Source organism: Megalops cyprinoides, chromosome 1, assembly GCF_013368585.1.
Source record: "Megalops cyprinoides isolate fMegCyp1 chromosome 1, fMegCyp1.pri, whole genome shotgun sequence".
Lineage (NCBI taxonomy): Eukaryota > Metazoa > Chordata > Actinopteri > Elopiformes > Megalopidae > Megalops > Megalops cyprinoides.
In genome coordinates, this window is record NC_050583.1 from 18,005,314 (window position 1) to 18,286,009 (window position 280,696).

At 42.7% G+C, this 280,696-nt stretch overlaps 4 protein-coding genes across 7 annotated transcripts; 3 read left to right on the forward strand and 1 right to left on the reverse strand.

Annotated features, from left to right (window-relative positions):
• Positions 1–22,258: 22,258 nt before the first annotated feature.
• Positions 22,259–27,631, reverse strand: LOC118791474 (beta-2-glycoprotein 1-like). Its single transcript, XM_036549210.1, has 8 exons — positions 27,481–27,631; positions 26,921–27,097; positions 26,666–26,762; positions 26,304–26,380; positions 25,315–25,503; positions 24,558–24,737; positions 24,048–24,245; positions 22,259–23,835 (listed from the first exon to the last, which is right to left on the reverse strand). Exons 1-8 carry the CDS (start codon positions 27,548–27,550, stop codon positions 23,771–23,773), a joined length of 1,053 nt encoding a protein of 350 aa, XP_036405103.1. The 5' UTR covers positions 27,551–27,631; the 3' UTR covers positions 22,259–23,770.
• Positions 27,632–29,594: 1,963 nt separating this feature from the next.
• LOC118785273 (protein kinase C alpha type-like) lies at positions 29,595–204,789 on the forward strand. 3 transcript variants are annotated; one of them, XM_036539905.1, is made up of 18 exons: positions 29,595–29,924; positions 33,582–33,613; positions 87,712–87,794; positions 132,210–132,321; positions 136,750–136,878; positions 152,146–152,302; positions 152,915–153,049; positions 154,508–154,601; positions 158,275–158,304; positions 166,860–167,009; positions 167,393–167,566; positions 170,715–170,806; positions 172,490–172,552; positions 173,604–173,742; positions 184,826–184,906; positions 187,441–187,548; positions 194,140–194,280; positions 203,184–204,789. In XM_036539905.1, exons 1-18 carry the CDS (start codon positions 29,755–29,757, stop codon positions 203,346–203,348), a joined length of 2,055 nt encoding a protein of 684 aa, XP_036395798.1. In that variant the 5' UTR covers positions 29,595–29,754; the 3' UTR covers positions 203,349–204,789. The 3 variants fall into 3 exon arrangements, with proteins under 3 accessions (XP_036395798.1, XP_036395784.1, XP_036395792.1); XM_036539891.1 differs by lacking the exon at positions 158,275–158,304 and adding an exon at positions 162,599–162,625; XM_036539899.1 differs by lacking the exon at positions 158,275–158,304.
• A 10,187-nt stretch (positions 204,790–214,976) lies between these two features.
• On the forward strand, positions 214,977–236,417 carry LOC118785357 (voltage-dependent calcium channel gamma-5 subunit). Of its 2 annotated transcripts, XM_036539980.1 has the most exons (7): positions 214,977–215,320; positions 228,755–228,994; positions 230,332–230,373; positions 232,499–232,585; positions 234,909–235,049; positions 235,339–235,484; positions 235,817–236,417. In XM_036539980.1, the coding sequence occupies exons 2-7, from the start codon at positions 228,799–228,801 to the stop codon at positions 236,072–236,074; spliced, it is 870 nt and encodes a 289-aa protein (XP_036395873.1). In that variant the 5' UTR covers positions 214,977–215,320; positions 228,755–228,798; the 3' UTR covers positions 236,075–236,417. The 2 variants fall into 2 exon arrangements, with proteins under 2 accessions (XP_036395873.1, XP_036395865.1); XM_036539972.1 differs by lacking the exon at positions 230,332–230,373.
• A 20,270-nt stretch (positions 236,418–256,687) lies between these two features.
• On the forward strand, positions 256,688–268,240 carry LOC118785349 (voltage-dependent calcium channel gamma-4 subunit-like). Its single transcript, XM_036539963.1, has 4 exons — positions 256,688–257,215; positions 265,921–266,004; positions 266,675–266,815; positions 267,720–268,240. Exons 1-4 carry the CDS (start codon positions 256,993–256,995, stop codon positions 268,238–268,240), a joined length of 969 nt encoding a protein of 322 aa, XP_036395856.1. The 5' UTR covers positions 256,688–256,992.
• Positions 268,241–280,696: the final 12,456 nt, after the last annotated feature.

Consider the following 280,696-nt stretch of genomic DNA (forward strand, 5'->3'; position numbering starts at 1 on the left):
GATGTACATTTAGCTTTTTTGATCTGAAAAGTTATGTCACCCAAAAAGAGATCGAAGTTCCCCAAAAGGATCATCTGATTTTTTTTTTTGAGCTGTCTTTTAAGACAGTTGTTCTGTCCATATTGATAAAGCCAGACATACGGATATGTAACAGAGATGCACACATATATTGAGGCTCCTATGTACAAAAAAAATCCTATGGCAGTCTGACAAATGTTTTGCAGTGTGCTGTCTTCTGAGTGCTGATAGGAGATAAGCTATGTCCTCCAGGGAGCAGGCAACAGTTGTCATTTCTATCTCACCAGAGAAAGGAGGCCAGCCCTGACCTTCCCAACATCAAACAAGAAAGGCCCCCAGTGAGCCTTGCCCCACAGTTATTCCAACCCAACTGCCAAAAAGAAAAAAAAAATCAGCGAAACAAACCTCTTCATTTTCCATGGGAAAAGAAACCTAAAACCACCCTATCGGCAGTTCCTCCTTTTAACACACAAAACTAAGCCACAATAATGAGGTGACACAATCAAGTACAAACAGCAACACAGGGCAGCCCCCATGCAAAGTGACACCCGTTGTGGAGTGGCGTCTGGAGCACCTGCTTGTCCCAAAGGCTTGGGGGGGGGGGGGGGGCTCATATTCTGGGAAAAGGGAGCAGCTTTTTTCTGTCTGGATCAAACCGAAAATAAACAGTCCCACGAGAATATTCCCTGGCCATGTGTTACACGGCTCCCAAAGTTTGCCTGCAGCAGTCTGTTCATTAAAGCCATGTGTCATATGTGTGTCCACACTAGAATCACACACACTGAGCACCAACGGATTTATACTGTAGCACTGAGGAAATGCCTTGTTAGAAATGGCCAAGGAATATGACGGAGATCAAATCAAGCTAGGCCAATCAAGGGGTGGCAAGACGGTTTGGAGGAGACTGTTGAATATCATTGATTACATTTTGTTAGTCTTGAGAGTGTTTAATTTAACAACAAAAATAATACACTACCACAATGCCCTGTTTAGATTGTGAAGGACATTTTTTTAATTGTGAATTTTATTATCTCTGCTGGTGACTGAAGCAGTAAATGATACATGTTGAGTGAACTTGGTGAGTTTTTATGTTTTCTGCAATATACGGTTACTGGTAACACGCAACGCTTTAAAAGATTATAACCAGAATACCATCAATGCTTATGAACTCACTGTTTTTGACAAAACACCAAATATGACAGGGAGAAACATGACAAAGCATTGAAATGTCTCCAATGGAAAACATTTAATTTCCCATTCTCTCAGCCTGCAGGTGGTAGTCCACGTTGATAAGGTGATTAGATGCACTTTACTACAACTGTGTCTATGAGCTACTCTGAGCTGACGGTACTGTGGAGGCAGCTTCAGTACAATGCAACGACAGATCTAAGTTGTCACACCATGTGACCAATCCACCAATTCACCAGCTCCACCAACTGACATTTAAATGGAGCATCTCCACAAAGACTGGCTGCTTCTACTGTAGATCGATGTCTTCCTGAAAGTAACCTCTGAGAATCAACCACTTGAAAAGATTAAAAGCCCTGAACATTAAAGTGACCACCTGTCTCGGTTCCCCGTTGGTTTTCTTTCTGCCCCGAAACAGACCACAGGAATCTGACTTCCTGTCAGACTGCCACCTGCTTCCTTTACAACTCTTTTCAAACCATCACGGCGCTATGACTGTTCCCAGTTTTGGATCGGAGAAAATTCAGACAAATACGTGCTGCATTACAACTCTGCCATAACTATGGAGCCAAGGCCTATTTTCCACCATGAAAGTAGATCGCTTCAGAGAAGTTTTTTCATCTAATCCCATAAACATGAATAGGATGAGTTAGTTTGACTTTTTTTTTCTTTCTCCCAGATGAAACTGAAAGGATTTATATGTTTCCTCTGCTGTTTTTTTCAGTGCATATTGAGGGATACAACAAAGCTGCAAGCCTCCTTTTCCAGTGAGACAGAAAAAAAAGGAGACTGGCTTTGTGGTATTACAATGGTGAGTAGTATGTCGCTCCACACTCTGGGCCTTCAAATCAAAGCGTTTCCGACTGTTTTTCTGTGCGGCAATGCGGTTTCTCTCAAGTTTCGCCTTAGAATCAGAAGGCATTCTGACTGTCAGAAACACCCATTCCAACCACACTGAAACGCAATGCAAAGAGCGCAAGAGCTTAATTAGAACACATTCCTGCTTCAAATAAACCCATTGTTGACTTGTTTTCAATTAACAAATATAATTCCAGTTTTCAATTATCATAAATAATTATTCAGAATTGTAAAGGTGGGCAGCAATGGGAGGAGTTGTTTCTATACAATGTCTTAACAGATGTATCCTATCGGGGGGGGACTTTGCCTTAAAATGAGGGCTTTAAGATACTCCATTAGGAAAAAATAAAAATGAAAGGAGGAATTTAATTTTCCGTGAACAGATGATCATAACTGATTTCAAGAGACAACATGCCCATACTGAGTGACAGGTAGACAATCATTATGGCATAGCACAGCTTTTCTAGGAGCTGCTTTTCTACCATGGAATACAATGATGTGTAACTGCATCCCTTGTGGACGGTTTGACGTTTAGGCCATATTTGTGTGACACTGGCACTGTGATTGTGCATTTTGCAGGGTAGTTTGCAGAGAGTGTAATTAGCTCATGATAAACAAACAAATAATTTGATTCCATTTGACAAAAATTGCACCCATGACAAATCCGCACATGTTTAAAACCTCTATGTGATGTTCACATTATAAAATATGCCACTGAAATTTTTGTCATTAAAATGTTTATATTACCAGGAAAGAAAGCAAGAGAGATTTTGTACTTTAAGCAAAGTTGCTGCACTGACCACGCCCTACTGTTGGTGAACACTCTGTCACACATTAAAGTCATGCATTGGAGGGCCTTCAAAAATGTTTACATTTTTTGAAAGTAATTAGGTCAGAGTAGCAGCTTTAAAACTACAGTATCAGACTTGAAATTAAAAAGACTTCTGATTTTATGGCCTGGGTGGAGTTAAACACACACTGGCCCTTTAACATTGCTTTCTGACCTCTTTTTTAACCACCGGAATTAAAGTCAGAAAGGGCAATATTCATATTAAAGCATCTTTTTTGCTTAAGGCTAGTGCTTTCATCTCTTGTTCTCACCAAACACTCATCCGTGACACTTAAGGTCTATTTAACTTGAATCAAATAATAAAAACCATGTGCCTGACTTTTCTGTTTGGTATAACTATATTACGGTAATGATGAGCAACACTGATTATTCAAAAGCTCCAACGGGTCAACGCTGCCCTTTGATTGAAGTTTATCAAATTGAGTACAGCACATCGCCAGCAGGAAATAAAGGGAGCTGCTATTAAGCCAAGTCATGCTCAGTGTTATATTTAACTGTATGTGTCAAGAGGGAAAATGACATCAAAGGGTACTTTTTGCTGTGGGATTTTCAACTGAAATAAAAGCAAAACTGTCATCACATTTACACATGGCAGGGAATTTTTTTAAGGTTTATTTTCCCCCATGTTAGATCTCAACTGGGTCAGTATCAATAAATTAAACATAACATACATTAGAAATTTAGCTTAAATATAGGGCAATACCAATTTATTTCCAGGCAGATTTTCTCCTGAACTGTTGTTACAAATGCAATTGTAAATGCTTTTTTTTTTTTTTCAAGAAATAGCCTTGACTCTATGTGTTTTCACAGAGACAAACATTACTTGGGGGTGACATCTTCATTGCTGTTTTTAAACACGAATATGGCTTGATGTAATGTAGGGTGAATTTTCATTCTAATGCCTCCTTCTTCCTCATGTACAGGCTGTGTGCTGAGGGCAACTCACCAGAATGGGCCTCGCTTTTTCTCCCATACTTGCGGTGTGGTAAATTTCTTACAAAGAGAGAGATCAGGTGAAGCGATCAAAGGCTGAGCCTAAAGAAGAATTGCTTACAAGTGGGAAAGCTTTTCTGTATGTTATCAAAGGCAAGCAGAGGTCTTTCGACCCAGCGCCTTAAGGGAACTTAACACTTACTGTACTTGTGACAGGAGGATAGAGATCTTGTGAAAATACCTCAGGGTTTTGATCTGAAAAAAAAACATAGGGAAAAAAAAAACAATGCAACTGTTTTTACTCAGCCTCTTTCCTGGCATGAACTTGCCACCAACACCTCCCCACCTCCGACACCTCGCTTTTATCTCTTATTAACAATACTGAATAACTTCAAAGGGTGTCTGTTAAACACACTTTCTTCCGTTTACTCAAACTGTTTACTGTACCTAAAAGAATACCTCAGACCACTTCAAGGCTTTGTGCACTGCTAACCAATTTCTGTGTGTGCGTGTGCATGCGTGTGTGCGCGCGCGTGTGTGTGTGTATGTATGTATGTGTGTGCAAGATTTGCTTTTTCTGTTTGGTTTTGTTGTATTTTTTATAGTTTTGAGCTGGCCTTTTCTCAAGAAAATCCATGATCTGTAAGCAATCTGCATGCATTTCTCAGAGCAATAACATGTACAATGCACCTGCCTCATTAACTCAGTACAATCACTGCTTATCTCAAGGCATAATAGTTGGTAAACACAGGCGAAGAGGAAGGTTCGTTCTCTTTATTATTTTTACTGTGAGTTGTTATACGTATACACTGCAAGCTGAAGACCTTGTTAGTCTTTGGTTTAAATATACACACAGAATTAGAGAATTTGATGCAATAAATCTCCCAACTCAAGAGGAATAAAAACACACAGAAAAGAAAAAAATATTTAATTGTGGTAGTAATCTAATCCCTTTCAAAGAGTCCAGATGTACTCTCAAACAGAATCCATATGATGTGAAAATGGATTGAGCTCTTTTATGCATCCTTTCTTTTGGTTTGTAGTCCTATCTTTGTGCCAGTTAGATGTGGACCAGATGGAACTTCAATGTGCCAGGAAAGTGCATAGAAATAATAACTAATAATTTGCGTATGTGTGTATGTGGCTGTGTCTGCGTGTGTGTCTGTTTGTGAAAGAGTATGTGAATGTCATTGTTTAATTGTATTTTAATCAAATAAAAATGAATTAAATTCATACACTTGAATGGTTTTAATTTTGCTCTTGCCTTTTGAGATAATACCATTTGCCCTTTGGCCACCAAAACAGACTGTTTACCTCACCTTGCTCACCAAAGTAATGCTAATTCCTTTTTTGTTTGCTCTGGAAAATACACTACAAATACAAGAACACCAACAAAAACATAACACAAGCCCTGGTCTGATAAAGATCTGTTAAAAGTCTCCAAACTATATCCCTAGAGTTATAAAAAGAATATAAACAATTTATACACCATCTACCTTCAAAAGTTATTTGATATAACAAAAAATGGCTTTGATTACAAATAAACTCACAATCAACTCTCTTTGGTACAAAGCAAATTTCTGGACCTTCTTCCCAAAGATATGGTATCACTGATGAATGCTCCTAACTCCAAATATTCCTTAGATTGCTTTTAAAACCATCTACATTCTGTTTACACTTGAGTATGATTCTGTAAATATTTTACAGAATTTTGGCAACATTATCCATGTATCTTGTGACTGCATAACAGCAACCAGATGTCCTTTGAAGTCCAGTGATCCCACTTTGTAGCTGACAACAAATAACATGCACTTTTATTACACGGTAAACATTTGATGCTTTTACATTTTTTTCCTAATCCTTTCAAGTTTTTCTTCTGCAAAACTTTGTGCTCCCTCTCTCTCTCTCTCTCTCTAATCCCAGACGAAAGGGACTTGGTTACCGCTTGAAAGCTGGCTTCCGAAATAGCCATAACCACATCTGAGAGACATACAGAGAATTAACAAGACACCGACTTGGGGCAAAAAAAAAACCCTTATTGTTCAATGCTGAGACACAGAAGTATAATCCTGTAACATTAGTCATCCGGAGGCAATGACGATATCTACAAAGCAACTTTCGAAGGGTGGAAAAAACATTACATTGCCCAAATGTAGCTGTCGTCACAACATCTTACGCTTCCCTCCACAGGGCCTTGTTTAGTATTTTGCTGCTTTGGGTAGCAGAGTCTTATTTGTGTACTGCTTTTTAATCTGCAAAGATTGAGACAGCAGTGGGAAGTGTGTGATGTGTGACAACAAGCACTGAATTTCAAATGGGACCATGCTGGACTGAACCCCTTTTCCATGTTTGTAGCAAAGCCATCTGACTGGGGACAGTGAGGAACACCGCACCATCCGGGAACTCCGAACAATGCCACCACTAAGCGCCATCCACAGCTGCATCCTCTCAGCAGAGAGAGCATAGAAAGCTTATTTATGTATTCGTTTCAGGCAGGGTGACATAAATGATGTCAGCTGGCTTCCAAAAATCATCTCTAATTTGATCTGACTTCTTATTACTCTGAATATCAAAGGAGGCATCCAGAGCTGTTGTGAAGATTCAGGAGTTTGCACTTCAGTGAACATGCCCTCTGGCCAAGGACAGGGGAAAGGTCACTTTACAGTAGGACCTCTACAAAAAGGCACAACAACAATATAGCAATAGCATAGCTCATTGTTCTAGGTCACTAACCTGGGCATGAGAGTGCCAGCTCTGACCTTAGCAGGCTGGAGATTCAGTTCCTAGTCGAGTCATACCAAGGACTTCTGACAGTCTGAAGTCTATTCCCTCTCCGCCTGGCACTCATTAAAGGAGCATTAGAGGATATGGCATAGGAAATGGCCATGTGATAGACTGGCATCTCGCCCTGGGCTGACATCACCTTTGTGCCACAGAAACCAGGATAAGCTCCGACGCTCTGAGCCACCTGGCTTCCTGGACTCCTTGCTTCCTGTTACGGCTTATGAGCACGTATCTCTCTCAGCAACCTGGAAGCCTCTAAGCTCAGATGCTGTTTAAGGGCACATGCACACCAAAGACACCGCGCCTGAATTACACCTACACAAATATTCAGAAATTAGGTCCTTAAGAGGATGAACAAACAGCCTCAAAAGGCCCAGCATTTGACCGCAGTGAAGAATCAAAAGAAAATGCAAAAAAAAAAAAAAAAAACACCATAAAAAACTCGAGAGATAAGCAGCGATGGAACAAAAGGTATCCAGCATGGTCTGGAGATGTTTATCCCCATCAAAGACATTAACCTGTCACTTTTATCTGCACAGATGCACTACAAGATTTGCAAGCATACATTTCATGGCAATACGTAACACCTTTTTTTTCCTCCAAGCATGGCGTTTCAAAACCACTCCGCTGCAGAAACCGCAACAAAAATGAGTGCATGCAGTCACTGTGAAGCATCTGAACATGCTCCATGAGGTTCTAAAAAACTGAACTATATCTTTGCAGGAAATCAATTCCGAGGCAGGAGGCCTGAACCTTTTCAACTCCTTTTTATCTTCAGCAGATCTCTGCATTACTGTAACCATTTAAACCTCATGCACTGTAGACACTGACTCCAGCCACATATTTGAAATTTTATATGTCGGTCTAAACTACAAATATGAACTTCTTTCAGAGCTTTTCATATGACAAAATGTCATTTGTGGTCAATATAATGTAGACTAAACTTTGAAAAAAGGGTATTCTTAATATTATTGGCTCCAACAACACTAATAAGTCCTGATACATATTATGCCATCATGATAAAAATGATCAAAATATCATGTACCTCACACTAATATATAGTGCAGTTGTGCAACGAAGAAAGATGCTAAGAAAGATCATAAGATGAGTTACTGTGAGGGTCAAGAAATGTAGAATGTGTGTGAGAACGCTTTTGTCTGAACAGGTTTTGGAAGGTTATTAAGACAAATCCATATTTAGATTCTTTCTGTCTATTTGTCTATTGTCTACCATTTCTGTCTATTTAAGGTTTATATGTTCTGTGAAATCATTTTCTACATTTAATCTGGTGACATCATGGCATTCCCAAAAGTGGAGGGCCACCACAGGAAATAGCCTCACATGTCTATTGCAAGTGCCTGGCCCTCCATATTAGACACCAGTGACATCTGACTAAAAATGATTTTTAGTGAGTATTAGTTATATATTGCATTACATTCATTTACCTGATGTTCTTATCCAGACATCCTAGAAAACTAAGGGATGTCAAGAACATACACATAACATATCATACTGTCATCAGATCAAAATATCCATAATACATCATGATACTACAAGTAAATAAGCAACAAGTATACAAGTAGCAAGTGCTAGGGCCTTGGGACTGAGGTGGACCCAAGATGCAGTCTGCAGAGGTGGGTCTTCAGTCTGTGTCAGAAGATGGCCAGTGATTCTGCTGTCCTGACCCTCGTGGGAAGTTCATTCTAGCACTGGGGGACCAGATGGGCATTGTGGCTGAGAGGAGCAGAGAACAGTGATCTGGCCAGTACACATGGATTGGATGGTTTTGTGGTGCACTGCAGGAAACAGTGACAGCACGCGAAGAGGTCAGTGTGCACACATTATATTTACAGAGACATGTGACAGACAGATGCCAGGGATGAGGTGCAAAAAGCGAGAGCAAACCCATCACAAAAGACTGTGACAGGCAATGCTGACTGCCCAGTATATCTCCCAGCTTATTTTACACGCAGCCAACAGCAGGCTTCGTAAAGGAGCTTCATTTCCTGTATAATAACTAAACCCTTCCCCACTTTGGCAAATGAGCTGAATCAGTTTTTCCTGAAGTGTGACTGCAGGGGGCGCTCATGAGAGGCATGAGTGATGGGGGGGCAATGTGGGAAAAGTTCCCATGACATTTTAGACTTCATGTTTTCAACCCTCCCAGTCTTCTTTCCTGCAATATATGTCATTCACACATAAGACCTGCAACACACATAGGTGCAACAGCTTTGTCGAATGGGAGATTGTGACTAGCCGCATGTTAAAATGTAACAGCAATAAACTTTAAAATCAGTCAGCACCATCAAATTAATGCAAAAAAAACCAGCAAAATACTGCCAGATGTTCACACAGCTGCAGCACTTTTTGAAACCCTCCCCTCCAAAATGCTGCTTTCATTTCAAGGGTTGAACGGGTCCGATAAAGTGTATTTATGTCATTTCTAAAGTAGCAGCGGAGTGAGGGGAGTGGCTGCCAAGCACAGGAGAGGCTTATCTGCAAGCCCACAGAGAGAGGAGCAAGTGCAGAGCTTCACGTCCATGGCGATTGACCAGCAGATAAGTCCAGTATGGAGTGACTGGAGGACTGAGGTGGGTAGGGGAATGGAAAGAAAAAAGAGGTTAAAGAAATCGTGGTAGGGCTTATCAGAATGGAACCAAAGACACTCCAGACAGAGATAAGAGATGGGGAACCACATGCAGAAAATGCTGAAACATTAAGTTTACATAAATATCTCCCAGCCAACTGCCCAGATGTTATCAGAATCAAACACTCTCTTCCATCAGAATTTGTCTTTGACTCACAAATCATGCAGGTGTCTGTTTGGTTTTGTGCACAGAGGGTAAAATCTGATCCCCAGCAGAGTTTCACAACCAGCTAACAACCAATCACAATGAAGCATTGAAAGCCCTTGAACTGGTGAGCGTCATTCATGCGTCACAGCGTGAAAGGAGACAACCTACTTTCTCATATACAGACCTTAGTCTGTGCTTCTTAAGAAGTAGGTTTCTTTCTGACTCTTCACAAGGTTTGCTTTGGGAATCCTTCTGATATTAAAACCAGTGCTATACAAAAAACTACAGTTGAGTAAGTAAAACAATATTGTAATGTGACTTTAAAAATAGACAATTATATCATCACATCTGATGTGCCACTATTGGGAACATGAAGGACATCTCTTTGCATTTAATTCGGAGAAATGATATAGTACAATGAATATACTGATATACAGTAATTGTCAACAACCTTAATAGGTGTAATATAATTTTAGGTTTCAGTAAGAGGGATAATTGGGAACATATTACATTTAAGACTAAAAAAAATTACAATAAAAAGGTCTGCACTTATAATCTGCAAAAAATCTAAGCGTATACCTTGAGATTTCAGCTGCTGAGGCTCACCTCATGGTAGCAGTCATCAGATGATGTTTCTGGCCTCCCGCGTCTGTCCCCATGAATAAACACAAGACAAAAGGAACAGCTTTAATTACTGTCTGGGGCTTGTGACTGCTCGCTCCGGCAATTAGGAGTGTTTAGGCTGGTGAGCTCTGATGTGCCGTGCCCTGGATTGCACTGCCAGGCTGAATGGCGCTGCCTGGGCGAGAGATGATTGGACGTGACAGAGGACTGGCAGAGCCTCTGAGCGCGGCAGCCACCAGGGGTTTGTCACGGGGAGCCCCCGGTCCTAACAGTGCGTTGCATCTGCACTCTGTGATGTATTGGGATTCGAACCCGTCCGCTAAAACAGGAAGTGACTTTTTAACGTCCATTCTGGCCAACCTCTTTGAATGGAAACAATGAGATCCCCTGAGAAAGTATGCTACCTCTGTAAATGGAATAACCGACGGGTCTTTCACTAATACGCTAATAAATACATTCTCAGACTTCTAAGAGAGGTCATAATCTTTATGGAAATTCACATTAGTACTAAGCATATCACAAGCAGTGACACTTAGCCACAGATATACACCATTTACAAGGAGTACCAGTTAAACTTGACCCCATCATACAGTGCCAGCATGCAGTTCACATATACAGAGGAAGGGACAGAAAAGCTTCTCAGCAGGCAAAGATGTGTCCCGCTGTGTTGTCTTTTGTAAAGAGTTCCACAGTATGATTTTACCTTCTCAGGGTTGAACTCAGGTACAGGCAAGTTGAGACTTCTTCTTTCACAGCGGCGAGCAACAACATATTTTCAGACACAAGAGTTATTTCATTGGCCTGAAATCCCAGCCCTTTGCCCCTCTTCCTCTTCCAGCAGACCAGATCTCCTGTAATTCCAGCTCTGCCCTGTCTGTCACATTTCAAGCAGTGCATTCCAGTCAAGGGGGCATATTTTCTGTTGTCTTTTGTTTTATTTGAGTAGCTGCTCGGAGGTTCTACTCAGTGTCAAAGGCTATTAAATGCAATGTACGATTTCAACATTTCCAGGCCCTTGTTGATCCAAGATTATTTTCCCTGTATTCAGTTTCACGTAATAAAATGATAGTGAAAAACGGAAAGATTTAATAAAGGACACTTGAAAATCCACCCAAAGTCCTCAACGTTATTGCATTTTCTCATGCTAGCACCTCTGCTGCAATATTTTTTTATTTCCCAAAGTGACCCATGCGATTGTAAATGACACCTTCTATAGTATCTTGGTCACATTCATCACATTACGCTTACTATCGATTGTAATTAATGAATGACGTTTCCAGTAAAGTGTACTCGGACCTGCAGAGGTCAAGTAAGTTTACACAGCATTTGAACTCACTGTGACCTTTCCATAAACTATGTATTTACACAAATGTATAAAAAAAACCTACAAAATCCAACAAACCAGCATTTGTCTAGCATTCCAATTAAGTACACAAGCGAGCGTCTGATTAATAAAACAAGAGATGGCACATCACATGCCATGATTAGCCCTGATCTGGGGCCCAAATGACACATCTAATAAACCACCTTACTCAGGCCCAGCAGGGTCTTTGAACTATTCCCCAAAAAGGTGCAGAGACAAATATTTTTAAAGATAGGATCAATGCTAACAGTTTTGTTGTACTCTTTGTGATGGCACGTAGGGGCCGCCAAGCGGGCCGCAGACGATAACTTGTGTCTGTACGTGTCTCTTCTCCTGCAGTCAGCGCAGAGCAGACGAGCACCCTGAATCTCAGGAATTTTATTTCACCTGACCACAACATAGGGGCGCTGATTTAAATCTTTTTTTTTTTTTTTTGAGACAGTAGCATTCCCACACATTACAAGAGGAGATAGGTAGGTACAACAGCGACAAATGCAGTATGATTTTGGAATGGATGAGAAGTTGTGATATACAGTGTTTTCCCAGAAATGGGTGGGAAGGACCACTTTAAGGTCACTTTGGGCTTCCCGTTCATGGATTCTGCCCGAGGTTTCGTAAAGAAGTGTTGCAGAGCAGATATAAGGTCTTTGTGTTAATAGTTACACATTTGCTTTTTCATGTGCCTGAATCTAGCGGTTTGCTGGACAGATATATGTCATAATTTGTACATGTGATCAAGTTGTGGTATAGAGATTAAAAATACTGTACTGTATTGTATATTGCATCTTTAGTTAAGTTTTAAGTTAAGTTAAGTTTTAAACTTAATAAACAGGATATTCACTTGACTTAATTTGATGTCCCCACATAACAAAATCAAATCTACACACACTATACTTATGAATATGGTATTATAAACATAACTTGCTAATATTTGCAGACTTGCAAAATATTCCAAGTATTGTGTCAAAAAAGAATACAAATTACAAGAAACAATGCAAGTATCTATGGTCCATTCAAACCGAATGGGAAATATTCCAAAATGATAAAACTCCATGTAGCTCAAAATGTTTCTTGTAACTTGTAATTTATTTATTTTTACATCTGGATGTGCTCTTTCAACCAACACACACCACCTCAAACTTAAGTGTCAGTTGCCAACCAATGACAGCAAAATATGTCTGTAGTTCAAACCGCTACACATCTGTATGGGCTCAAAGTGCATTTTAACTAAAAAACAATGCAAGTTTCAATAAATCACATTACATCACATTTCTCCCATTCTGATGCACTGGCTATTTGTAGAGAGATGTGACAATTCTGTTATTCTTCACTTACATTGCAAGCTTGTAGTTATGGCAAGTATGTGGTATGTTTGATGACTGGCCAACACATTAGCAAGAATGATTGTTGTAATTTAGTCTTCCCCGCTTGATGCAGTAAGCTATTACCTATCACTGAGGCAAGCCAGTAGTGACCTGAACAGACAACAAACAAGATAGCTAGCTGAATATTGACCTGTTTAGTCTATCAAGATATTTTTGCACTTTTATGAAAAGCTGACTGCAGTAATAACAATCCAGCATAATATGTCAATTGCCGGCTAGCTGGCATTGCAATCTAGCTGGCTGGTAACATTATTAGCTAGACACCTTCCATTACCTACAGTAGCTGCACTAGCTAACTAGGAAGCATCTAGCTCTATTTGTGGGAAAGTCGACAGTAGTATGAAGCAAGAAGAAAGTATTATCATTAGTTGAGGACATCTGGTGAAGACAGCAGTATTGTCCATGACATGAGAACTGATTGATTGGTATAACATTTGAACTGTTACAAGCTGGTAATACTAACAATGGCTGGGAAGCTATGCCTTAAACCATGTTAAAATTTTTCTCAGACAGGCTGATAAACATGCCCAAGGTAAATGCTCTATACCACTCGTCAAAAGGCTGTCTCTGTAGACTGGAAATGATCATTATTTGGAAGCTGACAGGATCATTCAACAGTAAGAGGTAATGGTAAGAACACTGGAGGAATTAATATGATGCAATTTTCAGATTTTAGATGATGTAATCAGCAGATCAATATAAAACTGAGATATATTGAAGTTAGAACAACAGCAACAGATGAAGAACATGAAATAGACATCTTATGGTCATGGTAAAAATATGGTTTTACATCTGTTAATTTACACAGTAAATGATCTACTTATTTACATAGTAAATAATATGGGAATTGTCTGACCTTAATGAGATATGATTAAGGTCAAACATGCTGATACAAAACAGCATGTTTGTCAGTATTTTCACATTGGGGTCATTTTAATTTGCTGGTGGGAAACCCTGAGCAAACTAAGGGTTTGCTCTAACACAGAAAAGACGTGTATAGTCAGTATGGTGTAGGCCTGCCATCCCAATAGGTTCCTCAAGGTTGGTAAATAGAAACATATTGCTTCATAGGTGGAGTATACACATCGTACAGTAACCCTTTGTAACTGTTCCAATTCACCTCATATTATTTACATGTATTTACATACCTACCCAACAGCCCTGAGCAACGCTATGAAAATGATGTACAGCTATCTCTGTTCTGATAAGTGAACCGCACATACAGTACATTATGCTATGGCCCTTGGTCTCCCAACCAGCACAGTCCAGGAGAGAGAGTGCCTGAATTCCTTTGCTCTCTTTGTTTAAATGAGTTCATTCTGTATATGACAGCCTGACAGTGGCTGCAAAGGACCCCAGAGGGTCAAATCCAGAAGCATCCAGCCACAGACTTCAGACATTAAAACTGCCTGCTGCTCCTTTTTCGACAGGCACGGCTAATTTGTTTCACTACCTAATTACCAACATTCAATTGAGCTAATTACATGCACTCAGCGCTAGCTTTAACTGATTTAAATAATCTCCTGTTAAACGACTGTCACCAAATCGGGGGAGGAAGTGAGGAAGAGATTTGATGAAACTTCTGGCTTTCTGTGGGATGAGAAAACATTTATCTCACTCTGGAGGGCATGATTCTCTTTGCCTCTGTTCTGCTGAAATTATCTGAGCTCCTCACTGACAGCTCCCACAAAAACTAAAGAGCACCAGGCTGCTTTATCTAATGACAACACTACTATGGTATATGACTGCATGCACCCAGACTTCACGTTAACTACTCCTGTGTTGATATTGTTTAGTCTCTGTGTGATTTTCAGTGGAAGATAAGTTTATATTGAATTACTGCATTATCTGTTTGCTGTGCAGATGCCTTCTTCTCCAAGGCAGCTAAACATTGTACATTCTGTACCGTTACAATATATTATAATACCTTGCGCACTGTACATTGAGCGCATTCCCTTTTGAAATTTTGTATGACTAGTTTTATTCACTGAAATTTCACTGAACTTTAACACTTGCCCAAGAGAGGGCCTCTCACAAACCTCTCAGACCAATATCTACATCAAAAAAGGAAGCATTATTTCTTCAAAGTGGATCAGAAAAAGATGCGGCACTGAAAAGCATATGATGAACTTTCAGTTTCATGACAAAACACAGTGAGAACATGCCACAAATAATGTATAAAATCATGCGAATCAGCTGAAGCATCTGGACTGACATCCAATCTACACCCTAGCTGCACTATACATTAACCTATAGATGAACAGCACGCCTGCAGCACAGCAAAAATCACAGCAGGACTCTAAACAGGTAACTAAACATGGGATGAGGTGACTTTGAGCTCAGAGATCACACTCTTATGACTACGCTTCCCAAAGAGCAATAAAGCCTCCATGCCCTGATTAAAGGAGCCAGACAAGAACGTGAGGTGTGAGGACTACACCTCCCGGTGGAGTGATACGGAGCCGTTACAGTCGTGCTGAGGAATTCAGCTCAACAGGGCATGTGCTACTTCCATTTTAACCCACAACCACTAGGGAGACAGCTTAGACCACAGGGCTTTCACTTGCAAGGACAATGCTGCAACTGAACAGGAAACAGTAGCATACTGTATGCGGGACTTTCTTGTGCTTGTGCTCTCAAGAGTACACACAGATGGCAGACTGTAAAGTTAGTGTTAAAAGGGGAAAAAGGGGGGAGGGCGGGTTGCAGAAATTCACATGAGAAACTTGGAATTAAAACACTTAACCAAACCACACATTTATCCACCCACCTCCTGTTATTTTACAATGAGCACAGCTCCATAGGTGCTGAGTCAACTCTGAGGCAAGTGTGTGCCTCATGTCAAGTTTGTGATTTTTTTTCCCCTTCTTTGTTCCAACTGTGGGAATGCCAAGCACAATAAACGATATGTCAGGACAGACTGATACACATTCATCTCCAGGCCACACATTAATCCTTAAAGTGAGCATGCTGGCCGCAATAGAGTTGACAACTAAAATGAGAACTCCCGTCAAAATCTGTCATTGCAAATGTTTTGTTTTATATCCAGACATTGAAGATAGTCCCTGGAGGTGAATCTGATGGATGACAAACTCTAGAACTGACCTCACCTCCAATTCAGATGACTAAATGAAGACACTGAATGCTTAAAAATACTCACTATTGCTGGGGAAAAAAAGCTCTTCCTTACTTATGGTTTCAGCTGAATAAACAATAAATGCAGATATTTATGCATTTATTGTTGTTAAGCATTAATTCATTCAAGATGGGCAATTTCTTAAGTAACTTTAGGTTAATCAGCTTGTTCAAGGTTACAAACAGTAGTGCTACAAATAAGAATGCAACCTGTAACCTTTGGGTTACAAGCTCAGATCCTTATACACTGCTGCCAACACCAAACTGTTGTGGTAATGCAGTAGAGTCATGAAATCATTCATGGTCAGAATTTCAGGTGTGATTTGACCCTGGAGCCTTGGCGTTTACTGTGCTTTGCAACAAGCTCTTAGTTGCACTTTATTGTCCCAGTGACTGTATTTGATATATGTAACCTTAGATCAGATTAGTTCTGTCTCGCTACACTGACCTTGTGCTCAGCTTCAGCACTATCTGCATTTTATGACCTGTACACATCTTGCTCTTGTGCCTGTTGTTTGCCCACTATATGCACTTTTGTACGTCACTTTGGATAAAAGCGCCTGCTAAATGAATAAATGTAAATGTAGTTGCAGATTGTAATTTTATGAAATTACATATTTGACTGGAATTATTTAACCTTGCTAGCACAGTTTCTATGCCTTTTTCACCTTTCCTGTCACATTATCTCATGAAAGCCTATGAAGAAGAAGCTGCTTTAGCCAGGTAAAGGCCACCATCTGGTGGCCACACCAGGAACATTAGGTCTTCACCTTTATGGAGCTCTCAGCTGGGAACTGCCTGTGCTGTTATGGTTTGACTTGGATACACCATTGAAATTTCACTGTGGCACTGATCTGAAAGACTTTATTTGCCTTTATCAAAATTTGTTCATAAAGATTAACTTTTATGGATAATTCTAATTGCAGCATGGTTTTAGAACACTAGCAAAAAGAAACAGTAAGCAAAAATATCACCAAGCTATTTCATTCATGTGCCCCATCAAAATAAAAGTTAGACCCATCCCCATCCACTGTTGGAGACTGTAGAGACACAAACTTACAGTAACTTTCTCATAATGCACTCAAAAAAGGACCAGAATTTTTATCCCAGCCATTGTTTGACAGCTCCTGCTGTCTTTCGGACGAAGCATTAACTTGGCAGCGGATTTCTCACCAGAGAGAAGTGCCTTTTGAAAGTCAAGATTTCCAATGATGAGAGAGAAGGCTACTGCAAGAGGGAGAGAAGAATCATTTTTGAGTTTCAAAGAGACTTGAAACATCCATAAAAAATCGAGGAGAGGCTAATAAACTACGCTTCCACACAATAATAAATAATGCAACAGAGGAAATGACACATGAAAAATAACATTATTTTCATCCTTAGAAGTGGGAGCAAAATGATTTAAAGGATCTCTGTGAACATGAGAACAGAGTTCTCTTGGTCTCCCTTTAAAGTCCAATGTAATCAGATCTAAGAAACATCTTCAGTACTTTTGAGACACTCTGTCATGATCAAGATGAAAATTCTGTTTCAAAGATTTTCAGGCAGTAAGTGTGTGAAGCATATACAGACTGGTCGAATTGTGGCCACATTGTACAAATCCAACCACTGAAATGTGCTTCTCTTCAAGTCTAGGTTTACATGCTGCTTTGGATTAAATTTGAAAGCATGGATTTTGAAAGCTGTTCAAAGTGGAGTAATCTCACCAGTGATGAACCCTCTGTAAATATTCAGACCCAAGGGGATTGTGTTGTCTGAAGTAGACTCCTAAATACTGAAATATTGTAGAAAGCTAGTAACACTATCCATTAGCCAGACTCTGTTGTGCAATTAAATATTTTATCAAAATGTACACTTGGGCATTCATTAGTAGAGGGGAGAGACTTCAAAATCCACATTTAAACATGCCAACATGGAAATGAAGAGTACAGTGTACAAATCATATGCAATATTATTTTATGTGCTAAACGATGAGATACTTATGTGCTAAACGATGGGCTAATGTTGTAAGATTGATTCCATTTAGGGTTAGGTGCCTTGGTTAAAAGCTTCACCATTAATGGTTTTCATAAAAAGGACTTACATGTGATGTATAAAACATACTATATGGACACAAGAGACCTTTTATTTTTCACAGACTGAAAAATATCGTCCGTGTCAGAAATCTCAGGGGCCGAGTGACGAGGAGAACAAAGCCGGTTTGGTTTGAGCCAATTGCTCTGCCCGTTATTACAGGGGGGCCACATCGGGCTGTAATGCGAGCGTCCGCAGAGGCATGATGGGAGACTTCGCTGTGAGCATTCGCGGCGCACACCGGGTTTCGGCGATTCCCGAGCAACAGGGCTTCCTCTGGCTTTGACCTGTTCAATTCAATAACGATCCTACGCTTGAGCCTCCCCCCGGAGCCGGCTTCTTTCATGTGCCTCCTTTGCAGCGGGAATGAAAGCCGGTTCTCATGACTCAGTAGAATCAAGGCTGCGAACGTGAAAGGGAAAAAGTCCTTGCCACCACCTGACAGACAGCAAAGGACAAAGATCAAACCCACAGCAGCTTGCGGAGGGGAAAAACAACCAAAGGAGCTTCTTCTTTTAATCTTATCTGAAATGCAGTGATGCACAAAAAGGTCTTAAGTTTCTGCATCCTGATTGCAACTCATATTCCTTGTGGATGCTTTTAATGGACTAATCCAAACCACATATGCTACTAACTTGACCCATAGAACAGACATTCCTATTAGGTGTGTTAGGAATGATGCTTCGCCATGACGATTTTGGCTTTCAACAGAATGAAAGACGAGGTGATATTCAGTCAAACATGCAATTGCCTGGAAAGCGGTGCTGCAATATAAATCTCATGAGTCGGCAGTGTGGAATGGTGGTAAGGTGCAGGGTTTTTGGCAACCCAAAAGCATTGCCAGTTCAAGTCACAGGTAGGTCATTAGTGTTATATCCATAGGCAAGGTACTTCACCCAAATTGCCTCAGTAAATATACAGCAGAATAAAAGAATGCATGTAAAAATGGTAAGATATGTAATTCGCTCAATTCACTGATTGAGCTCCAGCATGGAGGTGCACCAAAGGCCGGGGCCAGCTCTGAGCCCTTGAGTTACCACAGAGGACAGATTTTTAAGACTTAAAGCTGGAACAGACCTGCGCAGCTCACCCCAGAGCCTAGATTTGCAGCTGGGGTTCTGGCCCTGGGCCATTATTTTTTGAAAAGGATCAATCTGATCATCTAGAGCCTTTAGTAACTTATAGCTTAAGCACTGTATATAATACCACCTCTGTCGCCAGTCTGTGTGTTCTGTTTGTGTAAGTGTGAATATTAATCTTATCCTATTCAGTTGCCTTGTTGTTCACATACTTTTCTTAATTGGTGGAAAACGGCTCAGAATCTAATGAGGTTCTTACATTTATACATGTATGTGCCCTTGATAATAAATATTTGTAATATATGCATTATGTAGGTCATGCTAGTTATACTACCATTACCCTTACAATGAGGGTATAACTCACGTCATCCATTTGGATGATTCATGATTGCCCTTTTGTATAAGAAACCTTTTCATAAATTGGTTTCAACCAAGAGACAAGCATTCATTTAACCAGCTGTTTTGGAGTGGCAGTATAGCATAGTAGTAAGGAGTAGGACTTATAACTAAAAGGTTGCCAGTTTGATTCCGTGCTGGGAAACTGCTGTTGTACCCTTAGGCAAGGTACTTAACCCAGAAATATCTTGCTGTATAAATGGGCAACATATAAAAAATTGTAATCTAGTTAAGTCCCTCTTTATAAGGGTCTCTGCTAAATGCCAACAATGCAATATTTATCATTTATCCAATCAAAGTCATAACCAATCATCAATCATTTAATAGGTGAATGATGTGGAAGTGCCCCATTCTAGTTTTGATCAGGCCTAGTTCTATTTAGCTTTTGCTATTTATTGCATCCGCCGTTGCTATTGCTGCAGTTGTTCCAACATGGCATCGGCATCCTGACACAACTAGAATAATGTATAATACATACACCAAATCCTGTTATACTGAGCCCCTTTTTTACCCAGAATATGAATGACAAAAATCAGTTGTCATAATTTACCACATCCACACAGCAGAGGTGCAACAACCTCCTTTCCGCCACTGGAACTGAAGCCAGGTAGAACTAGAACCACGAACGAAAAATCTGTCAGGGTTGGCACTAATGTTTCCTCTGCATCTCTTTGACAGAGGCTGTCACTACAGCTCCAACCCACTGCCAAGTCTATCCAATCAGGGGAGACTCCACCCAGCACAAACTCCACCCAAGGCTCTGGTTCCAGTTAGCCGTGCAGACTCCTTGAAGGGGTGGAAAAAACACAGTTCCACATCATGTGGTTCTCATTGGGCCTGACAGAAAATACTCAGGACTAGAACCTCACGGTTACACCTTGTTCCAGTTCTGCTGTACAGCCCCCACTGATAGAAATATGCAAAACCAGAAAATAAGAATGTTGTCTTTGTTATCTGTGTTTTCTGCAGGGACAGACTTGATGCTTGATGTAAGAAAATCTGAAGATGAACGCCTTCAACCAGGAAAATAACATGAAAGGCATTGTTCTTGGCTATAAAATAAAAGTATTACACTTTTCATCCATTCATAATTTTGTATCACCATGTAGAATATTTTCAATTCCTTTTTCAAAGGTTTTGGTAAAATAAAAAATGCCATTTTATCAAGCAGCTTTGAGTGCTTGGGGAGTAGTGCATGACACTATACATAGATAAAAATGGAACTGAAATAATGGAATCTAGCATACAGTTTTCATTTAATATCAATGTATTTAAATAACACATCGTTTCTGTTGTCAGAACCCTGCCTCCCCCAGTTTAAATTATGTACTGTAAGAGTAACCCCCACATAATCTCCACAGCAAATATCCATAGCTCTGAAGTTGAACAGCAGCCAGATATATCGGCAGTGCACTGTAGAGCTACACTGGAGTGTCTTTCTCTGCTCTGGAGCCAGCCTGAAGCTGAAGCAGAGTCCTTCCAGAACCGGAGTCAGACCACCTGGAGCACTGCCATGCTCACTAAAGATGCCTCTTTTAAGTATACTGTTCATCACGTACGCTACAAAATACTTTTTAAATGGAATGAAAGTTGAAATTGTGCACTAGGCATGCACACCCACATCAGGGAGGAAGCGGGGAGATTAATTTCCCAACAATTTGTTACACAAATTTTAATCTCTCAAGAGTTCCGCTGAGCACCATCAATGTGCCAAAGAAAAAAATCTGTGTACTTGTTGCAGTTTAGTAACACCCATCACAGACAGCTTAACAGGATTTGCCATGACTTCAGAGAATGTTTCTGTAAGCCTCCCTCTGAAGAATGCAATCCAGTAAAAAAAAAAAAAAAAAAATGCTCCAATTACGTAGGGGTTCCCAAGTCTTGTCTCATTCCTTATCGCTGAACCATTAAACATGCAGGACGGAGGCTGCTGCCGTTGTAATGTTGTTTTAACATCAAAGGCACTGTTGAAATTATGCCTTTTTAGAGTATGGAACTAATTTTTCTCATAATGTAATTTCCGATTTTTAATCAAAAGGACAAAACACATATTTCAAGTGCAGAAGTCCCTCTATGGTCCTATCTAAACTTGAGTACCTCTGTTTTGTCTTCATCTGTGTGATGGTTTTTCTTTACTTTATATGAAATTTATAAGAATTGTTATGGATTAATGGGCACAATATATTGATGACAATAAAAAGAACATGGAATATCTGAAATTACATATTACAAATTACATATTCCATATTTGAATACAATCAATAAGATTTGGGTGTGATCAGCAAGGATGTAACAATTCCCTGACAAACAACCTCAAAGATCAAGGTTAATTTTTCAGGGTACGGCCTCAGATGACTTGTACACATCTAACATTATTACTGTATTGTGAAATCCTATCAGTATATATATCCTATTAGCAGCAGATTATTGTTATGAAGTTTCTCTGCCCTTTTAGCCTCTTTTAAAGCATATATCTGCTTGCATTACTTTCTCCATATTGCTTCAATGTCAGATTTACAGGCATGCACATCTCACATAATTAAAATAGCAATTTTCATTGGGATTGCACTATTTACTTAAGAACAGATCATTCAAAAACATTCTATTTCCTATCCCCCATATATGAAACTTGAGAAATGAACATATAAATTAGGATTTGGGGCCAAATTCCAAATGTGGTAGGCACTGTGACGGAGTGCCGTCACTACGGTTGAGTATGCGCTCTGACTGCCATACTAAAGAGCCTGGCTCTTTGGCATCGCGGTCAAAGTTTCATGTTTGGTACCCCGTAGACCCGGGTTCAAGGCCGGGCGGGGTGACTGCTCTCGCCCTTCGCTACAGGCACCAAAATTATTTTGCTCTGCTCTCGGTTACTGAGAGTACAGAATGCATGGATACAGACAACATAGTATTGTGCAACACTGACACCTTGTGATTTCTTGGGGAAATGGCAGGAGGGATGGAATGCTTGACTTAAAACAACATTGATGGATTGCATATGACCAACAACAAACAATGACTAAACTAATCAAAGATGTAATTCTTACAAATGATTGAAACCAGTGTGTGAAAGGCATGGAAAGGCACTGAACTGGAGACCACAGAGTTGTGAGTTATTGTTGATGGGCTGTAATTTTTCAAGACAACAATGTTAGCACACAAGGGTTTTCACAGCACAATATCCAGCACTGTGGCTTACATGAGAAAAGTAGACATATTTTTACCTAAGAATACTTTTATATAGAATCCTTGCCCTCCATCTCACCAGTCAACAGGGAGGGTGATGTAAATCAGATGAGTTTAGACATTGCCAGACCATGGTTTGTGGGCAAAGGGATCCTCCAGAATTGCTTATCTGGGCATGTTCAGCAGAGGCAATCAATATATATTCTACCTCACTTGTAAGTTGCTTTGGATAAATGTAAATGTGAATGTACCTCATATCTTCTTCCTTCTTTCCATCAAGAACATATCTGAGATTAAGTGACCAAACTCACCAAATGAGTCTTGCTAGCTATATTTTGCATTTCAGACAGCTGCCCCAGTTCTTATTACAGTAACTGTCAACATTATTACAGTTGGCTACCTGGTTAGGTAGCTACCTAATGAGAATTAATGAGCATCAATACAATTATTTTACCAAAATGAAATACTGGGTGCAATAGAAAGCTGAACTACTAAGAGTAAGCAGCGACATTGTTCTTTTGCCAATAGAAATTATTACACTATGACATACACTATATAGAAAATTAAAAAACTAATTTGCAGAACCACTCCAATATGCCTTTAAAACCTGGTGCTAGATGCAAACTCAGCAATAGACAAATTCAATAATTTGCATTTCTAACTGAATATCACATCGTTGCAATGTTAATTAAGCTAATAAATTCAACACAAAAAGTTCTGAAACTTTCTGAAATGACATCTAAGGCAAACAGAACAAACAAAAAACTTCCTCTAATATTGTCTTTGAAAATCTTTTGCAACATGCTGGAAATATGCAATTGTATTTCATGTTGCATTACAATAATGTTCACGCTGAAGCAAACATTTCTAATACAACGACATATGTAATAAACACAAATTAGAAGAAGTGTACCAATTGCATTAAGTATCCTGAATTCAATTTAACATTATCTGCTCTAGCTCTTGCTATGTAGATGATTGCATGTGCTTCCATGAATAGAAGAATCTGGAAACAGCAGGAAAGTGGAATGCTTCAAATGAAAACATGTTTTACTTGAAGCTACTGCTTTACTCATCGCCTTCATTTCGTACGATGAAATATTTCAGCACATCTTTATCTCTGATGGAAGTGAGTTCGCTTGCATATGATATTTAAATGCATTTGGTTCTGGAAGAAAAACAGAATGAAAAATTTGCATGTAATTTGTATGTAAAATGATATAATTAAGGAAAAAATATGCTTTGCATTATGTCATATAAAAGAAATATACTACATGCAGATATAGCAAACAGAGTAGTGGAATCAGTACTAAGGATCTAGAAAATACTTTTAATAAACACACATAAAACATGTTTCAATATAGTCTGAAAGAATCAAACCTCGATAGCATTCAGGAATCTTCAGTGTACCATCAATACACTGGGTTACAACTGGGTACCCACAATTCTTCTCTTCATTTTTACAGTACAGTGCCACCAACTCTGAATGTAGGACTCTATTTGGCTTTAGATCCCCAATCCATATTTTTTTGCCATTATAAAAGATTCGACCTCTTTCAATGCCAATAGTGCACGGTGCTAGAATGAGATTGGGCAGAAAATGTTCACTTTTACATACACACATTTAGACAGCTCTGTTTTATAGATTAGAATATATTTAATGTAAGTTGTTCTCTCATGGTGAGTTTCATTGGTATCCAGACAGTAGAATTTTCTGCTTTCATTTTTGAGGAAATTGCAACATAACAACCAACATTTTAACATGCTGCTACTGAAGCATTAACATCTGTGGTTTGAAATTTTCATGAGCAACATTACAACAGCATCATTATCACAGGCACATCACAAAACATGATTCAACCCTCTGATTTAGACAGAATCCAGACTCACCTTTACAACTGGGCTTGGTAGACCACTGTCCTGTTTTCTCACATTCTGTCTCCATGGGTCCTTCCAGAACATAATTCACATCACACCCATATTTGACTTTCTCCTTGTAGCCATGCTCCCTGATTACAGCAAATGACATGAACCCATTGGCTATTCCGGTTGGGGGTGGGCATGTCACAACTTTATGTTAAAGAGAGGTACAGAGAAATCATTAGAGTGTACAGAAAATGCACCATCAGTCTTTTCTATAGCTTTTATATGTATAGCTTTTTGGAGTGTGCTACATTTTACTAACAAACTTTAAATACTGCATGGTTCAGTGCACTGCTGTGATGGCTTATAGAGTGAGCTATATAACACACTATGTTGAGCTATGTCACACACTGAAGCAGAGTGCTAATGCTATTCCCTGGCTCCCAGCCTTTCTGGGTTTAAAACTCACTCGTGATTCCAGGTGGCAGCTGAAAATGCAACTTTATCTCCCCACTCTATGAGGTCAAATAAAACATAATAATCTGCTCTACTTTAGCAGACATTTCCTGGCAAAATGCTGATGACAATAGCATTTATAAAGTCTTAAATGTTACCATTAATGTCCAAAGTACCTGTTTAGTTGTTCTTGTTGGAGAATGTTGTTGATGACTCACTTATGATAGGAAATAACATTGCAGTTCATGATGTAATGCGACAGGCACAGTTAGAAAAGGCTTACTTCATCGGCTGAAAATACCCAGAATGCCCTAGCCAGCCTACTTACGGCGACACTCAGGGGGCTTTGTCCAGGTCCCGTCGGCTGTACAATACCCTCTCTCATCACCAAAAAGGACAAGGGGTGGTGAGCATTCATACATCACACTGTCTCCGAATAACGTTGTGTTGCCTTTAAACTTTCTGTTGTAAGTCATCGTAGCATATTTAGGTATTTCAGGAAGGCCACAAGTTACCGCTGCAAGAAGGAGGAAGTACATGATAATCACCTTGTTACCTGTTACCTGGAACTTCATGTGATATCCCACCTAACCCTGTTGTATTAATGTGTAATACCTTGATTATTATCTAGATAATCCTTGGGTATTTTCTATCATGAAAGTTTTCTTGGAGCAACCATTGTAGGAGGGTCACCCAGAAGGTAATGGCCCACAGCTAAAAAACTGTGGAAGGGGATTATGTGGACATGCAATCCATATGCAAACAATAGATCTTATATTATCTCATATTAACCCTATGGATGTATTCTGTGTTTCTCCAAAACATTTTGGCAGGCAAAAATCAGTGGGGCATTACCGTGTGAATGAACCTCATAATCCTGGTCTAAGGAAGGCTGGCTCCTGGCATTTGCAAAGTAAGTGGCTACGTAGGCCCCTGCAGCCCCTAGGCGGTCCCCTATGGTTATTTTTACATCAATTGCAAAACCTTTTTTTTCTATTTGCTTTTCTTATCACTACAATCCTACAACAGAGGATCCTACAGACAAGAGGAGCCCTCATAAGATACTGATGGGGCTGAGGTGGCTGGTGAGAGCACACAAGAGCTCACACAGGGCCTCAAAAAGCTGGAGCTGACAATGGGTCTGTGCTCCAATCACAACAAATCACTGTTTAAAAGAAACCTCAGCTTCACTCGTGACTACTGCAATACTTTTCCCATTTTCCTGGTTACTCCTAAAACACACTTCTCCTTTTCTTCTTTTAAGCCAAACTGTAGATGTCATGTATTTGGCCCATCCACAAAAGCAGAGGGACTTACGTTCACAAAATGGCAGTGGCTCACTCCAGGTGCCATTAGCTGTGCATTCACTGGTGTTAGCTCCACGCAGGATGTACCTAAAAACATATAATAATCATTTCCTCAACAAATCTCTCTTCCGTATGTGTGAGCATAAATGGATGAGAGTAGACTGAATTAAAAAGGTACATCAAACAGATAATTCCAGAGCAAAAGCATGCAGCAGCTGTTTCACCTGAGAAGCTTTTTTACTGATTACGCAACTGATGAAGGAGATTTTAACTGTGCAAATGGCCTGCCTCATTTTGAAGTCCACATGGACTTTCCACGTGGACTGTCCAATTACAAAATGTTTTATAGGTTTCCATTAACATTTCACTTACCCTTCATTGCAGGTGTAGTTGATTTTACTCTCGAATATGATGTCAGCAATGTGAATCGCGCCATTTGCCAAAGGATCAGGGAAGGAACAGCTTTTTGCTGTGTAAAGTGCGAGTTTGAATGGGTCTGCATTATTTCACAATTTGTCACTATCATTCAATTCAATTACATTCCGTCTAGTTCGCAAACATATCAGTTATCACATAAGCATAAACACAGCCATACCAGTTTCCTATTTTAAATGCATAAGCACTCACGTGAACACTTGAGTTTGGCTTGACTCCATTGTCCGCTGCTAGTACAGATAATTTTGCGGGACCCTGATGTTGGAATATACCCGCGTTTGCAGGAGAGGAATACCTCAGACCCAACTTCATAAACACGTTGGAAGCCGTGCTCCTCAACGTCGGCCATTACAGGAGGGCGGCCGCACACTAAAAGCACACACACACACACACACACACACACACACACACACACACACGACAGATTTGCATTTAAACATGTTCAATCTTAACAAATATGAGTAAACGCGTTTCAACAGCTGCATGTCAAAGTGTATACTATCTTACAAGCAAGTTGCACATTCATCTGAACACAAAGTAATTAAACCCCATAATCTAACACATCGCTATAATTGTCCGACCACACACATGAATTCGTCTCACAGGTAGGGAACAGACAACTGGCATAGAGTCAAAGACATAACTGATAGACGTCAACGCGGGATGTCAAAACGCGAATTCGGGTCGCTTAATTTCTAAATCAAAGCACTGAAGTGTTGTCTTTCCTAATGAATTTGCGAGCGGAACGGTACCTTTTGCCGGTGTCACCAAATTGTACAAGGACAGCTGACAAAGCAGCAAAAGCAGAAGGCTTTGAAGCATCTTCGCGTCGTGGACAGCGCGGACTCCGTCACGGTGCAGCGCACAGCAGATACTGAAGCTCAAACTGACTGACTGTTATTTGTGGTTCGCAGAGTAAACACACCGATATCCAAACAGCTGCTGCCGGGAACTCAGTTGCGAAAACTTACACTTTTAGGGCGTACCGTAAGTCTTTGAAAATGAGCGAGATGTGTAACTATCCGAATGCTCGTGCAGACCTGTCCCGAAATATTTACATTGTTTTACATGTCGGAATGAATTATTCAAATTTACCGTCACACTACTACAAACATAATAATAAAACTTTGCAAGGAAACTACGAACACTTTCTGGATTTGGTGACAGAAATTCTAGTTCCATCAGTTACTGGTAAATGTAGTTCCTGCTGTTTTATAAGATTATATGTTTCCTTTAAATAGGTGTAACGAAGTTTGTCAAATAAAGGGCATACAGTTCCCATAAAATTACAAAATGGAAAATATGTGAAAAAGAAAAGAAAAAAACAACGCAATATCCACCAACTGATTGGGTCAAATATTGTGTTATTTTCATTTGTTTCATTTGTTTTGAGGCCCAAAGTCCACAATACAAGGTATATTTACTCAGCGTTGAAAAGTAACTTTCATCATATCAGTTGTGAACACACACACACACACACACACACAGAGAGAGAGAGAAGGCCTACTGCATACAAAGATATACATCCAAAAATGACTAATTAAGCAACACTTAAAAGTTAAGCTGTTATTCCTCTTATAAAAATGCAGAGTTCATTCTAGAATGTCGGGAGTGGAAGTTTCCCTAGTACCCCCGGGGAAAAGTACCAATCCGTCATAATAATGCTACGAGCCAAAGAGAAACATCGTACATTTTCATTTTCTGTGAGGTATGATTCAGCAGTTCAACTCATAATAGTGCTGCTAACACAAGACCATTATATTACATTACATTACTTTTATTAAACAGACTACTGAAATAAAGTTAGGGTTGTGCCTTAAATAAGATCTGTGTTTAGCATGTATCTTAGCTAAACTTCATGTCACCAGTTGTGTTTCTTCCAAATCATAGAACCCCTTCATTATGTGTAATTACTTTGCCAGCACACGTTACAAAGCCATTTAGTGGCGCTTTTGTTGATGCACCTGGAATTATTAAGCTTACACAGTGCGATCTGCCAGAATTTAACGCGAAGAAAGGTTGAATTTATAGAAGTAAACTAATATAAATAGCCTCTGATAATGACATAGATAAAAGCTGAAGAACGACTTCAGAGCCAGTTGTATTTTATAAAATCTTATTTGTGCGTGTTACGTCCCAGAGTGCGTTACAGTAACTGTTTTCTTGTAGCTACATAAAGGAATCTATTGTTTAAACACCGTGGCACACAGGCAGTGGCTGAAATTTACATTTGCCTCATTACGTTTTTTGTGATTTTAGACAAACATTCATTTTCTTTGCTTATATAACATTTAGGTAAAACCGAAAACTTTGAAAATGATTTCAAAATACCAGGACCATGGACTCGGTAATCCAAACAAGACGCCATTCCTATTTTTAACCGCCAGATGTCGTTATTAAGTTTAGCTGTTAATTCTCAAGATTTTGTCATGAATGGAAATATAGCGCGTAGCTCATGTAAAGTAACAACAACAACAACAACAACAATAATAATAATAATAATAATAATAATAATAATAATAATAAAAATAATGGCTCTGTTCCTGTGCATATCATTTCGTTGGAAACACCTGTACATTTACACCTCGTTCACGCACTTCACGCATGAAATGCTCCCAAAAAAACCCCGAATTATTCACAGACTTCATTTTAAACTGGATTACATAATTGCAAGTTCCCCCTTTTGCAAAATACCAAAAAATGCAGTTCATGTACTTTTCCACGGGATGGCGTAACTCACTTCCAATTTCCAGCAAGGACTGGCCGTATCCCTCCCACGAGGGAATAAATTGCATTGACGTCACTACAAGTGAAAGAAGGAAGCAAAGCGCTCTGTATGAGCTGTCATTAAGTAGTTGTAGCGACGGTAAAGGGAAGCCGAAGCCTGAAAGGACGGTAGAGTGTCTTCAGTTACACACCGACAGCAGTGACCACCCCTTTGCCTAAAAGTGATAGAGTAGTGCAGAAGATCCTTTGGAAAGAATTCACCCAAAGCAGAACAGAGGGAAATAACACTGTCTTCTGCTATGGCTGATGTTATACAAACCAACGAGTCGTCTTCAGCGGACGTTGCGAACCGATTCGCCCGCAAAGGTGCTCTGAGGCAGAAAAATGTCCACGAAGTTAAGAATCACAAATTTATTGCCAGGTTCTTCAAGCAGCCCACCTTCTGTAGTCACTGCACGGACTTCATCTGGTAAGCATTTGTGTGGGGTCTGTCTGAGCGAGACTGGAGGAGTTAAGTTCTGTACGATATAAACGCCTGCAACAACTTTTATTTTGGCTTGTTGCGCGCTTTTCCATTTTTAGCTTAAGTAGCGTGGTAACTAATACCACTTGTCTGTGTAATTTGCAATGTATAATATTCGTATACTAATAAGTGTTTTGTTGTTAACGATGTGCTACAAAGTTTTTTGCAGAAGAAGGATGCACGAGTTTAATGCTACATGCTTACTCTTGTACACAGCTAGCTAGTATGTGTTAGAAGAAAACATTGCATTGTATGAACGAGACAGCCGAGAAGTGGGCTGTGTGCAAAAGGTATCTTTTCTGTAACGGGCTACAACTTTTCTTTTTTTTCGTTTCACTCTTTTTTCCGAGAGAGTTCACGCAACTAAGCGAACATACCCCACAAAAACTCTTAGCTGTATCAGTGGGTGAAAGTGTCTGAGCGTACGAGTAACTCGAGACGCGCCCACACTGCTATGTTGAGGCTGTTCTTCTCAGCAGGTGTGCGCACTGGTTTCTATCTCATTGGTGTCTACGGAATACGGTCAAAATGTAACTTTCCATGCTGTTACTCCGTACACAGCGTGATACACCGACTAAGGCATGCGCTTACATTAGTAGCAAATCACAGCTATTAAATGTGATTCCTTCAAATATGATGTGGAACGGAGGTCCACTGTGCAAGGTGTCAACTTTAAGAGTCTGATTAGTAAAACGGTCAGTTTTTGCTCCCTATGAACACAGGGTTGGGATCGGGATTAATAATGTGGTAACAGATCAATGCACATATGAATAATTGTTGATGACTCGATGACTGTACTGTATAAAAGTTAGCAACTTGACAGAATGAGAATGATTGTCAGCTATTCAAGATAGCAATACATTATATCACCTCACTTTCCAAGATGCACGCAGTGATTGTGATGAAACACCTCTAAGCAGGTAATACTCATTGATCTCTATCTCAGATTCGCTTCCTCCAGGATGTTGTCTGTCAAGCCTGTGATGGATGCTGTTTTTCACACAGGTGGAAATGGTGTGAGAGAAGAGAGGCAGCCGCAGGTTGGAGTACGGAACAGCTCAGGCAAACACGAGCACAGCAAAGATGCGCCAAGATTCATAGTCTGTAGCCTTTGCAGCAGGGGTGCCGGTGTCAAGCTTGTGTTTGTTATTCACAACAGACTTCCGCTGTCAGTTCTCCCAGTTAACATGGAGCTGTAGTAGGAACTGCGGCGCTGTCCCCAAACTCACTGTGTTGACGGGGAGCAAGAGCTGAACGATGCATGTTTTGTTCCTCGGACTCTTCTGCAAGTTGACACCTTGCAAGGAGGAGAGACTTTTGACAGGGCACGTGCTCCTTTCAAAAACGTGTGGCGCTGTCTTGGATTACTGTAGATGTCAGCGTGTTTGTCTTCCGCTTGCTGCAGAGAAAGCACCTTCCAGTATAAGCTTGCGTATGATTTTCTTCCTGATAATAGTAAAGGGAAATAAGTCCAGTAAAAATGATCTCTGATGTGAAGGAATGACTGATAGCTTGTTTCGTGGGTATGTCTCAAGCAAGGAGGTATGTTTTGTTCATGAAACTCTCCTCTTCTCCGACCACAAAGTCCTGTTGAACGTCTTCTCTTTTTGAACTAAGGAAATAACAACACTGTGTGATCCTGCAGGGCATTTTCAGAGGTGAAAGCTCTTTTTCAAGATCCACAGCAACACTTTAAAAACCGTGCACATGATAAAACAGCGCAAAGCGTAACGGACAATACAAAGCATAGGCCTGCTTAGTTAAGTAGAGTGATCAAGTCATGTGAGCATTGGTCTGGTACCAGATTATGAATCCTGATCCTTTTGATCTTCAGTGTCTCTGTTAGCTACATGTCGTAGCCCATCAGTTGAACACGCCTGCACGCCTGGGTCTCTCCCAGTACGGTTGAAAAATACCACCACCTTGAATGCATAGTCACCTGTGTCTGTTTAACCCACTAATTGTTCCAGTTACTGAAATTAGGCATAGATTAAATAAAATTCCAGAAACATCTCCTGCGCTCTTTGATTGCCAACCACTGTTGCAGGGCAGCTACGGTTGTGGTCTGAAATGAACGTCTTTCATTTTTTCCACAGTCTTTTAGGTTCACATCTGCCTGTCACCTGTCATACTTTGTAATGCAGATATACTATATAGCCAAAAGTATGTTGACACCTGACCATCACACCTATATGACATTATTGGACATCCCATTCCAAAGCCATGAGCATTAATATGGAGTTGCCCCCCCCCCCCCCCCCCCCCCCTTTGCTGCTATAACCGCCTCTGGGAAGGCTTTCCACAAGATTTTGGAGTGTGTCTGTGGGAATTTGTGCCCATTCAGCCAAAAGAGCATTTGTGAGGTCAGGCACTGCTGTTGGGCAAGAAGGCCTGGCTCACAATCGGTGTCCTAATTCATCCCAAAGGTGTTCAGTGGGGTTGAGGTCAGTGCTCTGTGCAGGCTACTGGAGTTCCTCCACACCAAACTTGTCAAACCATGTATTTATGGACGTTGCTTTGTGCAACAGGGGCACAGTCATGCTGGAACAGTAAAGGGCCTGTTCCATCAGACTGCCAGATAGTGAAGCGTGATTCATCACTCCAGAGAACACGTTTCCACTGCTCCAGAGTCCAGCGGCGGCGTGCTTTGCGCCACTCCAGCCATTGCTTGGCATTGCGCATAGTGATGTTGGTCTTGTGTGCAGCTGCTTGGCCATGGAAACCCATTTCATGAAGCTCCCAACAAACAGTTCTTGTGCTGATGTTGCAACCAGAGACAGTTTGGAACTCTGATGTGAGTGATTCAACAGAGGATAGATGGTTTTTACGTGCTACACGCTTCAGCACTTGGCGGCCCTGGGTGGTCTACCACTTCGTGGCTGAGCTGTTGTTGCTCCTAGACGCTTCCACTTGACAATAATAGCACTTACAGTTGACCGGGGCAGATCTAGCAGGGCAGAAATTTCATGAACTGACTTGTGGCAAAGATGGCATCCTATGACAGTGCCACGTTTAAAGTGACTGAGCTCTCCAGTACGATCCATTCTACTTCCAAGGTTTGTCTATGGAGATTGCATGGCTATGTGCTTGATTTTATGCACCTTTTAACAATCGGTGTGGCTGAAACACCTGAACTCAATAATTAGGAGAGGTGTCCACATACTTTTGGCTGTATAGTGTACATCTGTGTTAACAAGGCCTCAAGGCAAACAAGGAAAATATGATTGCCTTTTACAATAAAAATGAAACAATTTTGTTTGTTTTCCATTACATTTAAAGCCAGTCAGTGCACATTTTTGCGAATTTTCCCCTTTAAATGGCCCCTGTCTCAGTCTTCCATTTATCATTTTTCACAAATGACAGTGATTAAATAACTAAGGAATCCAAAGAGCTATACAGTGTGACTGTGAGTAACCTTCCTGGATAAGATGAAAACCATTTGCGACCATAATGCTCGCGTCTCTAAAAGTGCTTAACAGTCTCTAAAAGTGTACCATCCCTCTGGCTGTCCATGAATATCGGGACAGTGAGACTACAACAACAATGGCTGACCATCACATCTGTGCATCCTTATTTGACTGTCTTCTGTGTCTGTTTTCACAGGGGATTTGGAAAGCAAGGATTCCAGTGCCAAGGTAAAGTTATCCTGCAATGATCATGATGCCATGCATGCCTTGGTATTGCAGCTGTCATTACCATGTCCTTGATTAGTGACATATTTACTATTATGGCATGGAATGTGGCTGTATTTTAAAGTTAGAGAGGGGAGCATAAAATGCTGAGGGAATTAACTTGGTATTATATTTTAAATGTAATCGAAGAATGCTGTAACTTAGTTTGACATTGCTCTGTTTTCTTTTGAATTCCAAGGTTTGTTGCCAAAATCATTTGATCTGACCTTTCAGCATGAGTCTGTGTGAACAAGTTTCTGGAATCTCACAGTTTATGTGAGGGGAACTTTTTAATGGCTTTGCCATATCTTATGATCAAGATGCTTTGTGGCTCATTTTACAGACTAATGCAGAAAGACAGGGTAAATTATTTATTTAAATTATTTGATCCTTTATTTATCCTTTATTCTTTATTATTTATATGTCCTCATCAGCTTTATTCACAAATAATATACCTTTCCACAAATCCAGGAAAGTTCACGTGCATTCACAAGGAATTTATGCCATAATATGAACCCTTAATCATTTTACGTTTCAGACAATGTTAGTGTCCACCATCTTCAAATGATATGTTGTGTGTACAAAGCATGTTTGTTTTGTGTTTTCTGTCTTTGTGTTTGTGTGCATATGTGTGTTGGTGTATCAGAGTTTCTTGTTGCAAGCAGTTGAATTTCAGCAAGTGTATGTAAACTGTTGCAGTCATGGATGTATAATTGAGAGTATCTGTGCATTGTCTCAAATGTATGTAGACGTATCTATGCAGGTCTGTCTGTCTGACTATGGAGTTATGAAGGATGTGGTCAGGTTTGAAACTGGAGTAAGATACAGTTCAGCAAGGTTTGGTGCATCTCAATTTGCTGCTGTGGTTGATTTTGCATTTTTCTGAGAATATGTTCAACATGTTTTTTGTCAGTATATGCAAAACCAATTATCAACAACACAAAGGGCAACACATTCTGGATGTAGAGATAAACAGTTAAGAAATGAAACCAAGTTGTACAGTGTAACATAATGCCAGGAAGATAACAACGTGGTATTTTATCTTGAAGCTATGGCCATGGACTTGGGGAATTTAGCAACTTAACTGAAGTTGATATTCAGCAGGGGTATAACATAAGCAGGCATCTGTTAATTCATTGCCAGTGCTGCTGCCTCTGTGGCAACAAGTCCTTATGAACTCCAGCTCTTTGTCTCTGGTACTCAGCTGTTGGCCCCTGTTAATATTCTGTGGTTCATATTTCAAGATTTTGAGTAGGCAAGTGCACTTCAACTGTAGCCATGCTGGAACCTCTTGAATTCTGAACCATTTCTGGATTTACATTTTTGACGTTGCTGTCTGTTGCTGAGTTATGCTGGGATGGGATGTTTCTCCCATACTTGCTCACAGAAAGACACGCACCCGCACACGCACACACAGACACATTATTACCCCAAAGAGCAGGAGGTTAGAAATAACCAGCCTTGTGAGAGCACTGCAAACACAGGAAGAGGACCTGTCGTGCTGTGACAATGGTTTTACGGTTGCGGTGGTTCTCTAGCACACGTGGTGGGATCGGTTTCAGAACAATTTCGGTGGATGTTGCAGGCCCATGGGGGTGACCTGAATAGCAGTTCGTATGATTCCTCCCCATCTGGTGATGGTTGGCTCAGGACACTGGTTTCAGACCTCGTGTTTACTGAGCCATGTCTCTGGACCAGTAATCTGAAGCGTACTGCACGCCACACAGTGAACTAGCCAGGGACGGCTCCAGTCTTGTCGTGTTACCCTTACTCATGGAGAGATTCTGGGCTATATTCACAAGACATTGCAATTACCTTACCTTTACATATTTGTTTAAGGTTCAGCCACAGGCCAGATTAAACATTAACATCCACTGATGTCTCATTAACTTTACATTACAGTCCCAAAGAGGTAGGGTAATGTTATTTCCTTGAGTTTCTGTATTTGTTCAAAAGCAGGTGGTACATTTTTGACATGCAGAATGTTGTATGATGCAGCTATTATTAATTCTGTCCAATAGCGAGTCCACACTGGCTTTCTGAGAGTATTCGGGCTCTGTCAGAAGGAGGCCACACTCCATTGGCAGTTGTCTAGAGTGGACGCAAGATTGCTCCAATATGGATTAGTGGCCTCACACACAACTGGAGACGAGCGGAAAATGGGGAAAAATGGGGAAAAAAATCATGCTGATTATGGACAAGAGACACAACCTTACAGAGACTGGCTGGTCAGGGTCTCAGAGCTTGTGTAGTTGCTGTGGTTGCATTCTCTCAGCATTGTTAGAATATGGGTGTTATTCTGGCTCAACTGAACACCAGAAAACCTGCCGTTATGCACTGTAGGGTTTTATTAAGATGCGGGCAGGACTGACCAGGGGATTCTTGTTGCCAGAAATCACCAGGGAGTAACCTTGTTGCTCGTGCAGGAATTCAGTAGAGCATGGCTGCACTTGGTTTGTTGATGTGAAGAAACCAAGCAACCGCAGTCATAAAGGAGTTGTTTACAGCTTTGTGCTGTGCATGAAGATGAACTTGTGTTTGACTTTTGATTCGTTGTTCACTGTCTCATAACCTCAGTTATTTAATGGCACAGCGGTGTGGTCATAAAAGATGTACTGTAAGGATATATGCACTATATACAGTATACTATACGAATATCACAATGCAGGATACAATTTAGGGACAGCTAACTGAGAGAACTTCCATTTGTATTTGCTCACAAATTGTCTTCTGAGTTGGTCAGGTCCATAATTAGTCATTAAGCATAATTAGGTCAGGTTTGGACAAGCTTTTGAAGCAGACAGAGCTCTAATTATTCATCCAGTGCACTAGACTAAAATCATAACCAGGAGCCCAGATTTATAAAAATATATCTCCATTAAAGAGAATTGTCTTTGGCAATGGGAACACGTCCAAATTAGAATTGGTTTCCATTGTTCCTGGGATAATAGTTGTCCTTGTTTGTTTGAAGTGAAAGCTTTTGTGTTAATACCGCATTAGTTTTTCCACAGTACGACTTACTTGTTTGGTTCTGCTTGTTGAAATGGAGAATGGCGTCTGCAAAACTCAGTTGCTACCTGCTGTGCGGAGGCCACTTTCTGAAATTTCACTCCTGTACCGCTGGAGTTGAAATTGTTCACTGAATGTTGTGAGTCTAAAACTCTAACAAGTCTGAAAAATAAGGGTGTTCCGTTGTTTGAGAAGTTTCTTTGCTGTCATCGTATTTACTGCAAGAGTGTAATTGGTGCATTTATTACCGCACTGCTGTAATGTCAGCCCTGTGAAGTGTTCCTGTGTTGTTATTTAATAAAGACGAGAGCTTTATTAGTGTGTTGTTCTTGTGTGTTATCTATAGAAGGAAAGGAATATTCCTTAGTTTTAGTGGTGAGAGAATGTGGATTAGCGTGCTAAGGCCTTGGACCCATTCATAAATACGGGGGGGGGGGGGGGGGGGGTTATACTATCCTAGCGCTAAAAAGGTATTCATTTACAATATATTGCTGTGCAATCCTGGCAGAGAGACAGTCGTTTTGTGTGTTGTATAATCTGGGCTGAGCACAATTGCGAAAAGCAGCCATTAATTCAAGCGTAAGGATAAACACTCACGGCAGACTTGTTTGATCTGTCTGGTAGAGAAGTGCTGCCTAGAATTAGTGTAGAGATCTTGAGGTTTTTATGGAAGTGCCACAAGTGTATGAGTATGTGTATTCAGAGCCATTTTCGTCCTCCTGTTTGAAGCCAATAAAAAAGTGTCTGTCCTGCCTGTTTGACCACTGGCGACTGCAAGATGAGATACATGTTCCAAGTTATTTTTGACCTCTCTTGAATATTAAGTTGGGAAACCTGTTCTTGTTGTGACTGGGACTAAGAGTTATAACATCCTGTTATACAGTTACTTATACTAATAGCTTCTTTGTGGCGTGGCATTCCAAGGGCAGTCCAGTCCTATTCAGCCCTGCCTTCTGTACACGAAACTTGGCAGATGCTGGTTGCAGCATGGGTCATGCTGTATCTTAATTGAATGGGCTTTTGCACACTGTGGGGTGCTTTGTACAAAGCTAGAAGAAAGACTGCAAAAAAAGTGAAGTGCATGTGATTTATGTGTTTCTCCAGTGTGGATTTGTTCTGAAACGTTACATTGCATTTGCTTAGCAGATCACCTAGTGTGATGTTTTTCAGACATGTTATGAGTTATGAGTCCTGTTCCTTGCCTCTATGCCTCACCGCTGTCACTAATTTACTGAGACTCTGCCACTGAACTAAGGCTATTCTATAAACTGACTGGTTATTAATTTTGTATTAGAGGTAATAGTTATGTAATTGACCTACAATACTTTTTTTTAGCTCCAAGTTTACAATCAGTACTTTGTACTTTTATTCAAATTTTTATTTTATACTTTGCACTTGTCTGTACTAATGCTCTGTAAATTGCCCCATATAAGTGCTTCTGTCAGATAAAATAGATGTTAACAGCAGTATATAATATGAGCATAATGGCATAAAAGAACAACCTGTTTTGTATAAAAATAAAAATATTATTTTAAAATGATAATTCAATAATTCACTCTGCCCATTTGTGTACCACTCAGCACAAATAGCACCGTGGCCACAGAAAAATGATGGGTTTGGGTCAAACTTGACTGTTCACGGTTTCAAAAGAAAAATGAGTCAGCCAGTTCTTTCGTATAGCAGATTACACTGGAGGACAGGAGGGGGAAAGTGGCAGTGTGCAAAACAAACCAAACTTTTGTAATATCCTCTCCGCTGCTGGTGAATGAAATACGGCGATGCCAATTCCTCAGTAAGGCACCAGAGCAGCAGGAAGTGATGTGGACTGGGACCGGGAGGCGGCCGCTGCTGCCCCAGATGCCCTTGTTTCCTGAAAACAGCGGGGCGCAGCGTGTTGCTGGGGTCGACAGCTGTTGCACCGCTGGAGACGCAAGGCTTCTATTGGTTACTTTCGTAAAGTGGTTGATTGCAGCACACTGAGGCCTGCTTTTCTAAATTTAAAATTACAGCATTTGGCACATCGTTAATGACAGCTACACGTCTGAGTTACGTATACTGGTAATTTACTGCGCTAGAAATGCATCAGAAGTTAATGTGCACTGAGAGGTTATATCCACAGAGCGAAACGCGCTGGCCTGTGTACAGACTTTTTCCAAGTTTTTAGAACTGACAGAATGTTTTAATAGTATAAATAATGTGAGGTCTAGGTATAAATATAGGCCTTACTGCTAAATAAATAATGGACCTCAGATTCTTCCTTGCCATTATGTGTATACTGAAGTAGGGATCAGTGATGCTATTCGAAACTGAAGGTCTCACTTAAAAATACCTGTCATCTCATCAATAATTAAAAATGCACCTTGAAAAAGTGGCAGAAGTCAACAAAACATAGCAGAACTTCGAATTGCTTTAAATTAGGAAACTAGCGTTACTCAGCTTTCCTCCTTTTCCCTCCTGAAACTGGTGCAACTTAGAAAGGGTAGTAGTGCCCTCATAAAGCAGTGATGTCAATTAACAAACAAAAGCAATATGTTTTTACATTTAAAAAATTCTATGTGTTACCCAATACATATCTATGAATTACTTCCCACCCTAATACATTACATGATGGGTGTTACAAAGCATATATTGTAAAATGCCAGTAGGTTGTGTGCAACGTGCATAAAAAAGCACAAGTGCTACTCCCGACGGCTACCTTTACACTCTGTCAGTGGGTTTTATTTGGACTGATCTGTAGCTATTTATGTGTTTTTTACTTATTTCTCAAATAAGCTGATAAGCAGTTTATTTGCAGCTCAGCTCCTCTCTGAGTTGACATAAACATGGGTCTGTGCTCAGTCAACATGCTGTGCAGTGTGCCGTGCTGGACAGCGCTTTGCTCTGCCTCTATTGCCAGTTGCTGCAGATGTGGCAGACGTGCTGGGCATGGCCGATTCAGCGGCAAGCCCTTGTGAGCGAAGCCTGCGTGTGTAGCCGCCGGTCCAAGGAATGAGGCTGAAAACCACGCCGCCGCCACCCCCCCCCCCCCCCCACCCCCTGTCGCTATCGGCGACAGCGTCCCGATTCCTTAGAGAAACCTGATCCGGGGGGAGGAGCGAGGTGGGTAAATGCCAAGGTAAAGGTTAGTAAGGAAACACCGCAGTTGTTCCTAGGTAGTTACCCTGTGAGATGGTATCAGCATGCGGGGCTGCCGGGCGTCTGGTTCTGCTCCCCACGCCAACAACGTTAGCGCGGCGTCTCGTTTCAAAGTCCGCCCCGGGGAGCGGCTTTTCAAATCTCCATTAGCTGACAGCGCAAATCATTTGCACTGCAGACTCATATCCAGTCAAAATATGCAATTAAAGCCTTATTTCCTCCCTCTGCTCAGTATTAGGAAAGCAGTCGTTTAAAGTTGACATTGGGCCCACGTAATGAGCACAGCAGAACTTAACAAATTTAATGAGCCAGAGTTGTCACGGCTTTATCAATCAAAGCGACGTTTCTGTGGTGGGAGCGCAGCTCATCATGTTGTGATATATTAATAGAGACAGAACTGGACAGAAGAAGTGAAGCTAGGCTGTCCTGGCTTTCTCCTGGGGGTGTGTGTGCTACGTGAACAAGGCTGCTGTAACTTACGGTAATTGCTGGGTCGCTGGGAGGGTTGGAGGGAGAGGGCACAGAGTCCATAAAAGTGCGTTTTCTCAGAGAGACCTGGGAGGAAGGGAGTGAGGAGGGCTCCATCGACAGCAGTAATGGATTTCCGGGAGAGACCAATAATGGCTTTTCCTTGTCTGCGTGTGGCAAGTGTTCAGCAGTGTTCACAACCCCAGGAGAAGGTCGGGGGTAACCTTCTTCCAATCTGCTCATCGCAGGACTAGAATGTAGTACCTACCATACGTAGAATCTGTTTAAGAGGGTGATCGTGAATAAGGCACGTGTATTTGGAGAGGGTTTCGGATGGATTGTCCCACTCCACCACCACCAATGCAGCTACAGCTGCTGACTAGTACTGCTTTGTGGTTCACCGTTTTAAAACAGTCCACATAACCCTGGAGATAAAGCCTCCCCTGCCTGTGCTCAGTGGACATACGCACAGGTCCGTCTGTGTAAATAAAGCCATGAGGGTCCATAATATCTTCCTATTGACAGGTTGTGAGAGGTGTGTGAAAGGTCATTTCTGCGCGTCCCTGGCTGGTACATCGGGTGTGTGTGGTCTGTATTTTGGAGTGGTGACAATGGCTTATGCGGTTTGTGGTCTTTTCAGATGTTGTTTGTTGAGTACATGACAGCAGTGGGCTCACCTCCATCTCACTGCACTGGTAGCACCTTGTGAATGTTTAGATTTGTTTGTGCTCTGGCGCTGTCCTCCCCTCTACTCAAGTCCCTTTCCTCAGCTTAAAAGGCCTCTAAACCAGAGAGAGAAATTTTGCACGTTGTGTTGTGTTCTCACTTTCTTAAAATTTATTTTCTAAGCATGTTTACATCTCATGTGGTGAATTGATCCCAGGTATCACTGAGCTGATCGATCAGTGTCGTGAATGTGTAGACATGGATCGAAGTAAGTCGATACAAGGTTCGAATTTCCCCCGTAGTAATATCTCTTAAATTATGCTAGGCGGTGGTCCGATCCTAAAACGACTGCTTCATCGGTAGAAAATCTATTGTCCAGAAAGCAGAAAGCTGATAAATATTGGTGCTTTATTCATGAGAGGCTTTTCTGTTCAGCTCAAAGGTTAACTGTATGCAGAATTATTAGTACCTTTTTGAGGTACTGTGTGGCTCGTCAGGGAATGTCTCAAATGCTCAGTGTACATATGAAAATGTTGTTAGTGTTATAAATGGCTCACTGTCTTTGACTTCACATTGGCAGCACGACATGCTGATGAAAATGCCAAGATCTTACGGTGTGTGTGTGTGTGTGTGTGTGTGTGTGTGTGTGTGAGAGAGAGAGAGAGAGAGAGAGAGAGAGAGGGAGGGAGGGAGGGAGACAACGAAAGTGAAGAGTAGGATTCTCTGAGATGAATAAAACATGCTGCTTCCGTCCAGACCCAGTAGGCCGGAACAGGCCAGGGGAGGGGGCCATGCTGCTGTCACTTTGGCGGGGAGAGTCTCACACCTTAACTGTAACGTGAGACCCAAGACACTTTCTTTGCCACTCAGCCGTGAAGAGGCTGCTCCATCACCTTGGCTGCAGATCCGGCTTCCTCAGACCGAAGCCAGGCCCTGATTACTGACTCCTGCACTTCAGCTGAGCTCGCTGCCAGGCAGGGGTCAAAGGTCAGAGCCCAGTGTTCTGCCTTCTCTTCATTTCATTGAGTGCCAGGTGAAGCCCTCAGCAAAAGCCTTTGTAAGGCTGTACAGTGTGTGTCCTAATACTCATCACCACCAAGGCTGCATTAGATGTGCCACTCTGAAAAGAAAGAAAAAATACAGCTTGGAGCCAGAGATGAAGTGGACACTCTGTAAAGATATAGTGTTTTTTTTTTTGCAGACGAATCCTGTCTAATCAAATTGTCATTGAGAATTAATCTGAAACAACAGCGATGAGAAGGCTTGGACAGTTCGCCTCAGGGGTCAACCTTAAATATACCGGGGGTGGAACAGAGACAACATATTAAAGCCAAAGGAACAGAGGTGGAGCAGAAGTTGATCCCAGCACTCCCAGGATTATCCATCCCCCGGGGTCAGCCCTGCTCTCACACAGGCACCCCCGGGGGATTAGGCTGCAGCCTGGTTTGGACTGACGCACCCGTCTGAACAGAGGCCGGCAGATTAGAGGTATGATTCGTATATATGCCGGTCAGGACAGCCTTTAATAACTGTGCTGCACCAGCAAATCCCCACGTAGAAGCGCTTACTCCTAAAACCCCAGGCTGCTGTCGCTGGATCCTCGGCCCGCCTGCTGTCTGGCCCTCCCCGCTCCTCCCTCAGTGCAAACAGATGTAGCACCCCTGCCTGCTCTCTTCGTGGCCCGGAACTGAGCATACCGCTGAGTTAATGACCATTACTGAGATTACACAGGGCCGAGTGTGGGATTAAGAGGCCCTGGAGAGAGTGGAGGGATGGGGTTGGCTGGGGGGGGCGGAGATTGAGATTGAGGTTAAAAGATTCCACAAAGAGTGGAGTGGGGCCACCCTTTTTTCCCATTAATGTGGTCCACTGTAGGCAAAGTATGTTAAATCATTGCCAATTTTAGACTCTTTTTAGGGGTGCTCAAGCATACCTAAATTTCATCTCAGCACCCCTAAATGATATTATTATTATCATTCTTATTATTATTATTAATTAATTAATTATAATTATTATTATTATTTTCTGAAATAATTTCAGAATCAGCCCTCTAACATTAGATTTTTCAAACTTCTCTGTTAGAGATGGGACGAATACTTACAGGTTCAAATGGCTTTATTTAAACAGATTTAATGTCCAGTATTCTTTATAAAGCCATGATGTTACGCACTCTGGTATAGTAGGTGGTGGCATGCACCTTTAATGGTGGCATGCACCACGCCAGTGAAAGGAGGAGAAGAAGTCTCAAAAACACAAGTAAGTTGAAATGTTAGCAAATAAAATTACTGAATGTTCTGAGAACGTTGGGTCAAATTGGTCCTTAGCTTCGCTGCGGGGCCGCATCACACCACCCTGTCGTGGTTTATTTCCATAGAACTGCACCACAAGTTGTGGTTTATTCCTTACTTAGAAAGTGTCTGGTTATAGTTCCATGGTGTGAATAGTGTCAAAGAACGTTAGCTGACGTAGTTTGCTAGAGATTATCAGATAATGTTAGCTTCCTGAGCTAGTCTGTTTTTCCATAGATGGATATACGATTTTTTTTTTAAAGAAAACAGCCAGGCTCAGGTGAGAGAGTAAGGTCAAAATGAAGTTACCTCACTGTATTGCCCACAGCAACTCAATATTCAATTAGAGTAATGTTATAAATTGATATGGATGAGTTTATACCTTTTATTAGATTATAAATTCTCTGTGTGGTTGTTATATTTGCCTTTTGGTTGACAGCACAAAGAGGGAGAGAGGAGGATAGAGAGGGAGAGAAGGAGAGAGAGCAGGATGGAGTCAGCAGAAAGAGAGAGAGAGAGCAAGAAAAATATTTTGTGGTGTAAAACTCATGTTACTTACTAGTAATTTTTTAAAAGTGTTATTGTTGTAAATTAAAATATCATGTATAGAAAAATATTAATGTATTAATTGTTATCCAGTGAAATGAGTGATTTAGCAGATGAGTTGAACACTTTTGCAAGGCACTGCATGCATGTCACATTCTCATTAGGGGCTGAGCCCCCCTAAAGGTCTGATCCTAGAATCGCCCCTGTGTTAAATACCACTTTTAGGTGAATAGGTACATCACGTACCCTCTTAAGAGCCGAAGAAAGGCCTGCCAGACGTTTTGACCTGTGCATCAATGAAGTGCAGTGCTAGGAATTCCCCTCTCCTTCAGTGACCGGCCATCGTTCTGCATAATCCTGGCCGTCTTCATCCACGGTGGTCAGTTGCTGCGTGGGCGGAATCTGGCCCTGCTGCCCTCAGCTGTGTGTGTTCTTGCTTTATTTACAGAAATTACACAGGAGGGTTGGGGATATGATCCACCAAGCGGCCAGAGCCCAGCGATGTTAGTCATGTTTGCCAGCTGCCTGAAGCCTAGAAGAGAGGGCCGATGAGGCTCTTCTCTGTAGCCTCGGAAATGAGACGGGGCAGAGTGTGGGTGGTGCAGTCGTTGTGCACTGTGCGATGGCCGTCCTGCACATGACATGAAAACACATTACAAGGAAGTGCCAGTCTTGCACCCAGAAAATTTGTAAAGGATGAAAATGTGTGTGTGTGTGTGTGTGTGTGTGTGTGTGTGTGTGTGTGTGTGTGTGTGTGCGTGCGCGCGCCTGCATGCATGCGTTAGTGCTAGGCCGAGTTACTGATTGCCAAATGTCACGCCATGCACAACATGTGTAAACACCCTCAGTACAAGCTATGGTGCCGTTTTTGCAGGGTTCAGAATTGCAATGACTTTAAATGGCAAGTAAAACAGTGGTGACATTAATATAAACCCCATTGTAACTGCAGCAGGCTACGGTCCGCTGTGCAGAGCCTGGGGAATGGGGTTGTTGGATGTGTCCCATGGCTGGGAACGGTGCAGCGCTGGGCTCCAAACACTCGCTGTCCCTGAGCCTGTAAACCTCCCTGCTGGCTTCTCTGGAACCAAGATGCATCAATGCAAATCTGCTGGGCTGGTTGCACAAGGGTATTTCTGCATGGCTTATCATATGTAAACTGACACCTTGCAAACCTTATTTAGATAGAGGTTATAATTTTCGTTTTGTTTTCGTGCTGTTGAACACTTACTCAGTTTTCCCTCCACACTGTTCAAGCTGAAGGATCCTGTCTCGCAAGTTTTTTTGCTGTTGACTTGGATTGCTGTTTTAGATGTCATACTGCTATCAATGAATTTGTCTTTGTTTTTCCATGTTTCAGAGCCATTTTTTTCTTTTACAGAGCTATAGCAATTTAAAGTCTCTTTTCAAAGGGCAGAATGATCAATCTTTAAAGGCAAAGTAGTAAGTCGTGAGTGTCGCCTCTGGGGCAGTTTAAAAATACCGCTGGCTGTGGTGCCAACCTGAAACCAAATCTGTTTGGTGTCCTTGCCAACAGAGATCGCTTGGTGAGAGAAGGATCGCGGGGGAGAGAGAGAGAGAGAGAGAGAAAGAGAGGGAGGGAGAGAGGGAGAGGGCGCAACAGATCATAAGAAAAGAAGCGCTGCTGGCGTTAACGCCTGCATCAGGCCATACTCATGGCCTAAGTGCTGCAGTGTTAGCCTGCACTCTTGCTCTGCTGCCGCACTCTCTTGATGTCATTGACTTCACCGCTGGAGTTATCCGTCAAATAAAGAGAGCTTGCGCTGGACAGTGTCACGGGAGATGCGCTGCTCTCCCCCGTCCCGTACTGTTTGTACCGTCAGAGTGTCGGAAATGTTCCTCTCCTCTAATCCTCTTCCCTCTGGCCTTTGAAGTGGTGCCCCTGTGCATTCTGGGGGTCCATCTGGACAGTGTAGCCAAATCCAAAAAGGAAGAGGGGTGACTGCGCCTGGTCAGCGTTCCCTGCGCGAGAGACGGGACGCTTGAAGTTTCCTCTCGAATGGAGGCTGAGTTAGTGGAGTGCTGGCGGTAATAAAATAAACCGTTTGACGGGCAGAGCAGCACTAGAAAGTATGAGGACTTGAGTGAAAGTGGTATGGCCGAAGTGGGGGGGGGGGGGGGGGGGGTGTCATGTGACCATGTTTTCACTCTACATTCCTGTGTATTTTGCTTTCGGTTGCAGTCATATGGGGGGTACGGTGCACACGCCATGCCTCGTGCACATCACTGTAAAATGAAACTGGCTTTTCCTGTACATCCGCATCTAACCCAAATACAAGTGGGTCAGTCATTGGTGAGCAACAGGTTTGTTGGATCGATATATCATTGCTGATCCTCCTTTTGATTGCGGATCCTCTGATTGTTGGTTCTGCTCGTCATGTTTTTTTTTATTATTATTATTATTTGTTAAAAGTTGTTCAAAAGGGGATTTTGTTTTTTTTGTTCCGGTAATCTGTAGCCTACTGAACTGAGTGAAACTTGCACATGCCTGAATTCCCCTGGTGTTTGTCTTTCTTTGTGAAATATGAACATCACTGTCATTTCCAGTTGTGGAGAAAAGCAGCAAAAGATTCACTGCCTCAGGTTTTGGCCCATGTGCTGCAGTTGTGTGTCTGTTTTTCCTGTTTTAGCAGAGGACGGATACACATACTCCAGACATGGTCTCTGTGCGTCTGCCATTTATTTGTTAGAGTGGGGGAAGAGGGCCATTTCCTTGTGCTGCAATGGTAGCAGCCCTGGTGAACCAATCAGAAGCCAGGGGTGCGGGGGTGGTGGAATTTGAAACAAAACCAGATGATGAAAGAAGACATTATGCCTTTTTCCCTGTTAATTATCAAGTGACAGGCCATTTAGACTCCCTCTAAAACATAGATCTAAGACACAGGGCTCTTAACAGTTTTGTGAGAACTAACATGAATTGCAATGTCATTTACTTGTGAGGAGAGAATGAGGAGTAGAGTGGGTCTGTGTGTGTGTGTGTGTGTGTGTGTGTGTGTGTGTGTGTGTGTGTGTTCCTGCTTCCTTCTTTTTAAAGTTCCAGGAAGCAGTGGGAAGGTTTTAGATAGCGTGAAGGCCACAAGCTGGCTCTCATCTGCCTTTAGTAAACTTAATAATGGGAGCTTTAGAAACACTGATTTGATTTTTTTTTTCCTTTATGCTTTCTCTTGGTTCAGCAGCAGGTCTGTGGTACCCCCCAAAGGCCTCACTGTGTTGAGAGGAGCTCTTCCAATCCCTCACCCTGCCTAAACCTGATACCCCAGCCTGCTTGTTCAGCACACCCTCTGCACTGCCACACCCTCCCTGACATTTCCATAAGGCCCCTCTCAGTCAACATTGGTATAATTTTGTGGTGCGTTTGAAGTGTATTGTGATTTCATGTCATTCTTTTGAATAGTTGTAAAACAGTTGTAATATACCTGACATGTGAAGTCTCAGATTTAATAGTTAGTGTAAAATAGGTAGTGTAAAAGGTAAGGCATGGTAGATGTGAAAGAATTCAGTGAACAAGTTCTCTTCCATGTGTATTGTCAGTCTCTCTCTCATCACCGCCTGACTATAGTGATTATACTTATACAATATGTTAAATACAAATTATATACCCTAAAAAAATGATGAAGCAAGCACGGAGACGGCGAGTTTGAATCCGATATTCCTTAAAGCTCTGTTCCACTGCTGACTGTTGACCATGTCAGAAGACTGCTTAAGCGTTTAACAGTTACAAAGAGCCCCAGAAAGGGCTGTTGCTAGTGCATTGTACCGTTCCTTGAACAAGGTACTCACGGGAATAGCGAGGGCAGATGACGTAGTTTCAGTCATACAGATGAGGGCGGAAGCGCAGAAGTGGATTATACATCTGTGAATTGGATTTTCAAAGAGGTATTCTGCTTTTAGATTGGGCCGGGGGTTTGCACTGAAACTCAATGTATTTGTTGCTGAAGCAGCTAGCCCTGTCTTCCTTCTGTTTTATGCTGGAAGTTCAACGTGTTTTTTTTTTAAGTGGTTGGTACACTTTGGATTGTACGTTTTTGGCCATCTGTGATGAGCCGTAAGAACACTTTAATTTTTTTAATGCTTTATCAAGTCTTTTAATTGGAATGAAAAAATGGGATTTGACATTTGTTGCTGTATTTGTACTTTTAAGCCAACACATAGCCTTCCTGTCATTGCATTTCACAGATTACTCTTTAGCAGTTGCTAATGGCACATTTTGTTTGCTTTTAAGAGCTTGCATCTGGCTCTTGAATTTCCAAAGGATTTCTGTTTGGGAACAAGCTCTGGCTAAGCTTATCGTACCTTTTTAAAAGCCTGAGAATTGCCATTACAAGCTAAAGAGGGATACTGACCACATCTGGGCTTGACTGATGTTCCTCTGAGTTGCATGTTCACTTTTACAGTAATGTATTATAATTTAGGAGTCAGAAGAGCTCTGTGCATTTTGAAAACGAGAAAAGAGCAACATTGCTTTTAAAGCTCATTGCATTATGTTGATTGAACAGCAACTGTCCTGGTCGATTTGAGCAAAGTTAGTCTATAATGGCTGTTACTCAGTTCCGAAGACAGCTTGCTGAATAGACTTGTAATGTTTAGAAGAATGTGGTTTAATATTTTATGTGGGAAATGTGCTACATCAATTGAAATATACTGATTTTATTTCAGTGTTTAACTGTATTTCAGAGGTTAACAAGAATGCTGCTTTCATAATAAGAAAGCTTCAGCAGTTGGGGAAAAAACTGGAGAACCTACTAACCCAACAGGCTGCCCCAGATGCTGTGTGCTTTGGTGGAGTGACATCAGCACACTGCCCCCCGTAGCTGGTCTCCCTGGGCCGGTTCCTACGAAAGCTTTGCATCAGTGCTGCCAAAAAGCAGGCGCTAATCCGAGCAGCTTCCCCGAGCTCCATTAATTACCCTCACCCTGCTCTCCGTGCCCTGTGACTCGGTGCCCTCCCGACTTTGAAGAGATTTGCGGTACTAAGAACGGCATTGTTTCTCTTACAGTTCAGCAATCTGCTTTGCCGTAATCTCTTCATTTACACTCATGAGCCCAGTCCCGAAAAGTGCGTTTAGGGCAGCTGCTCCTGTTCTGCGCAGAGGGGACGTTCGAGCAGAGCCTCTTCCTTCATCCCAAAACAGAGGGAGGAGGGACTACACAGAGTAGCGCCCCAGACAGGTGTGGGAAATTTAGGAGTGCCTGTTGCATTGCGTTTGTGCTTTTAAGCCCCTGTGGAAGAGAAAAAAAACTGATGCTCTGTTTCCTTATACGGTATCTGCTGTGTCTTGGGTCAGGAGAATCAGAGAGGATCACAGCCACGGCAGTGAAATTACCCAGCCCAAAACCTTTAACCCTGAATTGCATTAGCCTGAGCTATGGTTATTCTGGTCGGTACATTTGTCCTACACTTCCTAATAGTTTGGTGTGCTGGTGCTAGGGTTGCCAGTTTTAACTCACACTGTAACCTGACTAGCTCCCTACGATATCTCCAAACACAAAAGGGGAGTCAGATTGACATTTAGGCAACAGGACAATTATGTGTGGGCTTGCAATTATGCATATTGTAAAAATATAACTCTTTGGTCAAATATAGTTATTTATGATGATAGTGGCGTTATCTGAATTGCATTGCGAGTCCATATTGCTTTCTCCTGTGAGAATAATGTCAAGTGAACAATGGTGGGTAGAATTCTGCAGCTCGTTGACATTTGTTTATTTTTTTGTAGCTGGTCTACAGTGGAAACTTCATTTTTTTGGTGTGCTGACTGTTTTAGCATCAATCTCCCACTGAGCCATGTTTAGCTATAAACATCAAAACATGATTTTATACATGATTTTATATTAGTGTAAGCTGGATCAGGCCATCCACTGAGCAAATACATGGCAACAGTAATCACAGGGCAGTAGCCAAGGCCAGCTCTCATCACTATTCTAGGTCTTACACCCTGCCTCCTCTCACCAAGCATTTGACTGATACAGCTGCCAGAAAGGCAGGAAATCACCACAATACAAGACTACTGTCTTAGACAGTTGTGCACACATAGACTGATAGTTTTCATGCTCGAACTGGATGGATGTGTCCCACTGACAGCATTAAAAGGATGACTGCTCTAAGTCTAAATGGCATGTGTTTTTATAAGTAGCTGTAGCTGTACACCATATTTGACATAGTGCCGCATACAGCAGACAGGCTAAGGAATAAAATTGCCTGCAGCTGCAACTGAAACTAGACTGGTTTTCTCAACAACCCTTTTATTGTACAGGCTTCCTCAGGGTTGGAGTAAGAATTGAAAGGCTTGTTCCTGGAAGCTTTTGCCATTGGAGATGTGTATGAGGTTTCTGAGTGAGAATGGTTGATTTCCTAGGGCTGTTTTAGAAGATTTAAGATACAAAAAACAAATGATTTGCCTACGTGCTTTAGTTCGTACAGTATCTGCTTGTATCACATAGAGTATGTTTTTGTATCACTGACCAGCTATTTGCTTAATCTTTCTTGGTAACTTCTATCCATTGAAGTGCTAGTCCAAAGCTAGGACCCATATTTGCAATTCTGTATTTACCACACAGTGAAATTCCAGCTATTCTCAGAACTCATTCACAATACTTTTTTGTAAAAATAATGTGGAAAAGGTTTTAGTAACCACTCTTGCTCTTCTTGATTAGAGCTGACATTTAGAGTTATGTGGTTACATAACTTATAGTTACCCAGTGTCTCTCTATTCACTGAACTTTATGGGTTCTGTTGTAGGTTGCATTACGGGTATGTTCAGTGTCATCAGGATCGGTCTGTATCGATGCTGATGGATAGCATGTATAATTCCACGGCATAATTTCTCTGCTCAGCAAATAATCCCAGTGTCTGAAGATGTTCCTCATATCCATGTAACACGGTTAGCAATACTGACTGTGTCTTTCCTCCTAAACATAAAGGTGTCCAGTAATTCACTGGCCTAGATCAGGGTGCTTTTAACTGGGGATTGCGTTATGTAATCTGCAGCAACAGGAGTCCATACATTAGCAGGGATTACTGTGGTATTTCCCTGTTTGAGTGCATTAGCAGTGTATTAGATGATGGAGGGCAGACTAATGCACTGGGCACCAAATTACTCTGAAATTTGTGCTTAATTGCCTGTAGTTTAGTTTTGATAATGTTATTATCTAATGGAAGAACCTGCATCATAAAAAAGTGTTTTGTAATGAAGAGGCAAATAATGAAAATTGGAAAAAAAACTTGCTAAATGGGAGCAGAGCCATTTTCAGAATGGATGGTAAAAAAATTAAATGAGTGATGGTGGAAAAAAAATTCCCAGGTAACAAAGAAGCTTTTAAATCAAACTAGATTAATGTAACCCCACCATGATCCCAAATCAGTGGCCTGGTACGTGAGCCCTTGCCATGGACTTGCATGACAGTGACAAAAATATGTAAATATGTACACACTTCTGACCATCTGGATTGTTATTCAGATCAAACATGACTAATGTAGATAGTTGTTTGTCTTTTTCTGCAAGGTTGCCTTTTTGGGTCACTGTGTGAAAAAATCAGGCTTTTTGAAATATTTTTCAGATAGGGAAACATGTCTGGTTCATTTAAGCTTTGAATTACATTGACAGGATCTGGCTGGCAATAATATCCATCTCAGGAATCTATGAAGGTAATGCATCACATTTATTTTCCCCTCTTTAAAGGCTTCAGTGCCAGAGCAGTCATCAGTCCAGTGAAGGAGCATTGCTCACCTCCACAGGATACTGCGATTTCAAGAACTTTAGAAGAAATGTGTTTGCTCACATTCAGGAACCAAGGCCCACATCATTTACTGAGGTAGCAGGATTGACCCTGTAACTTTGAATGAATCTGTCACCTCCTGAGAGCCACTCTAAGAATCCAAGGTATATGGCCTGGAGCCACTTTTAAAAAATAATAAGGACAACGATAAGTCAACTGAAAATGTAATTTTACTCAGCTTTTATACACATTTGTATTTGCTTTATACACATTTGTACACATTTGTCTTTATCAGTATCAATATGAAAGCCAGCAGATACAGAGAGCTGAGTTATAATGATGGGCTACTTACCAGTAGGCAACCTGTTGAATGGCCAATTTCTGGCTTGTCATCTTTGGAGGAATTAGAACGGGGGGGCTATAGTTGCTGCCTAATGTCTGGTGCAGGAATAAGGAGAAGGTGCTTAGATCTGACCAATACAGAGTGCAGAAAGAGGGTGGGAAGGGTAGGGTCTGACCATCATCTGTTACAGGAAAGAGGGGAGGAGGATTGGTTCTCAGCAACAGCTGTTGTAGGAAGGAGGCGGTGATTGTTGAAATGGCCCTCAAGACAAACCACTGCCACAGACACTTTTGCCTGCAAGAACAACCCTGGCTGCTCTTAATATTTTGTATGCTATGTCATCTCATCCAGTGTGAAGTATGAACAGGCTACAGTTACTCAGTGCTGCTGCTAGTTGATATTCAATTAAAAACCTTCTCAGAGCAAATGTTGCAGAATGAGGATTGATTTTTTTTCCTTACCCAAATAAACCCTCCCATTTCATTCCTCAGCCAGTGTTTATGCCAAGGTTGATGTCATTGAAAAGAAGTGCCCTGTAACTTAAATTAAATTCCACCGAATAACTCAAAGGAGTGAAAAAAGAAAGAGGGGTGTATGAAAAATCATTCACGTAACTGGAAACTGGAGTACTTCTTGTAAGTTCTTGGAAAGGGGTTTGTGGCATTGTATCGAAGCTCCTGGGAGGGTGACAGCGCTGACGTGGTTCTCTTGGAACAGATCTGTGACAACTCTCGCCAGAGCCAGACGCTGCGCTCTACTGCTGTCAGTCAGGGCTTCCATACCAACAGCCGATTCTTCTGGGGTTTAAGGCAATTACTGTAGCTTTCCGTTGTAGGCAGCAGTGTCCTCTGCACCACCCCTGATGTCACCACATGGTTTTTCCCCTGACTTGGTGCAATGTTTGGACTGGTGCAATTTTTATCCTGCTGCCCGGTGCCACGCCAGGAATTCACAAAGTAGCCCCAGACGGTCGAACTGCAACTGTAGATGCGCTCATGAATGAACAGGTTTGAAAGACACTGAATTGTTTTTACTCTTACCATTGTAGTATTATTGCTGGTAGATGTGGACCACATTCTGTTATGTGAGAAATAAATTTGAAAAGATGTGGGAAGTTTGTGGGAGTTGTTGACACTGACAGGTGCACAATGAAATACAAATCTCAGCAGGGGTTTTTTGTGACATGTCATGTGGTTGTCCTCTTAAGGACATCATCAGAAAAAGGAAATACAAGCTAAAGGGATGGGGTGCAGTGTGGACTGACAGGACACCACAGGGTCCCCTATAAAAGGGGCATACTGGTGACAGAGTGACTCATTGTGGTCATTTTCCTGAGATTGGCTTGAAATCCCCACTCCCGCTGCAGAGCGTCATGGAGGACTGGTTAAATTCTGGCCACTCTTTTAAACAGGATTGTTTGTGTGTTGTGCGTCTTGACATGGATATGGATGCTACAGACTGTAGCAGCCATGGCATTTGAAGTGAAATGGAAACAGTTGAAAGTTATCTCTGCTGGAGGCATCACTTTCGTGAAACGCGGAGGGTGACAAAAACAACAACAAACCACGCGTTTCCCGAGCCGACATCGGGTGAGAGAACCAGAAATGTAACGGGAAAGGAAGGGGAGGCTGACTGACAGAAAGGCTGCGTGTTCACATCTTATCCAAGCTTAGCCTCTGTGGGGCAGTGGGGGATGGAGATGAACCGAGGCATTGTTTGAATAGAAGCCCAGTAAGGTGTTTTTGCGTGATCAGGTCTCAGTGCTGAATGGGTTGACCCCTGCTGAGGATCAGCTTTGGAGGACACGCCGGAAATCTAGCCGTCTGTAGTTCTGTTTCACCTGGAATGCACTGGCATTTGATGTCCCCAGTAAAAAAACGTGCTCATTACGCCTAATACAGCAAAAGCTTAGGGTTTTGTACTAGCAATATCTCAGAATGCTCCAAATCCAAAATAGAAAAGAATGGTGCATTAGATAAACTAATACCCTTTACTGATACGCAGTTGTCCATTATAGTTGATCACATAGCATTACAGTCTCAACCCTTTTAAGCTTGTTTCCAGCTCCGAGTCGTGCACAGGAAGTGTTTTGTTTTAAACTTGCACAGTGCACATGTGTTCAAACCACAACAATATCACCACCTGTAGATCCGTTTGCAAACCCGATTCTCTTGCAGGAAGGAAAAAAAAAAAAAGCACAAAAGCACGAGAAGAGCAGAAACGGTGAGTCAGAAGCGACGTGTGCCGGGAAACGCAGGAAGAGCGCCGTGCCTCTCTCTTCCCTGCAGCCTCTGCGGTTTGCGCGGAGCTCGGCGAGTGCAGCGGGGCGGCTCCCTGGCTGCTCTCGCTAACAGGTGAAGTGCACATCTGTGGCTGTCAGCAGAGGTAACCGTTTCCTGCCCCTCAGAGCTGTTTATCCTCTGGGTTACTAATCCCACGTAATCCATTCACCAACAGCTTAGTCTGGAGTGTACTGTGCTTCTCGAACACCATTTAGTCAGTACTTAAGGGATCATTTTTCATATCTGGCCCTCCCGTAATTATAATTCTCTGAGCTTTCATTTATTTCAATGGGGTCTTTTTTTTATTTTATTTTCGCTGATGTGCAGGTGCAGCATCAGGAGGGATCTCAGGTATCAGTCTGTCTGAAAGCATCTGGATCCTGCTGTACCCGCCACTGTTCTGGAACCCTGTCTGAACCCAGCCTCCGCTGTCCTGAAAGAGGGCCATGCGGGCCAGAGGCTCTGGCAGCGGTGGCTCTGGTGCAACTGAATTTAGCCGTGGTGCTTAAATGGTGACGCTGCCGTGGCTCGGTGTGTCTGATTGCTCATTTGGGACCCCAGACTGTGCAGAGAGGTGTTGGAGTCAGGTGTTTGAAATGTACTCTACACCTCCCAGAGCTGCAGAGATGATCCAGCAGCGCACTCAGGAAGGATAGGCGCTCGACCTGATCTCCTACACAGCGTTGACCCTCTGCTCACTTCTGCAGGGAAGATAGCACCCTTTGCATTCAACTACAGCATTAGAGCCATCTTAAGAGCACTACAGACAAATGAGACTCCATTAATTCTGGCGCTGTACTCTCATTCCACTTAAGTCTAATTTGTTGTATGTGGCTTCCCCATAAAACCAGCGGTTTCTTGGAGTTGTTCCTTATTGCTCCTATCATTACATCTATTGATTAAGAATTAATGCATTTTTCTGCTGTCCACCTTAAGCATTTCAAATGATGTGCATTGTTTTAAAGAATTGCAATGTTCGATCCCAAGACGGATAGGTCACACTTCAGGTCTGGGCAAGCATTTTAAACAGACCAGAGGGGAATAGGTTATAGGTTGTCTGGGATAGTTTGGGCCAGGTGACCATTGTGCTGGTCCAAGCCTCGGCTGTGCATAACGGCTCACAGGACTCACTGCAAGGCTGTATGAAGTTAGTTGGCAGGGAAATCACAATGTGTGTTCGTTGGACAAGGACCATCTCCCCCTGGCCACACTCCAAGCCCGGCATTGACCTCGTGCATCAACTTGATATTACGGACATAAAAATAATATCATTTTGATGTCGCCGTTTTCCTGAAATGTGCTCACTCCTGTGCGGTTCCCAGTAGTAGCTAAATCCCTCTGTGACCTAAACCAGTGAATTCCCATGCACTGACAGAATCTTTCCACGGAGGCAGTTTGCTGTGAAGACTCCCCTTTTAATGGCCATGGATCCAGTGGGTAATGCGTATCACATTTCTATTTTTTTTTTCTTTTTTAGTGTGGAAACTCTTATGCTGCCGCGCATCTGTGCTTTCTTGAGCCTCTCGGTTCCTCAGTGCACCAGGTTAAAAGCAGAGATAGAAGGAGGGGGCGCGGGAGCAGTGCGACTCACGCTGTCTGCCCGCCGTGCCCGAGTGCCGTCAGCGCCCAGAGAGTCACGCGGGTGGCGGGCGTCGCTGTCCCCGCAGTGAGTTCAGCTGGTGCTCTGCTACAGAAGGTGCATCCCCCTCATTCAGTGCACCACGCAGTAATTCGCCCAGGGTTTCTTACCTTCAGTCCAAATACTGAACAACCAGACAGAATTAGATACCCAATCTGAACTCCAGCCCAACACATTTTGGGACTGCGCCGAATTTCGATTCAAGCCCCCTTTTTAATGGAGACGTTGCAATCAGTCTGTGGTTACTTTTGTTGTAATTAAAATAGCCAGAAGCTGAGGGAAGTGGCTTTAACCAACAAAGCCTACTTCTTAATTAATTAGTGGAAACATCCATTACAGCAAGGTCTGTTTTTTTTTGAGTTGACATAATTTGTTTTGTCTGGTGACAAATTTGCATTTATTAAGAATGCACTGAGCGGCAGAATGCTTTGTTCTAACAGATGGATGGGGGGAAGAGGTAACACAATGACGTAATGAAGAAACACTGGTTATTAGCTATCAGAATTAACGTCTCCAGCCTTGATCACCATGCCACATTTCCAGTGGAGGCGTAATCGTCCCTTGCTGCTTTATCATCTGGAGATCTAACCCAGAACAGCTGGATTCCTCACGTTAGACATGGAATCCATTTTATGATGAACATAGCACTTTTTCTTCTGATTGTTTGTCATTATAAACAGACTCTTAATAAAAATATGTAGCTCAATAATAGCTCACAAATAGCTCACAGCTAACTGCTGTGACAATACAAACCCTGTCCTAAATGCAAATGTAAAATAAAAATACATTTAGCTCAGAAAGGAGAATTTCTGCATGCTTAGTTAGGTTGCATATATTCAACTGCATTTCAATTCAGAATTGCATTTGCATGACAAGTCTTATCTGGCAAACAGCACACACATTACTTCTTTCGCTTACTTTTTCTTTTGCTTGTCTGGTGTACAAGTAAAAAAGACTCCTTCAGTCCTGGAGTCTAGTATTTCCCTATTGTCTAGGCCTTCCTGGCATTGCCACTTGTATAGAGATTCTCTCTCTGCTTGATTGGCAGCCAGAGAGATGTGGTTTTTGGCAGGTTTTAGCTACATTGATTCACTGGGAGAGCAGACGTCTTTCTGATTAATGTCCATTTGAATTTCTCAGTTCTGAGTATCAACATCATCTCCTCCTGTTATACTGTATAGATGCAGTTGGCTGTTAGTCAGCTACAGAGAATTTGGCTGTGTGTATAGTTAGATTTATAGGTTAATATTGTTTTAACTGCCCTCTGTGCTGCTATACACCTGTATTCATTTTTAGTGTAGGAAAAGAAAGCTAAAGGTGCTGCATCAGTTTTTAAGTTTGTACCAGTTTAATCTGGCTTGCATTGCATCCCATTCTTAGATTGTGTGCTTCAGCTTCCTTTTTCAATATTGCAGAAGCTATCCCTAAGGTAGCACCCAGGGTTCAACTGTTCAGACTGATCTATGTCCGGGGTGTTCGGTGCTTCTTCAGAGCAGGAATAATTTGACTCACCTCTGATTTTTCACCTCTGAAGCTGTAAGTGAACTGCAATCATCTTAATAGCCACAATGGAATCTCCTCTCTGTACTTCCATTAGCAGCCACAATATTATGGCTATTTAATGTTAAGGTCTTACAGGGTTTATCATTACGCTACTGTCCATTTGCTGTTTGCGTTTGCTGTCTTGGTGCGAGTTCAGACTGAGTTGGCTTCATTTAGTTGATGCATTTTCTGGAGATTGTGTGTGTACGAGGTGTCACTTGCCATGATTAGCACTTTGAAGACAAGTTGAATGCATGTTGATTAAATACATTTGCGTATTCATGAGTTTTTAGTCCAAGATTACATTGGCAAAGAACGATTAAGGCCTTCATGTTCAAAATAGGTGTTTAACGAAAACGGAGACTGTTATGACGATAAGTGCTCTTGTCTTGCACATCCAAATTTTTATGGAGTGCGCTGTGGAGCGTGCTTCTCACCAGTGTCTTCGTCTGCCAGACACCTGTTGAAGACTCATCAGAATCCTGGTACAAGTGCTCCTCTCTCCTTTGTGCCTTTGAGTGTCTGCTGAGAGCAGGTGCTGCTATTGCGCCGCTAAAGCAAATGGGCTTTGATGCTTCCATGCGAAGCCCGGTGTGATATCCAGCCCGGGAAGAGAAGGTGGTGTATCACCAAGAGAAGCAGTCCCACACAGGTGCGCTTCTAAAAAAATGGCAGACGAAGCGGGGTGGTGCGCCGCACTGGTGCATGGACCCATCTCTTCCTCTGCTCCCTCCAGCCCAGTGCCCCTGACCTCTGCAGGCTGTGAATGTATTCACCAGCTCCTGATCCCTGACAGGTCCAGCCTCTGTCCATAATGAGCGTTTCTCTCCCTGAACTCCACACCGCTGTGTTCGGGCCTGGCTATTGATTTCAAGTGAAACCAGACTGTGAGTGTGGTGAACCTGACAACCTGTGGTCTAGGTCGGGTCTCTTGAGGTTTACGGTTGGTGCTGTAGTAGACACTGAGGTTTTAAAGGGTCATTTCTGCTTGTTTTTTTTGCGCTTTATTTTGTCTGCTCTGATTTAGAAGGAAAGGGAATTAACGGAAAAATAAAAAAAATAAATCAAGGAATTGCACACATTGCTGAGCCCCAGCTCACACTTCCAAAACCCGTACAGATTGTAAAATGTGGGATGTATTGTATTTCACTGCTTGACTGTCCATCCCCTGCCTTTGACTTCAGCAATGAAAAAAGAAGGGTAGGTGCTACTCTACTGATATCATCTTAGCAACTCACAGGAGCCCGACGAATTGCAGGGTGCCTTAGAGCAGTGAGATGAGGAAGCCCTGGCCGACGACGGCTGGTTTTGAACCCAGGCCGTAGGGCTCTTTCCGTAAAAGTTATTTGCTAGACAACAGTCTTCAGATATAAAGAGAAGTACCCACACAATGGTTTTCAAGCATCTTCAACCATACAGCTTCGAAAAATGAATTGCATTCTGTAAGCTTGCCTTGCATGAACGTATCCACCGCACAGATACGAAGAAGTTGGTTTTCATGGTCAGCCTGGATGAGGGAGCTTGAATAAGTATTCATGCACACGTGTGATCATGTGGGCCTGCTGGGCCGATTCTGGACTGGGTCTGCGCCACTTGTTCCCCCCCATCCACTCTTCATTTGAACGTTATCCAGAATTGGCAACGAGGTGTATACGTACTTTTGTACGTCGCTTTGGATAAAAGCGTCTGCTAAATGAATAAATGTAAATGTAAAGTGGTGAATACTCCCCCCTACTGTTGTGACACATACTTGCCCTACCATTTTCTCAGGGTAAAAATTTTGGTCTCTCACATTGGAAGGGTTAGATGCTTTACCTCTCAGTAGTCACAGGAGAGCAAGACACCAGGAATCCTAAAATGAGTGGCGCTTAGTGCTAAGGATAGCGCAGCCCTTTGCTTCATATCAATCTCTGATTGCCAGTGCATTTTCGCTCCACCCATTATTGGGTTCGTGAAGGCTTGCTGTCCCTTTCGCTGTTTTTTTTGTCGCCTTTATCCATACTACTTTGCAAACGGCAGATTCTGTCTGTATAGGACCTTGTTTACCGGCCCCTGGCAGCATCTTATTCACTGTTAACCGTGTCTGTGGAAACTGCTGTTTAAAAATGGCCCATTTTCACAAACCCCTGTAAAGCTCCATCCATCATGCTGTCTCTTGCAGCTGGGGGGGTGTAAAGGCTGTACACACTGCGCACTGTTGGGTCCCTGTGCTGCTGTGCTGCTGTAGATTGTCTTCTGCACATCACCGCATTGGCTATTCCTGCGTGAACGGCTTTGCTGTGGCTCGGTGTTTGCTCTGTGATCATTCTGGATGTGCTGCAGGGTGGAGTTCCTTCACTTGGGTGAATAGCTGGCACACTGTAGGTCATTCATTTCACGCAACACACACACACACCACACACTATGTTACCACTGCACTGCACACTGTACTTGAAAGAAATCATTTTCGCTCGATAAATAACTTGAGTTGAGTTCAGCATTGCAAAGCATGTTTTGCAAATGCACGCACATAACTAATGCATTCCTACTTCATTAGTTTGCCCTTGGATATTACATGCATGGTATGTTGCCATAAACTGTATGAGCACACAGCAATCCAAATAAATCCCTGTCTGACTGCAAGGGGATTTTGCGTTGACTTTGCTAGTGTTTTACATACAAAGTTGTGACTTACATAAATAAGCTCTAGTACCCTTTTTGAGAGGACTAAGTATCATTAGTTTAGAACCCTGCTATGCCACAGTATAGTATACAGTGTATTAATATACTGTTCTTTTGTCCTGAATATCTGGCACAGAGTCTTTAACTTTTTTCTCTTATAGCGTTCTTCATTCTGTCTGCTGTGGCTGCCCATGTGGTTCTGAGCCACACACTGAATCAGGCCAATAATTTCATTTTCTGCTGGGTCTGATCCACAGAGAATTTAGGCCTCGGGCCTGTTCTCTCCCCTAATTCGCTTCCTCGCAAAGTAAATGAGAATAGGATTGTACCTCCATCCTGATGTAATCACAGGAGAAGCCGAGGCCATTAAACCTAAACACACACACACACACACACACACACACACACACACACGCACACACGCACGCATACAGCCTGCAGCCTTGTATATTAGTACGTACTTAAAGCCACGGTGACAGTGAGCGCAGATACAGTTGTAAAGGTGAAACATGCTGAATCACGATCTCGTGCTGTAATAAGGCTTCATGAGTTCAGCCAGGTGAACATGGCATGACATTATGTGACTGATAACCTCACAGTCGTTGAAGTTTGTGTCCTCACGTGTTGCTACCTCTGCAGCCTTCAGGCTATGCAGAAGCAACACTCTGAATGCTATTGTCATTTCTAGTCTGGCGTCAGTTTTGGTTTGTCCATCCTTCTCAACCTCTGTGAGAGGGATTATTTGTGTCACAGTATTGCACTTTCCTCTTTTTTAGATTGTCCCTTTATACTGTGGTTGCTGATGCTTAAACAAGCTTCCAAATGGGTCTCTGATCTAGCTGGTAGGCTAGTGCCCTCTCGAGTAAAAAGGTGATTTTACTTTGTGGGTAATACAAATTTTTACCACTGATGACTGTGTCATACATGATCCTTTGGCAGCTTCACTGAAGCAGTATTAATACTTAATCTTGGTATTATTATCTCTAATTGGAGCTTTATTTTGTGCAGATACTGAACAATGTGTCCTGTGATTTTAGATGTTCACTTTGGGAATATCTAAATCCTAAAGATAAAGAACTGAAAAAATATTTTACTATTCTTATAACCAGCCAGCTTTGGTTAGACATGCAAAGCTCACAAGTAAATTTTACCATTGTGTTTCATAAACACTTGAAGAGGCTTACCGTATACTTTACCTGTTTATTATTTTTCTCATAACAGCAGATACACTAGCTAGGGACACTTTCTCTTTGGTTACCCATTTTAAGTAACAGTGCACTGAGGCTTCTTGTTTTACATGGGTGTCAATCCAAAGGGTGCACAGGGGCAGAGCTCTTTTTGTGTAGTGTTACACCAGACACAATGCAGAGACATGGAACCAGTGGTGTCATGGGTATCGCATATGCATGCAGCCTGCAGTGAACGTTCATTTGCATGTAGAGGATAACGTGATAATCTCAGTGGTGGATCTGGGCTTTGCATGGTGCACTCGCTGGTTCTGTTTTTTCATCCCTGCAAATTTCTGAAGAGCTTGATCGTGCAGAACAAGCAGTGGCAATAGGAAGGGCTTAACAGCAGTGCTTTATGAGGACTCTTGGTATTTCACTTCATACTTGAGAGCTCACCTGCATATTAGAGTTCAATTAGATCAATTAACAGCACTGAACAGGAAAATGAGATAGGTGGGGGGGGTTCATGTGTCCTCGCATAGAGGAGTCTGAGTAGTGTGGAAGCAATAAAATCACTGTGTTAACCTGCATATTCCCACCCAGCGGTGAAATCAATCAGCCAGTTCATTCACTGCTGCTCTGAATATTGACAGATCGGAAATTGCACCACGTTACATGCTTTTGCTGCCTCTGTCTTTGTTTGTTTGCTCTCATATCAGCTGTTGTGTTGATCATGGCTGAGAGTCTCTCCATTTGGGTGAAGTGTTTTGTGGCAGCACCCTGCAGCGGAAAGCCAGGTTGCTGTGGCGTAGTTTTTGAATGCTTTGGTGGATGTTAAGACGAGGCTTTCATCAGCCAGGTGAGAATGACCTGGCGGATTCACGTAGTCCAACACCCTCCCGCTTGTTCTTCTATCCCCTTCCCGTAAAGACACCCTTTCAGCTCCTCCCTCCTTAGCCATTTGTAACTTTAGTGCACGTTTGCTGACACAACATGTAGGCCACAGCCTTGCTGGCGGTTGTAACAAAGCAGCTATCTAATCTGTTGTTTACGAGTTGCTCCGTTGTATTTCACCCTGTTCTATTTTGGGGCCGCCCTGCCAAAGCAGTAACCCGTCGGCAGCTCCTTCCTCAAGGTGTACTATTTGTCATGGTTTTATTGCTCTGTGGACTTTGTTCCGGGCAGAGCCGGGTAATAACGATCCACTGATAGTGCACTCCGGTGGGTCGGGGGAGAGATGGGCCGACCTGGTACGCTGTATTTGTCTAACGCTTGCCTATACTAGTGATTATTTACAGCATTCTTCAGTGCATTGTCTTGGAGGTGTGCCTCCTCCAAATATGACATGCAATGATTCTGTGGAGTGATGTCATTTACAAGGTGAAAGACATACACAGTGTGTGCGTAGAATATGTTATGTTATTATTTAAGTAATTTTTTTTTAAAATAATTACTATATAATAATCCTAATTCTAGGGCTCAGGCTCTTGACTTTTTGTGGCCAAATTTTGGTTAAAAATGTCGCATGAGAAAACATGCTGCGAGTGCAGTCTATGCCTCCGCTGTTGTTTGTTTTCAGATAAAAGTATTTCTCAGAAACAAGGCAGAAGATCTGCATAACAGACAGGCCACCCCTGTCTGTGGAGGATTGAGATGACAGCCAGCATGAAGTCATCTGTCACTTTCTCAGGGAGCTCTAATTTTAGCTCCTCGCCCGCTCCGCCGTGTTAGCCGTGACACGTCTTGTTGATTGTGACGTGGCGTGGAGAGCGAGGCAGGGCAATTCGCTCTTTACACGCTCCAGGGCCTTCTCCTCCTCCTGGGATCAGGAACTTCGCGGGACTGTGTGAGAGACGGACACATCTTAGCGACCTGCACGCAGACAGACTTACTGGGTCTGATCGCTTCAAGTGCCTAAGTCCCTTAAGAAGGCCGGTTTAATGCCATTAAACATGGACTGGTAGCTGGCTTGATGTGGCCTGTCTGGTTGTGACAGGATCCATTCGCCAAGCCAGATCACACAAAGGAAACTATTAAAACAATCTCCCATCAGAGCTGCCATGCTGAACATTTTTCCTCTTGTCTCGATTATCTTGTCACCTGACAGGACCACTCTGTCTTTCTTTATGGGGAATGGCTTGTTGTGGTAAGAGGTGACCTGACTGTATAAAGCCAGTTCTGTCATGGGACTGTAGTCAGTTGGTGGTGAGTAATCATTGGGTAAACTATTCGTTATATTGTCTTGTAGCCTATATAAAAAAATTCAACTTTTGAACTCAATAAAAATCTTAAGTTCACCTGAGTTTAATACAGTATTATGCTACTCCTTGTTGCACTTTTTTCTTGAGTGAAATCTCCTCACTCAAGCTAAGGATACATACAGCAGAAATGCAGATGTGTTTATCCTGTTATTTTGTAACAGGAAAATCGAGTTTGTTACTTCAAAAATAACTGAGGTTGATTCGCATCATCTTGTCTTTGAAAATGTAGCTGTGGCATACTTTATATACAGCATAACATATTAGGAAAATATTGTGGCATGTAGGCTCACCAGAAGAATGAAAACAAAGTCAATCAGAGAAACAGCTTTATCACTGGAAGTATTTTTTTTTTCATTTCCCTGTCTCTTTATTTTATAAGGTCCCACTGGCTGGAACAGAGACATTATTTGACTCTGTGCTGCACTTGGAACATTGCATTCTTGTTAGTTGTTAGTGTTCTGTTGTGACAGTTCCAAGCAAGATCATGTAAAAACCAATTACCTTAGTCTGTGTCCTGTCCATTTTGGGTATATAACTCTGACCTCTATTGGGAATATACAGCTCTTATGTTTAATTCTTATTCTTGTTCTCATTTTGTGAACCCTAGATTGAAAGAATAAATTTCATCTTAAAATGTTGTGTTATTCTTTAAAGTATAAAGTGTGACTGTTACTCAGATGTTGCTGAACATCCTTACATCCCTATGTTTTTTTTGATTGGCTGTCTGTTTGTTTAGTTGTGGATGGCCCGGTGCCCTGATGAATGTGTGTATCTGTGCATCCCAGCTGCCCAGGGGGCACAGAGCGGGTTGCTGTTGCAAATAAAATGAGAATCGATGGGATGGGGGTGACTGAAACGACTCATCCATCACCTGACCTGGCACAACACCTCCAAAGTGGCCCAATTAGCCTGCCCTGATTGTGTTTGCTTTCAAGGACCATTTGTTAACATATGAAGCTAAATAACATCAGGAATTAAGTGAAAAACCTCAGGCTAACACATGATGAAAATTAGAAACAACGAAAGCAAGAACTTATTTGTCAACAGGAACACCTTTAGTAAATGTTTGTTTTGGCCTCAAGGTTTTCAACACAGACATTTGTCAATGGTAGTGACAAGAGGTACATTCATATTTTATACTCTTTCACTTTTCAATATTCTCTGACTATGTTTATAGCACTTTGTAAAAGTGTTTCTCAGTTTCAAAGCCACACTTCACAGTTCAAGTGCTGGCTCACAAGTTTAGACACACAAAAGTTTATCTGTTGCACCTCAGAATAAGGCCCCAAATATACTTAGTGAAAGGAAAATGTCACATTTGTTTCGTAAATGAATGTTTACATTCTCTGTACCATGGGGATTTTACAGACTCCAGCTGACCCAAATTGCAAGGTTACATTTTTATCTCTGATACAGAGTCAGAGTGTCACCCCGCTTTTATTTTTTAAGAGCCAAAGGAGGCAGAATCTCTGTCATGTATAATTACAACAGCTCCCTGCCAGGCTGAATCTAGGCCAGATTCTAAGACGACCCTGGGCTGGTGACAGTAACGCAGTGTCTGTGAGCGTGGGGTTCAGAGAAGCTCCAGGAAGCTGTTTTATCTTGCCTGTCGTTGCCTGGGCGGTTCTGATGTGAAGTACCAGAGGAGGGGGCCGCTGAATACACTGCAGCCTTTGTGTGCACGGCCGGGCCAAAACAAGTTGTTTGACAATGGTTTTCACATAGCTGAATTCCTCCTTGTTAGAGAGGAGTCACTCTCCCCGCCCCCTTCCTCCTCTGACCTCTCCCGAGCAGCCGGGCCTGCTGTCAGGAGAGCCCCGCGATGGCTCAAGAGCTCAGCGCACTGGCCTGGCTGTGGAAGCATACGGCACTGATAATCGCTGGATATAAATAGCATCACGAAGTCACACATGCACCGTCACACCGATATCCCTCCAAGACCCCTGTCGTCTTCATTGTCCTGCAGGCGGCTAAAAACCCTGCTGCAGACACAGCAGAAGCGGCACTTAGCCTTGGAGCTGACATGGAAATTAGTGGCTTGCAGAATTCAGTAAATTCTGGAAAAAAGTCTACTAATGTCACAGTTATTTTAATTTTGTTCAAATTAGCATTGAAGCTTTGTATTCTGAGTCTGTAGGGGTGTCTGAATTTTATTATTTTTTCTTTTTTTATCATGAGAAAGCATGGTCTTCTGACAAATAGAAAATGTTGGGCTCCCTGTTGTCACCGTATAATATGTCAATCAATCACAGTGTGCTGTAGCTCTCAACTGCAAAGGCATCCTCCTGCGAGAGATGAAAGTATATTTTTGGCTGATTCTTCCTGCATAAACTGTTACTTATTCCATTCTTTAGTTATCAGGAAGCAAAACAATAGTAAGGGACCGTGGCCAAGTTATATTTTAAAGCAGTCGTGGTGTTGAACTGCTCCCAACTGGCAGCTGCAGGAAGCTAAAAGTAAAATGACATAGTTCAAGGTCGTGGTGTTTGGAATTAAAAGTTGAATTGACATCTGGGCAGGTGGAGTGTAAGCAACTTTAAATCCGTCGAGATACAGCTCTGACTCTAATACCCCATGTGCCAGACTGTTCTGCCAGAACTTAGGCCTGCTTGCAGGATGCCAGCAGTGAAGGGATTCACGCTGCAGTCTTTCAAGAGAAAATGCAGCATGTGATTTTTGGCAGAATGTCCTGTAATTACATCAAGAGACGTGTATATGTGAGGAACATGAGCATGAGGCGGTCGCGTCATAATCAGATCCTGTTTTTCACACTTAGGAACAGCTGAAACCAGGGACGCAGGTCTGTGCACGCTTCTGTGTGCGTATGTGTGTGTGTGTAGTGTGAGTTTGAGCCGGTAAAGTGAGTGGGAGGATGGATTCTGGTATGTGGGTTGGTGTGTGTTTGTGAGAGCGGGTGGGGATGTTTGCATTTTCCAAATGAGGCTTCTCTATTTAGGCTTAGAGGGAAAAGGCTCCCAGCCTGTGCCTGGCCACTGTGTGGAAATGGTTGATGTAATCATGTCAAATGGGATTCTGAGAATTAAGATAAATGCATCTCATTATGTTAACCCTAATGACCCCGATCGCTCCAGCCGCTCTCCTCCAGTTGGTTTGAGGAATGTGTGTGTGTGAGTGTGCGCGCACGTGTGTGTGTGTGTGTGTGTGTGTGCCTCCTTGCACACTCTCTCCGAGGCTCACACACTGACTCACCTGAGATTTCATTAGCTGCGGGAGGAACATGATAATGCCCCTTCTATTTAATCAAGCTGTCTCCACAGCACCGTACCAGCCCCGCGCTCACTGGGCCTTCCTTCTGGGGTTATTATTGCAGTGAGGGAGGTTCCTCTGGATTTTTGCCTTTTGTTCTGGGAAGCAGGCACTCGCACCACATTTATGTCGATGTTTATTTTTTATCCTGCGTGCCAGCGGGCACAGCGGCCACCCTCTGCAGGCCATACACTGAGATTCCCAAAACCCTCCAGACTGTTTAATTTTTGTTTCCTCTGGCAAATGCTGGCAAATCAGATCATTAATCCTCCAAGTCTATTTTTTTTCACCCCAACTGGGAGTCCCCTGGGAAACAATGACAGCGCAAACGATGAAACTGATTATTCAAGACAGAGTTTAAATGTGTTCTCTCTATCTGAGAAGTCAGGGTGTTTTGTAAACGTTTAAAATGGTTGAAAAGTAAAGAGGGGAGGGGTGTTGTTGTCTGTGTGTTTCGGTACCCCCTCCCAGGCGCGCACGGCTCTTGCGGGATTTCGCCCGGGAGAGAGGGAGGCTGCTGGGGAGACGGAGAGCGAGGTGCTTCTTTCTCTCTCCTCCTCTCTCTTTCTCTGGCATTTACTGCTGCGGCCTCCCGTGAGGTGAGAGCATGGGTTCTTTTCCAGCTGTCCCTGCTCCTCTGTGGCACAGCCTGAGGAGTGCTGTGTTGGGGTTGGGTGGAGGAGGGTGCAGGGGATAGGATGAGGTGGTCCGGGGGGGGGGGTCCGTGGAGTGCCTGACATCTGAAAAGGAGCCTCCAAGGGACTGTCTGAATATGTGTCAGGCTTTTTAGTTATGATAAAGGTGATGTTAATGTCTTGTTTTTCAGACGTCATAGATATGATGTTGTTTATTGACCAGAATTCATATTTGGGCTGCTTAACATATTGAACTTGAGCTACACATTATGTGTAAAAGACATGAGATTTAAAGCAGAGCAAAACCTATTTTACACCAGGTTTGACGTGATAGAGTTGGATATTAAAACACCATTGATACTGATTCTGATACTGTCAAATAAAGGCTCCTACCTTTAAGGGCAGAATAGGCTGGATTATAAGGAGTGGCCCAGATGAATGGGTGCTGTCTCGTTCATCCAATCAAAATTTCTGTGTAGGTGGCCTCTATGCCACATTACATTTTCATTTATATCAGATGCTCATATTCAGAGTGACTTAAAATGAAAGGGATATTAGTGAGTCTAAAAAGGCCACACGAACAACAACACAGATTGAGAACATTTCATTAAGACATTATGCGAGACATAACAGGATATAACATAGTGACCACAGTGCCGGATGCAAGAGACCACTAAAGTGCTGCATCATCAAGAAAACCTTTTTGGTAAGAGCAGAAGTCACAAGTTGTAAAGCAGTGCTGTGCTGTACCACAGCACAGAAAAGCCATAAGCAAAGTGCAAAACTCATCAACATGACTAGTGCTAGGGAAGGAGTCAGTCAGGGTTCAGCAAGGTGTGGTCTGAAAGGGATGGACATGTTTGCTCTGCTGTCCGGCCTGTTCAGTAACAGGAAGGCTTATTCTCTCTGCCAGATTACTTGTTCTAGCCGATCTGTACTACTGCTTTTTTCCTACAGACATCCAGCAAAACGCTGCTGCATGAAAGCAAGCAGAGATTCAGGCCAGCCACGGAAAAGTCCATGAACTACTCTCTTCAAGCCATACTCAAGTCAGCAGAGACACTTAAGATCAATCACAACCTGAATGAGAAGCTGAGGCGAAGTGGAGGGGGGTGGAAGGTTCCGGGGGCTGTGGAGGGGGGTGGGGCGGTCGTCGTATTAGGTGCAGATGAAGTAATGAAAAGGCCGGATACGGTCAATGAAATATTATTATCCACAGAAATTGCAGCGCTCATTTATTTGACCGCTCTGTCAGCCTGAACCTCTCTGCGCTGGGGAGTAAGTAGACCTCAGATTGATGTGTGGATTTCTGGCTAGATCTGCAATGCAGTCTGACCAGATGAATCGAAGCTTGACAAAGTACCTGCCGTTCATAGGCGGCCTGGATGGAAATAACTTTGAACCAATGGAGGCGCAAGTCTTGCTCTGCTCCCCTCTCCACTCCCTCCAACTCCAGCTCGAATGCTGTACTCCTACAACAGAGGAGGACTGTTTTTGGATTTTTTTTCTTGTGAAATAAAGGCTTGGTTGTTGTGAATAGCACCTTACTACAGCCAAAACTCTATGCATGACGTAAAGCCGCGTCAGGCAGTTATTTTTACACCCATGAAATACTGCCGGTCTCTTTACTGTTGGTGGTGTGGGTGGTTCTGACTGAATGAGGTGTTAATTAAAAGAAGCCCCCAGATTCCTGCTGCTCTCTGAGAATCCAGGAAGCTGTCCTCTGCTGCACCTACAGAATGGGCCCGGCACTGCCATTGCTTAGGATGGTATGTGATGGGGGGCATAGTGGAAGGAGCTCCTCTTTCTGTCAACAGCAATTGAGATCAAAGGCTTAAAAAATGGAGTCAGCGGGGAGTAGTGATTACTCAACCTGAAGAAGACAATGTTCAGATCACAGCTTTCTATGCTTGTCTAATTCTATATTTAGGATAGACTGCTTCATCTTTCTGTTGAACAGTGGAAATATACATGTTTATTTATTTATTGCCTATTACATGCCACTGTGTTGTTGTTATTTAAGTCACCTTTTATAGCAGATGTGCATTTCCAGCATTTGTCACAGAGCTCATACCTGCATGTATATTTTTGCATCACATCTTGTCCAACCCTTTACGAAAAAAGGATAGTACTGTGTATGTCAAATACTATCAGCATCCTATTTAATAAGCTGGGATCACCCAAGGTCGCTCTTTGTTCTGTACCTCCATTGAAACTGTATATTTTCACCTTAACTTTCAGTACTTTGACTCAGCCATACAATTATATGCATGGTGCCCCGCTGGTGATGGTAAGGAGCTTGTTGCATGTTTTGTGTTACTTGATATGGCTAGCTCTAGCTACTCACAGCCAAGGCCTGGATAAGGTACTAGGCTGGATCTCCTCTGGACTGACATGACACAGGTGGTTGTTGTGCAGAATGCATAGGGCAGCGGGCCAGTGGGCCGGCCTAACAGGAAGAAATTTATTAGTTGAAGGCGCACAGAAGCTTGTTCTTTCTGGAGCAGAAGGTACAAATGAACAAATTCACTTCAAACTCAAAATGACTGAAACTCGGTTTTGAAGCAGGAATGGTCAGTGCTCTCATTTTGAAGTGAGCAGTTCCTCCCAGCAAACCTGCAGTGCAGGTAAAATCGATATTACTTCACACTTTTTTCCAATCACTAACACCACCATGAATTGGTGCCTTTAATTCCTTCCTCCCACCCAATATCTTCCTTCCTTGTCCTCTTCCTATTGCTAAATTTCCTTCAGCCTTGTCTTAATGAAAATGCACTTTGATTTGAACTCCTACGCGCTTTTGATATCTCCGAGGCACAGAGGTCTGATTTCTTTAATGGCTAACAATTTCCCCAAAAGAAATGGTGTACTCAGCAGCCCTCTGATAAGGAAAAATAATTGTCACTGACCACTTCCTTTAGCATTGTGAAAAAAATAGTTTTAAAGGTTCTGGTAACTGACTCATTATTTATATGCACAGCGCACAGCTGGCTATTGTGGGAAACCTGTGTTAGCTTTACTGACAGCTTTATTCGGCGCTCTCTGAAGGAAAAGCATGTGAGAAGAGTTTTGGATGCTTGTATGCTTATAGTACTGTAGCAGACATCCTGATGTAGGTCTGCATTGCTTACATTTTTACATACCTCTGTATACAGAAGCAGTCCCAGGCAAAGCACCTTGATCAGGGGTCCGGCACCACCCAAGATTTGAACCTGCGACATTATGATCCCAGTTGCCTCTGTATCACACTACACTTGGGTGTGCCCACTGTCGAAGGAGACCATTGAGTTGAAGTACCAGCTATGCATGGCATTTTGAGGGTATTATAACTGCAGCTGGCATGCAGTTGCAAAGTGTAATAGCATATTTCATATCCAAGGCCCTGGAGATCACCGTGTGATTGGTGGTGTAGATTTTACAGGGAAAACAATACTGTGTGCTATAATTCAGTAGGCTTATTGCTGTATTGTAGGAATGTTGCTTGTCACATAGCAGCAATAGGGGGGGGTGTCTGAAGAATGTCTGTGGGTGCAGTAGTTGGTTTTCAGGGAGCATAATGGAGAAATCCATAGTCTGAAACTTTTTTTATTCAAACAATTAAGTTAGTCACCAGCTGGTTGGTTGTGTTTTTCGGAGGTAACTGTCTAGCTCGAGGCGTACATTGATTTGTATCATACGCTATATATTTTTCTGTGTAAAAGTGAAAATGACTCCCTTTTTTCCACAAAGTAATTGATTACTGGCTGCATTGTACCATAGACTCTGACACATATGAACACACTCTGCACCAAATTGCCACAGTTTCCCTCAGGCTTAGGAAAAGCAGTGTACCTGCATGTGAGGTGATTGGAGCCTAGTGGGGCAATCGCCCGTGACAGCAGCTGTCGGTCAGCGGGATCAAATTAGAACAGAACGACATTTCTGCATTTAGGATGCATATAAATGATGGCTCGGTCCAGATCAGCCATCTGGACAGCTCTTTTCCTTGCACTGACACCATGGCTTCTGCCTCCAGTAAGGGGCAGGGAGGATGTAACGATGCTTGTGTTGGAGGCCGGGTAATTCTTTCTCCCTCCACTTCCCTAATGGCCCCAGTGGTCAGTCAGCCTGGGCTTCTGTCCCTCACGCTGACCTTGCCTTGGGGGATGAAAGGCGCCTGGTGATGAGCTCAGCCCCTGAGAGGTACACGCAGCTGTTGCAGACGGCACTCTAATTGAAGGAGCCAAAGGGGCCGGGGTGCAAATTGGACAGCCCGTTCTCGCACAGTTGACAACAGCTTCCCTGAGTCCGTGGCGAGCAAAGCTGTCCCTATTTCTTAAGGCATTAACAGCAAATTAAATGTCATTTAAAACAGCAACAACAACAACAACAAGTGAAGAGCCGCAAGATTCAGTCAGCTGAATGATACGTGTTTCCGGGCAGTTGTTTGTCTGTTCCCTGCCTGAGGTGAGGTCCTCTGTTACTCTGTATTGGAGGGGTGGAGCAGCAATGGCAAGAATGTCCCCTGAATTGTGCAGCTGAATTGGCATACTTAAGATTGTCGCTCACAGGGTAGATCGGTGGTTGTGGGGAGCTTCCTCTGTAGTCTGTCACTCATGTTAGAGATACAGAAATCCCACTGGGGTATGAACACAAAAAGGAGGGCTCAGTTATTAATCATATTTAATCTTGGGAGCTATAGCTTAAGTAGATATTTGAGATGCACACACAAAATTACTTGTATGAGGTGTTAAAGTTTACAGAATGGAAGAGAGTGATTTACCCTTTTAGTGTGCTGATGAAAGGGAAACATTTACTTGCAGCATGCTGTCTCTGCAGACAACACCTTCGTACTTAAATCCATTATTTTAACTGCAAATGAAAATGTCTGGACCCTTGCTGCCTGTGGTATATGTTCACAGGAATTGGAGAAGTTTACAGTTGTTTATGGATTAGGGCCATTTTAAAGTAATCCCATTAAGTCAACACAGTGTATCAACTCTCCCAGGGCCTGACGATCCAGGCCAGCGCTGCAGCTGCAGGAAGTTCGTCTCTGAGAGCTAGAATCCGTAACTGTGTTTCTAAACCCCTGCTTCAGTGTTACACAACAAAATTCTTCCTTTTGGGCCCAGAGGTGAGAATGCAGTTCAAGTTGAAAACATTTGGTTGTGAATGCCATCGCTAAGGGCTCCCAGCAGAGACCCTCTCATAGCGAAGTCTGCAGTTCTCATTCCCCTTGCCGAGAGTGACGCAACTATCAAAATAAGTACCAGCTGTTCCAGCAATGCTAGACGGAAACTAACTAAGCAGGAAGACTTTTTTTCTCCTCCATTTCTGAACTGGCTGTAGTACATTCAGTGACCAGCAGACAAAAGAATGTGGAGTTTTTTTGTCACTCGGAAGAAATTGATTTTTTAAGTGCAGGATTGTTTTGTAATTAATCAAGATCAGTGTTGCTAGCGTGTCTTCTCGGAAGTGTTAGTGTGTGTGCATATGGTTACAGTGGCAGGGCAGTCAGTCACCCCCCCCCCCCCCCCCCCCCATGAGAAAAAGAGGTCACAGCGGCTCGGCTCTGTGGTTGAGGGTGTTCCCTGGTCAAAACCGTGCTCACCACATGAAGCCACTTGAACCGCTGCAGCTCCGTCTCACATCAGATATACAGCATTTCCTCCGTCCCCCTTTGAAGGCTACAGTGCAGCCACCCAGAGCAAGGCGTTTCCTTTAACCTTATAGCAGTTTGACCCAGAACACAGCATAACACTGACAGATTTTGAGGCCACAATCCCTGGTCTGATTGCAGAAGGAACATCTGAATTCTGTTAGGACAATCCATTAAAAAATACAAATGATTTTACTGCTTATGTTGATGTCTTGAAATGTACTGTACACACTGTAAGTAAACATTAGCCCTCACAATGTTTGAAGCTTTGTCATGTACACTGGCAATTACCTTAGTATTTGGTTCAGTCTACTCAGAGCTGACATCCAGAATTTTCCAGTTTGTAGCTACAACATGAGATTAGCTGTCCCAGTCCACCTCTTCTATTTAAATGACATACTTCTCTGGTATAGGATAAAAGTCCTAATAGATCAGACTGTCAATATCGGTTGCTACGTGAGGGGCACTTGCAGTCTTACTCATGATACCCATTCCTGTTCCAGTCTATCATTCTGGACTAAAATTTATAAAAATCCACTACTGTGAGTAAAAATAAGTGTTGCAAAAACGGGCCAATGTAAGTGTTTTTAAAATACAGTAGACATAGGCCTAGATGGTGAATATACCTGCCTATATTTCATGAGATAGACAGACCACTGCCACACGGTAGATGATGTTGCTGTAGAAAGAAAGCAGTGCAGTCTCTCCCTCCCCATCAACACGGATGTGTCACCTGTAACTGGGTGCATATCTAATTCCATCCTGTCATCACCTCTTCCTTGTGTGGAGAACAGCAAACCAACCGAAAAATTATGCAAATTCTCTTCTGCTTATCTCTGTTTTTAGGGGAGAATAATGGCTCAAATGAGTGTCATTATCTTAATCCTTGTTTCTAATTGTTCTGTTCTGTAAAAAAAGTAAAAAAAAAAAAAAAAAAAAACATGACTGTTTTAACACTGTAAGATTTTCTACAGACCAGATCCAGGATCAGCTTGAGGTGTGGTTATCTCATTGTATGGCAGCCTCTTGGCCTAAAAGTCTGACGGCTGATGGACCAGGTCACGTTCAGAGAGTGAACTGTGAGGGTGAAGGCTCTAAACAATGACCTGATTCATTGTCTCAGCCAGTCCCTAGGGCAACAATGGAGGACATGCAGCTGCCAGTCTGAGGCTCATATGGCACAGAAACATGTCAAATATTTGTCATCTGGGGGAATCCTGGTCCTCAAAGGGAAGGAATGCATTCAGTGAATGTTTGTGAGAGTGAATGTGTGTTGCGGTACATGAGTATGCATTGCACAATCGTGTCTGTGAGCAAGTTTGAGAGGGTGTCCCTTTGGCTTCCCTTCGGCATTGATGGCTTCCTGTGGCGGATCAGCGGTGGTGTCAGAGCCAACCCAAACAGTAACCCAAGCCTCCCTCTGTGCGCTCACTGACCTTAGCACACTGTGGTTCTATCGCAAGCCAGTTCAGTCCTACACACAGTGAGTAGGGCAGAGAGTTTTTCCCCGCTGTCTGTTTTCAACCTGCATTTTAAACTGTTATCCTCCAGGCGTCCCTGTGGGCACTCCCATCTCAGCAATCTTGGAGCAATCAACACAGGAACATTGCTAATTGTACAATACAGGCACATCACTAATTATGCAAGCATCAGTATACAAATATCAATGATTATAACAATTAGGAGTTCATGTGTATAAAAGAAGCACTTGTCACATTTGGTAGGGTACATGGGTGAGGAAGAAGAAAACGAGACATGGACAGGCAATAATGCTAAAAAGAATTTCTTTGAGCGAAAAAGCGCAATACTGTGTATGCCGGTACACTGCATGTGAATGGATATAATTTATTATGCTTAACTTGCAATGTATCAGTAAACCCCACACAGGAGATAACAATAGACTGGCATTTAAAATCATAAAAAAAAGTCTGAGACCGGAGCAAGGGAATCCTCTTGTTAAGAAATACAGGGGAAAAGCCTAGAAAGGCTGCAGGATGTCATTCATCATTTGACAGAAGCAGTTGTTTGTGCAAACATACTCCTTAAAAGTGGATCAGCCAAAACTATGTGCATTTTTAGACATGCATGTAATAAATGGCAATGATTAAGGAAATCGTCAGTTGGAAATCTGCTTAGCAGGTACCCTGAAAATTAAGCCTTTTCTACCTCTTGGTGCTGGAGGATTGAAATACATTCAGTAAAACAAATAAAATTCTGGGTCCTAAATATGAGGCATAAACACACATCATAAAAGTTGCAAATTTTATGACATCACTTTTACAACTTTTTATCGCTCACGAAGTTCCAGATCAAATCACAATGCAACCACATATGTACTAGTATGCATGCATAGGTATATCACTAAATATATTCTGAAATAATAATAACAGGAATGAAAATCCATGTCCATAAGAGGAACATAATGTAACTGTGTAATGTAATGTAACATAAAGTAACTACCCTGGGCTTGGTCACTTTTCATTTTTTGACCAATTTACATTATCTCCAGCATTTACATATGTAGACATATCAGGAGGCACATATCTTCATTGAGTTGATCAACCTCCTTCACAGTTAGGAAGTTTGTTTTCACTCATGCAACACATTTGTGACTTTTCATGACTCCCATGTCAAGACAAGATTCAGCCCTGTAACTGTGCCGTTTGCTTGGAATTAAAGCCCAGCTGATGCACAGCGTCGATTCTGCCCTAGATTACTTTCCCATTGATCCTGAAATCAATTTTTTTTTTCCTAGTCCACTTTGGGACTGATACAAAAAAGGTCACGTGATTAAAACTGAAGTGATAAAACCCACATCTTTCTGATATTAAGTTACTATACAGTGTGCTTCTTCACTGTGATGTGATATGTGCAGCAGGTATTATTAAAGTGTGTATTTATAGACAATTTGTTTGAGAAACAAATCAGTTTTTTTTAGTTTTTTTGTTTCTGCCAAAGAAGGAGCCACAGACTGCAGACAGAAGAAAGGCATGGTAAGATGGTGCATATCTGTATCTATGTCTGTTTTTGTGTAGCCTCTGAATAGGTGTGTTGGCTAAGGTTATTCAAAGGTTTGGGACTGCAACATTAAATGCTTTTATGAAAATCCTGATTTCACTGGAGGGTTATGAAACAGTTACTCTGAGATCTATTTTTCTCTGCTTGTTCATCTGTTTCAGGAGCAATTGAAGAAATCACATATGTAAGACTCTTAATTTCTGCTCTTAATTTCCACTTGTCATCCTTGTTCGAATCCTCTGAAATTACTGAGTGAGCATTAAAATGTTGTCAACGGCAACATAATTGAGAGGAAGTATTCTGAACCTCATAGTTTAAATTATAAGGTGGAAAGAAAGATCACACGATTCTGCCCGAGGAAACGGAAGAGTTTTTCAATCAAATAAAGCATTATAGAAAAAAACGTGGAGGGTCTAACATTTCTGAGAAGGCACACACACATGTGAAATGAAAAATGGCCTTAATGCACTTATAAGCATGCGCATGATTCAGTGAATTAGCTTAATTTGAGAGTATGTGGACTGTAACTCAGCCCGCAGTCTGGCTGGGGGGGGGTCAGTGCTGGGATCAGCGCGGATGGGTCCTGTTCTGTCTGAGAGGGTAATCCTTCATTTGTGCTGGAGCTGTTGAGTCATAACAGCAGAGCTCTGCCCTCCTCAGCGCGGTCTGTATTTAGATCTGCTCCGGGGGAACCGTCTGCACCGGCCTGCCTCTTCAGCGGAACAAATGTTCGCACCTCCCTGTCTGAGTGCTTCTGCGTCCCTTTGTCCTGGATTAGCTCCACTGTATGCTCTTGGTAGACCAGCTCAGCCCAACGCGCCCTAAGCGACAGTTCAACATGCAGGTCCTCTGAAAACTGAACTCGCACATGGCTCTTGCAGCCGCGTCTGGAAGGTGTGAAGGAGTTCTGGGTGAAATTGGCGTTGCCCGAGGTGTGAACTGAGGATGTTTGATGACTGTACTTCCATCTCCCCTCTTCCTGTGGTCACATGAGCTGCGTCCCTCTGTGGGTAAACCTCAGGCTTACTTGGGTGGCTGCTGGGTAGGGCAGAATGAACCTGGCAGCAGGTGAAAGGCCCCTTTTCCAGACAGTCTTTTTGACCTTCCGGAGAACAGTCCTCGTGACCCTGCATCGAATGAGGCTGTGTCGATGGATTAGCTTCAGGTCCTATGATTGAACGACGAGTGAAATCCAAAAAGCCTTTTGTGTGTATAACGGTGGGTAGCAATAAAAAGCTGTGTGTTCTGTTAAGCCCCTGTCAGTGTCTGAATGGCAATTACTTGCTGTTATTTTGCCGTCCCACTGTGTGTAAATGGATGTGCTGACCTCACAATACACAAGCTGCAGGGGTGACGCCTATAGGGAGTTGCCACCTAGCCAATCAGATCTGCACTGCGAGAGGCTGAGAGGTGGACAGCGCAGGAGATGAGAAATAAGGTGGACACTGTTGAGTTCAATGTTTGTCTCCTGCAGTGTATTCAGGCAAAGGCGGTATTAGACAGAAGGACAAAAGAAAGATTTTTGTAAAGTTTGTGCCCACCCTCTGCATGTATGGGTTTTCATGTTGAAATTTGGATTCTGGACTTTGTAATATGGTGAGAGTATGACATCTGTTGAAACACCAGGCAGCGGTTTCAGATGAGTGCAGTTCTTAGTAAAACACACAAAATAAAAGGAGTTTTTCATTATGGAATCCTAGCATGGTAAAGGTAAGGAGCAAGGACAAAGAAAAACTTGATGCAGGGAGTTAGTGTTCAAGTGCACACATCCACTTGGCAGAGGGTATCACAAGACTGTCATTCTTTTTTTACATGACATCAAAACATGATTTTTCCCCTCTGAACCCAGTTCCTTGGTCAGCAATATGCAACCTAATCCCAAACCCTTTAGTTGTGCACCTGATTTCTTTTTGGAGACCCTGTGGCTGCTACCAGATGTCATGCATGCTGTTCAGGATGTTAATGTGGTTTGGTGTCCTTAGTCGCTACAGTATGGCCTTGTGGCTAAAATATAATGACATTGTTATGGGAGCTTGATACAGTGAATTGTGAATTTACATATTTATATATACATATATTCTTTATTGTTACTATTTTCCACATTTTAGAATAGTAGTAAAGACATCAAAACTATGAAATAACACAAATGGAATTTGAATGCAGTGACCAAAAAAGTGTTAAACAAATCAAAACTATCTTATATGTTAGGTTCTTAAAAGTATCCAAAAAATATTTTTAAAATGATTTTTTTTTTAAAGAAATGTATACATAGCCATCAACTTCACTATTTATATTTGTGTAAGAAGCAAATTTTAAGCATTTAAGCATAAGTCTTTAGATGAATGTATGTGTACCAGTATTTTAATCAAACTTTTGCTATATATAGGAAGGGAGAGAGAGATCATGTAATATAGTAATAAATAATATTAATAAAGGTAGACCAAGCACACAGCATGTCACCTCAGAGTAGTGGCCAGGCTCTTGCTCCTCTGCTCTTCCGCAGGCAAGCGCGATGTCTGTGCAGGTTCAGAGAGTTCAGCCCCTGACAGGAGGCATGAACCATGATTTATAGGCGCTGATCTGAAGGCGGCTCATCTAATTTGTGCCCTTTGTCTTCCTCCCTCACGTTTGTGGAGTAGGGAAAAGGCGGAACCGCATGTAATCCCATTAATTTGATACAGTGGTGGTGGAGATTTCGGAATGGATCAAATGAGGCAAGTAATCCCCTATTCATGGCGTGCATTCCGGGTCTGATAAGGCGAGCGGACAGTGGCGGTGATGTAAATGCGCTCACGCCCGACACCTCTGTGCACCCCGCGCGTGCTAATCTGTCGAGATGCAAAAACAATTCTGCGGGGGTCTGTAAGCGGCTTTATTCATTTCAGCAAATTTATCAGCTCGCAAGTGCCGTTCGGTTGAATCAACAGAGGATAATTGATGGAAACACTGAATAATAGCTTGTGAAAATTGGATCTTCTTATTGTGTCGTTACACTAGCCATACAAGTGAAGAATGCATTGAAACTTGACAGGTTAAAAAGCTTTCTAACCAAATAGTGAATTTGGTTAGAAACAGGGGATGACTATAGTGCAGTCATAATCTAGATAAGAAGAACTGTATGAACCTGAGTTTCTGAAAGTCTTACATATATTTAGAAACGTTAGAAAATTGTATTCTAATTGTTTATCTCTAAACATGCTGTTGGAAGGATTGGAGTAATTGAGAGATAACAACAATAATAACTTGCGATTCACTCAACACATTATGAATTTGTGTTGTCCCACTGTGGTCTTAAATGTGATACTGTATTTGTCAAAGTCAAAATGTTTTATTGCCACTGTTGTCAAATTGCTTCTGTTTGCATCCAGTCAGCAACAGCACAGGCTGGTACTTAGTACCTTCCTCATCAATCAGAGAGTGCTAATGAGCTCTAAGAGGTTTTCAGGTCTGGGTTCCTCACCATGACAGCGTCCTGTATTTCCAACTTTCCTGGTAGAACTGGTGGAGGTCACCATTGAGATTGTGTCTGCCTGTGGCAGAAGCCAGGGCTGGACATGTGACCTAAATGAAACTAGTAACACACCATACTTTCAGATACTCCCTTGTGCCCCAGTGCTGCGATCATGGCTAATTTCTGAAAATCACCAGTACTGAAAACAGACTAGGCCTATGCTGAATGACACTGTTTAGAGTCTTTGAAATATGGTGTGTGCATCTTTGATCCAGTCCCTCTCCCAACGGGTCTGCTTTGTCTTGTATCTCTATGTGGCACCAGCTTATTGAAGGAGATTATTGTTTCTTTGCCCTTTTACACCATTGATTTCTGCCGGAATACAGACACTGATGTGAAAGATTGATAGAGCTAGCCTCCGCCTCCTCCCTGCCCCCTTCTTGGCTGAGTTCAATAGCCCTGTGATTGTCCCGCTCAAACGCTCGTCACTGAACATGTGTTGGCAGCGTGGGGGAAAAACCTCTGATGTCTTCCATGTGCCAGCATTGTGAAAAATTCTAATTATCCACACCCCCCAGGGCCTCAGGTAATAGGCAGCAAATGATAACTGGCACTCTAAATGCAGAACCTGCACCCTAACAGTTACTTGCATCAAGGGAACAACGTTGTTAAAAGCGGATGTGATGCGCTCAATTACCTTCACGCACGTCTCCTGCAAACAAAATGCATACAGCTAGCGGCTTCAGCCGTGAGGTCAGTGAAATTATTGGCGCCCCGGGCTGCAAAGCTGCCCTCTGACAAAAGTAAGCAATCCGTTGAGGAAAGAAAAAGGCGTGTTCCGGATTGTCAGTGATTCATCGTGTTTTGGTTTGCTCGTAATGACTCCCATGGATTTTCTGATGTAGCAGGCAGCCCCGAGCTGTGACCGGCATTAAACAGGCGGAGCAGTTCGCTACGCCACCCCTCCCGGCCTAAGATCACACGGGCACTGCTCTTTGACTGGATTCAGGGGTGTGTCCGCTGTGGGAGAACATAGGCACGCTTTTAACAGGCACAAACAGACTGACTGTGTGACCTCCCTGAAAACACTGTATGTATTGTGTGTGTGGAAGCAAGTTTGGTAGGGGTGGAGCTACTCAAAATCATGCTTCAAAATTACAATTTTATATTGAGTATCATGCCGTACAAATATTTCTATAGGTTTTCTGCTCTGGTGTCTCTTCAGATGTGCACTCTGGCATTGATCATAAACAGGTTTATCTCCAAATGTAGTGCACTGTAGCAGTCTTGACAGACTCATAAGCGACTTGATGTACATGTGGTGCAGCGGGCTCTTAATCACTTCAATGTGTTGAAATACTGCAGATGGAGGCAGCAGCCAATCTTACCTACTCTGATCCGGTGATATGGTGTTTAATTTATGATGATTGTATCATTACAGCCCCTCTGCTTGTTCCCTAGGAAACGGTTTGCTATGCTAGAAGTGCGTGCATGTACAGTACAGTATATATCTGTATTCTTCACTCGGTGTGTGGAAGAAGCAGATGTGTGCTTTGGGGGGCTGCCACCACTGTGGTCGTGTGTCTGTGTGGGTGGCTGTGCAAGAGAGGTGACGTTCACAGCTCTAGTTTACCCAAGTGTGACTAACCCTCTGCAAGCCTCTCAAAGCCTTGGAATCGGATTAGACCCGACAGACACTTTTCTGAACCATTCACCGCTCTGTGCGTAAGAATTCCCAGGGGAACTGGATTTACAAGTGGTTATAAGGTAATTACATTTTTGGAAAAAGAGTATGTTATGATTCTACCACCACCAAACCTTCCCCACCCCCTCCGTATTTCTTAAAGCCAATTTCATCCTGTTCGTTATGGATGTCATAAATGGAGCATAGGGAGATGGTCTGTGAGTTACTCATCAGAACCAAGCTTTCATAATGACTGTGCTTTTAAGTGCAGTTTTAAATCCTGGATAGAGAGAAGACTGAGTTGTCAAGATATAGGGAAGCCTTGCACTTGATCTTTCATGGGTTTAGAGAGTAACCTGGGTATAGGCAAAAGTACATGTGGGATCAATTGCTGAATCAGAACAGCAGTCTGCCACACCACAGTTTTGTCTGTTTCAATTTCCTTCCTCACACCTACACACAGGATTCAGCTCTCATATCCATTTTCAAACTTTTCAAACCTGCATTTCCAGTCGATTTGTAATTTACACAAACTGTAGTCCAGGGGCCTTGAGATTTGGCCGATCAGCTTTGCTCGAGGGAATGTCAGTTCTTCTTAATGCAATTGTATCTTTGTGAAACCTGATTACTGTGCCATGCAATCCTGATTGTTTAGAGAAAGCTGAGACTGAATGCTGGTAAGGCATCAATCACAGACACACACTGTGATACTGAGCCAGAGTGGTGTCCCTGGTTCTTTCTGACATGATGGAGCACTAAAGGAAAATACGCAGTTTACTTGTTCAGAAAACCAGAAATAAAAAAACTGAGTATATAAAGGAATCATACAGCACATTATTTCTTGTGTAGAGCATTTTACTTCATTTTTTGGCTCTAATTTAAGCTTCCTTCCCTGCTGTAGCTACACTAACCTACATCTGCAGGAGCCTGTCTCAGTTCCTTAAGCCTCACCATTTACATCATCATCATCATCAGCTTGATCTGAGTTGTTAGGCATCACTGCAGCTCTCAGAGGCTAACAAGAGATGCTCAGAGCTGAAAGGCACGTGTTTTGGTAAGGACCCTGTGGCAGACTGGCACCCAGTCAAAGAGCTGCATTGGCGCATCAGGCTGTTTCACACCTCAGAAATCGAGATGAACTTTGACCCTATGAGCCATTTGGGCTGGCACACAGCTTCCATTATAAGTCTGTAGCAAACACTCTGCTCTTTTGTTTTGGCTGATGGAGGGCATTGGAGACGTGTGGTGTGAACCCAGTTCCACAGGAGAGAGTGGAAGAGACTAGGATAGTGCTTACTGAAGGAGGAGCCCCACGCATGTGGCATCCCTGTGTGTGCTGCTGCTCCTCCTTACTTCAAAGACAGTAGGTGCTGGTATAAAAGGCGCAGACTGTCAGCTGGAATGCTGTCTCACCTGTAGAGCTGACTAGACTTCACCCCTGCTTGGACAACAGAGTGTTGCAGTTTTTAAGTAGAACTCAGGGTTTGCCCCCTTTTTTGAATCCAAAGTCCTGCAATCTGTCTGTACAAGCAGAACTGTCATGGCGTGTTCAGATGTATTTGCTGAATCCGCTTCTGCTGTAAAACAAGCTCAGTAATAATCCATCATTCCACAGTGTAGGAGGTGACCTTCTCTGTGTTGCGCCATACTTGCAGTGATGGTGGTCTCAGTGCGTGGGTGGCTGCAGTGCCCCCTCCCACTCCATTCCCTACCCCTCCGCTCCGCTCCCCTGCCCTGAGTCACTGGGTTAGAGTGACTGTGAAAGCCACTGCGTGGTTACAGAAACACCTCTCAGATCGTCGCAGAGCTGAGCTGGCACATGCAATGGCTCCTCCCCCTCGCGCCCTTCCCGATCACGCCTGCGCTCTGTGCGACGCGAGTCCTGCTGGAGCCACTTGTCACGCAGCTGGGTCGAGACCAGGGCAGTTTGCACCTTAACACGTCCCAACTGTTACCAGCGGGAGTGTCGGCTCACTCTGCGCTGGAGTGGCCAAAGGCAGTCACCAAGGAGCCACCAGGCCTGCAGGGTTCAGACAGCCCCAGTAAATCACTGACCACCAAATTGATCAAATTGATCATTGTCAGTGATCAAATAGGATCACTGACACTGGAATAGTGGCTGAAACTTTCCCGTACTGCATTTTTACGTCTGCATATTTGCTGAGCAGACACCTTTATCCATGGGCATATGGATAGCTAACATTAACATACAACAGCACTGCCCCCTAACCTTCAGGTTACATCTCTTTACCCACCATGCTACACTGCTGTATAAGATGCACTTCTGCTAATAGAGGGATAGTCAGCATTAGTAGTGCTGTGGGATGGCAGGGGCTGGCGAGAGTGTGGGGGCTGGAAAGCGGAGGAGTGAGGCCTGTGGCATGATGCTGGCTCCACACAGCTGAATGCCGGGTGGAGACGATGATGGGTTGCAGTGGAGACGCATTAGTGAGCGCGCATTAAAGGCTCCGATTGCATCTCCGAAGCACTCAGTAACCAGCTCCCACAATGTCATGGGCGGACAGTTTGGACACAACACACTTCCACAGTCAGAGCTTTTTCTTGGGGAAAAAATCTGCCTGCTGCTGAGGGAGGTTAGAACGCGCTCTCACTTGTTACACAGCTGAACTCCAAAGCGCACCGAAGCATTGAGCTGTGAGAGGGTTTTTCTGCTCTGAAGAGCTCCTTGGAGAAATGACAAGTGACTCGACTCAATGACTGTACTGCCATTAAGTCCTTCTCCAGTTCTGCAAAAACAACTGTAGTCCCGTGCTGACAAACTGCATGCTGGGGAGTTTGTTGAGCTGAATAGCTAACCAACCATTTAGGAGAGGTTTCGCTGAGAATACACAAATGATGTCAAATGTGTATGTGAAAATGTGAAAGCTGAGACTGTTTATTTCATTTTTAGCTATGATTTAAGAGAACAGTTCCTCCTCCTGCTGTAGCTACAGTATGCTATGTCTACAGGAGCCTGTCTCGGTTCCTTAAGCCTCACCATAGAGCTTTTACAATTAACAATCCAATTAGGAGGGGTTTCACTGAGAATACATGAATTATGCCAAGTGTGTGCAGATTCCCATGACATAGAAATGTAAATGTAAATTATAGTTAGTTCTAATTTAAGGGAAATAGGGAATTTAAAGAGAGAAATGTTTGTTTGTTTGTGCTTATACTGCATGAAACTACTGCAAAATATTTTTCATTAGGAGAAATCTTTAGAAGACTCAAGTGTAACTGCTAATCTAAATATATTTTTAAAAAGAGGCAAAATGAAATCACATTAACCATGCGAGGTGAATGGCTTTTCATTTTTTTTGTTTTGTTAATGAATGGAATCTTTAGACGGTCTCCCAACAGCGTCATCCACTGTGCTGGTTGCCAAGGTGGCTGATGATGTCCCAGCGTTAAGTCAATGTTTCATGGTCATATCGACATTGTTTTGTAACATGTGTCATGCAGTGCTGAAGCAGCCGCTGTCAAAGAAGTCATAACAACCAATAGATTTTGAACATTCAAGGAGGATGCTCTTTGTCAGTGTTGGCAATTGGATACGTGTTGGCAGAAAGGTCATCATTAAAAGCGGAGAGGCGCCTCCGCAGACATATTGTTTGCATACAACTTTTATTAGGAAGAAATCCTTGTACACGGCCAACAATTCATTTTGAAAGTCCATCTAGCTGGAGTCTCATTTTCATTTTTCAGTTCCGCGGTGTATTGAAGTGGAGAAGGATTCTGTCTGAATTGCATCTATTGTGCTGTCTTCTCGGGACATTGTTGGAGAGAGGGGGGATTGAGAAATGTATTATTGCCCAGATAAAGGGCCTAGCAGAAAATCCCTGTTCCATGCTAGAGGGATCTCGGGATTTAATAGCTATTGATTGGAAAATCCACATTACATTTTCGCCTCTACATAATTTATTCTGCCCTGAAAGTGAAATAATGATAAGGTCACAGCAAGACGTCCCACTCATCTTAGCCCATTAAAAGTCACCATGACATTTCTATTCCTCTTTTATAATGCAGCTAATGCTGTAGGCATAGTCACATTTGCATAAAGCAGGGAAGTCCTGGGTGTCTTCCTCCGTGTACCTTCTTACAGTTATTCGGTGTTCAGAGTGCCCGCCCCTGGTCTTTGGCTAATAATATCACTAGAAAGTGTGTTAGCATATGGATCCCAAGAAAAAAAGACTGAAGGCCACACTCCCGAATCAGTATGCAGCCAGCTGTGTATGGCTGAATGTGCACGAGCTTTGGCGCTCAGTGCCTGATCCTTGCGGGGCGGGAACGAGGCAATCTGGAGGTGAGCAGCAGCCGCCCGTGTCGCCCGGCGGGTTTGCGGGTAGGGAGCTCAGCCTGATGGGAGATGACCTCGGCAAGGCCTGCGAGGCTGGGTATCTCTAACGAAGACGCCGGGCCCCGTCTGCACGGGAGCACTGCGGGGCTCTCATCCATTTCCTGCCCCGCGCTCTGGCCCTCTCGCTCTTCCCGCTCATGTAAACAAAGGCGGGGAGCGCTGGGCTTATGAATCAAAGACGGGGCTGTCGATGTCGGGTCCCTTTGAAGCGTACACCCAGAAGGATCCCAAACACACAGGTCACATACCATAGGACCGGGGGTTATGGACAGAATGTGGTTCGCTCGGTTATGGTGTGCGTCTCATGGGGATTCCAGAGAAGTCCTTTGTATTTGTCGGGATTGCTGCGTTTTGATTTACAGTACAGTAAGTACATCAGTACATATCAGTGATGGTGTACAGAGCAGCAAGTTTAATTGTTCCCTGTGGTCCAATTACAGAGCAGCTACCCGCTAAGGGGCGAGCGATCAGGTAAAGAGGGATTCTGTTTTCTACACTGCCTCTTAACAAGTGCAAAAGATCCATGGGATTAGAATGGACTGCAGCATAACATTAGACCTTGAGGCATTTGACTCTTCGAAGCCTCCTTTCAAACAGGGACCTTGAACAGACTCCACAGAGACCGCTGATCCTGGCCACTCAGTTCAACCACTCTGCGAACACAGCATTTCCAGTTTAAGGCTCCCCCTGCCTCACACTTCCTGTCTGGGAATAACTGAGCAATGTTTTGTGGAGCGGCAGTGTTCTCACAGTCCAGCTGTGAATGTGTTCATTGGTACCCCACTGCAGTCATGGGGAATTAGACTGAGCCAACCGGTGACAGGTCTCATGCATAGCACCTATAGTTATGTTAGTCAAACATTGCATCCATCTCCCTACACTATTCCGTTTCTGCTATAATTGGCTTTTTCATTTTTCTAATGGAACTATTTATTCATCAGCCAAGCAGTGTAGGGCCTTTGCTTTAATCTTGCATGGGAATGAATTTTATATATTTTATTTGACGTCTTCTGGCAAGATTGAGCATTAGGATAAAATGAGACCAATCACTGCAGTTACAGTGAAGCATAAATTTCTCTGTTTTGACTGCGCGTTTCTTTATAGGTGCAATCTGATGGAGTCTGTGTCTTCTGGCGGGAGTTGGGAGACATTTATCAGGGAGGAAATGAAAGCCAGGCTCTGGAGTCCTGATGCAGCTTGCCTCTGTGTTATTTATGAATCATTATTATTTACAGCTCGGATTTTTCCGGTGTGGGCGGCGCTGTGAGTTACAGGCCCTGGTCACGGCGCGGTCTTGATGGGGCCGGGCTGGTGGAAACGGGGGTGATTTGTGGTGATTTACTGCCTGTTGCTGCCCGTGTGCACGCAGAATGTTTGCCTCTCTAACCCCCCGCGCAAGACAGTGAGATTTCTGCACAAATCAATTTAAAACAGCGTGGCTCCGGGAGGGCTTCCATCACCGCTCACGGGGCCCTCAATCGCGTAAATGCCCTTATTTGGGGAGGAGGAAGAGGAGCGGTCACTGCGGCTTTTGCTAATATTGAGTTTATGGTAGATTCATGAACAGAGTAAAGAGTTATTGATCTATTGGTCGGTCTCCCCCCCCCCTTTCTTTTTGACAGCATTAGTCCTGGCATCCTGCTGCTGCTGCCATCCCGTTCATTTCATTTTCAGCTGGATGAGGCACGGAGCCTGGCAGCGTATGATCTCAGTGCTTCAGCTGCTTAGGGAGCCGCGGAGCAGGCAGCTGTCAGCTGCAGCGCACGCATATTGCCGAAGCGATACCCTCAGTGTATCTATTATTAAAGCAGTGATGTAGCCCCCTCTGCATCGAGAGCGTCTGAGCTCTCCGTGAGTCAGTCTGTTGTGTTTTTTTTTTTTTTTTTTGCAGACTGTAGAGTACAGTACATGACACGGCAATTACAGTGAGGCTGTGGAGCCAGTCTGTTAGTGAATGAGAGAGAAGGTTATCGTATGTATGTGTGTGCGTGCGTGCGTGCGTGCGTGCGTGCGTGCGTGCGTGTGTGTGTGTGGTTGGAAGCTGATGGGAGCTGGTGTGGAGAAAAGCCTGCAGGCTGCACTGGCCATCTGGATACACGGTGTTGGAATGAGACAGACAGACATGCTCTGGGTGCCTCAGTCTGTGGTGAAGTACTTTGTTTCAGGGTTGCAGTGAGTGAGCACTTGCCTGATTTCCTCTGTCTTTCTTTTCAAAGACGACCGCTGTATTTGTGTTTGACTGAACTCTCTCTGTCTTCCTCCTCTGCAGTTTGCTGTTTCGTGGTCCACAAGAGATGCCATGAGTTTGTCACGTTCACCTGTCCTGGAGCAGATAAGGGGCCTGACACAGATGTGAGTAACCCTCTCCCTTCCTCATAAATCTTGTATTTGCACATTATTTAAGTACAAATTTTACACAAAAATGACAGCATCACAAGTATGTCATATGTTCTTTTCAAGGGAAGTGGAAGTTTAAATAGGATGGAAGGATGGCCCTGCTCTACTTGTGGATTGTCTGGGTGAGGTTGGCACAGGGGGGATCAGCCAGCAGACATTGTGTATTGAGAGGCCCAGTGTCAGACCTGTAGCTGCAGAATCAGTCTGTTCTTCTCATGGTGGGATTTCATTTGGAGATTAAATATTTATCATAGTGCTTATCCGCTGAGTCTTCCTCAAACATGGAGCTCACGGCTTCCCGTGTCTGGATCTTTGAAGAGGAGTGCAACCTTGAACAAATAGCTGGAAATGCAAGTGATGTGTTTTCTTGCCAGTGGTTGAATTGCAGAACGGTTTTTAAGTGGGAGAACAGGAATGATTTTGTATCGACAGGTATCTGCACAGTGTGGACCAGCCTTGCCCCCTGGGAGCTCAGGCTGGCATGGGCAGATTCAGAACAAATGAGTAGCATCTTGCCTGCTGGGCAGAAGACCACCCCTCAGTTTCTGGTTAGGGTCAAGGTGGGGTGGGATGTGGGAGGCAGGCAGTAGGCAGACCCCATTTCTGATGAAGTACAGTGCTGATCAAGAAAGCTTTATTGACCCAGTGGCCACTGTTTTGAGGACATGTGACACAAAATTATTCTCTGCCTCATCCTGTGTTTATGGTGTAATTTTGGATCTGTTTATTTAGCCGGGTAAGTGAGTGCCGCCTTGGGCGTGCTGTCTTCCCTCTCCCCCGGTCTCTGCCCTCTGATGTGAGAACACAAGGATCAAACAGCCATAGCAGTGTGGAGGGGAGAGAGTGAAAGCTCTCATTGGTGTCATTTGACATAAATGTGCCACTAACGAGAAGCTCCTTGGGTTTGGGTAAACAAGCCTCTGACGCTGAGTCTTCGCTCGTTTGGTTGCAATTTCTCCTGCTTCTGAGGAAAAGGGAAGAGTCACGATTCCAGCAGGGCTTGGTCTGGATGAGTCATAGGAGCAGGTGGCCAGGTGACTGAGTGTTCCTGTCCCAAGGCCACCGTTTCCCAGACATGCCACTGCTGGGCTCTGGTGCTGCATTACCGAGGTGCTGAATTAGCCCCGGGGCAACTGTGGGATCAGCCGGACCGGAATCGAATTGGTCTGCTTTGCCTACCAGCTGTTTGTCCACAGATTATTTAAACAACGCATAATCACCGAGGGCAGTTTTTCACAGCAAAAATCAGATCAAAGTTGCAAAACATCTGTTACGGATTGATGGAGTTATCCAGCAGCTGCTGTATTCACTGGAGAGACCTGTTGTGGTTAGCGCTCCCCCACACCTGGGTTGGGCTCCGAGTTCAGAGAGATCTTCCACCCTAATGAGGGGGTGCAGTAGGTCTTTCTCTCTCCCCCCTCTCCCTCTCTTGAACTGTTTCTCTCCCCTTCTCTCCCTCTGTCTCTCTCTGTCTCTCTCTCTCTATCCCTTGCTTTCTGTCAGCAGTCTGAAAGAGCCCTACTCTTTGTAGGACGGACCAAGCCCATCCTGTTGCCAGTGATGACTCGAATCAGCAGCAGCACCCCTTGTACTGCAGTTTCACCGTTCCATCATTGCACATAGAATTCTTTCCTCCCTCCCGCGAGAGCACACAGGCAGGAAGCTGCAGATGGCAGAAGACTTGGTGTAGGGAGCTGTGACTCACCAGCTGTGACTACCGCAGCCTGACTCAGTGGATATTTACGGTCGTCGTTTTCACAGGTGGAGTAGCTTGGTTGGTCCGGCGTTGGGTCGTGGCACTAGGACGGACTCGCCGAGGTTCTCCCGCTGTCTCGTTTGCATGCCGTCCCAGGACCGGCCCAGCTCTTTGATCATCACAGATACACATCAAAACCATCAGCTGCGTGTTTTCGGAAGCGGGGTTCCAAATGCAAGCTTTCATCCACCACTCCCATTGTCTGGTACTCCTAAAGGGTTCATCGTCTGACTGTAGTACAGCTGCTTTATCTGTGTTGTGATACTTTAAAGGGAGCCCCGTTGATCAAATAATAACTTAATTGAGGGGAATGACAGCACTTGGTGGAGTGTGAACGTGACGGTGGCATATGTGTAAGTCTTGCTTCTTGAAAGAGGTCTTTACATGCTCTTCATGAAATAGCAGCCACTGTTCCACAGTGAGACCGCTGATCAAAACCACCTCTTTCTTTTTGAGGATGTTCCACCGCTTCAGATCAGACAGATTGGCAGGAGAAAAGGGTCGTAACGTAAACACCTTACGCATTTTTCTGCTGCTTCGTCTTCCTATCTCTTTCCCATATCCTCTTAAAATGTATATATGTAAAATGTGTATATATATATATATATATATATATATATATATATATATATATATATATATATATATATATATACGTATTTATATGTATATATGTGTGTAAGTATAGTATGTAGTTGATTTTTATATTCCTTTCATTTGGCACGTGATGGTTTGCAGTTATGCACTGTCAGTGAAGATAATGAAGACAAATGCATTTCCACCATAGCTGTAATTTCATAATGAATTTATTTCTCTAACTTATTCCCTCAATTCGCCATTTCAATACAGTATGTTGTGCCTTGTTTCCTGAGAAAGATAGGAAGCGTGCCAGCATTAAGTGTTTGCATGAGTTTCAACCGCTTCTCGTGTTATTGAATGGTGCTTTCAGTGGAGACACATGACATTGAACTATTACATGCTTTAGTTCCAGCTTGTCGTTATGAAGTGAACTTGACATTCTTTACAGGCTTTGCATGATGCATATAGATAAACCATGATATTCTGACTTTTGAGATTGCATGCTGGAAAAGGTTTTCTTATAAGCAGTACCCATGTTGTTGTGTGCTACAGTACATTTTCATTTGGCAGAGCTGCTGGCCATTTCCAGCCCTGTTGCTATAATGAAAGTGCACCTTTAATGGCTTCTGTTTGGCTGTGCTGATTAGTATTATTATTATTATTATTTAAACTTCAAAAAAAAGCATTTACAATGCATTAATGCACGCTCATGCAAGATGGAAATTAAAATAGCTGACCTTATTAGAGATGCCCCACGGGTCAGTACAAACAAGCTCCTGAAGATATCCGCTGTGCGTGTCATTTTCTCTTTTTTGGTTTTCCACCCAAGGATTTTCACAAGTTGTTGTGTGACTCTTATTTGAATTCCTCCCCACCTTCTGTTGAAACTAGAGCTGTTTGAAATATTCTGTAAATATTGTGAATCTATGATGAACAAAATGTTTTCAATACATGACACACGTTTCCATTGGCCTTATGAATAAAAGTTATGTTTTGGATGTCAACGATTTGCTGTGTGTGAGGTTTTCCCTCTCATGGTAAGACGTGTGTCCCTGTAACTGGAGATATGTCAGTGTGTCATTTAATCTCTTCAGCTAGCGGGCTTTTAATAGAACCCCCTGTAGATGACATACAAGTCCTGGCCAATTCACGCAGACGCACAGTGAGTTTTCTAGCAGGCTTCAGGAGATATGTTGACTTCAAAAGGCTTTACTCCACTGCATGGATCTGAAACAGAATTTAGTTCCTGTTACCTCTGCTAATGTAGGCATTCGTGTAACCAGGCCTGCTAGATAAAGTGTTGTTGTCAGTAGAAACTTTTAAAGCATCCACACTAACTCTGCTTAGTGTCCTTTTGGATCTTTTTACATGTCTAAATGTATCTCACAATGCCACCAAGAAATTAAAACAAGTGTACATGTTTTAGGGCACATACTTAAAACTGATCAGGTCGCTGATAGCAGCGACATATGCAACTGCTGCATCAGATCTATGTTCTTCCGGGTGCTGTTGTACATTTGTTCTGTGCGAAGCGATCGGCATTAGAGAACTGCAGCTGGGCCCATTTTCACAATTAATTTAGATTTCTGAATCCCCTGGTGGCGTCACTGACACTGCGAATGAGAGGGTTGGGGAAAAAAAAGGAAGGCCCCGATAAAAGGAGGTCTTGACAACTGATCACCGCAGCAAGTGAGAAGAGAGCATTCTGGGTGCAGACAAACAAAATATTCAGTCCTCAACTGATGTATCTCTGGAATGGGCAGCCTTGATTACAGCTGTCTGCTTCACAGCTCTATGAGGCATCCCCGAGCTCTTTACGTAATTCCCCGCCTGTATGTTCTGACAATAATTAGCTTGATTAATGTGATAAAAGGAATGCACATTTCCATTTGTTTGTTTGACTCTTCCCTGTAAACAGAAACAGAAGAATGGAGCTTTACAGAGCAAGTGATGTAAATAATTCAGATGATCCCATCCCCTATGGAGGGGCTTTTGGAGAGACTGATAGTTTGCACTGTTTGGGCATGTGTGAATGAATCATTAATGCCCACTTACAGCTCATCAGGAGAATCCCTCTTGGATAAAGAGGAATTTCTCCCTGACAAAGATGGTTCTTTCAGTATAAATACACCTCAATGCCCGTCAGTCAACAGGCTTGTGCTGCTGTAAGATGATCGCTCTCAGATACCTCTCTGCACCACTGTTTACTCTTTGAGATAAAGATGCCAAGAGAATGAGATAGCTGCTTTGCTTGAAGAGAGGAAGGAGCTCTTTATGTAGGATTGTGCTTTGTCTGTTTCAGCTCATCACAGCTGCCTCCCCTTCCTGTCCTTCCCCTCCTCTTCAGCAGCTTGTGCTGTCTCTGTTGCATACGGGCGACTCCCTCCTCTGCTGTGATGTAATCCTGTTTTTTTTGTTTTTTTTGCACATTGACTCCACCCACCTTTTCCTGCACATGCTTTGAAACTCTCCTGCCAGCATTCCAAAGTAACATCAATTACAGGAAATGTGACACTTAAACATTTTCGCTGACCACACTGTTTATATTTTGGTGTTAGTGTTGGCATGCTGCACAGACATGACTGCTGCTTTTGCTAAGAGCCAGTCATTCATTGTACTGTACGTTCATTGTAATTTTTCTTCCAAGTCATTAATTACATATAGTGACAGTTTAAAAGAAAAATTGCATGCACTTGCAGCTAATGGAATTGACTTTTTTTACTTTTTTAGGATTTTCTCTGTGTTGTTACATTTTGTTGTATTGGTTTGTTTACAGTTTGTTTACTTTTATTGCATTTTATTATTGTTGGTATTATTATTTTTTGTTATTTTAATCAAGATTTGAAGGGCAGTGCAGTAGTCCATTAAACAGCTTAAATACCCTGTGGTAGGCTATACATACAGACTATTGTTTCTTAAGTGCTTGAACTGAAAAGCTGCAGAGCTCATAAATGCTCAAAATGGAACATAGAAATTGCATGAATTAATCATTTGACAGCTTAAATTAATACAGACACCTACATCATATAGGGAAGTTGTTAGTTTTCAAATAAATCTGCCATTAATGGGGATTTTAAGACCAGTATTAATGGGTTCATGTGCACATTTATAAACATTTGCTGTCACTTCACCTAGTTTTAAAGCATCAAGTGAGAACATAATGCTTAGACAAAGCTCTGCAATCAAGTGGATTTTATGATTACTGTAATGTGTAGTGGTGGTAATTTCGACACGGCTGGGGAGGCTTCTGTAATGAAGACCCAGAGCTCACAAGCTCGTGGGTGGAAGGCGATAATCAATACTGGGTTCAGCCTCCACTAGACACTGCTGATGTCACGATGCACTGATATGCTCAGCAGTCCGAATGTGCCTGATTCTCCTTGTGTTTCGCCTCTGTTTATCATCCATCCAGGTTTCTTGCACCATAAAGTTCTGGTCTCCAGGGCATCCGGTTATGACTCCGGTACATCTCTTTTCACTGCCTGTTAGCAAAGACTTCTTCATAACCAGGCTCACCATTCATGATCCCCAGTGCTGAGAGCCCATATTTTATTACTGCTTATATATCTGCTCCATAGACCATGTGTATTGAAATGTTTGCCGCAGCTTGAAAATGAACCCATCTCTCCTCAGCAGTGAATACAGTCATATAACCTGCAGTAATATCTATCTCGTATCATTCCACTTCATACTCTTTACAGTTTTTCAGTTAGTCACAGCCTCCACATGCACAGTAAATATTGCACATAAATATTGCATATAAAAATAGAGCAGCTTTACTGGTCTTGCCTTTTAACTGAACACATTTAACATGAGCTAGGTGAGAACAAAATGTTGAGCCAAAGGCATTACTGGCCAGATGTTCTTGGTTAAAGAAGCCTCTAAAACCTTTTTCTCAGCAATGCATTCTTTTGAATTTTCTTCATTTGAGCATATTCTTACAGTACTGCACTGCAATCCCAAGAAACCCCCTTTTCTGTTGGTTGCAATTGAACCAATTGACCTTGTGGTTAATCAGAAGGAGGAAGAATATGAAAGAACAGTTTCTTAAAAATATCTCAAACGTACCATCTCTCAATTTTTTTAAGTATGGCCTATTGCCATATGATATTATTTGCATTTCCTTTTCCTCTCATTTCAAGAAATATGTTGGTCAACTAATAGCTGTTCAAAATGAAATCTGACATTTCTGATTGTTTCCTCTCCTGCTAACTTCTTCTTCCACAGTTTAACCTAATCTTAGTGGAATATCACTTTGTAAAATTGTTATTATCTAACAGCCAGTGGCTCCAGCTGTTTCAGAACCAGCGATCTACTTAGCCCACTGTATGTATGCCATTTAGATTATCCCATCTGTAATCTCCCTTACCCATATGACCCATGTTGCAGTTGAAATCAGGTCTAGCATATGAAGATTTGTTAAAACAAGAAGTCATCTCCCAGTTTTCCCATGGAATCCTGTAAATGGAAGGCTGGAGATGAGAGCACGTTTATTTTTTCAGTTTCAGGTGTCATGTGAAACATTCCCATGGACATTGTAAGAAAGGAATACAAGCTATTATTGAAAGGAGAGGAATGCCTAGATTTAACATGACAGAGGAGTTTGTGTGTATCATTTCGCTGATTTAATATTTTCAAACCTCAGAAAGTTATTGGTAAGATGAGCTGCTTCATCTGAACATAATTGTGACCTGAAACCTTGTTATGCAATAAGCCGCTAACTGCATTATGCCTTTTACAAGTGTTGGAAACCTATAGACTGTTCATGGTTACTCTAAAATGCCAAGCGTGCTTCCAATGTTTTTTTCCCAATTTTGAGTCACGGTGCAGTGTTGCCTTGTGAGAACACAAATTGATCACAACATGTCGCAATTAGAAATTAATGTTTTCAGCCAAGCTTTAAGATTTCCTCGCTTCAGTTTGGATTTATTGACGAAAGCTGTACTAAGTAGTAAACATTCCCTTTTTTCCCAGAGTAGATGAAACACTTCCTTGATGTCCATGTCTGTGTAGAGATGAATCATGCTTACATTTGAGTACAAAAGAAAAGCAAAGACGCTTCTGTGAAATAACAACAGGATATGAAAGATTGACAGATGTAGCCTAGCGGAGCCAGGCAAAGTACGTTTTCCCCCGGGATATGACACCTATGTCCTCATAGCTCATTTCTAAGTAACACCCTCAAAAAACTACATATTTGTGAAAAGAGAGTTAAATGAGGTTTGAGAGTTGAACCAAAGATGGGGTCTGGTTCAGTACAATGCAAGGTAAAAAAATGATTGCAGTGCAGTAAATGCCAGGATTAAGGGGATAATTCAGTTATCTGTCACATATGAGCCCTAGGATCAATTGACTTTTGCTCAAAATGGTAAAGCAAGATCTATTAGTTCTTGTATTTCATGTCAACATACCCTTTATTGCTTTACATTGCATTACATTTTTTAAGTTAGCAGACACTCTTATCCACAGCAACCTACATAGTTTACACAGGTGTAGATGTTATCCATTTATACAGGTGGATATTTACTTAGGCAGTAACTTCCTGAAGGTTACAACAACAGCGCCCCTGCAGGGAATTGAACCAGCAACGTTTCGGTTATGAGCCCTGCTCCTTACCAGTATGCCAGACTTCCGCCCTTTTTATTTCAAACATGGTGAGAACAGAAAAGAATATGGATTTTCCCATGTAACCTATCTTTCTGTGAAGATCAGCCCCCCGCACCCCCCATCAGGACTCTGACACTGTGCTCTGCTATTCTTAGGCCAGGCATCCATCCAAGCTGGATGGCTGGATCCCTCTCACCTGCATTGGGATGTGTTTAATCATCTTTCCGTAATTGTATTTCCTGATAGCTCCTGTACTCAAATTCAACATTAAACCACACACCATTGTAAAACTACAAAGCCAGCGCATGAAGTAGGATATGTTTAATGTTTATCCTGCCACCCTTTGTGACACAAAACAACCATTAAAGCTAACTTTGTCGATTTTTTTTCTATGACGGGCAGTTCAAAGGAGGACGAAGAAGAGAACCATCTCATAGTGTCAGCACTTCATCTTTTTGATATATTATAAGCAGCTGACCATGCAGAGACCCATGATGCTTAACTCCTCGTCTGGTCCTTTCTGCTTCTGTTGCCGTCCCCTGCATGTGTGATGAATGAGGCCTCCCTCCCAGCTGAGGCCTAGCTCTGCTCCTCCTAATCACGTACTTCTGTAGCTCATTGATTTTATTAAAGCTCCATTATCTCATCAGTGCGGCCTTGCCGGATCTTGAAGATGCTGCTAATGTTGGCTGTGACCTGCCCCAGTCCCTGTGCATCACTGCAGCAGAGGCTCCTGTTGGTAATGCATCAGATTAAAGCCTCTTGGCACATCATAAAAGGCACATCCTTGCAATGCATGGGGGCTGCATCACAAATCCTGCTTTATAGCCCCATATCTCTCCTGAACTCTGGGGGACTCTGGCGCAGAGCAGCCGAGGGAGTGGAGCATTACAGCAGCGGAGGGTGGGGCTCTGTTGTTGAAGGTACACGTCTGAGGCCTTTAATGGCGCCATTAAACGCGGAGTCAACGCGTTGGTCATCTGCAGGCTCACCCCTACCCATCTACCCCCGGAGCAACAGCTGCAGAGGGAACTTAATCCCGTGTGTGTGATGTGCAAACGTAAGCTCTCTCTCTCTCCAGGTTCACCCCCCTCGGTCTGCACTGGATGTTCCATCGCTGACACCGCAGGTTGACCTCAGTGAAACTCTTCATGGAGAGCATGGAGTGCTGCGGGCCCTCATAGGCCAAGATTAGACCTGCTTTAATCGTAAAGTAGCCGCAATGTAGCTCGTTCTCTGTAGCCACAAGTATCTCTGCACATCAGGGACCCTGGTGTAGTCAGTGCCTTTCCAACAGATTTCTGTAGGTACTGATTGTGTGGACAGACTGCTGGGAGAGGGGAATGGGCATAAAACAAGGATGACGGGACAAGGAAGGTGAAATACAGGCAACTACTGCCACTCAGGCAGGGGAATTAGCCCAAGATGTGTTTGAGGAGCTCTGTCATTCTGCTGACTAATATCCCTTCATAATCAGGGATCATTGAGATACTTAATGCAGCTTTGTTGCAGCATGGTGTCCTGTTTCATAAAGGCTGCACATTGTTTGCCTTGTGTTTGGAAGCGGAGAAAAAAAGGTTGAGCAGCAAACCGTGGGTCTCTCATGAACTGACCTTGAAAGCCATCTCAACCTCTAAGAAGTACATTACAGTGCATACCAGGGACTTTACTAAGACTCCAGAAAGGGTTGTCTCATATATAGTGGTCCTTACTATTAGGATGCAAAAGGGCAGAGCTGTTACAGTTCCCGGAGGGTGTTTGAGCCTGTGAAATGGCGTAGTGGTAAGGAGCTTGTAACCAGAAGAATGCTGGGTCAGTTCCCCACTGGGGCACTGCTGTTTTAGCCTTGGGCAAGGTACTTAACCCAGAATTTCCTCAGTGAGTATTCAGCTGTATAAATGGATAACACGTTAAACTGTAACCCATGTAAATCACTGTGTATGAGAGTGTCTTATGTTCAGTCTTAGGAAGCACTCTGGACAGAACCCCCGATCGCCTGCTCCTGAGAGTTTGTGCATCTCAGCTGGCCCCGTTACCCATGCACTTCAGAGAGAGATTCTGTAATTTGCGAGCGGGAAGCAGAAGGGAGAAGAGAGGCGACTTGACTGTTGTCTGCGAGTACCTGATCCTGCATGCTGCCGTAATTGATTGTGACAGCGGGGCCGTAAATTAGCGTCTGTTGTTGACTTCCCTCTCTGCACGCCAAGTGTTGAGAAGTGCGCTCCGCAGGGGTGCCAGTGCGAGCAGTGATTCACTCCCTGCTGGAGGCTGTCCTCCGGCCTCCGAGTGGCGCAGGGGCACTGAAGGTGTTCTGGCGTGAAGTGTGCCATCCCTCCTTTCTTGTCACCTCCTGGAGGTGTCCTTTCTTCTTCTTCAGCTGACCTTTTATAGGATGCGCGGTGTGAGGCTGCCATGGCTCGACACTTATCCCCACAGCTTGATGGCACTGCTCGAACAGTGTTTCACACAGTCTCACACAAACTCAATCACTCATGTGCTCACACACACACACACACACACACGTATATGCATGTGTGACAACACATCAGAGAAGTCAAAAAGTCAGAGATTCACACCCTCTCCCCCTGAAGAGCTCTGTTCTGGAAAAACAAATCCATACATAAAATTTGTGATTTCAGAAAACATTTTTAACAAGAGACAGTTTTTAAGAAGAGACTTAACACTTTCATAAAGACTATTTCTTTTTCTAAGTGTGAGTGTGGAGCGAGGCCTCTTGGTGAAGTAGCCCAAAGCTTTTTTTGTCTCTTATCACTGCTTGCTGTAAACATTCTAAGCAGAGTGAATTCATTCACGATATACAGGCAGCCGTTGGTATACTACCTTGTATGCTGCAGGTCACAGTTGACTCACCTGCAAATAGAAAACACATCATTTTCAAACAGCCAGCAGAACTGTCTCAGCAGAAACTGTCCATGATGTGTTGTCAGTATATATTCTGCACAAATGTGCAACCATAATGTGTGTGTGTGTAGATGTACATACATGCATGTAATTTCACATGTAGCTTAACATTTATCAGCATTCAAATAAAGCTGATTAGTGATGTTAAACTGTAGATGTGTGGGTTCGCTATGCCGAAAACAGAGTGCAGAAATTGGAGTGAAATGTGGTGCTGATTTTGCCTTCAGGATTCTTTTTTCCCTCCAATGGGGAGCTCACCAGAGAAATAACCTCCTTGGAATGCGGGACGTGGGCGGAGGAGATTTGTAGCGCGACGGGGATGCTTAAGAGGCGATGTCAGCTGCATTCTGGCGCGGCCTTGTCAGCGGCCCAAGTGCGACGCCTTGACAAGAACAGCACGTGCCGTGCCCGCATGGCAGCGAGGTACCCGGCAGCACCCCTGCCAGCCCGTGCCAGCGTTACATCACCACAGACGTCTGTGCCAGTCCTGCGGTCTGTGGGGCAGCTCTCATTGATATCGTGTCTGAGAAATTCTTTTTAAAGACACACTGTCACCCGTCAGGCCTTGAATACGGTCTGTTTACAAACCCGTGTGTTTTATTGCTGACTACATGTCGAGGTCATGAAGGCAGCTTTATATGAGGCAGTTGCTATGACTGTTTTCTTGGCAAAAACGCACTCACAGGAATGCAAGGGAAGTTCTTTCATTTCTGCATGCAGCGTATCTGTCAAACGGGGCACACTGCCAGTGCTTGCCCTATTGCCATCCCAGCTCTTCAGACTTCAGTTTGATTGCAGGAGGCTGAAGAAGTGGAACAGGTCTGAACGCTGCACCTTTGGGAGGCAGCGGGCGCTGAGTGATATGCACAGGTCCTCTCATCACCCTGGCGTACATGCATTTCTTTCTTGTGTAGCGCGGGTTAGTCCCCTGCTGCTCCTGCCGCCTCATGTCGAGGTAGCCTAATTGCGTGTGTCTGTGCGAGAAACACGTTCTGCAGGAGCAAACAGCGGGGCCTGTGACTTCTCCTGCTGGAGACAAATCTGCACCTAACCTTTTCACTGGCGCTGAGGGATCATGGCAGAATTCGTCACGGATGGTAGGCGGTGCTCTTCAGAGGCTTAACCAAACAAATTTAGTAGACCGAGATGTACTGTACTTGTATCATCCCCAAGGCTACAGGTTCCATCTGACTTGACCTTTCTGGAGGACCTGTGCATTCTCTTTCTCACTTTCTCTCTTTCTTTCACTATCTCAGTCTTTCTCTTGCCAGTGCCAGCCCGATGTGGTACAACAACATCGAGCTATCTTCAGACACTGAATAACCACTAAATAAAAGAACAGTATTCATTTCAAACACAAAAACTGACCAAAAGTCTTTGTTTGATGAAACACAAAAGAAATGCATCCTTTCTGGAGCAATTCCAAGGATAGGACTGCTTTTGTTTTGTAGCTGTCATTCATCATCACAATGTGGCTTTATTCTGTAAGCACCCCAGCATACAAAAGAGAGAATGAGTGTGTGAGTGTGTGAATACGTGAATGTGTGAGTGCGTAAGTACGTGTGTGCATTCATGCCTGTGTGCATGTGTGGATGTGTTTGTGTGTTTGGTATCACTACTTTGTATCATTTGATAAATTGATACTTGTTGGCCAGCTGTGAGCTTTGTCATGTGTCTCAGTATCCCAAGGCTTTTGTGAGGGCTTTAGAGGTGAGGTACAGGAAATGTTTCTTGGTCGTTGGCAGCATAGGTAGATGTGTGATCTCCGAAGGAGAATCGTTATCCTATCTTCCACAGCATCCCAATCACAGATTAGGATGCTGTGGAAGTATAGAGCTGTTCTCTTTCTTCCAAAACAGTGATGAAATGACCTTCTCATCATATTCACATTTAAAAATGTACATGGTTATGAAAATATTGTGTGCAAAATTAACTGTTGTCTACAGTCCCAATGTTGGCTGTATTTTTTTTTCTCAGAACAGTTCATTTCACGTAGGAATTTTTTCATCATTTAGACAACAACATTGGTATTGAGTATCTAAGAAAAGTGAATTGTCTCGCTAAGAAAAGGGAATTGTCATGTTATGTTGTGCTGGACAGTTTGGGAGTTGTTTTTATGTCAGCTCTTTGGCAGGCATACAGCACTGGAGCTGTTTAACCCGAGGTCGGGTCATGGTACTCTTCAACGGGGGAGTCGGCGCTGTCCAGATATTTTTCCCCATCAAGCAGAAATTCCACAGTCCTCTCCAGGAGTTTGTTTATGCGTGTCTGTCAGGATTTTGGCAGCGCTTTCACGGATTATCAGAAACACCACTAAATACTTACCGAGGGACTTTCAACGGGCTCTTGACACGGGTCACGTCCGCAAATAAACACGGAGAACGGGGTCTACCCAAGAGATGCCCTCCGGTCAGATCGGTTCACGTGAGGGGGACTGGAAGAAAAGGAGAGAACACCATCAGCCCGCAGACACAGCGTAAAGACTGTAACGCCACATCTTGCAGGCTGATAGCCGAGTTCAGCCCGACGGACAGGAGATCGTGCTGCGTCCCGCTGCATGTGATACAGTGGCGTCTGTATCATTTGCGCCGTATGGCTGTGCAGATGCGCCTTTCTGATGGGCCACGCTGTGGAGGGAGACGGGCAGGGAGACGGGGATGGCCCCGGGCGCTTTCCCTTCCTGGGCTGACCCCGGTCGGTGCAGGGTGCTGTCTGTGCTCTCAGTGAGCGTGGGAGGCGGCACAAAGCAGCACGCTCACACCGAGGCGCCCAGGCCCTCCTGTCCTTCCCCATTACTTCTCCTCCCCACGGATGTCCCAGCGCATCCAGCTCCTCATTACCAGGGAGCCGAACCCCGTGTGGCGGGAGGGGGACTCCAGAGGGTTTCTCATTCGATTGGGAGAGAGCAGGCAGAACCTCTCCCATTTTTTACTTCTACATTTACAGTATGTTGCTCTCAATTCGTGGCCCAAGTTTCATTTTGGATTTTTGAAAACTAAACTGTGAGTTTACTTTGAGTAAGAAGAAGTCGGCAGGAGAGTCTGACCTGACTCCTCTGTGACTGGTGAGGAACCTTGGGGGAGGGGGCTTGGAATTTATGGTTATGCAACGCAGCTCCACAGAGGGTGCAGGGGTGCTGTTCAGCAGAGCGGCTCTTCTCAGCACGTCTCAGTGGCTGGCTGCTCACCCCCCCCACCCCCCCTTCTGTCCCACAGCACGGGTCATGTAATGCTGTAATGCACGAACGCCCATGGCCTAAAGCAATTTCCCATCCAAATCATTGTGGCAAATCATTTCTTCATGGCTCGTACCTTTTTGTTAGGCCAAAACTGTGAATGAAAATAAGACGCCTGTGTGCAGAAGACACATTACTGTTTCCACTCTGAATACGTCTTACTCCGGAATACTGACAGAATCAAAGAAATTTATCTCACTGTTCCTTTTTAAATAATTGCTAACAGCCAGAGTGTGGTGATGACACAGCCGGTGCCTTAGGACAGTTTGTGTATTTGAGATGTAAGCCCACTGAATTTCTGTGGAGAAGGTGGGGTAAGAGGGGAAACTGCTGTGGGACTTGATTTTGTGCCAGTAATGTTTTAAATAAAAAGTTAATTTAGTGAGCATTCAGTTAAGTCCATGCGTAAGCATTTGAAAGTAGAGCCCTGTTGGGCCCTCTCTCAAAATAAGTGACCTCCTGTTTGTTTTTGAATTGGCTACAGGTTGAATGAAAATTAGAAGCTTTTCAGGGATTGATCTGAAGAATCTGCCTTTTTGAAATCAATCTGTTTGTAATTACTACAATAAGCCAAACATTGTTTGGCTGCTGGCAATAAATTGAAATTATGGTGAAAAGCAATACTTGCATTTGTTGCGATGATAGAGTGAATGGCTTCCTTTTGGGCTGGGAATAACAGATACAATGATACAAACAGCCTAGAAGTTGGGTTGGCTTGTTATGGCTCCTTTATGTTGCCATTTTGGTGCTGTCATGTCTTCTGTTAAATGTTCTTAGTGCCTGTGCTAGTAGGCAGCCTGTGCAGATCATCAATACTGCATTGGCTCCCCCAGCTTCATATTCAAGCATTTTGTTACATCGGTCAATCAGCAAATACATTTTTATTTGTTATAGTGAATTTTTACAATGTTCATTGTCGCAAAACAGTGAACATAGATCATAGTGCATTTTACAGAGGGAATTGAAACAGCAGAAAACCTGCAGGCAGTTGTGGGGGAAATCGAAAATTTTTCCCTGACCCTGGGAAAAAGTGGTCAAGAGACTGCTGATAGAGACTGGAAATGCTAGCAGTGGGATAACATGAAAAATGCATCACTTCAAGTCTAGGGACCGTGTGGTGGACAGGGTAAATAAAAAGACAGACAAGGCTCTTGTTGTACATAAGAACTTAATTAGGCCCCTTTTAAACCAGACTCTGGTGTTTGGACATAAATGGAATGTTTATTTGGACACTTAATGTTTTATTGATTGTTTCACCAATACAAAAATAGGCTGTAATATTTCAGGCATCCACCACTTCTGTAAAGTCACTGAGTGCGAGTGGGCTGTTAATCAGCTGTAATGTATGCAGGTGTTTTGGAAGGCTTCCTGATTGCAAGTGAGTTCTTGACCCAGTACACATTTTCACATTACCTTGGCACCAGAGCAAATGGTTTAGAAAGGCACCTTAAATGGGGCTCTTACCATGAGACATGGAGACAGACGCTGACCCCTTCGTAACCACAGAAGCATCAGTCCAGGGTCTGTTTTTACCATTCCAGTACAACCATTCCTAACATTCCCCACATTTTTACATCCTGCTATTGCTAGACATTAAGCATCAGAGGAAGTGTCCAAATTGTTGAGCCATGGCCGGCGTTGTTGAATTACTGAGGATTTCTAAAGAGATGAAAACACTTTTCCTGAGGCTATGCTCACCACTGTCTTCAAAACACCTTTCGTTTAGGACGTATTGTTTACTGATTATAGATTGGTACCTCTTATATCTGATCTCCCCCTCTGAATACTGAGAACAGTTCTCTTTGCTTAAGTGCCTTATTCTGTCTTCAGTTATTTGTAATTTTCGGTATTGTTTTTTTTTTTTTTTGTTCCTCTGGGAGATTTTGCCATGCGTGACGGTGTCAGTCTGGAGGTATGCGCTGTCCGCCATATGAAGGGAAAGCATGCGTATGGGGGCTGGACCCGCGCACGATGATGGCAGCGTAAATGGTAAACACTCGCTGCATGCCTTCTGTGTGTGAACAGGGGAGGAGCGGGAGGGGTGCAAGCGGCGCTGGAGGAACTGGGTCAGTGAAACGGCAGGGGCTCAGGGGCACAGAGATTTCTCTAGCGGCGCGTCATTAGGGAGTTGTATTTAGACACCGCTGTGTGCGACTGGGTGCTGCCACTGCAGTTACAAACGGAACACCATTGCACCCTTCCTATTGATTATTACTATACGTTATACATATATGTTATGTTAGTCACATATTATATATTATGTGCCGTATTACATACATGTGTATGTATAAAATCAGGAGGAGGAGTGCAATTGTGTGTTAGATGTTTATGTATGTTTTTGTTGCTGTTGTTTCTCAGCCCATGCAGCCTTCACATACTCAGCAGTGGGTCACTGCATGCACTGTGCATGACTCTCACGTCTGAGCGCTGACCGACTGATTCCTGACTTTCCCAGTCTGTGCTGGCGAAGGGCTCCACCCTGTGTGACACACCCATTCTTCCAGCAGCCACGCTTCTGCTCCAGGGTCTGTGAGTCTCCAGCAGTGGCAGCTCAGGAGAGGATCCTGGAGGAGACATGGAGGCTCTGATCAGAAGGACAGGCGCACAGAGAGGCGGAGCCCGTTCATACTGCCCAGGGCTGCATGTCCACCGCATGGGACGTGCCTCTCTCAAAGGGAGGCCAGGGAAGACATTATCAGTCTTCCGGTCAGAGAGTGCCCTGTCCATCTTTAACTGGATTTCCTGGCATTGCCCTGCCATCAGAGCGAGTACTTACAGAGGGAGGGTACACTCCCTTCTTCATTTGGAGAGATTCCAAACAGCTCTGTTTGATATAGCTACAGCACACAAGGTCCTGCTTATTGATGCAATTATTTGCTCATTTAGTTCGAGTGAGCTGATGGTTCTGGTCCTCTTTAGGGATCGCAATAGATCTCAGAGACCTATAAGTAGTGTGGTCTCTATTAATCATGTAGTTAGTACAGCTAAGGAACTGTGAGCAGGGCAAGGCAAGAGGAAGCCAGGAGAGAGTACACCTCAATCAATTGAGTTTGACATGATTTAAAGGCTTGTACTTACTCAGAGTTCTCTAGCTGTTCTGGGGCTACTTAATACTGACTCTGTATTAACTTGTACTAACTCTATACAGTTTGACACCTCTGGGGATGTTGTCCTGGCACAAAAGTTGGACTTATACCAGTGTAATTACAGTGTAACAAATTTGCTAACAAGAGTGCAACTGTGTGTCGTTACACAACTATACTGTAAATTCTGTTTATAAGGTTCACTAAGTTCGTTGCATACTGTAATTATGGAACCAGAGTGTAACTACATGCCATTACATAGTAACAACATTGTAATTGTCAATTAGACAGTAACTACTCTGGTATAGTGCAATTTAATGTAAAGTGTAACTGCCACATATTACTTCTTATGTGAATATTTGGTGACATCTTTGTAATGTCTTTTATAATAGTTGCCTGTGTTTTCTCTCAGTTCACCTGAATTTATCTGGCCCAAATGCAGTACAAGTGATGTACCGCTTGATTTCACCAACAGCTTGACATTGCTTTACTTTGACTCGCAGCTAAATGCATGTGTTATTTTGTCTCTTCACAGTTTCGCAAGTTCAGGGTTAATGCAATTGATAAAATTAATTGTGTCTATTGAAAAAAACAAGGAAGCCTTTCATTTATACGTAAGTCAAAGTTAAAGACATGTCAAATCCAATGGCAAGTCTGACATCACCTTGATGTCATATACGTTCCTCACATGTGGTTGTGCCTTTTGGGTTCAGTAGTCGGTCCTGATGAAAAGGCAAAGTGAAAGGAATGCTGTGATTCGGTCTAAAAATAGGAGTATGTGCTTCGGGGTCAGCAACAGTGCACCACCACGTGCGCGGACTGGATCAGGACCTCAGTGGTTCGGCCGGTACCCCACCTCCAAAACCTATGCACCCATGACTCTGAAAAGGTCAGGCTGGCAGCCCACAATTCAACACTGTTATGTAAATGTCATGCAAAAAGTTCTATAGTAGCTGTTATGTGATTGGGGATTGGGGATTGGATGTATGGGATGTGAGATGGTGGCTTCACTGCACATTTATTGAGCAGAATGGAGACAGGGTTTCAGTATGCTCATGACTCATGCACAGCATGCATTCTCCAGTTGCCAGGAAAAAAAAAAACAAAGTAGCAGTCAAAGACACTCCATGAGCTACACCCTCAGATTGTGTATAAATGACCCTGGTTAAACTTGTATAAGGACATCACAAGCACAAAAACAACATCAAAATAATTGGAATGTCCTTGAAACCTGGTTTTAGAATGTGATTAGAATGTGCTTAGAGTGGTCATGTAATAAAGTTAGAATTTTATTAGATTGTGGGTAGGATGGAGATTTGATTATGATAGGAATACAGTTAGAATATACTTAGAGTGTGGTTACAGTGCTAACTGGAGTGAAAATAAACTGATGATTATAATGTGGTCGGAATGCAAGTTGAATGATGGTAACATGACATAAAAACAGTGACAAACACAGGCAGAAAATGATGGATGTGAAATATAGAAGCAGATTATCTTATGAATAAATAAATAGTATGCATATTTTCATACAAATATTTAGATACATGTGTATTCTATAGGAACACCAGAGTACCAGGACATACTCGGTAACATTCCTAATTCTTGTTGTATCTAACGTGGGATTGGAGTCCAGATGTGGCTCTGGAACCATCTCTTCTCTGTGGATTATAACTAGAAAACTGTCATATGGAAGAGAGGTCTGTCCACACTTTGCATCCATCTGAACACCAGAAAGCTGGATTAGTCCTTCATATGTCGCATATCTCGGAGCAGATACACATGTTTGTTGTAAGTGATTGAGGCACATGTTTTCAGGAGCTTTAATGTTGCAAACATTTAATCAGTTTTTTTTTTCCTTTCTGCAGTGTTTTTTTTTTTTTTTTTGCATGTATCAGAATTGATGTTGTCTGGATTGTGTATACTGTCTGAATGCGCTTACATTTCGTCATCCTGCCCTCGGCCCCTCCCACAAAGTACGGGTCATCATGCTTGCATCTGGCTGGAAATACTGTATCATTGGTTACTTCACTGTGCAAGAAGATTGATTGTTTCTTTTCCTCTCAGTGGGACTTTCCAGGCAGATCTGCATAGGTGGAGCATAATTACCCCCATCAGGAAGTGGCATTATTTGGTTTTCATTTGACTCAGTTATGCTACAGGAGCGGGGAGCTAGTTGCCCTCGGCAGTCTTGCAGAAAGAAGTAACTTATTCATCAGGCTTGGAGTGCACATCCTGGCTTGCGAAATGTCACCTCCCAGTGAGGGTTGATGGGGAATTTGGTGTCGATGTCGTGATTGATACTCCTGGGCTCCAAGCTGGCGAGGTTTCTCGTCAAGGTGGGGGTGGAGGCTGCTCCCATAGGAGCCCGCTGCTGTCACATACGCATTTTTGGGTACCCCTCTAGGGCAGAAGGGCTGATTGCTTTTTTTGCCATCCACTGTCATGTCACAGAGACATTAGCCACTGCTATGAAGCGTTGGTGTTGTCATGCCTTGATGGCATATGGCCATTTTCTAAAGTTGAGGATGCAGATCAGTTTACTGTTGTATTTACTGGAATTCATGTTCACTGGAATTACTGAATTCACTGGAATTCTTTTTAGGAATACTGGACAGGCTGGAGTCATTTTCTTGACATAAGACTAGTAGAAATAAACAGCACATACTTGCTTCATATAGTTCCCTTGTGAATTCCGTGAGAGTCAACTCTGTGTGAGATAGCATTAATGAATTTAGCGTGAGTAGCTTCAGATGCCACTGCTGCTAGCATGCAATTAAAGTCTTGGGTTAAAATTCCCCAGAAACAATCCAGCCATTTGAGTAGCACTTCAGTTTTGAAAAATTGGTTTGAGAATAGACTGGTTCTCTGTCATAAACAAATAGTGAAATAGTTTGCAGAGTGTAGTAGCAACATGTAAACAAATCAGAATTGGTAGCATAAACAGAGCACAGAGGTTTCTGTGTTCCTCTCTTTAAAAAAAAGGTCATTCTTGATTGCAGTGCATACAGTACACAACGTGAATTTTTTATTTGTCTCTCGTCCGCCTTTGGTGGAGCACAGAACGATATGTTCTGACGGTGGACTGCATTGCATTAGAGATGTGAATGTTGTGGGCACAGATGCGACCCATTTTCTCAGCTCCTCCACCAGACTTGTCTGCTTTTACCCTAGTGGTGCGGGAGAGTTTTGGTCCCATTGTTCTCATGTATCCAGCAGGTATGGGGAGGACCCGTGTCTCCTTGAGAGAGCAGATAAGGATGGAAAAAAATAGTCGTTTTCTAAGTATATGAAAAAGACTAGCCATGTCACCTCACCTCGCCTGGGACATCGGGGCTTTGAAAGTCACCTCTTAGTCTTCCTTCACCCTGTGCTTCGGAGATAAATCGCATGACGGTGCTGTAATGTGATTATATTTTTAGTAGTGGAGAGAGGGGCCCCAGAGCCTGTCTGGTTCTGGTATGCCTGCCTGACTATCCTATCTCCCTACCTGTTCCCCCCAAACAAAGTGCAGACACCTTAATTGGAGAGATACGTGTAACATCACATCAACAAATTCAGTATTAGAGTAGACACTCATTAGAAATGCCCCCTACAGTCTTCTACAAATAAGTTCACATTTGCTTCAGTAAGCATCCCTGATAGCACAGATGAAGCTGAAATGCATTCTGGGAGTTTCCCCCAGGGCCTGCAGTAGAAGATGCCTCCTCTGCACATCTTGTTATGTGTCATGAGTGGCAAAGCTCAGTGCTGGAGATTGGTGAGAGGCTCTAGTTGTCATCTGACCTTAATGGTTTTAAAGACTTAGTCGGCGTTATTGGTCTCAGAGGAAGTGGAATCACTGGCAATGCCAGGTGTTGAATGGCTGCTGATGGAAAAGCATCTAAAAATTGCTCCCGGGGCCTGAAAGTGGCTTCTCTGGGTATGTGTTGTTGAGCTGCTGTGATTTTTTGAGGTGAGCTGCAGGAGCGTGCCTGGAGCTGCTCTAGGATCCTGAGCAGCTTGTGTGGTGTCTGAGGAAAATAAAGAAATGGGTTCCACTCCATCATCATTTGCTGCATTCTGCATTGGACTTTATTTTTTTGGCAGATACACTTTTCAGTGGCTTACACAATGGTTTTAAACCAGTGTGTATATTTTGACATAATTAACTTGACATAATTAAGTATTGACATAATTCACCAGTTAAATCACTGAGCAAGCAAGCCACCTACTAACCATATCAGTTTTACTAGGTAGCCAAAAATATAGCAAGCAATACAATAACATCGTTGCAGTGCAACACTTTACCTCAAACTGTTTAAGTTCACTAGCTACATAAAATGCTGTGAGTAGTGCTCTGTGCACTGATTGGTTATTGAAAGCTAGCATTTAAAATTGAAATAAATAATGATGGGGGAACACTGTTTTCGAGGGGAACTGATTTTTTCATATCTGTGGAGTGAAGAGGAGGAAGATCACCCACAAAAATGAAGTTTGATACATTTATCATATCTCTGTGAGTGTCCTTTACCATCAGGCGTGGCTTGTTTATTCCTAAAAGCATTACATTTGTACTGTAGCTGATCTAGCCTGTGGAGAGTGGGAGGAGCAGACATGCCTGGTCCCTCTCCCTCTGCTACATCATCCACTCTTATTAAGCCATCATGGAAATCCTGCTGTAATGAACAGTGTGCTTAGCGATATTTCCAATGCTAATGTTAAATCCCTTAATAAGGCAGGGCTTGAATAATATTCCCTTTTTATGAGTATTGCTGTATCCAAGCCTTCTTTGTGCTGGCATGTTAATTCCATGAAGTAAATCCATATATTGTATTTCTGCTTCCTCTTGTATTATTCTTCTTTATATTTTTCTTCCGCTTTTTTTTTTCTTGTTATAATGCACTTGACGGTCCTTTCATGCAAAATTTATGTTAACAACATTGATACAAAGACAATAATACCACGAGAGCCACAACTGCAGCTCTTATTCTTATTTTGCTAGTGCCAGCACCTATTGTATTATGACCATAATGTCCATTGCTGCCTGTTGTCTTTCTGTTGCTCTGAGATTTAGCTTCTGTACAAATTGCTGACACAGTCGAATTCTAGTTCCTGGATCTCACTGTCAGCTGTGAACTCAAACACAGGCAGTTTAGTGTTTGTGACTTGGAAGACTATCATTTCTACGCTGTGAGTCTGCTCGGCGCTTGTTTGGAGAGAAAGCAGCTGTGTGGTTTACATAACTGGGAGGGTCGTGTACAGCCCACTACTTCAGTATCAGGCTACAGGGAGCCTGACATAATCAATACATTATTGGAGATATCGCAAACGTATCACAATGCTACTTTTACCATATCGGCTTCATGGCAGCATATCACCTCCCTTTGTGATTTTTTTTTTACACCAGGGAAATAGGAAGTAGACATAACAAATCCAGGACAGATGGAAGGAAAAAAACTGATAGACACATTATCTGATGTCATGGGCAAATAAGGCCATCAACGATATCCCGTGTGATTAATTGAGACTGTGAGATCAGAGGGAAAATGCTGTGAACTGCAGGCCATAGTCTTAAATGTCACTGCTCCCCAGTTTGCAGAATGAATATTCCAGCCTCATAGTGCTGGTAGTGCACATGTATTTGTATTGGTGCAGCAGTCCTAGTTATCTTTGAACATTGAGTGTAATTTCAATAGCATATAACGCTTAGATGCTCTATGTGTGTTTAAAAGCACTGAATAACTTTAAAGTTACATTGTATCGAAATGTATCGAATGGAATCAAATTGTTAGATATTTTCAAAGCCAAAGGATTACACCCCTAATGATGATAGGGGTTTCTTTTCCACTTTAAAGAAGCATGCTTATAGCTGGCATCCTAGTGCTAAATGCTAAATAGAGTGTGTGTTTTATACTGAGAACAAACAGATGTTCTCAGACAACTGGCTGTCAGGTTAGTAAGTCAGGGAACCGTTATTCAGGGAGACATATATACATATTTACCATACAGACCAGTGAGAGGAAGACAGACCAGCCACACAGTTATCTGTCACTGTAAGGAAGGCTTTGATCAATATTACAGCGCATCAGAACAAATAAACAAACATCTCTGGCACACTGCCTCTGGAATAATCACTGTGATTTTATTACTATAGATGAGCTAATGTTTGGAATGCTCTGACCTTTATCAGATGCACAGATGAAGGTCTCCTCAACAGCAATATGAGGTAGTGTATGTCAATAAAACCGGCGTCTTTTCAAGATGTAGTGTTTGAAAGTCATTCTTTATTCTAAGGATGTTTCTTCTGACGCAACTTTGAGAAATATTTCTCAAGTGTGCAAATGCTGTCATCGCAAGAGAGAAGTACAAACTGTTGACGTGTTGCTGGTCGTTCTTTTTTTCCCCCGCTATGGGGTTGTTCTTAGCAGTCTTTGGTTTCACGGGACCCTCCATTATTACTCCAGTGTAGATTCCTCAGTGCAAAGAAAAACAAAGGCAATGGAGAAAGCAAATAGCAGGGTACAGCAGCGTTACCAAAAGCCAGCTCACTGTGCTTGATTTTGTTAAATCATTATTATTATTCTATTTCTTTTTCTTTTCACTTGGGCAATGGTTATGAGAAGAAGAAACAGAGTGGGTATGAGGCTGGGTGAGAGAATTTAATTTTGCTGGCACACCATTGAGCCAGTGTGATGAGCCAGCCCACTCAACCAACCCCCACTTATTTTATTCCACTCTGTCAATTGATTTGCTGTCCCCTGAAAAATCTGAGTAGATGCCAAGGGAGGTCTGGTTCTTTTACCTATGGATGTGAGGAATGCAGTGACCAGCCTGATCTGCAAACATATATATACACTCAGTAACTGCATGGAGGAGAATCATTAAGGAATGTTTCCAGCACCTTGTTGAATCCATGCCATGAAGAATTCAGGCCATACTGGGGGCAAAGTGGGGTCCTACCCAGTATTCGAGAGGTGTACCTAATAACGTGGTCACTGAGTGTACGTTCCCACATATAATAAAGGGCTTATGTCCTACACTGTGACTGAGTCTAAGCATTGTTAATGGATTACCCACCAGCATGTAAGAGCCACTATTGCAACCTTATCAGAAATGCCCAAAAATGAGCACTTTCGTGCATCCAGGAGTTTGAACTCATGGCCAGGGAGCCGCCTGAAGCCTGTCGGCATAGAAATCGGTCACATCTCAAGACTCATTCCTCTTTCATCTTGGAGGAGAGAGAGATTCTTTTTGTTTTAAAACTGAAGGTTGCTCAGCGTAGCTTGAGGAATCATGAACCTGCATTCAAACAGGTCTGTGTAGTTTGAGAACTGAGTGATGTGTATTGGTTGGAAAGCTTGTTTTGTTTTGAATAATTAATGTTCTTGTAGTATGAATCAAGGCTGAAACACTCATACCCTCATAAATAAAGAAACTCGAATTTAAGGTCAAGACAGCAAAGTAAAGGAAAGTTAGAGAGGGGAGTTTGGTGGATTTGTCTGTTGGTCATCTCTGAGCTCTGCGTCTGAGATGAGTGTGCGCTGATTAACACCAATTCCCCTGGTGTAAGATGGATTTCAGCATCTCGTAGGAGTGGATCTCTGTTTTCAGCACTTGGTCTCATTACCATTACCAGCCTGCCTGCATGTGAATAGTAACTGTATCAGTATCTGTATCCCTGTTTGGAACTTCAGTATTCTGACCACACCAGCACAGGGGATTCTCACCCAAATAAATTTTACACTTTGTGAGGAGAATCACTATTCCCATTGCTTTAGTTACACCAGACCACACCTTCATTAGAACTTCACTACAAACATGCTGACCTACTCAAATGAGTCATAAGCACCAACCTCTTATGTTTACTGGATATACAAGAACTACTCTCTGCTGTATGTATAGGCTAGTACATTGGAGGAAGAGGTCCCTTGGATGTGGTCTTTCCCTGGCAGAGAGTTTAGGCGATGTACCTAACCAGATTAGGCAGGAAATAGCTTTAAGCAAATATAAACTTTTTGAACATGAGCTGAGGTAAATTTACCACCTCTTAATTTCACAGTTAATTTTGAAATTGAGAGATTTCTGTGTGAAAGTTGAATCAATATTGCATTATGACAGCAATTACAGTTCAGTTTAAAACACAGTATCAAGTAGGTAGTGTATTTCATGTATTTCATGTTTTTATTTCATCATTTTAATCCCTGACTTTATTTTGGATCCAATGAGAAAAGAACAACAGTGGAATGATCCGTTTTTACCCAAGTGTTTTCCTTTGGAGTGGCGAGGCTTTGCTGAAGTGTGCATTGCTCCAAAGTACATGATCTATGACTGAGGTGTCAGAGGGGTTTAGACTTATCTATTCTTGTTCTGTTCGGCTCAGTGATTCTGAACTTTAAAGAGGGGAGTGCCCCCTTTTGGAAGCTTTGGAAACTGCTTGTTTAAATTTGAGTGTCTGACACCTGAAAGGAACCGTTTGAGCCCTAGTTCTGTATCTCTGTGCTTTATTTTCATACACAATGTAGATGACTTAACTTACAACAACTGGAGGCTGGTGCAGTGAAGAAAAAAGCTCATTTTGGGATGTGCAGCCATGGGGAGGAGGACCTGCCAGATGACTGGCGGTTTCCATGCAGAATTTGTGCAGGGGTGTATGGTCTGATAATGGATTAAGTGTGGGATGATTATCCGGTAGGCCGGAATCTTGAATTTGATGTGAGCTTTGTCTGGAGGCCATTGAAGAAAGACAGGGAGGAGTGAGACATAGGCTTTCTTCAGAAGACTGGAGACCAGCTAAGCAGCGTCACTGAAGCTGAAGCGGTCTGATGGCACAGGCAGGGTGGCTGGCCTGCAGAGGACTGCACTAGTCCAAAGGGAACAGTACATAGCGCCGAGAGCTGGCAAGAGTATGTGGTGAAGAAGGGATGAATTCCCCTGAGGTAGCTGAGGAAGAGCCTGCAGGATCACATTGCCTAAGACAATTACACTGTGAAGCAGAGCTTGTCAACTAAAGTAAAACCACATTTCCTTGCAGTCTGGGAGGAGAAGAGTGTCAAACCATCCAGTGATATTCAGAGGTCTTGGAGTGTGTCTCGATGCTACACAGAGAGGGTGTTCATTGGAAATAATGAGTTTAAGATGATGGTTCATATAGTCCATATAGAGGTGTATGCTAGGCTCATGGAAGGGCATGCAGGTGCTTGTGAGCCAGAGGGGTGGAAAATGACAGAAAGTGGCAGTGGGATGTCATCCGCAACAATTGTGACTAAATGGAGGTTTCGTGATAGAATTTTGTCTCTGTGACACACCTCAAACCTGCTGCTGATTTCTCTGAAAAAGGTGGCCAGCTTTGCCGCGCCGGAGCAGGCCTCGATCCTACCGCAGCGGTTGGAGTGGGTAGCTGTGACTGTGCATCCCTCTGTCGAGCCTGCTCCCATTGTTCAGCGTGGCTTTGGCGCTTTTTTTTCCACATGGCACCGCGCCCCTGCGCATGTCGCCAGGGCCTGCAGCTGAAGCCGCAGCTATCTTTAGCCCCAGCTCCCGCTCTCCCCTGCGCTGTGTCTGACAGCACAGGCCACCTGCAGTGTGACAAGCCCGTCTATCACTGACACATTCAGATGGCACAATTTAGGGAGCGGGAGCCAGGGTACTCTTGGGGTTGTTAGGGGAGGTTTTTTTTTTTTTTTGTACCTGCATACGTACAAAATGTTCCAGGGTAATGCCTTCGACAAGGTGGTGCGTGTTGTCATCTTGCAGCCAACCTTTATTTACCTTACTCTAAAAAAACCCTGTTCTTCTCAATGTACCTCTGGTGCAGTTGTCCTTCCCTCAGTTTGACTTGTTGAAGGGAACAGTGACGCCACCTCTCTTGAAATCACTTGAAAGGAGGCCTAGACAGCAGACCTCTGTTGATTGACGTCTTGATAATGTTTCCAGTGAATGGCGTTGCAGAGCAGAAACCCCTGTCCACAGGTGGTGAATGAATCATTTCTGTCAATGGAGTTGTCCACAGACATTGTCACTCATATATCTTTTGTATCTTTTCTTCTTTAGTGAAAAACACCTATCCTTTGAAAGGCACTGTTTTCTTTTAGATTATTGGTTGACTCTTTAATATTCCAGACCAAATTGTGCTGAATGTCAGTTATGTCTTATTCATGAACATCAGATGTTTTATATAATATTATTATATGTGTGTTGTTGATTTATAATTGAATGGGCTTGTACAGGGCAGGTATTTGAGTTGCTGAGATATAAGGTAAGAAATTGTGAAGCGGTGATAATTGGACTCTAACGGCACTCCTGGAAGTACTGTGGCTGTTAGTTCTGTAACCCTGGAGTGTGGGGATCACCCTGCTCTCATAGTTACGAAGCATGGGATTGGCTGCCCTGGCCACCCCACTTGAAGTGAGTTTTTCCTATTACCTGCCTGGAGCGGCACTCACACTGCCACTTGATTACAGAGGGAGTACTCACGGGAAAGACAGTGATCACTCTCTGCGTTTCAGAGCTATGGTCAGGTCTGTGCGTGTGTGTGGTGCACGTAGTCTAACTGGGATTTTCCATCTAAGCTTTCAGCCAAGGGCAAAGGACAACAGATCTAGGGTCAGTCATCATCGAAATTACTATCATAGCAATGGGGCTGGAGTGCCTGGCTCACTACAGTGTCATTATTTTCAATTACATGCAGTGGAAATTCACAATGAAACCACAGCCACAACACAAGTGAATGTGTGTTTTGTAATTGACTTCACTACTTAGCATGGTGACCGTAAAGCTGTAAGGGATCATACCCTCTGCAGCTGATGGACCACTAAGCAGTTCTGCATTGTAGTCCAGCAGTCAGATCTCTGAAGGTGTTGTTACCTCCTCTATGTAAAGATATTTTATTGTCCTAGATCATAGATAATGGATCTGGATCTGGATCTGCTTGTAGTTTTGCTCTTCTTGTATTGAAATCTGAGTAAAGGATCATTTATGACTGTAGAAGGGCTAAAGCACTAATAAGTGTTTAGAACAGTGTTTCTCTTTTTTCTTAAAGCACACAACTTTAGGTACCAGTCAAAGGTTTGGACACACCTGATTAAGATAATGGAAAACATGCATTCAAAGACATTTTGATCTAAAGACTTATGCCTAAATGCCTGAAATTTGTTTCTTAGACAAATATAAATAGTTCATGCCTGTATATGATTTTTTTCCCCAAAAAATTCATTTAAAAAAATATTTTGACTACTTTGAAGAACCTAAAATAAAAAATAATTGTAATTTTTTTAACAGTTTTAGTCACTACATAATTTCATTTGTGTTATTTCATAGTTTTGATCTTTACTACTTACTATTTGTTAATGAAGAAAAACCCATCTATGAGTGGGTGTGTCCAAACATTTGACTGGTAATGCAGCTTTTCTTTGACTTTCAAAAATCATGACCCTTTTTAACTTAGTGAAAATGATCCTTCCTGTAAGTTTATGTACACATTTACCATCACACACATTTAGCCTGCACAGCCGTTAGCTAACTGGACTAAAAAGCAAGCAGCACCAGCAACAGATTAATGACAACCTTTGGAAATGACACAACCACTGATGCCCCCAGTTCATATCAGCTTCCTTTTACAAAGACACAGCCTGGCCAGTGCCTTGGCTGACTGCTTCTGTTCCAGGTTTACACAGCTGTTTCCAGCGATTTACCCACAATGCCAGGGGTCTCCATCAGCGCATATTCATCTCACGGATGTGGCACTATTTCAGTTCTTTTATTTGACGACAGTGGAGATGAAAGAGTTGTCCTGATGACAGATCTGCTCTGTTAAGAGAGGAGTAACTGAATGAGTCAGAGCATTTATTCCTGGCCAGGGTGGCAGTGGAAGGGATTGTCGAGGTTTACCTGACTATCAATCACGAGGCCTACGAGGGGGGCACTGAGGTCACAGCAGGGACATGTATGTTTACAGGAAAACACCGTGCACGGGCCAGAATACTTAGGAGTGCGCTCTTCCAGGGATGGGCTGTGGGAGGTTTTATATGATACCTGAGGTCACCCTCTCTGACCCTGGTGCTAACCTGTTTATGTCTAGCCATCAGGCTGTTGTTTATCAACAGGCGGAGGGGGAGGAAAGCACGCCCCGCCCCAACGTCTTTTGCAGGGATCCCCCCCATTCCTGATAATGGCCTCTCCTTGTTCACAGTGCATTAATTATGGAGCACTGACGGAAACGCACAAGTCTGCTAATTAGAGTTCCCCTGTTGGGCTCGGGTGAGCGTCCATTTGCATCCCAGCTCAGCCTGTGAGGTGTTTGATTTGCTAATACCTCTTCTTTTTGATGTTTAATTCACACTCCGACACAAACGGGGCGACCGGGGCGAAAGAACCGTAAACAGAAACGAATGCTCAACATACGTGGCAAAGACCGGAGTTGTTGTCATAGATACAGACACTAGAAGCGCCTGCCCTGTGCCTTCATGACCGGGAGGGCACAGATAAGCATCGGTACCTGTCTGCTTCTCTATCTTGGCTCTCTGAAGTGTTTTTCTTGCGGATATGCCTTATCTGCACTGTGAGAATGCATCCTGGTTCAGTCATTTGTGAGAGGCATGAATGCAACTAGCCTGTATTGACTGCATGGGAGTGGAGTGCATCATCATTTAAGTCAAGAAACTGCGCAATATTTCAAAGGGACATTTTAAATGCGTATTGATCCACGTAATTATAGTGTTCCCTCTCTCCAGCAGTTAAGGCTTATTTGATCTCTGCCTCCAACACTGAAAACTGGCATGCAGAGCAACCGTGCATTTTCTGTCAATTAGCGCTAGCGCATTCTGTGTTTAAAGCAAGCAGAAACAATTTATTTAATTCTGCATATCTTTACAGCATGTTATATACAAATCAGGATCTGGTTATGAAAAAAAAAAAGTTAAAATTTAAATACTTGAGGCTGCACAATATTTTGTTATCTAGCTGAGGTCATTGTTAATTTGTTTTTAAAATAGAGTAATTTTCAATTTACTGAAACGAGACAACAGTGGAGAGTAGGTGGAATTAAAGTTTATATCCTCTGAAAACCCTTGAGAGAAGAGAAAAAAAAGGCCAATGAATCCATAGTTGATTTCCTGCTATCTGAAGTGATTTGCCTCGTGGCGACAGGCTAATTAAGAGCCATCAGAAGGAAACTGTTGTGTGGAGGCCTCATTAATCTCTCTGTGAGTAACACCGTATCCCCACGTTGTTCATATGTGCACGTCAGGAGTCTTTGGTTAGACACACCAGTCTGTGTCGTTCAACGTGGTGAGTTTGAGCTCCCGGGTGAACGCTGATCTGCCTGGGAGCCTGGAGGTGTTTGTGTCGAGCATACAAAGCCGACTAGGTTGAATTTCAAGGGGTTGTGAACCACTTTCAGCTGCGATGACGGCGTCCTTTGCCGCGGTCATCCACACCGGCTGAGACGTTAATGTTAGGTCAGCAATCTCGATGGAAGAGCTTGCTGTGGGCCCCATGCCCCCTATGAGGCCGAGAAGGTCCTAGCGGGCCTGTTATTCACCAGGGATGTTATTCAACCAATCACGTCCCCTCTTCGCTCTTGACACTGCACTCATTTGTGGGGGGCAGGCTACGTGGCCCTGGTCACATGTGACTGCCGTCATCAGTGATTGGATGAATTGAGCCAGCTGGAATGTGAAATGGAAGCACTGCCCCATTCAAAACAAATAAACTGACGCCTGAAGAGGTAGGATCTTAGTGTACTTGACTTCTGTCAGATTGCACAAGTTAATTTGTGGTAGGGCTTGAATAGTATTATGCTCACACTCCCTGGTCTGGGAGTGTTGTTAGCCTAGTCTGACATTGTTGCTCGTTAAATTGAATGGATGCACTTATGTTCTATTGTGCTGAAAGTCACTTTCGATAAGAGCTCCTGCTAAATGCATGTAATGTAATGTAATGTAATGTACTTAATGGCCAAGAAAATATAAGCCAGTAAATAACACTGCTATTATTTTCTTATTTGTTTCTTCATTTATCACTCTCTGCATCATTGATTGGGGTTTTGTAGTTATAAATCTTGCAGGCATTGATAGAGTTCATTCATTTGGAAACATTTTTTTTTTAAATGCAAGTATATATGAATCCATGCAGCTCATAACCAAGTTACTCATGTGGATTTCATTAACGTAGTGCTTAAACCAAACTCAAGGACAAGTGCAGAACACACATCTGACAGGACAATCATGCCAAGGAATGTGGATGATATTGTAACTTTCTGTAATGGAACATATTCATATTTATTGGGCAATCAGTGTATGCCACATAAGAATCCTATAAGAATAATAATTGCATTGCTCTGTAATAATGCTGCTCTGAAATACTTTCTTTGTTATTGAAAGAGGAGCAGTTAATTGGTAGTTTAATCAACCAATGACAAATAGTAACATCAATGAGTTAGATAAACACAGAACAGAAATTGAAATGGCTGACAGACAGCTGAAGTTGTATTGTAGAAATTCGATATGCGAGAAAGACAGCTCCCTGGTGATACTTGCAGGCCTCTTTGTTTCTGTGAACAAAGCTGAGGACAATGAAGGTGATGAGGCCCCATTTGTTAAAACCCAATTTTGTGAATAATCTTGCCCATAATTGCACATTTAGCAATTTGTGACAAAACCCCAAATCAATATTTTGTTTTATGTGGTGAACAGCAGGCTAATTTCTTCCTCTGTTCTTATTACTGAGTGCTTACAGGGAAGCGCTCCTGTTGCTCTGTATAACAGGTTATGCTCTAATGATGTAATTTCACCAAGGGTCCTGGTAGTGTGTTCTTACGCTGACAAATAAATCAGCGATCATTGCCTAATGTCTAATGTCTTCTCCTTTTATGACCTGTAATGTGAGCATTACGGCGGCTCCAAACTCCTGGTCATGTCAGCGTTCCGCCCTAATGAGCAGTGGGCCACGGCGAAGCACAGCTTTGAGGAGCAGAGGAGTTTAATCAATAATTCACAATGCACTGCCACTGCGTCCAGTGAACTCATTTAGAGTTAATGTGGTCAATGTCCAGCGCGGTGTGTTTCCCCTAAACAGGGATAAAATGCTTATCGCAGTTTAAGCTGTTGTACAAACAGCTTAAAAGAAATAGACCCCACATGTCAAGTCAAGTTCACCTTTATTGTCAGTGTATTAACAATACAATGAAATACTTGTGCTCCGACTCTCTCTGCCTTAACATGAAGGGCACACCATCACAAAACCGACAAAGAAGGATACTACAGACCTACACAGACTATGTACACCTTGCACACGTAGATATACATAATATATACAGAATACAGTACACAATAGCATTACATTATAAACACAGAATCCAGTATACATTATTTACACGGAATACAATACACAATAGCATAACGTTATATACACATAATACAGTACACAATAACATTACATATTATACAACGACAATGTGCAGTGCTCATGGTTGCGTCAGCTGTTCAGCAACCTGATTGCCTGTGGGAAGAAACTGTTACGGAGATGGGTAGTTCGTGATTTGATGCTCCGGTAGCGTTTTTTGGGTGGAAGGAGCGAGAACAGAACATGAACGGGGTGGTTGGTGTCCTTAATGATGTTTTGGGCTTTCCTTTTGCATCGAGCAGTGTAGATATTGTGGAGTTGTGGTAGTTCTGTACCAATGATTTTTGCTGTGTCAAATTCAGCCCTGAGTTGGTTTTACCATTTACAGGTAGTAGTATCTCTCTGAACCTATGTGGCAGTTAACGAGCCTTATTGGCTAATTGACATATTTTAAGGGCATCTACTGAATATCGACTTCTGGCACAATTCTATGTGTGTTACAGGTGTGACGTAAATGCACCATTCTAGTTAATTCTCCATGTTTCTCTGTCATAGTGTCTATGCTAGAATACAGCGTGAGCCAATAAAGAAGCTTTCATTAGCGTGTTTCTGTGAACTCCTAAAATCCCACCACCTTTTGTAACTGTTTTGTTCAAAAGGAGCCAGGAATCTTATACTTCCCTTATACTTAAGTTACAGAGCACCCCCCATTTTTGTCACAAATTTCTTTTATGCAAAATACCAAACAAAATCAGATTTTATATAAGATGACATTTTTATCCTTTTAGTAAAACTCATGTGCTTTGGAGAAGAAAAGCAGTATAAGAAAACAATGGGTGAATCCTTGAGGATCAGCTGTGTGTGGGTGGAAGCGGCTAACAGCAGCTGGCTCTCTCTCCCTCTTCCTCCATCTCTCTCTCCCCCCCCCCTCCCCCCCAGCTAGGGTAGTCTGAGGTACATAAAGAGCGTCTGGCTAATTAGGGGGGTCTTCAGTGAGAGGTTCAGGAGATGACACAATTAAGACACCAACACACAAGCTCTTTCATTTGGGGTTTCTTTTGCCGCCAAACAGCAGGCCCCCAGAGGGCAGAGAGGAGGTGAAGTGACAGGGCAAACTGACTGGTCTAGACTGAGGTGTAAAGTGAGGCAGCCGTCGTCTGAGGGACTCTCACCTGCACTGCACTAACTTTCAGAATCTCACGTGGCCACAGTCACATAAATTCCCATGACCCTCGGCAGAACCGGCATACTGCAAGTAATCCCTCTCCTGTTCGTGTGGCGCATGATTCGGTGTGATTTTTTTTTTTTTTTTTCAGTGAGCATTTTCATATGCTACATGCATTCCCTTGCCGTGCTTTAGGATCTGTTCCCTCCTACTGCGTGTGATGTGTGGTATTTCCTTTTGTCATGGTAATTGTGCGCACAACGGCAAGGCTGAGACAAGCTAGCGTAAGACAATGGGACAGATTGTAGCGGCTGGCTCACACCCAGCCTCATCCAGCTCCTGTGCCAGGGTAGAGCGGCGAGGGTGGGTGTGCCTATGAATATCCCCTGAAAGAGGAACCCTGCAACAGGCTGAGAAAGTTTGAAGCCTGACAGGGTATGCAAGGATAATATCCTTTCAAACGCACCAGGTGTAAAGCGCAGCGCTAAAGCATTTGTCAGGCAGCCTTCATTCTACAGAGGATTTTGTTCTCTGTGCTAATACACTCCTGGCTACTCAGACTCGCTCAATTTCACAGTTCACAGAGCAAACCAGAGCAAACAGAATGTTAGACTCACCATCATGTTTCCAATTCTCTCTATGATGAGCATATCATAGCATCAAGCTGGGCCCTGAGCAGAAAGGAGGCATGAAACATGAGACATAAATATTTCCAGGACGTGATCCACGCAGTGCCAGCACTGAGGTGGTGCTATGACACAGCAGTGGTGTGTGTCAGTCACTTTAACTGTCAGTAGATTTGCATGCAATACACAGTGCTCCTTTTTATCAGCTCATCTGTTCCTATGGCCCATGTCATTTATCACTCATGTAAACTTTTTTTTTCTTTTTTTTTTTTTTTGAACAAACATGGTCAGCCTCTTTTCTGCATCGCTGTATTTTTCCCTTATATCTTATATTCCCTTATGTCTTATATTGCATCTTTCCCTTATCTGCAGCTCTCCACCAGTGTAAACAAGAGCGGCGTTGTATTGGAATCCATTTACTCTAATCAATTTTGATTAGGCTCTGATTTGTTAAACTAATGAGATGAAACGTGTGACACGGTCCTCGGAATATAAATAGCCGGGATCACAAAGGCCACAGGAAGCCTCTGAGTAATGTGGTACGTTGCTGTCATCAGTTCTAAAGGACCACATGTGCCCATCGCCCCCTGTCTCCCAAAGGGGGGAACAGAAGTAAAGGGTCCCTGCTCTCATTCAGATGTAGTATTTGCACGGAGTGCAAAGGTTGGTGATTTTGCCTTTTTTTCTGAGATGATAATCAGGGTTATTGACACAATTGCTGTTGTAAAACTGATTATTAAAAACAAATCTGTTAATTCATTTTTGATGTCAGTTATCTCAAAACATTAACCTTATTCTCAGTCTGCGTCAATGTAAATTAAGTGTGTTAGAACATTCCTGCCAGTGTCACAGTTGTTTTCTATGGAGCTTATAAAGTTGAAAAATGTCACAATCCCAAGGGCTGTATCTAAAGAAAAATGTAAGCAAAACAAGTATCAAAAGAACTATTCCTTTCTCTTGGTAGGGGCCATAAATCAAAGGATGGTGCTGTTTTTAATTTCTGAGTGATGTTGAAGAGTTTGTTTTTCTGCAAGCCAGAAAGCTTGTAAGTTGAGTTTTGCAAAAAAGGAGTATCACTAGACCACGCACAGTAAGTTCTTCCCTTGCGAAGCTCTTCTTACTTTACACTCAACAGACGTATCATCCAAACGTTGTACACAACAGTAGTCATAGCAATTACAGAGTGATTTAACAGCTCAGTGTCTTTAATTCTACAGTGACAGGTTTTTTGACATATTTTATTCCAACCATGATTGATATGAAACTTTTAAGGTGAAGTGGTGAGGTAGTGTCTCAAAGGACTCAGGAAGTTATGTCTCCTGAGTGGGTCCAGACCTCTGTATTTCACATGACGTGGTCTGACCACAGATCACTTAAAAAAGAGTTACAGTCCCATCTCCCTTATTCAATAGTTAATTTTCAAAAAGGATGTAAATAAATAAAGGAAATTTGATTTCAGCTTTATTCAACAGTCTAATGCTGTATTACTTTATTTTTTAATATAATTTTGTCATTCTTAGAGATTAAATGTGCCCTCTGGGTATTTTGTTTCATTAACTAGTCCATTTCAGCAATTTCCTTACCACAACATTGGATCAATGCTACCAGTGTTACCAAATAAACCCCTCAAAATGATTATGGTTGTCTTTTTTTCAACATCCATGCCTTTTCTGCTCTAGAAACCACTTCCACTGTATGTTTGGGATAAAAAATTATCCTTTATTTATTTATACATTTTATACATGTAAACTATATATTTTACAACATTATGTCAACTTCACTGAATTGAAACATTTATTACCTGTTGTGACAGAGGAATTGACAGTTTGGGGTGTGACTTCGTTCTGTTTGAGAAACTCTCCACACTGTTTGCGTTCTCTGTTTACTATTGGCCTTCCCTGGATCAAGATGGAAGTCATAGATGAGTTACTCGAAACCAATGTATTTGACATGACGACACAGATAAATAAGGGTGCAAATGGTATGCCTTTTCTGATCTAAAAGAAAAACCAAATGAGGTGATTGTCTTGTGATATATGAATATTTTCAAGTGAGCCATAAAAACATGAATGGAGGATTGATGCTCATGCATTATTTACCTTTTGCTGCTAGAGCTAGCAGCCTTTCAACAGTGGCTTTTCAGTTCTTCTTTATTTCTTTTTTCCCCTTATTTTTTGGACAGAGCTTAAAGATAACTGTGGTCAAATACAACTGTGTTCGGGGGCATTTTGATTTAATGTTCCAAGGGAAAAACAGCACTTATGTTATTCTCTTAGGAGGATTGAAAGTGGAGAAAATTTCCAATAACAAGACCATGTGTGATGACTGCTAATTTCCTTCACTGGTGGATATCTAGAGCTCTTTGCTCATTCAACACATAGTGTCCATAGAGATTGCTGCAGTAGTTTTGCCACATTTGGTAAAGAAATCACTTTAAAAGTGAACCATGATTGACAGCCTAGAGAATTCTAAGTTTATCTCATCATAATGCTTAACTCATGTTTATGGTTTCCCATAACTAGCCCATTGCAATGGTTTTGACTATTTAGGTGGTCTTGCCCCAGTCTGAGGTTATAGCATTTATACTATACAACAGAATGTATTTATAAAGTTATAGCATACAATAATGCACCTTTGGCATCTGGGCGCTTGTTTTGTGCCCAGCTTATGCTATTAAACCTTGCCTAAAAAGCTTTGGAGGAAGGGTATATAACTGACCTCCAGCTATTAAGGCTTGTAAAAGTAATGTTTAGGATTGTCTGATTTGACCATCCTGACTCAAGTGGGGACATCCTGGTGACATGGTGACATAACTGCCCATAAAGTTTTAGAGCCTTTTAAAAATGCAAATACAACTTACAGTGTAAACATAGGGTGATGGTTATAGCTTGTAAAACCTTTTAAGACTGAGTTGCCTTCCTGAAAATTGCAGTGCAACAGGTAAGCATAGATTAGCTCATACAAAGGAAGCACTATGAATCATAAAACAGTCAGTTCAAGGCAATGACAACTGTTTCTTCTTTGTAAGTGCAGGGCAATCAGTGGATGTAACAGTTTATTTATTTATTTTATTTTTTTTACTGAACAAAGTGCTTCCAGGGAAAGCCATAATAGCCAGCAGGTTTCTGACCTTAAAGAATGGGACATGCATCAACAGCCTCTCCCACTGATGCAGGATGTCTCCGCTTGTTAGGACTGCCCTCCAAGTTGCATGGCATGCACAAGAACTAAGAACAGTTTTTAACTCGCTATCTAGGAACCCATGGCACTTGCATCCCCTCTCCATCTGTAATGCACCACTCTGTGCTAAAGAACAAAAGGATGTTCCCGCGTGCGGTGAAAACCACACCTCTTCGATGTGATGGTCTGAGTACCAGCACGGAAAGACAGTAATCATAGCCACATGTCAGAAGGATGGAGAGGGGAGAGAGGGGGAGAGAGAGTGGGGGAGGTGGAACGGGGATGGGACGGTAGGAGCTGAATGAGGCTCTGTGTTTTGAGTGGGTGCACTGTGCATTGTGTCAGGCCAGAGGAGAAAGTGAGCTGGTCGCTGACACAGTCACGCATGCTCACACACACACACACACACACACACACACACACACACACACACACACACACACACACACACAGAGCTTCACCACCAGGCTGGGGCAAAGGGGTGGCTCCCAGCTGATTACAAACCCAAAACCTTCTTCATAGGGCTGGCGCAAAACCATGCCTGCTTTTGCTATGAGAACATCCATGCCCCCCTACTGCCAGCTTGCACCTTAACAGAGCCTGCAAGCCTGCTCCCCTCCTTTTTTGCTCTCTGATGGAATCACATGTTTGTACAATCAGGGCTGGAGGAGAGCCCCAGGCAAGAAGGTTGTGGTGCACGATGTAGATATGATATACTCTGCATGTGCTCTTCAGTCCGAAACGATCGAAACCTCCAATCGATATATGTGCTGTAGAATCTAAAAAGTAACATTCTACAGCAGAATTTATAGCCTTGCTTTGCCTTTTTACAGGCTTCCATACCTGTACAGAACAAGAACATTTTAGAGAACAAAAGGTGCCGAAGATCTTATTTTTAAAGACCTTTTTTCTCCAATGTTTATTCTAACCAAAACACTGACACCCAAGTAGTGGGGGATATTTCTCTTTATGCTCATTCTGTTTCAGATATTGAGACAGATTCTGGTTCGCTTGTACTGCAAGCTGAAATCCTCAGTGCTAATCTCAGTGATCCATTGTTTTAATCTGTTTCCATTGTAATACCAGGACAAGAGAATCTCTCTCAAGTCAATGCTCTTAAGGCCTCCTCACACCAACCCAATTGCCTTCCTCTGACAGGTGATTCCTTGGAAAAAAGTATCATTCTGTCGCAGTACGAGATATGTCACAGTAAACAGGACCGACGTGTCCTCTCGTGAATCCACTTTGAGTCTGCAGCAGTAGAACAGAGTCAACATGCTGGAGGGCAGGGAACCAGTTTTTTTTGTCAGACCTCATGCTCTGCAAAGAGCAGATGCACTTGACATATTTTCAAATTTACTGTAGCTCAAACAGAGGTCCACTTAACCACATGATTTCGAACATGAGCCTAAGCATGTGCTCCTGTTTGTATTTGAGTATCTGTATACCTAAGATATGCAAATGTATGGCTGCTTTGATTGATTTCCTGTCATTTTTGAGCTGTGAAGTATGCTGCCTGTGCACTTGTGCCTGTGTGCTGCACACGCTAGGCCACATGGTTCTCAGGCTGCACTCTCCTGATTTCTGATTGGCTCAACAGAGAAAGGCTGCTTGTCAGAGGCAGACCAAGATTCCATATGAACAATCTGGGCTGACGACAGTCTGTTCCAGACCAGCTCTCGTGGCAGACCGTACAGATATTCTAAGATGACCGTCTGGTCACATGGCATCTTATCTGTCTGCACTGGCCGAGTAGAGTACCTGGGAATGCCAGTAGCTTATCCTCCTATTGCTGGCCAGTAATGAGCCCAGAGGAGGCAGGTGTCTATGGAGGGAGTCCTAGCAGGACTGTCATTCAGGACGCTTTTGATCAGACAGATGACTGGCAGAGACCCAGGCCCCAGTAGAGGACCATGCCAATGAAAAGAGACAGACGGAGAGCAGAGCCCCCAAGATGCTCAGCTCTGATAGATCAGTGAAAAAAGAAGAACCTTGTCTGCATCTCTTTGTGTCAGTGCAGCAAAGGCTTGTGGGAAAGCAGGGACCGGAATCTCAAAGGCCTTTTAAAATGGCACCATGCTAATTAGATCTTTTCATATTTCTCCAGCGATGACTCATGCTGTGTCAGTCACTGAAAAAGGAACACAGGGTCTGTTTTTTTCCTCCTCTATTCAAAGCGGGTAATTTCACTAATAAAGCCGTTTTTATTTACGCAGCCGTCTTTGCAGTTGCAGTTTGAACTGTACATTACCTTGAACGGTACATTGTTTGAGACCACCCCCGTTTTTTCTAGTTTTTGATGATTCTGTGCTGTGACATAACTGGCAATTTAAGACTGAAGCTGTTTCAGAAGATATCAGTGTTGGTGTTGGTATGTCATTCGCTTTTGCCTCAGAATGTTTTTCTTTACATTGCTTTCTCGCATTTCTTGCCATTGTGTAAAAGGGACTCATACCAAAACACGCCAGCATTTCACTGAGGAGGAGGGAGCTCGATATGGGCAATGATACAAGGCTGAATGAAGGCCAAGATGTATCTGTTTTATTGTCTCCTGCCTTTTTTTCCAATCATGCTGAGCCACTGTGGCATACCTAGACTACTGTGTGTGAAAGTTACTGTAGGATCCATTACTGGAATTATTTAAAGGTAATGCTTGCTATGAATAATTCACTATGTTCATTAAATATGTACAATGCCAAAGCCTAAAGGAGGGAGGAGAACTTTCTCAGGGTAATGACACATGAAGGCTTTGTCATGGTACATGTTTAGTCACTGTACACACATGGAAATATGGTACGTCATATTTCCATGGAGCCATGGATCCACCCCTATACAGCACTGCTACTCTGGGATGCCCTTCTTGTTCTCAAACTCTTACAAGTTTAGTGTTTCCTGAGTGAGTTGGTGAAAAACAAATATAAAAATCATCTGAGGAAGCTCCTTAGTGAGGTGGTATTGTTGCTTGCTGTAAATCCACCAATGAGTTGTTCAGTGATTTTTTTTTTTTTTTGCTTGATGACCAGATTTTCTGAGTCTGACAGAGAACAGACTTGAAACTGTAGATTTGTTTTTTGATTGGAACTGCATGAATAGATTGGAGAGCTCTGAAGTTACTCGCAGTTGGTCCTACAGCTTAGACTGGCAGTGAAGACCAGGGAGGTGTCAAAGGCAGTTGGATGCAGAGGCTGGCCATTTGCAATGCCTCTGAGAATGAAACTTCATCATAACAAAGTTAAAGAAGTCTACAGAAGTCTATAGAAGTCTATAGACAAAGTCTAAAGAAGTCTATGAAAATATATATAAATTACACAGTCAGAATTGTGTTTCTTAAAAGTACACAAATGTTTTTACATTATTAAAAGCCAACCAAGTAAAGAGGTTTTCTATGTGTCCATTTCAAGTACGTTTCTTGAACATCTCCCTTTGCTATCTCTTGTGAATGGCAATAATTAAACAGCTATGAATCAGTGTCACTAAAACAGACATTAAGTGGCCTCCCTTGAAAAAAATTTGAACTTAAATCAGTTGCACTAGACTCTAAAATACATAAGGAAGGTGGATTCAAGAAAAGAGAAAAGTAGACATTGAAAACCAGTCTAAATCAAACCAAAAAGGTGCAGACAGACAGTTGGAGCCAAGGCAGTGACGATTATAGCACTTTATCCGAGACAAAAGCAAATCTTAATATAAATCTTAATTCATTTGTGTTCAGTATGCATCCGTTAATTAAGTGTTCATTTTGTGTTTAAGGCACATTTGATGTTATATCTGTAATAAATGCCAATATTTTGCTAGCTAATTACAGAGATAATTTTCGGAGGCCTGGGTGGATTCTTGTGTTTGGCATATTAAAATTACAATTAAAATTACACCTCTTGTATGGAAATTTCCAATATGGAAGTGGCCATATGGAAACCCCTGAATTTCTTCTGATGTAAACCTGCATTTTAAACAAAATGGAATTATTTCTCAACAAAAGGCATGATGAAAAAACCATGTAGGCCATTTAGTGTTAGGCAGGGAAAACTCTGTAGTATTGTTATAGTAATCATTACTATCAAGCTGTAAATGCCATGTATTTCACTGGAAGCACTTGTTCAGAGCATGTATACATGTGTAATGTAAAATGGCATGTGCATTTAGGCTGACACGTGTTGGAACAAAGCCCTTACAAATCATTATTAATGCACTAGGTTTCAATTTGCATAAATGGTGAATAGCCTTTTATGCCTTTCTTTCAGTGCCAGTTTTGGAGTTTTAAACATCTAGCAAATGTGTGTTAAATAATCCCCCGAGGTGGAGGGAAGGCTTTGTGATCCAGAAGCGAACTCCTCTGAGGGTAAAAGAGATTGGTGATCATCCACTTGGTTTCCTTCTGTCGGGATCACTGATACGGATTGGAGCCGGGCTCTATTCTGACACTTGACATTAATTGGAAATGAAGCCCCTGCCTCTGCAGCTACAACCCACTGCCCCATGTTGGATTTTTTTTTTCTTCCTTGTTTTTCTTGTTTGTAAAAACCCCACCATCTCACCCCAGGCTGGACGTGACCTTGGTGCTGTTGCCTCTGCTGGCCTGTCCTCTGCTGTACAGTATGGTTGATTACCGCTTTCTGTTCTGCCGTACTCTGGTTGGTCAAGGTTGCTGTGGGGAACATTCTGTCTTCATGAGTATAAGAATCTTCCGTTGTGTTCTCTCTGGATTTGAGTGTAAGCAGCTGGGGTATCTGTGCAGAGAAAGTGCGTATCGTATCTCTGCGCTGTACAGTGTCAGTATACCCTGGGGATGGAAAGCGAACCCAGCCATAGTCAATGAAAAGCACATTACATCCAATGTTTTTTTTTTATCATCATTAATAACATCATATCAGTGGCTTAGATTATAGCAAACACAGTGGTATCTTAATCCTTCCCTGTATTATCATGAAAAGAGATGCCCCAAAAGCATAAAAAAAATGGTGAGACCTATCCTGCTATGTCTCCTCTTCCTATTGCCAATTGTGTGGCATCACATTGGATGGTGACAATGCGAACGGGGGTCACCAGAGTATGCACTATGTCAAACACTATGTCAGGGTACGGAGAAGAAAAGAAATCCATTGAATTCATGGGCTGTTTACAGAACGTTTGCGTATCACCTGTCACCCACTGACCTCTGTACAAGGCATTTGGTTTGTGGGATCTGTACTCACTCTGCCATACCGTAATAACACCTTGCAAAGTCTGCTGTCTATTTCTCACATACCTTCGCTACAGAGATAGTACCAATGAGTTGCTAAACCACTGTTTTTCTTTTCCCGTTGCCAACAGGTGACTAATATAATGCACTCCTAGCGTTCATTTTTGAGTTTTGTCCACTTATTTAAACTTTACGAAAAACTGAATTAAGATTTTTTTTCTTTCGAAAAACTTCGGAATTGCAGTCAGCGTGGTGTCAGTGTCAGAGCTGCCAGCCATCCGCTGTAAGAGGGACACAGCACAGGCTACATCAGGCTTAGTAAGAATGAGTGCTTGTGTTAGCACAACCTTCGAGGCTGAGCAGCAGCAGTTGCTGTGAGAGTGGCTTAGGCTGAAGGCACAGGGGAGCTCCGGATGGAGCAGGGAAGGGAGCACAGACCCCCCCTCCAGACCCTGGGTGGGGTGCCGCGGAAAGTCTGAACTTTGTGTGCTGCATTCCACGCGAGAGATCCGGATTTCAGACAGAGCTGTTTTCCAGCAAGCACATCCGGCTTCTGTGCCTGCTCCAGCACCTCACGGAGGCTTTTAATGTACTTCACAGAGAGTAAATCTTCGCGTTGCAGTATCAAAGTAATCTAATATAAATATACAGCGCAGAGATCACAGCCAGCTGAAGCAGTAAATATGGAGCACAGCCAATGAGAGCAGCGTTGGTTACAGTAGCCATGGGAGAGTTGATTTCCCATAAATCCCCTGTAAGAATGCCCTGTCAGCCAAAACAGCAGGCAATAAAACAGCCAGAAGCCCATCTGCCCCATCCTTAAACTCCCATCTTAGAATCGTTTAGAGGAAGGTGTAGAGTTTTATGGGCTTTGTGGAAAACTGTGGGAGCCCTCGAGGCAGTGCCGGCCCATCGCTGCACTGTACACTGTGACCTCCTACACTGCTATGTCACTCTTCTCAAAATATCCAGTGCCAGGCGGTGCCAGGGCTCCACCTGCTCTGGCTCTTTAAGTGGATGTGTGTTTCGCTAATTACTCTAAACCTTCACAGATTGAGTATGAGCTTAACACACATTGTATGAGTGTCTGTGAAGGATTCCTGAACCCGTACAGTATTTAGACATTTAATCCAGACTGATCTCACAGATATGGCATGATGTTTAAACAGAGAATGTGCTGACTCTTCCCTCTTCAGTAAGCTCTGGACAAAGCTGCATTCTTGAAATATCCTATACCTCTTAGGCTTATTCTGCTGCAGCCTGTTCATCCAGAATTTATCCACATCCAGGCAAAAGCCTTCCATAACAGACTAATGCCTCTCCAGCACAATTCTCACTGCCTGAATCTTGTTTCAGATTTATGAGCATGCAGAGTAAATTAGAAGATAAGCAATAGCAATTAGGTAATGGGTATATTGGCAGGCACCTGTTGGTGAAAAGCAAAGCACTAATGTTATAGCAAAGTAGCTAACTGGAATTTCCCTTGTGCACAATATATCTAAATGTTCTGTTGAAATGGGTGAAGTGTTACTGTATGCTGCCAGACAAAAGCTGCCCTGGAAAAGGCCTCTGCTAAGCAAATATATATGGTGTGATGTAACATGACAAACCCACAAAGACATCTGACTGCCAGGAAAATCAGTCTTTCTCATATCATATCTCATATCATGTTGTTTTGGGGGAAAAGTTTCAGTCGTCTGTTCTCTTGTCTCCGCAGGACCCCAGAAGCAAGCACAAGTTCAAGATCCACACCTATGGCAGCCCCACGTTCTGTGACCACTGCGGGTCCCTGCTTTACGGACTCATCCACCAGGGGATGAAATGTGACAGTAAGTCACAGAGGCCAGACGGGACACAGTGTACACTGTCCACACACATTAAAGCAGGACTCTACTCTGCTGCTCGAGGCCACACACACACACACACACACACACACACACACATCTTGCAGTATCAGTGCTTTTTTGAATTATAGTAAGTAATTAACACATACATTTTAGAATTATACTGGAGCAGAGATGTGTATACGTGTTTGTCAGGTATACGTTATCTTATACATGGATTCTGTGCCTCTAGAGAAAGGGAAATGGTAGAAACAAATGTAAGATTCAGTGAGTATGGAGACTTTTTGCCTCATCATAAATAGGGAGAATAAATGACGTCAATTAACTGAAAACAGCTTAGACTCTATACCAATGCAATCATTTAAACTTAATTATGGCTGTAGGGCCCAAATAAAATTATATTATGTATGTCAAATTGTACTGGCAAAAGCTACTGTAGTTCAAACTTACTGGAAATGGGCAATGTCAGTTTGAAAGGCTTATTATGTATTTATTTATTTGCGTATGTGTTTTTATCCTGATAGCCATTAAAACACAACAAATGGCTGTGGCTTAATTTTTTTCTGAACACAAAAATACAGAGTGGTTTATTTCTTAGCAGAAAAAAATAGACTACGGGTAATGCTTGTGCACTTATGACACATTAATTTTCAAACCTGTTATCAAATCAGTAGTAAAATACCATGGGAGTCCGTTTTTTTGAACGGCAGAGTTCAATTTCTCATGTCCTCCGTTTACAGTTCTCACACCTGACGTGGCTCTGCCATTCCAAAAGCGTTACTCTTCCTCTCTGGGAGATGATGCTCTGTGTGTGTGGTAATGGATTCCAGCAAAGGGCACACTAGTAAAGGTGCTCTGCTGGATTCATGCCGGGTGGCCAGTCCACGACACACATCTTGTTCTGGGCCAGGAAAGTCTGATATATCTGTTGGACGTGTGTTGTTATGATGTTATGTGTAAATGACAATAATGTAATGTTGTCAATACGAGGGAATTATTTTGCACAAATGGTGCAGTTTATGAGGGGAGACCATTTTCTCGATAACAGTGTGCAGTGAAGGAGTTGTCAATGAGTGGTAATGACCTCTCTTCCATCCTATATTGAGTCCATACATCACATGTCGACCAGCAAACTAGTCCACTTGTACAATGCAAAGTGGATAGCATATTGCCTATTCACTGCTGTACAGTCTCTGCCCACCATTGTGTTGGAACAGACTGAGCCATGCATGACTTGTCACTAAGTATGCCATTGCACCAATTTGTGTTTGGCTTGCATCTCTTGGAATGTCTGTGCACACAGGAATGATGCCAGTTCTTCCCTGTGGCAGTTATTCAGCAGCAAGCCAACAAGCACAGAGTGGACTCTGGTGCCCTCCTAGTGGAGCCACCAGCTGATTGTGTTTTTCTGTTCCCCCTTTATTCATTGAATTTTTTAGGAACTGAATTGAATGAGGAGTGACATTATGCTTATTGATAACCTGTGTACATATTCTCAGTGACCACTTTATTAGGTACACTTGTAAACCTGCCTGTTGATGCAAATATCTAATCAGCCAGTCATCTGGCAGAAACCCAATGCATAAAATCACAAACACATAGTCAAGAGGTTCAGTTGCTGTTCAGACCAAACATCAGAATGGGTAGGAAATCTGATTTAAGTGACTCTGACCGTGAGAAGATTGTTGGTGCCAGACGGGGTGGTTTGAGTATTGCTGATCTCCTGGGATTTTCACACACAATAGTCTCTAGAGCAGGGGTGTCAAACTCAATCACTGAAGGGGCCATATTAAAAAATCACCACGTATTCACAGGCCAGACATGGCCTATAGTTTTTTTCTTTAAATATCATTCTATGACCCAAACTGGTCATTGTTTGATCAAAATATGCCATTATATCAAAATATAATAAGTATTTCAGAACTCCAACAACAACAAAATATAGGCAGGCTGTGCATGTAATATTAAAAAAAAAACAATTATCACAATACATATAAATAATTGTCCAACCTCTTTAAATGTCCCTCAGGAGGTTTGTAGGTCTATGAAATCTACCTATTTGCTTGAACTAGACACCTGGCATATTTTCTTTGTTACAAGTTCATTAATCTCTGGGGTTAAGTAATGTCTGAGCTGCCAAAACTCTTGATATATATATATAACCATATCGTTGTAAGTAGGGTTGGGCGATGACTACCGAATTGGCATATGACAATGTCTACAGTGAAACATCGCGATGGACGATGACATTATTTGTTTTTCAGTTAAATTATATTTAGAGTTCTAGAAAATCCACTGTTAAAAAGACAAGTTTATTTTTACCCTTTTGCGCGTATGGTCACACCGGTGTGATTTGCCGTTTAGCACGGTGCAATTAGAACACTAGATTGGAAAAATTCTAGCTAATTTTAGCTTTGAGGAAACTGCGATTTAATGTTAAAAAATATAGCAAATGGTAACTGAAAACTATTAGAAGCTTAATAATGCTAATGAAAACATAAATTAGCAAGAGTTTCCTCTAGTAATTGCAATATTGATCATTCATTGATTATATTTTTCCTAAACATGACAGACAGGTTTGTCCCTATTGTAAGTAAATAGGTACTCGATCTCCCACCTGTCTTGAAAACCCCTGCCTTCACTGTGCACTTTTCTTTTTGCCATTTTTGGCTGGCTGGCTGACTAGTTAGCTAGCCTGTTATTTTTGATGCAAGATACAACAGTCGTACGGGGCTGCTGCTGAAACCGTTCGTGTCTGGTGTGGGATTGTGATATGCAGCGACTGTCTCGTGAGTGTGTTTGGTTGTGGGTAGGAGGAGGGGTGGAGGGGTGGCACGCAAGTGTTTAAAGGGCAGCACGTTGCCGTGCATGTTGGGGATTTTAGTGCAGCATGTTGTGGACGATATGGAAGCGGGCCAGAGTTAGTAGAAAATCCAAATCATTGTGCGGGCCAGATACAATGGTGCGGCAGGCCTGATTTGGCCCACGGGCCTTGTCTTTGACATATGTGCTCTAGAGTGTATAGAGAATGGTGTGAAAAACAAAAAACATCCAGCAAGCAGCAGTTCTGTGGGCGAAAACGCCTTGTTAATGACAGAGGTCAGAGGAGAATGCCAGACAGGAAGTCAGCTTGGACCAGTCTGGCATTCTAGAGAGGTGTACCTAATAAAGTGGCTGCTGAGTGTATACTTAAAAATAGGTGAGGTGAAAATCACTTGTTGCATTTTTAATGCCTCTAAGTACAATAATGCATACATGAAGAGTGTAGTGTGAAACAAATTAAAGAGACCTTTTTTAAGAAAAAAGGTCTTGTATCCATTCCTCTATCAAGTTGTTTTCTGGCAAAATCCTTCTGTAGTCCATCTACAGAATTCTGTAGATAATCATCAAGCTTGATACACGTCATGCATATGTTCCCCACAGTCAGCAAATTTGGAATGGAATTGTATTGTCTGAGGTTTCCCATTATTAAAGTCAATAAAAGCAGATCTGTACATTGTGTATTTCTCTTTTCTCCTTGCCTTTCCTGGTTTCTACATATCTCATTTGTGCCTTAGAATATTACATTTACTCCTGGCTGAATAGGAGTTGTGATGGTATTCGGTTTGCATTGCAGTAGTCCTTGTAGTGATAGCCGAGGGGCGATAAATGATGTAGATAAATGAATATATGTATAGTTTTATTTTAATCAAGTAAATGTGCATGTACAAATTTATGACTTACGAGCAGACAAATGGATGTTCCCAGTGGTAATTAGAATGAGTTGGCAGATCTGTGTCTCTGTGCATTAACCCATGATAGCATAAATGAAGCTTGTCAGAAAATAGCTAAAAAGCGTGATAAAGTGAAGTTTTCTGTGTCTGGGTGTGGGTGTGCACATGTGTGTGGAAATGAGGCCTAATGATTATAACTGCAGGCATAATCACTTCGGCATCAGATGGGATATGAACCAGGGTTCAGGTCACCTTGGGACAGCACATTTTATCCTCAGACTTTCTCCTCTCTTTTTCATCCCCCATCCATCTCTACCACTAGCCCTCCTCTCTTGTCTCCTCGGCGCAAATGTTAATTCATCTTGTTACAGGGGAGGATTTTTTTTTTTTCTTTTTTTACTAATTGCCTGTCTATTTGTGGTTGGGGTGGCGGTGGGAGCAGGAAGTCCACTAACAACACCCTTCTTAGTAGAATAAAAGCATGTAAGTGCACATTGTATTCCTCCACACTGTAGTACAGGAATAAGAGGTGGCGGTAGTCACTCGTAAAGACTTTACTAACACACGCAGAGCGCCAAGGCAAACTCAGGAGTGGCTTAATCATCCGTTATACGTATTTCAGTGTGGTTGCCTGACTTTTGCCTCACTGTCTGTCTGTCTGTTTGTCTGTCTGTCTCTCTCTCTCTCTCTCTCTCCGTAGCGTGTGACATGAACGTGCACAAGCAGTGTGTGATGAATGTGCCCAGCCTGTGCGGGACTGACCACACCGAGCGCCGCGGACGGCTCTCCCTCAAGATCGAAGTCACCGGAGAGGTGATGCGCGTGACAGGTGAGAGCAGGCCAGCGTGCAATCCCTGCATCGCTCAGCGTGGCATCACTTACCCCAGGACAAGCAAACGTACACAAACGGCAGCGGTCACTCATGCAAGTTGATCCTTCTAAAATCAAATAACGGTAATAACAGTTTAATGATGCTACAGTGTATCGTACGGTATGTACACTGTGTAGAGCAGGTAGGTGCATAAACTGAAGAGAATAATCCTCTGCATTGCTTTCTTACACATTATGTATGGTTGTGTTTTGTTTGGTTGTGTTTTTGCCACAGTGTTGTTTCTGTGCAATGGGTTTGGGCCAACAGTTCCCAAGGAATGTCAGCTCTTAAACCATTCCCCTCAGAGGTACACTATTCAACTACAATGGTGATTTTTTTTTTCTTCTAAACATATGCAGAGCTTGACCTCGGGAAGTTGAGTGTGTGTTATATATATGCAAAGCTTTTGCAATTGCCATGCTCATCATTTTTTTCTGTTGTAGTCACTCTCTCAGTCCCATTGAATGAGCAATTTATTTTTGGTCTGCGAGGATCTGTGAAAGTATCGGGGTACGTGGTGTAGTGAGGTGATGGTGATATTATTTTTGGATGAGTAATGATGAGAGCAGATGGTAGGAGAGAAGAGGACAGTATAGTGGAGCCTGATGAAGGTGAAGAGGCTTCGAGTGGAGGCCAGATAATGAGCACAGAAATCATGGAATACGTGAGGCCAGGAGGGACAAGAGCCTCACGACACCGGCGGCTTTATCTGGGAATATGAACCAGAGAAATATCACAGAGAGAGAGTGTCGGGATGAGCAGGTATTCACACAGCTCACCTGTGACTGAATGCAGAATCACCCGGAAAGCTTGCAGGTAGACCTGTGGCTACAGTCATACACAGTGTGCTCAATGCTGCAGGAGCTTCGTCTAGTGTGGCCTCTAAGATGCTAAAACAATATTGGTATGCCCCAGCATTCACAGCTCTGGAATTCATGCCCTTCCAAGTACTCATTTCAAAGACTAATTAGACTATATTCAAACACTAATTAGCTATAAGAGTCCTAGTCAGAATCTAAATGTTCCCCTCTTTTTCCAGTGCTGCCCAGCATTCCCATTAGCCTAGATATCATGCAGAATAGTTGCACTTTAGCCTCCCCTCAGACGATTGGCTCTATTGCCCTGTCATTTTGTTCTTAACGTCCTGATAGTGAATCAAGCATGAATGAAGGTAAACACAAATTTGCAATGCTGGCTGCCTCAATTTGAATGTTTCACACCCAAGATTTTTTTTTGTTCAGTTTGTATTTTCTTAGCACTCAGTTTTTTTCTTGAGGTGTCCATGATGCCGTGAATGAGAAAAATTTGCCCCCACATTCATTTTTCAGTAAGACTCACGAGGTTATACAAGGGTCTATGTCAGCAGCGACCAGTGGGAAAGAACTTTTTTTTTTTTTTGCTTGAAGGAAACGTTATGGATTTTACATCGGCTGTTTGTCACCGCTGCCCCATCTGTTCTGGCCTGGGCTTTAACTGCATTGATTCACCACTGGCAAACTGTGTTGAGGGAAGGCTTCTCTTAATTAATCTTACCTGTTCTCATTACAGAATGAATTAATGGTGTATTGAACCTGACATCTGTCACTTTTTTTTCCTTTTTTTGGTTTTTAGAGGGGTAAATGCAGGTGTTGGTCTTTCCTGCTGCGTGTATAATGGCTTTATCAAAATGGCTTTATATATATATATATAATGGCTTTATTTACCTAATTTGGATTCACCAGTTGTATACTAGGCTTGTCACACTCTGCACTGGCACAGCAGTACTGAGGTGAGACAAATGCAATCCATAAATACACCCTCACACAGCCAATGGCTGTTTTTCACCATGCAAGTCACACAGGGCTCTATAGTGGACTGAGCACTCATAGGGGGATGGCCACTACTGTACTGACATAATCTGAGCAATTTGAAGGAGGCTGACGAAATTTGGGGCCTGAGAACAGTAAGACTTGTTCTGTACTAACCTTGTCTCTATGTTGCAGGTTTTGTTTGCGGATTTTTGTTTCATTGTTGCAGAGTATACAGGAGCATGGTACTGTAAATAATTAATTTGCATTCCTACTACGATCTTTTGCTTATGAGGTAGTTAGCTAAACCTGATTGATGCACTAATTGTAAGTCGCTTCGGTTCAAAAGCGTCTGTGAAATACCAAATTGTAAATTGTAAGACCAAGGCACCCTGAGCAACTGACCCACCACTATCCTTGCAGGTCAAAGCCAGTTTGTTCTGCCACTGTGGGCTCCTGGTCATTGTCAGCTGATGACACGGCTGGCATCAAATCTGAGCCCTAGAGCACTGCTTACGCTCAAGACAAACACCATAAACAGTGAGCTACTCAGAAGGTATTGCTGCATTTCTGAAGGAAGCAAGCACGTAGAATATTACAGTCTGGATTAAGATCAGGGAATGTAGCCTTGTGACCAAAGGATTTAATGAATTTGTACTGCCTTGTAAGTCTTTAGAGTAACACCTGTGAGAGGTTTGGTTTCCAGGAGGTTTAGTTTTTACTTCATTATGAACTGTGTTGTGAAATTGCATTCAGTTTTTTTAGATACATTTTGCCACTTTGCTGCCAGAATAAATCATTTATACCTGAATAATTAAGCTGGTTTTTGGAAACTAAATTGGATCCCAGGTGTCTGTATTAGGACATTGGGCTGATAGTATCATCTGTTGAGAATGAGCAGCTGCAACAGGAAGCCTGAAAGGTGATTTATTTCCACAGTGCACAAGGAGATCACCTCCTCCCCAAAAAATGGATAAGGACTTGAGAAATACTGCACTGTTTAGAGCCCAAATGGAGGCTGTTTCCCTCCTCCCTGTGTTTTTTTAGGTACAGTTCCACAATGCTGTTATGTAGTCTGCAAGTCTGCAGTCAAAGTCTAGTCATGCATACTGTTGCACAGTACAGTTCACATTGCGTAAAGCCTGACAGTTGTGGCTGAATATTTTACAGTTTTTGCCGGGTCACTTCTTAAGGGTCCTTAAGGAAACTCTAATCATCTGTGCTTGGCTGGTTGTCAGACTGCCTGCGTTGAGTTTACAGTTTGGGGTCAACTAATGTCTGAAATGAAGTGGCTTTGGAAAGGACCTGAAACAGACATATACCATTCAGAACTTATACAGTGGGCCTGGAGTGGTGACAGACAGGGGGGAAATCAGCTTCAAATGCCTGAAATGTGATGAACTCCACAAAGCGGTATCCACGGGATACGAAATATATAAGCCTGAAAGAGGAGTTTACTGATAGCAGTCTTTGTCTGTCTTCCTTTCTTGTAAACATTCTGATTCAAGTACCCTGTTGGGGAGGCAGGCGGGCTCTTGCACAGCAAACAGTCTGCCCCAGTACTCAGCTTTGCATTTCACATTAGCTGAACTGCCCATTCCTTCCTGCTAACCATCCCTGATTTAAACTTTGATTAAACTTTGGTTGAATTAAACTGTGGAGTGGAAGGGAAAAATACAGCTTTGAAGGGCAAATTTTTTCAGTGTCTGTAAGGCAGTAAACTGTGACTGAGGGAAAAAAGGATGACCCTGTAGAACCCACCCTGTGTGTGTGTGTGTGAATGCGTGCCTGTGTGTGGACGTGTGTGTGTGTGTGTGGACGTGTGTGTGTGTGTGCGCGTGTGTGTGCGCGTGTGAGTGTGTGTGCAAACTCAGAGGCAAAGCCTCCCGGCGAGTGAGGTTGTGAGTATCGTGCTGGATTTGTGTGGAAGTCCCAGGGCCAACAAGAAATATGCGACACGGCTGTCTGCTCCCTGCTATGTTACTGCTCCAAATGAGCCTGCCATTCAGCCACAATGCCCTGGGTAGTGCACCCGTCATTACAAATAGCCACATTTCCAAAGGCGTCCAAAAATTGCTGCTGTAGCACTCCCTCTCCCTGCAGACCTGGGAGCAGAATGACAAAATATTGCAATCAGGCATAGATCTTACACAGTGCATTTAAATGGACTGGGGTTTCATAAATATTTACAGGCAGTAATGTCTATGCTCCAGACACTACCACACTGAGAATGCTGTTATGTAGGTCGTCTGTTTGGAACGACACATTTCGTAGAAGAAACTGAAATTAAGAGAATGTTAGAAAATAATACATTTCGTAGCAGAAACTGAAATTAAGAGAATGTCAGAAAATGATACATTTAGTAGCAGAAACTGAAATTAAGAGAATGTCAGAAAATGACTTTATCTCTAAAAAATAAGCTTTAGCGTAAATAACAGATTAATAGCAACCAAAGTGTTGGGTTTACTTTGTGTGTATGCATCTGTGTGTGTGTGTGTGTGTGTGTGTGTGTGACTGTGTGTCTGTGTGTCTGTGTGTGCGCGCTCCAGTGGGAGTTCAAAGATCAACTTTTATATGTTTATGTGTATCCCCTTGCATGCTGGCTCCCCCTGCTTACTAAGGGGTCAAAGGTCAGAGATTTCAAGTATAGGCTAAAATGGATGGTGTGCCCTTTCAAATGACAGGAAATAAACAGCCTGTGGTTGAATACACGTACATTGACTTGCCTTCTCTGGCTTGAAACCACCCCCCAGGGATTTTGATTGACAGCACATATTAGCATGTTAGCAAAAGAAATAAATGAAGAAATAGCCAAATAAAAATGCTTTTAATTATTAACAAACTGACCTGCCAATAGGCTGTTTATTTTTCACTGTTTTCATTTAGTGGTATATTTTTCATTAATTTTGCCAGTTCTTGTCATCCTGACTCACTGAGTACAAACTGTACAAATGTTACTGTTAAATGAGTCATAATCGATGTTTAAATATAACTGACCCTATTAAACTGTCTAAAAATTGGTATAAAGGCGAAGAGGAGGACTGTGTGTTTCGGCACAGAACCGTTGCTGGTTTTAGGCAGGGAGGTCTGCTTGGATTCACACTGTGCACATCACACAGGGCTCTGTGTGTGTGTGTGTGTGTGTGTGTGTGTGTGTGTGTGTGTGTGTCAATGTCCAGACATATAAAGAACATTTCAGTTCACCCTGTAAATGTTGATTTGATTTGTCTTGCGGAGAAAACAAAAAGAGAGGCATCGGGGAGGGGCTGGCTGCACCCCTGAACCTCCGCTTCAAGACAAACAAACAAACAAACAAACCCTGCGTTTCAACCTCAGGCTCCACAGCGCGGGTCTGAGGCCGGAGAGCCCGGCGCAGGCACATTCAGCCGCCAAGTTCGCCTTCCCTTCCCTCCCCCCCTGTGCCGCTTCCAGACCCTGGCCACTGGCACTGTTCCTGCCATCAAACCAGCTCTGCGCAGGAAATGAAATCTCTGACACCGGAGCCTAAAGGATAATGGAGTGGAGCTGCGGCGATTTAGACAACGAGATGGGGAGATACTGTAGCGGCCGTGCGCATTTGGACACGGAGGGAGAGAGAGCCGATGGGTGCGATGCAGAGGCGGAGGGAAGGAGCGGCTCGAACGGCCCTTGTTTTTCAGACGCGCACAAAGCCGGGCCTTGTGAGCGTCCTTGGCACGCGTCGCATCCTCTGCCTCCCACAGAAGCAAGCGCTCTCCCGTCTCCTTTTGTGCATTGTTACGCTTTCTTACTAAACATTGTCTTCTGTTTTTTGTCATCTTCATCGTTTTGGTCCCAGGCGGTCCTGAAGAACAACAGTTCCCCTTGTCGCTCCTTATTAGTGATCCCTTGACTGTGTGGACAGTGATGGGGACAGTTCCAGAGCTAAGGAGGAGATTCGCCCCCCCCAAGTTCCGATCAGTTGCCTTCCGTACGTCGTGTTTTTAAGGGAAAGGTTGAGTCATAGGAAGACATGTAGGAAGTCTGTAATTCTCAGAGTAAAGTATTTCATTATTTTACTCTGCCTAGGGAGTGGTACTGCCTGCTTTCATTACTCCACAGTCCACAAGACGAAAATTAGAGCCACTTTTAATATTTGAAGAGGGATCATTTATACAAATGCCCATTTTAATGTTTATTGCCCTTTTTGTCCTGCAGCGGTTTCTTTAACCTATGAGCATCAGGAACGATCCATTTGGAAAGACAACCCTGGCACTTTCCAGGAATTATGTGCACAGATTCTGCTGTGAGCACTTCCTCGCCATTATTGCCGTTTCCCTGGGTTTCGCTGAATCTCTCCTGAGACACTTGTGCGATCTGTTACTGCCAGTCAAATGACAAGGTAGCAGTCAGTTAGTGCACCTCCTGCACAGCGGTCGGGGTTGGCAGCATGGGGCCCAGTGGCGAGGGGAGGCACATCCCAACGCAGAGCAGATGGATGTGGACATGACATCCCGGGAGGCCCACCTCCAGCAAGAGCAGGGCTCCTGAACGCAAGTGGTAATCCTCCCCCTGCACCCTGGCCCCCGGGTGGGGATAGAGCACACTGCGGGGTCTGCCTCCGCAATGCCGACCAAGAGGAAAAGGGTGGGGCCCAGTGCGCGGGGCCCGGGGGGGGCGGAGGAGCCCACATATGAGGCGGGGGGTGTGACGCAGAGCAACCGATGATCTGCGGCAGGCGATTGCGGACGAGCTCCGGAATCGTGGTGGTGGCGTAATGGCAGCAGCTCTGCCTTCGCTGGAGTCACACCTCCTGTGGCATGAGCCCCCGCCCTTCCCTCGAATTCGAGTGTATAGCATGCTCACGCTGCGCAGGTTTATATCTTTCCTCTGACGGTAATTGTAAACGCTGTGTTATTTGCACTGTAAAGAGAATTCCGGACTCAGGTCAACAGCTTGTACTTGTCACGAGCTTCGAATGAAACGGTGGTGCCGGGTGGACAGGTGTGTCGCAGGAGTGTCAACATACAAAGGGCGGGAGTGGAAAGGGGTTGCTGAGTCACCACAGTAGAGGAACAACTCAGGCAAGAGACAGACAGAGCAGGTGCCTCCCCAGAGGAAGACTTTGCCGGCACCCCCCCCAAAGGTGTCTCCACGGAGAGGGCCAGCCAGACACTCACTTCTAATTGCTGCCTGTTAGTGCAGTGTGAGCCTCAGAGAGACGGCTGTATAATTAAAGAGAAACTTTTTGTCTCCCCTGCGGCTTCGCCTCTGGCTCCAAACAGGAGAACAAAATCGAATGGCTCCCTTTTCACTCTTCTCGGTTCACTTTTTCCTTCCTCGCCTTGTAGCTTGTGCGTGCTGTATTAACCACGCTGATTCTGATGAAGGCAAGATAAGAATAAATTGCTCTGGGTGGGTGGGACAGGATGACTACTACAGTGTTCTCAGCTGTTATATATCAAGCTGCTATTTTGTGACGGGAAAATGATATCCAGGATTATTGGAAGACTGTGGCGATGACATGCGTAATACAATAAGACATGGAACAGCTGTAATTCAGTATGTCAGTCTTTCTGAAATGCTTTATGGCATTGCAGTGGTACGGGTTAGTCATCTCACAGAATACAAATAATAATGTAACGCATCCTTGAATGTTCCTTAGTGCCTATGGCCAGGAATCCTTACAGGAGAAGATCAGAATGTATGATTTTATAATACAAAATACTTGAGTAATGTCAAAGACATACATCCATGCATGTGGAACTAATTCCAAAATGATGCATAAACTCCAGAGTCTTCACCCATGCCTGACGAACATGGAGCTTACACCTTCTGGGTTTATTACTGGTAACAGTAACAGAACAGACACTGTTCAGGAGCTCTGACTTATTTGCTAGATTTTATGTCACCTAGTGGTAAAATGTGGTACTGCTGATCCCTGCTGAGGGACCCACTTACTGATTGCATGAGGGATACCACTGTCTCTGGGGCTGCTTCCTCTACCAGCAGCCAATGATGTGGAGTCTCATAAGAACAGGCCTTACTGAACATTGTATGCATGGCCAACCTGCAAATATACTGCGTGTGTGCTTATATACTGCATGCATCAGCAATTGTAGGTTGCTCAGGCTTTGGCAATGTATGTGCTTTTTTTGGTCCAATATCTGATACATAGTGCAAAGCATTGCAGATTTTGACCTCTTTTCTGTATTAAAGTCAGTATACACCAGAATATAGAGTCTGAAGCAATTCAGAGGTTCGCTTTACTGCAGCAAATATGTCAGTGTTATGTAGTGATGTATCTATGGAGAGATTTGGTGTGTCCATAGGCAAGAATAGGGAAAACCGTGCCTAAAATAAGAAAAGAAAGCTGAGTCTAAAGTGGAAAAAGCCTGTTTGTGGTTTTTCAGTGTGACAGCATCCTCAAGCTAAGCCTTTGACATTATTTGAAAGAACCCTAAAAAAGAAGGAAAGATCTAGATCTGTGTTCGAGTGAGAGGCAGTGGCAGCACCCAGAATGAAAGGTTTCTGGGAAACAGAGAACAAAGAGAGAACTGCATTCCAATGTCCATGGTGTTAAATCACTGGGTGAATTCAATTTACTGAAAACCCTCTGTGTGTGTGTGTGTGTGTGTGTGTATGTGTGTGTGTGTTGTGCTGCGCGCATGTGCGCATGCACGTGTTTATGTGCGTGTCTAAGGCCAGGCACGTAGTTTCAAAGACTCTGCATTGCTTTCTGATGATTATTTATTTGCAGTCCATAAATCTTTTGTTGTTCTTAATTTTTGCTCAGAATGACAGCCGGGTTGAGTCATCATCATAATAGCAATGCTCATATAAAATAACGACAGAAAAGAAAACTAAAATCAGTATGACCTAGGATGGCTGCTGATGATGCCTAGTCAGAAGTCAGAAGTTCTACCTACCTGGCAAACTGTGGCCAATGGTGTCTGCTGCCAAAGTTAGAAGTTGCCAGCATAAAATGAATGTGTGATTGTTTGCTAGAAAATTACTGGGTGGTTTGTGTTATCCAAATCCCTTCAGACTGAATCTCTGCACTTTCCTCCTTGAAATGATCAGACATGAGGGAGCACAAACAGTAAATGATAAAACAGACATGAAAGTGAAATGGCAGATGACATCAGAGGTCATGTAACACATTTTTGTATCCCATAGAAGCATGTTTGCCTGGCTTTTCTGGGAAGAGTCATAATGGACTCCACAATAATAACTCCCAGAAACCAAACCTACTGACTTCTAAACGTGACATGGCCATCTGCACTGAGTCACCTGTTCCACTGGCTGATAGGCCTGCAGTAACATGGATACGTTATTGCTGGGTGTAATGCCTACTGGGGCCCTAGAGGCAGACTCGGCCAGCGTTTTCCAGAAATTGGCCTCTCCCCCACAGAGAAAAGAATGGCAAACAGAGATCAGAATGGATTCTGCTGAGTGAAATGAATGCCTCTTTGTTATCAAACACTTCCCATAAAGAAGACATCCACAGTGTATTAAAAAGTCACTAAAGGCGGATCAGAGGCAGAGAGCCAGTGCCCACAGAAGAGTTATTGTCAATAACGCCCCTTCACGGCCAGGCTTGTCCTAGCAGCGAGGCTGATCGATCTCCGATGCGGACCTTCTCTTTTTGGCTCTTTGGTGGAGTGCAGCAACGAGGCCTGCCAAGTGCCTCCCTCTCAAGATTTATGAAATATCTACCAGAAGGGGAGGACTGATAGAGCTGGACCTCAGGCCACGGTTTGCCTCTGTGAGGATCCTTTGTGTGTTTGCTAGTTTGCGGTTCTCTCAAGTTGGTTGACTGGAGTCATTTGGTGACACAGCTCATAATAAGCGTGAGCCAACAGTTCAGGGGGTCTCTGAGCTCTGCTCTGGACGTCATGGGTACGCGGTTCCCATCGTCATGATTGTTGCCATCCTGCCATCATGTCTGAAGATACCTGCTCATCTTCCAGCCAGACGGGGAAAACTCATTTATATTCCTGTGATATGCACTGGCTACCTGCGATTGGACACGACTCTGAGTTGTGGTGCTGTGCTGCTGCACGACTCTCCCTGCTCTCAGCATCTCACACTGCGCTGCTGGTAGATGCACGCAGCTTGGCCCCAGTTACGGGCTGATTACCCCCTCCTCTCTGTCTGCTCATAGTGATGAGCTGCTGTGGGGGGCTCATCACCCACCCGAGGTTTACGAAATTAAATGACTAACCGCTGTCTCTGAGGAGAGCTTATTCATAAAGGATTTTCTGGTTTGTATGTACAGCTATCAGCGTCTCATATCATACACTGCGTATGCGTGTTGCAGGTCAGTGGGACGCAGTACAGGCTAGCTGTATTATATGTTTTAAAACTGTTTGAAGATGCACAGTGACTCCCACAAGAAGCCAGAAGCAGTCTGTTTGAGGAGGAGTGCATTGTCAGAGAGAATCTTAACAGTAATGTTTGAAAGCAAGCGGGCTTCCAACAGCAGACGGTCAGATAAGGTAAAGGCAAGACAGGTGTGAAAGAACTCACACCAAGCCCACCCCCCCCCGGTTATTGGCACCCGTAATCTGATGTATCGCTACGTCTGACACCGAGCAGACTGTGTTTCTTTAAACAAGGGCCATATTGATATTGTCATCGCGGCGACGATTTAATCTTTTTTAATCCGAGCCAGTAAAAAAGGAGGCAGGAGCTCTCCTGGAGGCTGGAAGCTGTATCCAAGCAACGCCAGCGGAGAAAATCCTCACTTGTGTGTGTCCCAGTGTGTGAATGGACAAAGGGGACTGTGAATTGCTGCTTTAATTCACTTTTAAATGACAATATGTAATATTAACAGAGTGACCCCGCAGTCTGGAGCAGAAAATTAATATGAAACTTGTTCGATTCAAGAGAGAGGAGGGCTGAATTATTGATCCTTTTTTGACACTGATTTACTTTTTCCTCACGGTGCTGCCCTCCATTGGGCTTTCGATTAAATGACGATTGGTCTGAAGTAGGTTAGACTCAGCCCCTGTTGCAAATAATGACTGTAAATGAATAATCTATACGGTAACCGTGGTACCGGAATATACAAATCAGTCTGTTGAGCAGAGCAGATTAACATCTGGTAACACGCGGACTGAAATGGCAAGAGACTGAGGCAGAGCCAACTCTGTTAGAGTTTGTAGCTGGCGAGAGCTGACAGAATCAAAGGACTAGAGTTCCTCCTATTGGTCAAAATTGTAATCGCAGCAGCTGAGGAAATGTTTTTTTTTTTCATTTCCTCAGCTTTGTTTTCGTATTTAAAATCAGATAAGGAATTTTATATATTTTAAACAAGAACACATTTGATGCTGTTTGTTATTGACTGCAGTTGTGGTGAGACAATGAAAATACAGTTCATTGTGTATGGGTGACTTCCGACTTTCAGATTCCAACAGGTCGATCCCTTAGTCAGGCGTACTTAACGAACAGGCTTTGAATCCCAGCCCTGTTGCATTTCTGTTCTCCGGGACACGCACACACGGGTTCCCACTCATCTGCGTATCTGCGTTTCTCCTGATACACAGCAGCACGCTTGCCACAACCTGAGCATGACCAAACTGTGGAGAGGAAAACGGCGGTCACCCTGCCCCCTTGAAGCAGCCCTGCTTTCCACTACATACCAGTGACACCAGCTGCCGTCTGTACGCGGTGCCACTCCATCAAAGGCGCCACCGCAGAGACGTCACAGAAAGATACGCTCGCTCTCTGCACCCGCTTATTCTTGACTATCGCAGAACTCCTGCCACTTAATCATCCAGCATTTTTCAAGCAACCGCTAACATTTCTGCTTTTCAAGAGATTTCAAAAATAAAATGTATACTAGACTGCTTGCAAAGGTCACCAAGAAAGCAGCACTTTACATATATTTTTCAGCCCAGAGTTTTAAATATTCAAAACTTAACCTTTATCTTTGTCAGGTGAAGTTACAGCTGGGTTCTTTGCAAAAACTGTAGAAAGTCTCTAAACTTTTTGTTTCCTCTTTACCATAAATGCAGCATAGAAAAAAACAATATGTTCTCTGTCTTCATTCTCTACAGGTTCTTTCTTGCTGATTACCACAACAGCTGTAATCTACTGTACTCAATATGTGCAGTTAAGTGTAATTTCAGCCATCATTGCTACATTCCCTGTATCCTTGTTTTTTTGTCTGGCAGTTGAAATAATGCTGTTATAAAGAACTACCATTCAGAGGTGTCTGGGCTCGCCTCAGGAGCTCACTCTACTTCACATCTGAGGAGGTACATTTGTGTTGTATGCTAAGAATGTGAGCCTTCATCTGCCTCAGAGATGACCTCTCACCATTAGCTCCTCCACTTGAGAGCGGACAGCTGCTGGGGGTCTGTGTGTACCCTGCGCTTACCCCCTTGTCCTTTTCAAATATCAGATTTTGTTGGTGTTTTTTATTTGGTTGTTCCAGTTTTCTAGAAACAGGAGGGAGGGGACAAAATTCTCAAATTGCCACAACTGTAGCAAACATCGCTGCACCCCTGCCCTCCCGTTTCAACCTGCATTAACTGTAGGCCATCTCCTGAATCTGGCATGCAGACTTTTTGTTTTAAGCAGTGTCATTCCGTGGTCATTCAGGAAGGAGTAGTGTTGTTAAGAAGACAGAGTGGGTGCTTGAGACAAGCCTTGGGTGATTGTACTCTGTTACCATTATTGTTGCAAAGCTGGGATGTCAGCGTTTCAGGGTTGATGTGGTCCTGGGCAGTGGACATGGGTGTATTTACCTACCGCATACACTGTGGAGAATCAGATGACACTACTAACTGCTCCCCCCCCCCCCCCCCCCCCCCCACCCCATCATCCCCTCCTGAAATGATAGCACACTGGATCTTCCCCGTCCAAATTGGATTAGGCGAAAATCCTCCACCACAGGTGCTCATGGGACAAACAAAAGCCTCTTGATGACCTGTTAACACTAGAGTGATCGAATTGTCTTTTTAAATTGGTAGAACTCAACAAGCCCGGGGGTTGCATTAATTTATCCCTCTGCACAAAGGGCAAAAAAGAGGAAAGGGTGGTCCCCAATGTGAACAGATTTTTTTTTATTAAAAAGAACACTCCTTCTTATAATGAATTGATTACAAGGTGTTGTATGTCAGCTCCCTTTAAGAGCCTGAATTACAGCCTGAGAGTAACGATCTCCTCTCTCAACTGGAGGCAGCTCACCGAGGGGTTTGTCTGGTGATGCAACACTCAACTGTGTGAGTAAAAAAGGAGGGGCTGGTTCATGGTGCCGCACTCTCGACCGGTAGCCAGCACGTGAGAGATTGCTGTGCATGCGCTACTCTTACGTCTATCTAGCAGAGAGCTCCAGCTCCACGCTGCAGCCAAACGGTTGGCTTGGCACACTGTTCGGAGAACACAAGCTCCTCCAGTGTGCTAATGGAGTGCTAATACGCCTGTCGTCTGGGCGCCGTTTCCAGAGCACATCTGAAGATGGCTCGCGCAGGGAATGGCAGCGTTCCACTGGGAATGTCTGCTCCAACAACAATAAACATGGTTTCCTTTTTCAGTACTTTTTTCCCCTTATCTAGACAGGTGCTGCTCGCTCTCGGGGACCACTTAGTCGTCATGTGTGAATACAAATATGTGTTTATGTATTTCTTTCTTTGGCGTTCCAGTAAATGAGCAGTAATGTCTCGCACAGACTCAGCTGATGAAACCAAGCAACACACAGGGAAATTAAAGTGTAGAAATCATCTGTCTTCACAGTTTACTGAAAGGAGTCAAAGGATTGTGTCTGGCTCATGTAGACTGTGTTTAGAGTAATAAAGGAAATATTTAATCAACTGCAGCAGCATAATGGTGTGTCTGCAGTTATTGCGAGAGGCTGAGGAGGAGTCAGGCTGCCAGAAAGGGTACACCGGGTACACCGAGCCTGCTCTTCTGCAGCACAGAATATGTGTTGGCAGTGGATCTGTGATATAATACCATTTGTGATCTACTGCAACAAGTCATCGTCCGACCTTTGAACTGTCTCTGCTGCTTCGGCAGCAGCTGAGCTGAGTTGTAATTCATGTCTGAGCACTGTCGTTTTTGTATCCGTTTGCATCATGCCCCTGATATCTGGCACCTCTCTCTACTATCGTTGGACCTTTGGTATGGGCCAATAGCATATGAATAAAGCTGATGTCTTTCAGTGAGCAAAAGAGCCTCTCTGTTTTCGTTAGAGTTGTGGTTTTGTCTCTTTAATTGAGCCACTCCATCAGCTTCTGAAGCTGAAATAAGGATAAAGCATGGAGGCTCTCCTACCTGTATTCTCTTCATTTTACATTCATAATGAAAAGACCGACTTGGCCCATACACTGGCTCTCCAAATAGCTGAAAATTCAGACACCTTTACAAAGAGTATCATGAGCTCGTAAGCTGCTGCTGTTTTTTCTTCTAATAACAGCTTGCACTTAAACAGTAGGGCAGCACTCTGATAAAGGCTTAATTCCTACATGGAGAGGATCCAGCTTCAGTGTTGTACACATATACTAATTTATATTTCTATTTATCACTTTTATTGTAGTTTTATGTGTGTAACACCCATAACGTACTGGTGGGTATGGTTCCCAGGAGATGTGTGCTGCGTACAGAATTTGATTTCTTCCGTTGTTGCATCACGGGGATGGATTTTTCATTCTCTTCTTCCACTTGGTGTTATAGTAGCGTGAATGGAAGCATCCTTGCATTTCGCTACACCAGATTTGGAGAAGGGGTACCCCACCGACCTGCAGCAACCAAATGAATGTTTTCACATTTATTACCTGTTACATTTTTCCCCTCATACCGTCATTGCTTATATAGACTCACCTGTCAAGTCTGACATCACAAGACTAGAAACAAAAGAGTGGCCAGAGAGGCAGTCTCACTAATTAACGGATTTTGTAGAGTGCGTTACAAACAGCTTACAGTCCGCTCTGGTGAAAACGTGCATAATACAAATGTTTACTGTAGGTTGTGATCTGTTGAAACTGCAGCAGGGCATGAACATGGAATACATCTTGCAGTCGGAATTAAATGACTACAATACAGGAATCTGCCGTGAGATGAAATGGTGGCTGCATCAGACACATTCACCACTCCACAGTCTGGATTCCCTCCAGTGACTTAATTTACCTTGTTTTTTTTACAGCAAAATGTAATGTAGTCCTTTTTAATGCTTGTGTAACCTGTGTTACAAACGTATGTGTAACTTTTTAATACTTGTACAAAAGGTAATGCTGTCTATGTCAGTCTGTCTGCCTGTCTTTATGTCTTTATCTGCATCTCTTTCTATAAAACAGATGAAATATGTGTTTTGATTTCTCTTTGCTGTTGTCTTGAGACATTTACATAATTAAAGCACTGTGAATAAAACAATGAAAACTACTACAAATGTTTGAAATTCATTTACAGACTAATTATATGTATTGTTAAAACGCTTGTATCTAACTGTACAATTAACCTTTTCTTTATACAGTGGTTGAGGGCAGAAATCTCATCCCGATGGACCCCAATGGTCTGTCAGACCCTTACGTCAAGCTGAAGCTCATCCCCGACCCCAAGAATGAAACCAAGCAGAAGACCAAAACCATCCGCTCCTCCCTGAACCCCGTCTGGAATGAGTCTTTCACATTGTGAGTGAAGCTGGAGCTTCAGCAGCCCCACTGTGTGTGTGTGTGTGTGTGTGTGTGTGTGTGTGTGTGTGTGTGTGTGTGTGTGTGTGTGTGTGAGAGACAGTGTGAGACAGTGTGAGACAGTGTGAGAGTGTGTGAGTGTGAGTGAGTGAGGGTTAGTGAGGGTGAGTATGTGTGTCTGTGTGTGAGTGTGTCTGTGTGAGCTGTTTGTGCCCTGTCTATCTGAGTGCTGCTGTTACTGTAGTAGCAGAGGCTGGACCCCTCACTCTCTCCCTCCATTTTTCTCAGTCTCTGCCTCCATCTCTCAACCTCCTCCTCCTCTCTCTCACTGTCTTTCTGGCTTTTTTCTCAATTCAGTTCAATTCAATAGACTTTATTGGCATGACAATAAAGTTGCCCTTAAGTTGCCCAAGCATAACTTAAAATATCAAACAAAATGGAATGATAAGATGATGATGATAATAGATTTCAAATGAAATAAATGAATACATATGATAATAATCATAACATAACAAAACCTTTAAGTAATCATGTAATCAAATGATTTTGTTTTTCTGTAACTCCTTGTCTCTTTTCCTCTGTAACTCTCTCTCTCTGTCGCTCCGTCTGCAGCAAGCTCAAGCCCACAGATAAGGATCGCAGGCTGTCTTTGGAGGTGTGGGACTGGGACCGGACCACCAGGAATGACTTCATGGGCTCCCTGTCCTTTGGAGTGTCAGAGCTGATGAAGGCACCGGCATGCGGCTGGTAAGGACCCGCCATGCTTCGGCCCACAGTCAGATCCTGCGACACGATACCACCGCCTCGCAATCCTGATGCACACTCCAGGACCTCCATGCTCTAGTGGAGCCGGTCTGATCCCACTGGCTGATGCTTTCAAATTTGAACCCTTCATAGCTGCGCTGGTCAGGTGGGGTAGCTGGGGGTTCTGTGAGGCTGATTCAGTTGGTGCAAAAAGCCACTGATGGTGGGTGGCAGCTTAGTTGACAGTTTAATTCTCTGTTTTTATGCTTAGTTAGTGTGGGGAAAATGCATTTCTTGGAGTCTAGCTGTTGCGATCCCCAGATGGATTTTGGTGGATGGAGTTTAGAGCCAAGACAGACACTGTGACCTGTTGCCTGTTATCTAGAGTGAGCTTGTATTGTAGGCTGTTTCCTTGTATTGTGGGCTTTTTCCACTGCGAGGATGTGGCTTTTGGGGAGGTCTGCTGGCTGGTTTTATCCCCCTAGAGCACATGGGTGTAAATCAAACATGAAGCAAAGCCATGTGCACTGGGATGTATGCTCGCTGGTAGGCTCTGTGCTCTTTCAAAGTGGCAGCTTATGGTCAGCCGGTGTGAAAAGCGATCCAATATGTGCCAATGTGAGAATAATGCAGTTCCCCTCTGACTGAAGCTGCATGGCTCTGTGACTTATAAAGAGGTGTGCACCAGGGCCTGGAGGATATAAATAAGACCTCCGTGGGAGAGGGTGGACCATTCAGCAAAGCGCAGCGTCCCCTCATCTGCAGTGCAAGAGCGCTGTCTCTGGGATGAATGTTCCGTTCCACTTACGACCTCCATTTTATCTGCTCTGAAGCCCTCTTCGGTTTGTGCCCTTCCACCGGTACAGAAGAAGCTGCTGGTTTCACTTTATTTGTGTTGAGTGAAAAGTAGCATGAGGTTGGAAACAAACATAAGGTCACTTCTGGTCCTTCTATCAGTAGTCCAGTGTGCTTGTCCGCTGCTTCAAAGTAACACAAAGAGACCTCCCAGTGCAGGCAGAGGCACACTGTAGCTCCCAGCTGCTCAGAATGTTCAGCTACTATTTCTACACTAGGTTTCAATGACACCAGTGATTCAATGCACAGCTCACAATGCTGTCAATATTAATATTGTTAATAATACGCACAAATTGTGTGTTCTTTACTTTGATGTCCCACTTTCTAACAGTGCAATAATAAAAAACCAATATGTGGTTTCATGCAAAAAGGAATTATTCACATTTTTTGTAAGGCAGCTCTAGATTTCTTTTTTTTTTTTTTTTTAGAATTTGTGCCTTGAGTTTGGTGTTAACATTAACTGTCAGCATCCATCTTTGTAGAGGGCCTTATCCAACTGCTACAAGAATGTGGTCATTACTGAGCACTGGTATACTGCCGTGCGCTGAAGGCAGGTTCTTCGGCCCCTCCATGAGGATGTGTGGACTCTCTCTCTCTGTACTTCAGGTACAAGATGCTGAACCAGGAAGAGGGTGAGTACTACAACGTGCCCATCCCGGAGGAGGATGACGGGAACCTGGAGCTCAGGCAGAAGTTTGAGGTGAGGATGAGGACGTGGTTACTGATGACGCCGTCTTACCTTCACAGTCAATGTGTAGGCGGGCCCTGAGCTCCCTCTCTCGCCCATTCTTTTACACCTCCAGGAGGGCAGACACTCTGCCTGTTGAATCCATGTCAAACGGCTTGCTTAGGAGGAACAGGTGTGCCGGCCAGGTTTTGCATATCACAGTTGTGACTTACTTTCATTCCCTTTCATTCATTCGGTGCTCTCTCTTTGTACTCCCTTAAAGCACAATAGGCCTTTGATTGAAATGAATGTGATCGTAATATGCACCGTTTGTGGATTGGATGTTTGCGCATGTGCTGATTGACTATTATGTTTCATTTAAAGTGAGATGGAAAAAAGTGACGCTGTGTAACACCTCTTGTTGAACGCTGGCGATGCCCGCAATGACTCACAAAGCCATTCGGACCTTGTTATCTTCGCTTAAATGAATTGTCAGGCAAGGGCAATTGAATATCCCCTCCCTGTCACACCAGGTCATTTGCATTTGCACAGCAGATCGCTCCCTCTGAATGGAGGCACTGCATCTGGAGCATCGAGAGAGATAAAATGATCACGACTTCTCCGTGGAAACAGCTCTGTTGGTTAAATTATTTTCCTCCATGCCTGCACTGTCATGAGAGAGACTGAGTCCTGTTTAACTGTCCTGCAGGGAGCCCAGCTCTGAGAATTCCCATGGTGCATTGCAGTCGCTTGGGTGTGAGATAAGGGTTCCTTAAGAAATGCGACTGTTCACTCCTTTGATCTCTCTCTGTTCCTATATCAATAGCATTTCAGCACGGTGTCTGTCAGGAGTTTATCAGTAAGGGACAGAGAAATGGACAGATTACCCTCTCTATTTTTATGTGCATGCATGAGTTGCTTCATTCTCCAGCAATCTGTCAACACAAGGAAAAGAAATACTGAGGAAAAAATATTGCACTGATACATACATCTGGGTTTTTTTGGTCAATACAGTATGATAGAGGAATGTCTGTGCTTTGTCTGCTTGTCAGAAACAGTGCCAGTTTTTGGTATGTGATTACCCAGAAGCTCTCCTCACATACTCCCCCAGTGATCTGTGATTTAAACAGGCAGTGCAGCATCTCAGAACAGGCATAAACCTGTGGACGTCAGAGGGCACTCTCTTCTGGACTGAACTGAAATGAACTGAAATGGCCTGCCTCCCGTGGGAAACATGGGAGTGATTAAGCTTCGAGTTGACATTTGTGGCCATAGGAAAGCAGCATGAGCAGCCATTGCCCAATGTGCTTCTGTTCTAACGGGGTCAGTTTTAATGGAGCTGCGATTTCCCTGGAGACAGTTTCTGGGCCGAAACCGAAATGCTCACTCCATCCCCGTCCCTCGCACCTCCGAACGGCCCTGGCGCCGCAGCATGTCACACAGTTCCGCTGTCTTCTGAACCCATTATCGCCGGCACACTGAGGAGCAGAGTGTCGGTCCAGACCGTGGCCGGGTGTAGCTGTGTCGCCATGACAACACAGCAGGAGCACTGGCCCGTGTGTCGTCGGGGTGCTCTTTGTCACAGTTGTCTGCACCTCCCCCTCATTCCGGCCAACCGCACTGACATCATAACTTCACTCTCAGGCCTTTGCTTAGCATGACTGATTGCACATAATCACATATTGATTAAACCGACTCTATAATGGCCCAATAATGAGGAACTCTAGTAATATGTGATGCTGGAAAACCATGAAGGTGCTGACTGTGTACCATTCACGGTGTTGCAGTGACTGTTTAAGTCAGCTTCCTTGATTTTCTAAAAGGAAATTACCCGCGGGCAGCTGATTCTCCAATATGGTTCCATGGCGTTTTCCTTGATGGGATGGGAGAAACAACCAATACTGAATAACTAACAAATGATGGACTAATGATGGACTGAAGCCCCTCCAGCATTGCAGAATATAATTATCTTTACACCCTCTCCCCCCCAGTGAGTTTCCGTACCCTGCTTCTGTTACTATGGTAAAGGCAGGGGTCAGCTCTCAACATCTCATTCTTTTCTCCTCAGCAGGCACCTGTCTTAACCAAGTGTGGAGGAAGAGTAATCATGTGATCAGTTACCAGTAATTCCCACATTTCCACATCTTACAGATGAGAGATGAAAGACTGTAGACTGCCGTTTGAAAGGATTCTGGTTTGACACTAACCATGCAGCTGCCCCCTCTCATCAAAAGATGAAGTAGTCCATAGCAGCTGTTGAGCTGTTGGGGGTGTATCCTGTTGAAAGCCACAATCCTGATCTATATGTATACCTAGCTGTACAATCCATTATAGATTTCCTTAGGAGGCCTCCTTATCTGGGGTACCCCATGTACAGTAGCCATGTATGTATATAGTTGGAATATATATAGTTGGAAATGAACTGAATCGATTAGCTTTCTAATAGATTCTAATCGTGACACGATAAAATGGCCACACCAAGGTGTTTTACCTACAGCCAACTGATTGCTAGCATGGCTCTCTAACAACTATGCCACACTGTCCTCATGATGAGGATCAACAGAAAACAACAAGAACTTACCAGGAACACGCTTTCTCTGGATATAGTCCATTTTTCTGGATTGTTCTCTCAGATAATACACTCCATGAAGTAATGGGCAGCTCTGTCATAAAATCATTGTTCAAGAAGTGAACCTGAGATTCGTTTCTGACCATATAAAAGTGAGTCAGATGATAGGCAGCTGATGTGTTTCTGTATGAAAATGGAACAGTGCAAAGACCTGGTCACACACTGTTACTCTCCTTACCAATTCACTTGTTGTTAGCATGTTTGTGTGTTTGTGTGTGTGTGTGTGTGTGTGTGTGTGCGTGTGCGTGTGCGTGTGCGTGTGCGTGTGCGTGTGCGTGCGTGTGTGTATTCACACGCATATGTGCATTTATTTTATCACACATATAAAAGGAGTTGAAATCACCGGAAGAGACAGTGACTTTTTTTACCAGAATGTTACCCTGTGAGATACTCCTGTGTTTTGTTTCAGACTTCACATGTATTCATGCTGCAGGTACCCTAACAGAGCAACCTACATATAGTATGTGTATATAAGGCTACATGAACGGCTAAGCATACAGAAAATGTCAGCCAACATTAGTCTACGGCTTCAGTGTACAGTGAGCGTCCTTGAGCTTCCGTGGTATGGGGCCTTGCCAGGGATGCGAGGGTTACCATGGACACCAGGCCAGAGATGTCAGGAATTGTGAAATCATCTACCATGCCCTCACAGGAATTCCCCATGATTATGAAAGCTTTCTGTTAAGTCCATTCAGACAGCATTAGAATATTATCCTTCTCCCTGTTTTTTGGAGCGATGTCAGATGTCAGACTAATGCAATCTTTATGACAGAAAATGCCACACTTCTTCTCCTGTGCAGAGCTTTGCACCATCAATCAGGCAATTGAATGTGTCACACTTTGTACTGTGTTTAACTAATTATCACCTTTCTGTTCACAAAACAAGTCAGAATCAGCACAGCAGAAGTGATTAAGAGAGTTCTGAGGTAATGATGTTGTTAACTGCTGTTTACTGTCATTGTCTAAGAGTACCAACTGTTCCTCTCTCCCCTCCTTCCCCGGGACCTGTGGACATCCTCTCCTCCCCTCCTCTCTGACCCCTACTAATGCCTCAGTTTTCTCTCCTGTCTTTTTCAGGACTGCCATATTAATTTCCACTTCCTCAAGGTAGCTCTCTTTCTCCCCCCTCTCTCTCTCTGTCCCTCTTCCTCTCTACCCCCCCCCCCCCCTCTCTTTCCTCCTCCCTCTCTCTCACCCCCTCCCTCTGCTCCCACTCTGGGCTCCTCCTCTTGGTGTTCTGTCTTCCATCCTTTGTGCTTACACACTCTCTCTCCCTGATTGTTTGTATGTAGTTATTTGGCTACTGCAAATACATCCGATTTACTAACAATGAACGGCTGCGCTGGGATGGGCGTCAGTTTCCGTACAGAGCTGATACGCGGTCAGACAGAATGGAGAAAGCATTTGCAAATGACATTCCAAATTCCTTTTGATTCATGATGCTTGGATACTTCCAGTATGGGTCATAAGGTCAGAACCTGACCCCCAGCTGTTTTAAACATCAACAGCTGAAAAAAATGAAGATATGAAAAAAAAAAATCATAATGTGAGAAACCTTCATGTAAATGGAGAGAAAAAACAGATCTAAATGGTGAAATTTGCCATGTCTCATGGTGGGTATTTCTCCAAAGAGGTCTGTCACTTCAAGGCCCAGTGGTATAAGAGACTCGCTTACTTGTTTGCTTGTCCCTGCCCTATCTGTACAAATTGCTGGGCACAGCAGCTCGGGAAAGTAATGTAGGCCTCTGCTTTAGGCTTTCCGTCAGATGGATGTCAATGCAAACAAATCTCCCCCAGCCTGCGCCTACCCCTCATCAGTGGAGGATGGCAGGCCCTTGCAGATCACAGCCAGAACATGACCTCAGGCCTGTAGGGAGGGATTGTGGATCCTGCCGGGGCACTGAGACCTGAACATTCTATTGTTAGTAAATTACAGGACCTGAAAGGTCACGTGGGGCTCTCCATTCTGACCACGCGCTCTCCATCTTCACCATCATCATCCGCTCCTCCATCTGCTCCTGAGCCCCAAACCTGCGCCCCACCAGCACTCCCCATCGTCTGGGCCCCGGTTTTGCCTTGTGGGAGTACAGCTCTGGTACTCTGGCCTCTACGAGCCCATCTCAAGCCCCAGGCTGTAGAGGGCCAACGGCGTTGAGTGTGGACAGGCATGTTCTCGGTCCAGGCATGCTTGTGTGTCTGATCACCGGGGCTGGAAAGCAGCCCCTGCAACAGGGCTCACATCTCGTCTGTGTTACCTGTGGTCGTGGTGGAGGCAGTGAAATCACCCTCACCTGCCAGCCCATTTCGAACTCATGAACTGGATTGCTGTGCAAGCGCACACAGGTGTGAGAGGAGAGGCTCCTTTTGGCTGGGAATGAGCAGTGCTTAGAATGCTAGTGCCCCCCTCTCTTTCTCACTGACCTCTCAAAATAATGATCTTCCTTTTACCACTGCATGGCGACAAGACACAGCAAGGGGACCACATTACATTACGTTATTGCCATATGGTAGATGCTCTTATCCGGAGCGACTGACATCAGTTAGGATTTTTTATCCATATAATGTTATAATGTTATCCATTTATACAGCTGGATACTTACTGAGGTAGTTGTGGGTTAAGCAGGGAAGCAGGGAATCAAACTGCCAACCTTTCGGTTTATCAGTCCTGCTCCTTAACCACCATGCTACACTGCTGCCCCAGTCCACACTCACGTCCCTCAGTAGTTTATGTTATTGTTACAGTGTGCTTTCTCTGAAGGCAGTGTATTCACTTCGAAGGTGTATTCGTGGGTATTTTTCTTACAGTACACCCTACCTAATCTGTTGGCAGTTTTAATTTAAATAGAATTTCAGTTCAGTGATATTAGCATTTGCCAGTAAGTCGCACAAAGTAGTCCTAAATCAATCTCTTTCAAAGGTGAAGTTAAATGCAGTGGTAACTCCATATTGTGATACTTCATCCTGAGTAGGACATTTATGCCTAAATGCCCTGCGTAGATTGGTATGATTGTAAGAGGCATTATCCTTCTGCCTGACGGTAGTGTTTTCAGTGTGCATTCATGCTATACCCAAAAGGTGGCAGCACAGAACTGTTTTTTTTCTTTTTGAGAAATCTCCGTACTTTGCTTCACTGTTCCGACAGGATCTCATTATATGATCTGCTCATCTGTGTCTCAGAGTTGTATTTCATCTTCACAAAATTATATTTCGCCACTAAAAGTAGTCTTTTGTGAGTCAGTGTAAGTGCCAATGTTTGTAATATCAAACATAATTGTATTCATATACTGCACAGTGGCTACATTTGAGGTATGTGTCCTTCTTATGGATTATGAGACTTAATTGACATTTTAATATTTTATAAAATATGCTCAATAAATTGCTTCCTCTTTCAGAAACCTCCCTAGGTCTTGCTCAAGAGACACGTGTTGCAGTGAACATGGTTATGTCCCTTCAGCCATGTGAATTTCCGGGTAGTGATTTCCATTAAAATTGTAGCTGTAATCAATCATGACAACCTTTGTCCAGGCTAAAGTTTAATTAGTAAGGGGAAATTGGGCCTTTGGAAGCAGCAAGTTTTTAAACTATTATTCACAGATTGAATGATGCAACACCCACAGCAACCACTAGATGTCTCTACAGGACATCAGTGGAAGATTCAGGAATGGACACCTTAGCTCTGGATTGTCTTATTAGACTTTATTAAAACAAAGATAAGTGAAAGATATATCTTTTAATTTAAAAATGGAGGATAACTGGCACTACATATATGCAGATTGTAATAAGAGCTTTACAATGTTATGTGTTGGCCTCAGAATTGTTTCCCAGACAATGTCAACAAATAACTTCTGGATCATTTGTTCACAATTGCCATTGTTGTGATCTGAATTCACAGCTACCCAAGTGTACAAAACATGCCCTTATAAAGCACAAAATGAAATAGGATTATAATACAGTGCAATATAATTTAGATCACTTTTCATTCCAGTTCAGGGTTACACCCAACACAACCATGTCCCCACCACCCGACCTTTTATTGAGGCAGAACCCGGGGATAATTATGGGTGTGAGTTTTGACCCTGTGAGAAAATGTAGCACACACCCAGGACAGAGTTAATATCCCCTTCAGTGTCCCTCACCGTGCCTGACACAAACCTTGCCCGCAGACAGGGCCGAGGAGTAATTGGCGTATCTCTCTCTCTCTCTGTGCTCTCCGACGTGTTCCAAAACACAATTATCAGGCTGGGGTGGCTCTCTGTGGCCTCATACCTGAAATGAAAAAGATGTTGGTGTGAGAACTGCTCTGGTGGGAAATAATGCGGGGAGTGGAGGGGGGGGGGGGGGGGGGGTGGAGGGAAGAGGGGGTTCAGCATCATAACCAGTGCCTCTTTGAAGAGCTTTTGATTTTCATCCACACGTCGCCATCGGGCGCTCTCACCTCCATCGTTTAGCTGGCGCACAGCTGTAGCAGCTGGAGTCAGATTGGACTGGCAATGTCCTGTCCTTTCCCATTGTGTGCAGCTGAAGCGTGAGGCGGCCGGTCGTTTCTTGCTCATTCGACCGCAGACAGAGCCATCCTCATGACAGCAGTGAAGACATACTTTCAAGCCTGGATCTTTAGCACCCAGCAATGTGCCCCCCCAACCCCCCCCCCCCCCCCCCCCCCCCTTGACGGGTGTTTCACTAGTGTCAATTTTGACACTGTCTCCAACTGCAAACTGTAATTAGCACCTTCCACTGCACAGGAAACTTACTAGTGTTGCTGCTATCTCTCTAGGACACCCTCTGTGTTGGTTACCAGCTTTTCAGTGCTGCAAAGAAACACATTTATTCAGTTAATAATTGCCAGGAAAATCGATTGGACGGCAAGTTTCTGCCCGCCATTATTATAGTCGACAGGAAAAGGCCCCACTGTTACCGACATGAGCAGCAGATTTTTAAACTGTGTGCCAGTCTAGTGCAGTTGACTCAGTCTCCAACAGGATGATGCAGCATACAGTAGCATGACCATTCTTTTCTGTGCGTACTTTATTATAATGCCCCAAAGGACAAGCAGGCTGATTCACCAGACTATAAGAGCCAATAGGTAAGAAGCCATGTAATGCTGTTTCTTCCCTGCCAGCGGATGAAGGAAGTGCTCTGAATCTAAACTCAACCATTAGCACTTGATCAGGGAATAGGAAACTCCCAACTGCCATTTTACACTTGAATTATACCATATATTTGCTGCACAGATGCAATGTAAGAGATACAGAAAACAGGTCTGAAGCTGTGTGTGTGTGTGTGTGTCTGTGTGTGTGTGTGTGTCTGTGTGTGTGTGTGTGTCTGTCTGTCTGTGTGTGTGTGTGTATGAGCATGCGCGTGCGGTCAGACTAAACCCCTCACCTCTCCCATGTGATTGCAGGGTCGCAAGAAGAAAGGCGCTGATAAGGTGCGTCTGACAGGAAGTAAGACTGGTTTGCGGGCCTTTCTTTGATTTTGGTTTGGCTTGGTTTGGTCAGTGTTTTCGGAGTGTGCTCTCCTGGGTGCATAATTAACCCAAGCCTCCGGCTGCTCTTTTCTCCTTGGTCTCTGTCCACGCTACTAACCACATTGCATCAGGCTAAAGCAAAGCAGGCAGATCCTGTGAAGGCTGGGGCTTCACTTAACTGACACCGATGCGGCAATGCTGTTGGCAGGTTCCAGCTCTCGGGAGCCTCAGTGAATGCTGATTTTATCAGGGGCTGAAGTGTCTTGAATTCCGTCTTGCGAGTGTCTCTGTGGGCAGGTGAAATAACGCTTGTGGCTTCGATGGGTCGCTGCCCTTGGCGCGGTGTGCCATGCCTGCCATGTTGCAACATGAGTGTGATTGACAAGTGAGATGAAGAGGATGGAGTCAACATGAGTTTGTTTGTCTGCCTGGCCCTGTTCATCTTTGCTGGCCTGAGAGTATTCTGCTTCGCTGCTGCCCAGGGATGGAGCAGGATTCCTGCGGATTCCTGTGCACCCGTCTCTGTGCCCTACTGTGGGCATGGCCTCCGCCGGGATGAAATGCGTTTGGCTCTCCTGCCGTTGCAGCCTCTTGGGGTACAGCGGACATCTACTGTACCACAGTAGATGTCACAGTCCGCATTCCAACGTAGAGCCTTCATTTGTTTAGCATGGATGGGATGACAAAGACACAGTCTTCTTTCATGTTATTTTCTTCTCATTTTCGAATATGAAAGCTTAAAGCTTTAATTCTGCTCCCCCCACCCCTGACTTCTACAACTATCTTCATCTGAAGTGGATTTTTGAGCTCAGATAGGTCTGTGTGGAAGATCTCTGCAGTCAGACCAAGCCACAGTTGTCTGGTGCAGACCTGCAGGGTGTGACATTGGAAGAGGAGCTCAGAGTTTGGCTCCAATCTGACTGTTCTGCTTAGGGAGTAGTGTCTTCATCTCCTCACTCTGTGGTCTGACCTGCCCCCTAATAAAACAGGCCATTTCTCAAGCAGCCTGTCCGCCTGCAGATCTCCAGCTTCCGCTACCCAGACCAGGTCTACAGCTGTAGAAAAACAGCTGGCTCTGAAAAAGAGCGGTCCATCCTGACCCAGCAGTGTGCTGAAGATTCAGCGCTCCCCAGGCACCTGAAGCGAAAGAGCACTGCAGAGCAGTGACTGACTGCAGTCTAAGAAAACAAAATATCCCAAGCAGCCACAATAGCAATTGTCTTTCCCCTGCATTGATCCACATTAAGCTGTTTTTGTTAGTCTGTTATTTTGTGTTAAGCTGTTTTATGAAGCCCGCGACGGAGGGAAATGGGATTACTATGCGCAGTATTTATTTCAGACCAATGCAGCAACAGCGCAATCACGTCATAGCTTGATGCCTTTTTGAAAGAGTGAGGATCTCATTAGCCCTCTCTGCTGTCCCCAAGCTCATGACTGCGGTGGTTAACATTAGCAGCTTTGCTCAGAGTGAGATGTGCGTGTTTCACACTCATGAGTAAGAGAGGGAGTGAAGTGATGACACGGATGATGTCACCTCTGCATCTGAAATGCACGCGTCAGGGGGAGCGGGAGGCTGTGAGAAGTGTGTGTGTGTGTGTGATGGAGGGGGGACTAGGTGAGGTGAATCTGAGGTAAAACTCTGTGGTGGAGTCTGATAATCAAGCGTGGGGCTCTCTGGATGGGACGCCCCAGTTACCGGCAGTACGGGGGGGGGGGGGGGGGGGGGGGTCATTGTCTGACTTCTGCCCCATTTATGAGGTGAAAGCTGAAGGTCACAACCGGTCTAATCCAGCTGCTGCATCCCCAGCCTGCTGGCTCTCTGTGTGTCATTTGCTGATGATGTTTGCATGGTGTTTTGCAGCCTTGCATTGCTTTCCATGCAGAAGTTCGCACATGTAGGGAGGTGATCATAGACCAGTTTGCCTGGAGAGGGGCGAGTCAAAGTTTCATGTTTCTTGCATGTTACAGGACCTAGTCAAGCATGGAGCGGTTGAGATATCCATAAACGTCTTTGTATTTTGAACATTTGAACACTGTTTTCAGATATTTGGCATTGGTGATATACACTCAGTGACCACTTTATTAGGTACACCTCTCTAATACTGGGTAGGATCCCCCTTTGCGCACAGAATGGCCTAAATTCTTCATGACATTGGATTCAGCAAGGTGCTGGAAACATTCCTTAGAGATTCTGCTCCATGCTGACATGATAGCATCATGCACTTGCTGCAGATTTGTCGGCTGCACATTCATGCTGCGAATGTCCCATTCCGCCACATCCCAAAGGTGTTCTATTGGATTGAGATCTGGTGACTGTGGAGGCCATTGGAGTACACTGACCTCATTTTCATGTTCCTGGAACCAGTTTGAGATGACGTGTGCTTTGTGGCACGGCACGTTATCCTGCCGGAAGTAGCCATTAGAAGACAGGTAGACCGTGGTCATAAAGGGATGCACATGGTCAGCAACAATGCTCAGGTAGGCTGTGGCATTTAAACAATGCTCAACTGGTATTAAGGTGCCTAATGTGCCAAGGAAATGTTGCCCACACCATTACACCACCACCTCCAGACTGAACCGTTGACACAAGGCAAGGGTGGATCCATGGATTCATGTTGTTTACGCCAAATTCTGACCCTACGATCTGCATGTCGCAGCAGAAATCGTCAGACCAGGCAATGTTTTTCCAATCATCTGCCGTCCAGTTTTGGTGAGCCTGTGCCCACTGTAGCCTCAGTTTCCTGTTCTTAGCTGACAGGAATGGTACCCGGAGGGGTCTTCTGCTGCTGTAGCCCGTCCACCTCAATGTTCGACGTGTTGTATGTTCAGAAATGCTTTTCTGCATAGCACTGTTGTAACGTGTGGTTATTTGGGTTACTGTCACCTTCCTGTCAGCTTGGACCAATCTGGCCATTCTTCCACTGTCATTAACAAGGTGTTTTCGCCCCCAGAACTGCCGCTCACTGGATGTTTTTTGTTTTTCGCACCATTCTCTATACACTCTAGAGACTGTTGTTCATAAAAATCCCAGAAGATCAGCAGTTTCTGAGACACTCAAACCACCCCGTCTGGCACCAACAATCATCCCACGGTCAAAGTCACTGAAATCAGATTTCCTACCCATTCTGATGTTTGATCTGAACAGCAACTGAAACTCTTGACTATGTCTTCATGATTTTATGCATTGAGTTGCTGCCAGATGATTGGCTGATTAGATTGCATGAACAAGCAGGTGTACAGGTGTACCTAATAAAATGGTCATGTGTATATATATGATGTAACACTATCAAATAGAATTGTTATTGGCTATTTTTTGTAATAAGCAACAATATTAACATAGTTGTACTGTGTGTACTGTAAATGTACCTTAGAGTGTCATATCTTTTTTGTATGAGGTACCTCAGCAGCAGGGTATACTGTAATGCTGTGTTAGACTTGTACCTGGAATTAATAGGGAGGTGACATCATTGTATGAAAAAGGCTGGATAATGCTCAAGAAAAGAAGTACACGGCCATAAACTTTCAGTAACATTTATTTTTAGGTTGGTGTTTAGGAATGGTCTTTATAAGCGGTCTATAAGCAGCCTGTAGCTGTATATCGTATGCAATGTACAGGTAGTTTTAAGGGAACATGCATGTGACTGCATGCCAAGCCAAATTTTACTTTTTTCCCTCAGTGATGAAACCTCCCTGTAGAATTCTCACGAACAGGCATCCATAAGGCGTGTTTCTGTACTTATGTCTTGGTGTCACCTTTGCCGCACGACCAACTCATCGTCGCAGAGCATGAAATGGGAATTTGTGGACCACATGACTCTGGGTATGTGTGGAGATGTACCTGGGCTGTCCTTTCCAGGAGCAACTCCTTATCTGTGTGCCAGAGAGGAGGTTCTTCAGGAACAGCCTCCCACCACTGTCATGTCAAAAGTGCATTCAGCCTCAGTCAGACGCTAGCCTCCACCAGCTCTGTCCGTGTGATGTAGAGTTACGGCACCTCCAACTGCAGAGACACATCCTGCACCTCATTTTTTCAATTTTTTTTGTTGTCTGCACCAGATGTATTTCACCATCTGTTACTGAGTGGTTGCTTCCTTTTTTCTTCTTTGTTTTGGATCGTGCATTTCAGATGTTTGCAGCAGAGGATGCAGTCTGTACTGTACTGTAAAGCCGGTCCCTTGTGCATTTGTTGTCATAGAAAGCCAAGCTTGGGCCCGTGAAGAAAGTGATCACACCCACAGAAGATGAGGATGAAGAAAGCTTCAGCCTGCCCTCCAACAGCATGGGCGAAGTCAAACTCACTGACTTCAACTTCCTGGCGGTGCTGGGGAAAGGCAGCTTTGGCAAGGTGAGGGAGGAGGAGAGGGAACAGACCACAGATGCCATAGGGCCCTCTTATGGACCTCTTTACCGTGCCTCTTTTACCTGAGACTGAACCCCACCCACCCCGCCTTCAATATACACATCTGATCTCACAACGATTATGATACATACCAGCATTCTAATGCCTGTGTTCAAAATTTTAATACAACATGAAAGATCTTACTGCTTTTTTATAATGTACATTTCAGTGCTTCTGAAAGAGTAGTGTGCATCTTTTGCTCCATTTAGAGCCACCATCTTGAGACACCTGCTTGCCCAGTCCTCCTCCTTGTCCACCACGCATTCCCTCAAACCCGCATGACAGCAGCAGCGTGCATGGCCCTAATCTCCCTGCTTCAACCCATGCAGGTGATGCTGGTGGAGATGAAATCCACGGAGGAGCTGTACGCCATCAAGATCCTGAAGAAGGACGTGGTGATCCAGGACGACGACGTGGAGTGCACCATGGTGGAGAAGAGGGTCCTGGCCCAGCGGGAAAAGTCCCCTTTCCTCACCCAGCTGCACTCCTGCTTTCAGACTGTGGTAAGACTCAGCTGCGTGATTCCTGTTCACTTCCTGTTAAACCGTGCAGTGTGTACGGTGGATGCAGCCCCACCAGTGAATGCAATTACTGTTGAGCGAGGGAAGGACCCCCGCAGATGCAGGCAGAAACAGCACACAATTACAGGATACGCCGACAAAATGCTGGCAGCATTATTAAGAGAGAGGTTCAATAGCTTTTCATTGATTCTTAGAAAATGGTGTAGAACTGTTACCAACTGCATTCTGTTCTCTACAGTGTTTTCGTCAGGCTTTCCAGTGAAAGAGGAAACGTTTTTAAAAGCCCAGCTTCGGCTGTTCCCAGAATGTGAACACAGATTCCTGTCATTTAGCTTTTGAGCCATATCGTAGCTGCACAGCTGCACGCTCATGTATGATTCCCATCGACGGTGACGTCATGTAGGAAAAGCGAGCCTCATTTGTGAAACGGCGGGGAAGTTTTTGTTTGTTTTGAGTCTGTTGGCTTCGCGGCCCCTTTCTGGTGGCGCAGCGGCTCTTTAATCTTTAATCCCTCAATCTCCCGTCTGCCTGCGTGTGATTACAGGGTACCACAACCTGTGGCCAAGCGCCTGCCAGTCCACCCACACAGATATCAGCAAATAGGAAATGGAATTTTAATTGCATTATAAATTGAGGTTAAATTCCAGATTTTCTCTGATAAAAGTGTTTGTGTGCACTTTGTTTTGAAAAGTGAATTTCTGTCATATGAGAGTTCTAAAATTTCATCAGTGATGATTAAATGTGATTTGGGGGGTATCAAAGTTTGAAGTGCTGAAAGTGTTTTTAAGTTTGTAACTTTCTGGTTTCTGTTTAATTTGAGCCGTCGTGCTTCTTCCACTGTTTGACACTGAGGTGGCCTATTGGTATAGTTATAAAAGTCAGGATGCTGTAGTGAGAATCGAAGCAATGAAGCATCTCCTGTTATGCCCATGCAGTTGTATCATTGCCTACACTGATCTATCATAAAATCTACTATAAGTATCCCATGAATGGAAAGAATGGAAAGCACTACAGTGTGTCGAAACATTCTCATGAGCCGTAAGCATAAATCAATGTTTTTACATTTTTTTTGTTTTGTTTGTTTTTGTCTGTTTTGCAGTTAAATGTTGTATGGCTTTCAGGAAAGGAGCCGTATCAAAGTGCGCCTGGGTTCTCGCAGTGTATCTCCCATGTCATTATTTCCATTGTTAACGTGCTTGGATAGGCTTATGGTACCTTTCCTACACTGAATTTTCACTGATTTACACTGGCTTTTCTACACATATCCTGTGGAGAGTGGCTCAGTGAAACACAGACTCCACAGCGGTAAAGTCGAATGAGCTCTGGGAGAGGTTAGCTAAGGGGAACGACAGCCTCAGACTCAGAGGTGAAAGGTTTTGTAATGAAGCTCTCATTTGCGCTATTTTCTCCCTCTAAATGGCTCACCCCAGACAGGAGCAGAGCACTGTGGGCACGCAAATGTGTCCGCCTGTGTGGAAATCTCAATTTACAGTCCAATTTGCAGCGGGCACACGTGGTGAATGAGCACTCGTTCCCTTTGTGTCTCTGAGGTGCAGGAGGTTGTTTTTGTCCTGGCAAGAGGGCAGGAGTGTAACTGCTTGGCAACGATTTAAAAATATTCATCAAGTGCGGCTTCACTGAGTTCCATAAGGGCCTTTGTGCAAACTTTGACTCATCTCCTGTCATTCTGCATCATTAAGAACTCTCCCTGTCCGTGACGAATAAGACAGGACAGGGTAATTACCTTGATTAAGTTGAGTATTATCACAAAAACTGCAGTCTCATTTTTCCTAGCCCTGCACTGGGTAGATACATTAAGCATTTCCCCCGGTGCTGCTACCATATTTTGTGTTATAGAGGAGGAAAAGTGGCCTTGTTCCTAAGCAGAAAAGGGTGTTCTGTTCTCTGGATTAGATACTGTATGGCATGGCATCTATTCAGTCTTAAGGCAACTTATTTTGCTCTTGAATATATGTATGACTATATAGCATGTAACAAATTCAAGCAAGCTTCATGTATAGTTGTTTTTGTTTGTTTTGTTTTTTTTTACAGAAGAGGATAATTTAGTTCCAGCAACTGCTCAGTTAAGAATTAGTATAAAATGTTATTTATTGTAGACAAAACAATTATAATCTGTAGTTTGGTTGTGCATATGTTGTGTTTCTATTTTGTGATGCATTAGGTTTATAAATTGTTTGATCTGCAGCTCTAAAAAAGAATACATCATTTAAGCATCATGCCTTGTTTCTTTATCACTTCTGTGTCTCCTGCAGACAACTATTTACCTTAGTTTTCCATCCTTATCTAATTTCAAATGAACATTTCAAGGTCTTTTTTTTTATTTGACCAAATGCTAAATATTTTAGTTCTACTTTCCCTGTGCCTCTCTTATAAGTCAAAAGGGAGAGCAGCATCATTTTACTGAGCAAAAGGCATTTAAAATCACCCAACTGAAAATCACCTCCAAGACTGAGGATAAAATCTGTCCGACTTTTTCCCTATCAACAAAACTGAATGGAAAATACATTTTGCACTCTACTTCTACTAATACCATTCCTCCACCCGAGCTAGAAGGGCTTGTTTATAGAGCTCCTGAATAGCTCGGTGGTAATGGTGCTCACCCTGAGTGCAAGCTGAGCTTCACGGCGCAGGTTCAAGCCAGCTGATGATGACCATGAGCTCATTGAATTGGCTTTGTTTGGGGATTAGGGTGAGTATATCAGCAGGGGATGCTCTTCTCAACACTGCCAGGCACCCTGTGATTCAACAGGTACCTGCAGGTTTCTCAGACGACACCAACCAGCTATCTTCCAATGAGCTCAAATGACTCCACTATAGAGCACTGCGTGACTTGTGGTGTGTGATTTGTAGTGTTGGCTGCATGTGGGCGTATTGGAGAATGGCAATTTTGCTTCAGCACTCCTGTGTTCATTGGTTGTCAGAATGAGGCAAGCTGACCATGTTATACAACTGGTGATTCCAAAAAAGTGTTACACACTGAGGAAAAGGAATAAAAAAGAATAGTTTGTTTAAACCATGCTGTTCAACACATTAGTTGGATATGAAGTCGTGATTGTAAACCAGGATGGTTTAGATGACCCCTCTCTTCTTTACCCTGTACCTGTCCTAGGACCGGCTCTACTTTGTCATGGAGTATGTCAATGGAGGAGACCTGATGTACCACATCCAGCAAGTTGGCAAATTCAAGGAGCCACAGGCAGTGTAAGCACCCTTCCGATCAACTTTCCAGTAGTCCCTGAGCAGCCAGGCTCCCTTGGCACTGTGTTTGGGAGCAGTGCGCTGACCTAGTCCAGCCTCCAACATACAAAGGCCGTGAAAGTGGTCTTTTCCTGATAAGCAAGGCATATTTGTTTCTTTTTGTGCTATTTTGCATGAGTGGCTTTGGAATGTGCAAGTTGTCTCATCAGCCATGTCTAATCACCTGACTGGTGCGATGATGTACTTATGCAACAGGCGAAGTCATTGGAACACATGGCTGCCGGTTATGAGCGATCTGGTAATCAAACTGACACCAAGGGATTTACAATGAATTGTTAATATTGGAATTATTGGTGTTTCTAAAAACTGAAACGGATGTGTGGGAATAATTGACAAATGGGCAGGAAGTGGACAGTAATGCAAATATGTATATGTGTGCATACATATATCTCAGGGTTATGTTGGACGTTTTGTTTTTACTGTTTTCCACATAATAGTAAAGAAATCAGAACTATAAAATAACACAAACGGAATTATGCAGTGACCCAAAAAGTGTTAAACAAATTCAAACTATCTTATATTTCAGATTCTTCAAAGTTGCCAAAAATATTTTTTTTAAACAAAAAAACAAACTGAAAGAAATTCATACATAGGCATCAACTTCACTATTTTAGTTGTTTAAGAAACAAATGTCAAGGATTTAAGCATATGTTTTTAGATCAAAATGTCTTTTAATGCATGTTTTCCATTACTTTAATTGGGTGTGTCCAAACTTTTGACTGGTACTGTATAGCATACATTACATACATGTAGAGAGAGAGAGAGAGAGAGAGAGAAACGAGTATGCTAAAGATACAGAGATTTCGCTGTAAAGGATCACATTAATGTTGAACATGTAGCATTGTATTGATATGAAAGTCTGCGTTGACAGGGAGAGTGAATTGACATGCACTGATATATGTGCAGACATCAGTGCATCGATCAGAGGCGCTGCATTCAGCAGGTATCTCTACAGGTTGCTGTATCGATCTCTGGAGTCTGCTGTTTACTCCCTCCACAAACAGCTGGGGCAGCTGACTTGTGGAATTGTTAATGTGGTGTGGGGGTCTGGGGGGGTTTGAAGGGTGGGAAGGTTGGTGTGGGGATTAATGCTGAGCCCTGATTCACCGATGCCAGTCAGACAGACAGCGGACTAGACTCTCTCTGCCTCACTCTATTCAGCCGCTCTTCCGATCGACAGAGCGTGTTCACTGGGCACGCCGTGTTCCCGACGCCGCCGTCTGCCCGGGCTGATTACAGGCCGGCAGAGGAAGAGAGTCACAGGAGGGGGACGCAGCGGGGCGCAGTGGGGCGAACCGCGTCTCCAATCAGACCCACAGCGGCATGACACGCTGGCAGGGGCAGACCCGGCGCAGAGACCGCTGTCATTCCTGTGACCTTTTCAGAATGATAAAGGCAGCGCACAACAGTGGAGGAAGCCTAATCATCTAATGACCCTTTCAGAGCGCTGTCCGAGCGCGGTTTCAGTTTTAGGAGGGTACCGTGCCCAGTTGTGAAGGGACATCGGGAAGGTTTCTAATCTCCCCCTGCACGCCCCTAAACCCAGGCTAATTGCCTGCAGTTCGGAAGGGTATTGCTTGATGTGATTGACAGTGATCCTGGCTAACCCGCTGCCTGTCATTGCAGGTTCTATGCAGCAGAGATCGCTGCTGGGCTGTTTTATCTGCACAGCAAGGGGATCATTTACAGGTGGGTGTTAGCCTTGTGAAGAACAGGGACTGCTGTTTCATAGGGAAAGCCATCATAGTTCTCCAACAGCATCGATCATGTTGCCAAATGGTCACATTGTAATTTGTAGTGTAATGAAGCTAATACATTAAATTATAATATGTTGTCACATCACGTTCTGTGTGTATTCACAAAGCAATAAAATAAATCACATTGGTCCAAAAGCACATGTTGCTTTTTAGTGGTGCAGTAAGTACAGCCGGAATATGTTTAATTTATGTTTGTTCCAAATATTAGTAATGACTTTTTATCGTTAATAAAATGAATGCACTACACATACACCATGGTACAGTAGACTTTTTAGAGAAAGGAGTCAGTTGAATCTTTTATGGCCCTGTGGTTCATTTAGTTTTTAAAGTCTATTGCACTGATCTTGTGTGCAGTTCCCTCAGCTTGTATGAGCACTTAACCCTGCCGTCACATCATTCGAAATATGAAGTCTATGGGAGTTACAGTCAAATTATTTCTCATTGCAAAGCTTGTAAAGTTCCTTTTTTGCCATGATATGTGCTTCCTCGGTTTTTAGGCTGTCTCATAAGAATAATTACAGAATGATGTGGCTGTTGGTCTGTTTCAGGAGTCAGATGAAACAGTGAAACCAGATTCATTTTGATATCTGTGGAAAAGGTAGACTTTCTTCCACATCAAAGTGAGGGAAATTAGCAGAGGAGGACACATCCTTTTCACGCAGAATTTTAAATGTTTACTTTGACATTAAAAGCCTTCAGAGGTGTTTGATGTTGGTTTTAGGCTGTCCAATATAAATGTTAATGACATTGTATTGAATATATTAAATGCCAGACAATCGTAGCAATGAGCGGGAATAAGCCCGAACTGAAGCATTGCCTTCGATTGCAGTCTGGGTCCCAGCTGAACAGCCCCCACATGCAACATTCTCCTTCATTCACACCTCAGCCTGTGTTTCCCTCTGGGGACTGTGGCTCTCACAGACTCTCCATTCGCCCACTCTCTTCCCATCACTCACCTCATGGCGCTGTCTGCCTGGCCACAGGGACCTGAAGCTGGACAACGTTATGTTGGACTGCGAGGGCCACATCAAGATCGCTGACTTCGGGATGTGCAAGGAGAACATGTTTGAGGGTGTGACCACACGCACTTTCTGCGGGACCCCAGATTACATTGCCCCTGAGGTGAGAGCGGGCTTGCTGGGGCGAGGTGGGGGGAGGGGGGGGTGATGGTGGGGGGGTGGTGTTTTTGGTGGCAGAATGTCCCCCGAGGGGACGCAGGTGAGATCTGAATCCCAGGTGCGACACAGGTCCGTGTCACATCGATCCTCCGGACCTCCGTCACCGTCTGGTCTGAGCCACAGTCACACTGCTGCCCTACATCCGCGCTGACAGCGCCAGGGGGGCCAGCGCCGCGCTCCACACGGAGGTTCGGCCACTGACGCTAAGCGCTGCTGACATCTCCAGAGAGGAGGCACCGCCGAGCGCCCCTCTCCCTGTCTGCAGGAACGCTGAGCTGAGCGCCACAACACAACATGCCAGTATGGTGAGCATGTGGGCCTGCGCACCTAGAGTTTCCAACCAACACAGCCCTGACAGGAGGGGCCAGTCTCACAAACACACCATTTGCCCGTAGTGAGTCTCATAAGCTAACTATTTTAAATGCTGCTAATAGCAAACAGGACAATATGTCTGCTGTTGACTCTCCAAGGGCAATAACATGTTGTACCCCTAGAACAAACCATTCAATATTTGCCCTGATTTAGCCCCAATAATAGCCCTAAGTTTGCTATGATTATTGCTGAAACCCAGCGCACTGAAATTATACAGCAGCTGAACCGCGTAAATATTTTATTGTGTGTGGTGTGTATCAGCTATAATAATGTGAGCGCCCATGAGCTGCAGTTCAGTTCCTGGTTAATCAGATAATTTCACCAGAATTGCAGTCTGGCCAAAAACATCGCCATGTGCCAGCAGTTGTTTCCAGCAAGCTGCTTTGTCTAGATTCACAACGACACAAGACAGCAAGAGTGCTTGAGGTAGAGGAAAGACACAATAAGCAACAAGACATGAGCAAAAAGACAAAAATACCCAGTGGACAGGAGCGGAAAATGAAGAGCTTATTGAGCTGTGGCAAGAGCAGGAGGGTTTGTTTGACGCACCCTCAGAGACTTATCAAGACAAACAGCAGAGGTAAGATAAGTGGAAGGACATATCCTGGCAGCTCGGTAGAAATGGCAGTTGATTTTGTGTGTCCCAGAGTGATGTTTTATAATTGAAAGCTTCTGAGCCAGCTAGCAAGAAAATGGAAAGGGTAGCAATGCTGCGCTCATAGTAATAATCATGGACACATCCTGAGGTGTTGGCAACGGTCTAGGGCCTCCTGATTTCAAAACTCATGCGGCCTGCCAGCCCCTGCTGTAAGGCGTCTGTGGTGCGCTTGCCTCTAAAATTACACTTTTTGTCTCACAGGGTTTTACAGGGTGCTCTTATTCAGGCACTCCAGCACAACTGATCAGAATCCTTCTAGTGGCTTCAGGTTGCTGTGAGACAATAACATGACTGGAATGGGCAGGAAATGTCTACATGTGTTCAGAGGAAAGTGATGCAGTGAGTCACCAAAATGACCTGAAAGTGTCTAGATATTTTGGGATAAAAAAAAGAGGGAAGGTACTGCCCACTGTGCTGTATGTGGTGTGAGCTGCCGGCCTGCCAGGAACATATCGATCTCCTATGAAACACTCTTTTAGGTTGATTAGTGGCATAGGATCCACAGGGGCGTTAATAAGCTGTGACGCTGAGACTCACTGGTACCCAGCCTAAACCACAGAGGATGAGCAGGTAATCTCAGTGACTACTAACACTCAACCATCCTCTCATCTGGTTGTTTGGATTCTCTTGGTAGTGTTTCCTCTACCTGTTTAAACCAGTTGGTGAAAAGTCCAAGTGAGGTGGCCTGCTCTGGGAATTGGGGCATTTTTGGCCTTTCCGTTCTTCTGTTGCAGCTCCATTGCCTTAACGCCTGTGATGTCAGAGTACAGCCTTCATCTCAAATCCGTCCGCGCCTCACTGATGTCGCAGGCATAGCCATGCTTCACTCCCAACCCCACCCAGACTGACAGCAGCTCTGACATCAGTTATTTTCATCTTGGGAGTAATTTCTGCTTTCAGCCTTTAACCGTAAACATGTAACAGATTTTGGTAAATAAAGAAAATGTGATGTATACATTTTGTAGTGGGACACCCATTATGGCACTTCATCAACAGTTATGTTGAACAGATGTTGTATGTGCCCTAGGTGTTTGCTGCTCGGCCTGCATCACTGTGACATTAACGTGCAGGGTCTTGCCCTGGCAGAGATGTTTTCCGGGAATCCGCGGCGCGTGAGCCTCACTGTGTCACTCCCTGGGAGTCAGGTTCCTCGCCGCTGCGCCGTGTTGCCCCCTTCCCCTGCCTTTTTTTTTTTTTTGACCTACATAGCAATTCATTAGAAGCCTATCTGGGGAAAACATGTTGCTTTGCATTACATGTACATTCGCAGTGCATCCTGGTAAGGGGCGGGGAGCGGGCAAGCCTGTCACGTTTAACCGCGTGAAAACAGACCAGTGGAAGGTCGAGGGGAAACTCGGTGGCTCTGTTTCCACCCCAGTTCCGCTGTAGGAGCGAATCGCAGGGACCCTTCTCGCCGTGCCTGTGGGGTCCCCGCTGCCAGGCGTGCATGGCCACGATGCATCGTTGTGGCTGATGTCTTCATTATTGATGAAGACCGTGTATGAGCAATTTCGTTTTCCCATGCCAGTTTGTGTCATTGTGTTGAAGATTTTTGTTCTAAGGCAGTGGTATTTGATAGAACTGATTGCCTTCTCCTTTATGGGCTATATTAGTCTTTATGTTTTTCTTTATATTTGTATTAATGTGACTTTTATCACCTCTCCCTTATGATGAAAATCTATGATTATTTTTCATCCATACATGGCTTTACTTAAAGCAGAGCTGCATTAGAGCGAAGTTATCGACCAGTACACACGCAGGCACCCTGACACAGAGAAGCAGCTGGGTAATTATTTTATCCCACGGTCCCATCGTCTTACACTCCGGCACTTATTTTTAGTGCATTTTGCGTTTGAGAAAACTTGTAACAGATGTGAGAAAATCTGAGCAATTTGTTCCTGCGCTAATTCTTCCATTTCTGACACAAGCTGGGAGAGCAGTTAAGGAGCCTGCCATGGGGCAGACAAGCGTGGGAGCCAGCGTGGGACACAGCCAGCGTTTTGGGCACTGTCACCTCCTGTGACTCCCTTCGTTGAGCTGGGCTCGGCCTCTGCGGTCTGCTCAGGCAGCAGATCCGCCGCCAAGCAGGACAGACTCCGGGCACCCACAAATCGATGAGGAACATTAAAGTGCGGTGCGCTAAAACGCCCAGACCTCAGACAGATCACAGCCATACTGTGTCTAATGGAAAGAGCCTCTGTCCTCTGCAGAGAAAAAAGGGTTAACTGTAATTCAGTCATCCGCTGGTGAACATGACGGCTGGCTCTGAGCACATGCAGTAAACAGGGCCGACCTTTATTTGTGTTGTCAAACCCCAGCATAGCCTGCCCTGGGGCATCTGTGGGTTTTCCTTATTGCGGGAACCGCCACTGTTATACAAGTAACAAATGACCCTTCATAAAACGGCAATCTCAGATTACCCCAGCAAACTCAATGAGCAAGACAGTGCACTCTAATTGCATTTATTGAGTTTCAACCCTTGAAAAATTTACTTTCTGCTTCAAGCCCTGCCTCCTCAGCCAAGTAATGTATTTGTTTTTCTGCCATCATTATCTCTTTTTAATTGCTTTGTTGATCCCCTAGTTCAGGGAAATACTACATATCTTCTATTATCACATATGTTTATACAGTTGGATATTCAGGCTTGTGACTTAGTCGATGTGCCTTGCTCTTGGATACAATAGACCTGCCCCACCTGGGAATCAGACATGGAGCTGTGAGGGTATAACCTTACTTCCTCAAATGCGGCATTGTGCTGCTGCCTTTTTTTTGTTTTTTGTTTTTTTTTCTGCCCTGCCAGTCCATTTATTCATTTTGTCTTTTAACAGTGTCTTGCTCCCAGTGTAGAGCCCTTGAATGCTCCTCATTAACTCCTCTCTACAGGAGTCTATATTAAGAGGCACAAGGAGAGCCTTGAGTAGCTGAGAGCATGATCCAGAACTGTCATGTAACATTAGCCTGACGAGCGACATCCAGCGCGGCGAACATGTACACACTGAAACATGTGCTGCACTGCGTCAGACAAGGAAGCTGACTTCTGGCCATTTTTGCTTAATGGGATTCCGGGCAATGAAAGAAAACAAACAAGAAAAGTGGAGCGGCAGAGGTCAGGCCGTGTCTGTCTTTATCATCCTCACTGTGATGACAAACGAGAGAAGCGTCTGGGAGAGGGGCCCCCACGCGCACGGCGGGCTGGGGTGAAGGTCACCGCGGAGATGGCAGCGCTGGTCACGTGTCCTTTGGACACGCTGCAGGAAAGGACATACTCTTACATGTATAATCAGTCCATAAAGCCGAGCGACGTACACCACATCCGCACTCTAATCCCGTGTCATTTCTCCCCTTTCATCGCCATAAAAGAATCATTCTTCTCTGTAGACTTGTAATACGGTCTCCTCTGTATGAAATAAAGCAGTCTGTGTGTCAGCACTTAGGTGCTGACACGGATGTCTCCTCTTATTAAAGCTTTCAGAGCAAGACCCCTACAAGGACAGATTAGGAAAAAAGGAGAGGAGGATTGGAGTGAGAAGTGAACTGTGGGAGAGAACAGTGGATGGGAGAACAAAGCGGGGACATCTCAATGATTTCTAATTGCCCTTCACTGCCATTCCGCAGCCTGGGAGCAGGTCCCAGCAGGGCCGACGGGACAGATATCACTGCTGTATGGGCACTGTGCAAGCATAAGCATTACACGCTGCTGACAAACAACGCCAAGTGGGGGGAAGACTGCTCAATTAAGCAATTTAAAGCTCCAGTGTTTGGGTGTCCATTTACCACTGAATGAAGTGCCGATAGGCATGCTTTTTTCCCACCATATTTGATGCCTGAAGTCATCTTTTGTTTTTCAGCATATATTTTTGCTTTTTTTAGATCAGCATTTATTTTCAGAGCACATTCATGTAGTCTGACCCCTGTGGGCCAAATTCATTCAACTTGTCCCCAGTGCGCCCGTTATCAGAACAATTAGAAAGTCATAACTTCATAAAATTCTACATTTATGACATGTAATGATGTCATTATATTTTTATTTCACACAACCTTGCTACCCCTATATGCATTTTTAGTAACAGCATATATATTTTGTGTAGTAACTACAATTTCTGATCTCCTCATCCCTCCCAGTGCTAGGTCTGATACATTTTACATTTCCTTGAGATCTTTTATGGGAGTTTTGTCCCATTCTGTCTGGAGTCTGTTTGATATTTCATAAATCAATGTTGATCCATGTTTACAGATAAGAATGGAATCCAGAGAAGGCCTAATATTAATCATAAACAGGCAGTACAGAACCTTTTTTCTGGTGTTATTTGTTTTAGGTGGAAAAAAATCAGGAAAGGCACAAAAATAAAATATGGCAATTACTGGAGACTTTCCTTCATTTCCCCAGGAAATCTCGACACATTTGCCCATTATTTCTTAAGTACATTTTAGAGATATGAAGAAGCAAGGGATTATTATGTGCCCCTGTGTTCAAGTGGAAAGAGAGGCTGGGCTGTCTCATTTGTTGCTCTGGCCAGTTCTCCCTGATACCTTGGAGGTTTACCGCATCAAGCTTTCATGGAGTTACTGCAGAAAGTGAGTGATCAATATCTGCGTGCATTACGATATTAAGACTTACTGCTCACCTTGGAGCAAGCAGAGAACATTCGCCTTAGTGAGGCGGTTAATGGGGATGGGTTGCGAAGGTTGGCTGTTTCCAGCTCAGGAAAGTGTTTCAAGACTTCAAGGCTTTTTGCTTGGCTGTCTCCCGCCGAGTAAAGCTGATACCCCAGAACCTCTCAGCAAATTGAAAAGGCTCAGGCGAGATCAGGGCCTATACAGTTTTGACCACTCTGCTGGCCTCCTCTCTCTTCCTAACTGGCCTTCGTGGGATTCCAGTGTTACACTGAGACTAAACGGGCACTCTCGTCTGTGAGAGAGGAGTCCAGCGGATCGGCGGACTTAGACGGAGAGCGACAGCACGTTGGGAATTTAGGAGTTGACACATTGCCTCGCTAATTGTTTGCCATCTGGTGGGCATCACAGTCCCAGTGTGGGCCGTGCTCGCTGGCAGCTTTGTTGTGATTTAACATGCAGCGTGTTCATAGCTACTGTAACACACGCATGAAGTCAGCCAGGGACTTTTCTTACAGTACCCAGAGAGAGAGAGAGATTTGTGTCAGTAAACACATCTATCCAGGGAGGAGTAAATCGCTAACAAAGATATTATGTGTCCCCCGCTGCTATTTATATGCTAATTTTTTTTTTTACCCTAAGAAACAGATTGCATTATTTATGGTGTGTTCGCTTTCCAATTAATTGTGGAATGCAAATAAGTTCAGGCTGGGTGATTTAAAGATGCCAAAGGTCTGCCAAAAGTGAAGGTTTCCTGACTGTGTGTGAATATGCTGTAAACGTCTTATTTATTATCTGAAACTGAAGTGTTGCTGCATGCAATGGCATGTCTAGGATTTTTTTAATTTTTGGTGGCAGAGGGGGGTTAAAGGCTAAAGTGTCTGATAAAAGACTAATTACACCAGAACAATACACACAAATAAGCTATTGATCATAGAGGTGAAATTATGAAATTTATCAAATGTGCATGAGCAGTAAATTTGTGGTCATTGTGCAAAACTTGTCCTCCATCTGTAGTGCCTTATTGAAATGAAGGATTTGGACAGGTATACATCCCAAAGTGGTAGATTCAAAGCAGAATACTCCCAATTGATCATAGAGGTGAAATTATGAAATTTATCAAATGTGCATGAGCAGTAAATTTGTGGTCATTGTGCAAAACTTGTCCTCCATCTGTAGTGCCTTATTGAAATGAAGGATTTGGACAGGTATACATCCCAAAGTGGTAGATTCAAAGCAGAATACTCCCAAACCTTTACGAACTACCACAATAAGTCTGCATATACCTCTGCTTCTGCCTCCTTGCAGAGACCAAGATTATTATTTCCTCGTTGGTATCTGACAGTATCCAGCAAAATTATCATATTCTCACCATACCTATTGACCGTCGTTCTACTTGACTTTAATAGGTGCCGCTCTGATAACACAACGGGGTGTAAGCATACATGTTCATTGTTCATGTAGATACTATTGTCTGTTGTTTAGCAATGCTTAAAAGTGTGTACCAGGAGGCCCTTTGGTTGCTTTGGCAGTTTCCATGAAAGACAGCATCAGAGATCAAAACAGCCCTTTTTCTAATTTGCATATCATTAAAGCGATGCATAAATGGGCATCTCAGTGGTATTACCATTAAAATGGAACACCTGGCCATGTCTGATTTGAATCAGACAGAGTGTTGCACCATGAGATCAACTGATTATGTGGCACATCATAATATGACAGGTAATACTGATTGAGCATTTTCTCGCCTGGTCATTTGAAATAACACTATGTGAAAGCAATCATGAATAAAGCACACATGGATCAAATTGCTAGCACTTTGACTGTGGTGGATCACAGAGCACCAAGCACCAATGGCTCCAAGTGTTTAAGGTTTCATTGGCTCCCCGTCATTGATCTGCTGTTAGCTGGCCATTGTTACCCTTGGTATGTCATTCATAGTCTCTGTCATTTGCAGGGTTTTATTGGATAGATTATAGCATCATTGGTCCTGTCACGTGGGTCTCCCCCCCTGTCCATGCGAAGACTGTGATTAAAAAAAATAGGGGTGAAGGTGATGACAGATAATGAAATTTGGAATAGGCAGTTTTATGCATATACTCCATTGTGTCTGTCTGGAAAATAATTTCAATCAGTTGAAAGGAAGAAAATATCCCTGGCCTACCTGAAGCTCTTATTTAGGTCTCAACTAATCAAGATGTAATTTTGAAATAAAATCCCTTTGAAGCTGTTGCATTGAATTTTTTTTTTTCCATTTCTGATCAAATGGCCATCTAAGCAACATAGTTACCAGTACAGAGTACCGACAGACAGTGCTCATAATACAGAATCAGAAGTGAAAATGAGGAAGATTATTATTGCATTATTGATGTGCTTAGGGGTTATGCATTTCTGGAGTTCTGTGTGGAATGATATCAGATTTGTTTTTGTTTTTTTGTCTCTGCTTTTTTGTGTTGTTCCAATGCAAACAAGAAATAAACGTGAATACCAAAGCATTGTTAATTGCAACAATTTTCTGGGATTATCTGAAAGAAGTGCAGGGGTGCCAATATTTTTGACTATGACTGTATATACAGTATATATTTGAAAAGATCAATTGGGAAAACCCCTTAACCCCTATGCTACATTGCCACCCCAAGTGAAATCTCAAGCTCTCCAGAATCTCAACATTCTATTAATGTACAGATTATACGGGGCTTCAAAGCTATCAAGGGAAGCTTTCAAAAATTTTCTGTCTCAAGAGAGAGAGGAGCTTAGGGAGATACAACTTCCTGATGAGAGGGCACGAGCACACCCCTTGTGACCCTCCAGTGGCACTGCCCCTGTAATTCAGTGATGTGCAGCATTGTAGAGGGAGGTGGGGGGGTCCATCCCCTGCGTTATGACTAAGTGACCATGAAATGAAGGTAAATGTAGGCAGAAGATGCCAGAGGCCTTTAGGGGGCCATGATGTTTCCACATAGAGGTATGTGGCCTTTTGTTTGCCACGGCAGTTTAGTTGTAATGGTGGAAATGGGGTGCTCTATGCAAGGTTGCTGTGGGAAATTTACACAAAGTAGTAAAACCGTTGTGGTATGTGTGCGCGCACACACACACACACATACACATCCATAGGCTTTTAGCTTTTAGTTAGATGAATTTCGAGTGTTGTACATCTGTGTCCATCCACTTCATTGAGGCCTGCATGCCAAGTAGGTGTGTCTGATATGAAGCTCTTATTCTCAGGAGATAGGAACCTAATCCTAGTGTCCTATTCCACAGCACAGTGACGCTATCATACCTCTAAAATGCAGGGGATCCTGTATCTTTCCATCCCTGACAGGCTAGTCATGAGACACGCAGGCTTTTGGTCCTGGGTAAAAGCTTGCCTTACTGTATTTTCCAGCGTGGCGGAGGCGTGCCCCTCCCATGAGGATGGTGTGTGAGTGTGTTTAGGGAAATGACCCAGTTGCTGAAGGAGCTATCAGAGGACGGGTCTCCATCCTGGCATTAATAATGTAGCCCTGGAGCTCCAGAGAGGAGCCTCACTGGCTCACTCGCTCATGTCCTGTGCGCTGCTATTGTCAGCAATAATAAGCATGGAGAATACCAAACAGCCACTACTAGAATACGCAGCTAAAGCCACGCAAGGGGAAGCAAGGTTCGATAAAAGCCCGCGCTACATCACATGCACCTCCCCCGTGGAGCTTTCTAACGCTCGATCTCTTGCGCTACGGTAATTCTCCTCAACTCTTTCTCAGCGGGAAGCGAAAGAGTGTGGTCATCCTCTTGGGCATGCTTTACCGGCTGAGTTAAGCTGTGGGGGTTTTTAAGTTGTTATTCCCGCACACACTCTGTGCCACCGAAAGTGCTGAGAGAGACTGTTCCATGCGTAGCTCTAAGTGTGTGTGTGCGTTCGGAGAACAGACTCCTCACTGACTGACTGTATGGACTATGACTACTGTTATGATTTTAACATGGGCTCGTTACTGAATGTTAAGAGCAGGATGGGAGAAATTAGGGGGCAATTTGCAATAGATTGAAGAAATGTATATCCACTTAAGTCAGTCAGTCAAGGAAATGCCTTAGCTATGGATCACAGATAATTCATGCTGAGGTGGTATTAAGGACTCCTTGTATTTATACAAGTATATTTATCTAGTATATTATCTTCTTCACCAGCTTCATTTACATTACACTGGCATACATCTTTAATTGACAATCCTCCCACGACCCCTACTTTAACACTTTTTAATTCTCCATTTCATAAATCATTTTTTTCTGTTCTGTGATGTCCATGGACAGATGGACATCACACCTTTATGTTGGGGCCAGATAAAAACCCGTTATTTATGCACTACTAGGTTGTGCCACAAAACAGAGGTTACGCTGAACATGGCACATACAGCGAGGTCTAACTTTCCAACTCACTCTAGTGGAAAATGAGCTTCTCCGATGTGATGTGTAAGGAGAGTGTAGCTCACACCTCTGGTTCTTGAGATGGAGAATAAGACAGCAGATCTCATTCCTCCCTGTGAACTGTGTGTGTTTCCCGGCAGCACTAGCCCCATGAGTGATATCACATCACCTTCCTGTGCGGCCTGTATGACTAACGTGTGTGTCTGTTTCTATCAGAGATGTACTGTTGTTCAAACTTTAGTCGTGTCAGGGAACTGGAGTGGGGATTTCGCCCTTGTCTGGTTGGGTTTGTTGTGGTCCACCTGCTTCAGTGCAGTTTGCTCTGCCGGCTGATGTGTCTTCCCCTAATTGTGGGTGCAGTTGGGGTCAGTTTGGGGTGCATGTGTGGGTGCATGGATGCATGGGTGTGTGTGTGTGTGTGTGTGTGTGTGTGTGTGTGTGTGTGTGTTTGTGTGTGTTTGTGTTTCTGTGTGTGTGTTTGTGTGTGTATGCGCATGCGTGCATTCGCGCGTGAGTGAGTGTGTAGATGCATGCTTGCATAATTCTCTGTCTTGGCTGTTGTGTTCTAAAGGGGAGGTTTCATTTGCAGGGCAGGAACTGATTGCGCTTTGATGAGAAAACTGTTCTTACTCTTGCCCCTTAATTATAGGAGTCTGATAAGGAACTGGCTCTTTGTTACAGCAGATGGTAAAAATAGTGCACAGGAAGGCCCAGCTTTCCCTGTAATTAGTGATGGACTGGGTCAAACACAAAAGGATGCTAATTGCTTATTAGAACAGATTGACTGTCTTTGTGAGTGTGGAAGGCATGTGTCTTAATGTCTCAGGGAGCTGTCATTCAGCAGCGAATTGATAAAACCACATAATGATAACCCTTATTCGTGTGTGGGCGCAATTATGCTTCTTCTGTTGGAGTTTCTAGCCTCCCCTCAAAACAATGTGTGGTGTCGTTGTTAATTGCGTCCTCTTGATTTCTCTCTTGGCAGATCATTGCATATCAGCCATATTCCAAGTCGGTGGACTGGTGGGCCTACGGGGTGCTCCTGTATGAAATGCTGGCTGGACAGGTAAAGTAGCATACTTTAAAACCTTGTGGGAAAAAAAATAGTGTATTCTGATAGCAGGCACCCCAATGTGATTGCCTAAACAGTGTCTTCCAACTCATAAGTTTACCAGGATTTGCAGGATAATCCATGTTTCCAGAAAGTGCTGATGGGCTAATATTAATGTGGATATAAAAATGTAACTATACACAAGATCACCAAATATGGGAAATAATAAGTCCAAAACTCATTGGATTTACTCATGTTACATTTTGACATTCTGACAGTTTCAAATCGATACAGGCAATTACCAGACAAAACAAACAAAATCAATATTTTGTCACCCATCTAATTATATGGTATCATATAAAGTGAAACTGCCAACGGGGTAGTCCTCTCAGACAAAATTAAAACAACAGTGTGTAGGTTTTTTTTACTCTTTAAATCCAAGGCTTGAAGAGAGGGTCATGTGCCACAAGTAGGCTTAAATAAATCTCTTAGTTCTGGTTCTGCTTTGTAACATCCAGGCTGAAAAATGTCTGAAGAATAAAATGTTCCTTGGCAACTGAGGTGATTCTGAGGTTCAGTGTGCCTGCACTGTTAGTTCTGGCCAGACGGTATTCCGTGCCCCAAGGTATGGGTTTGGATCAGTCAGGATCCCCCTGCTGGTACCTCTGGACCTCCTGTGCTTCACAGAGCTGCTGCCTGACAGGTTTTCGGGGGGGGGGGGGGGGCTGGATCCTTCTCCCCGTGGGATTCAGTTCACTGAGGGAGCTCTCTGGCTGATGGATGCTTCCCAGGTCTGATTAATTCAGGCCCGATGCTGGAGGAGCTCTTGTTCTGTGCGAAAAGACAGTCTGCTCTAATCAACATTGCCTGGGAGCACTGTTCAAAAAACACAGTTTTTTCCCCAATTTTCAACTCTCTTTCTCTCAAACTCTGCTTCAGAAGGGTCACGTCTCACCAGGGCCATTAGCACTCAGGGAATTGACAACAGTGGCATCTGTGAAGGCCATGACTGGTGTGGTGTTCTTCCTCTGCCAATAGACTACCGTGTGAAGAGAGGCAAGAGCCAAGTCGTCTCTCACCAAAGGGACCGCAGTAATGTAGTCTTTAGAAAGATGAAATGGCTCATACTCTGGCCCTGCCAAAAGCACACACGCACTCAGGGACAGAATGAAGAGAGAAATGAGATTCATGGTCTGGCCTTGTTTGCCTGAAAGGAGATCATTTGTCTGCTTTATGAGTTGTTCGGTCCCTGTGCTTCTCTCTACTTTGTTTTCTCTCTTGGTGTTTATTTGCCTCCCCCCTCCATTCTGTATACAGTATGCCAGTCAGCCGCGATATCCGGATCAGCACTTAGACTGGTCGGATAGCATAATTAATCACCGCTGTTTTTTCGACACTGTCACTGTGTGTGTCACAAATGACACTGGGGGTGGACTGTGGTGTTCCAGGTGTGGGCATTTGCTGAAGAGCCGTCCCACCAGATTCCCCCCAGACCCCACATTCAACGCCTGAATGGGGTTCACACTCTGACGGAGAGTCTGCATCTGACCCCCGGCCTCTGCTCCTGTCCTAGTTAGTTCCGCCTGTCTGATCTCGACATACAGCACTTTGGCTGGAGCGGATCCAAGCTGGCAGTTGTTTCACATGCCTCCGTCAATCATTTGTTGAAGCCTGCTTGGAGTAACTTAATTAATGTGCCCTGAGTTGGGACTGCTGTAGACAAGAGGTCTCAAGTTTCGCCTCAGACCCTGAACAGGAGGTAAAGCTCTTTTGAGTTTAAAGCTATCACGTTTGTAATCCTCTGCACTATATAAAGGACAAAAAAGATAAACAGCTTGATAGACCTTTCTGAAGGAGCAGTCCTGCAGCTTTTCTTAATGAGGCTTACTGATGTATGACAGGATATCGGTATTGACTGCTTTGTTGTTGCAATACATTATAAGCGGTAGGGTAGTATATAAACTATGTGGAGAAGAAACAACACCACCCCCATATTTTTTGATTTTGTCGGCCACAGCTCATAGCTGTAAATCATTTTATTTATTCTTTTTCTTTGTCTCTCTTACTAAGTCACTCTGAAGAGATCTGAAATCCTTTAGAGCTCGAAATCCCGAAAAACACTTCTGTGTTAATAAAGTTGGTCACCATCTTAATTGGTATTTTTCCAGAATGTTGTTACTTTTTTCCTAAGATGCTATTAAGTGGTCCTAAGAGGCCAGAAATGCATTCTCCCTGCCACTACTTACTGTAATTATGTGTGTATCCTCATTGAATGTCTCCACATTTCACAAATTAAGCCTCTGCTCTTTTACACACTGTTGACCTCTGCACTACCAGCTTGCTTCAAAGCTGTGAGGTATTTTAAAAAGCTTGGTGTGAAAGGGACACCACCTTTGTTACGCCAGCTTTAATGGACTGTTTGCACTGTTGCCATTCTTGCTTGCAATGATGGCTGTTCCTGCCTTGAAAAGCCCTGTGTTTGTTTTCAACTCCTGTGGAGGGATGTGTATGATGTAATGTGTATTTAATGCATGCTCTGGTCTTCACAGCCTCCCTTTGATGGTGAGGATGAAGATGAGCTCTTCCAGTCTATCATGGAGCACAACGTATCATACCCAAAGTCCCTGTCCAAAGAGGCCGTGTCCATCTGCAAAGGGGTAAGTACATCCTTTGGGTGACTGTCCCATTCCACTGCTTCAGAGCCCTCACCCCCACCATCACAGTACCAGCTACTCCAATTCCTCCAACCATACCAGCCATTCCTTGTTCATGGTAGGACAGGAGTGAATTCGATATGGGTGCAGGCTGAAAAACGCTGAGCATAGTGATCCCTCACCATTGAAATTTCTTTTCCTGCTGGTGGCTGATGACTGTGTGTGGAGGAGGCTAGGGTGTCAAGGAGAGAATGTTTTCTTCTCACATTGGTGAGTATGGAGAAATGAAATCGCAGGGCAAATTATTTGAATTGAGTGCGCACCCACCGAGCAGAGAAATATGGACTGGAGATGATCTGGTACCAGGAGCAAATTCTAGTAATAATCTGCGTAAAGATTCTGATCTGCATAAACAGTCCAATTCCAGGCTTTATTACACTGTGAGACTTGGGACTGGTGTAGTAGCGGGAAGCTGAATTTGGGGAATGAAGAGTACTAAATGGTAATTTCCATATTTCTGTGTTTATTATGTGCGTGATCTCAGTATCGGTGGAGAATCTCAGATCGTAATTTCCCCTCTCACTGAAGAGGGGAATTTTCAATTTGTGGACTCCAGAATTAAGAGGCACAATCTACATAGAGTATGTGTTCGAGCTGCTACAAAGGAGGCAAAGGGGAATCTCAGGTAGTATCTCATTAGACATGGAGAGGCATATGAAGGGGTATAAACTTCATTACATTACACAGACACACTTATCAAGAGCAACTTACATAGCTTATTTATTTATGTTGTTCACTTTTACAGCTGGATTTTTACTGTGTCAGGTTAAGGACATTGCCTAAGGGTACAACAGCAGGGCGCCACTTTGGAACAGAACTGGAAACTTGTGGGTTGCAGTCCTTGCTCCTTACCATGACAGCACAGTGCTGCCCAAGCTCAATGCCTCAGCCTCTCCAGTGACAGTCACAGATGCTGAACATGTACAAGGTAGCGCGAGGGGTGGAGTGTTAGGAGAGGATCTGGTTATACAGGGCGCTGGGATCACTGACCTACATTGCTGGTCACATGAGGGATGAGGGGATTCATGGCCAAGTGTTCCTCTAAACAGGTGGACATGACAGGCATGGTGAGGAGGTGGAGCCAAGGTGACAGCTCACCTGTCATACACAGCCCAATCTCTGAACCCCCCCTCAGGGCCGCAGCCGTGTTGGCGTTCCACTCCACTCCACTGCCTGTCTGTGATGAGGGGGACATTGGGGGGGGGGGGGGGGGGGGGGGGGAGCGAAGGAGGACAGGGACAGAGATCCTGACCAAATATTAAAGCTGTTCAAGCTTAGATAGATCAGCCGCAAAAAAAAAAAACAACTGAAAAAAAGCCCTCTTATTCAGATCCTGAGTTTTGTATGCAAGGCATAGCGGAGCCTTCCCAGGTGTACGTATGGAGCCTCGATGTGCCCCCTCCCCCACTGGGTGCTTACCAGGCTGATTGACTGCCAAAGCGCTGGGGTCTGCCGAAGACAGATGGAGGGACTATTGCAACGGAGAATTGGAGAGGGGAAAAATAACCAATTTGATTGCCTCGACTTGTTTGTTATTCTCCGCTGAAAGTAGGTTGCTGGTGCGGTTTACAGACCAGGAGATTCAATTTAGATATAACAGATGCTCTGATAAACCATTTTAATAAAGTCTGTCGCATGATTACGCTGCTGTCCGCAACAGGTGCAGTAAATATAATTCTTAATCTTTATTATAATAGTCAATGAGGCAAAGCATGTTCTGTTCACAGCCCCTCTGTTGCCAGTCTTAGATTTAATTTCAGCCTTTATTTATAATGAAAAATACATTAATATTGCAACTTACCGGAAGGAGCTTTGAAAGCTATGTTTTAAATTGAGTGGTCTCATGTTGCTTTCGAGTCATGTACTGAAATAGCTAATTTCCTTTGTCAGTTTGCTGGAATGATTTTGATCATAACTGATTCAAAGTGGACATCAGAGTGAGTATAGTATACAGTAGAATATTCATGTATCTTAAACATAAGATATATACTGGGCCCCTAAAGAAGGTATCACTCTATTTATGCATTTTCAAGTAACATAAATAAATAATAATATAAATGTTCAGTATTTCAAGTGTACAGGTATTTGGATATTGATTAATTTGGCATTAGTTTCTTATAATTGATAGGATATAATAATATTTCATTACTGACTGTAATATGCTTGAATCACATTACTGAATATTTACTGCATCCCCTCATCAGACGAGTGGATTGGGGTGAGTATGTGATTTAACCTGTTCAGTGTCAAGGCTGGTAAAACTCAGGAAAGAAAAATACAAAGGAACCGATATGCCCCCTTTATCACAACAACATGCTATTGTATGTTTTTAGGGTGGATGAAGTCATTGAACCAGCTGTCTAGGGTGTCCGCGGCAAAGAAACTGTAACCTGGCAGGACATTAAAGCCAAACTTAATCCATCAATGAGATGCCACAATTTGGGATAGCCTGGGACAAAATGTGGTGAATGAACAGAATAATAGGGCAACTACAGTGAAAGCCACAGGCAATTGCTGTAAGCTAGTCACAGGATAACAGAATGTATTTTCCCTTTAATTATGTTCTATAAAACCACCCTTGTAAATAGAATAGCAGGCTCCTTTTGGTGATCACTTTCCATTTTCAGAGCAATAATAATTTACTTTATATTTAAAGTATTCAATTATGTTTCATGTATAATTAAAACTATTATTATAATTAGTATAATTTAATTATATTTAATTTATACATAATATATATTTATGATTCTGATATAGGTACACAGTACATCTGGCACCAATGAAATGCAATCATTGTGACAACATTTTAAACACAGTACTGTCTATATTCTGGGAAGGCACATTATTAAAGCAAAATGTAAAACGGAATAAATTGAATATCATTGTAGCTGATGCAAGGGCATTTCTATTGGATGAATCATGAATTCAGTGAAGCAGATAGCAGGCATGCTTTTCATGTGACAGTAAAAAAACTTCTCTAATATACATTCCTATGGAGCATGACAAGTTTAAAAAAAAATAGCATGTAAACCCGTAAGGGGTTTACAGTATCAAGCACTGGGCTATATCACGAGGGCCCATTTTTGTATTTTTATTCAGAGTTTTTTTCCCATTTGTGATCCCAGGGAAAGTTGGCCCACCAACCCCAGCATGTAGGCAGAGGATGCATGTGGGAAGAGTGAACTGGGGCAACGAGCTACTTCAGGCGGCGGCACAAACATTGAAAGCATTTCCCGATGATTTATACCTAGGCATATGGCAGAACCAATGAGCCGTGTGATAGCATGCTGATCGCGCTGTCCTCGCTCGCGCAAAGCGTCGCCTTATTCATCTCTCCCCCCGCCGCTCTCCCGTCTCTCTCCCGGCCGTGTGGAAATGAGCGGGGGCCGGCTTCATATGTATTCATTTGTCCCAGTCAGCAAGGCTCCCACATGCTTAGGGACTCCTGAGCTATCACTGTTATTTCTCTGCTCAATGAATATATAGTGCCTGTCGTTGCTCTGACCCAGAAGAGCAAGCGAGCAAGAGAAAAAAGAGAGAGAGAGAAAGAGAGAGAGTGCTGTAGCTTGTATTAATAAGAGACTGACTGATGCGCATTTACGGGGTTTTCACTTTGCTTGTTCTCAGTGGGCTTTAGTACTGTGGGCAGAAATTGTGCTCATGGATTTAAAATGAAAGACATGTTTTCAGATGGGAAATTGGTCATTTAAGGTTAAAGTGTCAGTCCGGCTATTTTAAATCAGGTTTGACATGAGAGAACTTAGGTTCTCTAGCATACTGTAATAGTCATCAGTGCTGTTCTGATGTCATATGAAGGCTCCTACCTTGAGATGTGTGGGGCCTTTATACTGTATTTGGAAATTAAACAATTAGTCTATCAAATTCAGTCACGGTAATCAATAATATATGTCACACCTGTAAATTCAGTGTTAGAATTATTCACCCTGAACATTTATGAAAGAAGCACAAAATGCATGCCCTCAGGTACCTGTGAAAATCTACAGTAACTGCAAGAAAGCATTTATGTTAAAACCTCTCCTTCCAACAGTATTCGAGAATTATATCACTCCATTGCCTCGGGGCCGAGAGGCGTTTCCTTTGATCTGACAGCCCTTCCTGTGTTTAAGCTCCTCCATCTCGGGGCCCATGTGAGTGACTGCCGAGGAACCAGAGAGCTGTGCTTCAAGGGCAGTCACGTGTCCGTCTGTGTAGAGTGCAGCCCGTGTCGGAACGCTGAGGCGTGCTGGCTCCTTGGGTTGGGCAGATTCCTCAGCTGCTCCAGCATTTCAGCTGCTCCCTGGCGTTGATGGGGGTTGGTGGGAGAGCCTGACCTTAACTAAGCAGGTTCATATAAAGAAGAGTACGGTGTTAACTTCCCACCCCATTATTTTTTTACTACCTGCAGCATCTCATTGTTCCCAGCATGCAACAGCCCCTCTTTGACTGGTATGTTGGTTTTAGTCTTTCCTGCAGGAATCACAAGTCAGGTAGAGTTAACTCTCCACCCAGGGCTTTCACTCCATGGCATGTTAGCACAGGCCCTCAGTGAAGTTCTCCTTTCCTGGACAGAGAAACAACAACCCCAGGACCATATGCATGCAAACAAGCTTTCCCTCTGCGTTAGACTGTGCTGTGAAGAGAGCTTCATGCTGTATCTCATCAGACATTGGGCTGTCACCCGAAGATGCATTTCTCATGTCCATAAACAAAGGGGTTTGCAAACGTCAGCTCTTTTTATATCAGCTGGTAGGTGCCAAGAGCATAGCGTGAGATTGGCATCATGGTTCTAGTTTGGTCACAGTTTAACTCTGCTTTACTGGTAGATGTTAGCTCACAGGGAGTTATAGGCGGAGAGTGAGGGCATATCTGTAAAGGGGTGGGAGGGTGACATTGGGGGGGAGCACCGTGAAGCTGTTTCACAGGATTTTTTTTTTTTCCACAGCATATATGTCATTTTAGGTGGAGGAGATGGAAGGTTGTTTAAAAGATGCAACGAGTCCATTTTAAGCTTTGGGTTTCAAGTGAATGGGCGCATGTAGACTTGTGAAAATAGCTGTGAATTACTTTCGGGCTCTGACAGCTGCGACTGTGTGGACAGGAACATCGAAGAAATGGTGCACTTGTTATTTCTGGATTTTGGGATTACCAGCCTGTAGGCCCCCGCTGTTCAGATGCAATTTTCCGTTGTAAAAAAAAAAAAAAAAGCAAGAATATTATGCTTTCCTCACCTTTTCCCATTACACACATTGGCCTTTTCACAGACTTACTTATGATTTAGTTTATTTTCTAATGCCACACAAAAAACTCATTTCTTTTCAGTATGAGACCTGAAGAATCATGACAAATGAGTGTCAGCCTTGGGGCTTGCTGATTTTAATGTATGACCTGAAAATAGATGTTTTTTTTGTTTATTACTCTGAGCAAAGAATTTGGTCCTCCAGCTCTCTAGTTGTCTTAACTTTGAATAAGGCACTACTTTTTTGCGAGTGTGCTTTTGCTATTACACAACGAAATATAATGCATAACATGCAATCAAGATTTAACTGAATATAATGCATGGCATGCAATCAGACATGCAGTATTTACTCTTTACTGTTCCTCTCCGGTCAGTTTCTACTAATGTGAACTTTTTCATGAATGCTCGACAAAGAAAATGACGCAGGTAAGAACTTCGCCACTTTTAGCATCCTCCACACGCTGAGAGTCATTCAAGGTATATCTAAACTATGCCTCTGACGTAAGTTGTAACTTTTTTTGCCTTATTTGCAGAAACCCAATATAAATGCACAACTACCGTCACGTCAATTAATTATCAGATGACACTTTACTCTGAGAAGTCACAGCATCATAGCAAGAATGACAAGGTGACTGACTCACGGCTAAATATCAATGCAGGAATGTATCGGGGAGTAGCAACGCTCTGACAGTCACTCCCCCTCACCAAGGATAACATGCCTGAGAGCCATTCTGGAAGGCGTGCCAAGGCGCTGGCTAACGCTTCAAAACAGGCTTAATAAATGAAGGAGGATTTCAATTTGAAATTTGCATGAATAAGTAATGTCGCCCTTGGAATTCATAATGCAGGCTGACTCGGCTTTGAGTTACACTAAAGCTTTTCTGTGTATTTAGATCAGTCCAAATTATTCTGTTGATATGATGCAGTATATGTCCTGGAGCAGCATACATAAACAATGTCACCCGAAAGTAGGGCTATATATTGCGAGAGCTTTTTTCCTGTAATTATTTCCACAAAGAGGGAGATTGAGCTCTGCTTTTAAATCAAAGTCAGCTGGAATCCTTTCATTGACAGCATATCTGAACCTTGAAAGCATAGTCGCGGGCGAAGTCAGAGAAGTGATTTCAGGCCACCTTAATGTGCAGATCTTTCTTTTGGTTTTGAAAAGACAGAGCTGCTCAGACTATCTTAAAGTGTTTGGCTTGGGTTTCATACCATCCTTGAGCCACACTGTGTCTAAACTGTCAATGGAGTACAGTTGCGGTGCCCAGTACATCCTCATGTGTCTGTCCACTCAGCTGATGACCAAGCACCCCTCCAAGCGTCTGGGCTGCGGGTCCGAGGGTGAGCGGGACGTACGGGAACACGCCTTCTTCCGCCGCATCGACTGGGAACGGCTCCTGAACCGTGACATCCAGCCGCCCTTCAAGCCCAAAGTGGTGAGTGAGCCCGACAAGAGCCCCCCCCCAACACAGCAACAGGTTCCCTCGCTGAGGTCGGCGATGAATTCAGGAGGCAGGTTCTGGAAAGCTTATGACGTGCTCATCATTGGCTGAGATTTACTTCTTTAAGATATACCTCCTGGGAAGATATGTTTTAGAGAAAGTTATTTAGGGTCCCATCACAGGAAAACAAATCAGTGTTGATAAACACATTTATATTATTCACCTGTGTATCTGTGTTTGTGTTGAAAAAGTGTTCCATTTTACTTGTTTGGATTTTTACGTATGTTCATTGTTTTGGTGAATGCACAGCTTCTCCAGACTGACCGTTTATGCCATATTCTCCCCTCTAGCAGGTTACTGATCACATGTACTGCATACAACTGTATCTGCTCTTAAATGTGCTGTCTCACCAGTGAAAATGCAGAGGGTTACACTGAAACGTGGGTGGGGGGGGGGACTTCAGAACACTACCTGTGAAATGAACACCCTGGCATGCCTCATGCTGTCAGCGTCTGAAGGCGGAAATTTGTCTCACAAGCAGGGAGCACCTCTCACCTCCCGTTGTCCCCACATTCCCACATTGTCCCATGGGCTCAAACACATGTCACGCCAAAGAGCTGGAGCAGTCTGTCAGAACAGCGGTTTACCTGCCATGTGACTGTCACTCGTTAATACAGTTATTTATTTAATTGTCAGTGCCATTTGATGCTTAAAGCCCAGCTTTGTGAAAATGGCAGTAGCAATTCCAAAGGTCCAGTCATCATGCCTTTAAACGTCCACCAGCAACTTGTTTTTAATTATTTGATTAGTTTGTAGACTTTTTATGGAAGGAGGTTCTTTTATCCTTCGGGTTCATATGAATTCCTGTATGCAGTCATAATGAGTTCCTCACTTCAGAAAGGAAAATTAAGAGCTTTTATACCATAGCAATGTGCTTTTAAATTGTGCCCTTTATAAAACATAAAGCATTAAAAAGTGTGTAACCAATTGTTTTTACACTTAAAAGCAATGAAATTGCATGGTAAGATGTAAAATGAAAAATTACGGACATCTGAAGCGGTACTCATAAAACTGTCCCTATAGACTTAGACAAGGGAAGATCTAGATTAATATAAATGTCATGCTGTTTTGTTTAATAGAAAGACCTATAAAATAGTCTTAAATAGCTCCAATATGCAGAGGAGAAATGCCATGTTGGACCCCAGAGAACCTGTTTTTTAGATTAAAGCCTCCCTACATGCAGGGGTATACATGTGCGTTTGCCTGTGTGTATCTGTGTATGTGTATATGTGTGTGTGTGTGTGTGTGCATGCGTGTGTGCATGCGTGTGTGCATGCGTGTGTGCGCGTGTGTGTGTGTGTGTGCGTGCGTGCGTGCGTGCGTGCGTGCGTGTGTGTGTTTTCCAGAGCTTTCTCTGTAATGGGGCATTCACTTCTGTCCAGGTAAACCTCCTCACATGCCTGTTCAATTGGCTGCAGAGAAGATGGAAGACTAGTCAGTTGCTGTGCCATGGGTAGTCTTCATTAATTACCACACCATTCACATTATGCTCATCGTCCCATTCACTCCCTTCAGTGCCTTCTCTGCCATGATTATAAAACTCCTGCACTATACTGTGTATACAGTATGTAATACATTAGCTGCCTTTACTCTGACCAGGAGAAGCTGACTTTCATATGCAGTTCTTTCTATTCCTATTGCTCCATGAAATATTGATTGTTGAAGTTTGAAATTGACAACATTTTCAAATGCAGTTTACCTAGATAAAAAAGAGTAATATGTATGTGAACAGAGGCATATTCATACAGAATACAAATATAGGATGAATTTAGCTACTTTTATTGTGTTTACTTATTGTGGATTAGGCTTGTTAGCATTTTGTTAATATAGTGTTAATCATTAGTTTGGGAAAATGTAACAGTCATAAAGAATAGTAAAGCTTAATAATGGTACATAAAGAATACTGTAATATAACTGGTAATATAATGAAAGACATTTTTTAATATGTCCAAAGGAATTTCATTTCAATATCAGGGATAATGAACAGAGGTGCCGTCTCCAAGTGTTGACATTATTCAGAGGGAAATTGTAGCTGCTGGCTAATGGCGAGAGTTCTCTGGGGTTATCGTCAAGGCAGTCTTTTCCCCTGCTGAAACCAGAAAACACCCTCGCTTGTTTAATTTCAGGTCCTGTTGTACTCTCCACTTTTTATTACTTTTCCAAGCCTGCCTCCACCCAGTGATCTTCTGCCACATTCATCCCATGGGAAGATAATTGCTCCTAGGCCGGTACAGCCAAGGCGACCCACAGAGTCACCAAGGTGTAAACACAACATAAGCCGGGCTGCAGATTCATCTTTATTTGTAGAACTGTTTGGAGAGCTGCCTCTTAGGGGAAAAAATGCCAGTATTTGCCTGTATCACACACGTACTTTCTTTTGCGAAGATTTGCTTTTTTGACTTAGATTAATAATATGAAAATCACTTAACTCACTTAAAAAGACAATGAGCTTATATCCTATTTGGACATGAGTATATAAATGTCACATACATGTATAATGTGATTGTGCAGTATTTTAATATTATATGGAAATCTGGACTCATGATCAAAGTTCAGATCTGTGGTAAAATTGGATGGGCCTAGTAAAAATACATTCATTTAAATGGCCTGCATAAGTGTGGCACTTCTCCTATAAAGGCAATACTCAAGAATAGGAATATCCCTACCTAGGCTGGAATATCCATACATTATACATGTGTATTTCTTCCAGATGAGTTGTCAGCATGTCAAGGGATGGAAGGGAATGTTTAAACTGCAACAGCACAGGCACATACTTTATTGTCAGAAGTGAGGTATATAAGGAATGAAGTAGGTCATCCATAGATATATAGATGTATGGATGTATGTTGTCTGATGTTTTCTACTGTTCTCCTCGGTTTGAAACCACAGGGGTCCAAGAACAGGGAAGATAAAGGCCATCTTTCTTGTGTGTGTGTGTGTGTGTGTGTTTATGTGTGTACTTATGTGTATTTTTGAGCGTGTGTGTGTGTGTGTGTGTGTGTGTGTGTGTGTGTGTGTGCGTGTACGTGTACGTGTGCGTGTTTGAATATGCACTTGTCATTGCAGCGGTATACAATGCCTGTGACCTGCCTCAGAAATGATAATAATGAGCCCCCAGCAGACTAGACCTTGATAGACAGGAGGGTCTGTGGTATTTAGGGTGCAATGCTCTGACAGTCGTTATACTCATAACAACACTGCCCACACCCTCGCCTTCGCTGACCTAGCCCAATTAATCTTAAGCACCCTAAGCCCGCCGCTCCCATTAGAACACACTGCAACATTCTGACAGCTGTGAAATTGAAATCAATAGGTAGGCACAAGTTTATTGAACACCGAGTTGCCATTGGAAACGAGGGCAATGACTTGGGAGAATCAGAGCAAACGCTTTGCTTAGACTGATATTTCTTCATTCATCCATCATTATGTTGGTCCAAGCGCTGTCTGTGTGCAAAACCCCAAGTAGGTCAAACTGCAGTCTTGAGAATATCTGTTGAGTTTAAGAGCTGTCAGTGTGGGCAAGGATAAGATGTGCTGTTCAGGAGTGAGAGGTAAAGAGAGATACCTTGAGGAATTCAGTCAGTCAGACAGAAACACAGAGTTTGTGTGTGTGTGTGTGTGTGTGTGTGTTTGACATGGAGAGCTGAGAGAACAAGAGTCAGGTTTTATCGGTTTTGATGTGAACTGTTTATATGAAATAAACATAAGAATTTCCACGTGTTTGTCATATTTGCAAATGCTAGGGTTAGACCAGGGAAGAAACAAAGCCCATGTGTGTAGTCTGATATTGTTCGTTGTTAATGCTGTTACATTTAGAGAGAAACCTGAGGTGTTCTGTGCAAGGTTGTGAGGGTTACTTTGAAAGTGTGTTCTGATACAGAACTAGACTTGTTATGTATTCCATTATGGCACTGATCAACTTCATCAGAATAGAATTTAAGCATTTGACAATACTGATTTGCTTAACTGATTTGCTCCACGAAGTATCAAGCTGTGTAAATCTATGATATATAAAGCTAAAGCTGTCTAAGTCTTCACACTGTGGCTGACTTATATATATATATATGATGCATAGCCATTAAGTCTTAAGCATGACAGCATTAAGCATGATATCTCCTTAGGCATGACATACACAATTACATTTAAGTAAATAGATATATGCTGGCTTGTTTTATTCAGTTCTTAAATGTAGTAGCTGTACAGTGTGTTATTGGATGTCATATAAAACCTGTATATCATGGATCATATATAGGAAATGCATGATTCATTCCAGAAAAATCTGTGATTATCAAAGAATCATCTTGGAACTGATTGCTATCAATGAAGGCTCGTCATACACTGTGCACTTAGACAACACCATAGACATGTGATTTGATGCTGAGGCCTGTAACGGAAATTCTATAGGACCTCAATGCATGTGTTAGATAAGACAGCCACTACTCAATAAACTATTCCATGTGTCATCAAGACCAGTGCCTTGTTTACATATCTTGCTGGTGATATGATGCATGCTCTGAAAACTGACAACTCCCACAATCCCTTCATTCTTTACCATCATAAGTTGGCCAGCTATTTTGTAGCTAGCTTTAGCATTCAGTTAAGCCTGGACGATAGTGGTAATCTGTTACATTTTATTTACAAGAACAATTTTTACCGTGAGACATTTGAAATAACATTTCTTTATACACACAAAATCTTGTAATTACAAGTTCCATTGGTTCCTACTTCATAAAATGACATGCAATCAGCTGCAAGTGGTGTTGAAAAACCAAACAATATTGCTAATTGCAAAGCCAGTTTGAGGTGATGCAGTGCTTAAACTTGCAATGCTGTGGAGATCGAGAGAAACTTGGTCCTCATCGCTTCTCGAATTTGTTCTGAAAGTATTTAAAAGTAATCTCCAAAATGTTTTATTGACCCTTATGATAGTATCAGGATCCTGAGTACTCATTTTGTATAGAAAACAGCTGTACTGTTAAAATATCCCCAATACACAGCTATTTTGCATGTATTCCCTTTCTCCTTCACTCTGAATAAATACAATATATAGTTTGGCATCTCTCAGTGGGATTGTCCTCTTCAGGTATTTGACTATTTAATTTTCACTGCGGAGATAGTTTAGCTTTATATAGCCTACAGGCAGGGAGATATTTGTATGTGGTACCATGATTTTTTTGTTATAGACAGATTGTCTCATAAATCATGTTAAATGATTTCTCTGTCCTTTGAGTCCTGGAGTATGAAAAGAGTATCCTACAAAATCAATCATGCGCAGTGCAAGCCAGGTGCATGATGGGAATCCACCAGCTTGAGAAGCAGTGATATGTAAAATGAAGCATTTCATCATCACACTGCAATAGATAGTGCACATTCTGCAGACCTTTCATGTATTGGACTGTGAGTGATGGAAAAGCTATCCTTTCATAAGCCAGAAGAGAGTGACATCCTGTTTCACCCAGTGTCCCTCTTAAATTAGTGTTAGTGATTGTGGATATATGTATGCCTGTGTACTGGCAGGTACTCGTGTGTGTGTGTGCGTGTGTGTGTGTGTGTGTGTACGTGCAACTACATATGTTAGAGAGAGAGAGAGGAAAGTGAAATATGTACCGTGTTGACAGTTTGCCAGCGGCTGAGAGGAAATGTCACCAGTCACTATTTATGTCAAGAAAGCACATTTCAAACTACCCACACAATCAGTCAGAACATATAGAAATAGCTTCTCTCAACAGGTAAAGGGCAAGAGGAGCTGTTTACATACTTTTTTTTTTACCACAAAATAATAGGACATCATTGATTTACTTGATCTGAGACAACTTCAGGGCATTTAAAAGCAGTGTCAGGTGGTAGAAAATAGGGCCAGATATTTTACAGAAGGCATGACAATATGAGTAAGGTGTGTTGATCCGTTTTTTTTTTTTTTTTTGGGACCGATGTGCCCCTCTGCTGTATTAATGAAGATGTTAAAGTTATGCCGTGTAAATATTATGAAAACCAGCTTCTATTTTAAAGGCCATTTCACGTTTCTGCTTCATCAAAACTGGCAGCTCTACAAAGCCTCTCTCTTCCTTTGCCCATCTGCTTTTTCTCAGCGGTAATCTCTTTGTGCGTCTCCCATTAATCTCCTCCTGGATGCTGTCTCGAGGCTGCCGGTAGCGTGCGGGCTTAAAAGAGAGGGGCACTACGGTGCTCACTAAGAGCAGTCACCCAGAGAGACCCCTGGCACTGCGCTTTGTGTGCCCGTCTTAAAGGCCACACTCCCTCCACTTCATTGCTGTTCAGACCTTCAAAGGCGGCCTGTTAAAAGCTCGCTCGCCCTCTTTCTCTATGACTCTGTCCCTCTGTGCTCTTTCTCTCTCTCACTCTCTCCTTTTCTCTAGCTCAGTATCTCTCTCTCTCTCTCTCTCTCTCTCTCTCTCTCTCGCTCTCACTCTCGTTCTCTCGGTGACAAGCACGTGCACCCACATACAGGAGATCAATGGAGTTTTCCATGAATGAATGAACAGATAAGATATTCTGGCATCCAACAAAAATGTGTCTATTTTTAGCTTCACTCAGATCATTTTAAGGAGACCTTGAAAAATTGATTCTGGGGTTGAATTTCAGGAGCTCATTGCATCATAATCTCACAAATCAATGGATACATTGCAAAAAACAATGAAAACTGTTCCATTTCCGTATTATTTTATGATCATTATATAACCACTGCTCTATTTTTATCTTTCCATTGAGCTACACTGTGTACACTGTGTATAACTACACTGTGTATAAAGGCAAGCTTTATAGCTAGTAGCAAGGTACAAATGCTAGATCACCTACTGTAGCTACTTCATTGCAAAACTGATATGGCTACTACATTTTTTTTTCTTACATATAGTAGTAAAGGTACAGCAGCTCAGGCACTCACTGTCCACTTATAGCCCAGGCTAACCTAACTAAATTCTTACTTTGGTTAAGCAAATAGTATCCCATCAACCCCTTTCATAGACAAGGCCATTCTAGGAATGGAATATTTTTATGATGCACATTTCTTTGTGTTTCATCTTCCATGGCTCTCCATAAATATGTTGATGTGTGTCTTGGTTGAAATCATTCTATACACAAAGCTATTACCAACAAATTTTTAAAATTAATGACTTTTCACTGTAAATGGTTCTACAGAAATTTAGCTAATATGTTAGTAAAATAAAAGATAGTTCTTGGGCATTAATGGAAATGATCTGTGTGCATTGTGTGTAATACTTTGGATGTTCTTCAGATTTACTGGAGATAACTCACTAAATCATGTAATGTAACTGGCTAATGTACAGCTGCCAGGGAAGTTATCTTGTAAATCAGGTAAAGCAATAAAATTAGCGTGTTCAAGAAATGTCACATGTATGCCTTAAGGCAAATCCCTGCCTCTGTTGGAATATTGTTCCATTTTCAGAATTAATGCAGCCAATCTTTTCGTAATTCCTTGCAAATATATTTTATGTGTGGCCACATTCTAATATTTGGTCTAATGTTGCAACTTTAGATATGTGTTGTGTTCTTCAAATTAAAACTTTCATTCTGACATAAAGTTCTTATCTTCCAAGGTAGCTAATATTCCAAGGTAGCTAACTTTGGGTAATTGAGTGTGTTGGCATGTATTTTATGTTCAATCTTTTCTCTTAACTTAGACAAAATTATGTCTCTTAAGATTTTGGTTGTGGAATTAGGCGTATTACTACATACTAGCGTTATATATAGCGATATAATGAGTTTTAGTGCTAACTGGGACCACACTGAACTCACATCTTTTCCATTACTAAATCCAGCCCTCAAGCTGTGTGCAGTATACAATATGCACTTTTCAGGATCTTTTATTTTCGACCATTCTCTTTATCATTTTGCAAAGATGCTTTTAATGACAACACCCTTTGGTGTTAATTTAGTCTACTGTTTTGCATTTCATTTTATGTCATGTATATGTTCTTTTGCTTCATGTATTGTTCCACATTCAGAAAAAGGAGTGTTTGTCTCACCTATCTTTAGAAATAATTAACCTCATGTAATTTAATTAACATCTGTATTATTAACAGGATTATTATCATATAATTATCATAGTATAACTATTAATATGTGCATTTCAAAGTGTAATAAATCTATTGTCTATTGTCTGCTGAAAAAGGTAGGTGCTGTCATATATAAATATTATAGATCAGTGGATTGTAATGAGTAGACTGCAGAGGCTATTTGTCAGGAAACAGGTCATTTAGCTTCACCCTCTGAATCCAGATCTAATTTTGATAAGTATTGTCTTTCACAGCTGCGGTGGTGTTTTTAAAACAGGGGGTAATTGCATTTTCATCCAGGTGAACTTTATCTAGAGCATGAAATCTGATGCGTTAGCGTCTGCTTCACTCACAGCTGATGAGGGAATAAATAACTGAGTTAACTTTGAATAGGCTGCACATGCAGTCCCCGTCTCTGCTAGCAGTGTGATGTTCAGGGGCTGTTGCGTCTCTCAGGGTTTCTTTTAAAGGACACATGTTTTTGGTCATTGAGAGAATGAGACACTCTGATTGTGTTACGCTCACACAATAGGATAGGTGATAGGAGAGTGCTGGGATCTTACACAGTACTTCTTTCCTGGGAATTAGACACTTCACAGTGGTCAGAATCACATTACCCATGTGTCCAGCTGTGTAGGTGTATTCACACTTCTGTTTTCAACAGCGGTAACCTATCTTCACGTCTCTGGCTCCCTTGACTGTTTACTGTTCTAGAGGAATGGGGGAGAGCTTGGAAGGTTCTCTCACTGTGTCCGAGGTCCTGTTTCTTCTCTCACATACGTCTCTGCCTTCCCCTTCCAGTGTGGCAAAGGAGCCGAGAACTTCGACAAGTTCTTCACCCGAACCCAGCCCATGCTGACTCCCCCCGATCAACTCGTCATTGCTAACATCGACCAGAGCGAATTTGCCGGCTTCTCCTACGTCAACCCAGACTACGTCCACCCCGCCGAGCAGTGTGAGGTATGAAGCAGAGGGGTGGGGCAGACCACATGCGCAGAAACATCAACGGAAAATCCAAGCGGCCATCCCCCTTAATAAAGAAAAAAAAAAAAGCTCCCAACATCCAAGCCCCCGGGGATTTTTCAGAATTGTACCTTTGTGTAAACAGGAAGTCCTTCATAGACATATCCTATAGAGAAAAAGAAATCCAGTGTCTTCACACATCATGCGCATTGTGTCCAAATTGGGTTTCAAGATGGGCATTTGAAAGTCAGTCTACCAAAAGTTACACATAAAATCTACCTGTGTTTTCTCTTATCCTTGGGCCGGACCACCTCACTCTAGTCACTACAAGAGGTGCTTGAGATTGAGGCTGGGCGTAACTCAGTCAACGATTTGTGCATACTGAAAATAACAGTAGCCATGACAACACTGCACTGATGAAGAAATCTGTGGTTCCTAGCGTTTGCCCTGTATTAATCTGATCCTGTCTTGGTCTTCCCTACAAGGAAATCAGAGATGACCTATTGTCAGCTAAATGCAAAGATAATTAGATGTCTTTTTGTCACCATGTGTTCAGTGTCAGCCTAATTTTTCTGCTAAATGGCAAATGTTTCTGAAATAGTTTACAGTTGCACAAATTACTGTTTTTTTTAATTACTCTGTGTGCGGTAATATTTACGGCATGGTGGGCATTTGGCACCTCGTATTGACCTCTAGCGATATGTGTGCCCTGTTTCTGGCTGGCTTTGTGAACCCGGAGACTCCATCTGTGTGTCACATGTGAATGCTCCAGTTGTTGAAGGGCCAATCTGCTGTCTCGTGCCGTTTCATGTGATTTGCACAGGGGTGAACGAAGTCTCCTTCACTTCAGAGTCCGTATTTCAGACAGGCAGTGAGGGAAGTGGCAGACGATTGTTTCAGGTGTGCCAAAAAATGTTATGTGTTGTTATGATTTTATGTCTTGTGTTTTTTTTTTTCTGAAATTGGAAGAAAACTGGTGTCCCCAGTTTAAACACCGATGGAGACTCTGGGCTTCAATCCTCCCTCAGCATACGAATGTTTAACCTAAGGTCACCTCTGACTCATCCTTGTTCGTTCCCATGGGTTATCAACCCCCTCTGGTTAAAACCGCAGCAAGAAGACACCTCCTTTGGAGTCTGGCCATAAATACGGCAGTGTGTAGCTCCGAATACAGAAACATTTTAAGTTGACAGTGAGGGATCCATGCTAGCACTTAAATTCTATTTTGCTTTTATTGGAACGACTATTGAAGGGGGCATTTTTACAGTGTAAAATCCCGCTCTCTCCCTAATAGTGCTTAGACTGAAATCCTAAACATACAGACAGTGAAGCTTTTCCAGAAAGGAAAAGTGGTCTTTAAGTATAACTAATGGAAAGTTTAGCAATTTGCATATGCACCATGCAATACCATGTTGCATGCTTCTTTTCTGTAGGCATAATTGTAAGACCATCCTAGCAGTGTACAACAGAGTATTACATTATTTTAATGAATACCCATGTGCTATACTTGTGGAAGTCCTATTTTGATTATATGTTAAATTATGTGATTCTTTTCATTGTTATTTCAAGCTGTTTAACTTCCATTTGTTTCTGCTTAACGTAATGTCATTATTTTTTCCATCCATTAATTAATTAGACATTTTTACTGTAATACATTACAGAGTATTAACTATTTTGTAAATATTAAAAAAGTTATTTCAAAAAGTATAGCAACTTGCAGTTTTTATACCAAGAACTGAATGTGCTTTTATTACATTAGATAGTGGAACATTTCTATGTAAAAATGACCCGAAAGATATCTTTGTAACAATTGGGTAAAATTCTTTAGCAGCTTTGATATCAGCAAATCACATATAATGTCTCCGAGACTTCATCTTTTGCAGAATTATCAAACATTGCTTTTATGATTTGACGTTTTTTTTGGACATATCTGGACTTGACGTCAATGTGTGAGCTGGTTGAATGCATACTTGCCTTCGTCCTACTGTTTGGCTCAATACGTTTTTGCCTTCCCTATCTGCATGTAGTGATAGGAAATTGGTGCATGTGATTAACAAGGTGTTGCATGACATTAAGGTCCCTGGTCTTTCAGCATGGAATTAACAGGGAATTAACATGTCCCACCCAGTCACTAGTCATATCATATGCTCTTGATTTTTTTTTTTCCATTTTGTTTCATTACAGCTCAAATTATTCAGAAATGTTAGGGGGAAACCTCAGAAGGTGTATCCATATCTGGAGCTGACCATCATTCATGTCACAGTCTTTACCTCTTTTACTTCCTTTTTTCCCCAACATTTCACTTTATGTCCGTGCCAAACCAGTTACCAGACAGAACCCGAAATAGCAGCCTTGCACTACACATAGCCAGTAGCTCTGATGACTCCGAGTTGCTTCATTACCTGAATGAGTGTAGAAGCCACATTCGCCTTTTGGTCGACCTCCATGACTCTTAGATGCACAGTGTGTAACTGTGGTTGCACTGAAATGTACTGTTTGATGTCAGTACTCAGGCTGTTTGAATGCCATATGTCCTCATGCAGCCTGCATCATGCACCTGTTTGCTTGCTCGTCTGTATGCCTTTGTGAGGTGCCGAAGTGAGCAGCACAACAGTACCAGTTTCACACCTCCGTCACTTGCCTGTGGTATTCCTGCAACTCTTTTACTGAGAATGAAAATCTCTTGTCGCCCGTAGCCCCACTGAGTGTATCAGTCTGAAGGCATATGTCCGTCTATCTCCAGCACTGTCAGTGTGCCCTGTTCAGTCAATCCCTTCTCAAATCAAAATCGAATGAATTTCCTTTTTCCTCTGTGGATCCAGTCATTCCACCAAAGCCTGTTACAGAGAGGTGTTTGTGTTCAGACTGACCCTACTGAAGACATCAGCTCCACAGAAAACGTGCTTCCTCACTGTCTCTTACTGACAGGGAAGTGGTCTGATGGATGGCTCTAAATTGGTGATATTTCTCATTTGCAAATGTCCTGTTATGAATTTTTTTCTCCTTTTTTTTCCAGCTTAAATAAACAGATATGAAAAATTGACATTACATTGAGATTGAATCTTAACAGCTTATATTCTAGATTTATGTATCAGTTGATTTATGTGTTAGAGGTACCCCCGACAACTGTTTGTATGATGTAATCCACTCCTTTGGTGTTTCTCCTGTTGGGTTTAAGAAGTAGAATTGTCTGAAATTGACTGCCATGTTGTACTCATGTAGAGCACAGTATCAACTATGTAGAGATTGCCTTATTTCATACAGTAAAATCTTTCTCTCTCCCTCTCTCATGTTAACACACACACAAACAGCATTTACTCCATGTACATAATAGGTTAAATGTCCATAGCCTGTAAAAGAAGGAAATATCGTATTTTGCAATGGTGTGTGTCTGTTCTTTTCCAACCTAAAACAAGTCCAGGCTATATACCTTGTAATCAGTAATGTCATCTGTACCTACTGTATGATAATGAAAATAAAGAAAAAAAAATAACGAGATTCTAATGCAAATATGTATATCCTTTAATTGTTTTCTTTTTTGAATGCTTAAATTTACTGTAAATACTCTGTCCCTTATTTTGCTTCATTTAACATTTTCTGTTAGAAGTGGTGTGCAGCACCGTGTGAGTGCAGATAGAGCCCTCCTCTTCACGTGAGTGCAACCCCTCGTCGCTCTCATATCTGTAAACACAACATGTGCGAGTGTGAGGGGCCTCAGCATGAATGGGATGTATGCTTTTGTTGTACTTAGGGAGGCACACCCCGTGCAGTGCTTCGTTTCAATGGTTCAGATGTTTAGTTTGCCCAATTCTGTCTCCCAGTTATTGGTGACAGCCACATGCATGGGCTTAATCCACAGACCTGAATGTAATTAGCTGTTAGGTGACCTCTTTGTTATTACCATAGGTAGGGCTGCTTTTAACCCATTGTATCTGAGCAGATATTAGCATATTTTCATTTGTTAACAGAGGAAGGGAAGGGAATGGAGGTAGAGTTATAATACGTTCCCTGATAGTGTAATTCTGACTCTGAGTTGAGTTTTTCTCATTGACAGTGTATTGTCAGTAAATCTCATGAATCTGAGTGAGTTGTATTATTTTGGCAATGGGGGGGGGGGGGGTCTACAAACTAGACCAAAAGAGGAACAGAAGCTATTGATCAACGGAGATCTAAAACTCTCTGGGAAAGAGGTGATGTTGGCATGGGGAACGCTGTTGACTAGCTAGGAAACACTGCGAAAGTCACTGAAATGAGTGATTTCCAGACAGGTCTTCAGAGAAGTGGCCACTGAGTCCAGCTGAGCCAGGTTTACACAGAATTAGATGGTCCACATTCCCACTCACTTTGCCCTGTTGTGCAGTGAAGCAGGGCACAGAGGCTGCCCACAAGAATAGATTTTTTCACTGAGGATGTTTGGAGTGTGCATTCCCCGTAGTGCTGCTGCAGGTGCAGAAATTAGCCAGGAATCAGAATTCTCTGCGCTGAGATCAGGCTCTGAGTCCAGAGGGGGGGCATTCAATCTAAGCCGTCTGGCACAGTGTCCTTATGTTTAAGTAGCAATTTAAAGCAAGTGTGTGCTTTTTTGATTCTCAATCAGCCGTTCTCATTTCAGTGACCGTCAAACTTGTTTGAGTATTAAAAAAAAATCATTTGTCACTCAAAGTTAAGGACAAAATACCACAGCAGTTAGATTGAATGGCCCTGTACATAAAGGAACAAGTCACAGGCAGAAACTGAAGTTGACATAGTTGGTGCAAGACTGGATTCTGTGGCATTCTGTGGCAAGACAAGGGGTTGAAACTGAAAGTAAACAACTGACATTTTTCATTGTATGGCTGTGTGTCCATCACTCTCTGCAGTCTGCAGCTTATTAAATTCTTGTTCCTTATCTAATATTTCCACAAGTCCTCTCTATACGATTATTATGTTATTATTATTATTATTGTCATCCTGTTCTTTCATTTGTCCTCATGTTTTGTTCTGCATGTTATGTGCTATGTTTCCTGTTAATAGTAGTATGAAGGATACTGTGTACAAATAAAGGTATGACATCTAAATCTGTTGTTATTGTCCCTGTTAATTTGTTTGAAATTGTGCATTGAACCGTGCTCACAAGTAAAATTCACCAACATACTGTATGTGAGACAAAAGGAAAACAGTACACGTGGAAAGTCAACTATATGCAACTATATGCATGGAGTTCATGGGAAAAATAAAGGTTTCTTGACAGCTGCTCAAAAGGAGTCCAAAATTGGAGTGCTGAAATGAGTAAACTGCAACATGCTCTGCTTTGAGCTGGACTGACTCATTGCGATTTTTTCAAAATTTGCTTCACACCCACCACAACAAATCTGACTGTGCAGCTTGCACCACTTGCTGTGACTTTCTCTGGTGTCATCAGTGGGCAAAAGAGGACAGACATATAGAGAAACCGTTCTAAACACTAACGATCAGGTGGTGTATCGGTGGACAATGCATTTTAAGCTATAGTTACATGTGTGCAGATTGTATTGCATGCACATGTCTGAGTCCTCTCTAAAAGGCAGGTGTTGATAGTGGTGGTGTTTTGGTAGGAACTGTCAGACTGGATCAGACCTAACTCTTACCCAGAAAGCCACTCTAAAGGAGTCCCGCTGAGCCTGGGAAGAAAAGGGCAAAGAACTGATCACAACGCAGAACCTGAAAAAGTGTAAAGCCTCCATCTTAATTTAAAAGAACATAACTCTCTCCCCCAGCAAATTCACTCCCATGGATCACCACTGCTAAATGAAGGTGCTTTCATAATTGGTCATCTCCTTTGATTCTGTACTGGAGCTCCACATACAGTAACACAGATGCCAGAAGAGTCAAATAAACAAATAAATGAATATACACACACTGTCGCCAAGTCCGAGAATAGACGTTGGCACAATGATACAAATAAAAAAAGTATTCTCACCCATGAGTTCCAAGCCTGAGAGACCAGAGCAGAATAATGCCAAAAACTTTCAGAAGGAGATGGTTCTTTTTTCCTGTCTGCTCTTCCTCGGGGGATTCTATTATCTGGCTGCCAAGATTCGGCTCTACGGGCAGACCCCTGAACAAGTCAACTATAATGGAACTACTGAGAAAATGAGAACGTGGGAGTGCTAGAGGAAACGAAAAAACGAAATCCTGAATTCTGAAATCATTACTGTGTTAAATTATAAATGATGGCCCTGAGATTTTTAGACACAATATTTATTTAATAATGGGATTCTGAAGGTACTCTTGGGGGTGCACTTGAAAAAGAAAACAAGGAGATTTTTCCCTCATACTGCAGATTTACCATGTGAAGACCTGATGGCAAAATCCATTCCCTTGTACTGACAGAATCTGTATTAGTAGCAGTAAGTGATGTTTTTGATATATTGTGGAATTGTCACATATATTCAAATATATTTCTTAGATTATTTCATATTTTAGTGTAATGTGACCTTAACATTAGGCTACCTTGTAAGGATACAGTATGTTTGTCACAATGAGCCTGTATAGCTTTGGATCTGTTAAACACTAGTTTAAGTGAACAAAGCTACTCTATAAGAAGTACATCATGACTCCCTGTCGCCCCGTGCAAAATATGTGAGTTCCTGCTGTGTGTTTGCAATGGAAAAAGTTTTAGCTGGCAAACAATGACTTCTGGGTGAAAGACAATCTGCCCTCAGCCCGTGGAGAAGACAGAGGAAGAATGCAAACGATTCTATCCTCCAATATGTGTCACTCCTCTCCCTGGTCCATCTCTGCTCTGGGCTGTGTAATCCTGTTTGGGAAGCAGTCATTTGAATCCCGTGAAAAATGTCTTGACCGCATTACTCCCTGCAACCTTGACTGCTCTTGATTTTCATGCTGAGTTTAATCCAATGGGGAGTAGAGCAAAGAGTCTCCTCTGTGCACATATTAGAGCAATTAACAACTGCAGGCATCTGCAACCTTGCTGTGTGCTGTGCTCCTCAGTTACTGAAAAACTGAAAAAGGGGGGGGGGGACTGGCAAGCATGTTGCCAAGTAAAAACTTGCATCTGACAGCATTACTTACTTTGAATCTTGTTTAATGTTTAATTTTAATTTTTCTTATTACCTTGCTCTTCAGGTATTTACAAAAAAAATCTTTTTGTCCATCATTTAATCTTCTTATTGAATGACAATTTTTGTGTGAGGGCTTAAAGTCAATCAAACAGCAATACGTTGAGCCAGTACATTGAACATTTAAATTAATTCTGAGAAATTAGTCTAAGCGCATGTTTCTCCCACAGTATCATCTATCCAGTGGCTTCCTTACAGTAACAAAAAATAACATTTTTATTTTTTTGTTCAAACCTAAGGACAAAAGGACATAATGCACAGAGAAGGGCTGTAGGGATGACTGGAATTCCTAAATGTATTTATGGTGATTTCCAACCATATAGCAACATATTACAATACATAGTACATGGTAGTGGAATTAACTACAGCAAGTGCCCCTGCCCGCTATGGCAAGGAAATTGTACTGTATATGTCAGAGCTGCAGAGCAGCCCCAGCCACAGCCAAAAACATAATCAGGGCTTCTCACAACAGCACAAGACTGGCAGCTGAGGATTTACCTGAAAAAATAGCTAAAGTTCCCGGACACCATCGCAGTGATCTCCCTCAGGCCAGATGTCATCCTGGTGTCTGAAGCATCTAAGCAGGTAGTCATGCTGGAGCCCTGTAACGGAGCAAGTGGGGGGGCAGAAGGTGCCACTGCCCCAGGCAAAGGTTCTTCCAGTTTGAAAGGGGCCCACCTTGGGCCCAATCTGCCTGACTGAACATACATTTTTGTTGTTTAATAGGCTGTATAAGGGCCCACTACAGGTCCTCAACCCCTCTGCAATAAACCAATCGGCTCCACGCTTGCTGGAGCCTATTGTTCCTGGCAAAGACCAGGTGGAGGAGGCCAATGAAAGAAGGAAGGCTAAGTATGAGCCACTGGCAGATCAATGCCGCAGGCTGGGTAGAGGTAGCTGTGAGCCCATCAAGGTGGACTACAGAGTGTTTGCAGCCCAGTCTCTCTGTAGCGCCCACAGTCTCCTTGGAGTGAGAGGGATGCACAAGAGGAAAGCCATCAAGACTATCACAGAGGCTGCCTCAGAATGGCTGTGGATCAAAGGGAGCGGGCAGTGGACAACAAATGCTGGGGGCCTGATCAATCCCGGCTGGGTCGCCTCGATGATGGTGTCTGATGTTGAAAAACCCAAAACACCCAATGACCCCAGGTAACTGATCACTGGTGATGGGTCCAAGTGCATCTAGAAATGTATTGTTGAACATACAACATTCCCACTAAACACCATGGAGCTGTATGCAAAATGTATACTCCAGAACTGTACCCAAAACTGAAGTGAATTTATATTGTATATATGTAATTTGCAATATTTTGCTAATTTGATGCCTCATTACAAAATATAATGCCTACCAGAAGGGACAGGACTTTGATAACAAGCCATTTTTCATAGACTACAAGGTAATGTAGAGTTTTTCATATTTCAAAAACTCCCTGGTGGTAAGTGTATTTCTGAATGTTGGAAGCCTTTCAAAAAACATTCCCCTGGATTCAATCAACATTTTCTGACACACAAATAAATACAAGTGGTACTTTTTTCCATCACAGTTCAAGTGAGTTCCTCACCAAGTTTTTCGTTGTACTAAAAAAGTAATGCATTGATTTGTAAATTCAACTTCAGCTTATCAAATCAAATCAAATTTGATTTCAAAATGAGTATATATGCTAATTAAATCTAGGGGAGTGCTTCATTTTTGTGTTACATTGGCTCCCCATGTGTTTGATTTGACTTTGCTTTAACTACATTGATTTGGCAGGAATGCAGGTATTGATTATTCATTTGCAGTGGATGTGCTGCATATTGACTTGTGCGCATTATGCAGTAGTTCATGAACTTTTGCATACTCCTCACTCACTTTCACTGAAAGCTTCCTGCTCACACCTTGCTGGCTATAACTGAGATAGGCATCTGAGGCCATGATATATTGTAAATATTGGCATGGTTTGGGGGGAGCAGGTACTCGGCTTGGCTTGCTGCCGAAAAACGCCCCTGGATGTGCTAATATTCATGATTTGCTATGATGTTTCACACCTCAAAACTTTAGTAAATGTGATGTTCTATATTGTCTGCATTTTTATTTACTTAACTCCTCTACTCATAAATGCTTCAGCAAATACATGATTAAATAAAAAGTCAGTTTTCATCAAGTCCACTTATGTGTTAATAAAGTCACTGTTGAGAAACTAAGAAGTTCTAGACAACAACTGCTGCATACCTCTTATATCACTTCAAGACACAAGCTGTCACTGCCTACATTTACAGCTGTGTGTCACGCTTAAGAAAGACACACATTATCTGTGCACTATTATTGGAAAAAGAGGGGGAGGGGATAAATATAGGCACATTATCAATGACACTTTAGCTCCAGGTTAATTTATTTCAGAAGTTCTTGCAGACAAACAGCAACTCCCAATGTGTGTCACAAGCCCTGAAGATCATACCATATATTAATATGATTCAGTATTGTTAGATCACTTTAGTCAGGCTTAGAATATATTTACCTAACAAATTACTTTTGTTCTGTTCCCCTTGTATCCTAACCAACATTATTTTACATTCTCATTCTTCTTATTAATAATAATATTAATAACAATAATGACAAGAGCAGTGTCAGTCATGGTAGCAGGAAGTGGGGAAAAGGGTGGCAGTACGTTTTGTCTGTTGAGATATCGCTGTTGTAGGATTTTGTGTCAGTTTGTTTTATGTCTTTGAATGGCTAGTGTCTGTGATGTTTTTTATGTGATGATTGACATCTCAATATCATTCAAAATGCCATAATTCAACACAGACCAAATGGCTGGCCTGACACATTTTGAATGATCTGTGCTATGAAACATCATGTCAGGAAGCCGGAAACCACTGTCTGAAACATACGAAGGGCGTGGAACATGACAAAATCATTACCTAGTTTGACTAATAAGAGTATTGTCCCTGTGCCTTTCGTGAACATTATTTGTCTGCTGACGGTCGTGTGTGTGATAAAGAATACGTCGCTAGCCTTAGTGCTGAAACTGTGCCGTAGTCCATTAAGAGAAGGGCATGCACTAGACAAATGTTCATGTCTGGGGAAATGTGACCACTAGAATTACTTTTGTGCTATTGCCATTAATTTTCAACCTAAACGGTGTGAGGAAATTTCTGTATTTAGGACATGTGATATTTCAGCAATAATACAGCTCAGTGAACAGCAAAACAACTCGTTGTGCTTTCTGTGTACAGAGCGGTTTGTGGGGCACGCTGTTTCTTTGGGAATAAAATCGACTCAGCTGAACCGCGAAACTCAAAACAGTCTTTGGGACACAGCTGGATTCGGCGGTATGTGCACTGGAAGATAGATTTATTTGGTTTCTTCATGTTCAAAACATATTATAGTTAATACTATAGTTGTTATAGTTAAGTATTTTAAGTATTTAAAGTTGCATAAATCGTTTGTTGAAAGAAGCCCGTTGGGTAGTTTTTATATTAAAAGCTGCGCTTTAACACATTCTTGGTGAAGACATGATGCTTTACAAGAAAGAGTTCCGAGAGTAGTCCACGATATATCACTGAGCGGCCATGGGTTTGGCTTTTACCTGCATTAACAGCACACGTTTCCCCACGTATGGTTTTAATCGGTTTCCTGTTAATAAAGGTGTTGTTACGTCCTGTAAAAGCAGGTAAATGGCCATAGCCGTGCCAGTTTTACAAATGTGTTAATACACTGGTTTGAATATAGGTGCATAAATAAATGTTTCATGGAGTTCTTTCGCGAAATTAAATGAAATACAGGCTTGAATTAAACATAATAAGACGTAAGACACCAGATGTTCGTGAATAATTCAGATATCGACCATATGTTGCTTCTTCAGGGGTGGTCAGTATTAAATTTAGAGAAAGCGTCATTAGCATCACATATCATACCACACCACTGTAAGATGCAATAATGAGCTTTTCTTTCACGTCATTATATTGATCATGCTTATGATTGTGGTTATGTATGTGATATGATCGTATGATTACGATTTTGTAAATGTGTATATTATTATTATTTGGTCGTTTTGTTTATCTTTGATGTAATTCGATGTTTAAAAATTATACTGTCATTGTGCATTTACTCATACAATCAATAAATTTGGAACAGGGCATTCCTATCACGGGCGCATTATAGCCTGCTGTTTCACAGTCCTTCCGAAGAAATTGAGGTTCAGAATTTTTAGGCTTAGTTTAGAATACGTTTAGTTTTAAATAATCCAAGCTTTTAAAAGGTCAAGGCTCGTTTAAATTAGTGGGTACTCTGGTATCTACGTCCTTAGTGTTCATGTTCTGGTTATTTCGGGGTAAAGAGCGTTACTTTTTCTTAACACAACTTTCCCAAGTGTTGTCTAAGATATGCATAACCCCCTACTAGGGTACCGGCACCATAGTTTGTACTTCCTACCTGAATTACTTTAGTGTGCAACACTTCTGTCACGTGGAAGTTCTGTACCTTGTGACGAACGTCGACATTTGCTTGCTAGCGCCTCGAACCGCGTTACATTCAATCAGTAAAGCAGCGTCCGAAGCGTGGGAATCGTCTTCGGAGAGGGACAGTGAATTGTGGACATGCGTCTCTGACTGCATCGTCTGATCGGGGGGGTTTGCTGCTGCTGGCATTAGGTATATTTCTTGTGGCGCTCGTGTAAGTCTGCACGAAATCTCCAAAGGCAGCCCCACCTGCACGCGCGAGGTGCGCGCCCGGAGCTCGTATCGTCCTGTTGCGAGGCACCAGCATCCCCGCGCTACACGTCTCTTTCTCATCGCATTCTCTGCGTTCTGCGTGAAGACAAACAAAGAGCGAGACAGGGGGAGAAAGACCGACCCAGTCAGCAGTAGTGATCTTGCCGAGTCTTCGTCTTGAAGGTAATCGCAAGCCTTATGTTTGCTAAATTAATTAGTACTGTACGCTGTAAAATGAACAGTTTTACCTTCCCGGTGTTAACTTAATATACTGTAGTGTGGGCTACGTTCTTGTGTGTTTTCAAAGGGGATTTGAATGAGAATGTTTCGGTATTGCTCCCGTCTCTTCCTTTGCACAAATTTTGATTATTATGATGACGTTATGAGGGAGTTTATTGGTGTACTGGCTTTATGTTTGTTCAGTGGAAGTTTCTGTCTCTTCGTGACTGTCTTCTGAAGGTGCGCGAATGATCTTCAAACTGTATGAGCCTTGCTTATACATCAAAGTATATGTAATTTACGGAGTATTAAATTTATTTATCTTTCACTATATCCATAGGCGTCGCTGATTTTAACAGCACCCCATTGTGCCAACGGCACATTGATTTGTTGAATGTTTTGAAAATTGAAAATCCCTCCCGCTCAACTGGAGATAGGTTGTGGAAACATGTTGCGAATCCAGCCACAATCATCTGATTGGGGGCAGATGTGCTGTCGATGGAGATTAGGTCGCGATCTTGCTATAACATTAAATCAGATGTTCTTTCACACAGGCTTGTGTCTTTTTGCATTATAATTGTGTACAGTAAAGCAGCAGCACTTAACTAATATGGAAGTTGAATCAGACAACCCCTAGATTCACGGGGTTCGCCTTCTTAATTTTGGCATTTTACCTTATATAACCTGAGCACACTACATTTACCATCGACTGTTCGTTTGCATTTCTGGAGAATGAAGACAGATATTTTCACCTCGTACATAGGGGTTGGCAGCGCAGTTGATTTTTCAACAACCTCAGGGTACATTAGCGAGAGAGTTAGGGGATGCCGCAATAAGTGGAGCGGAAATGTGTTTTCTCTCGTGTTTGTTGTTGTTGCTTGCTTATTTATTTATTTATTTATTTATTTATTGTTTGTTTGTTCGTTTTTAATGTTCGTAACGGGGTTCTTGTTATGCCTTTTTTCTTTCTCCACAAAGCCCCACAAGCTCAAGAACTTGGTCTCTAAGCTACGTTTCACTGAAATACATGATGTTTATCACAACCACGGCCGGCGCTGCTTTTTCATAACGCTCTCGTGTTAAGAGAACTTCACATATCGAGGATGGAAGTAGTTGTATCGAAGTCACCACTTGTGCTTCTGGTCGCGTTAGATGTTTTATTGGATTTTGGTGCGTTTCTGTTTTCTACGACGATAAAGGATTTCGCCGTCAACCAGAGGGCTGTGAGCTGTAAGCATGCTCCGCAGCGGCGTGCCAAAGCTCGTGGCGCTTTCCCTACCCGCGTCTGACTCACTGCCTCTCAACACGCCAGACATCGTTAATGTAATGTTTGACGGAATGTGCAGCGCGGTGTATAGCCAAGGACAGTAATGCGGAGGGAATATACGAATATCACTTCAGTCCAGTTAACAACCGCATCACATATTTCTTCATTTTGATCATTGCCCAAGAGGCTGTTTGCATTCTATTCCAAGCCAAATGCCAGTGTCATTTTATATCAGCACGCCAAGCCTCAGACTAAAGTTTGTTCCTTGCACTGTTGGCTATGAGGAAATTGTGTTTCTATAAGAAATATGTTTTAATTGGTTTGGCTGTCGTTTGTGCGGCCACGTTTTTCGTGAGTCATTTTCAGTGTAAATACCAGTTTTAGGCGGTTTCCTGTGTAGTGGTTCAAAAAATGTCTGCAGGGCTCCTGAAAACAGTGGAAATTGCAATGACTGTCTTTTGTAGTCAAGTCTTTTTGCCCGAGGGAATTAAAGTATCGATGCTGGTCTCTTTCTCAATATATCACATTTGCTGAAGTTACTGTATTCTTCACTAATGAAGGCAATACCAAATATTTGCTGGTGTACCGAACGATGGAATGTCAAAACGAATATATTGAAATCTGTTGTTGACTGAAAGTGTAGGCTTTTGTTTTGTTGTTCCATGGAAATTTTTGCACTATGGAAACATTGCATCACCATTATTGACAATTCTATCAACGTCATTCTTTAAAAAAACATTGTGTTCTACTTTGGAATTGGATTTTACAGAAGTACCAAATGTAGATATTCTGAAAGAGAATTCCATTGAAAAACTCAGCCATCATAAATTCTCTTAGCTGAAAGCTGTTTTTTGTCTGCAATGTTAATTATGTTCCACTCCAAAGCCACTTGCCTCTACAAAATATCATACAATCCAAAACAATATTTGCTGCAAAAATTTCAGCTTCAAAAGAATTATCCTCTCCTACAACACTCCCCATGATGTCTCAACAGACACCCATTCCCAAGAAGGCTGTCATAATGTGAACTTGTTCAGATTTAAGATAGCAGTTAGCAGTAGCAGTAGCAAGTAGCAGTTATTTTAACACTAATTAAGGTAATTTATTAAAGTGCATTTTGTAAATTGGTATGTTCCATGTACTGTAAAACATGTTTTCTTTGAAAATTCAAGTGTGGGGATGGTGTCCTGTTGTTGTTACAGTCCCAGACTTGTGAACACAGACTTGCAGGCTTGAATCCCAGGTGTGATGTTTCTGCTGTACCCTTGAGCAGAGTACTCTGTTTGAATTGCTTTAGTATGTGTCCACTTGTATACATGTGAAATGTAAGATGAGAGAATCTACCGCACCTATAAATAATACACTATCTAGTGGCTTGCTAGCCAGATAAAGCATCAGCTGATGTTATCAATCAGCTATCAGCTAAACACAAAATCAACTGAAAACATGTCTTACAAGCATTTTCAGGCATTGTTGAAACAAAAAGAGAAAAAGACTCCAATGTAAGTTCCTTTGAATATAAACACTTGCTCCAAAAGAGCAAACTTCATTCGTTTTATACATAATAAGAGTTGAGTGAACTCTCTCCCCCAGCAAAAAAAAAATGTACTCTGTAGTGCAATGTGCATTACTACCACCTAGAGCTCCAGAGAGAGCAGTTGTACATCTGGGAGTGAAGCCTATGAATTAGACCATAAAAACCCCAACACTGTCTGATAGAGAAACATACATTTTTTGTTGTTGTTTGATTTATATGTTAGAAAGTCATGTAGCATTGAGGAACTGTTCCAAGGTGATGATTGTCAGGTTTAAGTGAAAAGAGTTCAAATGGAAAAAAATGACTTGTGTTGTGAAGTATTGGTATATTGTGCATATATATTTAATGGTATGGCTAAGTACACAGTGAGGCTGCACCCAAAGTTTAGGTTCAGTAAACATAAAGAAAATGTATGAATTCAAATAACAAGTCTGTGCTCTCTTCAGAGCTCATTGGCTGAAATATTTAAATACTTGCATCTGATGATCTGTGATAGTGTTTGTTATCACTTCATCATACAGTTTTAATTGCAGGGGTATCCTCTATTTTTGAATCACGGAGGTGTTAATGACTAAGCTGTTTGTCACTCAACAGGAAAAAATAGGTACAGTATTGTAGAGGAAGTTTTTTTTTTTTTTTACAAAGTGCAAAATTGAATTAAAATGACAATTTTACATTGTTAAGTCTGACAAGTATTTTTAACAGGTTTACTGCGTCTGTGCTCAGTCATTGGTTGATGACAACATACAGTATAGTGGTGTTACCATTTGTGGTTTTTCCCCTGGCTAAATTTTAAGATGAAGATAAAGACAATGTAAGAAGGGTGCTGTATAGAACTAATAGACTCAAGGTTTGTTCCTCTCAGGGTATCATTGTGGAGATCAGGATTATTTCTCAGTCCGAACTGACTGTGTGGAAGAGGACTGTTAAAAATACCTCCTCATTTAGGAGAGGAATGATGCAAAGCAAGGAACCAGCGCTTCGGTTGAAAAGTCTCCATTTTCTTCTACCGCAATACCAGGCTATGATGTCAGCATGTGACATTCAGTCGGTGTGATGTATTGGCAATGAATCAACACATGATTTCTGACATCTCTCAGACAAGTTGGTGTTTTCATCTGCACATGAGGATTCGGCACACATGCCCGTTCTGAATAACCATTTACTTTTATGAAAATATTAATATTTATTACAGTTTTATTGGAAAATGGCTTCTCGCATCTTTCTTATCAGACTTCAATCACAGACAGCACAGTAAATTGGGTTCCCTCCTTTCTGACCCTTTAGCATATGGCTAGAGGTCTGCTAAAATGAGTATCGTCGCAGGTTCCACAGAGTAAGACACCAGCTATCTTACTGCAGAAATCACAGATTATGAATATGGGATAGCTGCTTATATTTATGAGTTTAAGGTTTAAGTGATCAAGAATGTATTTTTAAGTATGGCAACAGTGCGGTCTGCAAATGTAAAATTCGCAGATGCAAGAGAGGTCTCATGAATTCCATTAAGAAACCACCCAAGGATGTAAAATATGTTTGTGTTCTTAGTTACAAGAAGATATGAAAAGCTTTTCATTATTATATATATATATATATATATATATATATATACTACAGTAAACTAAGCAACAATATAATTTGTTTTGTTTTTTAAAGTAACCTTTATTAAGACTTGATAAGGCATTAGCTGTTTCGAGACCTTAAACTGTGACAAAGCTAGAGAATCACAATGTGGGGATGGAGAATTTTTATTTATTTATATATATTTTTTGATGAAAGACTCTGAAAATTCCTCTGCTCTGCCTTGGCGACTGGCTATTATAGAGAGTCCAATGTTCTTGCAGATATAAAGAGTTCACTGGTTAGGAACAGATTCACACTAATACCCTCTCCTGCTGTTCTCTGTCTGTCGGTTGATAATTCTCTCCAACCATGACTTCTCTGTGTCCCAGCCAACACACAGTGTAATGGAGTGGACATCCTGTGTTTCAGTAGCAGAGTCAGACACTCCTTGATGGACTCATCTACGTCCATTCAGGCCTGAAGCTTTGTTTTGTCTACTCATTTATATTTGTCCTGGGTGCCATCTCTGGCTTTGTTTTTGCCAGTGGAGTCAGGACCTAAATAGTTCAGTCTCAGCAGAAGTGTCAGTAATTACAAAGGAGCATGGCGTAGTCACTCCTCTTCTCAGCACTTTAGACTGACACACGAGTGTTCCGCCTCACTATTACAAGGAGCGTCTGGACGCACATTGTAGGGCAATGTACTGTACACAGAATAACATGATGCAGTCTACCACTTAGCCTAAGAGAGCTGAAAAAGGCACTTCTCATGTATTTTCAGGCCTAATAAGAGAGAGAAATATGGATGTCCTGCTTGCCATTCTAAAGCAAAGAATACCCTTTCACCTTGAGTGCATTATCAACTTCGCTGTCACTGCGACCAGCACAAGAAGATTCAGCCTTACACCATAAAAAATCAGAGCTGTCTTTTCAATGTGAAAATGAAAAAGAACTAGAAGAAGAGCAGCATATATCATCATGATTTTATGTTCAGAATTTCCAATGACAAACATCAAAGTATAATTGTAAGCTATTTAAAGTTGAAGTTGTCTTTTTACCATTTATCTGTTGTGTCTTGCCAAATGCATTCATTTAAAACATCGCAGCGTCTAAAAATGGTCCTTTTTCATTTGATTTATGTTGCTGGGTTACAAGCCAAATGCGGCTATTGACTGACACTTGCTAGGTCACAGTGAAAGCCATGCCAAGAATTAGCTGAACTGAAGGCACTACTGAAATCAGGAAGAGAGATCCTCTGGAATAATGTTACAAAGACTGGATTCAAGCCAGATTAGCCTCCACTAAAATACAGGAGCTACCTGTAAAGATACAAAGCCATATAGACCCTTAATAACCTGCAGTCAGAGCTGGGTTAGTGGACTGGCTGTGTCTTCAGTGAGGGTGAACTGTGGGTGAACTTTCAGGGAGCTGAAGGTATGTTATAATCTGTTTTAAAAATCCAGTCTTGTACAAAAAAAGGTGCATATGTGTGGCTGCAGGTCTGAGCGGAAGTGACGGTTCTGGCGGGGTATGTGTGTGGGATTTGTAGGTCAGGGAGACAGGGGCTTGACAGATGCGTGCGCGCAGAGCCCTGTAGCGCTGCACCGCTGTGACAGGGTGATGCACTCCACGGAGGGATTGGGCTGCAGAGAGAGTGCCTTGCCTTGTGCCTCCACCCCCCCCCCCCCCTTTGGCTCAGTCCTTTTCCCCAGGGCCCCGGAGTCCTCAGTGGCACAGTGACTGACATCAGCGGAACATGGATGCTGCGTTACCCAGGAGACGGGGCCCTGAGACCGCCATTAGGTGAACTGGGTCAGCGGGCTTTGTGCGCTTTGCTTCACAATCCTGGACAGTGATGGAGAGAGAGTTTCTCTCTCCCTTTGGATTTCCAGTGCGTGAACGTGTGTACCTATAACAGCAGTGCACTGTAATTTGGAGCAAGACCCTTTACATTTTTAGCTTAAGTTACAAAAAAGAGAAAAGGGTTTTTGATTCTCTCATCTCACATGTTAATTGAAACATTTATTTCTCAGTTATTTCACTCCTCTGTTTTATCAGCTTGAATGATTTCTTCATCTTGCTTGGTTTGAGACCTGCAGAATGTGTGACAACATTATTTATGGGGTACAACACATTGCACACACACATATAAGATACTGAAAGTTGTATACTCCAGTTTGCTTTATTCCTCTCTTTGCGGCATTTCCAACAGATAGATTCTCAAGGGGATGATTCATTTACCAATGGATGAATTAACTAGAACTGCAAACAGTGGAAACCGGAATGGGGAACTCACAGCCACAAGCTACTGTATGAAAGGTTATATGGAAGGGCGGAAGGGTTCCAGTTCCAGCTTTACTCAATTGCAGCATGTTATGTCCTTTAATGAAAGTATCCTCACTTTGTGAAATTACTCCCATAGCTCAAACGCCCTGCTCCTCAGTGATCCAGTGCTGGTTCTTTTGCAACTGCAGTACAAAAGCGGATGTGATTTATGTGAGCTTGATTAGACTGGATGTGTGCTAATTGAACGGGCAGAGAACTGACCTACTTTTAATGATACTGTTACATTCCACTTCAGTTCAGCTACCGCATACAACGTCAGCCCCTTAGTGGAGAAGTTTGACTTTCAACAGTTATTCAGGTTCAGGATTAGTGAGGTAGTGGAAAATGACGTGCTCCAACCAAAAGCGCAACCTGAATAAGTTTTTTTGACTGAAATGTTGCTTTTGTTGCTTGTATAAATTTGCATTGTGCCTTGTTTTTCTTCTTGGTTGCCAACGCCATAACTGTATTATATTCTGTGTTATTCATTGTGAGAAGCAATAGTATCTCCTACACCGGGCCCTGCCGCTCAATAGCATATCCAATATATTCTGCCCAGTGGGGTTTGGTGGATACAGGTATTTCAGCCTTTTTTGTGTATCATTTCCAAGGCACTGTATGGCCTGAAAACATAATAAGCAACCTTAATCAATGCACACATTCTTAAACCCTCCTCTTTATGCTCTCATGTGGTGCTGAACAATACTGAGACTCTATTAGTATTCAAAATTCAATCAGCTCGTTGGCCTGCTTTTGTATTTAAATGGATGCTCAGGAAATGGAAAATTCAAATGACAGAGTGATGTCCTTCAGCCTTTCATTTCCCCTTCTCGTTTTTTTACTCTATGGGTGCAGTGGGGGCCTCAATCTTTCCCCTGATGACTGAGCTGAAGTGGTGGAGCACAAAAGGAGAGGATAGAAAGCCCGCCTACATCTCTTGTCTTTCGGAGAAAGGGCTCTGGTGGTGTGGTGCACTGTGTAACTGGACTCTCCTTTGGGACTGGACACAGAGCTCAGTAATGGACACAATGTGCCCAGTGCTGGAGCTGATGCACTGTGTTCACACTCTGCACGGGGGGGGTCTGTTCTGCACCCTGTCTGGTGTGTAGCATTGTCTCAAACAGTCCCAAAGCTGTGGCCATACATACACGCTGGTGGGATTTCAGCTGCTGTAGTATTTGGAACAGTTTTGTGTAATGATGTCCGTCTCTGACCTGATGACGTCTCTTCATGAGGATATTGGGACCGACGCGCATCTGATGGACATTTCAACTTGCACTTGCGCATGAGTCTCCCTGACCTACATATATGTGCACAGGTGTGTCTGTTTGTGTGTGTGTGTGTGTGTGTGTGTGTGTGTGTTACTTTGGAAGCATGTCCTTCAGCCATCATGTGCAGACACTAACTATGCTTTCAGACATGTAAGTTGCACTGAACAGCTGGCGTAGGCCACATATTCCCCAAAGAGAAGTGATGTGTAAGCTCGAGAATTACAGTTGAAATATTAAATATTAAATATGTGATGTATACATGATGAAGGCAGGACATTTTTGGATGGGTTTATTTTTTATGAAAGAAGGAAATCAATTCATTTTAGCGTGTGTTTCAACACTGTTTCTGGCATTTCCTAACTGCTAATCATGATAGCGGAAATGAAAATGAAATCTCTCAATTCTTTGAGGAGAAGAGAGAAGCAACACTGCAGCTGCTGGGAAAGCAGGCTGATTACCTTTCAAACAGTTGACAGTTCAGCTTAGATAATACCATCCAGGGTAATGGGAGGCAGGCCGTAGCGACACCTGGATGAAACATTCACATTATCATTTCGAAATGGTCTTTTTTCTGTGAGGGGGTGAGCAAGGAAATTTGGCATACTTATTGGGAAAACAAGAACAAAAGAAGAAGTGCTAAATGCAGTTAATATCAAAGAACCCACTGAGCTGCAGAGCGCAAATTCAGGACTCACCTTTGGGTTGGAAAATTGAGCGGTGCCATCTTTTCTCCAGATAGGGATTTGAAGAAGATTTGCCATGGTGTCATCACTTATTTATTTGATGTATGCGATTTCACAAGAATATTTCAACCGTCAATCAAATATCCCCCAAATACCCCAAAGGACTTCAGTATAATTGGACCATTAATAGAATATTATTTGTTGATTTACCTTTCTCCCGAGCCCACATGTGCATGTCATCAGATTATCAACCCCTTTTGGAATGTTAACAAGCGTTCTGCAAAGGGCAACACAGAGAAGAAACTGGAAGAAAGTAGATGGTTGGTAGGAGATGCTTGGTATTATCGTGGGTACGCCCACAAAGAATGTTCAAAAAAAGCACAGTCTGCATTCCAAGGTAAAAGGATTACTCAGGAGAGCAGTAACACAGGAGTAGCAATGGTAAGCACAATAGAATAAAGGCAGAAAGTATGACGCAAACAGTACAAATGAGTGACAGAAGGAAATAACGTGTGATAAAGTATAGTTAAAGCCAATGACAAGAGTCAGAGAAAGATCACGCAAACCCATCATTTTACGTTTACAGTTGCCAAAATAAAACATAACTGCAAATAGAATTGCACACAAAAAAACTCACATTGACAAAAGCAGCTTCATGCTACAACATCATAGGTCATAATCACAGCAAACCTTTTGGAGAAAAATTGGCCAATGTGCTCTACATAGGCTGTTTGGGAAAGATGAGCTAATTCTAATAAAAAAAAAACACTTTCATGCTACAAGGACTGCAAAATATCAGCACCTGGAAGATAAATCTGTTTTAATTCCTTTAGACTTGTAATGGTTCACAGACAGAAGATGTTTTATTAGTTGATTTTCATCTATATGGTATTTACATAAGTTCCTGCGATCAAACACTTAAAACATGGTTTCTGGTGGAAGACCATTTGAATGACAGCAGAGCACCTGTTTTGTCCGCATGGTGTTTAAGTTCCCACTTTAGCTGTATATATTGATGTGGGAAAATGTCTAAACACCTAATCAAGCAGAGGTAATAAATGTCTGATGTAAAAAACGAGGAGTGAAAAGACAGGTAGCTTGACAGGCACCCAATCTACCAAGACAGAAAAAACAGCACCCTACAATTACCAGTAATCACTATATACTGTTCCAAGATAAAGGCTGTTTTCCTGTCATTTAAAGATTTAATTTCACCTGTTTGAAAGAAAGAACTGAACTGAATCACTGTGAAGGTGTCACGAGAACAGATGCTTTTGAATACTGAGATTCTCATGTTTTAAAACATACGCTACATGCATGTATGCTGGGTTTGCCTTGACGTTATAATATGCTATGATTTATTCCATATTAAACTGTTTCTCTCTACTAAAGCACTTGCGCTCTGTAAGTGGTTTAATATTCATGCATGTACATTACATGGTGTATAAACGGTGCACATGCAGTACGACTAACAGGGCCAACACCCACCTCCCCACCTCCTTACCCCTTCAGGCCGGTGACAGTTCCATCACCTGGATCTACCCCACTATAACTGGCCATGGCTGTTAGACCTCCGTCCAGTCTCTCTGTCATCCAGTGTGTCCATTTGCAGACGTCTGTGATTAGGCTATAACCCTCTGCACTCTCCTGCAGTAAAAAGCCCCATATTCTGAAAGACAGGATTCAAGTAGAAACCCTTTTATTGCACTCCCTCCATCCGCCCCTTTCGCACACACACTCTTTTGTCCGCGCTGCTATTTCTGTCTGATTGCACGGGAGTCCATTATACGATGAAGGAGCGAGCGACAGAGTGGCAAGGAAGAGGGTACAGGAGAAGGTGAGGGTTCAGAGCTATTTCCAATGCCCAGAAACTACGGAAGTGTGGTGGTGCTTAATAGCTCCCCTCATTCACCGGTTAATGCATTCACTCACACACGGTGGGGCAGTTGTGCAGCCTTACGGCTGGTAATGAGCACTTAGGAGCACAAATGGGAGCTCAACAAAGGTGTTAATATGGAGCAGAAGAATCATGGTGCGAGGCAATCTGTGTCACCTGCAAATACATAGTGCTGGGCAGCGGAGGAATGGGAGGAAATCAGAGGGAAGGGAGTCGAGCTGATTGCTGTTGTTCTCCCACGCCACCCATGAAAGTTTCACAATGTGCTCATTTCGTTTCTCGCACCGGTCACTCGGCCTGACATTCAGCGCCTCTCAGCCCTTTTATCCCTTGATTTTAACTGGCCCAGTGTGTGAGCTGCATTTCTCTTTTACTATTGAGTCCTTCATTACGGTAGTTTAGCACGCCATGCGATGCTGGCCTTGATGTCACAATTAGTTGAAAATTAAAGAATGAATGAATAAATTCAAGTCTTAGAGGGAACGTCTTATGACTTATTGAATTATGATACATAGAGGATTACTCACTGTCAGGGGAGAAAGAACTTGTTCTTGATTTGGCCAGACTGGCTCTGTTTAACTGTCTAATTAGGAATTAGACAGTTACCCACACACCTTTTCTTTCCAGCTGACTTTTCACATCCATCCTGTACTCAGCTTGCCCCACTCGGTTGTCATTCCAACTGTGAGATATCACTTGTCAGATCACAGGGAGCTTTGTCCTCTGATACTGTCCTCTGGTCATCCCAAAGCAGAATCTGTGCCAGTGACATTGAAGGCTAAATACATTGGTCATATTCTACCTTAAGCAAAAGCAGATTGAACTGCTGATTTAGCAGTCAAGGCAATCACCACCTCAGCTGTCATCCCTTGGACACCCCTGCAGAAATGTATTTCAAAACATAAGAGTGTAGCTCTTCTACAGTTTTTACAACTGAAGGATGCCATAAAATGATGTTTAACCCATTTGAGTCTTAGTATGATTTCATTGTATTGATTAAATCTGATTTGTCACTATCCTGAGGCCATTTGACAATATCAACACAGTTCAAATCTACCATCGCTTGGATGTGGTGTCGAGCAGCTGATGTGTCAAAACCAGACACTGATTCCGATTCCTCTCACACACTCTCTCCGTCCGCATCCCGACAGCGGGCAGACAATGACAGAGAACAGAGACCTCTTTCACTAAAACACTTCCCTTTCAACACTTGCCTTTCATAATCCCGCTCAGACAGCCAAGTTCACAGTGAGTCTGCTGCACTGCAAGGCTTTCGCAGCGCCAAACCAGTATGTTGTCAGTGATTATATGGGTGTGAGCACAGACATTTCATCAGGTTTCACACAATTTCTCTGTGGCTGTCAGCTCTTGCCACTCTCAAGAATAATAATGTACCACTGGTTCCTTGCCTCAGTGTCCGTACTTTTTAAATACACTGTAATTAATTTACAGTCAATGTAATTTCCTCACTAGTTTACCTGCAGGCTGTGCAAATTGCTGTAAGAGACCTGCTTGTCTTTTATGTTGAAGTGGAAGACAGGACCAACAGACAGGACTCGTAATTTAATTATGCAGTTGTGAGCTTTTAAACGATCCTGGATTTCGGCAAGTAGTGAAAGCCATTCATTTCAAATCATTGCATACCTCTTTATATGCTATCAACTCTTTTCCAGTTCTTCAGCTAATAACAATCCCTCCAATCTGGTTATGGCTCAATGAAGCCGGCAGCAAAGCAATTTGAGAAATCTGATAAGCTCTTATTACAGCACACATGGTACATGCATTATGCAAAAATCACACATTGTCACATTGGCTCTCCCTTTGCAAGTCATCCCGATCGAAAGATTACAATAATATGCTCATTTATGCAAATTGACTCATTAGCTAAACACTGAGCCAAGTTTGACAGCAATATGCTTCATGCATGTGGCATGACCGAAATAGCACCCGCCATCAAAGGCCTTAGAACTGTCAACAGCCTACATCAACTTTATGCTGATATTCAGTATTACAGTATATCATTCCTTATCACCGTAGATGTATTATGCTTCAGACTGTATTTTCTCTTATTAAATATAGATATCGGCACATCTCTTGGATTTTAATGAAAACCTGCTGTTGTCTTCTGCAGGGCCGTCAAACTTGACGTTTGTGAGGCAAGAGCAACCGCTTGTGGTTTAGTGGCAGCCTGCCCTAATTTTTTAAAAGTTTTAAACATTTAGGCTCTAGTTTACAAGGATGTCTTTCCTGTGCTTCATCTTCCCTGCGTTGTAGTAAAGCTTAAATGGCACTCTTGGACAGGGAATTGTCTCTTCTGTCACTACCATGGCACGAAAACAAGCCGGAGCAGTCATCCGAGTAACATAATCCAAGGGCAGCGCAGCAGTTTGAAGAGCAGATCGATGTGCTTAGGCAATGCGGCACTCTTAAAGAACACCTTACAGCAAATGCACAAAAATCAAGGCTAGTATGCAGACAGAGATGTGCGTTGCATATAATGCAAAAAGGAGGAGAATGCTTCATATTTTGATTTCACGCATGGTACTACGGTCACGTGACATATTTTTAAAGCTGGGTCATCGTTCATTCATTCTTAATCAGTCGTGGATGCACCTGGCTTACTATACAAACAACAGAAATTGTGCCTCTCCTTGTGACGGCACGGTTTTTGGGAGGAGAAGAGTTTGCTCTTCTGCTCAGTGCATTTTTACTTGTGCTCATTGGCTCATTGCTCCATTTGCATCAGTCCCAAGCTGTCTGTTGTGATAAAGCCTGAAACCATACCCCATGCTGCCTTTGTATTTATTTATTTATTTATTTATTTAATTTATTTATTTCTTATATTTATTTGTGCAGCTCCCCTTTCTGCTGACGGCACCGCCTGCTGGAGACTTTGTGGAATGAGCATATGCGGCAGGAAAGCCCTGACGTTGCTGAGCAGCGTGTTCGCGGTGTGCGGCCTGGGGCTCCTGGGCATCGCCGTCAGCACCGACTACTGGCTCTACCTGGAGGAGGGCGTCATCCTGCCCCTCAACCAGAGCACCGAGATCAAGATGTCCCTGCACTCGGGTCTGTGGAGGGTCTGCTTCCTGGCGGGTGAGTCCGGTCGCCCTTTTCCCCTCGTCATCCCGTCCCACCCCGCCCTGGGTCCGATTCCCGTTCCGACGCTCTGATCCCGCAATGACCTTCTCTTTGGCATGTGTGTCCTCTCATGCACCACTTAGAGGGTCGCACTGCACTCTGGCTATTTTTCAATAGCCCTGTTTTCAATTAACATAATTAAGCTTATTTGATTTTTTTGACATGTGAAATATTTTGGTTTGTGTTCAGTGCATAAGCATACAGTTGGATCTGTCCTTAGGTCGGGGCAAACAAGGACAGTCATAAATACAGATGTCAAGTTAGTAACTGAGACCATAAAAGCACAAACCATCCTCCACATAAGTTATTGACATGTCCACTTTGACAGCTGACAAAAATGTCTTTTTTTAATTTACAGCTGCATAAAAAACATGGCACGAATACATGAAACACAACAAAGCCATAGGTCACCGTATTCCTCAATGTCCTTTTTGGTGATAACATGCATCTATCATTTCTGTTGACAACAAAGGCTGCTGATGACCTTTTTATACACTGTTAATTTAGTCCATGTCATTGAAATTAAGAGTGATGCCCCCCCCCCCCCCCCGATGCTGTGCTGCTTTACATTGGCCTTGCATGCCACATTCTGCTGCACCATTGACGCTAGCCGGAATTCCTGACAATCACTCGGCAAGCACAAAATATCACAGCACTGCTGTGAAGATCACTTTCAGCTGGGTGGCATGATTATTATTAGCATGCACGTGTGGGTATCACTGCAAACACCAGCATCAATGGAAAATGTGGCATCGCCCGCGCCCTCTTTCCCCCCTGTATTTACAGGCACACATTGTCTGCCCTGTGTCTCACAGCTCACTGAACTGGCTCCGCTTTCGGGTTCAGCCAGATGGCGGAAAATGTTCCGCGCTGCCTTATTCGTTCTTACACGAGCATTGTCGAGTGATCCGCATTGATCTAACGCCTTTAAAGTCAGAGCCAGAATGCCGCAGACCCTCGCAGCCAAAGAATCGACTGGATTGTCCCTCTGTCTCTCCGGCACGGTCCGCATCCTCTCTTGAATCATTCATGGCGTGGCAGCATCCTCGCTATTCCTTGCCTGTTATTCTCCCGTAGATGACTGCATCTCCTCCTGTAGTGAGGGCTGTAAACAGGCAGTGTGAGGAACCTTGTGTTGGTTGCGCGCACCTAGGCATGCTGGATTGGGCTTCTGGGCACTGCATGGGTGTCTTGTTTTTCTCCTGGGAATGTGCCATCTCTCCCTTCATGTGTGGCATGCTGATCGTTCTCGGTGCAGCCAAAGACACTAACTTTAACCCTTTCCTCTGTAGAGACTCCAGCAGCTGACCGAGTGTTGCCTTCCGTTAAACCAGGTATTGACCTCCTCCCACTCCCGAAGTGGCCCTGGGCTGCAGTGGAGCCTTGGGGAGAAATACGGGCACTCAGTGACAGAGCTAGGGAGTAACAGCTTTCATCTGAGGGATGGCAGCAACATGAATCTAAACACCCCGCCAAAGACCCTGCCATCTCCAGCATTGACTCACAGGCATGAGCGCAGCATGCAGCTTGTCCACATCAATATCGGTCATGCCCTCGATGTGGGAAACATATATCTGACATGGGATTATTCTGAGAGGGTGATGTCACCAACATGGATCCTGTGTGGCCTCGCCAACGCCGCTGCCCAGTGGGGCAAATGGACCAACAAATGTGTTTACGTATTGAGCGGCCTTGTTGCCTAACTGAGAGGGCGGGCCAGTTTGACCCAGACACCTCGCTTCTGTATAGTGTCACCATTGAGACAGAGGAGCTGGTCAGAATGATTATACACCCATTTTATTTATTTAGATCTCATGGATTCACTTAGATTGTCAGTATGGTACTGTATGTTTGAGTAGCTGTTGATAGAGTACTGTGTGTTGAAGTCGTTAGAGATAATTTACTGAGCGATGTACTTGTTGGAGATGCAGCACTCCCATATATTCGTTGATATATAGCATCTTCTGACTCCTCAATGACATGTCTGACACTGGCAGCCAAAGCTTAATTTAATTCCCCACACCCCCCAATTTCACAGCAGCTTTGCGTTGCCATGGTAATAGTTGTCAGGGAACACAATTTAAAATCCTTTTTCAAAATCCCTGTGTAATTTAGGGCTGTCTGCTATTTTGTAAATGTTATTTAAGAAGGGGTTTGAGGGGGCATGTGTAAATATCTCCTCTCAAAAACAGGGAGGAGAAAGATTAAATTTGCAAGTCCTGACATCATAACCGCATTATAAATTCGTTTTAGATTCCACTTGGAAATGAAAAATCTTTCTTGAAAATTACCCTTTTTTGCTGGTTACATTAACCAATATGAATTAAATCCTTTTTTTTCAACAAGCTTCTGGACCATACATGTTTGAATGGGGAGCTGTAGGAGCTGACTGTATGAATTCCTCAATGGAAGATAAAGCATAATTTAACTTGTCTGACCTTTAAATGAGCAGACCTCATTGGTGATGATTAGGGAGTTGATTGGATAAGTAATTAAGGGGATTGAGGAAAGGCGCGCTAGCATGGAACTGTTATCATTGTTCCATATGGCAAAGTGTGCTCCCCTGAAGGGGCAGTAAGGCCTTTCATTAATTAAATTAGGCAGCTACACGGACCTGACTGAGGCTTGAGTGGGAGGCATAGGGGGTAATGTTTCTACACACTAGAGATTCTTCTCCAGATGTGGAAAGGACCCCCGCTGTTAGGAGGGAGAGTAGCTGACAGTCTGCATGAGACATAGCATCCCACGGGCGTGTGCACACCCACATACACACACACACACACACACACACACACAAACATACATACGTACACTCTGCCACACATACTCACATGGACACTCACACACATAAGCACACATACACGTGCACAGACAAACAAATACAGATTGACTCACATTGCATACAATCATACACACACACATAGTCTCGCACATAGACAGACTGTTGAAATATAACCAGAGACCAGAGTCTCAGCTAAGATCTGCTATAACCTTGTTCATACTATCATCTACATTGCTAAGGACACACTGTCTGTGTGTAATGTAGCTCATTAAAGAACTGAAAGAATGCAACATTGATGAACAAGGTCATAGCGGATTTACAACTCTGTAAAACTGTTGAACGTGGGAATGCCAGAATCAGAACTTGAACACTGTGTCTAGATTTCTGTATATCCAGGAGGAAAGCGGTCTGAGCCATGAAACGCCACGCTGGGCTTGAGTTTGTGTGTGAGTGCCTCGAACTCACAGAATCCATCTCTTTTAGCCCGGGTTTACTTTTTATTGCTTTTCCACCCACCAAACAAAATGAAAAAAAAAAAAAAGAAAAACAATCTTTATGAGACGGTTGAGCCCCCCCCCCCCCCCAGCTGCGTGGCTGTGACTCAGGTCAGGCGCTGATGTCAGCGCGCGGTGGGGCCACGTTTGTGTGAAATGCGTCTGCCGTCTGCTTTGTTCCAGGGGAGGAGACCGGCCGCTGCTTCACCATCGAGTACGTCATGCCCATGAACGTGCAGATGACCTCCGAGTCGACAGTCAGCGTGCTGAGTGAGTGAGGCCGCGCGCCGCCCCCCCAGCCGACACCCACCCACCCACTCCGCCCCTTTCCAGTCTGTTTGAAACACGGAAATCATTAGGCCCTAAGGAGGCTTTTAGGAGAGTTGGCATTGCACTCAGGGCTTTGTCGATAGCTCTGGTCTGTCTATATTAAACAAGCACAGACAATTTAAGTCAAACCCCAGCCATTTATTTATTTCCCCACCTCCACAGTTTTCAGGCGCTGTACCGCGCCTGCGCAAACACACGGTACAGTGACCTCAGCTCGCTCAGTGAAAGGGCAATACACCTGAGGGAGATTGTAAAGGATTTTATGCCATGGCAATATTGGATTGAGTCCTGTAGAATGACATTTTAGATATCCCGCATCAGGTATGTGCGCTCCACTGGGGGGGGATATAGCCACAGCGATGGAGATATGAGTGATTGGGCTGTTCTGATTGGAGCAGAGCACAGCACCGCTGTCGCTGTGGCAGCTGACAGGGACCTGCGACCCAGTGGGCTGGGAAATGAGAGGCAGCCATTCATGTTCAGTTCTTGATCCTGGAAAAGTTTCTCCCTTCTGCAGCGTGATCACTATCCCTCTGACATGCCATTGAGACAGCGAGTCTGACACCAAACCCATGCAAAATAGCAGTGACTTAGTCCACCCTACTCCACCCTCCAGCCACCTGTCTGTCTCCACCCCACTACCCCAACTGCCAGCATGACTCCTGAATACATATTAGTACTATAAAAGGAAATAGGTACACACCTTACCCCATAATTGAGGTGTACTCTCAAAAGCCACCTTTGTATGTAGAGTGGAAACAGCCTTTATTGCCCATGTATTAATCAATCAATTGTAATTAATTGGAAAGGGAAAATAACAGCATCTGACAGGGATGAGTTTGAGGGCAGCACAGGAAGCAATGCTATGTACCAAGTGCTCTTCTGTTTTTATGCAATAATTCTCATAGTTTTTAAGAAAAAAGTGAAACCTAGTAGTCACAGCTGCCAGCCTGTCGCAGAGTGTGCAGTGTGTTGTAGTTTACTGCATAGTACAATACTTCAAGAAGCTGGATAGCTAACTGGGCACCATACATGGTACTGAACATGGCACTACCCTGATCAAAATCAGCTCATGATTATAATGTGTGGTTCATTTCCCAGTTGAGCCCGAATGTTCATTGTACATATGTTCATGTAAAATATGTTTACATTGCTCATTGGGAAAAAAAATGCTCCGTGCATAGATTTACATGACTTATAGTATTAAGTGTGGTTAATTCCTTGACTTGCTGCCAATTTCCTCTGTGGACTTTAATGTAATACCGGTGTCGTTAGGTAGGGGGAGACATGCAGAGGAGGGGAGCATGAGAAGAAAAGTGGATGAAATATGGAGAAAGGAGATGGAACGTGTATGAATTCAATTAAGGACGCAAACTGAAAGTGATACTAAGATAGAACACCCTATATTAGCATATTTATCAATGGAACACCCTTAACACTTTCTGAAATTCCAATGTGATAGCCAAAGCTCTATCGATGTGGGGAACCCTAGCAATGATGCTTGTGACACAGGACAACAAACGTGTTTCATCATTTTATATTATATCATTTAGAACAATGCATGCAAGTCATGGTTTTCAAATACAGGAAGGTGACAGGGGGGTGGTAATTTACTGAACCAGGAAGGTCTGGAACAGTTGACAGTGATCAATGACACACTCTTCTGTCAGTGAAGAGGCATTCAGATCTGTGTTGCTGATTGCTAATCATGTCCCATGCACAGGCAACCTTTGACCGCACTCATGAATAAATTTTATTATATAAATATAGAGTTTATCAAAATGAGTTGGAAAAATGACGTGGTTCAATTGCCTGCAGTTTTAGAATAAACAGACAGGCAGCATTGCTGACACCACAAACTATTTTATGGTCTGTGTCGGCATTTGAGTGGAGGTCAAATGCAGTCTGTGATGATGTCTTGCTCTTTCATAATCGAGCTGGGAATAGCACAGGGTGGTGGAGGCATTATTTTATGGAGCCATGTAAAGATTTAGTGCTTACTTAGAGTTAGTAGTTTCGGAATGCATTTCAGAGTGATTAATGAGAACATTCACCTCACCTAGGCTCATCATGTTGCCTGTAGAGCTCTTGAGTGGATCTGCACTAGCACAATTTTGTTGTGTGGCTGAGAGAGGATTTGGGAAGACCTGTACGCCTGAATCCTTGGATTTTTCTATGTCTGTTGTTTGTTCATAATCACCTGTAAGGAATTTCATGATTGACACATGGTCCTCTCTTCTTGGTCTTCTCTCCTCTGCTCCAGAGATGATCCGCTCAGCCACACCCTTTCCCCTGGTCAGTCTCTTCTTCATGTTTATTGGCTTTGTGCTCAACAACATCGGACACATCCGCCCCCACCGCACCATCCTGGCTTTTGTGTCAGGAATCTTCTTCATCCTCTCAGGTGATGCTGCTACCATGGCAACTACAACTGCTGCTACAGCCGCACAGTTAGTAGTGGATATAGCACATGAACAGCAGAATGGGTGTGAAATAGTATAAAGAAAGTACTCCTAACCTTAGGTTCTACTGCATGTAAATTGTAAATTGAAAATGTTGCCAGAGTGAAGCGTAGAAGGCTACCAAAATTAGACAGGGCCTTGATCACACTCTTTGCCATCCTGTTAATACAGTTACAGTCACCTTTGTGCTTCATAGCATGACTTGACTTCCCTTTCCTTTGTCTGAATCAGGTCTGTCCCTGGTCGTGGGCCTGGTGCTATATATATCCAGCATCAATGATGAGGTGTTGAACAGAACCAAGAACAACGAGGCTTACTTCAGCTATAAGTACGGCTGGTCTTTCGCCTTTGCTGCCATCTCCTTCCTGCTCACGGAGGTAGGCCACACCCCACCCCACCCAGCCCCCTGAATGAATGTTGTTTGGAGTGAGCTTGTTTCTATCATGCTGCTCTTTCATACTTCCATTGCTACACAGAGGTTTAGGTTCATAGCATGTGCATCACAGAGGTAACAGTTAGCCTGTATCTGTAAGATCGGAAGATAATTACAGTAACTATATGATCATGTCATTATTCAAGCATAATCTGCAAGGGCTATACAATTTTGTCTTGCTTCACCTGCAATGGAAAAAAGCTGTGTAAGATACATACTGATGTTGATGTTGATTCTTGCTCTGTCACCCCTGCCCGTTTGTGTGTGTGTGGGCAGACGGCAGGCGTGATGTCCGTCTACCTGTTCATGAAGAGGTACACGGCAGAGGAGATGTACCGGCCGCACCCGGGCTTCTACCGGCCTCGCCTCAGCAACTGCTCCGACTACTCGGGCCAGTTCCTGCACCCGGACGCCTGGGTGCGCGGCCGCAGCCCCTCCGACATCTCCAGCGAGGCCTCCCTGCAGATGAACTCCAACTACCCCGCGCTGCTCAAGTGTCCCGACTACGACCAGATGTCCTCGTCCCCTTGCTGAGTCCCGGGGCCCGGGCTGAGGGGTGCGCGCTGGCCCCCCGGGGAGGGAGAGTCAGAGAGGGTCTCCAGCAGACCGTAAGCTTATAAACCAGGAAGGCCCAGCTGTAGGCAAAAGGGAGAGGAGTAACTGTGTGGCTGTGTCCTTTTTAGTTCCGTTGTAGTGTTGTATACTGAGTTTTACACTTTGGGAGATGGTGATACAACATTCCTGCTCCTCTCCAGGTTATAACTTTAGCATTTTGTGCATTAGCAGTCTACAGAGAAAGGACCCTGTCCAAACACCTCTATGAACAGCCTGTTTAGTTTTCTTCTTGTTTTTGATTTTTTTTTTTTTCCTTATCTGAATCATGTTTGTTGCACCAATTTGACATTTATTTCTTTTTAGATTTCCCTCACTGTGAAATTTTTATTGTAGTTTATTTTATTGTGGATTGGCATTTATCACTTAGTGTTAATATGTTCCCATCGGTAAGTAATGTATGTGTGTATGGGATTCTAAGGGAAGCAGGCTGGAAGTCTCTTGTGCATCCCTCAATCTCAGAATTCTCTACCCATTTAAAGGCAACTACAATAATGTTAGGTGAGCATAAAACAACATTTCCTTCAGATTTTGATCCAGAAGTGTTTGTCATGTTTCTTACCATTCAAAAAATGTTTGCACAAAGATGTTTTGAATACCATAAGTACAAGTCGCACAGAACAGAATCTAGCAGGAGCAGTAGTGAGAATTCATCATCAGGTGTAAGCTTGATCGGTATAGCCAAAAGTGAATGTGGAATCAAAGTTCTGTACAGTCTTGTGTTTTCTGGAGCAGTCAGTCAATGCTATTCCTGCTCTATGAGATTTGTATTTACAGTCTCTTATGTGTAAGTAACATTATCAAACACTCCTGGATTGTAATTGCAAGGTTACATTTGAACAGCGCACCAGAAGACTACAGAAGAAGCCCCTGCACATTATCTCCTAGTAATGCAGTTATATTTTGTACAAGCATTTACATGAATACGTGATGAAACACATGTTTGTGTGGGTGATGCATGAAAGAGTGTTCATTGATGATAAATGTTTTCAGTTGGATGTGAGTGTGTAAGTTGCAGAATAGTCATGGTTTCCTCTTTTTTGTGTTATTACGGAGTACTACATGGCTTAATCATGCTGCTTATGTGCAGAATAATTTCAAATCATTATTTTATTTGTTAACAGTATTCAATATATTCAGCACTTTATAGTTTAAAAAAATAAAAGAGATAGTTTCTATTTATTTATATTTTATGGACACAAATACACTTTATCCTTATGTACACAAATACAATAAGGCAGCAGTTGCTTGCCTATTACCTTCTCAATTATAAAAGACAAGAAATTCATACCTGTAGTATGCTGTAGGGAAAAAATGTGGTTATGGAATATCATGTTAAAAACAAAGAGAGAGATATTTTATATATATATATATATATATATGTATATCGATTCCCAGCCTCAGAATGTTGACTTCTGAACAATACTTTTTAAAGATCTGGTTGCTACATTCATTAAAACAATCTGAAAATACAGAACTGTTAGAGCTGGCTAATCACAGATCCAATGAAATATAACTAACATGATATGGCAATTAACTGCAAACATTTCTCCAAGAACAATTACATCAATTACCTTTCAGGGTTTTTTTTTGTGTTGGTAGATTGTGAACCTTTTTGTTGAAGAAAATGTGAAGGTTTTCATTCTTGCAATGAATTCACATCTGTGCAACATTACACAGTTTGAACCTGACAACCTTATATATTGTCCTGGGTCACTTTGCAATATGGCCATACCACGGTTCTGGTGCTTCTGTGTTTCTATTGCCATTAGCAATACTGGCTTTTTGGAGGCGGTGCTACATCTAAGTGCACCTTTAAAATTCGTTACATTCCTTGCAAGGAGGTGATGCATTGTTTTCTCCAAAAAGGCAACACATTTGCACCATTTATATGTATACGGCCAATTGTAGAAACCTGGTTGTCATAATAATATGTAACAGTATTATAACAATATGTAACAATATTATTTTGAAAAGATCAATATTCAGAAAATTAACCTATTCAAACTGGTCAGTTGTAATCCAAATGATGGCTTTTTGTGTTTGTGCCAGTTTTCATCATTGAGTGTCACTGTTTTCTGCAACAAAAAACATTATTTCATCCTAACGCCTTGACTTATCCATTTTAGTATGTTTCTTCTATTGATGCTTTGGAGCTGTCTTAAACATGGAAGATAAATAAATAACTGTAAGTTTAACTTTAATTAAATCATAATTTAAATGAGTATTGCACCTTTGATCAGACACTTGAAATCAAAATTCTGTCAGTGTCAAGTGTCAAATACTGCTAGTGGAATATACAAAATGTAATGCTGAAGAAAATTTCACAAGCACCTTTTAGCTGAATCATTTGCACATTTTTTATGTGCAAAGACTTTATTTCTGCACGATGTAAAATGTTTTGCTGATAGGTATGTATCTCTCTCAGTTTTCTAGAGATGTGGTCCTTGTTGGCATTTTTAAATTTAATTGGAAAAACCCAAAAGCCCTCATAAATCACATTCTGCCAGAATTCCAATCTAAAGAGACATTTGTACACCTAGATACTGCTTTCAGTCTTTTTAAGTTTCCATCAATGAGTTTGATTAGAGTCAATAAATTCATCAACAGACTATGGGTTGTACCCCTCTTTCTGGCAATGTCAAAAGAATACATATTTTTGTGTGTGTTACTTCACAATGAATTGTAATCTTAGACATTTGTTGGCAGTGCTGTTCAATGTGACTTGAAGTTAAATCATTACCCAATTCATAAAGTTCAGTTTGGTTAACTTAGAAACCCATAACAAACAAATCGTCTGTTGTTGAAACGAAGGCATTTATGTTTGTCTGCCATCATTTCCACCACACTGTTGTGCAGCCAGAATATAAAACTCCTAATAATCATTGATTTTACATTTCCATTGTTTTATTTATTTCAGCGGTGTAAATAAACACATGAGATGTACATATGTTAAAGGAAATTTTATATAGGCTTATGACCAGTCTAGATGTTTGACTATTTTGTAACCGTTGTAAGCATATTAGGGGTTACAGAAGTATATAATCTTACTGTGGAGATAGCTGCTTTGCCTTTTGCAATGCATATTCCGAATGTGAGCTTTTGCATATGTTGTAATAACATACAATATTTTAGACATTTTAATTTTGGAAAAAAATACTGCTGAATTCTTTGTCTTTTTACAAGAGATAATTTGAACAGTGTTCATGTACTCTATGTACCGTATAATGCTGGAGGTAATAAATAAAGCAACACTGCCGTGTTTACTAAAATACATTTTTACTGATTTATTGGTTTTATTTTTCTTGTATGTATCATACCAGTTTGTGTCCATTACTACTAATATGAAGCTACACTGTGATGCCCTCTATTGGATCTGACTGGAAAATTCCTCCTCAAAGACTAATGCAGCTTCATGCTTTCCTGCAATGAAGGTAAACAGACAATAAACAGGAACACATTACTCATAAGCACATTACTGATGAATCATTATGTAGAATAAGCATTTCAATGTCCACTGCATTCCTGAATCCCATATGTCCTCACACAGTGGGAGCGTTCAGGTGAGTTAAAAGCTGCAGACCCTGCTGAGGCTGGGCCAGATTCACTGTCACCACACCCGGATCAGCAGGGGACGCTGGGAAGTAACTTTCCGACTAAAATGTAAACAGCAATGTCATACACAATACCACACCAACCATTCTAGATGTCCTATAGCTGCACCCAGTTTTGTGCCTGTGTTGAGGTGCATTCAGTAAAGCCCAAGCATCGGTGTACATTTTCAAGACCACAAGGTGGCAGCATAGCTTTAAAACATACAGATTTGTAGACACACTTTTAAGATCTATCATAAATGGTTATGTCTGAATTTATTGCTCTTCATCTGGCCAGTGAGTAAATGACTCAAAGTGCACGTAAGCTGTCTGAGTTTAAATGCCACGTGACATTTTTGTAAAATACATTACGCATCAGCCTTTTGTGTGGTTGAATACTGTTAGTAAATTTAACATTTTTTTTATTGGACAAATTATAGAAGCAGTGAATATACAAATTACAACATCAAATAACAATGTCAGCCAAAACAAACAGCTTAAACGATACTTGCCAAATCACAAAATTTCAACTAGTCAAAGCACAGAATAATAAATAATACTGTATTAAAAATAAACTGGATGAATACAGTAAGTGAATAACCCTCATCCTTTAAAGTAGCATATGATATCAACAGCATTCATACTACCCATAAATAGTCTGGTTCAAATATCTAGCAGCTGCAGGCAAATATGAGAATCTGAACAGAGTGTTTGAGCTCTTAGCCATAAGTCTTCATTTAAGCTTTTCTGATGCGACACAGATTCAGTGCCGCCCACTCCGCATAAATGAACACAATTTGCAACTTTGTGATTGTTTCCAATGAATCATGGGGCAAGGTGACCGTGGATCACGTTCCTAAGGTTTTTGTCATTCAGTCCCTCTCCTGCGCAATGTGCAAGGCCTGAAACTTTACACTGAAAACCTGTACAGCACTTCAGTGCTGAGAGTAAAACATTACTGTTGTCTGTGGGGAACAAAAACAATTAAAACTGTGTGTAAATCCAATGAAAACAATGGTGATAGTGTCCAAGTATTGAAGATTCCCAAGAGGAAAATTATTTGAGTGCATTTCAAGTTGAATGAAAAAAAAAATCATAGAACTACAATACTTCCCAGCTACATTGCCATCTAGTGTTTGCAAATGGAAACCAACATGCGTCTATGGTTGCTGCTTTAAAAGAAATGGATGGTGTAAGTTACTTGAGAAAGTTTAATTTGATGATTGAGTTACACCTTGACTGATAAGTCTACCAAACTGACCATTCTGTTGATAATGCTCAGGTGAAGTCATATTCCATTTCACTAGAATGAGAAATTCCAGGACTGAACTGAATTTAAAGGTATTTATTTGTGAAATGAATGGGAAGCAGGTCTGCTGGGATCTTTGGTTTGACTTGCAGGTCAGTCCTCCAGGGAGGTAATCACATTATCATGGCCACAGGATGGTGCTGAGATGCCCTCCTGTTGGGCCTTCTGGAATAGAAAGGACGGTCCTGGCCATAGGGCGAGGACAGTGAAACCCTGAATCCAGCTGAGATCACTTTGGGGAAAGCAGGCATGGATATAGGAATTTGCTTAACAAAAAGTGAAGGGGTCCACATCTATGTAATATCAGTCTATGTTGTAAGGTCACAAATTATTTATTTGTACAAATAAATAAACATACAGTATGTCCAGATGAATAAGAGTATTTGCTTCAGTTGTGACCCCCAGTCCTCATCTGTCATGGCTGAGTCTTGGCTGCTGGATCCTATTTTCAGAGAACATGAGGATAGAAGAAACACACGTTGCAATTTTTCCTTCAGTAACAACTCAGGGGTGAGCATGCATATTTTTCTTTGGCATTTATCATGTCATTTATATCTTGAATTGTAGTCATGATATAATAGACCATAGGTAATGATGTTTCAAGTTCACCACACTTTTATGTTCTCATAGATAGGAGTCCAAGTTGCCTTGCAAAGTATCCATGACCACTGTTAACAGATTTAGCAAGATGAAAAGCTGTGGGGCATGTGGACATCTGGGACATATAATCATACATATGACATAGATTTAAATTCATTTATATGCAAAGTCAAGACTCAAGAGAAGTAATGGGATTGTGCATGGGACAGCTGACATTCAAGTATGTTATTCAGAATTTAGATGTGATGTATATAGTATCAATATAATAAACTACATCTGGATAAGCCCGAAAGAGTGCCAGTCTATAAATGTTGCAATTTAAGGGGCCTTTTCACCAGAATCAGAATCCTTTCAGCTGTTTTTACATATCTCCATTAAAATCTACCACATTTTTTCTGCTAGCATGTTAGCTGTTAGCACCATGCCATATGGACCAAAGCTTGTGATTATAATATTTACAAGTAAAGAATTTACCTGATTTTCAAGACCTCACTTCATTTAACACCTCTGAATACCAACAATTTCAAAGTAGGCAATGTTGAGGTGGTTTCTCTGAAATTTTAAATATTATATTAAATGTACAATATTAATAAATATATAATTCTAAACATGAAATATCTAATTTTCATTCTTTTCTTAGTTTTCAGTCTTTTAGATCAATTTCATCATTCGATTTTTATGAATCCCGGTCCCAGCTGAGAAGCTACCTTGACCCACACTTACAGAACCCCTCCTTTGTGTAACAGAATGTGTTAAGATTTCAATGACTCCTCCAGGTTCCAGATTCTAAATCCGGATGATGCCACAGTTGTTGGCATGGCGATGCTGCATCAGACATCTTTGGCGGGTTTGCCTCGACTCTCTGTGGTAGCCTGTCCCCCCGTGTTACTTTTTTGTGAAACTTCTAGTGATGGAGTGAAGAAGTGGAAGCCCTCAAGCTCCAGCCATATGCACACAGCCATACTGTGGAAGATTTAGACTCAGGCTTCCCTTTGCCAAATGGCAAAACACATTCCCCTTTCCCAGCACCCCTTGACACCATTTGTTGTCACTGCTGGTGGTGCCCCCAACCATGTTACCACACTGATTTAATGCAAAACAGAATTAATTCAGAGGAGCATAATAAGAACAACAACGACAACAATAACAATAATAACACCAATACAAGGAATTTTTTTTCTGAAAGCAATCCACACAAACAATTCACAGCATACATCCATATCTCTCTTTCACTGCAATAAATCTTTAGATATAGCGTATTTGGGAAGGAAAGAGAAGGAAGTGGAGAGAAAGTCACCAGAAATCGTTGCGCTGTTAATAAGACTTGCCCTGAAAACATACACCTGTCACAATCATTACTGATCCCATCTGGAGAGATGGAAATCTGCCTTGTGTTTACTTATTCATCATTACCAGAAGGTACTGTACAGGTGGGTACCTTGGTCCCCAAACGGGTTGCTGAGGTGAGGAAAGACAGTCTCACTGATGCATTATTCACTTCTGTCAAACCTGTGGAGAGATGGCAAGTCATGTTTTCCAGTTGCACCCGTTTATTTTGGAATTAAACTATGCAATATATGTTGAATTACCCTTTTTTGTTTAGTTTAGGAAGCAATGGTGATTCCCCAGTCACAGCCTGGAAAAACTAGTCTGAACTGTTGCAGCTGTACCTGGTTCAGGTGATTCTGACGGACAGCGTGCAGCACATTGCCAGTGGGTCCTGCACATTCTTACAATAAAAGAACAAGATCAGAGTGCACCACATGTGGAGTACACATGAGCATCACACACAAGCTCAGTGGGCTGTGAAGAGACGCCTGTAGAACACGCAGCCAGCGTCAGGACAGGGAGCGTCCATTTCCTGGATCTGACACCAGAGGGACATTGTTTCAAAACTTAGGCAGGAACGCATTGTCTTGTTGTATCAGAGGCCGAAAAAGCGTACTTTTTTTTGCGATTTCTCCGAGCTCTTAAAGAGCAATAAAAAAAAAAGAATTCCATTAGTTCACTTCTACATTTTTGCCTTCTGTGTTGTTCTACATTTAACTTCCATGAATTATTCAAAAACTTCTGCATGCCAGACTTTTATAAAAAGGGCATCACATCCGTGGCTGCAAGCTACAGTATTACACGAACGCTGTATCCCTTTTACAAAGCGAGGTGTCTGCTGCAAGCTGTCACGCAGTACGCAAGGGCCAGATCTGCCGCAAAAACAACAGCAAGTATTACACAGAGGCATTATGTATCAAAGAGCCCGAAGCTTCCTTTATATTGTTTTCACATGCAGAAAGTTGTGCTTGAATGTGAAAACAATGACAAGGGGACTAATATCTGAGGAACAGCAGCATAACAGGAACACAGTAAGGAAGCCACAGTATCAGTGAGGGTAAAATTTAATGCATTCCTAATTTGCTGTACAGCTGGATAATGAGCTGATTAAGTCGACATTTTTGTACCGACACAACACAGGAAGTAGTTTCCTGCAAGAATTCTTTGCTTTGCATAATTACAAGCAGTTACAGTATGTTTACTGCCACATAGTTATTTGCCATATTGCAAACTACTGTAATAATGGCTAATCAACACCAAGATCATGGCAATAGCACAGTACCACTCTACAGTATAAAACATAAATTGTTTTCTCATGTGAATTCATTATAATGTGTATGCAATTTTTTTTAATGATCACACTGGTCAGAAAAACATTCTGGCAGGAACAACACACATAAAATAATACATTGCATGTTGTTTCCATATTCTAGAGTACTGTAGGTCAACTATACATAGGTCATCTATATATATTTTGTGCGTTTCCCAGCATAAAAATACAAATTTGGTATGTGGCTCTCTCATGTGGTTAGCCTTCGGCCAAAAAGTCTTCAAGTGAAAGCTCAATGTTTTGTTTATTTATTTATTTATTTATTCATTTATTGCTCTCTCACAATTCCTTTAGCAAAGTCTGCATCCACAAATGAGGATCTTAAATTCTTCATTTACGGAGAAATCAAGTGTCTGATCCATCAGTCAGTCAGGCAGTCAGATATGGCTCTCGGACCCCTATGCTCATCAATTCTCCGCCTTAGCAGGCCCACAGGGAATGCTCGAAACTAGGTCAAGCAGAAGTTAATCATACTCATCAAATAAACTATAAAGCTTATTACTCAGATCTACAAGGGACAGGAATAGGAACACAGTTAAAGCAGCACAGAATTAACCATACATGGCCTTTCCCTGCATCTGCATGAAGCAGACAGCATGTCATTAAAACATTCGCATTAATTCTCTAGATTGCTCCCTCGCAAAATACAAGCCGCTCAACTTATGCAACAATCATCAGGTCTACCGCAACTCCAAAGCTTTATGGGCTGATCTCACACTTGTCTCAAGGAGAGAGACAAGGCAGTGATATGGAATTTTGCCTGCCTTTCTGTGATTTTGTGAATATTCAGCCACTGGAGAATTTAAAAGTAACACATCCCTGTTCGTCGTCTGTCACAAACAAAATTATAAAATTATTATTAAATTATTATGTTTGCATCTCCATTTTCCTGAGGGGTGATCATCATCAATACAATTTCATGACTGTTATGAAAGGGACTGATTAATTTGGTCTACAAAGACGATACCCAGGCTAAGCAATTTTGGCTTGCAGCCATGCCTTCGATTTTGAAATATGATAATAATACAGAATTGAGCATTGAAAGATACAGCATGTTTCTAAATGTTTCATTCAGCCAGAGTGTACCCAAATATCGTCATGAACTTTACTGGCATTATATTACTTAAAAGATGCTCTTATACAGAGAAACTTAAAATTTGTACATTAAGACAGCTGAATATGTACTGAGACAAGTCTCGTTATGCACCTTGCTCAAGGAACAGCTGTGGCCCACTTGGAAATCGAATCAGACAACCTCTAGGTTACAAGCCCTGCTCCTTTCTTTAAGGCCACACTGCTGCCCAGTGAGAAACGTTGCACAGATCCACAGCACAGCATCCCCACAGACCCAGAGAAGCACCTGAAAACATTTTGCGTCAAGACCCAAAGGTTACAGCCGTGCTGGTAAGAACATTTCACACACAATGATGTCACACGGTCTCTCTCTGTGTCCGTACTGCCACTGAAAATGAGAAATAATAACAATGGAGCAAATGTAGCAAAAAGCAAATGTGGAGAAGAGCGATCAGATGTCACACGTGTACCTGCAGAGTCGTCAAGCAAGAGGGACAAGAGGAAGGGGAGTGTGAGTGGGAAGGAAAGATAAACAGGAAGTGGCCACAGCGGGGACCCAGAGACAGTCCACAATACCACCATGTGAGGAAACAGCGGGACTGTGTGTGTTTGCTGTGAATGAATCCCCATCCCTCCCCCCCCCACCCCACCCATCCCAAAGTCCTACAGTATCTGTGTGTTCCCCCCCCCCCAGTCTCCTGTGGCTGTGATAGTGGAAGCTGTAGCCCACTTTGGCTCTCAGTGACTGGGTAATGAAGAAACAGAGGAGGTATTAGAAAGAGGTCTGGTCCTTTACTCCCCCACCAGGCGATCGAATTCACAAACAGTCCAATCCCTCCCTTCGCAATCACCCAACAATTACCCTGTTTCCCTTCCTCCCTCTCTCACTTGCTGTCTCACTCTCTCTCTATGCCATACACACAAAACGCCTGTCTTCACCTGCGCCCACATGCGCACACATACAAAAGCACACTCATTCGTGTCTGCACATACACACACACACACACACACACACACACACATACAAACACACGCACACACACACACATACAAACACACGCACACACACACACACACACACACACACATACAAACACACACACACACACACACACACACACACACACACTCATGTGTGCATCTACAAACGCGCACACACACACGCACACACACACAAGCGTATTTCTTTACAGTCCCGAGAAATAAACATTTTGAACTGGCTGGCCTTGTTAGTTCAAATTGCAGGTTGGATTGCACTCGCTCAATAGCTCCTCTATTCTGTGATCTCATTACAGGCGACCCACAGTGTTGGATGTGTGCCTCCAGCTTACTCTACTGTCATCGTTCCTCACCCCAGTGCAGTCTCTGTTGGGTGGGGCTTGCTCTACCATCTGAGTATAGACAAGGGGTGAGTAAATATTATGGTAACCAAACATTCAAAACTGTATCAGGTATTTAGATCTTCACATTAAATGCTAATTTTATATTAAATAAGATCCTTAGTGATTTATATTACATGATGTAAATAATACAAATATGCATTCTATGATATGCAAAATTGCTATACATATATAATACCTAATATGTTATTTATTATAAATGTTGTCTTTAAAATATTTGGTGTCCATGTCTTACTTTTCCACAGATGCTCTTGTTGGTAAACCCTTTAAAAAAGACTTGGTAACTAAATTTCTGCATAGATCAAAAATGAAACTTTCATCATGGTGTGTATAATATTAAAGCCTGAATTCATCAAATTAACAAAGCTGGAGCAAGACTCACATGATAAACTACAACCAGCTGTTTAGATACCATTACAGTACGTCCAATGATTGAATACAGGTCATTCAGAGGTTGTTTATATTGTTAGAAAATTGACATGTAAACTGAATTGATATCAAGAAGGCATAGGTTCAAGTACATGAAACATCTATAAGGGACTGGGACTTCACCAGCCTCTAATAGCTGCCATACTTTTCATCATTCATTAAGGTATTGATTCATAAACTGTACGTACAGTAAAGCACATATTTTTATTTATTCCTTATTTTACCAGGTAGGGCCAATTATGAACCAATTCTCTTTGGCAATGGTAACCCCGGGGGAAGCAATTATCTTGGGAGCAAATTATTTCCTCAATTAACCTGGGTGATTATTAGGTGGTCAGACTGAAAGAGCCTGATTGGGAATTTAGCCAGGACACCAGGGACCCCCTTACTGTTTGCAGTGAGTGCCATGGGATCTTTAATGACCACAGAGAGTCAGAACCTCAGTTTACAGATTCATTGGAGAGAAGAAATATAAATTCTAATCTGGCCTATATCAGCTATCTGTGTGTGTGTGTGTGTTTGTGTGTGTGTGTGTGTGTGTGTGTGTGTGCATGTGATGCCTCAATTCACAAAAAGCCCTTCCTTTTAATCATTGGAGCAGTGCAGCAAGTCTCAGAAACTGATTAAACTCCAGGGGCTGGAAGCACAGCCTTTGAAAAACAGGTTTCAGCCACGCCCCCCAATTCCATTCCCAAAAAAAGTTTGACTTCGGTTACCAATCCACTGATTTTTTTTTCCCATAATGAGGATTTCAAATACCATACAACTCTGTCAGGTCAAGAAATATTCCACTGCAAAGGCAAAGGTCAATGTACCTTTGGGGAAAAAATATTTATTGTATTTAAAAGGCAAAGTCATACAGTTATCGTGAATCATGACTATGCAAGTGCTGTGTACATTGAATAATTATGTATGTGCAAGTATGTGTATTGATTGCTTTGAGATAATGGAATCCATTCACCACATACCTCTAGAATTTCTTCTAACTTTTATTCAGCTTTTAATTTACAGGGTTCCTTGAGTGGGATATTTAGTCGTGAGTTGAAAGCTTTTTGTGTCCTCAGAGAGGTTTGCAGTGGGGCAGTCATTGGTCATTGTTTTTTTTCTATTTTGTTATTGTGTTATTGTGTCAATTCATTAACCGTGTCATCCCAATATTTAACTGTTATACTAAGAACAGACAGTGCAGTGCTTTCATGGTATCTGTGATACAGCCAAACTGGATGCATTTAGTAAAAATATGTTGGTTTCAGAATTCTGATTTGTAATCAGAATTCGGTTCAGCGCCGTTCTTGGAACAGAGTGGAGTGGAGCAAGAACATACAGTGCTGGCATTTCTCCAAGTCTAAGAGCAGCTCCACTTCTCACCTCCAAACTCCATAAGCCCTCCTCCACAGGCCACTGGGACGATCCCGTTCACCGCAGAACCAAAGCCCATCCCTGTTAACTATCAAACCCTTCCATCTCCAGGGGAACATCCGTGAAAATACATCTCAAACACATACAAGAGGTGTAAGGAAGTGAACAGGGACTTTCAACAGAGCCATAAATCAGATTGACAAAGACAGGGAACTTTAGGTTGACCCTAGAAATGGCAGAGAGGATAATGTGCTTCAAAGCTGCCATTTTGTGCATCCGGATCTGCAAACAGGCAATTGAGAGGCAAATTGGTGTCACCTAACTCGGATACTGTGGAGAGTGTAGACGCTGGTTACTGCCTTGGAAAATTGACCATTAGAATTGAATAGATGGGGTAATACAGATGTGCAGATGTTTTGCATCAATTAAAAATCGATCAGCAGGGCAAGGTTGCAGTCTGCAATTTCTGATGGCATACTCAACTTCCTATGTTGATTATATGCAACATCCCAGCATTCCACATGGTTCCACTCCACATTTGAAAGGAAAATCATCCCTGCCCAACATGTGCCCAGAGGTCAAAAGCCCCTGCCGGAGTGGACCATAACGGTGATCACAGATGCCAAAGCCACACCTGAGCAGCTTAACGTTGCTTAGAAGATTTGTTTTTCTTTTTTTTTCTGTTTGATGTGATTTCCATCTGAGCTCCCCTGTCTGCTCAAAGCCCCCGTCTAGACGAACATATCTCCACTGACATCAAAGAGTGCCAGCATGTTCCACTCCATGCTCCTTTCCCACCAAGCCACCCTATAGCCTGCCTGCCTGCGCTTGATTCATTCTTAAAGATCCTCTGCTCTCAGAAGCATGTCAGTTAAAATTTTCCACAGATAAATGTGAACATCACTTTTTTTTTTGCTATTGCAACACGCACTAGATGAAGCTTTATATTTCTATATTGTGAATTCCAGTCTCTAAAGCCTGGTGAACTAGAACTTGAAATGATATCAAAATCAGTTCAGGGCTTTGAATGCTACACCAAATTATACCAGTTGTACCAAAGGCAAATTTCACAGTAATTGCCTGCCCATGGTGCTGTAACACCCACAAGCCATACATTAATGACAAGCGACATCTATGAAGACACCATATATGCTATTCTAACGGTTGTGTTACAGCCTGTTTTTTTTTAGATGAGGAAAAAGTTAGCACACATTTTCACGATATTTTCACACCTTCGTTCTGTGTACTCCGCAATTATAAGAAAACATGTTGTTTTTCTGCCGCTTCAATAACCCAGGAATCAATAAGCGAAATCACTGAGCAGAGGCTTTAAACTGTGCAGAGGGGAATGATATATCCCTCTCCCTCTCACTCGTTTAGTCACACACATTCTCTCCCTCTGTCCGCATGCCAGTCCTTCGCTCCAAGCTTGAATGTGAGCGCCAGTCCCTAAGCTCATTCATAATGCTGACAGTCTCTGCATCTGGCTCTCTGAGATGAGCTTTATCATGTTGAACAAGCTCCTAATCTGATTGCAAAGCCGAGAGAGAGGGAGGCTGTGGGCGTCACATGGGTCAGACACAGAAGCCATTAGTGAGTCAAATTAGTTAAATGGGCTTGTGGGTGGGGGTGGGGGGGGTTACTGGAGACAGAGAGACTTGCAAATAACACACGTCTTTTCATCACCAATTAAAGGGACAGGAGCAATGAGGATGGCAGCGACAGTGGGGTGCCCCCCGTGAATGTGATGTTTGGAAGTCTGTGACGCTGTTGGTCCACTCCTTATTTCTGTATCCAGGGCAACGGCCAGTGGGTGCTGTCTTTCAGTTTACCCCTGTTATGATGCTGTTACAATGGGAGCGGGGCTAAGGCCATCAGCAAAACAGCCATGAATCATGAACACACCCTGCCGCTTTGACTGTATGCGTATTCTCTCGGTCTCTAAGAAAACTTTTGATAGTTCACGTGGCCTCGAGAATGCAGCAGGGGAATCTTAAAGGTGGAATGAAATGAGAGCAAAAATCATGCTCTTGTGAAAAAGAGAGAGCGTGAGAGAGATAGGAAGTGTGCACGTCCCTTATACAGTGCCTCCCCGTCTATTCTTCTCAAAAAGGATAAACGTATATCTTCTCCTATATATCTCCATCTGCACATAGCTGTTTCTGTCCACCTCCAGGTCCACACACACACACACACACACACACAATTTCTGTAAGTCAGTTTTCATAGATTATGTTGCAATGCTGTATTGCACTTTTACATTTTTCAACTTAGGAACTTCAGTTATGGATTTGTCATAGAATGTATGTATTTGTGGTAGTGCTAGTTAACACAGGACTCGCACATGGTTGGTTGTATTAAGTGCCTGTAGTTGTTCCTGCAACCTTACCAGATGCACTGCTAAATGATTAAACCTAAAATGGAAATGTAGAAGAAAGGATTGAAAAAAAAAACAAAAGGAATAAAGGCTCATATAGTGAACGAGATTCCATAAAATAGAAATGTATTAACCGTTATAATTTTGGGCATGTGAAACGTTTTTTTTTTTTTTTTTTTGTCATAACCATCTCATTCTAATTCCTATAAGTGACCAAGCTTTCACACCACTGAAAACTTGCTCTACCATGGCTGGAGAAGTCAGTATAATCAGAGGCACAGAAACTGCACTGGGGAGATAGATGCAAAGAGAAAATCAGACTGCATCCAGAGGCTCCTCTTTCCAGTATAAATAGAGCTGAGACATCCCCTGCCCTGCAGCCAATGCTTCGTACCAGCCCTGAGCGGTGCGTTCGGTCCCTGATTCAGCTCCAGGAGCGGTTTCGCAAAAACACCCTCTAAGTGAGCAAGTTCACAGAGAGACGGAAGTGATTCAGCACGGCCGCAGAGGCGGGGGCTTGAATGAAAAGGGCTCGGGATCGAGATGAAGCCAAACACAGCGTGCAGTGTCTCTGCCTCTGAAGAACAACCTCCGCAGGGATCCCCGGTCACATCCACTCTCTCGGGCCAGCTGAACACTGCTGCGCTATTCATCCAGGCACCGAGAAAAAGGAAGATGTGTGCCATAGACCGAGGTCAGGGACCTCCCAGACACTGCTGGTCACCGCCAGGCAGATGGACTCAGTGATGAAGCCAATGTCCAAACTACATCTAAACTAAGCCACCTGACGTTTTTCTCACAGCTCTGACAAGTCCATATTGGGACAGCCCCTTGGATTCTTGCATGATTCACTCTCAGGGGTTTTTTGGCTAAAATGGCCACTGTCAAACAATTCTATCAAATTAACATCTATCGAGTAAACAGTTCCATTGTAAGTGGCTGTACATACATGCCACTATTTCAAACTCTCCTCAACTGACTATCAACAATTTGATATGTTTTTAAATGGCTTGATGAGGTTTTTTGGGTTGTATTTTGCATATTGAGTCGTGTTAAGAAATCATAAATCCAGGATTTCACATTTTTTGTGGAATAACATTGCAACAGTCAGTTTTTATTATCATGGTCCTTAATACTTTGTGTATACATACATGGCTAACAGTAGTGCATGCATGTATCTGCATATGCATGAATGTCCTGCCCAGAATGCTCAGTCCACAACACCTTGTGAGGACAGAGTGGACAACCCACAACCCACAGTGACATTGCTATTGGCAGCACTGCAGGTAACAAGTCTAAACCTACCCAAATGAAAGCACGGCACAGTGTACATAAATGTGTCTCCCTCTCGCCTTGTATAGAGACTCCCACGCACCTCCATGACAACCAAGTCACAACATTGAGATTTTTACACATCACCTACTGGAATTTGCAGTGAGTTTGTGGGATGTTAGTGCAACATTTACCCTCAGACATCCTGCAATGTCATAAAACAGAACAGTTCTAGGATCAGCTGGGAAAACTACCCAATCGTAACTCACCCTTAACAGCAGCCTTTACACTGTCCATCACTGTCAGCCAGACAGAGAAGGTGTCAACGACCATTCGTAATTCATGAGAAGGCCTCCTTTGCATGAATGGCTGAATTATTGAGATCATGCAAGACGATGGGTGAATGTAGAGACGTGGGGAGTTGCAGATGGCAGCCACGGCTGTTTGGACATATGCAACACATATTCTGGACATATGAAAAGTGTCTGAACCATCAACAAGCGCTCCGTTGGCATAAAAAGTCGACTATTTGTCATGGACTACACAATTACCAATATGTACCCCTTACCACCAGTGTTGTTTTTACATTTAAACTCTTGGTGCAGTTTGCTGTCCTTAACTTTCCTTGCTGTGCTGCAGTCATCACAAGAAATGAGATGCATAACTGACACTGTGTGATGTACGGCCACATGAAAATAATTAAAAGTGAAAAACATGGAATTATTGCCATGCCTCCGGGTGATGACACTGTGATATTATAATGAGTTCATATTTGTTTAATGAGTCCCTGTAGAAAAAAAATAAAATTAAAATGTGTGTATAAGCTTCCCAAATAGTTTGAAATGTTTGATTTTCCTGTCCCTACACGACAAATAAAGTTTTTTTTTGTTTGTTTTGTTTTTTTGTTTTTTACCAAAGGTCTTTGTTTCTCTGTGCTTTTAGGGACAGGTTTAACACCTGTTCATCACCTTTTATATACTATTTACTGCTGAAATGTGGAGTGTTTCCCTGCTCTGTTGCTGCAGAGATGAAGAAGATGCTGAAGATTTCTCCATCAATGCAGATGTGTGATATTTAATATCCCCAGCTGCAGGAGTGGTGACACTGCCCTAATTGAAACCAGCTTTCACTGTCAACTGAGGCGCCTATGAAAGTTTGTCAGGTATTAGTTAAGATAAAGGTGTACCGTCTGCTGAGATTTGGCAATCACAGCTTTTTGATGACTTGTTTTAATCACTGCCCTAACACCCAATAAACATCTAGTGGCAGCGACAGCTCAAGGTCCCCACACTTCTCATGTCATCTCATTTTCACAATGTCTCAAAAACGAGCTGGGGACATTGGAATTATCTTTGATGTCTCCTGGCAAACAGGCTTGGCAAGAATGTGATCTGCTGACTGCTGAGACTCCGGCGTGGAGGCGAGACTGTGTCGGCTCTGTTCAGAACAGAAGTCCCGAGACGCATCCGAGGGAAGCCGGAGAGGCAGCACTGGCAGTGAATTGTGTAAACACATCACTGAGGATTGTGCTGTGTTTCTTTTAAAAGAGATGAAGATGAGTTGAATGGGGAAAAAGCATTATAGTGGATTGGTGTGTGTGCTAGGGTGTGTGTGTATGTATGCTTGTGTTTGTGTATTTGCGCAGCTACAAATGCGTTGGAGGACAGTTACTAATTCCCCACTGTAATCCGTTATTCCGTATAATATTTCTAAGACATATCTGGCATTTTTAAAAGGAATGTTTTCTTTTTTAAGCTTTTTTAAAATGAAATCCCCAATGAACTAAATATTTTTTCTACTCTGATGAGAACTCCAAGGGGGAAAGTAGACACAGAAAATAATCTAAAGAAAGGTCTTTCAATTACCTGTCTTTCCTGACAAAACCATACAGGGTTCTGAAACCTCCTCCATCATATTTTTAACTATTTCTTCCTCTTTTTGCAATTTTGAGACCAGCATTCATTGGCATAAACCTAATTTATCAAAAAACTGTTTGGTTTATCGTAACAGTTCACTGTTCCTATTGAAAGATCCATAGAAACTATGTATGTAGTAAATGTCTCTTAAAGGATTTTTGGAGAAACATTAGGTTGTGGGTGGTATTACAGATAAGACAGTTATCAAATGCCTCAGCAGAAGCTGGTGAGTCCAGCCCATTCCCCGCGCAGAGTCATCTCATCCATGGAAATGCAGAGATTGGGAAAATGAGGTGTTTTTGTATCACAGGCTTCACAATAACACTTTTTTCCACAGTCAAACCTGATTTGCCAGTCTTCATGGCCATCAAACCCGCGACACATCATTTCTGATGTGTTTCACCTTAAGGTTTCCGCTCAGCCCGCTGGAAGCGCTCCGACTCGCTTTGCGTGAGCTACATTTCCACTGGCATTTCCACCCCTTTGTGGTTTTTGTTTTCTTCATGCCAGATTCCATTGTCTCACCTGACTCTCCATGACAACACATACCACTTAGAAAAACACTTTACAATACATATTATTTATTCACAAAAAGAAGTCCCATCTGGCAGAGAACATTATGCATGTCTTTAATCTCAATTTAATAGTGTTTATGCACCCATGACTATTACTTATGCATGTTTAATCAAGTCATCTTTCGTCTGCGTCTGATCGCACAGAGTAACGTGCTTTGTATTGTGTGAAAGAGGGAGGAGAGGAAAGGTGTCTGCTAATCTTTTAACCCTTCCTGTCCCAAAATGCCTTCCTCTGAGGCGTCTTGTGAGCGTGAGCTGTAAAGAGGTTCATCTGCCACTTGCTTGTCAGGCAGGTCTGACAGATCCTCCTACATCACTGAACCACCACTGTGGGACAGGAGAGTTGGGTTTGATATTAAGCATCGCCTTTCTGCAAATAAAAGCAAACACAAAAGTCTGCTGCAATAATCTGTTGGCCTGCCTGGGTTATAAAGTTACTAAATGATCAATGCTGCCAGACCAGAGCTGTGGGGAGTATTCATCTATGACAAGAGGCAAGTTGCAGTGTTATATACGGCTGTGACATAATAGCAGAAAAAGGTAAAACAGCTTTAAGGAAGGAAAACAAGAAATACAGATTATGTTATTTGCTATTTTCTGATCTTATATGTTGTGTTCTGAAATAAACTACATGGAAATCAATGTAGAGGTATACTTTACATGCTATATCCATTTTTCAGGCATTCATATGAAAATTGTAAAAAAGATTGAGCATGATATATCTGTAACACACATATTGTAAAATCATAAAGAGCACAGAACCAACAAGGGGAAAAAAGGTGACTTTTCATGAAGACAACATTTGGGGGATTCAAGCTGACAGTTTTGCAGTAAATTAAAATTTTCTTGCATTTATCTCAATAACTTCATCCCTAAAGGTCAATGTTTATTGATGAATCACATTATTTTTCAGTCTTGTTTCATATTGTGTTGTTTTACTAATTTATATTTTCAGTCAGCAGATATACCATATGCACCAAGTGGAATTTCTGTTTTAGATGGACATACTGAGGCTTTCAATCCATTGCTTTTGCATTGTAGACACCAATGGGTGGGAGACAAAGGCTCACTGGTCTTTCAGTCATTGGCAGGCACAAGCAGATCAATAATCCAGAGAAGCAATCTAGTACTTACTACACATATTCTGAGAGGACAACACAATCTGCAAAAACTCTCAAGGGAGGCCTGTAGCATGTTTGTCCTAATGGGTTTTTAGAAACAGTGTATTTCAGTGATTTACGATGTGCTAGCTAAAGACACGTACTGAATAAACACTTGATCACTTCCTTTGTTTTCTCATTGTTCTTAAAGGAAGGAGAGTATTGGGTACAGACCGTGAAGATACATTTCTCCTGAGCATGGAGAAACCCAGGGCACATTAGGGCATGGTCAAGGGTGAGCTCACCACTATTAACTGTCAGGCTGGGTTGAAAAATTGCCCTTTAGGTGCAAATGTTAAAACGAAGTGGTTAGATCGAGCATCGAATTGAATCTGTAGGGGTGATCCTCTAGCAATTCATCAGTGGGGTTTGAGAGGTGTGAAATGACAATGAACTATTAATTTGTTTTTAACTAGTTTTAACTACTCCACCATCGTGTTTCAGTTCGGAAAATGGAAACAATTGCGCACGGCGTTTGAACGTGCCCATAGCTCAGTTGCCACAGCGTCCTGGTGCGTGGTTTGGAACCAGGCGCACCAACGCCCGCATTCAGCAATCCGCGCAAACAAGATTGATATTTTTTCGGGAAATCACGCCTGTCTAATGGACCACCTCGGGCTCTCTCCACAAGACGAAATTCGTCTCCACCTACCAAACGATTTTGTTACATTTCACTTTCTTCCCACCGCTGTTAGAGCTAAGTATTTACATGTTTGTTTCCCATTGGTTAGCTGTGGCGAAGGTGGGGTCTGAGTTGAAGCTGTGGAAGCGCTTTCTGAATTAAATCATCTGAGTTTGTGAAAGCTGTTCGTCCCGGGAAGAAACAACTGGATTTTGCCAAGAGTGCTCCATAAACAGGAAAATAAAAAGGAAAAAAAGGAACATTCAATGGCACATCTCGCGACGTCTGCGTTGGATAGCAGCTAAGTGACAAAGGACAGCATCTTCAAGTTTACTTAGCCAGAACAAGTGCTGAAGTTTTCAAAGGAAATGCGATTTATAAGAACTTAAAACCTAAAAGGCATGACACAAAGGGCTCTCGGAAAATAGTCTGACGGGCAGATCCTTGTGTAATGCGCTTCAGGGTGTAGACAGGTTTGGATTATTATGAGGCGCCATGGCGTGGTGTGATCGCGGGGTTCAGATGCTACTGACCACCGTGGGGGCTTTCGCGGCGTTCAGTCTGATGACAATCGCAATTGGTACGGACTACTGGCTTTATTCACGGGCGTACATATGCAACGCCACCAACATCACTACGGACGAAACTCAGACGCAACCTAAGAAAACTAAGGGCGATCTCACCCACTCCGGGCTGTGGAGAATCTGTTGTATTGAAGGTACCCAGTAGATGGCTTTTTATTTCTTTCAGATGCTTACTGGAAATGACAAGGAGAAAGTAATGCAAACACGAATGATAAGTGCACAAAAGAGATAAAGAGATTTAGATAACGAAATGTACACTTGGATAACTACTGTATAGCACGTGTCCGCTGTTTGATATCTGTGACTTTTTCAGGTTTTATCATAGTGTGTCTCTGAGAATGTGTCCACGTACCCGATGCGTAAAAAGGAATCTGCATTACTTTCTCACTCATAGGCATGTTTAAGAGAGACGTGGCTACATGAGTAAGGAGAGAACCACGCTTTGTTGGCTACAGTGGAGTAGTTTTCAGAGCTCCGTTAAGGGAAAGTTAACGGGGATGAGGATGAAGAAAGGTATCAGAGCGCACAGCGAAAGACGGAGAAAACGCCAATAATTCACAAGCGCAGACATAAATCAGACAGGCTACGGTTTCATTAGGCGTGAAATCCATCGGAACACTTTCAGATAGGTGACGAGAGAATAAAATCAGCACTAGGGAAAATGGGAAACGTTGTCTCCATGTGGTGCACATTCGGATTCATTATTAATGATGCAAAAACAAGGATATAGCCTGCTCCTCTGAGCAGTCCCTTGTGTTGTAGTCATAATGTCAGTTTCAGAATACGTGTAAACAAACGTGAATATTCAGTTTAACTTTTGCTGCGTTTGGTGAAAAAATGAACGAATCCAGACTTGAGATGCGCTTCATAAACAACCTGCGTTCATTCAGCTCTTTATTGTATTTGATGCTGTTGCTTGGCAACTACATCTGTGAAATTGCTATGGAAACATGGGGAAGATTTAAAAATAGACAATTTTTGACAATGGACAATCCTGTAAAAGTGATTGTTCGTACAAATGAAGACATAAATGTTACAGATATTTTAAAAGATAACGAAATACTTGGACTTTTCTTCATGTGTAAGCATTATGGATGGAGTCTTTGTTCCGCGTTGTGCTTTGATTTACGCAAGAGATGCGTTAGTGGCTGGAGTGAGGGGACAAAACAAAAGGACTGGAGTTCCGGGCTTTTAAGTATATAACAGTTACGTTCCAACGAATAATAATAAATTATTTAAATCGCAGAAACGTACTTTTCGTCGTTTATATTTGCCATTATTTCAGTATCGCTAAAGTATTTTCTTTAGATGCTATTTTTCCTAACGTTGAAAAATGCAATTATTATTATTATTATTATTATTATTATTATTATTAGTAGTAGTAGTAGTAGTAGTAGTAGTAGTATCGTGCCGTTCCACAGACGTCTTAAAATCCAAGCGATTTGTAATGGCTACACGACAATGTAATAACAGTAACAAAAGCAATACCTAAATCTAGAGTGAACATGTTATAGCGAAAAAAAATTCAAGAATACATACATTGTTAGAAGCGTGCACATTTTATAATTTTCTGCTTCCTATAGGAGAAATAAATGCAGACAGTCTACCTTAGTCTCCAGCTATTCCCTGGAGGGCGGAGCTTTATCGCAAGGACTCGGAACCTGATGAAACTCAACAGGGGAGCTTATCTGGTAAACTAATCATTAAATCCATATGGGTATTTGTTTCTGTTTATCGACTTTCTCGGAAGCGCATATATTATTTCCATGTATGTTAGAGGAGTCTACCTGGCTATGCGTTGCTTAATTCAGGGAAAGTTCAGCGCAGCTTGCACAATAGAACACCCTCTTGTTTCCTGTGAGTGACGTGTAGGTCGTGTTTACTTCTTCGTTGCTGATGTATTTCATACTATATAAGAATTGTGGGTGTAAGAGTGAAAATATGAGTGCTTACTTGTAAGGGCCTAGGTTACAAAGTGCAGTAGCAGGTTGTACTGGAAGCTTCAGACACGTGATCTATCCACTGCGCGTGGTACTGAACTGCTGTTCGGAATTTCTTATTTTTCTAACACGTCGACAACTGTGCGCGCTGACAAGTCATCGCATTTACTGTAAATGTTTTTGTTTACGTACTTGGCGCTCCTCGCAGAATTGTTCGATCGCCTCAGTTTTGACGCAGTGAGAACAACTGCATTATTTAAAATGTTTAAATGAAACGAATAAAGTCACCTGCCACGGGAGAAGCACAGTCCACATCCGCACAGGATACAGACAGATCAGACTGCGCTACTCAGGAGTGTGAAAGAATGAGATGTGCTCCAAGATGACATAAATAAAGTAACTTTTAAGACCTCATATACATAATTATTGTATGAACCATGCTTATAATGCATATGAAGGGAGACTGCTTTCGTGAAAACTGGCAGCTCCTCAACCTGCTCAAGCAATTTCGCTTGCCCAAACAACCTAGCAATTTGTGCTGCATGGCTAGACTCAACACAGAGCCTAGACCGTGTGCACCGTGACTAGCATGATTTATAAGAAGTTACGCTTGGGTAGCTGGTGCGCCTCCCGTAGCCAAGTCAACAGTTGTGTTCATTTCAACCTTTGTGATGATAATGAATGGCTTGGCTCCTCGGTAGGACTCATGTTAGCGGTGTGTAGTCTGTTCAGTCTGGCATTACACAGCGTTTGGTCCTACTTCCCTTCTGCTGTGGGGAATGGAGTGAAAGGTCAAAGAAAGCTCAGTATTGATGAGTATAGACAGACGAAACAAAGTTGAAGGCAGTTTCCTGAGAAAAAAGTTGAAAAATATACATCTATATGTTTGCAAAGTTACAAACCCATGAGGAGAGATAAACTATTGCTGAAAACATAGAAGTGTGTAACTGAACAATGATACAAAGCTTAAAAAAAAAAAAAAAAACTAAACATTGGCATTTTTTCCATCATTAATAGAAACCTCCTTAGCTATTATGTTAATATCTAGATTTTGTCCTTAGGTTCCTGCAGAGGTTGAGGCATGTTTTCATGTCATGTCGTGCTCATTTGGCATTGGAGTCTGTTACAGAAGGCAGCACCAGCTGCCCAGAGTCAGTGGCACAAGCATACTGAGACTGGTGACCAGTGCTTTGGTGTAGCGGGATGTAAAAAAAAAAAAAAAAAAAAAACCTGGTTTGGAAGAGAACACTGCATATGCGGTGGTTGCCAGTTTGAACCTCCTTCATTGCTGTGTATTGGAAGTAAGTGGCATTGCCCAGCACAAGCAGTGCCAGAGTAAGACTCAAGAGAAAGTAAAGCAAGAGTTCAGCATCTCTCTGCAGTGTTTGCGGCTCAGTTTGTAACTGGAGCAGACTGGAGGCTGAGTGCCAGTACAATTTGATTCTTGTTGCGGGGAGCAAGTAGGAAAAGGGGTTTAATGAGAGAATGTTTTCTTGAATTCCGGGTAATGCGTTTGGTGTCGCCCCGTGGAGAGGTACTCCTTTTTGAGTCAAATACAGAAAGGTAAGGTAGGTAAGGTTATTAGTCTCTATCCCTCTGATGTTTCTCAAGCTCAGGATGTTCCAAGTATCAGTGTCATTAAGTGTAATTTATGTTTTGTAAAGGAAAATATGAAAAATGTTCACATACATATTAATCATCTCTTGAGCATCATGTATATGTGTCCGTCCCCTCCCCCCCCCCCCCCCAGCAATTCAATTTGTTTCAGTGGGTGGCCATCAGGAAATTCAACGTGATGAGTATTCCACAGTAACACAGAGATGTATGAGTAATGGTTGTCAAAAACATGTCATAGGATGTGGGCTCTTGCGCGATGCAAAGCTAATAAACCTTGCCATGTAGCAAATGCAGACTGAAAGATTTGAGCTTGAGAGGCATTGTTAAATCAGGCTGTACTATAGGGCAGTGGATTCTCCTTGGTGATGTTATTTGGTGGTGGAGAATAAAAAAAAAAAAAAAACAGGACTGTCGATTTGCTGTGCCCTGGGCTTACTGTGGGTCTGTAATTAAAATGCGGCAGCTGAAAGGCTTAGGAGGCTCTAATTAGCCAGTAGGCCTGACTTCCGTCGCCGTTCCGCACTGAGAGGGAATGATAAGGGGGCGATGTGCTCATTCTAGACCTCGCTCCTGCAGGATCTCACTGCACAAACTCAACATGTGCGTGGTCCATTCATTCACAGCTTTTGCGAGTAGCACAATTGTCATTTCCTGTGGTAAAATCTCTACCGTTGTTATTTAATGGTCACAAACCTAGCTGGAACATTTACTTGTACAGGGTGACATGCTTACTTTTTTAAGGTCTTCCACGTGTTCTATAACCCTTTTATTGAAGGTTATTGGAAGCACAAGGGTACAAAGAGCGTCCTGCCTTGAATTTGAAGTGTGCTGCCCGGAATTTAAACCTACTAACATCTGGTTAGGACTTAAGTGCCATGCAGTAACACTGTTGCCCCAAACACACTTTCTTCTTTATTTAGTGTTTACTTTATATACCAGGGGGCACAGAAAACAGACAATGCAAGGATAGGATGCAGAGTGAGAAAAGAAAAAATGAGAAAGATTAAAAAAGAGGACACTCTAGTGATTGCCAGTTTGATTTTCATCCAGAACCAATCTACACTGTAATGACAGCTGCTGCATATCAAAATGAAATCTCCTTCCTATTTCTCTTGGAAAGACTGGTGCGCTCTCACTTGCCTCTCTCGCAACCCAGACCTGCGAAAGATGCTAAAAAGCTATTAGACTTTGCACTGACAGGCTGTGTGTTCTTTACAAGGGACGTGAACAGGAGGCTCTCTGTTTAATGCCTTGTAAAACTAAATAGCTTTCCCTGCTGGGACAGAGTGGATGAGCTTTTACAAATGAAGAGAGCAATTGAGTTCTTGCTATTCACTTATCCTCAATTAAACAGGCAGTCCTAATTACATGCAACATTTTAAAGTCCAACATATTAGATTGAATTCTTGTCACATAAACAGCTAAGGAAACTGGTGGCAATAAGGCAATTTTTTTCCCTGGTAATTTGTTGGTAAGCTCCTGCCAGTTATTGGTTATTTTCATCTCAGTGACTTCATATTAATGAGGTGCCTTGTCCTTTCTGCCTGCATCAAACCAGATACAATGCAAAGCATTGTGTTTTGCATACATAACTGAATTCAGTGCTGTGGTAGTATTGGGTGTGGTGGGATGGAGGATGGTGGAGGTAGTGTGTGGGGGGTTTATGGGGGAAACAGAGGATGGGTGGGGGGGGGGGGGGGCAGATGAAGGGGTTCTGTATTAAAGAACAATGAAGATGTCAAAGGCATCCTTGGAGACATTATGGAAATGTGATTCTTGGAACAGAGCTGAGGTTACCATGGAGAAGATGCACTGAGTAATGCATGCTGCTCTCAGACAGGCCTGAGGGAGCGGGGCCCTGTCTCCGCGATGCGTCGCCACGATCACCATGTCAGCCGACAGGCTTTATTACATCTTTATGAGACAAACACACCAAAGCCCACCTGACTCCGCTCCGCACAAGACGACTCAGATGATAAAGGCCCTTCATAAATCACCACCGCAAGGTCCTCAGCTTTTAATCAACCCCAATCAAACGCATTATTAAAAAAAAAAACACACACACACACATACACACACACACATTTGCAAAAAAATGAGGAAAAGGCAGGGAATAATCTCCATGCTTAAGGAGGAGGAGTCGGTATGCAGGCAGTGAATCGGACCGTTGGGCCCTGCTCTTCCACGTTTGGTCTCCAGGGTGTCCCCGTCACTCACACCCCCGTTCATGTCCTTGGAAGGCCAACGCCACAACTCGGGGATCTGTGGGACCTTGCTCCCGATTAGTGACACCGTGGGACCAGCAGGGGTGGAGACGCTGTTCAGGCGTTTAGTTCATAAATATTCATTTTGCAGAGCTGGGGGTTGAATGCATTGCTCACTCACCCCCCCCCCCCCCCCCCCCCTCTACAGCTCCCTAAAGATGTCAGTGATACATGAAGCTGGATGCATTGCGCAGTCCGTTTGGCATCCTGTGATAAGTGGCGCTCTTCTGGTAGCGTAGAGCTATTATGACAGGAGGAGGACTAAATGTTCAGCAAAACAGCCATTAGGGCATCGACAGACCGGAATATGTTTGTATGACAGCTTCAATGCAGGCATCTGGGAAAGTGCCCCACTAAACACTGCTTGTGTATCTGTTTGCAACATTTGCCATATGTTGAATGTGTTAACACATTTGAGTCAAGAAGTGCTGTTCTTTCGAAAGAGTTCCAGCTTCATGTGGATAAATCTCTAGGTAATGAAGTCAAACCAGACAAAATTCTAGCTTTAATATTCATGTTTCACTTTGAGAATTGTAATGTATTATTCTCTTAAAAGTTTTGGAAAATTTGTTCTTTATCAAGAGCCTTAGTCTCCTAATGATAGGTGCTTCAGGGCACAGGCGCAGCAGAGTTGGATCTGCAGCACAGCCGTATGTTAGCTGTCTGCTCTGTCCTTAAACAGTCCCTTTTTACAGTGACTAGACAAGGAAACTTATGCTCCACTTCCGCGTACCTATTTAATTATAATTAACTTGCTTTTCCTGATTAAATGCAAGACCTAATTAAAAGCATGCTGTGTCAGAAAAGCAGTGTCACAGAGAGGCAATTGTTCTTTGTTTCACCCCAAACATTAACAAAGTACACAGTCAGATGTAACGGTCGCACCTCGAGAGTGTGTCATTTCCATCTTGACGCTTTAAGTGGGATGAGATTCGAACAAGCGCTGCGTCTTTGACGCCATGCTGTCTGAAGCGCTGGGCCACTGCAAATACGCAACAATCATTTCAGACGACAGAGTTGCCTTCTGTCCAAGGTGGCCGCGTTTGCTAAATTTTGGTCTGACACAGAAGACTCTCAGATTTAAGCACAGGCTTTCTCTATCAAGCTGATTACCAGTGTATGACAAGATGATTTACATAGAAAAAAAAAGAGAAAAAATGGTGCTAGACCACATGTTTCAAGGTCAGTGTAGTGAGCTTAACCACATCTGCCAAAACATAAGCCTTAATACATTCCATCCACTCATTCAGACAAAAAACAATGGGGGTTGTCTATAAATCATCAAATCACATCTAGACCATTTCATTGCCTTGGCAAGCACTTCACACAGACAGACACAGGGCCATTTCTATTTTAGCGAGGTACAGCTTGTTTATTGTGGGTCTACCTAAAATAGAACCCTGTCCTTTTATAGCAGAAAATTGGACTTAGTGTTGACGTAGTAAACTCTTATGGTTTATACATACAAAGCACTTTTACTACAAGCACGATGTGAGTCTCCGTCAAAGCCGTGCTTTTAAATTAGGCAATGTACCTGCAAAATTTAATCATACATTGTGAGACTTCGCGATGAAAAATACCAAAGTTCAAACTGTCAGTGCTGTTTATCTTTGTCTCTGTAGCGAGGTCTTGAATGTATCAGACTCTGTGTCTCCAGTTAACCAGAAGAACGGTAAAGAAGAGTGTACTGCGCAGATGCATTGCTTTTAAAATGCTGAGTTCAGTGGCCCAAGCATTTCTGTCGGCAATTAATTATTCACTTATTGCACTCCAAGAGGTATAATTGATTCTTATAATGAGCTAAATGTTAATTTAAACATCCAATGTGTTTATATTTTTCTGTTAAAGGCATATGCATGACATATCAGTAGGGGATCATGTTGTGTTCGGTCCAACAGTGATGTTCATCTTTACATCAGGCAGGCTATAAATAAAAAGACAAAGGCCAATGCTTGTGCAACGGCTCAGGAATAAATTGCTTTCGGACCACGTTTTTTGGGTTTGTTGTTCCTGGGTTCTTATGCTCTTCAAGTGCAGAAGGGAAAACAATAAGTGCACTGAGCAATCTATTTAGAGCTGAGAAATGAGAGACATTGATCCTGAGGGGGTGTAATGCGGTTCGCGTTAGAAGCACCAACAGATAGAGACTTGCCTCATCTGAATAAACTAGGAAGAAATGCATTTATTATTTACCATAATCTTAAAATTGCAAAAAAAAACTGCAGTAGGATCAAACAACAGTGACAATGCAGGGATCTGCTTTCAAGTCTGTATAACATTGCTACACAATGTTTTACCCCAAAGATCCCTACATTATGTGTAGATTTGAATATATTAAATAAGTATACACATGATCTGTTAAGGAACGGTAAGTGGCGATATGGTGACCTTTTTCTTTCTGCGATGTGTTGATCAAGTCGAGGCCCGAGGCACATGAGACACCAGCGTGCATCAGAGGCATCAGGCAAATTAAAGTAGACGTGCCGATATTGGACACTTAATATGGAGTAATCATCACACCCGTTCCTGAATTTTCCCTGGTTCGTTAGCAAGATCGCTAATTGGGGTTCAGGTTAAAGCTGGGGTTGGAGAGGAAAATTATTTGGAAACACTCTGTCAGAGTTTTAATTTCTGTTAATTAATGACTGGCCTACAGAAGCTTGATTGATTCTTTCCTTTTGGGTAACAGGAAAAAAATCAGAGGGAGACAAGAATGCTTTGGATATATATATATATATATATATATATATATACACACGTGTGTGTATGCGTGTTTTCACATCTTCTACACATCCTGTCAGTATGGAAAATGTTATAACAGATCTTAGCTGAGACTCTGGTCTGTGGCTATATTTCAACAGTATGTGTATATGTGAGTCTGTGCATGTGTGTATGATTGTGTGCATGCGAGTCAGTATGATTTTGTGTGTGTGTGTGTGTGTGTGTGTGTGTGTGTGCGCTTTCACATCTTTTACACATCCTGTCGGTAATTTTCTCTCGATGGCTCACACTCCATAGGTATGAACAAAGGAAGCTGTTACCGGATCAATCATTTCCCTGAGGACAACGACTATGACACCGACAGCTCAGAGTACCTGCTACGTGAGTGCCTCTCAATCTCTCCGCCTCCTGTGACACAGCCATCTCCATGCACAGCCACAGCCATCTTCTTCCTTGAGGGGGATTTTTTATCATTAGAATCATGTCAATCTGTCTGATTTCTGAAATCCTGATGTACGCAGGTGTCAGACGCGCTCGGGTTTCAGTAGCCGGGATTCTCAGCGCATCTCTCTTCTTAAAAAATGATTCGATGACACCAAGGCTAATGGAAAGAGAAGTCCAGAGATTACTTGAGCAGCTCATTGATGGGCTTGGAATAAAGTCGTGAGAGTATCTACATGGGGCCAGGGTAAAGGAGAGATCTGACAACCCATGATCTATATACTCTCCGATGCATGTTGAAGTGCGAGTTTGAGAAGTGATTTTTAAACCAGCTCCAGAAAACTATAAATCTATGGCTGTTATGCAGGCGAACGGGGGACTGCCAGTGCATGCACAAACCAAAGACAGTGATTCGCAATGTTTAAATGAGCTTATCATTTCTGCGTGTATAAATAGCACGCACACTGTAAACTCCCCCCGTGGCAAAGTCATGGGTTGGCACAGCATCGGAGATGAACTGTCACGCGAGTAATCAAGGCGTGCCCTAGGACGGAGCGGTGGTGGCGCGCGCCGCCGCTAAGTGCTGTCGCTTGTGCTGTGCCGTGCGCAGGTATCGTCCGAGCCTCCAGCGTGTTCCCCATCCTCAGCACCATCCTGCTGCTGCTGGGCGGGCTGTGCGTGGGGGCGGGCCGCATCTACAGCAGCAAGAACAACATCCTGCTCAGCGCCGGCATCCTGTTCGTCGCGGCAGGTAAACCTGCGCCGCCCCTCGTAGATTCCCACCGCTGGGCGAACGAGCGTCGGGGCGGGCTGGGCTGACTACCGGGGGTTGTGTGAGAGACGTGAGCAGCAGACATCTTAGAGAGAGGGTAACCTCCATCAAATCCAGAATGCAGTCCTCAGAAGAATTTTCTTTTTTAATAACTGAAGTGCATCACAAACACAAAGATCTGACAGTTGAGACTTTGATTCATAATAATAACAACACATTGCATTTATATTGTGTGTTTTAAGGATTCAAAGTGATTTATGGTGGATGGAAGGGAATCGCCTTATAGTCAGATTGAAAGAGCCAGACTGGGAATTTGGCCAGGACACTGGAGGACGCCCTTGTTGATTGTGAGAGTACAAAATATGGCATGTTTTGTAGCACAGTATCCCCTTCATTGTATTTGGACCTTCTCTGCTTTGCCCATGGAAAGCAGCCTCCTACTGGCTAAGATGGCTTCCTACTGGCTAACACCACTTTCAGCAGCGAGTTGGTTTTCCCAGGAGGTCTCCCATCTAAGCCTATACCAAGCCCAGCCTCACTTAGCTGCAGGATACTTAGCTGACTGTATGAATATGAAATGGACGTAATCAGAAACATGAAAGGCACAGAGTTTTTGCTTCCTGTTGAGCTGAGCATATGTGGACAAACCATTTCAGAGGCTGTCTGGAATTTCTTCTTAGTCATTCCACAGATAGACTCAGATGTAAGCCTGCAAAGGCAATGTAAATTATTGAGGATCAGTGATACTAAATATTGGTCCTGGGGAGATTAAGCATGTTTTTCATGTGCCAGTAATGTTACTGACAGGAACACGAAAATGAAACTCATATGACAGCGAAAGCCAAAGAGCTGTGATCACAGCACTCTTCTTTGTGTCCGACAGGTCTGAGCAACATCATCGGCATCATCGTCTACATCTCCAGCAACGCGGGCGACCCGAGCGACAAGAAGGACGAGGACAAGAAGAACCAGTACAACTACGGCTGGTCCTTCTACTTCGGGGCGCTGTCCTTCATCGTGGCCGAGTCTATTGGCGTGCTGGCCGTCAACATCTACATCGAGAAAAACAAGGAGATGCGCTTCAAGGCGCGGCGGGAGTTCATCAAGACTACCTCCTCCTCCTCCCCCTACTCCCGCATGCCCAGCTACCGCTACCGGCGACGGCGTTCGCGCTCCAGCTCCCGCTCCACGGACCCTTCCCGAGAGACCTCCCCCGTGGGGCTCAAGATGGTCAGCTCCATGCCCATGGGGGAGATATCCATGTACACCCTCACCAGGGACCCGCTCAAGTCCAGCACGGCGGCCTCCTACAGCCCGGACCATGACTCTGGCTTCCTGCAGGTCCATAACTGCTTCCCTAAAGACCTCAAGGACGGCATCAACAGGAGAACGACTCCGGTATGAGTCCGCTCCTCGGGGCGTTGTCTTGCAAAAGAGGCTGACGTTGAGGCCATCAGGTCCGTACGCACAGACAGTGCCTGACGAGCAAAAACAAACTGCTACATCAATGACTGCTGGGTGATCAGTATTCATGTGAAGGGATGCAAATAGTGTCTTCTCTCTGGATAAAAGGTGGTGATGAGTCTGTATTAGGCAGAGAAAGAGGTAGCAGGTTGGGTGATTGGGCTATAGCTGCCAAAACAACACATCCTGAAATGCAGAGCAGTCAGTTGTGAAAGCCCACCCTGCTTTTACAAAGCACTTTGCTGAAAAGCTTTCAATTTTTCAAACAGTCCAGCAAACCTGATTTTTAGTAGCAATATTCTTTGTGTTGCACTGGAATATAACAGTGATCCCATTACAATTTCAAAACCCCAATTTTCTTTACTGTGCTGTTTAATTTATTGTAGTGGTAGCTCTTAATAAGTTGTCTTATCTGTTTTGTTTTTGTTTTCATTTAAAGTATGTACAAAGTTTTATGACATTTAAATGTCCAAGGTAAACTGGTGCTAACTAAAATCTAGTGAAAAAGCCTGAGCCTCTCACCTTACTTATGTGTTTCCTTCACTCACCCCCCCCCCCCCACCCCGCGTTCTTGCTGTGCCTGAGTGACATATACCATTGTGTTGTCATATTGTGTGTACAAATTTGTACCATCATCAAATTCATCCCTTAAAACAATTCAGTGGTTGTGTCACCAGTCTGTGAATATTGCCAAATGTGAAACATTCATAAAACGGGCATGTGACTTTGACTTTATATGTATTTTGTTCATGTTCAGTTCCCTTTATGTTGTTAGGAAAAATACCTGCTTTTATAAGTTAAAATGAATACTCCTATTTTGCTCAGGGAAGCTGCAAATATTGTTCACTTAAGGCAAAATTGTGGTATGAAAGTCTTTGTTGAGGAAGGTATGCTGTTATTCCTTTTATGTCTTTTCATTTCAATCCCAGAAAGACTGTTAGTGTCCCTGAATAGACAATTTTTGGGTTATTTTGGGTTAAATTTTGAAGTAACTTGTTCAAGGGAGAGGCTTTAAATGCAAGTTTACACTAGATGACCCACAGTGTAGCATTGTTCATCTGGTTCGTTTGCCATATGCAGCGAAAAATATAAGCCAATTGGCTTTAATGAGGTCAGTTCCGACGGTTTCCTATAAGTCATGATGTTTATCTTGTTAGAGGGCCTTAGTGGTTAAAAGGAGATGTGTTTGGCTAATGAAGCAGACTTGAATGGCTTGCAATATGCTCTAAGCTCCATTGTTTAAAATCACAGTACACATTATTGCATTTGGAGCTCAATGGGGCGTTGAAGTGAAGTGATCAATATGATTTTGCTTGAATAGACTATTCCGTGTAGCATGATTCTTATGATGAGCGCTCGAATGCTTATACTGCAGTCCTGTGATATTTGACAATGAAACCTGTGACCCCGTCCTAACAGATTATTCCAGAGTGCAGTAAATGAAGGCAAAACACTGTGAATAGGCCCAAAAAGGTTATTTCTTTAATTCGGTCATTGTGTGAGCTTGTTATTCAGAAATGGCACTGAAGGTCAGGACGAGTCTACAAAGCAGGATTTTTCTGTATTTTACAATATATAGTCTCCTCTTAATAAGGACTGTTTTTTGTTGCTTTTTATAGATGCGTGTAGGCAGGGCAGACAGAAAAGGAAGAGAATATTTGGAAAAGCTATTGAAGGAAATGCATTTCTGTCTGCAGTGGCTGTCTGTTCTCAGACTGTGAGGTATTAGCTACCTAGCAGAGTTGTGATGGTTTTGGGAGAGGTGGGGGTCAATCACAGGTCATTCCAGCATTGTAGGCTATACATGTGGTCTGTTATCAGCCACCGCCATTTCATGGAACCACATGAAAATGTGGTTATGAAAGCTTTCCCACCAGCTGCCACTAGTTAGCTGGATGCTCATTATCAAACAGTGGAGAGGCTTATGTCCTTAGTGCTGAGGACCACTATCCTGCCTTTTATATCCTGTCACAAGACAACATAATCCATAACATATGGAATTATATAAAATATGATCACTTCTGTTCAAAAGGATATTTCCCGTGTGATTACATAAAGTACTCTTGTAATCATTTTTATAATTAATGCAGTTTATAGAGCTACAGTGAGACATGCATTTTACTAAATTATTTATAAAAAAGCTGAAAAACGTCGTGGATGATAAGCTGTATAAGCAACAGTTTGATCAAGGGGTAAAGGCTGTTCACGGCAGTGTGATATAAGCCCTGTGTAGATCCTGTATCCAAACACAAGCTGGATAGATTTTCACACTCACTGCAATCAAAGATCACGGATCATCCCTTTTATATAAGTCATGTCCACACAGGCTTCCTACCAGGGGCTCATTTTTGACAGTAATACACACTCACTTCCTCACATATACTGGAGTGGGCAGTTAATCAGTTTTGATACATTGGATTCAGGTGTGGATTAAGACCGGAGAAGGACTGAGTTGCGGGTGTAGTCTTCCTTGAAATGGCCCACTCATAGCTGAGAGATGTTCATGGACAGTTGGACAAAAAGACAGACAAACACACTGAACCAAAATTAACACATTCCAGCAAAGGGACATAAACTCCATACTTACAATACCCTGCTGTGTCTTTTGAGTGAAAATGTTTCATGTAAAAGGATTTAGGAGGTTTCTCCAAATCTTAGAGCACAGAAAATATTCAGGAGTAACAATGTCAATGTCATCACATAAATACACATTCATAACATCTGTAATGTGCATGAACACTTTTGTTTAAATGAATTGACAATTTGATTTAGGGTATATGTTATTTATAGCTAGATATTATGGATAAAATATTTATTTCCTTGTATTTTAAATAGACATATCACATCTCCGTCTCTCTCAGCACTGTAAGAGACACAGAGCTTTTTCTGCTTTGGTAATTAAATTATATGATTGGATTATGAGAAAAAAGAAAACAAATATCCATTTGGAATACTTTTTTTGAATGAAGCCACTGATGTGAATTGTTGCTATGGCAACATTCAATGCAACAAATGGCAGAAGTACATATTTCTATTCCAGACGAGACATTGCCTGCATTATTTTGGCTGTCTCTGAGAATTTAATGGTTTCATGAAATGCGAACATTTCTGCGTGAAGCAGGAGGAAAATTAAGCTAATTAAGCCAATGAGGAATATGTGTGTTTCTGTTGCGTGCGTGTGTGTGTGTGTATATATATGTGTGTCTGTTTTGCTGGATACCCTCCCAATATGAATTCCTCGGTGGCTGTGTAAGAGGAGATGAATGAGTCATGGTTTGTGTCATCAGCTGGGCTCTTTGCATTGGAGGTTCATTCTGAGATGTTTCTTTTTGGCCAGAAGCCACAACACCAGGAACAACTGCAGTTAGCAGGTCCTTCCCACGTTCACTCCTCACTTGGATTGGCCTACTTTGATTTTATGACAAAGTCTGACTAGTCATGCAGCAGAACCCTTGTTTTTCTCTTTTTTTATCTTTGCAAATTGCTTAAGTAGCTATACTGGCAATTCTATAGAATATAACTCACATATAAATGTGTTATAATGCATTAATAACTGAATTATAAAAGAGCAACAAATAGGCATTTAGCCCAGTGTTAACGGATGCTAGTAAACATGTTATTAAGGAAGCTGCCAGAGTTGCCAGATTGAGAAAATTACACACAAGGTCACAATATGCTCTGTTGAGAAGGGAGCATATACAACATTGCACAGCCCGTATTCCAAACTGCCACCATCAAATTTGCTGATGGCCTTACTCCAGACCATCATCAAAGAGCACATCATTGACAAACACCACAAGAGTTTCTGAAATCTACGTCGACCAACATGCAGGAGAAATAGTACATATGGCAGCCTAATGATGCAACAATAGTATGAGCTCTACAGACTTTATAGAACAATGAAAAAAGAAATGCAATTTTAGTGCTTTTTTTCTTCTCCTTCTTCTTGCTTGCTTTGAACTTTCGTCCCTTCCCTAAAACGGTTGACATTTTCTTGAATGTGGGTTAAACCTGCAGCCTCCTTTTATGTTGGAGAATAATGGGTCTGTTCTGATGCGGCTTTCACTGCCACTGGCCTGTCTGTCTCTCTCTGTCTGGCGTGCTATGCACATATCAATTGTGCTCTAACTCGAGATCGTCCTCTCTTGTATTAGAAGAAGGCGGGCAAATATCAGGGTTTTTGGAAGTGAAAGATTGCAGAGCTCCCAGGGGTGTATTATAACATTAGACAATCAGACCTAGAAAAAAAGAGATAAAGAGTTTGGGATGTAGGAAAAAAGACAGTGAGGGGATAACTGATGACACCAGGTTGACCAGCTGTCTCGAATCAACTTATCATTGTCTGCCCTTAACAGGAGCGTCAAAGTGTTTGAAAGTCACTGGAGCCTACTGTGGTGCCTGGCGGCTAGTCTAAACACACAGAGAGTTCACGCCCAGTCACAGTATTTTTCTTTAATTTGAGATGAGTTCTGCAGTATTCCATTCTATCAGTCCAGTGCTCCATCATGACCATCTCCTCTGTGCACTCCCAGAATCCTGGTGATGCCAAGACACGATCTTTGGCTGAGTGGTTCCTCACCCCTCTCCCCCTGTCCATTGCTGTAAATTTACACCACATGCTGTCATCATATATTTGCTCTCTTATGATTCCATAATGGACTTACTGTAGGACTTTGAACTGTATATACTTGAAAAATAAAACACAGACAATAAACTCCAGGCTCTTACAACAATGTACAATTTAAGCTTTTTTGTTGTTTTACAGAATACAAGTGGTTGATGTGGGGTATATATTACAAGCAAAAAAAATTCTTGGTCACAGATTTGCTAAGTATGCTTTTGACGTGTTGAATACCAAGACCCTTATTTTATACAACTACTAAAAAGAACCCTATATTTTACTGTAGTTTTATGTAGAATAGGAACAAATGCTAACACATATACATGAAGTCCTAAAACAATGTGCCATAAATGTATAGATAGATCTATAGATGTATGGGGTTTTGAAAGGTTTGCTATCATCCACGGTTGCTTTGGTAACCTGTAAAATAACTCACTAACATGCCTGTAATAAACTTATATATTTCCCTATCTAAAGCTTTTATGAACACAAATTGTTAATTTTTGGTTTGTTTGTTTTACTATACATATTTTGATGTTTTATGTCAACTGTCATCATATTACTGTTCACTTAAATAAATGAAATCAGGGGCATGTTTCTCTCTTTGGCTGGTGTCTTTGTTGTACCATAATGGAATAGATTTTCTTTATATATCTTTCATTATATCGTGTGTGTACCTTTGATTGTAATATACTTTGTTGTTTGAAGTGTGAAGTAAAAATAAAATAAAAGGCAATTACTCTCTTAATATGGAAAATTTATTTTGGTAGAATTATGTAGGGAATCAATGAATCATCAATGAATTTCAAATTTTTTGTATCAATTTCCACTGAAAGCCAAATGTATACTACCTCTGCAAAATATGTTATATTGCTATATGAAATGTTTTTTCAAATGGCAACCTGGGTTGCCATTTTGGTGGGTTGGTTATATGTTTTTTCAAAGTTGAATGGTATTCCATTGCATTTATATGTGTACAGTACATCATCACACGTTCATGGATGAACAGTGTTCCACTGTCTTCTATAGCTGTAGTTTGTCATCTCACATTCATTGAATACATATGTTGATTTGCAGTTAGAACAGAAATATTGTTACATATGAGAATGCTTCCTCCTAAAAAAAAAACCACCTGAGCTAAGTTGTTTTTTTTCCATTGGTGCGGTGACATTCATCAAATGACAAGAAGATAAATGTTAGGTCACTTTGAGGTTGGACTGGCACTTATACACTTAAAAGTCAAAGAGAGCAGAAGGGTGACTTGTCTCTTGAAGTGCGCACATTTGATTTCAGGTTCGTGGTGACAGTGGATTTCCTGCACAGACAGCGCATGATATACCTGTCTGGGCAAAAGGCGGCTCTCGGGTAGCATAAATCACCCATTACAGCAAGTTCACTAGCCTGGCCGTGGCAGAGTCAGACCTCGCCCCCCCCAGGAGTGCCCTGCTCTCAGACAGAGAGGCGCCGGAGAGGGGAGAGCACACTCACCACTGAGTCAGAACTCCGCATTTCCAGAGTGGGTGCTTCAACCTGCCTCCTACACTCTGTCAATGGACACTTCATCCATGACAGGCCCGATCCGTGCTCCCGGGCTTGACAAAGGGGTCTTAACTTCACTGAGGAGGAGGTAATCATGAACGCAATATGCATATAACCCACTGCGCTCAAGCTTCCAGCACTCGGCGCTGTACAGTACAGCAGCCAACTCAAGTCAAGGGCCTTTGTTTGACGTGGCAGAGCACCAACCAGCATTGTGATCAATGGCAGCTCAGCTATGCAAATGAAGCTGCCAAAGAACGCTAGTGGCAGAGGACACTGTCTACAACACGGAAAAGAGTCAGGCTGGCACATGCATGTGGCTGAAAAACTGCCACCGCTATATGATAATGAATCTCTACCCTGCTATGCAGTGTATGGACGAGTAGCACAGCAATTAAGCATATGCTTATCCGCCAAAGGGCATGATCAGTTCAGATGACCTCCCTTATCTCAACTTTTAAGACGATTTATCTACGGTGCGCCCTCCAGCAGACACATGCAGAATACAAAAAGAAACCAATTCTTCAGCCGAAGAAGGTGCTCTCCGTCACATGCTGCTGTCCATCTTCCTCCGTCTCCTCTCAGCCGTTATTTCAGGTCAGAGACGCCCCTCGGGGAGTTTACTGATCACAGAGGTCAGAGCAGTTTAGTCACAGGGGGACACTGAGACCATCTGGCCACAAACCTCTCTCTCTCCAAGAAGTCCTTCCAGATCATTACATATCAAATCATCTGTACATAGGAAACAGAAGCCATGGACATTTTAACGACAAAATCAAATGAAAAATGAAACATTCTTTACAGTGTGGCTTTTCCCCATCGCTAAGGGAAAGTGCTGGGACTGATCGACCACAAAGTTACTGCAACGGATTTCATGCTGATCTGTGGATGAGAGGACCACGCATTACACAGCAGGCAGAGAGAGGCAGGCGTGTGGCAGGCTGCGGTCATTGGAGCATGTGTGCCATGCACACAACCGCCCCTGGCAGTATTACCAGTAATATTAACTTTCTTACTTACTAATGTTCTTGTTTCATTGGAGAAGTTTGTGCCATGCACTCAGCTACGAACAGTAGTATTACCAGTAATATTACTAACCTTTTTATTTACTAATGTTCCTGTTTCATTGGAGACATGTTTGCCATGCACTCAGCCACCCTCAGCAGTATTACCAGTAATATTACTAACTTTCTACTTAAAGCAGACCTGTCAGTCAGAGAACTGCCACCTTCAGTAATATTGGCAGTAATATTGCTAATTTCCTACTTACTAACGCTCCTGCTTAGCATAAGGCAGATCTGTCTGTCATTACTGCCACCCAGGTGCTCCCCCATGATTCACATGGGTGGGTGGGGGTGTCCCTGGGGTTTGTACCCAGCTTTTTGTTTGCTTGGGGGAAAAGGGACTGTGTTTTGAATGGATGCACTTAAACCACATGGCTCGAAGCTTCAGTGGATGGTTCCTTGGAGAGTTCTCAGGGGAAGCACTTCAGATATTTCTACAGATGATAAAAGGCCAGATCTGATATACAGCATGCGTATACACAATCAAAGAGGATGGAGAGCATTTTCACAAAGAGCGGAGTCAGAATGGGGACAAGATAGGTCTCTAAATATTACTAGCATTAAAATACTCAAGTTACTGGAAACAATATTATGGTACTTTGTGAAATATGTTATATTTGTAATGCATTTTGTAATTCACTTTTTTTGGAGTGGAGGGTCTTCAGAAAATGCTTCAGACATGTGTTAATGTGTTTATGACACCACTATGCACGTGTGCATGCTTACTGTGTAAAATGAGCTTCAGCAGGTGATAATACAGTCTCTTATGGACTTACTTTATCAGATGCACTTTACATGTATGTAATCATTTTAGTATGTTCAAAATGAACAATGGTGTGGGTGTCTTTTTTCCAACAGCGTAGGATAGGTTGCCTGATATTACATTGACAAATTGAATAACATTATAAAGGGAGATCTAAAGTCTATACCATTGTTCAGACGCAAAGGAAAGAAATGATTGTTTCACTAGTGACAGAAAACTCAAGACAAAAATTGTCTTACATGACATTTATTGAAGAGAAGTAAGTGATTTCCTTCCTTGTGCTCTTTGGTAAGGTGTGTGGATGAAGGTTCATAATCTTGACAGTGTGATTGCTGTGCAACCCCCGAGGCCACCATAAACTCCACCCGCAGAGAAAGAGAGAGAAAAGACACATGCAGCAAGAGCGGGTGAGATTGAGGGTTTAAGGAGATGAAAGAGGTTGCGATTATCCCGGAGTGGTCAAAATAGTGCATTTAATGTAACTGTGAATGATGAGCTGACTAGGAATGAGTAACACCAAGATGCCAGCAGGAAGACCCTGAAATGGAGTCTGGACTTCCTTTTCCTCATGAACTTCCTCTTTATTTTTTCATATGTATGTACACATACTGTATATTGATATGTATTTACCACAAGAACTACATTTATTACTACCACTGTGCTATATGAACCTCTAATAATATATAAATGTAATATCTTATTAATAGCTGTTTGGTCTGCTCCCTTTAGTATGTCAATTGCTCAGATGAAACCCTTTGGAATGCATGTTGCTGTATAAACATATGCAGCATGTTCCATTAGATCCACAGCCCACAGTTAGATCCTCTGGTGTGTGTAAAATGAATGCAGGATTACTCTAGCCCCTCATAAGAAACAGCTGCGGTTTACACAACCTTCAAAAAGATGGCCCCAGGCCTCTGCAGTCTTATCTAGTTTGAGTTATGCTGGCTGTCATTACATAATGCATAGATTCCCTCAGCACACTATTGAATCTGTATGATCCCGAAATAAGATACTGATTTAATCTATTTCTCCGAAAACAAACGCGTATGAACAATAATAATAACATCGTTGTGATAAAGGTAGCTGATGCCCCAAGAAACACAAAGGTTTCACCAACAGCACACAGGTATATAGGAATATATCATTTAATATGAACAAGCTTGTTAAGAACAGGCAATGGCAGCCGAAAGCAAAATTTCATTTTCTTAGTTACATTAAAAATACAGAAGATGATGATGTCACGTCATGTCATAAGGCATGGAAACCTACTCTCACACTTTTATCACTGAAACACATATAACTCCATTTAAAGAGAATTCTGGTGACAACTGGATGTGGATAGGCTGAAAACATTCCATTAGATTAACCTAATCCATCACTTTAGCAAAGAACGTGGCTTCACGAATCCTTGCCTGTGTTGCACACTCACAGACCTGAGGTGGGTCCAGTGCTGTACACTATGTACACTCCACTCGTACATCTGCAAAGCAAATACAAACAGTGTTTCTACAGCGTTCACCTGAAAAGCCTGCAAATGGCAGAATCACCAAAATCTGCATGAGAGCTACTGAGCACAGAGGACATTGCTTTCTGACAATTCATTGCAGTTTACTCACATCAGCTTCTGTTCATCCACATAAGAGAGCTGTAACCATCCCCTCCCCCTCTCTGTCCCCAACTGTCATATCTGTCAAATGGCAGCAACTGCCCCAGCCATTCTGTGACTCGTTGTGACCCCAAGAGCCAGTTAAGACTGTCAATCAGATCATGGCGAAATGAAAAATATCCTGATTTATAGAATATCACTGAAGTGTTAAGTCTACTTACTTCATGATATCACATTATATTTATCAAAGTGAAGGGCTCTACAGTGAAGGTCTCTGCTGTTTAACATAATTTATATGTAAGTTAAAAGCGTGTTTGTCTGTGTGTGTGTGTGTGTGTGTGTGTGTGTGTATGTGTGTGTGTGTGTGTGTGTGTACGGTCAAATTTTGATCCTGGTAACATAACCAATTATACCAAAGAAGTTGGATGGACTTATTAATTTATGAGCTGACCTTTAAATGCATCAAGGTCAAAGGGCATGGCACATAATGATTAGCAGACATCTCTTTTTGTGTTGAATTGTAAGGAGATGCTCACATGATCCATTTCTGAGGAAATCTTCTAAGTTCATACTCTGAATAACATTATTATGAGAATGAGAACAGGTTTTTTAAAAGGTGCTGCAATAAATTCATATGTGCAATAAAACCCACCCTACAATAAAACAAAGACTACACATAAAAGAGAAAATTCTGATTATGTTTAGGAAGGGGAGCTGTGTGAAGGAATGAGTCTTCAGTCGGAAGATGCCACCACATCACAGCCAATCAACAAGTAACACAGCCAGCACATGATTATTCATGTTTTTAATGGATGTTTTTGTCTTTTGTCTGTTTTTGTTTTTATAATTTAGCCAAATATTCCACAGTGATCTCCCAAAATAAAAACTAACTTTATACCAAATAATAATAATAATAATAATAATAATAATAATAATACATCTGGTGATATTAAGCCAGGGAAGAACCCTGCACGATTGTTCCAGTGATCACCTGCCCCAGTGTCCAAGGCTGTGTTGCTCACACATGATACCAGTGAAGCACAAAGCCTCACACTTTGGTAACACGGCTTTTACAGAACTCTTTGACTCCCTACATTAAAAAATGTGAGGGAAGTGAGAAAATTGTCACAAGATTAAATGGGTCAAAATCCTGTGAAAGTGGGCCATAGCCGAGGGTTTATAAAAAGCACGGGGATGCAGGGTGTCTTGGGGAGAACTGAGGGTGACACACAGCAGGCTTGGGTGGCGTTGGGAAAGCTCAGCCCCACGCTGCTCCATGCCTAGTCCATTTCATCAAATTCTCAGTGGTCCTTCTCCCTCCAAGATCCGGGAATATCCCTGCAATGGAATGGGTCAGCACCTGCTCTTTCCCCCAACTGCATGACTGTAAATAGGGGAACTCATTAGCAGTTGCTCCCTCATTAACTTGGACACTTGCGGTGATGTTTAAGAGTTAGGTATATAGAGGTTGCCAGGATAGGATAACACAGCTCCGTGGCAAAATGGCTCCGTCTTTAGGCTTACCTTTATCTAAAAAAATGGAGTGCATGGGGGTCCTGAGTGGCCCTATCAGCAAGGTGTTCAACCTGAGTGCAGGCTGAGCCCTGCTGCCATGTCATTTGTCCACAATAAACAGGACAGTGGCAAAACAAATTAACTCTGTTCCACTGTGGGCATAGAGGTGGGTAGATTGTCCAGGGTTACTTGTCTCACCTCTCACAGGCACCCTCCATTTCGTCAGGCATCCACAAGTTGCTCAGATGAAATGAGTGGAGTAGCACCTATCCTCCAATGAGCATCCACTCCACTGTGCTGTGACTTGGAGCACAAAGATAGCCCTTAGTTGCATTCAGTGTATCAGCATTTGTCTCGGTTCATAAGTGCAAAGGCTCTTGCAGTGTGATGAGCCCACTACATACTGTATAATTGGCATTTCCAAAACAGGGTTGTGCGAATGGGAATGGATTTTAACATAAATTAATCAATAATAAAAAAAAAAATGGAGCGCAAACCTTTTCATGAATTTCATCATTGACATTATTTTGATCTGCACACAGTTTTTGTAACAGTTTAGAGCATATGGCCTTATTTTTTGTTCATTCTTACTCCATTGAGAAAGACGTTTTTATTCATTCCAGCTAATTCTTCAGTAAACCACCTGTAATACACCATGCTTTGTCACCTGACAATGGAGTGAAATCATGGATGTTGCAATGAAATATTAATGTCCTAATAAGAGGAGAGATGAAAAATTCGCAGCCAACAAAATTTCCTTGAAACGTGTCTCCGACAAGTAATAATATTATCGATACTGTATTGATTCCTTCTTCAGTTCTGGTTCCAGCATTTTCCACATTTCCTTTGACAAGCTGTACCTCTTGACAAAACATTTAACAGAGAGGGGAAGACAGCGGCAGTGGTTTGGGGGTGTGGTTTAGTATGGTGGTTTGAATCTAACAGTGCCTCTCCATTCTTGTGTATCCGTTGTGTGATGTCAGAACCCTAAGGGTGGAATGGACTCTGTTTACTGAGACACAAGTTCACGATACACAGAAACCATGGGGATTAGTGACAGTGACTCGCATGTCCGGCGCAAGACAGCTGCTGTTTATACACAGATTTCTCTTTATAAATAGTTTACAGTCAGATTCATAAGCCAGTGCCCTTCTGTTGTGTAAGCAAAGTTCAGCCAAGGATTGCAGAGAGGAGGAAGAATGAGCCCATTTGGTTTAGTGAAGAAAAGGCAGCATCAAATCTGCCATCCAATGTTTGACTTTGATTTTCACTGCCACTCTCAATA

Bases quoted from the DNA above. Each gene is read 5' to 3' on its own strand.
- LOC118791474 (XM_036549210.1), bottom strand. From the start codon at position 27,550: ATGCTTCAAAGCCTTCTGCTTTTGCTGCTTTGTCAGCTGTCCTTGTAC. The intron at 27,098-27,480 runs GTACCGTTCCGC...GTGTGCTTTTAG, and splicing joins TTTGGTGACACCGGCAAAAG to TGTGCGGCCGCCCTCCTGTA. The intron at 26,763-26,920 runs GTGAGTGCTTAT...CACTTTACACAG, and splicing joins AGCCAAACTCAAGTGTTCAC to CAAAAAGCTGTTCCTTCCCT.
- LOC118785273 (XM_036539905.1), top strand. From the start codon at position 29,755: ATGGCTGATGTTATACAAACCAACGAGTCGTCTTCAGCGGACGTTGCG. The intron at 173,743-184,825 runs GTGAGAGCGGGC...CTCTCTTGGCAG, and splicing joins CAGATTACATTGCCCCTGAG to ATCATTGCATATCAGCCATA. The intron at 187,549-194,139 runs GTAAGTACATCC...CTGTCCACTCAG, and splicing joins CCGTGTCCATCTGCAAAGGG to CTGATGACCAAGCACCCCTC.
- LOC118785357 (XM_036539980.1), top strand. From the start codon at position 228,799: ATGAGCATATGCGGCAGGAAAGCCCTGACGTTGCTGAGCAGCGTGTTC. The intron at 230,374-232,498 runs GTATTGACCTCC...GCTTTGTTCCAG, and splicing joins GTTGCCTTCCGTTAAACCAG to GGGAGGAGACCGGCCGCTGC. The intron at 232,586-234,908 runs GTGAGTGAGGCC...CCTCTGCTCCAG, and splicing joins GTCGACAGTCAGCGTGCTGA to AGATGATCCGCTCAGCCACA.
- LOC118785349 (XM_036539963.1), top strand. From the start codon at position 256,993: ATGGCGTGGTGTGATCGCGGGGTTCAGATGCTACTGACCACCGTGGGG. The intron at 266,005-266,674 runs GTGAGTGCCTCT...TGCCGTGCGCAG, and splicing joins CAGCTCAGAGTACCTGCTAC to GTATCGTCCGAGCCTCCAGC. The intron at 266,816-267,719 runs GTAAACCTGCGC...TGTGTCCGACAG, and splicing joins CATCCTGTTCGTCGCGGCAG to GTCTGAGCAACATCATCGGC.